Consider the following 274,843-nt stretch of genomic DNA (forward strand, 5'->3'; position numbering starts at 1 on the left):
GCTGACTTCCCTTCTGCCTCTTTGTTACTTTTACTGAGGGTAGAAGGGCCTTTTCCCACAGATGGCATTTGGCATTCTTTCCCCTTCTCTCTCCATCTTTGTGCAAATGTCTGTAAAACTTTCATGTTTTGCTAACGAGCTGGCACTGAACCAGTTTCTCAAAATAATTTTGCTGCTCTAATGCTCTTTCACATAATAATAATGTGTAATCTTGTATTAATTCTGTGTTTCTATGTGAATTGCACACCTCCCATTACTGCCTTTTCACATGGCCTAAACAGCAGCCTTGCCCTTGCTGAGGCAGCCACTTGAGCAGTGCTCTGCAATGCTCTATAGCTCATGGCATTGCCTGCCCAATGTAGAGAGCTAAAAATGACCCTGCATCCAAATACTAATTGCTGTGCCTTGTTTTCACTGTTCAGATCCTTACTAGAATCCCTTGCAGGCGTAAGAAAATCTCAGCAGTCTGTGATTTTTGCATTGCAAACTTTCAGCTGTACCCTAGGATTATAGTTCATATCTGCAAATGAGAGCGAGGAGGAGGGAAAATGATTCAGAAGAACAGGCTCTTATAAAAAACATTTTATGTTACAAATGTTAAAGGGAGAAGTTGCTCCAGTTGCTTGAATTGGTTCAAGCACGGGGGTGGGGGAGAGAGGGGAATCTCAAGCTCACTGCACTCTGTCCCTGTGTGCACAGCATCACACCCCTGCCCCCCTGTATCCTTTGGGACCCACGAGGGTGCTGTCACATCCCACCTATGTTATCCCCAGCCCAGCACCATTCCTGCAGAGGGATCTCCCTGCACCAGGCTCCCAGGACACCCCACTGCTCCACACCCACACAGCCAAGCCTCTCTGAGCACTTGCAATGGGTCAAGGTGCAAAAAAAGGACTGTTCCCCTCTGCAGATCCTGGCATTTCCCATTGCTGCAGAGCAGAAGAACACATAGCCAGGAGGTCATAGAAGAGGAGACAGGATGTTTACATATGCACCTCGTGCCAAGCAAGTCTGAACTGGTTGCTCTGGTTTAACACAATGACCTCTTCGCCCAGGTAATGCCTCCAGCCACCTGCTCCACACACACTCTCTTCATGGGCAGCCCATGGAATGAGGTTGTGCTCCTTTCACAGTCTGTCAGTGGGTTTTAGTAACCTAATACATTAACACATTTTCAGTAACCTAACACATTAATGTGGTTGTGCTCCTTTTCACAATTTGTCAGTGGGTTTTAGTAACCTAGCACATTAACCTCCTATATTATTTGTAATAGAGAAGAAAACAACGCTTCTGGCTAATCACCCATACCAGTTCAGACCACACACATGCTGTTTGCCAGTCTTTCCCTTTAGCTGTTGTTGCCTTTTGGTTACCTACCATTCAGGATGAGTGCCAAGTTCCAGAGGACCAGCTCCCAGTGAGCTCCTCTTAGTCTGCTGAGTGCTGGTCACACTGATCAGATTGTGGAGCAGAAATTAAACCCTTTGAATGAATTTTATTAATATAGATAATAAAATCCTGGAACATTATGGGTGTTATATTCATCAGTCATCCAAAATATCCAGCCTTAAAAAAACACGAGAAGTTTTGCCTCTTTCTGTGTCACCAAAAACCTACAAAGCAAGTATTTCTTGTTGGGCTATTTAAAGAATTCTGTGGGCTGCTTCGTAGGAGATCTCAAGCCAACTGTCCTGATATTTTTCATTTATTGGCTGAGACAAAAACAATATACAGAAGTCCATTATTAGATTAATTTACTACTACTTTTTTAAACACAAATATTGCGGTGTGTTATTCCTGCATCATAGGCTGTAGAGAGCTTGCCTCTATAACTATGTGAGTGATGAGAGTTAGTTACCTTTCCTGTGAAGAAGTTTCCCAAACTCAAATTACCATTATTACAGTGAGGTAAACTGCACAGTGAACCTGGAAGCTTTTCCCACCACCCTAGAGGAGGGAGGTGAAGGTTATATGACTACAATTATCCACACCACACAAAACCAGGAAATCAAGTGGGAGATCAAGCTCAGTATCTAGTCAAAACAAAGAAGCTTCTACTGCCTAAAACTGAAGGAAATGGCACCCTAGGTCTTGCTCTTTTCCACATGATATTCTCAGAGCCACAGGGAAAATGAGATGGAAGCAAAAGGGGAAGAAAAGGGAATGTGAAGGATAGTCCCAGTCAGACAGGATGCTGCTGCTTTGAGGAAAGGCAAAGCTTAGCTGCTAATGACTACAGATGGGACTTTTACCTCAAGGAAAACTTATTTTCCTACAAAATGAAATCAAGGTTCTCAGAATAAATAGGATGACAAAGCAAATGATTTCCTACTTTTCTTGTTGATATATTCATGTGAAACAAAGAGGGCACATTGTGAGGGAAAATAGCTCTTTCTTTGTTCCATGGAGAAATGCAGTAACCTTCCACAGATAAACAATCGAGCAAAAGTCTCTGAAGAGGGAGGGGAGAAGATGGAAGGGGGGAAGGGGAGTAGAGATTATTTACAGATAAAAGGCATTTTCTCATAAATGAGAAGGATTCAGCTCTAACTCAAGGACCTCAGTAACCAATTCAGAAGATGTTTCTTAACAGCAGCCATTCAAACACAGTTTTCTGTGTATCTCAGAGTCTGTATTTATTAAACACTGCTTGTTCCCACAGATGAGGCAATGATTCATCCCCAGCATCCTCTGGTTTTCAGATGATGCCTGTGAACTTGATGGGATTTTCACAGAATAATGCAAACCTGGTGTGAGGTTCAGTGTGGTAAAAGAATCATGAGCTCACAGAATGATCTGGGTTGGAAGGGACCTTAAGGCTTCCAGCCTCCCTACCATAGGCAGGGACACCTTCCACTATCCCAGGTTGTTCCAAGGCCCATCCAGCCTGGCCTTGGACACTTCCAGGGATGGGGCAGCCACAGCTGCTCTGGGCAGCCTGTGCCGGGGCCTCTCCACCCTCACAGGAATTAGTTTTCTTCTAACAGCTGATCTAAATACCCACTGCTGCACTTTAGCATTAGGTGGCAGGGAATTTTGGGGTCCCTTTCTATACAGAAATGAACCTACAGCTCCTATTGACTTCCAGCTTAGAAAGATAGCACTTCTGTAGAAATACCTTATAAGCTCCATATATTGTCAGTATAACCAATGAAAGTTTAATGAAGTGCTTGGTGGTGTTGATGCTAAAAGAGTAGCTATAAACCATTTGATTTCCAGTAATCCCCAGGACACATAGTGAAAAATGTACAGTTATCCAAAAGCTGCTTCCTCTGGGTTGAAAACCCTGAAGGAGATCTGTTTATCTGCACCACTTGGATTTAAAAATCAAGGATTTTATTCAGCTCTGAAAAGTTGAGCCATCCTCAAAAGGCCTTGGTCTTGTTTCTGTACTCATGTGGCAGGTGGGATGATCTCTTGCTCCCTGTGTCTGCCCAAAGGGGCTGTGTGATAGCATTTATTTCTCTCCACTTTCATTGCCTCTACCTGTGCTCACAATGTGAAGAAGTAAAGAACCTCCTGCTGATCTCCCCAGCCATCAGAACTGTGCTGCTGCAATGCCACCACCCATGCAGAGAGGGGCATTTCCCCTGCTCTCCCCAGGACAAAGAAATTCCAGGGACACATTTGTGCCTCTCCAGTCCTTTGTGCTGTCTGCCCCAGATCTTCACCTGTAAAAAACCCACAGCTCATCTTAAATTCAGTGTGGTTTTAGCAGGTACAAATATTCCATGAAATTTAAAGTCCTTGCAGGAGCATCCAGCACTATAATATAAATTTAATTACAGAGCTATTAGGAATAATTTGCATAACAATTAGCAATTAAAGGAGTCACCAAATCCAAGTCACTGCTCTTGAAGCAGTTTTTATGCAACTGAACCTTTTTAAATCAGCAGGGATTCTCTTGATTTGGCATTAGAAACATTGTGCTTTTAGAAATAACAAGGTGATTAAAAATAACCGTGAGCTTTTGTACAGTGCTCTGCTGTCAGAGATCTGCCCCACGCTGGTGGCAGCGCTGCTGGACAAAGGGACAGAGGACTCCAGCTCCAGGAGGTCTGAGCAGCACAGCTCAGAGCCAGGAGGCAGCAGTGCCGGCTCTTGATCTGTTCCAATGCCTCACAATTTCCTTTGTGCTGTGAATCTTTGCAGCTGACCTGCAGCTCACAGAAACCAGCAACTGTTGGGGAATGAAAGGAACGAGAAGGAGGTGTCTTTACAAACAAACTGTGGGCCTGATGGTACATAAGGCCAGATACAGAGAGGTGAAAGAAGCGATGGGGAACCATAAATTCCATAGGAATTCCACTAATTGACACAGACTGTTACTCACTAGAGGCTGTGCTACATCTCTGGATTTAGAGAAAAAGGATGGAGACACGAGGAAAAAGAAAAACAGGGGATATACATTAGAAGGGGGTATCAGGCATTTTGGGAAGCTTGTACCTCTCAAGTACCTCAGCCAGCGGGGAGAGAAGGAAATGTGGCCAGGAAATTAGGATAAAAAGGAGACTGTGTCCTCTAAAAATTTTGAGACATCCCAGGGGAAATGCCCCATGGCCTCTCCCTTTTTTCAAATAAAGTTACAGAACTCCTCTGTCTCCCTTTTGGACATAAACTTCTGGTGTTTGTAAATTTTCCTGACAGGAATCAGCTTTTGTGAGCCTTGTTACACGGTGCACTTTATTGTAACGGAATAGAGCTCTTACTGAATCAAAATCAATTGCTTCTCCAAAATACCTGGCATTAGGGCATTCAGGCATCTGTTAAGCAAGAGTTTTACATTGTCTTAAATAAGGATTCACAAAGCTGATTGTAAAGTAAAACAAACAAACAAACAAAAGCTTTAAGGTCTTTTTATCTGTTTATTTTTGCTTGTGATATATGAAAGCAGCCTGGAAAGTTAACTCTACTGTCACCATGATATTTTCTGAAAAATCCGCTTTGCACAGGATTTTCTCCTGGGAAGCTGAGAACCCTCAGAGAGGAATGAAAACAATAATTATTTTTTTTTGCTGCTCCTGTGTTTGCTGCTTTGGAATGTGGTTTGGACATTGTTTACCAACCGATGAATATTCGATTGGTTCCATGTGAATTGTTTTAATTTAATGAACAATTGTGGTCCAATGTGTCGAGGCTTTGAGGAGTCACGGGTTTTTATTATTCATTCTTGCTAAGCCTTTTGATGTATCCTTTCTCTTTCTTTAGTATAGTTTTAGTATAGCATGATATGATATGATATGACATGACATGACATGACATGACATGACATGACATGACATGACATGACATGACATGACATGACATATCAACCTTCTGAGAACATGGAGTCAAATTCTCATCTCTCACCTCGTCCTGGGTACCCTCACAAACACCACACTCTACTTCTGTATTAATCGTTTCACTTGCGTCTGTACACGAGAAATACCAGATTTTCGCTTCCACTTTTTTGCCGAGGGAGCCAGGGAGCCGCCCGGGCACAGCCGGCAGCCTCGCACACGCACCGCGGCTGCAGCACGCACCTTCCACCGGCCGGGCGGATGCTGACAGATGACCGGGGTTCTTATGATAACTAACGCTGTCCGTCTTCTGTTTCCTTCTCATCTCTTTTTCGCTCTCTGCTCCTTTTCCTGTCCCGCTTTAGTAAAAACACCCCTTTTTGTCACTAAACGGTTCTCAGATATAATATTGCTGGGTTTGCGCTTTATTTTCCTCCTAGAAATCTATCAAAAGAATCCTCCCCGAGTCCCCCTTTTGTAGTGGAACGGGACGAGTGGTACAAAGAATTACTTTCTTGCGGGGTTCAAAATTATGCTCGTGAGTCCCTTCATCGCAAAGAGCGTTGTAGTCAGAAGTATTTAGTCTCTTTGACCAAATTCAGCCCTCCAGATGTACAGAGTGGATTGCTCCAAGGGAGAGGGTGAGGAGGAAAGATGAGGACATAGCAGGGACAGAAGGGAAAGCCTCAGACAAAACCAGGGCAACGGAGAGATGAGCGGTGCAGGTCTGGTCTAGTGACCCAGCAGCACCGGGAGCGCACATGGCTCTGGTGAGCTGCTCCTGGGAAGCTGCACTGCAGCAGAGGGCACCAGAAAGCAACAGAACCCGCTCTGTGCTAGCAGCTCGTGAAATACCAATGTCTGCGTTACAGAGACTGGCGGCCGCCTCGGCTCTGTGCCCTTTGGTGGGAAGGAACGACGAAGAAAACTGTACGGCTCTCAGTTGCACACTTCAAATCAGCATAAACGCGGGCAGCGTTGATGGCCGTGCACTCTATGTCCCGGCTCAAACCCACGCTGTGGCGGCCACTTCGGTGTGGCTGCCGCATGTTACAGAGGCACCACGGCACAGAGACACCGCTGCCCTGCGGAATGCCATGTCCTGGGTCTGTGTGACCTCTGCGGAGGATGCTCCCGACCCTTCCGCAGCCACACTGTCCCTTCTCCTGCCAGGGCCACCCGTGCCATGTGTTCGCCCCCAGACCCGCACCTGACCCCCGGCAGGGAGCCCTCCGGGGCAGCCCCCAGTTCCACTCCACTCCCCTCCGCGCTGAGAGCGGCGGGCTCGCCCCGCCGGCCGGGGGAAGGCTGTCCCGGCCCTGCCCCGCTCCGCCCCGGCCCGGCGGGGCCCGTCCCCTCGGCTGCCCCGGTCCGGCGGGCGGGCGGCGCCTGCGGCGGGCGGAGGGCGGTTCCAGGAAGTGGCCATATTGGATCCATTCAGCCGCAGCCACTCGCGGCGGGCAGCGGCAGCAGCGCTCCCGCCGCCGGAGCCGCGCCAGCCCCGGCCATGGCCGCCACCGACGTGGAGCGCTTCTCGGTGAGCACCGCCCCGCTCTCGGCCGCGCCACTTGCGGTCTCTTTGTCGCTCGGGTGCGGGGGAATAACCCAGCGGGTGGTGGGTCCGGGGCACGGCGGGGGATGCGCGGCCGCTGCCCCGCCGGCGGCGTGGGGGAGCTGGAGCGGGGCGATGCCGGTGCCGGTGCTCACCCGCGGCGGCTGCGGGGAAAGTCCTTGCGGGAAGGTCCTGCCCGCGCCGTGGGCGAGGGAGCAGCGGGTGAAGGGTTCCGGGGCCTCGCAGCCGCCTCTGGTGCTGGCACCGGCCCCGGCACGCTCGGGGAGTCCTGCCGGGCTGGCCGGGATGCTCCTACACGGTACCCGGACCGTGCGTCTGCGGGCACGCATCACCCCGCGAAGACAGGCGGCAGGAAACGGGGTCAGACCTTCCCAAACAGCAATTGTTTACATACCGCTGGTATCCAAACACTCGGCAGTAGTAACTTAGCGGTGTGTATATAATACAGGGAGAGGCACGCTGGTTTAAACACGGGTAAAGCAAACCCTTGAGGCTGGCTGCTCTCTGAGCCAATGTATGAGGAATGCTGTACAGCAAATATGGAGCGTGACCCGTGCACTGCCGCCTCTCTGCAGCTCACATGTTGTATAACTGCTATCGGAAGTCAATCTGGCTAAAATCTGTCGGCCCAAAACTATGCTTTGTCTGCAGCTTGAATTTTCTGTTGTTGTTGGAAGGGCTGTTCTCGTTAAATAGCTTGGTGTTGTGTCTTGCACTGTCTCAGAGCTAAAAAGCATTTTTACCGCATCAAATAGCATAGCTCTCCAAAGTCAAAATAGTCTGGTGTGATATTACTAAATAAATGGGAACAGCAGTGGTGGCTACATGAATTATAGGCATGCCCTTTGAGCACAAACAAGTCCCTGCTACTGTTTTCTCTGTAAGCTACTTTTTGCCAAGGATCTCAAACCCTGCTTCATTTCCTTGAATCCTGGCCCAAAAGTTTCCAGCTCAGGAATGACTTTTCAAGACTGTAACTTACTTAAAGCCTGCATAAAGGAAGATTGAACTGGGGCTCTTATTTAAGAAAGCTAATGTTTCTAGGCTCTGGGAGGAGTAGATTAAGGTAATGACAGTGACAGAGAATGAAAACACCAAGATTCTCTCACTGCAATTCTTTCCGCATTTGTATCCTATAAAAATACTTTTAATGTTAATTTGGTGTGCCTGCTGTTGCCTTGCAGGTTTTCATAGGTGTTACAGGAATCTAAAATATTGCCTAGTTCTGGAGAAAAATTAATTTGCTTTTTTGTGTTCTTACATCAATACTCTGTCACTTTGATTTTAAAAGAAGAAAGGGGAAAAAATCCTCCTGAAGGTGTTTGGCTCTCATTTAGGCACCAAAGAGAAATGGCTGGAATCCAGCATGGCTCAAATGCCCAACTTCATTAGACAGAAACCTGCTTGCTTTGTGCAGTGAGCAGGGATGGGTTTATAGGGATTTTGAGGGTGGGAGAGCACCCTCTCGTTTCCATTTGATGTTGGGCAGACATCTGTCCCAGCTGCTGTTTCCTTTACCCCTAGCTTGCATCTCAGCTGTTGTTCCTCCAGCATAATGGAAACCTCATGGTTCAGGTGTTCTGAGTTGTTCTTTCTGCAGGGCTTACAGGTTTCTTGTTGGCATTTTATATTACTGTACCTCAGCTTCCTGAGCATGAAGTCCATGTGGGAGTACCTTGGCACTGCCAAGCAAAGGTGACGATAAATACACTTATTTTTACCAGCTGTTTATATTTGCAGTAGGAAGTAATGCTGAAAAAGCCTCTGAAGTGGAGTTTTGATACACAATGGGTCATGATTGGTGAAGCTATTTATAGGTGTCCAGCTGACAGTGATATCCTGGAATGTAGTGAACCTTAAGTTTGGGTAATGTGTTTTGAAAACTCCCCAGATGCACACTTCCCTTGTACAGTCCTCCAGATTGCCTCTCTCTCCAGCACAATAAAGTTCCCTTCAAGTGCTGCTGTTGGAAATGACCCACAAAAACAAATGAAAGGAAGTTCACCCATGGAAAGCTGCCTCTGAGGCAGCAGGATCAGACCAGTGGTGCTCAACACCACCTTTGTTTTTGTGGCTGTAGTGTTGTGAGCGAGATTTGCTTCAGCCCCTGGAGACTGAAGTTTTCTGCTCATCTGCTCTGGTAGCCCCAGCTGTGTTCAGGGCTTGGGCTGCAGGCATCACTTTGGAGCTGCTCACCACCAGGGTGGAAGGAGAACTGATAAAGTTTGGTTCGTTTATGAAATACTCTTGTTTTGTCATTAAAGCTCATAGTTTCTCCATTGCCTGGGCTGGCCAGTGCTGAGTTAGCACATGTGGTGGCTGCACTGGAGCAGACACTAGCAACATTAGCAAGAATGTTGAGTGGGAAACAACCCAACCACTACCTGCAAGTGGAAGCCAGAATGTGCTTGAAATGCAGGAGCTCTGAAGGAGCCTGGAATAGCTGGAAGGAGAAGAAGTGACCGAGAAGTGACTGGAGATGCATTGGAGAATAAATGAGATGAAATGTGAGACTGAGACTGTAAGACTTCTGCTTTCCCAAATCTGTTGCTTTCTCTCTTTTTAAATAAAGCACATTGACCTCTCAAAATGCTGCTGGTTAACTGCCTGCACTAACCCACAGCCTGACATGGTGGTGCAAAGGCAGAGGACTCCAAACTGAGCAGTTCTGGGAGAAGAAGCAGGTGTCCTCCATCTCAGGGTTGGGCTCAGATAAGAGCTGAACATGAAAAGCTAACTTTGGCTGGTTGTTCTGTGTGCACACCGTGACTGCCTGCACGGGCAGGGATGTGTGAGCATCGATGCCCAGGACAGAGAGCGCTGGACACATCACATGTACCTGGCAGTGTGTGAGCTGTGGCTGGGGACAGTGTCTGTATGCAATCCTGAGATTTCCCTCCGTGTAAGTGATTGACAGCTAGGCTGGTACTGGCAGCTTTACAATAAATTAATGTCCCTTAGAAGATCCTGGAGAGGAAACACCACTTTATAGAGAGGAAAGCTGAAGAGCAATTTCTTTGCTGGAAGTAGACGATGGGATTTGCTTTGTCTCGGGGAGTTGCTGAACTTGGGGAGGATCTGGCAAGTTTGTCAGCTGTGTGTGAGCACTGCCTGTTTACACACCACTGCCTTCTTGTCACCTGCTCCCAGGTCTGTGGGAGGAGAGGAACCTTTGGATGGTGCCTGTTCCTGCCACAACTGCCATTGTGATAAACTTCATGTGTTGCTGCTGCTTTCTGTAAGGTCAGATTCACTTAATGACTGCACAGCCTAAACCCACTCTTCCTGTAAGGGGCCAGTGTGTTGCCCCAGTCTATGAAAAATGGGCTTGGGGAGTGAGCTGAGAACAGTTCTGTGTTTCATGACTAGAAGTCTTATCACTGCAGGTCCTAAGCACAGGCTTACATTTTCTTCTAAACAAACTCTCAAGGAAAACCTTTCCATGGCTCAATTCCAGTGGAAAACAGGGTTGATTTGAATTCAGACATTCTCTCTGCTCTCTTTTTCACCCAGGCGGTTGGCACCATTTGGGAGATCCAGTATTAAATCTCTTTGTCTATTTCTGCTATTCAGTTATTTTACCTTTTGCCTGGAAAAACTCAAGTGGTCCCCCATGCAGTGTGGAGCACAAATGACAGATTTTTCTCCAAGCTGGTAGCAGGCACCAGAAAGCCAACCCAGCAGGAGCAGCCCTTCTCCTCCCAGTGCTGGCCAGCTCTTCTGCCTGTAGTGTATGCTTTTTTGGGAAGGAATGATGCAGAAAATGGCCTTCCACGGACAAATTGCTGGTTGCATCTCCAAGCCTGAGATCCTTCCCTGGAATTTCGCCTGTCCTCACGCAGGAAGCCAGCTCTGACTGCCTCAGCCACAGAATCAATTAACTCAACCACAGCCCATGGCAGTTAAACACTTATTCCAATGTATGCACTGGGTACAAATATTGCCCAGAATAAGATGGTTTTTGGGTTTTTTCCCTCTTCCCCGCTGGTGCTGTCACTGCTGGTGAATCCAGGGTGCCTCTTCCCCTGCAGCAGAGATGCAACATGTTGTTCTGCGTGGGAGCTGCCGAGCTCTCCGGAGCTCTCCTGCCGGCAGTGGGTGCGGGCCGTGGGTGGGAGGACGTGAGCTGGCGGAGCCGAGGCCGCGTGTGCCCTCAGCATCGGCAAAACAAACGAGAGCCTGGAGAATAACTCCCTTTCAGGAGGCCGGCACGGTGTCAGGCCTTGTCGTCTGTGCTGTGGTGGCAGCTGTCAGCCGGTCCCCAGCGTGGCTGGAAGGCCAGAAGCTCCCTAAATATTATCTTGTGTGGCAGAACAGCGGCGCTGTGTCCAGCTGCGGGGCGAGGCGCAGCCCTGTCTCTGAGTGCCCCCAGTGCTGTCGGCTCAAGGCACCGCTGTGCAAACCAGGGCCGGCACTGGGCTGTTTGTCTGTCTGCAGGAGCAGCAGTCACGCTCATCTCCTCTCCTTCCCGTGCTCCTTCGGCTCGGAGCTTGGGAGGGGGAGAAACTGGCATGATGCTGAATTGGCTTTTCCTGGGTTGTGCAATGAAGAGGAGGAATTTGGGAGGTGATGGGACTGAGGGAGACGTGCAGGGCGTGGGCAGGCTGCACGCTTCACCCCACCTGGGTAGGGTAAGGATACATTTATGGGATTAGTTTTGATTATTCAGAATGTTTTGAACACAGTTCAGGCTGTGGATGGGAGAAGCCGCCCTGTTTGTTTCGGATGCCCTGTTTGTGCAGCCTTTGGGAGTAACATTGTCCTGTCCCATACTTGTTTTGTTGAGGTGGGCCTTGTGTTTATGCAGAATCTGCTTGTTTCTCTTCTTCCCCACATCTGCATGGCTGCAGCGAGCTCTGGGTTTATACCTGAAGCTTTGTATTTGTGTATCATAAAAGTGTCAGACAGCTAAGAGAGCCCACCTCTTCTCCCAGAGCAGCCCAAGTGAGAAAAAAAATCCTGAAAGTGTTCTTTGTCCTCAGTCCCAGCCACGTGCTTTCCTTCCAGAGCCTCTTCTCTGGCATAAGCAGCCGTGCTCATCCAGTTCGTGACATTGGGATGCAGAAGGTAAACCCAGACAGGGAATCAGCATCCTCCAAATGGGGTGATGGGAGACTTTCAGAGAGGAGTGGTGTCAGTGAGAACCACAGGATTCTTGGACACAGCCCTAATCGCCGCTCTCGGCTTGTGGCTGACCAGGTCAGGGCTGTGGAGGCACCACTTTTAGATGTTCGGATTCCTTTGTGAAACCAAAAAGTGTCTGTCTCCCACAGGCATGAAATTCCAGGGATGTCAGACAGCTCCAGCAAGGTTCCCATCGAGCTCTGTCTCGGGGCTCTTGCCCTCTCTGGCTGCACTGCCTCAGACCCAGACTGTCACAGGGAGCTGTGGAGCCAGAGAGCCTGGCCTGGGTTTCCATCCAGGGCTTGGTGTTCTCCCACCCTCATCGCCATTGCATGAGATGCTGTGATGAGTCTGCATTTTGTGTGTAAGGAAACATGTGGGGAATGCATGGAGTCCCCCACAGGCAGCCTTCATCTGGCTCTGGCTGTAACACAGGCTCAGCCCCCAGCTCCTGCTCTGCTGAGTTCATGTCTGCCTGCACAGGGCTGCACAGGCATGCCTTCAGCTGTGGCTGCTGTGCAGCATGTTCCCAGAGCTTGTGGTGATGCTGGAAAATGGAACCTTCCCACGTCTGCCAGGACCTCCCTGCAGTCCTCAGGTCTGCTGCTAGGAGAGGAGACCATCCCTGCTGTGCATTCCTGGGTGCCCGGGCTCTGGGGGCACAAGGGCATTGCCAGGTCTCTGCTCCACGCCCTGCTCACAGCAGCCTTCCCCCCTGAGCCACACTGATCCTGGCTTTCAGCTCTGCCACAGGAAAATGCTGCCTGGGGAAGGTGGCAGCTGGCCTCCCAGCAACATTCCCCTTCCCTTTTTCTGCAGCAAGGTGCTTCCAGCTCATATTCCTAAATATAGATTTTTTTTTCTGTATTTTCATACAGAACAAATAGTCCTTTCAGCTTATCTTTTTTTCTGTGAGTATTTTTCAAACAGAGGTTTTCTTTTCCTTTTTTCTGTTGCCTTGATTCTTCAGATTAAAGGCATTCTGTGCTAATACAGTTGGAGGCTTTCTGGAGGCATGTGTTAATAGGATATATAGCAGTCAGCTTATTAGTGTGATGACTCTGGTGTAGCCCTCAGAGGAGCTGAGCTGCTGTGGTATATTCTGGGATATTCTCCTTCTAATGTCTTCCAGGCATTAATACAAGAAGATGTGGTCAGTAGCTGAAGATCTGTTGGTGGAGATGCTGTGGGATGGTTGCATAAGGCAAACTGGGAAAAAGCATACAGTGGTGACCAAAAGCTCTTGGGCCCCCATTATATCCCTGTTCCCTTCTCTAAAAATATACTGGATAATAGTATTTATTGTAATTGGGCAATAAATTCTGGAAACGTATGTGGGAATTAGCCATGTTTATTTTAAGTGGTGACTAAAGCAAATAAACTTGGTGACTGCTATCCAGCATGGCTTGTTTGGAGTGATGGGGATCCAGATCCTTTTTCCCCTCTTCCACACTTCTTTTAAACTGCTCCAAACCTTTTTCATTCCAGTCCTTAAGGGTAGGCACTCAGTTTATCTCCTGGCTTTGTCCCACAGCCGCTTGTGTTTGCCAGGTGTCTCCTCTTCCTCATGGAAGGATGATGAGAAACCAGAGAGATTCCTCAGCTTAGAGCAGTTGAGTAAACTGGGAATGCATCGCTGCCTTGGGTGAACTTGGAGAAAGTCTGCACTAGATAAGGTGCTGAGATTAGGCTCTTGACAGGGTTCATTGGGAAGTCCATTAAATGAAAAGCCTCAGCAGCTTCTGAATAAATAATTTTAAAAAGAAACTAACTAGGGCAGTGTTGGGTGGCATTGTTTGTATTTCAGGATCTTTTTTTTCAGGCTGTTTAGAAAAGTTTTGTTTGTGTTTTGGACTTTGCTTGGTTTTGAATAGCTTATGGGGGATGGAATTCTCAGGCTGCCGAGAAGCTGAACTTTCTCATCCTTTAAGGTCATTTTGGAGGAAATGTCTTTCATTTTTGGTTCCATAGCTTTCTTTATTTTTAACCAACTTTTCTTGTTCTCAAAGGCAGACTTCATATTTGCAAAACACTGTATGCATAATGCCTGGTAAATCCTGCTTTGCTCCATTGTAACTCTCATCCAGGACTTGTGATAGAGGCAAAATGCCCATTTAATCCTCTCTTGATTAAGAAAAACCTCACAATTAATTAATTAGGCTTTGGAAATGTTATAGGGAAATCACTAAATAACAGCTTAAGAAAAGAAGCATGTGGGAATTTTGCTTGTGGTGAAAAAAAGAGAGGAATTTAAGCCAGAAACAGTCAGTTTGTTTGCAGAAAATTAAAACTGATGTTGCATTCACAGGTTGTGAATGGATCAACTTAGATGTGTGTGGTATAAGAAGATGAGGAGCTTTACTCTCCCTTGAGACTTGGCTTTGAGCATCAGCAAAAACTGATGTTTTAAGCCTGTGCCATTTGATTCTGTAGATGCGTGTAGGATTTTTATTTTGTGTTCTGTGGTTTGTGGTGTTTTTCTGAAGGAGGGAAGGCTGCTGGGGCTGAAGTGGCGCTGAAGGCAGTGCCCTCAGCTCAGCTGTGTGCTCACAAGTGCTGAAGGAGCAGGAGGGGAGCAGTGGAGGTGCAGGTCTCTGCTTGGGGCTGGTGCTGGGAGTGCCCAGCATCCGGCTGGTTGCTGGGAGACAGCACAAGGTGTGCCCAGCAATCCAGAGTGGTTTGGCACCAGCCTTGGATACAGGAAAGCAATTAAGGAGTTTGCCTAAGGAGTTCCTCCCTTCTAAGGAGCTTGGCTTCTCGCAGAAATCCCTGTGCACCTCCTTAGGGAGGAGGCTGCAGTGTGTGCTCAGCGCTGGGTTTTGCTGCTGTGCCGCAGAGCCTTTGCTTCCCCGAGACTGCCCGGGGGCACGTGGGGCATTGTGAAACCTTGGCACTGGCCCAGGGATATTTTGAAATATTTGTTTTCCATAGGTGCTGAGCATTGCACTTCACAATGCACTTGTTGGTCACTCGATGGTCTTAAAGTTTGTGAATAGCTCTTAAAAATGGGTGCAAGCGTTAAAGGCAAGAACCTCAGCTCTTGACCCTTCTTGCTTCTGTAATATAAAGTGGCTCTGATTTTTACTTGGCATGTCTTGGTGGTGACTCCATATGTGGTTTCTTCAGTGATGTTTTTGCCTGCCTGCAGTGCAGCTGGGAGCCAGGAGGGATATGAATAAAGGCTTGAGTGTCTGGGAAAATTCTTGGCATTCTTAGAAGAGCGGTTTAACAGGGAGGGGGGCTGGGAATTGTGTTGGTTTAGTGTGAGGTTTTTTGGGGGGGGGACTCCAGTGTAGGCTGGAAGCTTATTGTGAGCATGCAGCAACTGGAGATGGCTGGCTGGCACAGCATCCCACGCACGGAGAGCTGGCTTGGATGTGGCTGTGCTGCTCTGTGCTGCCTGTTGGAAAACAGAAGGAAGGGAAGGCACTTGGCATTGCTGGAGGGAAGAGCAATGCTGGGCATCACCATGTTACCTTTTACAGCTCTATAGGGTTGCTACAGCAGGGAAAAACAACAGTTGCCCTCCCTGCACAGGCGTGGAAGGCTCATGGTCTCAGGTGCATCCTGACTGACCATGTACCACCACCAGGGCAGGCAGGAGCAGGAGGCAGCACCGAAGATGAAGCTCTTCATCTTCTATTGTTGGTATTGTGGTAAACGAGCAGAAGTCCCACATCTGTGGGCTTGTTTCTTCTTCCCTTCTTTCCCCAGCCTGTTATTAAGTGCTCCACAATGGGGATCTGAAATTTTAAGCCCACGCTTAAGATTAACTGAAAACCTTCAGAACTGGCTGTGTGCTTGCACTTTGCAAATCTCCTTGAGATTAGGTGCCGTTCAGACGTGACAATTTAAGCCTAAGAGGTGCTGAGAGCTCCACTGGCCAGCTTCAGTGAGCTGAGTGTGCTTCATTTTGTCTCCAGTGCCAAAGGCACCCACAAGGTCACGCCTACTCCGCCTCTGTTGAGCCCTCTGCTAAGACTGACTATGCTCAGAATCCTCTCACTGTCAAATCTGGTCTCATTACCTCTCTTGGACCATCTCCTTCTGCTCAATAGGCTGCAAAGTGCAATCTCATGCACTGGTGCTGTTATACATTTAATAGTCATTAGCCTGTGAGTACAAGACAGGTAATGTTTTCATGTGTGCTAGTGAGTGTTTTGAATGTTGCTCACACCACAGAGGTGTTTTCCTTACTTGGGGTGTGGTGTTGCTGTTAAGTGCCCCTCAGCTCTGAGCTAGGCAAAAGAGATATTTTCTTATGGAAACATGAATCCATACTCACTGCTGTCACTTTGCAAACGTCAAGTGGCATTTATTGAGCCAGCATTCAGAGGTGGAGAGATTCTCCAGAGAGAGGTAATTTGTCAAATTTTTCTGCATTGATCCAGAAGCTGGGCCAAGCCCAGGGAGTGCCTGCTTGGACAAAGAAGCTGAATTTGGCTTGTGACACTGTTTGCCCAGAGGTCTCTAGGCAAGTACTCAACTGCTCCATGACTCAGTGCACTTGTGAAATGATGATAACTACAAGTGCCCTTGTACGGAATCTTCCAGTGGGGGGCATTTGGGGGAGGTTGTGGGGCTGGGCTAGGGACCTGCATGTGCTGGAGCCTGAATCTGCCCTCTCTGTTTTGTGGTTGTGGAGCTGCTGCCCCAAGTGCCCAGCCTGGGAGGGGCCAGGCAGTGCCTGTGGCATGAGCCTGTACCTGGGACCAGCTTGCCCTGCTTGGGCTGGATAAACAGCCAGATATCACTCAGTCCTTTCTCTGCTCAGTTGCAAAATGAGACTCCCTGCGCCAGGATGGAATGATTTCCTGATTCCATGTCTTTCCCTGCAGGAGACAAGGGAATAGCATCCTACAGACACCGCTGGTGCATGTATTAATCTTTGTGTTGCACACACTGTTGTGAATTGTGGATGGGGCATCGAGAGGGTGAAGTCATTGTTTTGTGCCCAGCAGCAGTGCCCAGCTGTGCCAGGCCAGCCCCTGAGCTCTGCAGTGGCACCGTGGCTGTGCAGGGTTTGGGGAGCACCCCTGCTCTTCCTCCTGCTGCTCTCTGAGTCACTCTGCTCAGGAACCTGCAATTTGCTAGCTCTGGATTTTCCTTCTGTTTTGATTTGACTGTAGATTGGAGGGGAGAGGATCTGTGTGTGCCTGGCACTCCGTGTCCACGTGTTCCCTGCAGGGCAAAGCAGTGCTCCCCTGGGAACAGGCAGTGCCACAGACCTGCTGCAGGGCATCCGTGTGACACAGATGGTGCCTGGACCCAGCAAAGCACTGGAGGATTTGTCATGGCGTAAGGTCAAGGTGACATGCAGGATTGAGGAATTTAAAGTGTGCCTCAGTAGTGGGAATTGAAGTGCTGTGGAAAAGCACCATGCAGATGTTGTGTTGTTGCCTCTTTGTGTTTTCTAAGTGTGTGTGTGTAAAATGTAAGTGGGAAAGCTTTGGGAAGAGAAGGACCTAAAATACAGGTGCCTGGTGAGCTCTTGGAAGACACAAGCTTCTCCCTGTGTGGGGCTGGCATGGGAGAGCTCAGCCTGGCCACAGGTCCCGGGCTGGTGGTGCAGAGGTGCTGGAGGCAGTGTTTGGGAGCAGCAGACACCTTTGGGTTGAAGGTCACTGCTCAAGTGTAAGCCCTATTCATGTAGCAGAAAGGAGAGAAAACTCAGTTTCCTTCCTTCTTTCCCTGTAGGTCTTTGTTATTTGGCCTTGGAAAATGTCAGCTGTTCATCTTTTTCACTTATATTCTGTTGGGCTGTAGAAATGGGAAAGGGCAGCTCAGATACAGAGAAGGTCTGTGCTGTCCCTCAGGGTATATGTCCAGAAGTCATCACTGTTTATCAGCTAAACCATGTGATGTTTTGTTTTCCCTCTTGATTTTATTCACCAGTTGCTTGTACGCTGATGAAGCAGGGCCCAGAGTTTACAAGTCCCATCATGCCAAGGGAATTTAACAAAAATAAGTATCGCCATTTATGATTGTGGCATTCAATTACACTTTGGTTTACCCATATGCTTTCACCTGCATCATTCAGGAAAAAAAGCCCGAGGGTTGTCTCAAGCAGAAAATACAAGCATATGTCATTAAGGAGAATTTTGTGGTGGGACTAGTTGAAAGATGATACTTCTAGATACATTTTTTTTTTAAACCAACTGATATCAGAATGATCTTCTCTATACAAGGCCCACTCTGTTTATAGTGCTCCTGGTGAAAGCAAAGGAAGCAGGGGCAGCACATCTCGAAGCAGTCAGCTGCTCTGCTCTGCACCAGGAGTCCCAGCTATGAGCACTGCAGCTGAGGGGCAGCTGGACATGGAGCTGGTCCCACTGCTGACATTCCCCTGGGTTGTGCAGGCAATGGTAAAACCACTTTTCCTGGAACAAGCTGCTGAAAAATGTAATGACGCAGAGTGAAACTGATGCTAATTTGGAGGTGAAGCATGAAGAGAAACTGTGATCAGGTTTTTATTTTTTGAAGAATCATAGGCAGACAGTTTGAAGCTGTAGCCTGTGCACTTCTCACAGGTTTCTTTTATCACTGTCTATGAAGAGCCAAATTAGTACGCAGTGCTATGTTGACCCTCTTGTGGGGATCTAGATTTGGTCTTTCTGATTGTGTTTCTCTGCTGCCTTTTTTTTGTTTGACTTGCGGTAAAGGGCCAAATAACATATCATCTGCAGTACTTGCAGTAAAGGGCCAAATGGCACATCCTCTGCAGTGGCTGTGGTCTGTGGCCAGCTGCCCACAGCAGCTCTGCTCCATCTGCCTGCCAGCCCTGCGGTCCTGCCGCTGGTGGTGACCCTGCTGGGGATGGGCTGGGAAGCTGATGTGGGTTTGAAGAGCAGATTTTGGTTCCCTGGGCAGCTCTGAGCTAGTGTGGCCACAGGAATGGGCTGGTGTGCCATTGTGCATCCCAAATGCACCCTCAGCCTCCAGCAGGGTGTGTCCGGGAGCTGACGTGCCTGGTGCACTTCAAGCCCTGTGGTTGGAGGTTTCATTTCAGTTCTTGTGGTGCTCAGCTAAATATGTCCATCTGTGCTACCAAGGGCATGTCTGTCTTTCGGCTGGTAAGAAAATGGTTCTGTGATGTTGCTGTCAAATCAGAGCTAAAGATACATAAGATGCCTGTACATCCCTCTGGGATGGCTGTTGTTCCTGTGGCCATGCCCCAGATGCCATTTCTGTGCTTGTTGCCTGGACAGAACATTTGTGAAAACGTAAGGACTTAGTGTTTGAAAATACCTAAGTTCTGCTCTGAACTTATGATGAATCTTTCATTTCCCACAAAATTCCAGATTCAAAATATGATTTATCCCCTTAGCTCTCTGATTCAAGCCTGAAGATCAGCTCAAGGCACAGAAATCTTTGGAGAGCATGTTCAAAGACTGCAAGTAAAACCCTGGCAGTTGCCCACATCGTAGGATGTTATTAATGACCCAAGAAGGGGTGTTCAGGGCTGCAGTTGCTATTTGAGGTGAGAGTTCCCACGTGGCAGACTCTTAATTATCATGTTGTGCAATGATGAAATGGGCTTCAAGAGAGGTTGGCTGCCACGTGGTTATTTGCAGCCCCGGGATGGGGTCCTGCCTGGTAAGAAGCAGCAGAGTTGTCTCTGCAGGCTGTGAGATGGAGGGACCTGGTTCACACTGAGTGCTGAGGAGGGTAGCAGTGTGCAGGGACCAGTGCAACTGGAAAGGGCAGGGCTGTGTTCCTGCCTGGCTCTTGCCCTGGCTGATCCCAGCTGGCTCTGCCATATGACCAGCCCAGCTCCTGTCCTGCAAGGCAGTCTCATTGCTGGCAAAAGCATGGAGAAAGCGCTACTGAAATCCTTAGCTTTTGTTTAAAACAAACAAAAATACAAACAAACCCCCCCTACATTGCTGCATTAGTGCTGCCCTCATTTATTGCAGCATTTGTGTTCTGGATTGATTATTTATCCTGAGTGTGGCAGACTGGCTTCTGCTGGAAGGGGTTCTATTTGGAGTGTGACCTTGTCTTCACTAGCAGGTGAAGCTGTCCTTGGGCCACCCTGGCATGTGGGAGCTGGCCAAAAGGGCTGGTCATTTGGGGCTGCTGATTCAGGGTGTGGACAGGTTCCTTTCCAGCTCAGGTCCACACACCAAACTCCACAAGTGAGCAGTGGCTGTAGTCACAAGGCTGTCAGGTTTCCAGGCTCGATGGATTGGAGGGAAAGAATGAAACAGTAAAAATTTCCCCCCGCCTCTTTCTTTATTTTCCTAGTTTTCCTACTTCCCAGCAGCTGTTGCCATTGTTTATCCTAACACAGCAAAATCCCTTTGGAGCTGAATGACAGCTGAACACAGTGCAAGCACAGCAAATGGTTTTCTGCTTTGGTATCAGCAGTGCCTTGAACTTGAACCAGGTTATTTCTGCTGCTTACAGAAATGAAGGAAACTGCATTTCAAGGTCACTGGCAAAAATTATTCCAGTGAAGTTTGGCTCATTGATTTAACAGCTTTGAGAGATGGCGAGCAGCTCTGAGTAGGTGTATCCCTGTCCTGTAGTGAGCAGCTACTGAGTGCCAAAAAAAGAAGAGAAAAAGCCCTGTGTGGATGCATTTGGGTTTCCTGCAGCCAAGGCATGACTGAGTTCTCAATGCAGCCTTGCCTGGCTGGAGCCTATTTAAATGCAGCCTTGCTGAGCTGGAGCCTATTTTAAAATCCCGAGCAGTGGTGCTGCCTGTTGCCTGGAAACCTCCTCCCAGCCTCAGGCACTTACAGCCCAATCATAGCCATCGGCAGCCTTTATTTATTTCCCATCCAAAATGTCATTCCAGGCTTCTGGTTTGTGTTTTTGTTTGCTTGTTTTTGTTTATTACTTAAAATGAAAAGACACAAAGTGTAACCATCAAACCCAGTGCCTTTCTGTGGGAACAGCCTGCCCGGCTGTCACCGCATTGCAGTGCTGGGAGCTGGCACCTGGAGCTCTCTGAGGTGGTGGCTCAGGGGACACAGGGAAGATGAGAAGGGGGCTGAGAGATTGGGCTGGGAGCCTGAGGAAGTCCCCCGAGCTCAACTGGTGCCTGCAGTGGGTTTCTGTGCCTTGTGACAGCCTCTTCCTCCAGGGCAAAGCCAGACCTAATCAGCTCTGAGTCTCAGCCCAGCCCACACTTGTCCCAGGTTCCCCTTCCCAGTGAGGTTGTGCCACCCTGTGTGAGATCCACAGCTCAGCATTTGGCTGACTGAAGCAGCACAGATTCACCTTTAAAACACCCTGTGTATCCTGGGGTCTGAAGTGTAGCATCTCCCTGTGCTGACAGGTGAATGGAGCAGAGTTAAACTTGGAGATCTCCCTGTCTTAGGGGCTGGTTTCATTTTTAATTCACTAAACTTTGGCCATCTCAAAACCTTAATTGCTGACATCAGTTACACATTGAAACTTTAACTGATTGCTCTTTCTGCTAAGTTAGTGATTGTGATTGATCCTGAATGGACAGAATAGGATGGATCACCGGAGCCCAGCTAGGATTCAATTGTGTTTTTGTCCAGGGAGTCACTAGGGAGAGCACTGGGCTGAAATAATCTGCAAGTGGGTAAAAAATGCTAAATGGAATGGCCAGAAGGTTTGTGTGTGAGGCATGGAAGTTGTTTCAGCTGTTCACAAGTTGTTCTTGTGATTTAAGTGATTTCTTTTACAAGACTGAGAATATTTGTTCTACCAAAGGCAGAGCTAAAGGCAGCTTTGATTCAAGATGCTGTTGAACAAAGGTTTGTGTTTTGTTTAGCAACCTTACTGCAGGCACGGAGCAGTATGCAAGGCTTATCACATCATTTATTTTCCTCTTGACTTCATTCAAGTTTGACAGGCAGCTTAGGCTCTTCTCAGGGATGCTCTTGTCTCTCAGTCTTAGTGCTGGGACATTAAATTCCAATTGTCAGGAAAAAACAGAAGAACCAGAAGGGCAGACATTTTTTTCCATTCCCATCTTCTGTGTGTGCTGGTGGTTAAGAAAAACAATCAATCGCCAAAGAAATTGCGAGGGTGAATTAATCACAACTCATTCTATGAAGTCCTGTCTCCTTGCTTTTCCATGGGTGTGTAAGAGCCTGAGGGGCTCCAGGGATGCTGGTCTGGTCCCTGGGTTCAGACATCATTTCTTAGTTGTGCAGACAGGTGTGCATCTGTTGAAATTCCAAACTTTCCTGGGTTTAGCCACTAGAAAGAGAAATCACCCTTCTGTCAGCTCCTCTTTGCTGGGCTTTATAGCTGCTCTGCTCTGCCTTTCTGTCCAGCACAGGTCGCTGAGCTGCTGTCTCCTCGGATTTTGTTGTCTTAGTTCCTAAGCAAAGCCTCTACAGGTGATCAGCTTCTGTGGGGGAGGGAGGGAACAGAAGGGAGAGCAAAGTGCACACGGGGGAGGCAGGAACAGGAACAGCAGAGGAACAGTGCAAAGCTGTGTGCTCACAGATGGCAAAGCAGGAGGGTTCCTTGCCCTGCCTGTGCCACCGGCACCCCCAGCGCCTGAGCGAGCAAACCTCACTGCTTGTGGCCATAGCACTGGGGAAAGACAAGTACTCAGGGAAACATGCACAGCCTGTCAAGCTGAATTCACTGCTGGAACGTTTGAGAAAATAAAATGCAAAGAAACGTCAAAGAGAAATGAGTGTTAAAACACACCGTGGTAGGTTTTCCTCTGCTAATCTCTCCCAGCTGCATGTAGTTGAAGCTCACACTGGTGTTTTCTTTACTTTGGAGCCTGGTGCCTTGGTTCTCCCAGCTCCCCATGAAGATGAGTATTTTCACATCCTCTCCTGTTGTTGGTGGTTGTTGGGGGGTTTGTGCTGTGGTGTGCCAAACACAAGCCCTGAGGGGCACTGCTGGGCTTTGCAGTGCCCAGGAGGGTGGGTGATCTTGGTCTCATCAGCCTGATCTGCCATCTCAGTGCAGTTTGCTAATCTGGCTTCTTCTCCCTGGCAGAATGAAGAGAAGAGGAACCTTTCCCTGGGGGGCCATGTGGGCTTTGACAGCCTCCCGGATCAGCTGGTCAGCAAGTCTGTCACACAAGGCTTCAGCTTCAACATCCTCTGTGTGGGTGAGCATGGTCCTTGCAAGCAGCCACGGGGGGGAGGCTGGGACCAGCATTTATTGAGTGTCCTCCTGTGCCACAAGCCTTGGCAGTGACTTCAGCAAGTCAGAAATGCCAAACTCTTAAAAAACACATTGAGTCAAGCCAGGAGGATTTCTGTAATCAGTGGGTTATTGCTCATCATCTCTGCTGCAATAGCTCTGCAATAGGAAGGATCAAAGGAAGGCTGTATATAGCAAGTTAGGAGTTTCCATATGCTAACTGGGGTGCCTGCATGAGCAGCTTTTGCTGGGTATGATGTCTAGGTAGATACAGTCACATGCACCATGGGTTATGTGAGAGCTGCTGTTGGTAACTTGGTTATTTCTGAGTTTGAGCCTGCACCCCAAATCTGGGCACAAGAGGTTTGTGTCTGAGCTGTGCCTAGCCAGTGATTTCCAGGTGTCAGAGAGTGTGAAGCGTGGTCATCTCTGTGACTTTACTGACTTTAAAATAACCTCATTATATTCTTGGCTTTTAATTTTGATATTGATGTGATCTAGCAGGCAATGCTGGCTGGAGTACCAGAGACCAGTTCCTTTCAGTGATGGGATGAGCGAACGTAATTTCTTTTTTGGCTGATTCTTGTATGGTGTATGAGGTTGGAAATACTGTAACCTGCTAGACCAGCAGAAATACAGCAGCTCCTACAGCTTTCTACAGGCTGTGCAGTGAAGGATATTTCCTCAGATTTTGCTTCTCTTCACCCCCATGACCAGTAGGGCTGTGTGTAGTGAATAAGGAGTTTAAATGAGGCTCCTTATAGGCCAAACTGGAAAATATCAGTTTTGTTTCATTACCAAGAACAGCAGTTCAAAGCCTTTCTGCTCACAAACAGCTTGTCAGCCAAATATTCTGGGATAGAGGTTTTTGTGATGCATCCCAGGTGTCCTTCAATAGCTACTAAAATTGTCTTCTACACAGTTTCTCTAGTGCAGGATCCCAGGCAAAGTGAGGGGTCATGGAAAGGAAATTAGTGTGCTTTGCTGTGCTGCTGTGTTTTGTGTGATACCAGGAGACAAGCCCCAAGTGCTCTATGTCATTTGCATTAAACATGGGAGACCTTCAGGAAGGCAGACACCTGTCTGTGTGACACCCGTGTGACAACTGCACGTCTGTCCACGAGCCATTCCTGGTGACCTTCCACAGTGTCATTCAGTTCTCTGATTAACATGCTTTGAAGTGGCAAATTCACACTGCAGTGAGCTGCTGGTTTGTCCTCCCCAGGTGAGACTGGCATTGGCAAGTCCACGCTGATGAACACCCTGTTCAACACCACGTTTGAGACGGAGGAAGCCAGTCACTACGAGAGCGCCGTGCGCCTGCGCCCGCGCACCTACGACCTGCAGGAGAGCAACGTGCACCTGAAGCTGACCATCGTGGATGCAGTTGGATTTGGGGATCAGATCAATAAGGACGAAAGGCAGGTCTTGTGCCATCTGCTTGGTGTTTCTGCCTCGTGCTTAGACATCAGCTGCCTGCAGTTCCCCTTGCGGCGCTGCAGAAGTGTCTGTGTCTCTGGTAAAGGAGTCGCTGCCTGTAGTGGTTCTGGGGACAAAGAGTAGAGGGTGAACAGCCAGAAAGAGAGGTCACAGGAGGTCTTTCCAGCAGAGATTGCTGTCCTCCAGGAGTGTGAGCTGTTAACCAGCTGTCCTCAGAGCAGGGTCAGGAATGATTTGTTCTGAACTTGTCTCATTTAACTACGCAGACATCAAACCCCAGGTAAAGGCTTTCTGGGATCCCAAGGTGTCTCCTTGGTCATGTTGCATTGCTGAGCCCTGAAATCTGGGCAGAGTTTGATATGGGGCAGTAGTCTTCTTTCTGTGCTCCACTGTACTTAGACTGTTCAGTGCAGCCTCAAGAATCTCCAGCAACCTTTGGATTATAAGGTCTGTGTGTAAACCCCACATTTTTCCCATTGCAAAGCTGAATTGTTTGAGTCTTATAGCTTGTTTTTAGGTGATATGGAACATCCAGGAGAATTCCTTCAGCCTTTAGACAGTTCAAATTTGTGCTGCAGTGGCTGGTTTGCTAATGGGATGGTTTTAGTTACAGGCCAATCGTAGAGTACATTGATACGCAGTTTGAAAACTATTTGCAAGAAGAGCTGAAAATCCGCCGGTCTCTGTTCAACTACCACGACACGAGGATCCACGTCTGCCTCTACTTCATCACCCCCACCGGGCACTCGCTCAAGTCCTTGGACCTGGTGACAATGAAGAAGCTGGATAGCAAGGTAGGGGCTTGGAGACTGCAGTCCCTCTTTCTGGAATGCTTCTGTTGGTACTGATTGTCCTGTGGAAGGTTTGTTCCTTCTGTGCAAGTGCTGGACTCCTTCCTGTGTGGCAGCTGAGCCATTCTTAGGACTCTGGTAAAGCTTTGTCTGGCCTGGGGGTTGCTGAGGTCCTCTGCTTGTTTTCTCACTGACTTTCCTGAAGAATGTCAGGGAAAGCCTGTTTCCCTGTTGGTTGTGTAAATTCCAGAGTGTTCCTCTACTGTAAGAATCTTACCCAGATTAGCTGCTATTTATCAGAGCCATCAGCTGCAGCTCTGTTGGGTGTGCAGGTGAGGATGCCTTCCAGTTTCAGCAGTTATATTGTGGAGTCCCCTTTGCTGTCCTGACCTGTCAACAGGGACAGAGGGGCTGAGAGCCCCCAAAAGTGTAGTTGTCCTAAGGTGGTGGTCAGTGCTGAGGAGACAAGGGCTGAGGAGAAGTGTTGGCTGTGTGTGCTGGTGCACAGGGAGTGTGTGAGCCGTCACTGCTGGCAGTGCCAAGTTATCTGGATAGGAGATCACAGTATCTTCTTGAAGTGTAGATGTGGTAAAGAATTCTCAAGGTCAGGAATCCTGAAAGTGGGTAATGAGAGGGTCTGCTGGGGTTCTTTCTTTGTTGTGCATAAGCTGTTCTGCCTTAGGGGGCAGAGTGTTACCTAACCAACTTCTTGCTTGTATTCATGCAGCTGGGAGCAAGTTTCTGACATAGTTTTGGGTGTTCCAGCTGGTTTCCACAGAGCTGCAGGAGGTTTCAAAGGTCACTAGTGGCAGCAGAATCTCTTCTTTTCTTCTCAATTATTTCCTGTCTTTCAGAGTATTGTTTTAGCAGCAGGGTGGTTCCTTTTAGGTGACAGGTGCTGTTCAGCCTGCAGAGGCATGGGACCTTGCAGGACCTGGGGATCCCCTGGATTACACTGAGGGAGCACTCTCTTCTCTGGCTGTTGTTCACGTGCAGCTCTGTTGGACTTTCCTGATGGGTTGAGTTCCCCTGTGCAGTCCCTGCCCTTGCCCTTGCCACCCAGGGCTCATGGCCTGCTTTCCCTTGGCCCCAGGCCAGAGCAGGCACTGGCTTCCTTTTGCAGTGGGCTGTTTGTAGCTTTGGCTGTTACACTGACTTCATCAGGAATCTGAAACTTTCCCTTAATAAACTTTTGTCTCTTGGTACAGTGCCAGCATTACATATTCCCAGAAATATTTTTGGAGGAAAGCTTTTGCACTATTCCCCTTGGTGCTGGTAGTCCCACAAAGCATTTCTCTCCTTTCCTTCTCATTCCCTACTTTTCACATCTCCCTGTGGTTGCTTTTAATGTGGTCCTTTGGTAGTACCAAAATAAATCCTTTGTGCTTGTGCACAGATGAAAACTTTCTGCGCAGGCAAACTTTTTATATTTCCAAACTTCCACTTTAATAGCCCTCTCTGGAGTCATTTTACGCCTTTGTTCTCATCTCCCTTCTTGCCACAGCATGAGAACATCCTGGATTTCATGCTGTGGTGGCCTCACACAAGTGGGCACATGGAAATGAATAAGCAAGTGGAGCCCATTGATATTTTCTGGGCATCAGGGATTTATGTTGCATTTCTGCAGCGGTGTCATCCCAGGACACGGGATTGCTTCCCAGGCACTCCCTGAGGGGTTGTGCAGTGCTGTGTCCCTTTCCCACTACAGATGAACCATTTGTGCTGGGGGCTGCTGTGTGGGCAGGGTGAAGGGGGGTGTGAGCACAGCCCAGGCAGTTCTGCCCTCTCAGTGGGAGCAGTGGGTGGTCACTGGGCAGAGGTGATGTGCACTGGCTTGTGTGTGCTGCTGTGTGAGCATGAACACACCTGAGCCTGCCCTTTTGAGAGCTTTGTGTGGCCCTTGTTTTACAGGTGAGTGGAGCCTGTGGAGATTAAAGGTGCATCAGAGGCAATGCTGTGCTCTGCTGCTCAGCCTCTGGGACTGGTTTAACAGGGAGCTTGTAGGACTGTGGCTCAGTTCCACCTTTGCTTTAGCCCACAAGTGACATGATGTGGTCCTGGGCAGGCTTTTGGCTCTGTGACAATTTCAATAACCAGTCTTGCTTTTAGTGTAAAGTCTACAAAATCCCTTCTGGGTAAAGCTTTGTAAACAAAATCTTCCATTGTACTGTAAGACAATATCTCTTTGGCTGAGCTCATGGCCAGCTGTTATCTGGGGTATTTAGTTACAGCCAGAGAATAGGAGCATCTTCACAAGTGGTTGTAGATAGGTGGAATTTGGCTGGCTGGCTGCTAGTGGGAAGCACATAGGGCCTGACAGATGTAGACTTTCCACTGGGTTTAACTTGGGACAAGAAGGAGATAAATCATTGTGCATTTGTATCAGATGAGAAGGTGATTTATTGATTTAAAGCCCAGTCCTGTCTGGGGAAATGGTGGTGCAGTGTGTGCAGCCATAAGGGTCCTGGAGCACACTGCTTGTCCTGGATGGTTTTCAGTCACCATGTGCTGCTTGAGCTGTGACTGAGTGCCTGCCCTCCGAGAGATGACACATCCTAGGCAGGTGGGGATGCTTCAGGCAGCCTGTGCCTCAGCTCTTTGGCTTCCAAAGTAGGATTTGCCTGTTGGCTTCACTGCAGCTTGCGTTCGGGAACAGTTTGGAGATGGGGGAAAATTCAGCTGTGTTTCACAGGGCAGAAGTGCCTACAGTCTCATTGCATCAGCAAAATGATTTTCTACCAAATGACAAGTTCCTGTTAGTTTTATTTTTGGAGATGAGAAGCAGCTCTGGTCAGAAAGACTTGAGAAGGAGGTGCATTTTTGTCTGTGTGCATGGGAGCTCCCTGTCCTGTCTGACTTACTCTGGTCATAATTCCAGCTCCAGCAAAGCCCTCCAGCACTTGGCCTGACAGGCAAGGGGACACTTCACCTCTGTCACATTCAGTGGGTTCACATGCCAGTAGTCAAGTGCATGATTTTATTACTAGATCTTCAGATAGGGAGTATTGCTCTTCCACCGTAGATACAAGAATGTTGTTCTAGGATTTTGCCTTCAACCCAAGATCAACATTATTTGTGTAAAAAGACTGGACAGAGAACCCTCGTGTAGTTCTGGCATTCCTTCCTTTTATTTGGGTTTTAAAACCTGCTCAGCAGAAGAGGTAGCTAGGTATGTAATAGTTTGTCACTAATCTCTGTGCCACAGGCTTGGCCTTGGCATGGGGGTGTGTGTGTGTGGAAGGTGCTGTGGGGAGGTAGGGTCAGACATGCGGTTCAGTAGCATCTCATGTCTCACTGCTTTCTTTTTTCCAAACTCTCCATCCCTTCTCAGTGTTGTGAAGGAATGAAGCCATTCTGGACTTAGGACACACTCAAATGCCATATCCATGCCTCCCCAGTATTGATGTGGTTGTTGATTATTGGAAACACAACTTGAAAAACCCCTTTGTGTTGTGAACTCCGTGTCAGCAGGTGTTCGCTGAGTTGCCTTTTCAAAATACAAGAAATTTGGTTGAGGGCACTCCAACCAGCCTTGGTTTGTGATTTGAGTAGTGCTGAGACCACAGTGGTGACCACAGAGCAGTCTGTCTCCTCTGTTGCTAGAGAGCTGCTCCAGCCTCTGCACCCCTGCATTGCTGCAAGCAGGGCTGAACTGGAGCCCCTTGGAGAAAGGAGGGGAAATTGCTTGGGCTGACTGAAAAGGGATGTGAGCCCTGAGCTGACCCTTTTTCTGTGGGAGATGGGGAATCCAAGCCTCCTCAGGTCAGGGAGACACCCAGCTGTGGTCATGGCCCTTTTACCTTTGCCATGGGGACATGGACCTGCTGAGCACTGGAGTGGGCAGCCAGCCTTTTTCAGTGGGGGGATGTGCTCCTTGGTAAAAGAGCCCAGGTCAGTGGCTGAAAAAAAGAGGAATTTATTCTCTCAGATACATTTGCAATGAGTAAATTTAGACTATTTCCATTCAGAGTAAGTAAAAGCTTTTGTGTTTAGTGAGTGCTAAACCACTAAACAGAGACAGGGAGGGGGAGAGGTGGTGTGGGGGGAACCCAAGAAGTGTGGAAAAAACACTGACCTACAGAGAACTTGTGCTGGGAAAGCAAGGCCATTTATTTTAATAAAATGGTTGCTGTGAATTCCAGTTCTGTAGTACAAAAAGTGTTGGCTGTAGGGAAATGTTAGATGGCAAATCAGACTTTCTCCTTATTTGTCTAAATTCTTGTGCTTCACTGCTGTGAATTTGGCTGCTGTTCAGACAGATGAGTTCTGCTGTTTGTTTAAGCAGTGGTTTCAGTATCACACGTGGCTTTTCTGGGCACAGCAGCGTTGTCTAGCACAGGTTCCTGTGATAGATCCAGTCTCACAGTAGCTCTCTGAAGCATAATGAACCCCATCACTGCTGATGGATGGGGGATGTGGCCCTTGTTCACTTTTGATCTTGGTGGGTGCTGGGCACAGGGACACCTCCACACTGTACAGCTTTGAAGCCCAGGTGGATGCAGTTGTGTGGGGTGTAGTGACTGCTGGCTGATGTGAAACCAAAGCTGAGTAAGAACACATGAAAATAAATATGTCTGCTGTGTGGCACCCTGCCCCTTTCTCCAAATAACCCACATGACACAGCCAAGTTGTGATCCTCACGAAGAGGCTCGTGGGGTCCTTAGGGAGGGTCATGAGCTGCTGTCAGAGCATCTGAGGAGTCCCTGCTCTTTCCACTTGAGCATGGGAAGGCTTCACATCAGCTCAGTGTGTGTTTCACCCTCGTGCTTGTCTTGTAGAACATCCTGTCAGCTCAGCCAGCGTGGAGGGGTGACAGCTGGGATGTGACAGCTACACCGTGTCTGCCTCCCTCCTCCTGCGTAACAAAACACAGGGAGAGCAGGGCTTTGATTTGCTCCTTGTGTGGTTTATCTCAAGTCGTGTAGCCAAGTGAGTCCTGGAGAACTCTTCCCTCTAGTGTTCAGCAGAGCTGGGCTGCAGCTGCTGTGTCAGCAGAGCTCCGGGGTGATTTTGGGAGGTGTGGAAGAGCCAGTGGGCAGGACCCGGTCACCCCCGGGCTCAGCACGGCTGCTCACCTGGGTGTTTGTCCTTCCTCCCTGCCCTGTGCTCTAGGTGAACATCATCCCAATCATTGCCAAAGCAGACACCATCTCCAAGAGCGAGCTGCACAAGTTCAAGATCAAGATCATGAGTGAGCTGGTCAGCAATGGGGTGCAGATCTACCAGTTCCCCACGGACGACGAGGCCGTGGCCGAGATCAACTCTGTGATGAATGTGGGTAACGCTGCCACTCCCATCCCTGCTGAAGGTTCTGACAACTAAATTGCTGCACAAAAACACATCTGAGGGGCACGTTTCATTGGCAATGTCCAGACACTGAATCTGTTGGAAAGCCAAGCTGTGGGTCTCACAGATGGCAAAGGCTGTTGCATACAGAATTAATTAAAATGTGGCTCATGTTTAATCTGGGGGCTCTCTGGAGTAACTTAGCTCTAGAATTTATTTTATTGAATTTTTGAAAAATGCTTTCCTCAAAATTAATTCTGTCTGTTCTTAGGCTACTTTGAGTTTGAGGAAGAAGGAACTGTGAATAAAATGTGACAGTTAAGATTTACATTAGTCTTGTGACTTAAGGAGGCTGACCAGAGAAAACCCAATTTAAAGTAAAGAAGAAAAATCTTAATCTCTATTTTGCCTTGTTTGAAATTCAAAGATCAAATTCAGACCTGACTGAAGCACATGCAAAAACACTTTTAAGCTTCTTGTCTCCCAAATCAGAGTGTAGCTATGGCAGTAGAAACAACTGAAATGTTTCCATGTTAATTTCATAAATCAAAAGTAGCTTTTTCATCAAAATGACCATTTTCTTGCATAGCTGTTTCTGATTAAATGCTTTGTCTTTTCTTTTTACCCTTCTCCCCCACCATTTTTTTGTTTAATTCAATCACCAGTCGATTTCTGGGTGGACTAGATACATGTTTTCACTCTAATAGCTCTTTTTTGCTGAAATCATGAAATCACTCTTACTTAAATAATTGCAAGCTGCGTATATTGGGGAGAAAAACAGGAGTCGTGCTTGCTTGGATTTTTTTTTCCTCTTCCTTCATCCAATGAAAATACATTTGACCACTTCTCTATGAGTTCCACACTTCTGGATCCGTTTCTTTTTAAGCATGAAGGATTTTGTCAGCCTCACCCTACTGAAGCACCCACTCCTTCCTGGCAGTCCCAAGGGGGGTGTCCTGTTTCCTCCCTGTGCCTGCTGCCTCGCCAGGCTCAGGGAGAGCAGTGGGGACGTGTTGTGTCCTGCACATGTCCCTTGCAGTGCCCACACACTCTCTGCAGTGCCAAGGCTTGTGTGTGGGTATCCCTGCCTTTCAGCAAGGCAGGGAGTGCCCCACTCCTGGGGTGTGCAGAGGGATGGAGTGGAGCACTAATGACCATGCTGTTCCTACAGTACTCCCCAGCTGGTGCAGCCCAGACAGCATTGCTGATAAGCTCTGCTCTGGCCCCTCTCCACTCTCTGTAGTAATATTCCAGCTTGTAGTAGAGATTGCTCCGAGTGTCAGAAATTGTAGGTTCAAAGAAGGGACTCAGGGAAGCAGTCCCTGTGCCTGGGTGAGGGGAGCTAAGGGTCAGGCTGATCTCTGGGGGCTCTCCCATGCACTGAGTCCCTGCCCTTGGCTCTGTTTCAGGCTCATCTGCCCTTTGCTGTGGTCGGCAGCACGGAGGAGGTGAAGGTTGGGAACAAGCTGGTGCGAGCTCGGCAGTACCCGTGGGGAGTGGTGCAAGGTGAGGGGCCAAGCCCACCCCAAACCCCCCCAGCTCTGCCCTCCAGCAGCGCCCCTGCATGAAGGTGCCCTGTGACAAGCAGTGCAGGTGTGTCCCCTGCAGCCTTTGTGGGCTGGCCAGTCTTTCCTTTGAGTTGCCATTCCTACGGCAGGTAAGAAGGTCAGCAGGAATCCCTGCATCCAAGAGCTTGTGTTGTGCCCTGAGCAGGACAGCAGGCTCCTCAGGATGAGGGTATCTGGAGCCAGTCATGTGTGCCTTGTGTTCCCCACCACACCTGCAGTTTGCTGACCTGTCCCTTCCCTTTGCCAGTGGAGAATGAGAGTCACTGTGACTTTGTGAAGCTGCGGGAAATGCTGATCCGGGTGAACATGGAGGATCTGCGGGAGCAGACCCACACCCGCCACTACGAGCTCTACCGCAGGTGCAAGCTGGAGGAGATGGGCTTCAAGGACACAGATCCAGACAACCAGCCCTTCAGGTGAGTGCCCTTCACGTCAAGCATCAGTTTAGACTGAGGGTTTGGTACTGACAGCCCCAAAAAATGGAAGTTTGTAGGTAATATACAGTGCCAGGCTGGAAAATGCCAGCGCTGGGTTAGAGCTTTGCAGCTGAATTGGATGTTCCCTTCCCTGTCTGTTTTTCCCAACAGCACAGACAGACATGCATTTCCTCATCACTAACTCAGTAGTATCCAGAGAGTCTGGATTTCATTTGCTTTCTTCCCCAGCCTCCAAGAAACATATGAGACCAAAAGGAAAGAGTTCTTGGGTGAGCTCCAGAGGAAAGAGGAAGAAATGAGACAAATGTTTGTTAACAAAGTCAAGGAGACAGAGGCAGAGCTGAAGGAGAAGGAGAGAGAGGTGGGTGTGCCAAAAATTTGCAAGGAACCCAAACTGCAGCCAGCAGGGAATCTGGGTCTGGGCAATGCATGAATCCTGGAAAGCACATTCCAGCAAAGCTCACCAGCCAAAGCACAAACACATCATGGTTTAGGGGCCTCAGAAACTAGTCTTCCCTGTCCTGTGCCGCGTGGAACAGCTGCTGGCTGGGGAGTGACAGCCGGTGGCAGGACATTTAGGTGAGCATCCCTGTCCCAGAGACCTGCCTCTTGTGGCTCACTGGACAGCAGAGTAAAGGGGGCAGCTGGGCTGGGGTCCCCAGTCAGAGTGAGTCCCCAGTGTGGGGCCTCAGGAAGCAGCTGTGACTGGGGAGGAATTATGTGGGCCATCCTCAGAACTAGTGAGGAACAAAAGATCCTGCAACGTCCCCAGCCCCTGTGCAGAGCCAAAATCCCCTGTGCTCAGCTGCAGGGCTCATGCTGCCTCTGGTTTGCTGTGTGGTGTCAGGGAGAGATGAATTTATTGTGTCTTCCCTGCTTTTGGTGGCCCTGGGTGCAGTGGTGGGGATTTGTGTGGGGGGTGTGACAGGGCTCCTGGGGCAGCCAAAACCAGCTCAATGCCATGCTCAGAGGGTCTGTCTCCTACCAGCTGCATGAGAAGTTTGAGCACTTAAAAAGGATACACCAGGAAGAGAAAAGGAAGGTGGAGGAGAAGAGGAGGGAGCTGGAGGAAGAGATGAACGCCTTCAACAGGCGGAAAGTGGCAGTGGAAACCTTGCAGTCCCAATCCTTGCAGGCTACCTCACAGCAGCCGCTGAAGAAGGACAAAGACAAGAAAAAGTAAGTGTCTGAGCTGGAGTCTTCCTCCTCTGCCACTGGAAAGCTGGGAGTCTGCACACAGGCTTTATTGTTTGGTCAGTTGTTTAAACATCATACAGAGAAAAGTGGATTTTGGAATCCTAACTCCCATCCTTCTGACCCTTTGCTCAAAGCAGAGGAGAGATGAGCTCCTCCTGTGCCCAAGCACTGCCCAGAAAAGCCTGGGCAGCTGGAGGTGGGAGAGATTTGCAATTTGGGGCCGTTCTCTAAAGGCTGATGGGCCCATGGGGTTCCCTCTTGCCTCTGTGATGGCCAGCTCAGGTTGTGTGGGGCTCCAAGGCACAGTTCTAATTACAAGAAAATTCTTTTCCCCTAAAGGCAGGGTCCTTATCTTAGCTTGCTGCACATTAATTGACATTGCTGGAGCCAGCAGGAGCAGGGGTGTGTAAATATTGGTGTTTCAGCCACCTGATTGTGTAGTGATAGACCAGGAATGGGACAAACAGGTTTAAAAAGAAAAGATGTTGGGGGGGGGTTATCCTGCTTCCAATTCAAGCCAGTCTCTAAGGACCCTGGGCTAGGGGGCAAAATGGAGCACTGTCATGCAAACTGATAATTCTGCTATTGCAGCATTTTCTGTTACTTCCCCATGCATGAAGGAGCTCAAGAGTCAGAACTGCATTTTATCAAACCCAGAGCAGGCTGGCAAGGCTTTCTGAGTTTCTTAATGATGGCAAGAAAAAAAGACCACGAAAAGTAGCAACACCCAGGTTTGTGCTTGACAGCACAGCATTCAGCTCCTCAGTGCTGATGAGATCTTGTGGTCTGTCATTCCCCTGCTGTGAGCTGCAGCACCAGAGGAGCTCATTCTGTGTGCTGACATCCTAGCAATTTGTTTCTTCCTGTGGAAGATAACGGGGTAGATTACTTGAGTGTTTCGTTGGAATGTAAATGTGAACAGTGCTCTCTTCTGCAGACTGCTCAGCGTGCTCTGGGTGTGGCCCCCCTCACACACAGGGTCTAAAGGGTTTCTAAAATTCTTTGCTGAAAATAGGGTTTAGTGTGAATTAGGAGCTGAATCCTAGGGCTTTCTTGGACCCAGGACTGCTTTGGGAAGGTGAGCACAGTGCAAGTGATGCCAGGGGCAGGCAAGGACTGTGAACATGGGCTGCAGCTTCCCCTCTACTCCTTCTGGCTGCAACAGAAAAGGTTTTCCTGCACTTTTCTGGCTTTAGCCCACCTCCAGCTGTGAGTCTGGGCATTGCTGGGCCGTAGCAATAGGAACAAGCCAGGTCAGGAGCAGGGCTGGGAGGGAGCTCGGTGCTGTGCAGAGGTCCCGGAGCACCCACAGCCTGGGCTCTGCACACTGGGGACCCCACATGGTGCTGGGGCAGGGGGGCTCTGGAGCACAGCTAGAGGAGGTGCACCATCACCAGGATGGTTTTGGATTGGGTTCTTTGTTTTTGTTCCTTTTCAAACCTGAGAGCTAGCTCAAAATATGGGGCTTTGTGATTTCTGCTCAAGTGAAATATTGAGGAAGTCTTGTTGAACTCTTTATCATCTCCTGGTTCAAGGCAGCGTTCTTAGTAGCTTTAATAAGTAAAAAATAGTGATGAAAAAATTGCAGAAGTTGGGGGAAAGAGAAGTGTTTGTGGTGCTGAGCAGGTTGTGCCAGGCTGCTCACCTGAAGCCCCAGCAGCGTTTGTCCTCCTCCTTTTTTTGTTTTAACATACTTCACTACACCTCGCTTTTGTTTGATTTTCATAACTTTAATTCATGCTTTTTTATGTTTTGTTTCTTTCAGTTAATCACACACAGACTTTCAGGCCAAGAGTGGACTTGGTGCTTTCATGTGTTAAGTTGCTTGAGTTTCCCACCCTGAGTGACCCTTCTCATAACATTGTGTGAGTGGACCAAAGTGACAGAGACAATGAGCATCTCCGGTGGTTGCAGTGTTCCGACCTGCTGTTTTCTTTTCAGAATTATCAGGAGCTTTGCAGGAAGTAACCTTACATGTACATTTTGTTAAACAAAGCCAACTAATCCCTCAAGTAAGATGTTTTGTTCTAAACTCAGTGATGGAGCAGCCGTGTATGAAGAGACCATGACTGAACTCGTCTTACCACCAGCTAAATAATTGCTTTCTGCATTTTTTTTTTTTTAATTGGCTAAGGTGACTGCTGGAGGCTCATTGACCTCCCCTGTACCTGCACAGTGAGAGGAGTGGTCTGAAGAATGCTGAAATGTTTGTTTTTCTAACAAAATTCTGAAGTAGTTTGTAGAATGGCTGGAAAAACACAACATTTAGGCTTTCTGCAGGAATCTTAGAGTAACCCTCATTCCAGTAATTCTGTATTAATTCCTGAATTACTCTAAACACTATCTACATCATTTATAATAATATATATATATATAAGGAGAGAGAGAGTGGTTAATAAAATTAATGGGACAATGTTTTGAATTTTCTTTACTGCTAAAGTAGAACATTTATAGAGAGGTTTTTCGTAAGAGTTTGTTGTACAAAGTGGAACTACAGGATTTGTGTAACATTTCAGTTGTCACTTACCAATGTATTTACTGTTGTGGGAACTATTTAAGCCAACATCTTTTTACTCTTTAATCTTAAACCTAATATGTGCCTAATAAGGAGAATCCCCTGCTCTTGAGCTGTGCACTGTATTTATGCTGACAGGCTCTGTCCCTCTTAGAAGGTGCTTCTTTTGACAACTCCTCATGCCTAGAAATCACAGCCTTGTTTTCCTGGGCAGCTGAGCTTAGAGGAATAATTAGGATCAATATTAATTTTTTCCACTCAAACCATTTTGTGAATAGGCAGGACAGTAACTGAACACAGAGTTACTAGCTGTGTTGTCATGGAAAAATAGTTGGACCCAATTCCATCCATCCATCCATCAGATCCTAGGCTAGATAAAAGGAAATATATTAACCCTCACATAGTGTCTTTAGAGTTTATAAAAACACTGGCTGGCTAAGTGTTAGTTGTGAGTGTGTGTGTTTTTATTTAGTTATTAATGTTACAGGATTTTTCTGATATGTTTTTTGTTAAAGACTTGTCTTTAAGCTGTCAGCAAATTCCTGATGTGCCGTGCAGAAGGAGATGCAGGGCCTGGGTCTGAGCTGTCACAGGGCAGCATTTTGCTGGATTCTGAGGTTCTTTAACTGTTATATTCCATTAAAGCAGCTTTTTTTTCCCCTTTCTAAATACATGCTCAGGTATTAAACTTTTCCAACGGACTTTGGCCTTTTCTGTGGATATACTGACAGTGCTGATTCGTGCTTGTAGAAAAGAACCTCACAAAGATCTCACTGGTACCTTTTAGAGCAGGCTTTTGTGGAAAGAATAAAAATTCTGCACTTGTTGGGAGTCTGCTGAAAGCTGGACATGTAATTTTTAAGGCTGTGCCTCCAGGTTAGATGTATTTTAAAGAGTAACTATCAAATGTTAGGAGGATTAGTATGGTTTTCTCAAACATGTACAAGGAACCCAACCTTCTGTTATATGCAAGAAGACAATTCCACCTCACCTCTGACTACAGACCAATCATGTAGCAGATTATTTTTTTATTAATCTTTTGCTAATGGGAGAAACTGTGGTGCACTAATTGCCCAAGCAGGCCATGCTCTTTGGTTCATTGCTTTGCTTCCCAAGGCCAGTGCTGGGATGAAGCAGTAACTGGTGGTACTGGTGTGCACCCAGCTGCCTCACCAGTGAGCCCAGCCAGCAGTTCTCTCCTGATCTCATGCTGCAGCCAGCAACATCTATGCAAACGATTTCTCTCTGCCCTGGCTCATCAGAGATCAATTATTTTTTCCTAGAATAACAGGTAGTTAAAAAATATTATTATAACAAAGAGTAAAGATCTTCAAATCCATGGGCATTGTGGAGAAATTTACAGCATTTTCTGAAGAAGACATTCAGAATGTATGTAACAATATTTTCATGATGATTATTATTATATTACTTTATGTTGTGACAGACATCCCTTGTCCTTGTAGTTGCTTGTTCAGCATCATAATCTCCCCAAAGGGATTCAGTCATATTTTTTTTTCCCCTGAGTAATTTTTTTTTTTCTTTTGGCTGAGGCAAGATTTAAGTATTGTGGTAGGGTAGTTCCATGTTTTGTTTTTATTTAACTAATGAAAAATATGTTGTGATGCTGATCTCACCCAGTCTGAAGACTTAAAATCTTGTAGGCTAGAAAAAGTGAAAGAAATACCCTTCAGAAGTGATTGAAACCATCCAGTTACACGTCTTTCAGCTGTTTTATTTATCTGTAAAAGATTGATATTAATGGGAAAAATTATCCATTTTTTTAAATCATTTAAATGTTTACCGTCCTGTATGTTGTCTGCTTTCTAAATTAAACTGTATTTTGTGGGTCTCTGGGGGGTCATGCCTGGCTGAGGTGGCTGCCCCAGGGGTGTAGAGGGGGTGTTTGGAGCCATGGAGGCACCTCTGGGACCTGCTGCATCCCTTTGCTTTGGCATTCCCAGCGTGTTGGGGTTCATGGTTTGTTTTGGTTTTTTTCTTTCTTTTCTTTCCACTCACTTTGTACTTTTTTTCTTTTATTAAATCTCACATGTATTTTGAGTTTTTGTGTCATTTATTTACTGCTGCATTTTCTGTGCAATCTAGTTATTTTCTGTATTATCTGTCACAACAATAGTGTGTTATGATTGCAAGCTTACCAGTCACAGGCTGTCTTGTGACTATTTGGGACATTCAGGAATATAATTAGCTAATTAATTAACAGCTAGCTAATCACAGAGTATGTGGAAATGTACTTCCTATGTAATCTGGGGAGAAATTCTTAGGTATTAATCCAAAACTGTCAGTGTTTGGGCAGAAGGAGCTTTGAGGCTTGTTGGTACATCTCCTTTGTGAGACCAGGTGACTGAGCAGGGGATGTACCAGCAGCTCTGCTGATTTCATGGTGCCCAAAGAGGTGATGTAAAGGTGGGGTGAAAAGGGGGCAGAGGTGGAGAGGTTTCCTGGGGTGCATCCAAAGCTGTGTTCCTTGTCTGGAGAAGGACCTTATGCACTTAGGTCGAGGCCAGCAAAAGAGCACAGCTTTAGTTTGGTGCTCTGCTTTCAGAAAGCTGCTCAAGCTTTACCCAAAGGTTTGTTCTCAGTGTCTCTTCTGGGCCATTGCTACAAACCAAATTATATTCACTCAACTTTGGGCCCTTATGGGGTTTATTTGGTATTGGAATGAGATCAGTGCTGTACTTCAGACACTGCCAATGTGGAGTTTGGCTGATGCACAGTGTTTGCTGTAGCAGTGCTTCTGGTGGGAGGTTTTTCTGCAGCCCCAGCTTGAGGAACAAAACCAGGCTGGTGATCCTGGCTGCCTCTCCAAGCTTTTTTGGAATATGGAGCTGGAAACCTTTTAAGCAAAAGCTTTAGTAGGGAATTACCAGTTGATCTCAAGTAGCTTTTATGAAATGTTTACATCCTTTTCCATCCCAATACATTTTAAAGCCAAATCTGGGAGACCGGGGAGGAGCACGGGCATTCAGAATTCAGGGAACCAAAGGTGGTGGAACAGCTGGTGCTTTTAAGGTGGGCCACCTGGTGATTGAGATGATGTGCATTGGCAAGTGTCTTTCCAGAGGAGGAGTGTTAAGAGCATTCATTAATACTTGTGCAGAGCTCCTGGAGATGCTTTGAGGAGGAGGAGGAGGAGTGCATAGGTTTGTTAGAGAAGCAGTGAGGTAGGTGCTGCCCATGCTTTGCAGTTCCCGTGGCCAAGGCCCTGGGACATGGCACGAGGGCACTTTCCTTCAGGAGACAGCCCCACAAACCCAGCCTTGTCCTTGGCTGCTCCCTCTGGAGAACTCTGCAGCTGTGAGGGATGGAATGGGGCGAGGACCCTGCAAAGCCACTGCTCCATCTGTGTGGGTTGGTTGGCTGCTCTTGGGGGTCTCCATCAGCAGTCCCTTCTCCTGTTCCATCAGCAATCCCTTCTCCTGTTCCATCAGCAGTCTTTTCATTAAAATTTTAAATCAATCCTTTGATTTCCAGTTCCAAACAAGACGTTGGCAGCTGTGAGAGCTTCTCCAAGTTGCAATGGGTTAAACTCAAATGTCTGTACAATAGATTGGTGCTTTGACCTTTCATGCTGTCTTTACTTAATGTAAATAACTGAAACTTAAACACTGATTTTCTTTTGTTCTTTCTATAGCTTCTTTAGTCTTCCCAGTGCGTACTCCATAACAACAGGAAGATATGTTAATTAGAAGATTTATTAAGGCCAAAACATCTCATGCAGAAGAAATTAATTGGTGCTTACACCTTTAAGCTTGCAATATATTGCACAGAAGAGAATATGTAGCAAGGACTAAAATTCACCGTGTCTTTTGATGGGGAAAAGTTTGCCTAATCAGGTTTCTTGGTAAAGTTGAAATCCAAGACACTTGCCAAAAGGTAAACTGCTAATCCACGCTGCTGCACGGCTGGCACTAAATCCAGAATGCTTTTTTGGGGGCTCTTAGCCCAAGGGAGTTTTAACACTGACTGACTCCAGGGAGGTGAGGGACAAAGCTGGGCTAGTGTGAGGAGCTTTCAGCTTTGCTGCTCAAGCTGCTGCAGTAACAGGGTCCTGCAGGTCCTCTCCTCAGTCTGGTTTTGGGGTGTAACTGGGAGACCTGATGTCCCTAACCTGACATCCCTAATCTTTCAGCTGGATTCTCACCTTTGATAACAATAACTCTTCTGTGCAGCTTGCTTCTGTATACTTACAGGTTTTATAACCAAAATGCCCCAGCCTTCATCTCTTTAGTTTTTGGATGGCTGCACTTGGTGCCTCACACCATAACCCCTTGCCCAGAGCTCCCTGCCCACCTCCCCTCTGCTGCTTTGGGGCCAGGTAACCCTGCCTGGCCAGTCTGGGCTCTGCTCGTCCTGCTGGGATGTGATGGGTGCAGAGGGAACCATGTTAAAGCACAACTAAATGTTATTTATTAATGGAGGAGAAATGGTCTAAAGCTGGAGACTTGGTGTTCCTGGTGTAAGTTCTGTGTTTGTTACAGACTGACTTCCCCTTACACAAACACTTTTCTTAAAAAAAAGGAAAGGGGAAAAACAAAGTGTGATGTCTGTGCCCCAGTAGCTTCACACAGGAACAGGGAGAGGCTCCAGTTTATCTTTGTTTTAAACAACCTTGTAAATGAATCTCAGGAATGACCTGTACCAAAGCTGGGTTTAATAAAAACAAAACTGACTTGTTTAACAAACATCTGTTAAAACCATGGTTTGTACACCAGGTATAACCACAAGAATGTCCTCTGTCCCTCTGTGATCCCCGTTTCCCCTCATTAACCCCATTGCCCTCTGATTAAAGTGTGATGTCCCCTGTGCACCCCTGTGTCTTGGCAGCTGCTGTCCCCAGTCTCCCTCCCTTTTTCCCGACTGCTGCTTTCCCCACTGCCCCGAGGCTGGGAGGGGAGGAGTGGCCAAAAGCCAGTGTTTATCTTTGGCAGGAGCTTTGAAGAGGTCTCACCCTGTGCCCCTGCCTCATGCTGGTTGGTGTGACCACAGTGGGACAAAGGCTGAGAATGGGGAGTGTGGGTGCATGTGACAGGAGCCCTCCAAGGCTCCCACGGAGGACACTCTGTCTCTCTAACCCCCAAGAGACAGAGAGGCTGGTGTAGAGGTCCTGACTGCCCCAGGCACTGAGTGCCTGTCCCTAGGGTGTGTGACAAGTGACAGTCTCTAAACCCTCTGGATGCCCTTAGCCTAAGCCAGAGCTGGGAAATAGATTGCAGCTCTAACAGGGATGTGGCCTGAAGAGGGCTGAACTGGGTGCGTGGAGAAGCTGTGGAGGCTGCTGCCACTTGCAGGCACTAGGGATGAAACCCCGTGACAGACATGTTCACCCCATGCTCTTCATCCCTGCCTGTCCCTGCTGCCACAGTGGGCAGGGATGAGGCACCACTGGGGCCAGGTGGGGAGCGCCAGGGTCTGACACAGCTGTGTCTGGGGGCCATGAATTCAGAGCTGGAAATCTGCTTAGCAGGGCTCTGTCTGTCTTCATGTCTGTGATGCCTGCACAGAATGTGGGAAAGCTGAAGCTGTGTGTGACCATCAGGCTGAGCTATGGTACAGCCTTTGCTGCTGCTTTGAGGACAGTTCTAAACTTGCTTGTGTTCTTTTTTGAGGCAGCCACTCTAATTCCTTTGGCAAAGCTTTCATCTGGCTTGGAGCTTTTGTCAAGTTACATTCCCAGCAGGATAGGTGAATTGGGAATGGGAGCCTTTTTTTTTTTCCCAAATTGCTCGGAAGATTTGATTAAGTTCTGTTTGTCATGACCATAGTTAGGTCACCAGGGGGATTCCAGTTGCATGTCTTGCTGAGGAGGAATGGGAGGGGGCTCTGAGACCTGCCAGAAGTTAATGCATCTCTCTATCTCAGTGCCCTTTTCTGCCTTCCTAAAGAATTGAACTGTAAGTACTGCTCAAATTCAATTTAACACACCAAAGTCAATTAGCAGGAGAAAAAAGAACTGTATTGCTGCAATGCCACAAATGAGGTATAACTATTGCATTACTCTTTCTTTTGCAGTTTTCTTGTCTTGTGGTCAGTTCTCTGACCGCAGGAGTTTATTTATTTGTGCAGCTCTTCTCCTAGGTCATCACACCCTCCACAGTTAGTGCCCCTGAGTCAGAAGCACCCCAGTGAGGGCTGTCTTGAAATGGGGCAGCTCCCTCCTCACCTGCAGTGGTTCCTGGGTGCCTGCATGAGCTGTGACATGGTTCCTTTAGCTGGGGTTATGAATGGGGGCATTGTGGTGGGTGGGAGGACCTGAAATGCTTTGCTGTTTCTGTAGGTGGCTTAAAACAGCCACAGAAAACAGTTCTGTGGATGCTTACCATAGGGGATTTCAGGTGTAATTGCAGCTTTGTTTACAAGGTGGTGGTAGCTTCAGGCATCTGGAAATCTGGCCTCAACTAAGGCAACAACAAAAGGAGTCTGGGTTTGAGAGCCTCGCCTGGGCCAAGATCCCCCAAGGGAAGGGACCTTACCAGGTCAGAGCTCTTTGAAAATAGTCTATAAGCATTCTCTGTAGTTCTGGGAGTGAATATTCCCCAAAACAACCATCCTCACAGAGCTAGCCATAACCACATCAGACCTGTGCCAGCACTCACTGAACCTGGCACATTTTCACCAGTAACTGGTGTGTAGCAAATGGGATCTGCAGTGGTGAGTTGAGCTGCAGTTGGAATAAACTCATGTTGTACACACAGTCCAAACAGGTAGGCACACGGGTGAGCTGTCATCCTCTCTGAAACTCACTGGGCAAAATAATTGTTCCTGACACTGCTGTCTATGGGAAGTGTTCATCTTGTCACTTATTACTTGTCCAGGCAGGGAGGGGAAAGGTGTTAAAGCTTCTGACCCTCTACTGCTAGAAAAAAAAGAGAATTGGTGCTATTCTCACCATCCAAAAATCTCCCACTGTAACAAGAATGGTCCTGTGCAAGAGCAGCTCCTTCCTGTACCTGGCAGCTGATTCTTTGGGGTAGGAAGCTCCATTCTGAGCAATGGCAGAATAAAAAGGTAAGTTACATTTTTAGCCCGTGGAAGCCAAGACAGAAGTATTTGTTCCTTCATGGTAACTGCAGTGCTGGAATAGGTATGTGGGAGGGAGCTGTGCTGCCAGAGAAGCAGCAGTGTGTCCTGGCAGCACAGGCAGGCTCCAGGTGAACTGTTCCCATCCCAGTGGGGCATCTTGCACCCTGACTGGGAACACAGAGCCCTGAAGGGCCTTCCAGCACTGCCTTTATCTTTTGGAATTAACCCCTGTTAATGTATACTTTCGCATGTTGATCATAGAGATCTGCAGAGATTTTGAAAAGCAAGTTTGTTCATGGGTTTTAACACATCATCCAGCCGCAGGCAAGAAGTGTTTCCATAGGCTCACAGCTGTGGGGGGAAACACGAGGTTAGGATTGTTGTGGTGTAGAGTTACAGCATGTTAATGACTGTGTGTAGAACTCTGCTGCTGCTATTTCCAGGGGTACACACAGCTGGTGACAATGCTTGAGATAGGGCAAAGGGATGGGAGGGAAGCAGAGCCCATCACACAGCCCAGTTTTCTGCAGAGATTGGTGTGGGCATCACCTTTCAGCTGGGCTATTCCAGGGCCACAGAGACCAAGCTGATGTTTTATTTAGTGGAAACTATAAAAGACAACTTCCCTCCTCCCAACAGTCAACTCATGGCTTGTGAGAGGAAAGGAAGGCACTGCTCAGGAGGAGGGAAGAGCCCTACCATTAAATGAGAACCTTCCCTGTGGTAGCATAAATGTGGTACCATGTTCCAAGCATGCTGCTGCCTGACCCCCAAGTACGTGGGGACCTCACAAACCTCATGTGGTCTAAACCAGCCCCAAGTCCTGCTCCTGCAGCATCTCAGGCCTGGGCAGGGTCCCCCCTCAGCAGAGCATCCAGAGCCTGAGGTAGCTTTGACCTGGCTCATGGGAATTCTGTGGCTTTCACTGCTGGTCCAACTCTTGCCTGTTCACACAGGTGATTTGCACTTAGTCTCCATTACTGGGTGTTACTGGAACACTTGGGGGCTTGCTTTGTGGTTTTAAGAGCTGCATGGCTTTCTCTCTGCACACACACAGGGCTCACTCTGGCAAATTGAAAACTTGAGAAAGTGTCAACAGCTTCTCAGCACATCAGTCCTGCATGGTTGGTGCAGGAATTCCTCTCCTACAGGATAAGACAATGAAGAAGGGGAGAAGGCCAGAAACGTTCTTCTTGCACTGATGAGTTCTGCGGTTGCACAGCTTTGTCTCCTTGCTCCTGTCCCATCTCTCTCTCCAAGTTATTTATCCCATGTCATTACATGAGACACCTGCTCAGAATTTAGCCTGTGCCAGTCCACATGAACCTCCCCTCCTGTTCTCTGACAGGATAGCAGGTATGGTGCTGTTACCCATCCCATACCGTCTGAATTATACCCTCAAACTAGGGTAACAATCACCTACCTCCACTAGTTTTAAAAGGATTTGTGAAGCTGGTTTTTAAAAGTGCAATAGTGGTTTAATCTGACCTTTGTAAAACCACTTTGCTATGAAGATTAAGCAATTTGTAAGAAATAATGTGGTTGTAGTGGTGGAGGGGAATTATTAAAGGCATTTTATTTTGTCTAGTCTGGTAAGACAGAATAAACTTTTAAAGCCCTGACCAGCATATGCTGGTTGGTGAGAGCTCAAGGCAATGGTGATTGTAGACAAGAAGTGATTTCCCACATTTCATAGGAGCTGTGATAGGGTCTGTAATGGCTTAACGAGCAAAAAAGCATAGATCCCAGACCCCTGAATTACAAGGTAAGGCCTTAAGGAAAACTGGAGGTTTGATACAAGCTTCTCACTGCTGAATGAAAACTTTGGTTCCATCTGAGATCTCTTGCAGAGGCAGCAGTGGGGGCTGCCCATTCCTCGACAGCAGCTCCTGTTCAGCTCCCATGGGCTGAGCCAGATCAGCTCTAATGAGAGAACAATGGTATGAGCTGGATGAAAGGCTCAATCTGTCAAACTTCATCATGGCTATTTTAAAAATAAACTCTGAGGCATTTGGTTCTCCATGAAGTTTGTAGCTGCTTGCCAACTGGATCCCTGGGCTGCAGGACTGTGACCAAGTCCCTCCTCTCCCCAGCTTTCTGTCTTTACATAATCTTAAAAGTGAGGGGTAGCACATACTGCTTAGGAAGGACATAAAAATAGACTGATAATACCAAGTGTCTTTGTCCTTTGAGAAGCACAGTGACACTTTTGCCCTGTTATTTTAGCTGTTCTGTTTGCTGGGACCTGCTGGTTCTGCAGGTGCTGCTTCCAGGGCAGTAATTCTCCACAAGTCCTTTCTGGGTGGCTGTAAGGGAGGACAGGAGCAGCTCAGTTGAGGGCACGAGCCTCCTGTGTTCATCCTCCCACCACTCACCTGCCCATCCGCACTGTGCAGGTGTCTGAATACATCTCAGCATTCTTCAGTCTCAGTGGTTTGATCAGGAATTTGGGCTGTAGTAGGTGTGAAAGGTGCTGAAACAGGCTGGCTTACAGCAACCCTCAGCTTCCCTTGTTGGGAACTCTGCCATTCAGGAGGGGGCTGGCAGGGTAGCCTTGCCTTGGGATGGCCCTGCACAGCTTGGGATAGATGGGATAGAAAATATTAACAGCATTGGGTGGTTGCCAGCACATTAACTCTAGATCCACAAGCTCTTTGCAGTGGATGAATTCAATGCTGTTCACCTGTAAAGGAGCATGCAGATTAATTTTAAGTTCTGGATAGATTACTCTCTTGTCTGGCCACTGCTCCTGTCATTTTGTAATTGGGGGGAGGGCAGGGATAGGCTGCATGCCTCAGGAGATGCATAGCAACAATATGCTGTTGATCCTGATGGAAAAGACTTATCCAGGAGCTCCTGATAACTACTCCTATAACTAGGATTACCCCTTCTACTATACAGAACGTGGGCAAGTGCTTCCTCTTTGCAGGAAACAGCAGGAGGCCAGGTTATTTCAGACAAATTCAAGACCTTAAAATGGGTGGATGGCAAGCTGACAGCCTGGATCTTTACCATTCTAAGTGTGCTTTCTTAAAAGGCATGTATTTTATGAAACTGGGGAAAACCTTAAAAAAAAAAAGAAAAAAGGAAAAGTAATTAGAGCTTGTCTTGAATCATTAGAAGTCAAACTGATTATATTTTAAGAGATATGTGACTGGACTTAAAAGTTTTCTCAGTGTTCAGAGGGAGGCTGAGGAAACTGGGCAGATTTCTAGGCGCTCTCAGACTCTCCCATCATGAGAGAAATACTCCTGGCTCAGGATGCAGGCAGCTATCTGTGGCCAAGAATTTGGAACCCTCCCTTCCCTGCCAAAGGGATGTCCCTCTCCCCAGTCCCACCCCTGAACTGCACTTTTGTTCCCTTTTGTTAGCACCAGCAAGGTCTGCAGCAAAGGACACAACAAGGACACAAGTCTCAGGAGCTGTTGAAATGCAATACTGGCTGTAAATACACATGGCTTTATTCTTTATCGTGTCCTGCCTTCAGGATTTATGACCAAAGGCCATTTTGCTTCCTACCTGTGCTTTTTTTAGCAGATCAGTAATAACAGCAAACCAACCAGGAGTCTGCCTCTCCAGCTCCAAGGTGATGATCACCAAAACCAACGTGGAGCCCTTAAACTGCACAAGTTGGTGGCAGGCCATACAGTGCTGCAGCTGCTTGGTCAAGAGTGCAACGTGGAGGGAAGGATTCCTCTGAGGCAGTCTGGGTGGGAGATGGGGCCAGCTGGACATCACCATGGCATGGAACTGCAGAGAAGACAAAGTGTACATATATATATACACACATATATATATATGAAAAGAAAAGCAGAGGTTAGTGAAGTTTATATGTTTTCATGTCGTCACCCAGAAATACAGATGAATTTCATCTCATATCAGGAAACCTGAAGGCTTCCCCCACCTTTTTTTTGTGTTTTGTGTTCGTACTTGCCAATCATTGAACTGTTTTTTTGAGGTGATAATGAATGTACGAGGTCTATGTTTCCTAATACTTTCTGAGGTTTCTACATTATCCAGATTGCTGTCCAGGAGATTCAATGCAGGACAGCAGCTCCAAATCCAGTAAAACCAGTAATACTGAACTCTGAATTCACCAAGGAAACAAGCACCTACGAAAGGCAGTTTTCACAATCAGCAGCCTAAAATGGCTTAATATTTGCACATAATCTTAAAATAGGGATCCAGGATATGTTCATATCACATGAATTTTGCCTTACTAGTACATGATCGTTTCTTGAAGACAAAGTTTAATTGTTTCTATTAAATGTTTAGTAACTGCAATGTGAACTAAGTGCCAGACCAGGGTAGTCTCATTGCATAAATGAATAATTAGTGGGATGAAAGGAAAATGGTTTAAGAAAAAACCTATGTAGGAAATGTAGCAAAACTCTGACAGCTTTGTATGTACAGTATTAATAGAAGGGAAATAGTTAGAAATATTTTTGCAGCTTGTATTTAAAAATAATAAAGAAGGCATATAGTTGTGCATTATGAGATCTTTTTAATGTCCCTTCAGTTCTCCTTTAAAGACGAGAGTAAATTTTTTTGAGCAAAATAGAAGGTTTTAAATAGTAGAAAATTTTAAAAAAATTTTAAAAATATAATTACTGTAGTATTCTTTAAAAGGCTTGAAGATAGGTAGGAATAGGTAGTTTGCCAAGAATCTTGGGAAGGATGTGTGGGTGCGTGTGTGTGTGCATCTGTGTTTTTTAGTCTTATTTGATAAGGAGTTGTTTCTTTAAAGAAAAAAACATTGCAAAATGTAGTGCTTACAATGTTTTAGAAATCCATTGGTGTTTCTGTGTAAAGATCCCACTGAAGCTTATCCAGTATAATTCTTTCCATTCTCAAGATCTCGGCTGGAGAGTGTTTACATCTGCTCTGCACTGCTAGCGTCTGCACTGATGGTATTACCTGTAAAAAAATTTTTAAAAATTACAAAAAAATAAAGAAACCAACATCCTATACAGTGCTGTGTGTGCTTCTCTATTGGGAAGGAATCTGACAAGTTTACACAAGTTTATGTTCAGCAGAATGCTCATTCAGGAGATCTCATCCTAGGTACCTCCCATCCTAAATGAAGAGTGGTCCCTGCTGATCCCAGGGCAGCTGCTGCAGACCCAGCCCACAGCAAGAATGATGCCATGAGCCTCCCCAGTGTGGCATCAGTGATGCACCTTCCCTCCTACCGCTGGTTTTGCTGAGAGGAGGCTTCCTGCCAACCTGTTTTACAAGACCTGCTGTGGTTGTCTTGTTTCCTGCGGTCATTGAGACAGCTTATTCTTTGTAGCTGAGAGGAAAAGAACAATAACCTCCTCAGTGTAACACCACTAAGAAAGGCTGTGAAGAACATTTCTCTACCACAGTGGCTGTTTGAAGAGATGTGCATGTCTGACTCCAGCTCCTGGCTTTCCTCTTCTTTTGCAAAGCAGAAGGAAGAAAAGAAGAGGAATGCAATCTGAAATGCTTTTAGCTAATGCTTGTTAATGCCTGCAGAAGTCTATCCCTGCATTTTTTCCATGAGAGCTGTCCTGTGTAATTTCTCACTGGCTGCTGACTCTATTTTCTCATCTTGAGGTGCAGACATGAGTCAACTCCTCATGGGGTTCAGAAACCAGTTTTGGCTCTGAGCAAACTCATCTATTTAAAGCTTCATCTGAAGAGCCTCTGCTCTGTCACACCTGCTGTGCCCTCCCAGGAGGAATGGGAATTACAGCCCTCTGGTGGGCATCTTGACTGTTCCCCCAGACTAAGCTCTACTGTGAGCCATGGATTCTGAAAAGAGGAGAGAGGTTTGGAGACAGGACAGAAACACATCCATGACATAAACAAAAACAAGTCATCTATAAAGGTCACAATTCTTTGGAGCAACAGTGAAACAGGACTGAAAATGCTACTCTCACCTCTTTAGGACTACTTAGGGTAAACAAATTAACACTCTTTCATTATGTCCAAGTTGTTGAAAGATCTGGAAACATGAACAACTTTTAGTGTGTTTAAAATGAAACATACAGATCTCATCCTCATTGGTTTCTGCTGCAAGGACAAGGCAGGAAATTGCAATGCACTGCAGATATTTTAATTGGGCCTGAAAGGAGAAGAAGAAAACACTGAGTAAAGATAAGAGTCTTGGGGGAAATAATTGTCACTCTATGATACATACACAAGTTTCAAACTTTCATTTAAGTTACAGTTGCTTCTGAATCAGTTTAGCTACAGAAGCTGGAAATAGAACAAGGAAATTCAACATGAAGCAGAATAAATCCTCTTATAGTTGCCATTTTTATTCATGTCTCTCACAACTTTTAGCCTCTGCAATGTCACAGTATTTACACTGCAATGTTGCTCCTCACTTTCAGATATTGGTTCAGCTTGGACTTCAGGAAGAATTTCTTCATGGAAAGGGTTATTAAATATTGGAATAGGCTGTCCAGGGAGGTGGGAGAGTCAGCATCCCTGGGGGTGTTCCAGAAACGACTAGATGTGGCACTTAGTACTATGGTTTAGTTGATAGGGTGGTGATCAGTCAAATGTTGGACTTGATCTTAGAGGCCTTTTCCAACCTAAATGATTCTGTGATTCTGTATGCCAGTATCAACCTAAATAGAAAGGGGAGCTGCAAGGCTCAGCTCAATTCCTACCTTTGCTGTAGCTTCAGTGGCAGAAAAGCTCAGCCACACAGTTTAATTAAAAATAGTAGTCTAAAAACCAGAATATTAAAAGTGATAATGGGAATAATTTCTGTTTAGCAGAGGAAACCAGATGAGTTCTTTGTACTTACCACAGCAGTTGGACTAAGTTCACACAAACAATTCTAATAAGGTCAGTGGAACCTTATCAAACACTCAAGTTCATGCATGTGTATATATATATATATATTTGCTTAATGGCCTTCCCCAGCAACGACCCTGACTGCTCCCTAAATCTGCTGCCAAACATCATCCCTGCTTTGTGTATAAACTGATTACATGCTCCTTACATTCCCAGTCAGTAATCTAGCCAGGGAAAAGCTGACAGAGATCTTTACCTGTACTGATGCCAACAGCCTGTTGAAGATGCTGGTGGCCAAACATTTATGGGTAAAACTGGAACTGGGAGCTGATTTCTACAATCCAGAGGACTGCTTTTTTTGTAACCTGACAGAGAGATATCTGTGCCCTGAAGGGAAGGAAAAGTTAGAAGAAAAATACAGTTAGTGCTTTGATGATTTTGTTAACATATCTCCAAAGGAAGACTCAAATCCTTTTAAGTGCTCTAATTAGCATTTTAGATGGCTGGAGGCTTGAAATTCGGGAAGTTGTCAGCTGTGTCCACAGAGGGAGGGCAAGGGCACATTTTGGAGCAGTTTAAAGCACATGTTCCACTCAGCCAGCCTCAACAGAGAAACTGAAGTCAGGAGCAGGTTTTGATTTACTCTGCAAGAGTTTTAACAGCCCTTGGATTTGCTGAGCGTTTGGACCAGAGCCAGGTTTGTGACTCCCCAAAGGTACACGGCAAAATGTACTGAGTTTTTTCTTTCTTACATCTTATTTGAAGCTGCATTCAGGTGAAAGGGAGGACCGGCTGCCGTGAGAACAGCACCCAGGAGCTATGGAACACACCTGAGCATTGTTGTAGGAGAAGTAAAAAGGCCAACAGAACAGACAAGATTAAACACCAGCTTGTTTAATATAACTCATCCCATTATCTGTTTCACTATTTTGCCTAATGTGGTAGTAAAAGTACTAGGTAAAAGGTAGCATTTCTAGACTATTGCAAGGAAGAGACAAAGCTGTTAAGGCACTTTGTGCATTCTTCCATGGTTCTGAGGCACTTACAGAAACAGCCAAGCAAAACTGTTTTGCATTGTATGCAGAGGCCACGGAGTCTTGTATCTTCCTAGGGCAGCTTGGAATGGGGCTGGGTTTCTCTACCACATTATCCCAAACTATTTCACATTTCCCAAAACTACTTTTCCAATTGAGCCGGAGCAAAATGCAAAGCCCCTGGTTTATAAAAGGCATCAATAAAATATAAAATGGGATAAATACAGACCCTCCTGCCCCTCCATTCCTTAAGCCTAGCCCATGAGGGATGACTTTTGCTTTCAGGTGAACCAGATGGCATGATCAGCCCTGCCCCTTTGCAGAGTCCTTTAGGGAATTCCAAAGAGGGCAGGGGAGGATACCTTCACGGTGGGATTCTGGAAAACTGGCACTTTCCAAATCCTGGCCTCTCTGGCTAAGGCATTTTCCAGGAAAAAAAGGGCAACTTGTGAGCTCTCTATATGTCCAGGACATTTCATCGCAGCTGTTTGAGCCAGGAGGAAACTGGCACAAACAAACAAACAAACTGACAAAAACAAACAAAATTATAGAACAACATCCCAGCTCCTTGTGCTAAGGATGATTTCCTCTTTTGATGCCTTTCCAGTGCTGAGAACTGAGGAGCAGCCCCAGGACTTGTTTGTTTGCAGACAGGGCAATTCTGATATGCATTTTCCCTGGAAGTTCCTGATGATAGAAAACATGTCAGATGGCTGAACAACAACATAGTCCAGCTTCTTCACTGCTGGGCTGTGTAATGGCTAGAGAAACCTTGGCTCAAGCAGTCCAGGTTACTCCATTTATCCTGTTTCACACATTTGGCTCTCCGTTTGCCGAGCTATTACTCTGCAACCTGTTATCACCTGATTTCAGGTTTCTGGCAAATAGAGGCTTATGGTTTCCATACAAAGGGTCAAAGATGACTGTTCTTAGGAAGTTTATGAATTCCCAATTAAAAGTTTTCCTCAGAACAGTTTAGTCTTTGGAGATACCACTTTGGAAATCCCACTCTCCAGACTAAGGGGAGTATTTACAGGAAATAAACATCTCTGAATCATATCAGTACCAAGTGAATGAGAACATCCAGCCTTTATTATTATTTCAAGGCTTACATTTTGGTGTCTCTTTAACAACAGAAAAGAGATGTTACTAGATATAAAATTCCTGCTTTTCTTTCCAAGGAGTGGTGAATGTGGGCTTCCTCACAGGTTTTTTCTGGAAACTCACATCATTATCTCTACAGTTCCATTAAAAAACCCAAAGTGACATGAATCCTCTGGAAACTGCTCTATATTTCTAAAGCTGGGATCTGTAAGGTTTCCCTGAAAGCAGGAATCACATATGACTAATTTCGGCTGCCCCTGGATGTCAGAGCATCCAAAGCTGGACCGTTTCACAGAGAGAGGGCTGGCAATGATTTATCTGGCGGGTTTGATGCACAGAGAAGTTTACTCTTGTGTAGCTGGGGGGAAACAATAATTAAAATCTCGCCCTCTGGCTAGTTTCGACTGTCCTTGAGAACGACGCGGAGCAGCTCCCGCACCGCCAGCGCTCAGACAGCCCCTCCAGCCCTGCAGAGCGCCGGGGGGCGATGGGGATGCCGTCCCGTCCCGACCGTGTCATTACCCGCCTGGCCGGGGTACGGGGTACCGGGTACCGGAGCTCGGCGCGGCTCCGCTGCTGCTGTAGCGAGGGCGGCGGAGAGCGGGGGCGATCCTGCGGGGGAGCAGCCCCAGGCTGCTGGGCAGCTCCGCCAGGAGCTTCGGAGGCCGATCTGCGGGGCACGGCTCTGCTCGAACACCCAGCGCGTCCCTCGGGGTCCGCGTGGCACCGCTCAGGTGAGCGCTGCCTCAGCCCGGGTAGGACTGTCCTACCTGTCCAGAGATCATTGTGCCAGGCAAATCGCTCCCGGGATCCCGGTGAAATTCCGCCACGGTGATAAACACTGTAACTTTCAGCATAGCCCCCAAATGTGCTTGCTCCCTTCTCTGGCACGGATTATTGCCTTGGCAGATGCACTGTCCCTTCTCTTCGACTTGGCCCGCTCCAAAACACACATTTCCTGGATCCACACAATCCCAGCACCTGCCAGGACCTATTTTCCTTCCATCCTTCTCTCTGTTTTTCATGGAGCATATGCACTCTTGTCCCCTCCCAGGGCTGGACCTCTCTACCAGCATTCGTTTTCACCCCACGTTCTCTTCCACCCAGGATCTCTCCACGTCTCAAAGTCACTCCCAGCTTTCCCTCAGATCCTGGACCCCTTTGTTTTCCTCCTGTAGCATTTTCTGTGGGAAGCAGGTTCCAACATTTTTTGTTAAACCTTTTCTTGTTCTGCAGCTTTGCCTGCCTGCACATGACTCTCTGTTCTCTCACCAGCCCCTTGGGCTATACATTTTCTGGTGCTAAATGATAGTCCATGAACCTGTGCGTGCAGCACAGCTCTGAGTAACACGGCGGCAGTGTGTGAAGAGCAGAGCCTTTGCTGAGTAGCTGCTCTTGGAGGTTCCTGACTCACCTGATTGCACACACCTGGGGCTGAGGGAATGGCCCTGTCCTGTCATTACCAGTGTGTGCCCAGCCCTGTGATACACCGGTCAGTTTGGTGGGGGAGGTCTGCCAGGTACACATCAGCTCTGTCCACATTCCTGCTGCTGCTTACATCCCTCTGGCAAAACTGAGCACAACTGAGGTGCAGCCCTTGGTTTGTGTCTGTGTTTGGTGCTGGGGATTCCTGGCCTTGCCCGAGGATCCCAGGCCCCTGTGGTCCACAGCAAAGGCATGAGGGGAGGAGTGGGGCTGGAGCAATGCCAACAGGATTTGGGTGTGCAGGAATACCTGGGGGGAAGCGAGACAAGTGTGATTCAGGGCATCAGGTACTGGGGAAACTCTTCCTGGACCTCCCCTGTTGAATAAAATTGTCTTTGACTCTTAAGGACACAGACTATGAAAGGACAAAGTCAGATTGTTGGAATAATTTAATCTAATTTCTTTAAGTAACTGACACATGGACAGTATGATGTTGAAATGCTGGGAGTAGGAGAGGAGCCAGTGAGGCTGTGGAGGATCCCAGCAGTACACTGTGAAACTTTACACTAAATTACAAATAACTCGGGAATGTGCTTCATTAGTGCGAGACAAACTGATTTATGTGCCACTTGGACTGCATTGCTTGTTTATATTTAAGTTATTCTGCAGTCCCTCTATTCCATCAGCAATTCAAAACGTTACAGTCAGGAAAAGGTGATGGAGTTTCTTCCTTGTGTGAAGAACAGGTTGGGGCTTGCAGCCCTGTCAGAGACCCAGAGCCCCTTCAGACCCCCTGAAGCCCTTCCAGAGCAGTGGAGCCTTGTAAGAGCCTCTGGAGCCCTGTCTAAGCCGCTGGAGATCCCTTAGAGCCCCGTCAGCCCCTCACAGTCCATCGACCCGCGGCCAGCCCCGCTGTGAGCCCCGTCACCCCTCAGAGCCCGTCAGGCCCCGGCCGGCCCCGCTGTGAGCCCCGTCAGCTCCTCAGAGCCCTAACCCTAACCCCTCAGAGCCCCGGCCGGCCCCGCTGTGAGCCCCGTCACCCCTCAGAGCCCGTCAGGCCCCGGCCGGCCCCGCTGTGAGCCCCGTCAGCTCCTCAGAGCCCTAACCCTAACCCCTCAGAGCCCCGGCCGGCCCCGCTGTGAGCCCCGTCACCCCTCAGAGCCCGTCGGGCCCCGGCCGGCCCCGCTGTGAGCCCCGTCACCCCTCAGAGCCCGTCGGGCCCCGGCCGGCCCCGCTGTGAGCCCCGTCACCCCTCAGAACCCGTCGGACCCCGGCCGGCCCCGCGCTGTCCCCGCCGCCCCCGGGCCGTGTCCAGCTCGCCCCGCCCGGCCGCCGTTCCCATGCCGACGCGGCGCCCCGCCCCCCTCCGCCGCTTCGCCGCCGCCATTGGTTGGGCTCCCCTCGGCCCCGCCTCCCCCCGCCCGCCGTTGGTCGCGCGGCCGCCGCAGCGCGCGGGGGCTGGCCGCGGGGCGGGGCGGGCGCAGGCGCGGTGCTGTTATTGTTCCGCGGTGCCGTCGCCTGGCCCGGGCTGCCGCGGCCGCCATCGCTATCGCCATGCCGGTGAGATGCGGGGGGGACGCGGGGTGTGGCCCCCGGGGCCGTCCGGGCGCTGCGCACCGCTGCCTGCCGCGCCCGGGGTTCGCAGAGCCCGTCGGCTCCGCTCCCATGTGCGCGCGGGAGCCGCAGGGCGGGCGGTGCCTGTCAGGCCGAGCGGGGCCGGGGGTGATGAGGGGCGGCGTGTGGCACCTTGGCAGCGGGGAGTGGCGGTCTGGCCGACCCGGAGGGTCATGTCCCATATCTCACGGGCTCGTGGAGACAGCCGCATCCCTCTCCTAGTTTTGGCTGGCGTCTCCCTCCCCCGCCCGAGTGGGGCTGAGCCGCTCTCTGCGTTCAGCAGGGCGGCAAAAGCCGCTGCTGAGGCCTGAGAGGAATCGGGGCAGGTGGCAGCTGCAGGGAGAGGCGCTTGGGAAGGGTTTGTTTTGGCTTGACATCCAGGATAGCTGCTCTAGGAGCAGTTAAACGCTGAGCTGCAGCACTTCTAGCCCCCGGGAGTGTCTCTTAACTAGATTCATCAGCCGTGCTTCAAAATTTGTTTTGGTAACTACATGAAAGAAAATGAATGTGAGGTTTTATAATACAGCATTCAGGTATTCTAAAGGATTAAACTTAAGCATGTATACTGAGAGTTGTAATTAAAATGAATTCCCTTCAGCCAGCCCTCCCTGGTATCTGGTTGTGTGCTCTGTGGGGTTTGCAAGTGTATAGTCAGTGTTACTGAAAAAGAATGTCATGCCTGCACCGAATTCCAGCAAACTTCTTGGAGATTGCAAGGTGAAATTGATTCTTGAAAAAATTCTTAGATGATGTTGAATGTGGAATGCTCAAGGTTTAGTCATTCAGTTTCCACATTGGCCAACTGAAGAAGATCCCATTGCCTGAATAAGTGTGTTATTATCTCAGCCTTAATTATAAACCAGTCCTGGTTTTAAGTCCCCAGGTTCATGATCCTCTGGAGATGTAGCTGCCCAAGCTGATTCAACAGTGTTTTGCTTAAACATGCAGTAGTTTTATAGTGGGAAATGGCAGGGCTAGATTGGCGATTAGGAGGAAATTCTTCCCTGTGAGTGTGGTGAGGCTGTGGCATACATTGTCCAGAGCAGCTGTGCTTGTCTCGTCCCTGGAAGTGTTCAAGGCCAGGCAGGAGCAACCTGCTCCAGTGAAGGCCTTTCTGCCCCTGGCAGGGGGTGGAACTGGGTTTCTTGCACCCCAGACCTTTCTGTGATTCTATGTTAACACTAGTGTTACAGCCTGTGTATTTTTGTTTACATAATTACAGATTAACAAGCCTGAGAAGCCGGACAGGCCAGAGAGCTGTGACAATGTCAAGGTGGTTGTTCGCTGCCGGCCTCTCAATGACCGGGAGAAGGCTACAGGCTACAAAATGTCAGTGAACGTGGATGAGATGAGGGGAACTATAACTGTCCATAAAACAGACTCATCCAATGAGCCTCCTAAGACATTCACATTTGACACAGTGTTTGGACCAGAGAGTAAACAGCTGGATGTCTATAATTTAACAGCAAGACCTATTATAGATTCTGTCCTAGAGGGATACAATGGTAAGTCCCTTGTTGTAAGGGAAGGATCCCATCCTGTCTCCTGTTCTTTGCCTTGTTAAAATTCCTGCTGATCTTGTGTAAGGGAGTTTCACCTTCTGAGGGCTGTGGCCTCAGATCATTTCTGTTGTGGTCTCTAAATAGCCTGAAGGCACTTGCTATTCTGAGTGCTCTGTGGTTGTACCCACTGCTGTCATTAAGAGTGGTAGATGGGTGATGAAGAAGACTCCTCTGAGGTAATTTAGCTGCATGTTGTTATCCTTTATCTTCTCTGTGCAAAAGATATGCACTTATGTCATTATCAGAATTCTCAGTGGCTCCTCACTGTACGATTTCAGTACCCAGTGGAGCTGAAGTGTACCAGCATTCCATGCTTTAGTCACTCTGCACTTTTAAAACAAGCTGACTTTTTATTAGACGTCTTGCAGGCTGCATGAAGCAGCAGATAGATCCTGTTAGATGTGTTTGTCCAGAATTTCTGTTGCTCCAGCCTTGTACTCCAGTAGCTACTGGAGTGGGTGGAAAATTTTAACTCCATAAAAATAGAGGTTTTTGGTGCTATCAGGCTAAGAAGGGAAGAAGAAACAATACAGTTAGTTTAGAGAAGACTCAATTTCTTAAAGTTTGTTCTTTTATCTTATCCTTCAGGTACTATTTTTGCATATGGGCAGACTGGAACAGGCAAAACCTTCACTATGGAAGGGGTCCGAGCAGTTCCTGAGCTCAGAGGCATCATCCCCAATTCCTTTGCCCATATATTTGGTCACATTGCCAAGGCAGAGGGGGATACAAGGTAAATGTCTTCCCGTGACTGCTTCTGTTTCTGTTTTTGGTTTGATTTTTTTTTTTTTAATGTGAGTCCATTTGTAGCAGGAGCCTGACCTTGACAATGACAACAGAAATGGTACTTCTCCCAGGATGAAAGGCTTCCACTTAGGCAGTTCTTGAGGGGCAGCGGGACTGTGTTGGTATTTCAGTGTTTTCTTTTCACTCTGTGACTGTGTTTGTGGGACTTCAGCAAATGTTTTGCTGAGTGAACTACCCAGCTGTTCATCTGCAGGTTTTTAGTTCGTGTCTCTTACCTGGAAATTTACAATGAGGAAGTGCGGGACCTGCTGGGAAAGGACCAGACACAGAGGTTAGAGGTGAGCATCCTCTTCTGAATGTGGTGTTTTGTTTTGAATCAGAGCAATATTCTGTTTTAAAGTTCAGAGAAGCACTTGCAGGGAGGTGGGAGGTTGGGCTCCTCAGCAGTCCACTTTCCTGTGCAGTGCAATAGCTGGGTGTCACTGCTGGCTTCTTTAAATCTCTTCCACTTGGTCAGTGCACAAATTGGCTGTTCCACCTGAGGCAGTTTCATATCTGCAGTTCAACCCCAAATACCCCTGAGCAGTCCTGAGAATTGGAGACTGGGATTCAAAATCATGTCTTTACAGAGGAAAACTGTAGCATATTGTCATGCATGAGTCTTTATTCCTTATCTGCTCTAAGTGGAGGGTTTTATGTGCAAGCCAGAAAATGGAGGAGTAAACCACTATACTCTTACAGTATCACTAGAATTGCTGTGGGGGATCTCCTAGGGATGCTCAGTCTGAACTGTTTCTCTCTTAGGTGAAAGAGAGACCTGATGTGGGAGTTTATATCAAAGACCTTTCAGCTTATGTTGTAAACAATGCAGATGATATGGACAGAATCATGACTCTGGGCCACAAGAACCGTACGTAGCCTTGCTGTGGGCAGGTTTATAGCTCAGACAGAGTAAAGGTCTGGTTGCCAGACCACGGTAGGAGGTCCTAGTCCTGTTGCTGGGAAGAGTGCTTGGCTGAACAGAGCAAAAAGGGTATCTCTTCCCAAACCCCTTTTGTGCAGCCAGGTAAAGAAGGCTGTGCTTCCCACATCGACCAGTGCCAGTGCGAAGGGAGGATGCAGTGAGGCAGTCAGTGTTGTCAGAACTGTTTGTGTGTCTCTTGGTCTGTTTTCCACTTCAGTTCTGATTGGGATGAACATCAGCCTTGTACTGCAAGTGGGAGGTAATTTGTGTTCTGGAAGACTTCTTAGTTAAGCTCAGATTATTTAATGACTTAAAGTTCTGATTCTTGTTTCCCTTGGCATGGATTGCTGTGTTCTTACTTCCCAAAATACAACTGATTTCAGGGATCTGCTATGAACCCCGTAAGCTATTGATCTTTAAACAGATGAGGACATTTGCTGGTCTTGGGAGTCTGTGGTTGGCTTAGAGCTGTAGCAGGCTACAGGACCTTCTACTAGTCCAGGCTGGAAGTGTACTGCAACTTCAGTGCCCAAGAACAGACTTTGCTGCTGAGTCTGAGCATCCTTCTGCCATCTTCTGAAATACAGGGTTGGGTAAAGAGGTGGGAATGAGTCTCCTCTGAGAGCAGGAAGAGTTAGAAGAAGATGTGATTAACTCTGGAGACATCACTGCTTTTTACTCTGTTAAAAGGTTCTGTTGGTGCCACAAACATGAACGAGCACAGCTCTCGCTCGCACGCCATCTTCACTATCACCATTGAGTGCAGTGAGAAGGGCGTGGATGGCAACATGCACGTGCGCATGGGCAAGCTGCACCTCGTTGATCTTGCTGTGAGTAGGACCAGCCAGCTCTTTTGCAAGACATTTGCTTTGGGTTGTTGACCTTTTTCCAGAGGGTTGTGACCATGTTGTTCATCACTTGCAGGTTCCTTCCCTCAGTGTCACACTTTGAACCAATGTAATTGTGCTGGTAAAACATGGCTTTAGCCCAAGATTTACACTGAGGTACCTTTCCTTGGGGAAGATGCAGAAGAAGTGAGACTAAAGGCATTCAACTTATTTAAATGCATTTTAACTTATTTACATGATGTGTATATAGGATGCTCTATGAAACTCTTTAAAATAATTGCAGTGTTGCTGTTTGCTCTTTCTTTGCTGATGGGAAGGGCTGTAGATGGCAGTTGGCAGCTCCAGCTAGGGTGCCTTTTAACTGCTGACTGACTTCTCATAACATTTTTGTTCATGGGGAGGAGAATCTCCGTTTTCCCCGCTGCATTGCTTTAAGCAATCCAGAATTTGCTGGCACTTGTCTCTTTAACAATGTCTGAGATACTTAGCCAGGTTCTCTAATAATGGATGAAGTGGTTAGTGACATGGCAAGATTTCACGTGTAGCTGATTCTGTTTGGAGGGAGATGTATTAGAGGATCTGTTTTAGCTTCTGCTTCATGTTCCCTTTGCAGGGTTCTGAAAGACAGACAAAAACTGGAGCCACAGGGCAGAGACTGAAGGAAGCCACCAAGATCAACCTTTCTCTCTCCACACTGGGCAATGTTATCTCTGCATTGGTGGATGGCAAGAGCACCCACGTGCCCTACCGTAACTCCAAACTCACACGGCTGCTGCAGGACTCCCTGGGGGGCAACTCCAAAACCATGATGGTGAGCTAAGAGATGCCCTTTCCAGTTCCAGCTATTAGGCTGCATTTTTGCAGGGATAGCATAGTGACTTGAACAGTTTGGCATTTACTTCACTAATCCTAAGCTGTTTGCAGCCTAGAGAACCTCCGTGTACATCTCTTTCTATCTTTTCTCTTTGCCTCTCTATGCATGAGGTTCTAAGCACAGCACACATGTACATTCATGCATGAGATCAAACAGAACCTGTGCTTGGGTAGCCAAAGTGGCTTCAGTGTAGAAGCAGCAGGAAAGCTTGGGAAAGAGTAGCAGTGTGAGACTGTCAGAGCTGTGGTTGGGTTCCTGCAGTGTCTTGTACTGGGCTCTGACTCTGTCCTGCAGTAACTTGGTCTCCACGTGTTGCAGTGTGCAAACATCGGACCAGCAGACTACAACTACGATGAGACCATCAGCACTCTCAGGTATGCAAACAGAGCCAAGAACATAAAGAACAAGGCCAGGATTAATGAAGATCCCAAGGATGCTATGCTCCGCCAGTTCCAAAAAGAAATTGAAGAGCTTAAGAAAAAACTGGAAGAAGGTGAGACTCTCCTTCCCCCTTGTGTTCCTCTCTGCACTATGCTTGTTCTGTTTGAATGGGAACATGCTTTGCTACTTGAATATGTATCAGGTGAGGTTGGCCGCCCGTGCAGGTCGGTATTCTGGTTTTGTTTGCCCTTCTGGGTGCCAGGAGAGGTGTCTAAAGCTGCTCGTGGGGGTCCAGCTTTCCCACTAGGTGGCACTTGGCACTAGGGTGAGTGGTGGCCTCTGGGCTGGGATCAGTGTGCCCGGGTTTTCCTGGGTTTCCCTAGTGAGCACAGGGGCTCTGGACACAGCTGACATGGTATAGGGAATTAAACTAACTGTAACAACAGATCACACTTCTTCTCTGATTGGGTAGGAGGGATGCATTTATCAGCAGGAAAATTGAACCAAATTTTTGGAGTTGGAGCTGGGTTTCTAAACACTGTAGAGCAACAAGAAGCCTCTTTAAACCATGTAACTTCATAGCCTCATGTCTCTTATTAGTCCATCAATATGGAGTGACCCTGCTAGAGGGATACTTGCTAAACAGTGACAGTCACAATGTCTCTCTCCAGAGGTACTCATAAAACAGCTGTAGCAGTAACTCCAGCATGACTTGCTGTTTGTTGTCTGTCCCATTCAGGAGAAGCAGGAAGTGGTCAGTAATGCTTCTTTCTTTTTCTTTCCTCTGAGATGGAAGTAAGGTGGAAGAGAAAGTATGGCTGAATCCTGCTAGGAAAACTTCATAGCTTCAGCTGTGCAAAGATGCTCTATTTTCCATAAAAAGTAGTTTCTTGAGCTTTAATACATACACACTGACATCACAGCATTCAGTTGCTTATCTTGATTGTCCTTAAGTTTCCTGAGCCATGGCAAGCTGTCTGTTTGTGCAACAGTTAAGGACTTCTGCAAGTACTCATAAGCTGATGTCAGGCACTACTGTGTTTCATAAATGCTGTTGTCAGAATAACAAGCTGATATGAGGTGAAGGAAAGCTTTTGATAAAAGCACACTCTTTTCTTCTAGGGGAAGAGATCTCCGGTTCTGAAACCAGCGATTCTGAAGAGGAGGATGAAGATGGGGAGATTGGAGAGGAGAAGCGGAAGAAACGGCGGGGTAAGGCAGCAGAGATTCCTGTCAGTACCACCAGTCTCCTCTTTCCCACAAGCTGCTGTAGGAAGTGTAGCCAGAGCCAGGCAGGGACAAGAGGAGTTGTAGAGATGCCCTGTGCCGCTGCAATTATCATGCCTCTCCTAGAAACGAAGGCCTTTGGTGCCGTCTGTGCAGATGGAGAGCTCCAAAGCTGTGTAGTACCTGCTTCCACTTGGGTAGCTGTGCTTGTCCTGACATCATCCTTTGTGGTGGCTCCCTGGGTGCCGCAGGGTGGCTGCGTATGGCTTGTGGTGGTATGGAACTTCCCCTGCTTACAGAGGTGGGAGGAAGAAAACACCAAAGATCATTTGTAGGCAGGTGTGGTTTTTATAGCCATGGGTATGATTGGAGGGGAATTTTGGCTGTGGTTTAGGCAAAGGATTCATCTGTCTTACAGATCTTCAGTAACTGACTCTTCTGGTGTCCTATTTTATATTGATAGAGGGAAAACTTGACCTTTTGGTGTCTTTGTGCTGACTGAAAAGCTTAATGGGAGCTGCACATGCTTTTTTTGGAAGCAGTCTGAAAATCCCATGGTGGAGTTTCCTTTGTCCCACATCAGTGTTAAACTGCTGTGTTTAATCTAAACTCCAGGGAATGTTGCTGAACCTGGAACTGCAGGTCACTGTGTACCATGGGATGTTGTGGCTTCTTAGGAGCTTGCTCTTCTCCTAGAACCCTGCTGGTAATTCCTTGTGAGTAGCAGAGAAATCAAGCCCAGTGCTACATCCCAGCTTCTCTACTAAACTTATTTTGACAATGAAACTGCCTTCCTGTCCTGAAGCACCCACGTCTGTTGAAAAAAATTCCTGTTAAAGCATTCCTGCTTTTAGATGTACTCTTTTCATTTTGGGGTCTGTCCAAGTAGTCATAAATTACTTTTGCCATGCCTTTGGTGATAACTGTAACAAGTTCATTTTTCACCTTTTGGTTATTTCTAGAAGTGGAAAGCTTGACCACTGTCTCCAAATGTCCTGCCCAAATCTCCTCCCAAGAGGAGACCACCTTCAAAGTGCTGCTTGGAAGGAGTAGAGGGTGAATAACTGACTTATTCAACTCCCAGACAAGTTACTCTAGTTAAGTTCCTTAAAGGAGCTGCTTCACAGGAGTACACACTGGCTGTCCCTGTGTAAGCTGATTCTGCCTTCCAGAGTGAGAAGTGCACATTGCCATGTGTGTAAGACTGGAAAGGATTCATGGTCACTGAATCCTCTGCTATGGCAGATATCCACAGCCTTCTCCACTATGATCTGGTGTTCTCTGCTGTTGTTGCTTGAAAAGGAAGCTGCCTTGGCATGTTGTTTTAAGCTGTAGTCTGATTAAGATGGGTTTAACTGAAATGACTTTCTGAGCATGCAGTTTTGTGCTGGGAAATGGTGGCTTTGCAAGCTGAGTCCGGGAGGGATCCTAGCAAGTGCTTCCTAATGGGAACCTGTGCTTTTTTGAACTAGGTTGCTGGCTCTTCTGGGTTTCTTTCCTTCAGAACTAACTTCCCATCTGCATGTTTCTTCCTCTCTGGGTTTTTCTGTGGGACGCATTTCTGTTTTCCAGGCAGTAGCAGCAGCAGTAGTTCAGACTCCACATGCTCTGTCATAGAGAAACCTCTGGATAAGTCCTTCACTAGTGAGTGGGAGCTCTTAAGTCCTTTAAGCTTTGGCCTTTCCATAATCTGCACACTCCATTTTGCAATGTTGCACTCTTCCCTTCTTTGTCTGTTGGAAAGATAAACCTCAAGCTGTTACTCTGCTAAAGCATGCTTTTCCTTTGCTGCTTCCATGCTTGAAACAGTTACTCAATGTGCACATTGTTAGCCAGATATGAGAGAGAATAGGAAACAATGTAGTAGGCTGCTTGAGCCAGATTTAAAGGTAATTGAGAAATAATAGGTTAAAAAAATCCAGTTTGCAGCTTGTGTTAAATGTGCCTTTTAAAATAAAGGGGGAAAAAAAGAGCTAAATTTTTATGGGAATTGCTATAATATGAATTTATTAAAAGAACTGCTAGACATGTATTCTGTATTATGTTGGACTCTGCCTTCTCAAAATTAGTATTGGAGAACAGTCAAACAGCACAAGGCTTATGCTAGCAAAGAAAATGTGGCAATGCTTGGTTGATTTGCTTTATTTTTGCAGACACTTAAAAAAAAAATCCTTGATTCTTGGGGTTTAAGTGCCCCATAATACTAAGTTCATGATCTCTGTGGGACTTAGTTCAGAGGAACAGGAGATCCAGATTTTGGTCTAGTAGTAAGGAAGGTCTGGGCTGCTCCTGGGCAGAGAGGTCACTGTGCCTATAAAAACCTATAGTCAGTGAGGATTGAGGAGACAAATCACATCTTGAGACTTGGCTTGTGGGGACTTCACCTGGTGTTGTTTTTATCCTGGACAGAAGCATTCCACTCCATTCTCCCTGTGTGGAGAGACTCTGGAAAGTATTGCTGTGTAGTTCATTCACTTTTACACCAGTGATGTTAGTGAAAAGCCTCAGCTCAGGGTGGTAGCAGGGTTAGAGGGAACACAACCCAGGGGACACCCTTGGTGGATCCTATGACTGTAGCCTGGGAATTCCAATTGCTTCAATCCTGCTCCTTTAAAGCTTGCTTGGAACCTGTTTTATTTGGATGAGGACAGTTAATAGCAAACTGCTGATGTGTCAGCAGGGGGATAAGTCTATCTCCTGCAGGTTTGGAGACAGCTCTGTAGGGCAAGTTGTGCTGGGCTTTCGGCAATTGGGATAAGTGTAGCTTTTTGTGGTTTGGGATATTAACTGTCCTCTAGTGTGACCCTTCTGCATGTGGTGTCTTTCATTATCCCTTTCCTATCCTGCCTTTTTTGTTGCACTTGCTTGAATAACCAAAAGTGGCTCTATACCTCTATGGAAGCACCAGTTACTGCAAATTAACCTACTAATCCCCTGTGTAATTAAATGGAGAAATCTTGTGTTGAGACTCCCTGTGTGCAACTGTCTTGTATCTTGCAAATAATTGGCTCGGAAATCTTGGTTAAAACTTAGAACATATGTTCTGGATGCTAATATTTTACAGGTAATATAACAGAATTGGCTCTCTTGAGTGTGGGGAGAATTAAGTTTGTTAATTGAAGGAGAAATCCACCCCCTTTAATTGTTTCTTAGGTCATGATCCTTGCAGCTGGCTCCTAATGTTGTGTTTAGATCCAGCATTGCATTGAATGGGCAGAAGAATGCAAGAGTGAGCTGAAGATTATCCTGGATTTGCAAAGCACTCTGAAGCACAGACACATTCTCTGCTTTAGCATAACATGATGCATTAGTGTTTGCTCTAATAGAGGGGTTTTTAGTTATGATTCTCATATTTTCTACCCTAGAAACATGAATGTAAAATTTGTTGTTTGTTCTAGTGCTGATGATCTTTGTCCAAAATGATCAAAGCAATAACATTTTCTCTCCTCCTCTTTTTATGTGTTTGCTGCCTCTCTGCGATTTGCTTTCTACTTCCTCTTAATGCAAGATCAAGCAGGTTGGTGTAATTGATTTTCACCTCCTTACATTTGCAAAGCTTGTAAAAGGATCTTATAACTTGCTTCACTTACCTTTTTCTCTTAAACTGAGAATATATAGGTCTGTGTCCTAATAGTAAGGCTTTATCTGGCTTATCTCATATGATGAGCTCTGTATAGCGCTTCAGAAAGCTTCTTACTCAAGGACTAATTAGTGAGAGATTTTTGCACCACAAGCCCAGAAAGAAGTGCTCATTATCTGATTCTGAAGTGTAACAGATGGCAATGATGATGTTTGCTGTAGTGGTGAAGTCCTTGCCTTGCAACAAAATTAATTAAAGCTCTCATGCACATGAAGAACTATATATGCAGATGTGAAAATATGTTCATGCATGTTTACATATGCAGTACACTTTGCTGGAGTGTTTATGTGTATAATGTGTATATGATTATTAACAAAATACATGTATATAAATGAAGCTGAGTGTCTTGAAGACTGGAGGAGGAGAAGCCTTTTAGTGAACAGCTTCCTTGAGTGTGTTCTGACTGTGTGCATTATGTCACTGTGAAAACAGTCAGGTGGCAGTCAGTGGCTCCTGTTAGTTTCAAGTACAGCTGGACTCTACAGGGTATTGTTTTTTTATGTCTGCAAAAGCAAAACAAGAAAATTATGAATTCACTTGTGAATAAATGGATGTTTAGGTGTTGTGGATTTGAGGAAATGCATTCTTATTCCACATAATCCCCCAGGATCTCTATGTTCACCTGCCTTAGGCACTCCTGGGATTGCAGTGAAAGTTGGCTCAAGACTTGCAGAGTAGCTTTCTAGAGCAGCAGCCTCACACTTTGTTTCAAATTTGGGGTGTTCCGGACCAACTTTTGAGGTCAGTAGGTTCAGTGAGTTGCTCTGGCCACTCCCTTTGTAGCCCTACAAGACATGGACCTGGTGTGCTGCTGTGCTAGTTTGTTGTAAAGACACACCTGATTAAGCCAGAGCCAACCTTGGCACTTTCAAATCTGTGGGTAGTCACTGTTACATAGACCAAATATTATCAAGAAGTTTCTTTAGTTGCCTGGTTTTCATAGGGCTGTTCTGAATTTCTCTACTTCCATAGTAGTGTATTCTTAAAAATATCTACATGCTCACTATGGAATGGGTAAGCCTGTAAGGAGGGCAGTGAATGAGGGGAATGGTAGAGATGCTAATCTGAAATTTGAGTATGTAACTCTTGGTAGCTGAGCTCTTGTAGCTGTGGGTCAAGCTAGTCTTGTGTTTTCCTTCCTGTGGCCTGATCTGCATTGTTAGAACATCAGGGTTTCCAGATTGGGCCTCTCTTCAAGCAGTGTTCCTTCTCCAGGTGTTCTTTGTATATTTTATATTTTGGGGGCATTAGGTTCCAGTGATAGTTACACAGCATTGCTACTCAGTAGGAGCTGGTGGCAACTGGTCAATGTTAAAAAGGGATTTGAAGGACTGAATGTTGCCCATTTTGAAGCTGATACCTAATGGAATTTTTATTAATTGCAAGTATTGAATCTGAACTTGGGAAAAATGCTGTGATACAGAGGTTGTTGTACTTTTCAGTGAACTAACTTGTTTTCCCCATATCATTCAAAGGCAAAAAGAAAGTTTCCCCTGATAAGATGGTAGAGATGCAAGCAAAGATTGAAGAGGAGAGAAAAGCTCTTGAAACTAAGCTTGATATGGAAGAAGAAGAAAGAAATAAAGCCAGAGCTGAACTGGAGAAGAGAGAAAAAGACTTGCTCAAAGCTCAGTGAGTACCATGCTCTGAGGAGTTTGTGTGGTTGTGTGGGTTGTTCCTTCCTTAATCATACAAATATCTGGAGATGCATGGTAGGGTGCCTGTCAAACTTTGCAGAAAGTGAACATCACCCCTTGCTATTGTCAAGTTGAAAGAAGAGCTTATTCTGCTTTGAGAGCATAGAGTATATGGGAAAGACAAACTTTTATCCTTTTGCCACTTCTTTTCTTAACTTTACTCAGTTGTGCAAGATAGCCTAGAAACATAAATTAATCTCCCAAGAGCTATGAGGAGCAGCAGTACTGTAACAGGCCAGGTTTTCTGCAGCACAGTCACAAGCCTGTAATTTTGGGTGTAGGGGTGCTCTATTCTGAAGCCAGAAAGCTGCTAAGGTCACACTACCCTATGCAAATAGACTGCTCCAGCAGCAGCCAGAATTCCTGGTTTGCACTTCAGCAGCTGCCTTGATCTCTGTTCACTCCTCTCTAGTTCAGCAGCTGCCTCTGGGCATTGCTGTGCTGGCAGGGCCCTTTTGGGCAGAGGGTGCCTTGAGTAGCCTGGTACGTCACTGGGTGCTTGCAGCCCCTCACAGAGGTGACTTGCAATGGGAGGCACTTCTCTGCTGACTTGGTTTTGCTTGAGAGAATGTGGTGGGAGCTGGAGCTTGGGGAATGTGCTGCTTTCACTTGCACTGCCTCATCCCCAGTTAAACCCTCAGCAGCAGGACAAGTTTTTCCAGCCCTGTGAGTGCTGTCTGGGCCGTAAAACCAAGCTGGACCTGATGCCTGCTGAGCACATTAGGACAGGAAGTCTCACACCTACCTGTCTGTCTAGGCAAGAGCACCAGTCCCTGTTGGAGAAACTATCTGCACTAGAGAAAAAGGTGATTGTGGGAGGAGTGGACTTGCTGGCAAAAGCTGAGGAGCAAGAGAAGCTTTTAGAAGAATCAAACATGGAGCTGGAGGAACGAAGGAAGAGAGCAGAGCAGCTTCGCAAGGAGCTCGAGGAGAAGGAGGTGGGGTTATCTGCTGTGGCTGTTGGCAAACAGCAATGGCAGGGCACACCAGGATATGTTACTCACATGTGCCTCTGCTCTGGAAGCACTGCAGGAGCTGCCCTTCCACAGGTCACTTATTGGCTGTGTGGCCCCTGCAGGTCTGAGCCAGCCTGGCTCAGCCAGGACTCTGTGCTCTTGCCAGATGCTTTGTTTGTTCAAGTAGTTTTTCCTCTTGTTCATACTGTTGCAGAGAGTTTTTGTGATTGTTAATGTGTGTGTCTGTGCTAAATGTTGCCCACAGCAAGAACGCTTGGACATTGAGGAGAAGTACACCAACCTCCAGGAGGAAGCGCAGGGGAAAACCAAAAAACTGAAGAAAGTCTGGACCATGCTTATGGCTGCAAAGTCAGAGGTTAGTATCTAAAGTCCTCAGCCAGTGATCCTGGGAGGCACTAGAGTTGGGAGGGGTAAGCCATCAACTTTGTAATGCTGGAAAATGTGCTGTATCTTTAGAAATGTCTTTCTGTACTGTTTATTTTGCTCACATAATTCAAAAATACTAAGTCTGGAGTTAGAGCTTTAGAAGACCATGTTGGTAGAGCATTTTCTCAGGTCAGGCTGAGAAGGGTTATGTGTGGGACCCTAAGATATCAAGAACTTCAAGGAAAACCACTGGTTATTTCTGAAATAAAATGCAAGTTGCTTTTTGGCAGCCCCGTGTCCTGCTTTGCTGCAACCCAAAGGCTCCTCTGCTCTGAGTTCCCTGTCCTTTAGGACTGATGCCCTTGTAACCTCATCCTCAGTCACTGGATCAGTGTATCTTTGGCTGGTAGCTGGAGTTCATGTTTCATAAAAAATGCATTTGGTTTTTGGGATCAGAGATTTTCCTTGAAACCTTGCCAGTGATGCAACTTGTCTCATGCTCTTCATCTAGTCTTAGCTGAATCAGCTTGGATTGGCAGAAGGCCAGTTTTGGGTTTATGAAACTGAGAACTTAATGTTGTTTTCAGCCATCTCTGAGCTGAAATGTTTCAGATGATTTATTGTTCAGAGATATTCTGGTACTAATAACCAGAATTTGCTTTTGTTTTCCAAAAACCTCATACAGACAATATAGGCTGTTACCATGTCTCAAGATAGTCTGATGCCTCTCAGATGCCTGCTTTGTTTTCAGATGGCAGATCTACAGCAAGAGCATCAGAGAGAGATTGAAGGGTTGCTGGAAAACATTCGGCAGCTGAGCAGAGAGCTTCGGCTTCAGATTCTCATCATAGACAACTTCATTCCTCAGGACTACCAGGTGAAGGCAAAGCACCTGAGCCTGGGGCAGGAGTTGTGCTGTGCTAATTTCAGTTCTCTTGCAGCATATTTTCCTAAAGGCTTATAAAAAATAAGAAAACCACATTGACCACATAGCTAACTGGTATATTCACTGTGTGCCCATGCAGTGGGTCTGTTCAAAGTCTTTTATTTTTCCACTAGCTTGAAGTTGTGCTTGCTAATGTCTGATATTTATGCAAAGACTGGACTTTTAGATCTTTGGCATTCTTTGTGACTCCAGTATACAGAAAATTCACAACGAGCTTAAATATAATGCACACTATTTAATGGGAAAAGGGAATTTTTTAATATAGTTTTCATTTTTTTCCAAATTACAGTGTTTGCTTTCTGCTGTCTTGATGGTGTTGGCATAATGAAAATCCCATGCTTTAAGGGGCTCTCCAGTACATGCAATTTGGGAGTGCTATTTTTCTCTTATGTAGACTTCAGAGTATAAATGGGGGGGAGTTTTGCACAGGATGGAGCTGTCCTAATAGGAAAAACTTGTAAGGAATCAAGACTGTTCTTAAACAGCTGGTCCAGGCCTTAGGATGTATGTTCTGGAAAGTGCACCTGGAGGGTAGATTGTGCAAGTCTAACACTTACTGTCCTGACTTTTTTGTAGGAAATGATTGAGAACTACGTTCACTGGAATGAAGACATAGGAGAGTGGCAGCTGGTAAGAATGGTTGCCTGGCTTGTGTACAAGCTAATGTTAGTAGGAGCTTCTGAGGGGTTTCATTGAGCCCAGGAAGAAACTGGTGAAGCTGTAGTCAGTTTCACTGGGCACAGTTTTACTAACAAACCTTTTTTTCTGCTTACAGAAATGCGTTGCATATACAGGAAACAATATGAGGAAACAGACGCCTGTCCTGGATAAAAAAGAGAAAGATGTGAGTGACTGTTGAATTGATGTATTGAACTGTACAGGCCCAAGTCCTGCCTGAGATTGCTGCTCTGTATTTAGAGCCAAACTGTCCAATCTCAATTTTCTTTTCTTTTGAAGATATGAGTCTTTGAGTATCATGAAAGCACCATTGATGAGTGTATAAAATTATTCTCATGACTTTGTCTTATGAGATTTTCTGATGTTTTTCTAGCCCTTTGAAGTGGACCTTTCCCATGTTTACTTAGCCTACACTGAAGAAAGCTTGAGGCAGTCTCTGATGAAGCTGGAGAGGCCGAGGACTTCAAAAGGAAGATCCAGGCCCAAGACAGGGAGAAGGTGAAGAACTCTGGGGTATTTATATGCAGTGAGGGATTTGCCCAAGGGAAGGCTGAAGTTTGTATATGCAAACTTACCACAAGTCTTCAAACATTTGCTTAATGAGGAGGCAAAGGACAAAATTTTTGCATGGTATAGTTCAGTGTTGCCAGGTGTGACAGAACCAAGTCTCTTTACTGCACTGTCTTGTCCAGAAAGACTTGTCTAGGGATTTTCTGCTGTTCTTTTGCTGCATTCTCCTCTTCCAGCTCCTTGCTTTATTTTGCTGCATTTGGTGGTGCAGTTTAACCCAATATGGCAAACTGCCAGTGCAAACTCTGGTACCAATGGACAGGAGAGGGCTGTTGGGGGAGATTTCAGCATATGCTTTCTTGTGCTTTTTGTTTGGTTGGTTTTGCTTATGGAGAAGTCATGTCATGTAGTCTTGACTTTAAATGTGGCTGGTCCCTGTCTTTCCTAGACAGCATAATGATGTGTGTGTGGTGTTGTTTTTCCTTTTCCTTTCTGCTCTCCAAACAGAAAACGTTCGGCCAAGCCAGGAGCTGTCATTGATTCCCTGCTGCAGTAGTGTCACCTGGTCAGAATTCCTGTAAAAATCAGTGAGTGTATAAGGTTTGGCCAGAATATGGAACTCAAGAGATGGCACAGTTTGACATGGCTATAATTTTTTTTATTTAAAAAAATGTATTTTTCCTTAGTTGCCTGTATATTGTATGTTATATTAACATAATATTAAACTGGTATGTATGATTGATGGTTGTGAAATTCCATGTATTAAATGTGTTGTGCGGGGAAACTTGTTGGTAATCCTTGTTGAAATGTATAGAAAATATGGTTCTAGATGTGTGTTTAAGTGCTAGATGTGTTAGTTCAAAACAGTTAATGAAATCCTGAAATTAAGGCTGGTAAATCTGACTTATGCCCTGCTTTGCACATAACTGGCAGCTTTCACTGTTGTCCTCTGTTGCACTGATCTCTGTTTGAATGTAGTTGCTGTAAACCTTTAAGAGCATCAAATCTTTTTATTTAATATTCCTCACTGTGGCTGTTAACACACTGTGTTACGTGTTGAATACACAGTCCTTTTCCCTTTTTGCTGTCTTGCTGTACAGAGAAAGTAGCTGGGTAGGAAAAAACATGAACCCCAAAAGTCTTGAGATTTCTGAAAAGGGACCATGGGTGTCTAATAGTTCTTTTATTTTTATCAGTTTGTTTGTGATCTGGCACTGTGGAGAATGAGACCTTGGATATTAAGGCAGAAGAGAGCTTTTTTCCTTCTTTTAAGGCTGTGTTACTTTGGCAGCTTTTTATGCTTCAGGGCTGGTATTTTTGTGTGAGTAGTTTTGTAATCTGAATAGCTGAGATGATTTAAGGAGGATGCTGTAACACCAGGACTTGATGTCAGCCATAGGGCTGTGGCTCTATTTCCTCATCCCTGGCTACAAGGCACTGGGCCACTGCCCTGCAGTGAGGATGAATTTGACTCTCCTTTAGTAAAACAGAAGGAATTGTCCAATTTTCCCAGAAGAATATCCCCTGACCTCACTGGTGCTGTGTTCCTGTGTATACTGTGTGCATCTCTGGCTATGCTCTGAGAGGAAAAAATTTTGGTCCCTGATAATTACCATTTATTTGTGATGGCTGCTCTTTTTATTTGATATTTATGCTGCTAATAGACACATATCACTTTAATATGATGCTTTTGTGTCACAGAGAAAATGCCTCTCCTTCAGACTGTGTGTGTTTTATAACTCCTCACATCAGCTGTGGGTGTCTCAGCAGCTCCTGTGCAGGGTGGAGGGATGAGCTGTGACCTCATCTTGGTGTTTCCTGGAGGATTAAAGTTTCCTGGAGGATTAAAAGCTGTGATTGCTCACAGGGGAAGTGGAGTCCTTCAGTGTGATAGAAAACAAGGCAGCTCCTCAGGTGTCTTGAGTCCTTGCTAGTAGCCACATCTGCTTTTACCAGAATGTTCCTGTGAAACACTTAAAGACATTAAATTCCCTTTCTTTCTGTCATGATGGTCATCTGGAGGTACCTTGGGGTCTGTGACAGGATCTGTAATAGTTAAAACTGGTCTTGTAAGGACATATTTTGCTCTGAATTATATATTCAGTGCTATTCTAAACAAGTTGTAAGCTTTTTCTGGGTGTTTTTAATGTTTTTTTATTCAGGATCATGACCTGGAAGAACATGCTGCCCTCTCTATTTGGGGGGAGTGTCACCTGAATTCATACAACATACAGATACAAATACTAGCATTCATTTTTTCTAGGCTAGCATTTCAGGGTAAATACTCAGAAACTCTCTTGATTGAAGCTAGTTGGTTTTGCTTGTGAAGAGCTGACCTTATCTTAAATGTGCTTGAATAGAATTGGATTATCTCTTATTACATACATACTTCTCATGAAAATATCCAGACTGAAGATGGCTTAAATGCTGCTTAAAGTCTTCCAGTTCTGAGTCCAAGCAGATAGATGCATAGCTGTGGCCTGTACTAGTTCTCAGAACCAGGGATAACTTCTGTTTCCTTTTTGTGGTGTATCTTGTGCTAACATTTATTGAATGGTCTGGTTTTGCAGGAGTTAAACCAGAGCTGTGCTTTCAGAAAGACCATTGAAAACCCTTTTACCTGACAGGTATCAGTCACTCCAAGATACTGCTGTGAACCATGGTACTCCATTTAAAATATTGAAATATTTAAAATACTTCAGATGTAAAGGCATGTGATTTACAATTAACATTACAGTCCTGCTGCTGAAAATCTTAGTATTCTGCATGTTTAAGTGAGCCTTGGAGCAGGGGTAAACAATAAGTAATTATCTGCACACCTTTAATTGGCAGATTGGAGAAACTGGTTATCTCCTGTTGCAGAGGCTTGGAGGACAAATTATTTGCTCTGTAAGAGGATTTTCAATAAAGTGGAACAGGTCATGTGCCCTGTCAGTTGGGCTCACCTGTTAAGTGGTGTCTTTTGTTGAAGTTCTGGGAAGTTTCTTATAAAACCAGGGAGTTTGGCTTGTGGATTTACCACATGGGCCCTCTCTGTAGCTCTGCCCATCTGTGAATGTCTCATGGGCCCATAATGTACTTTATTAAGGAAATGATTTGATTAATATGGACTTCCAAGAGGTTAATACAGCCTTTCTTGTTGTGGGTCAGTATGTGCTCTTTGGTATTTATCAAAACTCATCCTACATGACATACACCATGCTCATCTTTGCATTTGCTAACAGATTTCTCCTCATTCCAGAACATTGACTTTAACAATGAGATTTTTGCTTAATGTTGTGTAAATGAATTGTTTAATATTTAACTTGTTCCTAATCCTTTAAGAGGAGGGGAAATGGTCCTTAGTGCCTTTTACTGACTGCACTGTCTGCACATGTCCAGCTTTCACCTTTCTCCACAGTTCTGCTTAGCCAGGCCTGCATAGAGGGAAAAATTGCTAGTCTGTGTATAATATGTCTTTCTGTTTATTGGTTTTTTAAACTCTGTTTATTTCTGACTATTTCTTGTTTTATTAAAGTTAATTCATTATACTGTATATATCAATATTGTGTCCCTGGAGCATGTTCATACCATGAAATAAAATTCTTGATTCCTAATTCCACCTTGTGTGCATGTTTTCTAAATAACATTATACATAGCATATCTTGTTAACTCAGTTGTGTCAGGACTGGGTGAGGAAGGGTGAGGTGCCTCTGTAGCTCTCAGCTGCACAGCATGCTGGAGAAGTGTTTGGGGTGTGTTGGAGCCTTGTTGCCAGGCCCCAGGGCAATGGGCAGCAAGACCTTGTGGAAGAGGTGCACAGGGCAGGTGGTGGGAATTCACCTGCGGTATTTGGGAGTGTTCAGCTCTGTGTGCTGCATGAGCTGTGCTGCTTGGCAGTGCCTGTGCCCCCCAGCCTGCTCAGCCCCAGGTGCCAGATTCTCCATGGTCTGCAGCCTCTGCAGCTCCCCAGAGTGCTGTGACTGAGCTGGTGCATGCCAAACCCTGCACAGTCCCAGCCTCTCACTCCTGGGCCACAAAGGGCTGTGCCATATGTAGAGAGATCCTGTAGGCTCTAAGTAAAGTGAGGAGAGAATGTCAGACCTGGCTGCTCCCTTTGCAGCTCCAGCCTGTACTTTGGAGTTCCCAGCTGTGAGGAGCATGCCCCATTTGTGGCCTGGCTTCTCACTTCTTGGGCTTATCTTTGTTTAGTCCTGTGTTCCTTATGTTAGCATGAACTTAATGCCATAGGACAAATTGTCTGGCAACTCCTAGCCACACTACCTTTGTTCCATAATCTTGGAACTCTCTTAACTGTTGTCTTGTGTCATGTTCTATACAATGCCAGCATATTTAATCCAAAAATACATTTATTTAAAGAATTATTATACATAATCTTATAAAAATAGAGTCATAGTTTAAAAAGCCAAAGTGTTTTTTCACTTCTGATTCTTAAACTCTTCTTGGAGGATGTGGTCTAATTCCTTGAGGAAATTCTTCAGTGAGGTGGTGCTGCCTGCTGCCACAGGACATGGCTTCTGGAATGGAAAAGGGCTGTTAGAAAGCTAGCTGGGGTGGAATTGGGTTCTGCAGCTTTGGCTGGGCTGCTAAGGGTGGTGGGAGAGTAAAACAAAAATGGTGACTAAGGGAGAAGCTTGAGGGCTGTGGGCAGTGCAAGAACTGTGCCTCACCTTGTGCCTGTCCAGGCTGAGCAAGTTGTCGTAAATGCCCCCGAGGATCTTGTGGCAGCTCTTGACCTCCTGAGCAATTGTGGCAGCTTTGCAAAAGATCTCTGTATTGTTACCTCTCTGGGAAAAGACACATAGTTTTTTAAAAAACTCGTTTGTATAGTCATTGCTCTTATTAGCAGCAGATTAAAACACTACAAATAATCAATTTCCATCCTAAAGGATAGGTGAAAATTGTGGTTTGAAGTGCCAAAGCCTCCCTGAAGCTTCCCAGCTCCATGTGTGCACAGCTGGCGCTGGTGCCATCCCTTTCCTGGTGAGGAGGAATCGACCCCTGGCAGAAGCTGTGCAGTGAGCATCCTGTGGTGGAGCATCGTGCTCCTGCTGCAGGTGTGCGTGTGGGACCCTGTGAAGCTGCTCCCTGCAAGTTAAGCTGGTTTGAGCAGGCAGAGAGGCTGCAGGAATAACAAAAGCACCTGAGAAGAGTTTGCTTCATTAGGGGCTTTGAGATGTCCCATAGCAGAGACACAGAAGATGAGCTGTGCTGGTGGCAATAAAAAAACAATTTGACTTTCTTCCCCAGGGATGTTCCCAGCGCTGCTGCTGTATCTCAGCTTTCACAGTATTTTCCAACAAGTGACCAGTCTGTCCCTGTGAGCGTGGGGCTGTGCAGCATCTCGGGCATCTTCTCTCACTAGCAGGGCTGCTCCCTGTGGCAGAAGGGGTGTGGGGGTCCCCCGAGGGGTGCTGAGCCCCAGCCCCCCAGTGAAGGCTGCTGTGCCCCTGGGGTGCTGCCAGGCATGGCATGAGGTGAGGGCATGGGCTTTCTGTGAAAACAGGAACTCCGGCGCTGGGGAGCGTGGCTTAGGCAGCACTTTTCAGCGCAGAAAGAGGCCTTATTATCTGCTATTAAATCTTGTGCTAGCTGCAGAGCCTTCCCCAGATAAGGGGCTAAAGAGGGATACCCAGCTCTCAGGATGCTGTGCAATAGGTGTGTGTGGGTGTCTGAGCTGGTGACAGCTCTCCAAGGCAAAGGGAGGTGTTCTGAAAAGCTGAAACCTCTGCTGCCCAAGCACGGGTGCCCATCCCTGCCCTTCCTCTGGGCTCTCCCTGACCCTGACCCCAGCCACCAGTGCTGCTTTGGCTGGAGGTGGAGATGGGTATGGGAAGGTGAGGGCACCTGTGCAGGGCACTGGGAGTGGTGAGAACCAGCTGGGCAGCCCAACAGTTGTGCTGGGGGCTCACAGAGGGCTCCTGCTCCTCCACACACCACACCAGGACAGGCAGGATCCCAGGCTTCCCCCCTGCCTCCCACCTCCCTGTGCTTTCCTCTGGCCCCCAGCACCCTCCCCACACCCATCAGGGCTGTATGGTTGGGGTTTTTTCTTACCTTATGATCTGCAAAAATATTTATCACATTCATCTTGTCACAGGAAGCCTTTATGAAGAGACAAAGGAGAGGAGCAATCAGGCTCCAGGCAGCACAGATCCATCCTGACGTGCACGCACAGACACAAATCCATCCACCCCCAGGCCTCAGGAGCACTGTGAACCCCGTGCTCAGCATCACTCCCTCCAAGCCTGGTGAAACAATCTGTGGGTAAAGCTCCAGCCAGCCCTACCTTCTGCTGGACCAGCTCCAGCAGCTTCATGGTCTCCTTCAGCGTTCTGCTCCGTCGTGCATGTGGCGGTGGAGTAACCACGCCACCCAGGCAGGCTGACAGCACCAGGAGGGTGAGCAGGACCTGCACCAGGATACTCATGGCCTGCATGGGCTGGACCCCTTCAGCTCTTAGTCTCTGGATTGTTTGGTGACCTGCAACTGTGTGCACCTTTCTGGAGGAAGCACCTCAATTTATTACTGTAAAATTGCTGAACCAGAAGGAAAAACTTATTTTTCCCTTATAGGCACTTTCCAAAGTTGCTCCCGATTAGGAGAGCAACAGCTCTTTTTTGTGCAAGTCAAAATTTTCTTCTGATCTTGCATTATGAAATTTCCACTGTAAGATGAGAGTGGCAGGAGTCAGGTCACATACAGCATAGAAGCCTGGTTTGGGGATTCTCCATTTCTCCATATCTCAAGGCTTTCTCTACACAGTGAATTGGAAGTGGTTAAACTGGGTAGCCTACTGCTCTGACACACTCCAAGAGCAACACTTTTCTTTTTATTTTCCATTGAGTATCCTTCAAGTTCTTCTATGGTGTTTCATTTGAATATCTCCAGATCATGTAAAGCGTCCTTCATCTGCACACTGATTTCCGTCCCTGGGTTTCTCAACCTGGGGAGGAACAGAAAGAATGGCAGAGCTGTGTGGGGACAAACCTGGGCAGAGCAGGGCATCAAACTGAGGGGTTTGTGGAGATCTGGGGGCCCTCCTGACCAAAGAGGATCCCCAAAGCATCGTGGCATCCTGCAGGGCTGTGTGCAGGAGGTGCTGTGGGAATCAGGCTCCTGCTGTGTCAGTGCTGGGAAACTGGGACTTTGTGGCCCTGCTTCAGAGTTTCAGGGAGCTGGAGGCTGCCCTGTCCATCCTGCCCTGCCTGGGGAGCAGCAGCCTGAGCTTTCAGACCATGGGCTCTGCCAGCCCCACCAGCCGGCGCTGCCACAGGAAATGGCACTGAGAAACGCTGAGCTGGGAAACTTTGGAGTTTTGTAATAACTAATAGGGATTTTTCTAACTCAAACAGCAACTTGCCACCAGATAACAGCTTGTGAGCACTTGATGAATCTGGGAGCAGCCAGACTGAGAGTAATTTTGTTTGTCTGGGTTCCGAGATGCCCCGGATGAAGTTAGGTTGGGTCACTGACACAGAAAGGTCTTTGTGAGGGATTTACCAGTGCAGAGCTGTGCTGTGCTATGGAGAGCAGACAAGGGAGCATGCTCTGGCTGTGTGACTGCATCCATGGCCCCCACCATGCACAGAGCTGTCCCACTGCTCTGGGATGAGGGGTGGTGGTGGTGGTAGGATCCCTGCCTGAAAGTGATGCTGGAGAGGTGATGGAGGCAGGAGCCCCATCCTGCAGACTGAGGGATTCCCCAGTGATCACGGTGGAAAGCTCTAAATCAGTGAAGAGAAAATGCTCAAATCACAGAAAAAGTTAACCTTTGCTCTACTCAGGCTGAATCACGGTGGAAAACTGCCTTGCTGGGGATGAGAAAGTCACCAGCTGTGTTGGGTTTGCACGGCAAGGGTTTGGTAGTGGGGAGCTCCAGGGCTGGGTTCTGTGAGAAGCTGGGAAGATTTCCCAATGCCTGATGGAGCCAACTCCAGTTGCTCCAAGAGGGACTTGCTGCTGGACACGGCCCTGCCCACTGGCAACAATGGCAGTGCCCAGGAAAATCCCTGCACAGCTGCAGCTGGAAGAGAAAGGAGTTAAAATCTGGAGCCAAATTAAGCCTGGGAGGAGGGGATGGGTGGGGCTAAGGTGTTTTAAGATTTAGTTTCTGTTTCTCCTTATCCTATTCTGATTTGATTGACAATAAATTGAATGATTAAATAGCTAAACTAATTTTCCCCCAAGCTGAATCCATTTTGCCTATGACAGTAATTGCTGATTGTGTTTTCCTTGTCCTTACTCTGACTCACAAGCCCTTTGTTATGTTCTCTCCCCACTGCCCAGCTGAGGGTGAGAGGGGTGCTGTGGTGGGACCCTGACATCCCTCCAGGGATGTCAATAATCCAACAGAACAGCAAATGAAAAGATCCCCATGTCCTTTCCCAAGGGTGGGATGGAGCTGATGGCAGTGATGGCCCCATTGCTCTCTGATGGGACAGCTACAGCCCCTGTGGGGTCCCCCCTGTTTCTGGAGCCCTGCTGTGCCTTCATCCCAGCCACCATCCAGGGATGAACCTGCCCTGTGCTTGAGTCAGGAATGTGTCCTCAGTTTTTCTCCTCTCGGAGCTCCTTGGGCTCTGTGGAGCCTTTCCCATCCCACAAGGATCCTGCCCAGGCTCTCCAGCACCAATCTACCTGTGGCTGCTGAGCCTGGGCCAGAAGTCACAGCCACCAGCTCAGATCTCCTTCTTTGTCCCAACCAGAAAGATTCCAGGACAGCCACTGAGAGAGATCCTTGAGGGTTTACCCAGCTGTCACATCCTGCCCGTGGGGACCGGCAGCTGCTGGCAGCAGGGATCATGGAAGCACAGAGTCCCAGAATCCCAGAATCCCAGAATCCCAGAATCCCAGAATCCCAGAATCCCAGAGCAGGTTGGAAGGCACCCACAGGGGTCATTGAGTCCAGCTCCTGGCCCTGTACAGCACCATCCCAAAGGGTCACACCAGGTGCCTGAGGGTATTGTCCATGTTCTGCTCTCATGCATTTCTGCTGCTGCCACGCCTGGTGCTGAGAGTTTATCCAGGGGGTTTATCCAGGGCAGATCCCAAGGCTGCAGCTGAGCCCCTGTTGCAGGCACTTGGAGTATGATTAACAATTCCCAGCAGTTATGTTGTGGATTTGTTTCCTACATGTGTGCTGCTGGCACCGAGCATGTTCTGGTCTGTAAGCCAGCCCCAGCCCTTCCCTCTCCCATCAGACAAGCCTCCCCCTGCCTGCAGCTCCACTTGGGCTCCTGCTGGCTCCCCCTTCAGCCCCACAGCCTGCACCCCAAAACCCCCCTCCACCACGGCCCCGTGCACAAGGCCCTCTTCCCAAAGGCAGGCTCTCATCCTTCTTGCTCCAGCTCTTCCTTTCACCAATTTCCTGAGCCACAAGCCAGGTGGGTTCTTTGGTGCCTTTTCCTTTCTCAAGACCTCGTTCCCAGTGGCAGAGTGGGTACATTTACTGTACATTGCCCCAAAAATGCCGGCATTCCTGGCCAAGGAGGCAGCTCCCCCCAGCTCCTCACTAACTGCTGAAGGTAAGGGGGAAATGACAGCAAAAGCTATGGACAACAAGAGCTCTTTACTCAGTTGTTTATTGCTTAAGCCCAGGGACACTTCAATAAAATCAGTGCAGAGTTGATATTAACAAAATAATAAAATGAAGACATTCAAATACATGGGAATTTGAATATATTAACTCTCATAATACCAATATTTAAATAGAAGAACAATAAATTACAAATCAGCACAAGTTCATTCGTTGTTGTGCAAAGGCAATCAGACAGTAAGAGTTCCCTAAAATGAGGTAGCAGTATTTTAAATATGATTGTATTCCACAGAACTACCATTTAATTTCAGAATAAACCTTGAATACTGGCTTTTCCTTTTTATTTTAGGTCCCCAGCAAAGAAAATCTTTCAACAGCCAGGACTTCTTGTAGGTTACACACTATAAAAATAAGTTATTTAAATAACATATAAAAATAAATTAACAAAGTTCAGAAGTATGATGCCAGTGAGCACCCATTAGATTAAAAGTTATCCTACAGACTCTCCTGTCTTCAGTATTAATAACTTAAAAGCCACCTACAATAGAAGAGACACACTGAAATTGGAGTAACAGGTCCAGCTCCAGACCCGTTTCCCCTCCCAGCTTTTGCTGCTGCACTTCCCCAGCTCTGCTCCCAGAAATCGGCCTCCCCCTCAGCTGCACCCAGTCACGCATCAGTGAAAAATTCACCATTTCAGACGAGATTTTGATCTCTTTAGGAAGAGAAGATGATTGTGAAGAAACGTCCCGCCACTAAGCGGAACAGGAAGCAGATAATCTGGTATTGGTTTTGGTAGGTGCTGCAGGAGCAGACGGATGAGTTAAGAGCTCGGGCTCCCCGGCAGCTGCCCCAGGACGCTGAGCCCGGCCGGCCCGGAGAGCGCTGCGCATCCCGGAGAGTGGGGATCACACCCGGGGAGCGGGGATCACACCCGGGGAGCGGGAATCACACCCGGGGAGCGGGGATCACATCCCGGGGAGCGGGGATCACATCCCGGGGAGCGGGAATCACACCCGGGGAGCGGGGATCACATCCCGGGAGCGGGGATCACACCCGGGGAGCGGGGATCACATCCCGGGGAGCGGGAATCACACCCGGGGAGCGGGGATCACATCCCGGGGAGCGGGGATCACACCCAGGGAGCGGGGATCACATCCCGGGGAGCGGGGATCACATCCCGGGGAGCGGGGATCACATCCCGGGGAGCGGGGATCACACCCGGGGAGCGAGGATCACACCCGGGGAGCGGGAATCATCCCGGGGAGCGGGGATCACATCCCGGGGAGCGGGAATCATCCCGGGGAGCGGGGATCACACCCGGGGAGCGAGGATCACACCCGGGGAGCGGGAATCATCCCGGGGAGCGGGGATCACACCCCGGGGAGCGGGGCTCGCATCCCGGGGAGCGGGGATCACACCCGGGGAGCGGGGCTCGCATCCCGGGGAGCGGGGATCATACTCGGGGAGCGGGGATCATACTCGGGGAGCGGGGCTCGCATCCCGGCCGGAGGAGCCGCGGGGAGCATCTCGGGGCAGCCTTGTGCAAACGAGAGCTCCCCTGCTAAGGCTGAGTAAATCGAGCGCGCGGCACTGCGCGGAGAATTCGGGAGATGCCAGGAGCCTGGAATTCCAGCCGGGTGCCCTCTGGGGCTCAGCCTCTGCCCGGGAGAGCTGGCTGGGCTCGGGAGGGCTGGAGCAGGGCTGGGGAAGTGCACAAAACCAGGAGCAAATTGAAACAAAACAAAAGAAAAGAAAACCTCTCGGCAGAGCCCCTTTTAGAGCTGCGGGCAGGGAGGTCCCGGGCTCGGGGCTGGCGGCGGTGCCATCACTGCGCAGCCGAGCCCTTGCGCCTGAACATCCCCTGCGTGAAGTTCCCCAGCGCTGGCAAGAAGTGGCGCAGGTAGATCTCAGTGTCATCGCTCAGGACGCAGTTCTGGGGAAGGAAAAGTGCAAATACATCAGAGCTGGCAGCAGGATTTAGCAGCTGGCTCGGTGGGTAGCAAGGCTCCCAGCCCAGACAGATGCTTTGCCTCCTTTGCCTCATAAATAACTCAGCAAATAACTCAGAGTTGATGCTGGTCCGGGAGGTCAGAAATCGTCCTTTGCTCAGGACAAGCATGTGGCCCCTGTGGCCAGCAGGGTGACTGACACGGCCACTGCTCTGGGGTGGCTGGGGCTGCTGGGCGCTGCCATCCTCTTCCCACAGAGGCAGATTAACCCAGGCACTGGCAGGTGTGCCATGCCCAGCTCTGGTCCCACTCAAGAGAGCAAATTCTGATCAGCCCTGTGGCACCCCCAGAGCGGGGGCACAGGCACCATGGGGCAGAGCTGTGGAGCACAGCACAAGGAGGAGAGGAGGAGCAGCCCCTGCTTACCTTCTTGCCGTGCAGGCGCTTCAGGTTGAGGATGAGAGGCTCGTAGGTCTCCTTGCACCTGGTGACTTTGGTGAGTGCCACATCTGCCTGGCACAGCAGCTCCTGCTCTGGCAGCTGGGAACACGGAGGGGAATCATTAGAGCCATGTAGCTGAATTAAGCTGAAGTAATTTATTCAGGTGTCCAGGGCTGGCAGGAGGTTCCACAGGGAGTTCCTAAGGTGCTTTCATGTCAGAGCAGTGGCCCCAGGGCTGGGGGCAGAGCTGTGGACTGGAGGCACAGCCAGCGTGGAGCTGCTCACTCATCCCAGGGACTGGCACTGAGCAGCCCCTCGGGGACTGATGGAGCTACCTCAGCTACAGGAGCTGTGCCCCACGGGGTGGAAGGCCCTGGCCATGTCTGCATTAATGATAAAAGCATTTTCTGCCTGTCTCTGCACAGGGATTTACCTTTTGATCCGTGAAGGGAACCTGTGCCACTCGGGTGTCATTGCAGGGCACCTGGAGAGGCAACACAAGGGAGAGTCACGGTTATGAGACTGCCATTGTAAGCCGTCACTGTGAGACCATCCCCAGGAGTCACCTGCTGTGCCCTCTCCCAGGAAGGGCCCAGGTGTCCCCCCTCTCCAGCAGGCCATGGCATGGATGCACACTTGCTGCTGCCAGCACTGAGATCCATCTCTCAGCAAATTGTTTCCAAACAGGCTCCTGGACACAGGACCTGGGGTTTGCAGAGCACTTGTTTGGGAAGGCACAGGAGAATCCCTGTGTGCCCAGTGGGAATAGAAAAGGGACCCCCTAGCAGATCACACTGCCCAGACCACCATGTCCCTGAACCACCTCTGTCATCCTGACACAGAAGGTTTTCTTGTTCCTCAGCACTTTTTTTCTGCAGAGTAGCTAATGTCAGGTGGAAAGCTTCATCTGACCCAACCCCAGGAGCTGCTTGTACCACCAAGTCAGGTGCTGATCACACAAAGTTTAGGCTGAAATGGGCCAGGGTCCCCAACGGTAGGTGGGACAGAGTGGATTGGGCCAGTAGGGAGGGCTCCTGCCACCCAGGTGGGCACCTGACCCTGTGGCAGCAGTCCAGTAGCTGGCCTTGGACACTGAAGAACATCATCCTCAACATCATCATCAGCATCATCATCAATAACGAGGTCAGAAAGCAAAGCAAAGCTGAGAGGTGTAGCAGCATTTACCTGCACTCCTGAGCTGAGCTGCTGGATCAGGAGGATGATCTCTTTCCGTGTTTGCTGGTGAGATGGAGCCACGGCTCTGCTAGAGACGAGCTGGAGCAGGGAGAGCAGGGTGAAAGCTGCCTTCAGCGAGGGGAGCATTCTGCCACCGCTGTCTGAGCACGTCCTGTGCTGGCTGGGCTGGATGGCCGGGGTCTCTCTGCCTCTCTGCTTGAGCCAGCACCATTTTTATAGTGTGAAGAAGGACCTGTGTCTCCATTGCAACTGCCAAATTAGGTGTCTTCCTGTGCAGTAGAGGATGCAGTGGGAAGCGAGACACGCCTAAGAAAGGCTTTACGTAATGGTGGCAAAGACTTCTCCATACGTTGAATAACGTTATCTATTATTCTATATATACATGCAGATTTTAATCACCTAACTGATAGGCAAGGAGATACTGGGATGAGAAGATGAGAATTTCTTTTCAGTGTTCAAGGATCTGTTTACTATCCAGCATGTTTGTAATGTGCTGTGTGTGGAAAACCATGGACACGTGCAGGACTGTACCAAGCACATTGCAAGGCTTGAGTGAAGTCAAGGCAGGATCTCATGTGCAGACAAATAGCCATTGGTGCTTTCCTGGTCTCCACAATGGAAAGGACAGGAGGATCAGCTCTAGAGTGTGCAGGGCTGGATGCCTGCCAGGCTCCTGCCTCGGGTGTTGGTGTCTCATGGGGGATGATGTGGGTGCCTGGAGCTCTCCTCTTGCAAAGCTCCTTGTGCCAGAGTCCCTGGGCCATGCTGGAACCTCATGCACTGCCCTGTGCTACAGCTCAGCCACCACCAGCAGAAAGGGGAATCGTGGGCGTTAGCAGCCTCCAGGGAAGGGCCTGTCCCAGGGATGCTGTTGGAGAGGAACAGCTGAACCTTGTGCCAGAAAATATTCATGTCCTTTGGCCAAAATAGCAGTAGCCCCAGCAAGCTCAAGTCATCAAAGATTTGAAGGAAAAGAAAACCTCAAAACTTTTATCAAGATGTTAAACATCTTTTGCAAAACCAAAAAAAGTGCTCTTGTTTGTAAAGGAAGAAGTATCTGAGGGTGTTTTCTGGCATGTGGGTATTTGGTTTCAAGTAGGACTTACTCAGCTCTGTAGCACAAATCCCATTGTGGGAGGATGGCTCTGGTAGCACCTAGCTTGGTGTCCCACCCCATCCCATGGTGTCCCATGACATCCCATGCTGCACCACATTGTCCCTCTCATGTCATCCAAGGGGGCATCAGAAAACCAGCAATAGTTCAGGGATTAAACCACCATATTCCTGAGCAAGAGAACAGACAAAACCCCTGAGTTGTTTCCCACCATGGCTGGTCTTGCCAGCAGAAATTTTGTGGGGAAAAGAGTTGACATGACAAAATGGCTCATTTCTTCTCCAAATTCTTAAATTACTTTTGCTGCTTCCTCCTGCATGCACAGGTGAAGCAGCACCTTGTGGCTCTGCTGTCACCAGCTCTCCATGGCCCCGCAGTGCTGCTGCCCCAGCTGGGGCATGTCCTGTCCAGGGAAGCTCAGCTTCAGTTGGTACCTGCTTAGAGGCTTATAAACAATGCAAATTGTTAAATGAATTTACAAAATCTCGAAACATTTAAGTTCAAAACTTTTTTTCCCCCCCAAATTTTCAGTGAAGCTGAGGTGTCACAGAGCCTGAGGAAGGCTGAAATTCATATTTCAAACAAACCCCTCCCCACTGCCCTGCACTCCTTCTCTGTGGGATGGCCATTGGATGTAAGGGTGCAGTGGCAGGACTGGACTGCAGCACTCCCCATTTGTTCTTGTATTTGCCTGATAAACTTTGTTTTCCTGGAAAAAAAAGATGGTGACTGTTCCCAGTCATTGAATTTCCTGTGAATTTGAGAGGCTGGGTCAGAGCCAGGTGGGAGCCTGGAGTGCTCCCATCACTCCAGGTGGAGGGGCTGGTGTACAGCCAGGGCTGCACAGTGCACAGTGTGTTATGTCCACCTGTCCCAAGCCGCTGTCCCTGGCTCCCTTGAGCCGAGCTGCTGGAGCAGGATGCACCATGACCCCAGGAAAGATCCTGTGCTCCCAGCACTGAGCCCTGCTGCAGTGTCCCAGCTGGGTCACAGGGCTATGGGGGGATGAGGAGAGTGCTCCCATGGTTTTGGATTACCCCACTCTGCAAACCATGCATTAGAGAGGATTTTCCACCTCCCCCAAAGGCAGATAAAATCATTCCCCAAACTATTGATAACGCAACATGAACCTGCTGATGGGAAATCTGACCTGTACCAATTTGGGTTGTGGGGTTAGAAAATGATACCTAGAAAGGGGTGTCCAGTTCTGAGAAACAGCATTGAGTGGGCTCATGTGAGAGAGGATCAGAGATACTTGGAGCATGGGAGCTGCAGGGATCTGAAACAGCTCCTTCCAAGAATCTTGGTCCTTCCCAAGGGGACTGGGGTGCTGGGACACCACAACCAGCCCAGTGCTGCTGATCAGAGTGGACACAGAACCCCAGGTATGTGAGCCTAGCCTGAACTGGGACTACTTGTCATAGAAGAGAGGGTTTTGCTTTTGCTGTTTTATGCCATGTGTGTCCAGCTGCAGCTACAGGCAGAATACAGAGGGGTCCCAGAGGTCTGTGCCCACCCTGCCTTGCCACCCCATGCTCTTCATGCTTGATTTAAGGCACCCCAAGTAGGTCCCAAGCAATTCAGAGAAATGATCCCAGTGGTTATTTTAGTTACATCATGCTCCTCTTGCCCCCATGTGGAGGAGAACCCAGGGGGTGATGGTGAACATCGGACCAGCACTGGTTGAGCCTTTCCACAGCTGCATCTCTGATGATGACACCAGAAAACAGAGAAGTTATCTGAAGAAACCCTCAGTGCAACCAAACCCCCAAATTTTGCTTTGTTCTGTACCCAAAGCCGTAGCTTTTTTCTTAGCTTTATTTTTTTTTCCAGCAGCAAAGCCCAGGATGGATGCCACAATCACCACACACAAAGAGCAGAGGGGTTGGCTGGAGTCCTGGCCCCAACCAGCATGGGATGGCTTTGGTGGACATGGATGGAATTGCTGGAAATCAGTGGAAAGAAATGGATATGACCAACGGCTGACAGATTTACAGGGGCCACAGCTCCCTGTGGCAGTGTTCCCCTCTCTACCCTGGCTCTGCAGGAAATGGGGGAATGCCAGTCCCTAATTTTTGCTGGGCTGAATTTGTGCCTCCCCAGTCAAACAAGCAGTAATTTCACCTCGGTACTGGGCCATCCCAGAGGCTGTTGGCCAGCAGGAGGGGTGGAAATGATCCCACCCAGCTGCTTTGGCCATCCCTGGCTCAGCATGGCAAGAGGACCCCAGCACAGCTGGCAAGGAAGGCACCTGCTTCCCCCGGGTGCCTTTCCTTTCCCTGCAGTCTCCTCACACCCAGCTCCCTCTCCCTGGAAGTTTGAGCAAGGGGAGGCAGCTGAGTCACTTTCCCACCTTTGCTTTAGCAGCCAAATTCATCCCTGTGGCAGGGAGAGGATTTGTGGAGGGACAGGATGGGATCATGGCATTAAGAAACAATGTCAGAACTCAGGAGGTCCAGGGAATGCTTTATGTGAGGTGATAAAAGTAACTTCAGTTTGTCCTTGATGGCCTAATTTTGGATGACCCTACTAACCATTTTCTATTTCCAGCACTGTTTCAGCATTGCCTTCTATGAAATGCTCATGGAGAAGCCATCACACATCTTCCAGGCCATTCTCTCATGTGTGCTGTTCCTTACTTGGCAGAGCAATTAAATAAAACATTTTATAAGCTGAAAAAACCCAAATGTGGGTCACAGCATAATGTATAGCATCAGCACATGTAGTATCTCTTGAATCAGTGGTTGGGTTTATTGGCTTTACAAGCAGTGAGTTCTCCCTTGTGCAGGGCTGGCAGTGCTGGAACCTTCCTGCTTCCTTCAGCCACTGCAGCTGGAGGGAAGGGTGCACTACAGCTCCAGAAATTTACTTTTCCTGCATAGATCAAATTACACAAGTAGGATGGAGCCAGATGAAGGAGAATTTGCAAATTGCATGGTATTCCCCAACAGTGCCATCTTGCAGTAGGCACAGAGTAAATGCTGGTTCCTGGTAGATTGCCCAGGGGGGCAGCAAACCCTGTCATACTGAAATAGATGAGATGATACTTGGTGTGACATTTAAATGCAAAGTTGCAGGGAGACAGCAAATGATTAAGCTTTTGAAAGCATCATCTATATTTACTGCTTTGGTTTGTGGTGTTTGTTTGTAGATAAGCTCATCTGCTTGTGTTTTTTAATGTAATTTCTAGGGCACGTAAAAGCTCTTTGCCTAAACTGTGGCATGTAGGAGAAAGCTGCACCCAGGAGTAGTGAGTTAAGTCAACTTTTTACTTCAGGCAGGTCATAAAGCAATTTTTGTTAAAAAAATAATTAAAAATTCATCTTCTCTGAAGTTTGCAAACCCAAAGTACTTCAGGGCAGGTGTTATGCAGCAGCCTGTAAACAGGCAGCAGAGTTCTACTGCAGAAGTAATACTGAAGGAAGCATCAAAAAATCAAAGTATTGGTTTTCTATTGCAAATGTAAATTCCACTTAGAAACAAAATGTTTAGACAGGAGTGTCTTGGAGACCTCTAGGTTTTCTTCCTAGTGAAAGTCGTTCTTGCTGACTAAGTGCACATAAAGCAAAAATAATCATGGCCTTGAAGAAATGGATGCTGTGGCACAGAGGAGGAAGGAGTCTCTCACCTGAGCAGTGCATGCCAACACCCTCCATCTCCTGCAGATCCCTGACTTCAAAAGCATTTGCCAGGCCAGAGGCTGCAGCCAGACTACATTACCTGGAAGGGGTTTGCACCCAACCAGCCCTCCCAGGCCACCAGGCACTGTAGGTGTTTGGTGCTCTCAGACAAGTGGCTCTGCCATTACCACCCCAGGCAAGTGCCTGAACCTCAGCTCAATTCCCTGCTGTGATTTCACTGACTTGGTATTTTTGTTGGTTTTCAGCTGTAATTTTTGGCTCTTAACCACAGTGCATCTGAGTGTGCATGGATTGCTGTCTGGAGGCTGGGTGCTGTGGTCTCCCTGCTGGAAATCCACCCCCACTCCCACCAAAATGGGAACTGGACAGAAACTTCCCTCACCACTTTGCCACCTGCCCAGTGAGTTACAGCAATAAATCTGTGCCTTGTTTGCCATAAAATGTCTCTGCTTGGTCCTGCACTTTGTGTATTATCACATAGGGGCAACAATCCCCCTGCTGGGATGTCCTGCTCCTGTGCCACCCACCCCTGCAGCCCTCCCACAGCGGGTGGTGGCTGTCCCCGTGTGACAGGGACACGAGGGCAGGCACAGCAGGGATCCCCTGCCTGTCTGTGAGGTGCCAGCACTGCCACCATCAGAGCAGCTGGGGATGTTTCTGCCCTCACTCTCCCAAGGTGTCCATCAACAGCAGAACATCATGGAAGCGCTTGAAGTTTCTCCTACACTTGATTCACATAAACACATTTTTTATTTTCCAGTCCACATGATAACCATGGGGCTGGCAGAGTCTCTTTTCCACACTGTTGGCTGTCAAGGATTACTCAAATTATTCAGTCAATTTCTTGAAATAATTTTAATTTATTTGATATAGGAGAGATTGGTTTCCCACTACATTTCCTGTGTTTTCCCTATCTTCTGGAAAAATGTTTAATGTCAAGTGAGGATAAACTTGGGAAAGGCCAATTAGGCAAAAATGCACCCAAAGTACTTCACAGAGGAACTGTGAGCCATGGCCTTAAACTGGAAAAAATAGCAGGACAGAATTTACAAAGTCTGGGGAGTCACTTCTGGTGACGGTGCAGAGCTGGGGTGTACATGTCATGCTAAAATAAACAGGTTGTACAGGGAAATTTGAAAAGACAAAGCACTTTTTTTTTCTGTTGACTATATCTTTCAGAAAATTTCCCTTCAGGAAGTCAGTGAAGCTTCTTATTTAAAAACTGCAAACATAATGCAGGTTAGTAGCATTTTCCTATCCCTGCTCTCCCCCCTCCCTCCCCAGTTGTGTGTTCATTGCTTTTTTGGGGAATTGGTGAAATCGTAATTGCTAGGAAGCCCCATTCGTTTTCTTATCTTTGAGTGGTTTCCCGATGACTGGGGTCACCCTGACACCGGTTTCAGAAAATTTAGATAGAAAAAATCCTTAGCTGAAGATCTTGGTTTCTGACATTACTCCTTGAGGCACCTACTGCCATTCACCCCGGCCAAGGCTGAGCCCTAAGAGCCTTTGCCATGGAGAAGAACCAGAGCTGGGGGATCCTGGGCTCTGTCCTTTCCTGTGCAGGTATCCACACTCCTCAGGTGCTGTTAGAGGTGTGTGATGTAAAGTGAGGGGCTCAGCTGCACCATCCTCAGGGGCAAAAGCCCTGGTTCATCATGCTCAGCCAGCCCCAGGCCCTGCCTACACAAGCCAAGTCTGCTTGCACCCCTCCCATCAACTTCTCCTTATCCCTGCAAAATAAAGGGATTCCTGCACTCTGGAAGAGAAGGAAGACAACATGCAATGTTCTTAGACTCATTTAAGCATTTGCCAAAGAGAATGTCCTGATGTTACAGAAATTAAATTTCTTTAATGGCTGTTTCCTCTGAAACTGTGCTTTGGTCAGACACTGTTTGCTGAGGAGGGTCAGCCCATCGCTGCTGATTGAAAGGATTTAAAGAACTGCAAGTCCAGCTTCTGCTTGTGGATTCCTACCAAGAATTCAAGGTAGCCCCTGACTCATTTACAAATAAACAGGGATCCAGAAATTCCTTCCCTCAGGGCTTGCATGGCTTTGGAAGCAGCAAGGCACAGGTTGTGCAGCCTCAGGACTCTGATGATCAGGCCCTTTGCATTTTGCAGAAGGCCACCCCCATGGCTTTCCACTGTCACTCCCATTGAGAGCAGGTTCCCTGGGGCTGCCAAGCTGCAGGGCTGTTGTCACCCCAAGGAAAAGAGCTTCAGGAAGAGCTCAGAGCAGGGTAGGTGAAGCTCAGCATCCACACTAAATGTCTGAGACACTTATCCTCCATTTTCCAGTTTGCAGACACTGCCATGAAGCATCAGAACATAACTCACTGAACAGAATTCACCATTCACCTGGTTAGAGATGGCCTTTGCTTTGTTCTGAAGCAAGAGAAAATTCTGCCTTTGAACAGCCAGAGTTAGGTCACCTTGTAGAGAACATAGTAAGAGTTCTCTTTGAAGCTTGTCAATTTTGGGTAGATTAGGAGACAGCACTGAACACACCTTCAACCAAAGTGACACCCATCACTGCTGACCTTGCCAGAGATGGAGAGCAAGCTGTATTCCCCTGGCAGAGCCACAGCTATTCCAGAGAATCTGCAACTTGTGCAACTTGTCCCACACAACACGCAAAAAGAACATCACAACTTTATTTTATTTTCACTTTTAAACTATGAAATACATCAAAATTTAACTGTGTGGCATTCATTTAAATTCTTTCAAATACATCACAACTTTATTTTCACTTTTAAAGCATAAAATACATCAAAATTTAACTGCGTGGCATTCATTTAAATTCTTTCAAATTATGGTGATTCCTAAGCCCAGGCAAAGAAATATGTAGAAAGGCAAGAAGTTGAAAAGTCTCACAGTTTTAGACTCTGGCTAAAATTGTTACAAAGCTTCAGCAGAATATGAGAGGAAGGAACTACATTTTCAGACACCTACACTGAGCTCTATCAAGCCAGGCAGTGTATCAGGTTAGGCTTCCTATAGTATGTAATTACTTGGCATTCTAATGAACAGAGCCTAGGGAGCTGACATTGCATTTCATGATCTCAGAGCACTGGTCAATGTTCTTCTTTATCCTGTAGAATGTTTCCACATACTCAGAACGGCCCAGAAGTTCAACAAAATCTTCATCGTGAGTAATCACCAGCAGCTGAAAGTTGCGTTGGTGTAAGCGGCTCTTTATTATCCTACAAAGAGAAATTATCCAGTGTGCATTTACCTACAGCCCGTGCCAGCATCAGAGAACCTGCCAATACATAGCACTAAAATATTTCAATATTGATAATGAATGATATGAACCATCGAGTAATCTAATGCTGATTACCCACTCTTTTTAACCACATAAAACCCCCCCCAGAAATTATATAAGAAATACCTTTTTCTCTTCCAGATAGAAATGGAATCTAAAACTACTCACAACAAAAACATGCCAGCTTAAAATATAATGTCAAATGGGTATTGAAAAATAGCCATTGTTAAGCACCACAAGGAGAGCTCACTTACTCTATCAGGGCATGTGCCAGGGACTCGATGTTTTCTCGGTCAAGGTTGGTTGTAGGCTCGTCCAGGGCCAGAATGCCACAGTTGATACAGAATGTTTCTGCTAGAGCAAGGCGAATGATGAGAGAAGCAAGCACCTGAGGGAAAGGAAAAACCACAAAAATCTCAAGCTTCAAACTGTTTAAAGAGGATCTACACAAAACAACTTGTTTGTAATGCCATTACAAACTGTGACTGAAGTTTATGGAACAATGTGCTGGCAATTCACAAAATGACAGTAACTAATTACTGAAAAACTACATTGAAACTTCTAGCTTGAATTCAAAGATAGACTCTACAAAGAAGCACTCAAAATTCAGAAGACACTGGAAGTAAGGATTCTGATCTGAGGTAAAGCTGCTATGACACTGCCATTTGCATCACCCCTACACTCTGCTTGAGCCCACCCCACTGCAGCAGGTGGAAATTTGTCTGCATATTACTAAGTTACTGAACTCCTGACTTCTTACAATAATGGAAGACAGCAGGATTTACCACCTTCTATGTTAGCTTTGCATCAAATGATGCGTAATCATATTTACAAGATCTCCTGAACTATTAAAAACTACAGAACACTCAATGGAAACTGCGCTGCCAAAAATATTTTCCAATTATCATGACTGCTGGCATCACATTTCATCATCAAAGAAGAATTCTCAGAACTTCAGCTAAGAAACTTGAACAAGTTTCACTCTCATTTACATAGGACTCTAACGCAACATGCTGAAGTATTCCAGGAGAGGATACATTTAATAGAACAGACAGGTGGAAACAGCCCTCAGCATGTGTGGGTGTGGTTAACTGCGCTGAACTCTGACCACAGGTATTGTCACAGCTGGTGTGTCATCAGGTAGCTTGGCCAGTGTGTGTTACTGAAGAGGAGAGCTGCAAGCTGACAGCACAGGATGAAATGCAATGCCTGGCAGTATGGTTAGGTGTGATATTGGTGACATGAACTGAAAGGCTGTAGTCAGCAGCAGGTGAAAGCAGCATAATTTGGAGGAAGAGAGGTCTTATCAACTTAGAAATAGATGCAGTTGCAAAAAGAAGACCAAGGGCTCAGAAAGAAAAAATAAAAGAGGGAGCAGGTTGATAGACCTGAAGCTGAGGTAACCTCAGTGGTAACCAGGAAGAGACAAAATGGGAGGACTTGAACCTGAGGACAGAGGAAGTCAAACCCTTCACTCCTGCAGGGCATCAGCCTAGTGCCCATCTGAAACAATGGATTTTGGCAGCCCAAAGCAGGGTTCAGATGTTGAGTCACATATTGTGTAACACCCAGAAAGAGTGAAGTTGTACACCATAATAAACTGGAGTTGGAGCTGCCTGTTCTTTGTCACTTGACTCCTCTGCATTCATGTGAGTCAGTTTTCAGCATCCCTGTTGCTGTGTACTGAAAACAAAGAGCCATTACCTTCTGCCCAGCACTGCACCTTCCTCGCATATCCAGTGCTGTATCTCCCTTCACCATCACTACCCTGTAATTGTAATTTCTTCTTTTGTCAGTGGCTGAGGCATTCTCATCTGCATCAGAGCGAATTTCTATATATTCAATATCTGAAAATGGGAAGGAGACAGCTCATACATTATCAAAAATCTTGAAAAATATCATAGGATTAGTGGGAGATAAGAGGTATAATATGTAGTAACAATAAAAATTCCATTCAGAACTCCCACGGATAGATCCATCTTGGAAAACAACTTTTCCAAAATGGAAGGAATGAACCATGCACTGTCCTGTGACAAAGAAACCTAACCTTTGGAAAACACAGAAAAGTGAAAATTAACTCTATTTATCCTGCATGTTCCTACATAATGTGCAATAAAAATATTAGAGTGGTGAAGAACAGATACAGCCTTTAGAACGGAACCAGCTATTTCTCATCTTGCCAACAAACACTCTTCCTTATGCAGTGCCCAATATCAAATGGATACATATGGGTAAAACTTAAAAAATTACAACATACCTTGTCCTCTGTAAATGTTTCGCCACAGGTCCCGAATAATTTTGTTAATTTCTTCCATTTTCATGCTATGAAATGTCATTATTGCTCTAAAAACCAGCAAAAAATGTAAACTGTTAGGGATGCAACCATGGACTGCTAGGGGCTTTAAGGCAGGTGGCAGCTCCCTTTCCATTCTCTTAATATTTTTACTAAAAATACAGAAAATACTAGTTTATTTTGGACAGAGAAGGACCTAAAGAGTATCAACATACCATAGTGTAAATAATTCTATGCTCACAAGCAGCTCAGTTCTAAGAGGTAGGAAAGTAATGACAACAAATATATTTGCAGTCACTCAATGGAGAAGGACTTTACCTGACTTTTTATGAGATTTATGATTTATGTGATTCATTTTCAGCCTGACACCAATAAGATGAATTTGATGTTAAGCTTTCCAGAACAGGAGTGTTATACTGGTACAGTCTGCCAACAGGGCAAACAACAGCAGGAAAGGAGAACCTGAAGTCTCCTCAGAGCAGAGAATTCCTACTGAGAATATATTTTGTAATTACCCAAACAGGCATCATGACAAGAAATACTTTTCTCTTCAGCAGCAAGAGTAACACAGGATATCATGAATAACTTTTAATTTAAATTCTCTGGCTAACATAGTAGCTTGACTTTAGTTTATTAACAGATGAAATCTTACAAAACACTCAGAAAAGGACAGAACACTGCATTTCTGACATGTCTTTTTACAGAAAAGCTACTCTGTAATGAAAGAAATGCTCACTTGCTTTATGGCAATATCTTCTTTCAAAAAATGTGTTGGAAATAAAATACCCTTCTGAAATGGACTTTTACATATGCTTTTTCTACCTTTGCTCTTCCACCTGTTCTGGGGAATACCAATGTATCGACTCTGATAGGCTTTGTTAAGTAAAAATGAAGCATTTTCCACTGTTTGCTTAGGCCCAAGAATGCATTCCTCATCAATATTTATCCTAAATCTCCAAACAGAGTCAATAAAGATCATCTGATAGCATGGAACACCCAAAATGTTGGTTTTCCCAGCTACAGATACAGCTTTGGCCATTAGAGTTAGCATTTTGCCTCGCTGATTTTTCAGACGATTACCGCTAAGTGATGCTTATCTATTTTTCTTGAAATTACAAGACTGTTTTCCTGTTTAGCCTTAAATAGAAACAATAGATGATTTGATACCGTACAAAAAAAAATCTAAAAAGGATATTCTTGGAGTGCATTTCCATTACAACTGAAAGGGAAGACTTATACATGCTCTGAATAGCTTAGATCTTCACAAAGATTTTAGATTAGCTCACATTCTAATATTGCGTTTACTTTATTTAATGTTATTATCAAACCAGCTTAGAACAGGGTTCCTCTAGAATGTCCTTTCAACTTGGAAAGTGCTCATTTATTTTGTTTCTCTTCTTGACCATTATGCTGTATCTTCAACCACATACTTACTCTTGTGCTCCTTTTTCCAGCACTAGCAAACCCTTTTAAAGAGAAGGCCAAAATTCCGTACTTTATTCAAGACATGGGTGTATTGAGAATTCCTACAGTGGCCAAAATGTTTATCTTTCTTTCTCTTTTTTCATTCCTAATATTTATCTCTCTGACACTGAGCATCAGTTTTCCACTTCTTGACATGTATTCACTGATTCCAAAATTCCCTCCCACTGTCCATCAAGTTATTCACTGCTATTCCATCATTATAACCAAACAAACAGAGTTTTTAGGGAGCCACATGTTTTATTTTGTATATGGTTACCAATTTTGACATGCTCTTTTTGCCCAGTCAGTCCAAGACTGAGCAAACAAGCTTCCAGAGGAAACAGAAACAAGAACAAACTTGCTACACTTTCCATCAAATGCCAGATATGTTCCTTATGACCTTACTTTCTTTAATATAAGCACAAAACCACCTACACTGGAAAAGGGCAAAAAAAAACCCCTCTACATTGTAATATTCTTTAAAACACAATTATTTACCTGAGAAAATTCTGTGGGAAACAAGAAACTTACCTGGCATATCTTACTCATGTTAAGATATGACCAGAAGATGCTAAAATCTATTGCTATGGAAATGAAAGTAGAAGGGCTCAGGTTAAAAATGAAGGACTTAAACATCAATGTCACCTTGTCTTATCTGTCTCCTACTGCAGTACTGCAAATATAAGTCCTGACATGTACAATCCAAACTCCAAATAGGTATTTCAGAGAATTGGGAATACAAATATCAGACTTATCTATGACTGTAATAAATTCCAATTATTACCATCAATGCATTTAACATGTGTACATTATAGACATTAACTTACAAATTTCCTACATCGTACCAACCCTGTGCAGTTTCCAGTATAGTTTCATTAATTTACTTAGGATGTTATACCTTATGTTTTTTTAATATTTAAATGTCAGAATATATGAAGAGAAATTATGTATCTCAAGGAATCATATCAATTTCCTCTAAGTTACCCTGGAAGCCTGAAATCAAAAGCTGCTTTGATGTGGAAACCCAGGGCACTGGGAATATTTCTCTGTTTGCTCTGGGGTGCCCTGACCCTCAGAGGAGCACTGACTCTGACCCTCATTCATGGAGAAAGTTTCCTTGACTTCAAGATAGACTGGAATCCACAAAAGTGTGAAATAGATTATAGAGAGCAGTGTAGGTGTGTCACTGGGTGAGCAATTTAGGTTTTGGGATTTTTAGTATGTTGTGGATTAAAGCAAGATGGAGGGCACAGGTTGTTTTCTTCTTCATGCTGCTTCTTCCTTCTTCTTCATGGGTTTGGGTGGCATTTTGTAACTGGGCAGAAAAGTCCCCACTGGGGGATCTGTGGGTTAAAAGGGGAAATAATCTAGGTGTCAGTTCTTAATTGGATAGTTTAGTCTTAAAAGACCTTGTAACAAGAGATTGTTGGCCATTTTGTGCCTTCTAATGAAAAGCTGCTGAACTCACAGTAGTGAGACTGTTTAACTGATAAGAAATAATAAGCACTTGAGTCCAAACATGAATTACTGTCTCAAGCACCTTCAATCCAGACCCAGAGAAACCCACAACTGGTACCCCCACACTTCTGCATCAAGGTTATCAACACCAATGAAGATGAAAACATTTAAGAATCACCCTCATTTGACAATACTCACTTATCAAGAGCCTGGTAATAAAGGTCCAGATCTTTGTTCGCCAGCTCTGTTGTTCTCATGTCAATCATCATGTGTCTGTATTTTTCCTCTGCATCTTTGAACTGTGGCTCTTGGAGCTCCTTCCTGAAGCGAATAATCTCCTCCTCAAAGCCCCGCTGGCGGCCAAGAGCAACATGATGGCTCCTTTTCAGGGATTCGATTTTCTCCTCCAGATGTTTCTGCTCGCTGTCAAACCAGAATTGATACACATGTATTTTGTATTTAGCGTTTCAATTTTTTAATCAGGGTTCTAATTTTGAGTTTATGTTGGAAAACAGCTCGTTGCATCATATCTGTAAAGTCTGTAACAGTTAAAATTATAGTAGTAATGCCACTGAAATGAAGACATCGAAATAAAAATAGTTTTAAGTTTGTTAAGAATATATTCTAATCACTACTCTGAGTGGGAGAAGCAAGCTGTCAAGTTCAAATGCTAAAGTGCTATATGTATAAACAAAAAATTAATTTTATAGACAGATACTGAGCAAAACAAGATGAATTACTGGGTAAGCTCTAGCATGCTAAGTAAATATTTCCCATGCAAGAACCAGCAAAGTGGTAATTACTTTTCAAAAGTGTTTATTATCTAAGCAATTATTACTAAACTATTGAAATAAACATAAAATTTGCTGCTGGGAACTAAGTTAGCAGACTGGAAATACAAACTAAATATTTTCATCCAGAAGCATGAATTATTTAAATGTGAATTTCTCAGTAAGCATCATTAAAAGGATTGGATTGGAACAGGTACGAGCAGATATATCTATTTCTAGCCAGAAGCACTGTACAATTTCAGAGTCATTCACACTGTTGTCATAGGGATATGAACCAAACACAGGTGTGAAGGAGAAAGTGGCCTGCATGAATGGGGTGAGAAGAGGATCAGACACCCTAAAACACAATGACTACAACAGCCAGATGTTCAATGAATTCTTGTGCAAAGCACTCCATTCTGTTCTGAAGGTGCTTACTTTTTCATCTGGGGGACTTTCATTTCTCCCATCTCCTTCATAAGTTGTTTTATACTGTCTTCAACTTCTTTCAGCTCCTCCTTCCGCTTCCTCAAGGTGAGATTATCCTCCAGCCACCTTTCCTGTATCTAGCTCCAAAGAAACAAGAAATTGTAAAATGTTTCAGCATGTTGGTTATCAATTACAATGTACTGGGTCTGCACAACTCTGAAACATGCTGCAAGCATAAAATAATTGAAAACAACAAAAATTATCACAGGGAGAACTTTCCTTGTCCTAAAAATAGAATAAAATGGACATCAGCAGTACTATTTCATCTTTCAAACTGGAATAACACTTAGCACTGTTTACTGTCACAAGTGAACACAAGACTGTTTCTTTTTGAGAATAGTAAGCCACGTTTCAACCATGGATTTCTGGACAAGTAGTTTTCACCAAGGATAGATTGAACCAAGACATCTGTTGGAGTTCTATAACAGTGGACAGTAACTGAGAGGGTAGAATGGGGAAAGACATATTTCCTATAAGGAATGTAAAAAAATGTAAAATATTTGAAACATATACACAAGAATTCAAAGTACATCATAAATCTGGAATAGCAAGCAACTGCAGCTTGTACTTTACTAATAAAGGCATGTATCCTCCACATAAAGATACTCCTGAAAATGCTGACTACTCTCCCACCAGACTTAACTCTTAGAAATACCATCAGATGATAGTTAGAGATAAATGGTTTTTGAATTTCCACATACAAATCTCAAGACTATTTTCAGCCTAATGCACATACAGCAGCTATCCTGACTAACAAATGATCAAATAAACCAAAAGGAAGCTAATTTCACACATAGGCAAACAAACCAGAAGTAGGAATTATTACAACTATGCCAAGTATACTTTAAACAATATATCCACCTTTTGAGTGTCAATATCTTGTCGGGTCTTTTCCATCTCTTCACTTATCTTTTCCTTCCGTTTCTCACAGGCAGCCAAACGAGAATTTACTTCTTCAAGTTCAGACTCCTTTTGCTAAAGAAAGATTAAGAAAATGGCATATGATTTAAAAACCAAAGTACTTTTGATGCTAACTTTTTACTGACTAAAAAAAGAGATTTTAGATTACCTTTTTATAGTCTTCTTTTCCTTGTTGAATATAGTTTTCAACTTCTTTCACGTACTTGTTTATATCTTTAACTTTCTCATTTATGCTATTCATCTGCAGAGAAAAGAAATCAAATGAAATACGGTCTTCTGTCCAAGAACAGATATGCTCGGTATGAATGATACTGGATAATACTACCACCACAATTCCTTATTGTAAACTCCCTTCAGTTCTCTAATAAAGTCTTCAGCTTCTACAATCCCAGAACTTTTTGTGAGCATGAAAATGTTTCCCAAAACTAATGAGGGCCACTTAACCTGGGAAGAACCAGTGTGTCTCTTGGCAAGGATGGGTGATGGTCATCCTTGCTGTTCCTCTTGGGTCTACTTAGGAAGGGCTTTGAATGCCATCAGCCAATAAATATCGCCAAATGTCTCAAGAAGTCTTTTTTCAAGACTGCCAAGGTGAATTACAATTGAGTTCATGTCCTGACTGACATGTTCCTTTTTTTCCCTAAAAGCTTTACCAATCTAAAGCACCTCCTGGTGTCATTGATGTTTCCTAAAAGCAAACTCAGTATCGCAGCTTCCATCTGCTGAAAAACAATATCTAATCCTATTTCACAGCAATGGCAAGAGCAAACAAACCTTCTCTTGTGTTTCTTTATTACTTGCACTCCTTTTATTCACTAGTTCCTCCTTCTCCTGCTGCAATTTGTCTAACTTTGCCTCCAAAGGAAGTACCTGTTCTTCTGCTTCCTGAAAAGTAGTTGGAAAAAGTAGTTTTTATTTTTGCATTCTGGTGAAGATCAATAATTTTTCAAGCAGTAAAAAAGGTAATGTGGTTACCTATTTTTTTGCGTGTATTAAAAAAAGGAAATATGAAAACATGTATTTTAAAAATTCTGGAAATTCCCAAAGACACACAATAGCAACACTGTACAAACATCTAAAAATCCATCCCATTGTCTAGGACTAGAGACAATATCAAGTATAATGAGATTATTATTTTTTATCCAAGGCCAGCAAAGCTATGGCTTAGACAACAGAGTATTTCTCACCTTGATCTCTCTGCATAAGGACTGAACCTCAGTGGTTAACTCCACAGTCTGCTCCTCCAGCTGCCGCCGCCGCTGCATGCTGCTGACAATCTGCAACTTCTCTGCCTTGAGGTCATTCAGTGCACTCTTCAGCTGCTGAATCCGGCTTTCCTGGTCCTGCTTGCGTTTTTGATTTAGTTCAATTTTACTGGTAACTGCAGATGAAAACAGAGTCAATCTGTTATCAAAACCATTATTGTAATCCTTATGAAAACTCATCCCTAAATGAAGCTGGTATGACTCCAAAAACCAGTAACAACAAACTAGGAGAACAGTTATTTAAGAACATAAAATAGGTAAACTAAAATTTTAATGGCAAGAACTTTGGAACATTACTTTTAGTACAAAAATGAAATAACAGGTTTGTAGGACCTACCTGCATCCCACTGGTGCTTTTGCTCTTGTTTTTCTTTGCTTACTTGAAGCACAGTTCGACTTAAATTGACACATAGCAGCTTAGCCTCCTGCTGGGCAATTTTTCGTTCAACATCCCTGATATCAGTCTGAAAGTATGAGGAAAAGTACCATTACTACTGAATTAGTCTTTAATAATGTATTTTTTCACTTTTGGCATGTCAGAACAACCTCAGGGCTTGTGGCACTCAAGAGCTTCCCATTTCCTTCCCTTGTAGAGCAATGTCACATCATTAGCAGTAGGGTTATGTCAGCTGCTAGGAACTGGAATTCCTAATTGTGGATGGAATCAGCCAATAAGGATGCACAGGCCTTTAACATCCCCAGACCACTTCAGGACAGTTCCATGTGCAATTTGTCCCTGCAACACTGGAATTCTTGGAGTCTCAGGAGCTGCTGACATCTCCACCTTGTGAAATGCTCTCAGTCCTTTGCCTGGCCCCAGGTTTCCTAATTGCTCCTCTGAAGGTTCTCAGTCAAGCAAAGATTTTGTGCTGATAAGAGAGGCATGAAGACTGCTCAAAATGGCCTCCTAAGCAGAATAATAAAAAGTGCAGGATTTCTTTCCCTTTACCATATATTCAGATGGCACAGAACCAGGAAAACCATGTGAGATGCTGGGAATACAGAGACCTATAATGACTATGAGGACTGAAAACTCTTAGGTGTACTTGTGGTTGTGCTCAGTTCTGGATTACACCTCTTTTTTCAGTTCATATAGCACAGAATTGAATCACAACTCAAGGGACTCTGTGGTGCTCAAAAAAAAAAAAAAACTTTTGTAAATCAAAGTTTCATTAGTAGAAGATCATCTAGGTTATACTGTGTTTGGAAGTATTTTAAAATAAGGACCTCAAAGTTCTGACATACTACTGAATAACTACATATTTAAATGCAAAGGAATATAATTTTATGTATTTAAAAAAAAAGTTACCAAAGCATACCTGGTACCTTTCCATCAGAGTTATATCCTGTAAACATGCTTTGGCACCTTCCTCCTCAGACAAAGCTGTCTGGAGAAGTGATTCCTGTTCTTCTATCTCAGCCTTCAGGCCTGTTAAATCTCTGTTTGCATTCTGGATCTTATTCCTCAGGTCTGGAATTTCCTTATCTTGTAGTTCAACTATAGTTCGCCTTAAATAAAATATAAATCCCTAAAATTTCCTTGGTCAGAAACAGCAGCATAAATTGAAGACACTCAAGATCACAAAATCCATTATATGATTTAGCAGTGGAAGACTAAATTTAGCTAAAATAGTAACCCCTTAACCTTGCCCACATTTAACTAAGCTTATGTTACATACACAGCTAAGGCAATACATCCCTCATTTTAGGTGAGATTACACAAACAAGCAAACAAAATCTCTTTTGGTTCATTACAGCAAGTGCTCAGAAGGTACAAAGCACTGAACAAGAGTGCCCTCTTGTGGAGGAAAGCTCTACCCTCATCTATTCTCAAATTCTCTCAAAATATTTCTCCCAACAATGACATTCTGAAATTAATTAACCAGCCCTAGAATAAAGTCTCCTTGATGTCTGCATAGTTTTTTATAATCAAAACCCACACATCTGAAAGAGAACAGCCTGTAACAAAATGGTTCCCTAAGCACTTTACCGCAGTGGTTTAAGACTCATCATCTCATCGCGTTTTTTCTCTTTTCTTTTAAGCTCAGACTCTGTGGACTTCAGTTTGTCTGGGGCCAGGCGCAGCTTAGACTGCAGATCACTAATGACATCCTGCAGTTCAGCCTCTGTCTGAAAAACTCTCTGGCAAACTGGACAACAAGACTGGTTCTCCTCTGTCAGTTGTGTAATGAACTGTGAATAAACTGCAGTGGCTCCAGCAAGCACAGCTGGGTGAAAAACAAACAGAACACTTATGTTGAATAAACAGTAAATAATCAGATAAATTACTGTTTCAGAGAAAAAAGTAAAGCTATACACAAATTTACCTCTCTGTTTGGAACTTTTTTCAATTTCATCTTGAAGTTTGTTCAGGTCACTGTCAAAATCTTGACTTGCACAAACATCAAAAAGTTTTGCTTCATGACTGGACAACTGGGCTTCTTTTTTTTTTAGCTCATTACTGGCATAAGTTTTATCATATTCTACTGATGCCAGTCGCTTGCTGAAACATTAATGCAGAAACACTTTTATTACCTAAACACAAAGATTTAGACTGCTTAAACAAAACCAAAAAACATGGAAAGGTAATCTGAAATTGGATTTACAGAACTATTCACCAGTTCTTATTTACTGATTTTTCATGCAATCTATAGCATGAACTTTTTATTCATCCAAGTACAGCATAGGTGTTTAATTTCAAATCCCTTTTGTTTTCTAGATGATTACTGATGAGAAACATCCTACTCTTTCTAATCAAATGAAACCAAGAACAAGTAATCACACATGAATTTGTGACAACTAAGAATGTTCCACATCACTATTTTGCCATTGGCTTTTAGTGATGTCTTTGACACACTACAAATATCGTGATTTTATTAACTAGCAAAACTGTATCTGCTCTGTATCACAGGAACTCCACAGGAAGTTTTCTCTGATTTGCAGATACCTAAATAAACACTAATGAATGAAAGTAAAAAGTATTTTGAACATATTAAACTTTCCAAAATTTAAATTCATAATTACATAGAAACTTGTGAAGAAATAATCTATTAAATTAATACCTACTTCAGATTAGCAAGAGTATCCCTTGTCTGATTAATCTTTTGATTTTTACCATGAAGCCAGTCTTCAAGTTGTTTTTTATTGGGAAAGTATCCCAGCAGTGATGTCAGTGCCTCAGAATGTCTTGACTTTACTTTTCTGATCTGATCTTCTTTCTCTGCCTGGGGAAATGAAGCATTTCAAATGAAATTTTTCTACCTTCACGTTTATAACTGTCAAAGCATTTATAAAGCTGATAGAGTCTGTGAAGTAAGACAGAAACTCTACATTTCCTTGTCGATAAATACAAAAATACACCGAAAAACACACACATGTCCGAGGGACTGCATCAATTTAATGTCCCTCTCTTATGAGACATTGATAAAAACATTACTTTGTCTTTCTGCAGCATCTCCATTTGGGTAATGGTGGTGGTGTGTACATTCAACTGCTCCATCTCTTGATCCAACTTCCTAAGAGCTCTGTCCACGTTCATTTTCTCATTCTGAAGAACCTGTATATCCTGTTCGAGTGTTTCGATATTGGTGCTCCTCTCAGCCTTCTCCAGTTCATCCTCCTACACAAAAAACCAAAAAAAAAGCCCAGAAGACACAATAATTACAAAAAAAACCAAAGTTCTATCCTATGGAAAAAGAAGAAACCTATTAACCAGCCTGGCAGCAGCATAACTAAAGGCAGCCTAGCGCCAAATCTGCCACAACATGGCTTACACCACGTTTTTTAACGTGGAATCAGAATGACCCTAAGGCTTCCTTTACTGCCTAGGGTAAGGGTGATGCCAAGGGGTAAGGTTGGGGAACTGCCAAGGGTTAAGGTTTTGAAAACCACAAAGCCCAGAGATCCAGGCACACTGCAGATGAAAAAGGCATCCCTAGGAGAACACAAAACTGCCAGAACATGGCTTCCTCCACGGCTTTTTCCTTGGAACAAGCATAAGACCTAGGGGGCCTTTACTGCCTAGGGTTACGGTTAGGGTTACACCCAGAGTAAGGGTTATGAAAACCACAAAGCCCAGAGATCCAGGCACACTGCAAATGAAAAAGGCATCGCAAGGACAAAACAAAAGTGCCAAAAAATGGCCTCCTCGAGGGCTTTTTCCTTGGAACCAAAATCAGACTTACATGGCCTTTACTGCCTAGGGTTAGGGTTACGCCTAGGGTTAGGGTTACACCTAGGGTTAGGGTTCCGCAAACTAAAAGGCCCAGAGCTCCGGGCACACTGCAGCTGCAAAGGGCATCCCAGGGGCATCGCAAAACTGCCACAACCTGGCCTCCTCGAGGGCTTTCTCCTTGGCACCTGCCCTAACCCTAGCCTGATTTCCTGCCCTGCCTAGGGTTAGGGTAAGGGTTAGGGTTACGCCTAGGGTTATAGGGTTCCGCAAACTAAAAGGCCCAGAGCTCTGGGCACACTGCAGCTGCAAAGGGCATCCCAGGGGCATCGCAAAACTGCCACAACCTGGCCTCCTCGAGGGCTTTCTCCTTGGCACCTGCCCTAACCCTAGCCTGATTTCCTGCCCTGCCTAGGGTTAGGGTTAGGGTTATGCCTAGGGTTAGGGTTCCGCAAACTAAAAGGCCCAGAGCTCCGGGCACACTGCAGCTGCAAAGGGCATCCCAGGGGCATCGCAAAACTGCCACAACCTGGCCTCCTCGAGGGCTTTCTCCTTGGCACCTGCCCTAACCCTAGCCTGATTTCCTGCCCTGCCTAGGGTTAGGGTTACGCCTAGGGTTAGGGTTCCGCAAACTAAAAGGCCCAGAGCTCCGGGCACACTACAGCTGCAAAGGGCATCCCAGGGGCATCGCAAAACTGCCACAACCTGGCCTCCTCCAGGGCTTTCTCCTTGGCACCTGCCCTAACCCTAGCCTGATTTCCTGCCCTGCCTAGGGTTACGGTTAGGGTTACGCCTAGGGTTATAGGGTTCCGCAAACTAAAAGGCCCAGAGCTCCGGGCACACTGCAGCTGCAAAGGGCATCCCAGGGGCATCGCAAAACTGCCACAACCTGGCCTCCTCGAGGGCTTTCTCCTTGGCACCTGCCCTAACCCTAGCCTGATTTCCTGCCCTGCCTAGGGTTAGGGTTAGGGTTACGCCCTGGGTTATAGGGTTCCGCAAACTAAAAGGCCCAGAGCTCCGGGCACACTGCAGCTGCAAAGGGCATCCCAGGGGCATCGCAAAACTGCCACAACCTGGCCTCCTCGAGGGCTTTCTCCTTGGCACCTGCCCTAACCCTAGCCTGATTTCCTGCCCTGCCTAGGGTTAGGGTTAGGGTTAGGGTTAGGGTTACGCCTAGGGTTAGGGTTCCGCAAACTAAAAGGCCCAGAGCTCCGGGCACACTGCAGCTGCAAAGGGCATCCCAGGGGCATCGCAAAACTGCCACAACCTGGCCTCCTCGAGGGCTTTCTCCTTGGCACCTGCCCTAACCCTAGCCTGATTTCCTGCCCTGCCTAGGGTTAGGGTTAGGGTTACGCCTAGGGTTAGGGTTCCGCAAACTAAAAGGCCCAGAGCTCCGGGCACACTGCAGCTGCAAAGGGCATCCCAGGGGCATCGCAAAACTGCCACAACCTGGCCTCCTCGAGGGCTTTCTCCTTGGCACCTGCCCTAACCCTAGCCTGATTTCCTGCCCTGCCTAGGGTTAGGGTTAGGGTTACGCCTAGGGTTATAGGGTTCCGCAAACTAAAAGGCCCAGAGCTCCGGGCACACTGCAGCTGCAAAGGGCATCCCAGGGGCATCGCAAAACTGCCACAACCTGGCCTCCTCGAGGGCTTTCTCCTTGGCACCTGCCCTAACCCTAGCCTGATTTCCTGCCCTGCCTAGGGTTACGGTTAGGGTTACGCCTAGGGTTATAGGGTTCCGCAAACTAAAAGGCCCAGAGCTCCTGGCACACTGCAGATGCAAAGGGCATCCCAGGGGCATCGCAAAACTGCCACAACCTGGCCTCCTCGAGGGCTTTCTCCTTGGCACCTGCCCTAACCCTAGCCTGATTTCCTGCCCTGCCTAGGGTTAGGGTTACGCCTAGGGTTAGGGTTCCGCAAACTAAAAGGCCCAGAGCTCCGGGCACACTGCAGCTGCAAAGGGCATCCCAGGGGCATCGCAAAACTGCCACAACCTGGCCTCCTCGAGGGCTTTCTCCTTGGCACCTGCCCTAACCCTAGCCTGATTTCCTGCCCTGCCTAGGGTTAGGGTTACGCCTAGGGTTAGGGTTCCGCAAACTAAAAGGCCCAGAGCTCCGGGCACACTGCAGCTGCAAAGGGCATCCCAGGGGCATCGCAAAACTGCCACAACCTGGCCTCCTCGAGGGCTTTCTCCTTGGCACCTGCCCTAACCCTAGCCTGATTTCCTGCCCTGCCTAGGGTTAGGGTTACGCCTAGGGTTAGGGTTCCGCAAACTAAAAGGCCCAGAGCTCCGGGCACACTGCAGCTGCAAAGGGCATCCCAGGGGCATCGCAAAACTGCCACAACCTGGCCTCCTCGAGGGCTTTCTCCTTGGCACCTGCCCTAACCCTAGCCTGATTTCCTGCCCTGCCTAGGGTTAGGGTTAGGGTTACGCCTAGGGTTAGGGTTCCGCAAACTAAAAGGCCCAGAGCTCCGGGCACACTGCAGCTGCAAAGGGCATCCCAGGGGCATCGCAAAACTGCCACAACCTGGCCTCCTCGAGGGCTTTCTCCTTGGCACCTGCCCTAACCCTAGCCTGATTTCCTGCCCTGCCTAGGGTTAGGGTTACGCCTAGGGTTATAGGGTTCCGCAAACTAAAAGGCCCAGAGCTCTGGGCACACTGCAGCTGCAAAGGGCATCCCAGGGGCATCGCAAAACTGCCACAACCTGGCCTCCTCGAGGGCTTTCTCCTTGGCACCTGCCCTAACCCTAGCCTGATTTCCTGCCCTGCCTAGGGTTAGGGTTAGGGTTACGCCTAGGGTTATAGGGTTCCGCAAACTAAAAGGCCCAGAGCTCCGGGCACACTGCAGCTGCAAAGGGCATCCCAGGGGCATCGCAAAACTGCCACAACCTGGCCTCCTCGAGGCCTTTCTCCTTGGCACCTGCCCTAACCCTAGCCTGATTTCCTGCCCTGCCTAGGGTTAGGGTTACGCCTAGGGTTAGGGTTCCACAAACTAAAAGGCCCAGAGCTCCGGGCACACTGCAGCTGCAAAGGGCATCCCAGGGGCATCGCAAAACTGCCACAACCTGGCCTCCTCGAGGGCTTTCTCCTTGGCACCTGCCCTAGCCCTAGCCTGATTTCCTGCCCTGCCTAGGGTTAGGGTTAGGGTTACGCCTAGGGTTATAGGGTTCCGCAAACTAAAAGGCCCAGAGCTCCGGGCACACTGCAGCTGCAAAGGGCATCCCAGGGGCATCGCAAAACTGCCACAACCTGGCCTCCTCGAGGGCTTTCTCCTTGGCACCTGCCCTAACCCTAGCCTGATTTCCTGCCCTGCCTAGGGTTAGGGTTAGGGTTACGCCTAGGGTTAGGGTTCCGCAAACTAAAAGGCCCAGAGCTCCTGGCACACTGCAGATGCAAAGGGCATCCCAGGGGCATCGCAAAACTGCCACAACCTGGCCTCCTCGAGGGCTTTCTCCTTGGCACCTGCCCTAACCCTAGCCTGATTTCCTGCCCTGCCTAGGGTTAGGGTTACGCCTAGGGTTAGGGTTCCGCAAACTAAAAGGCCCAGAGCTCCGGGCACACTGCAGCTGCAAAGGGCATCCCAGGGGCATCGCAAAACTGCCACAACCTGGCCTCCTCGAGGGCTTTCTCCTTGGCACCTGCCCTAACCCTAGCCTGATTTCCTGCCCTGCCTAGGGTTAGGGTTACGCCTAGGGTTAGGGTTCCGCAAACTAAAAGGCCCAGAGCTCTGGGCACACTGCAGCTGCAAAGGGCATCCCAGGGGCATCGCAAAACTGCCACAACCTGGCCTCCTCGAGGGCTTTCTCCTTGGCACCTGCCCTAACCCTAGCCTGATTTCCTGCCCTGCCTAGGGTTAGGGTTAGGGTTACGCCTAGGGTTATAGGGTTCCGCAAACTAAAAGGCCCAGAGCTCCGGGCACACTGCAGCTGCAAAGGGCATCCCAGGGGCATCGCAAAACTGCCACAACCTGGCCTCCTCGAGGCCTTTCTCCTTGGCACCTGCCCTAACCCTAGCCTGATTTCCTGCCCTGCCTAGGGTTAGGGTTAGGGTTACGCCTAGGGTTAGGGTTCCGCAAACTAAAAGGCCCAGAGCTCTGGGCACACTGCAGCTGCAAAGGGCATCCCAGGGGCATCGCAAAACTGCCACAACCTGGCCTCCTCGAGGGCTTTCTCCTTGGCACCTGCCCTAACCCTAGCCTGATTTCCTGCCCTGCCTAGGGTTAGGGTTAGGGTTACGCCTAGGGTTAGGGTTCCGCAAACTAAAAGGCCCAGAGCTCTGGGCACACTGCAGCTGCAAAGGGCATCCCAGGGGCATCGCAAAACTGCCACAACCTGGCCTCCTCGAGGGCTTTCTCCTTGGCACCTGCCCTAACCCTAGCCTGATTTCCTGCCCTGCCTAGGGTTAGGGTTAGGGTTACGCCTAGGGTTATAGGGTTCCGCAAACTAAAAGGCCCAGAGCTCCGGGCACACTGCAGCTGCAAAGGGCATCCCAGGGGCATCGCAAAACTGCCACAACCTGGCCTCCTCGAGGCCTTTCTCCTTGGCACCTGCCCTAACCCTAGCCTGATTTCCTGCCCTGCCTAGGGTTACGGTTAGGGTTACGCCTAGGGTTATAGGGTTCCGCAAACTAAAAGGCCCAGAGCTCCAGGCACACTGCAGCTGCAAAGGGCATCCCAGGGGCATCACAAAACTGCCACAACCTGGCCTCCTCGAGGGCTTTCTCCTTGGCACCTGCCCTAACCCTAGCCTGATTTCCTGCCCTGCCTAGGGTTAGGGTTAGGGTTACGCCTAGGGTTATAGGGTTCCGCAAACTAAAAGGCCCAGAGCTCCGGGCACACTGCAGCTGCAAAGGGCATCCCAGGGGCATCGCAAAACTGCCACAACCTGGCCTCCTCGAGGGCTTTCTCCTTGGCACCTGCCCTAACCCTAGCCTGATTTCCTGCCCTGCCTAGGGTTAGGGTTACGCCTAGGGTTAGGGTTCCGCAAACTAAAAGGCCCAGAGCTCCGGGCACACTGCAGCTGCAAAGGGCATCCCAGGGGCATCGCAAAACTGCCACAACCTGGCCTCCTCGAGGGCTTTCTCCTTGGCACCTGCCCTAACCCTAGCCTGATTTCCTGCCCTGCCTAGGGTTAGGGTTACGCCTAGGGTTAGGGTTCCGCAAACTAAAAGGCCCAGAGCTCCGGGCACACTGCAGCTGCAAAGGGCATCCCAGGGGCATCGCAAAACTGCCACAACCTGGCCTCCTCGAGGGCTTTCTCCTTGGCACCTGCCCTAACCCTAGCCTGATTTCCTGCCCTGCCTAGGGTTAGGGTTACGCCTAGGGTTAGGGTTCCGCAAACTAAAAGGCCCAGAGCTCTGGGCACACTGCAGCTGCAAAGGGCATCCCAGGGGCATCGCAAAACTGCCACAACCTGGCCTCCTCGAGGGCTTTCTCCTTGGCACCTGCCCTAACCCTAGCCTGATTTCCTGCCCTGCCTAGGGTTAGGGTTAGGGTTACGCCTAGGGTTATAGGGTTCCGCAAACTAAAAGGCCCAGAGCTCCGGGCACACTGCAGCTGCAAAGGGCATCCCAGGGGCATCGCAAAACTGCCACAACCTGGCCTCCTCGAGGGCTTTCTCCTTGGCACCTGCCCTAACCCTAGCCTGATTTCCTGCCCTGCCTAGGGTTAGGGTTAGGGTTAGGGTTACGCCTAGGGTTAGGGTTCCGCAAACTAAAAGGCCCAGAGCTCCGGGCACACTGCAGCTGCAAAGGGCATCCCAGGGGCATCGCAAAACTGCCACAACCTGGCCTCCTCGAGGGCTTTCTCCTTGGCACCTGCCCTAACCCTAGCCTGATTTCCTGCCCTGCCTAGGGTTAGGGTTACGCCTAGGGTTAGGGTTCCGCAAACTAAAAGGCCCAGAGCTCCGGGCACACTGCAGCTGCAAAGGGCATCCCAGGGGCATCGCAAAACTGCCACAACCTGGCCTCCTCGAGGGCTTTCTCCTTGGCACCTGCCCTAACCCTAGCCTGATTTCCTGCCCTGCCTAGGGTTACGGTTAGGGTTACGCCTAGGGTTAGGGTTCCGCAAACTAAAAGGCCCAGAGCTCCGGGCACACTGCAGCTGCAAAGGGCATCCCAGGGGCATCGCAAAACTGCCACAACCTGGCCTCCTCGAGGGCTTTCTCCTTGGCACCTGCCCTAGCCCTAGCCTGATTTCCTGCCCTGCCTAGGGTTAGGGTTACGCCTAGGGTTAGGGTTCCGCAAACTAAAAGGCCCAGAGCTCCGGGCACACTGCAGCTGCAAAGGGCATCCCAGGGGCATCGCAAAACTGCCACAACCTGGCCTCCTCGAGGGCTTTCTCCTTGACACCTGCCCTAACCCTAGCCTGATTTCCTGCCCTGCCTAGGGTTAGGGTTAGGGTTATGCCTAGGGTTAGGGTTCCGCAAACTAAAAGGCCCAGAGCTCCGGGCACACTGCAGCTGCAAAGGGCATCCCAGGGGCATCGCAAAACTGCCACAACCTGGACTCCTCGAGGGCTTTCTCCTTGACACCTGCCCTAACCCTAGCCTGATTTCCTGCCCTGCCTAGGGTTAGGGTTAGGGTTACGCCTAGGGTTATAGGGTTCCGCAAACTAAAAGGCCCAGAGCTCCGGGCACACTGCAGCTGCAAAGGGCATCCCAGGGGCATCGCAAAACTGCCACAACCTGGCCTCCTCGAGGGCTTTCTCCTTGGCACCTGCCCTAACCCTAGCCTGATTTCCTGCCCTGCCTAGGGTTAGGGTTACGCCTAGGGTTAGGGTTCCGCAAACTAAAAGGCCCAGAGCTCCGGGCACACTGCAGCTGCAAAGGGCATCCCAGGGGCATCGCAAAACTGCCACAACCTGGCCTCCTCGAGGGCTTTCTCCTTGGCACCTGCCCTAACCCTAGCCTGATTTCCTGCCCTGCCTAGGGTTAGGGTTAGGGTTACGCCTAGGGTTAGGGTTCCGCAAACTAAAAGGCCCAGAGCTCCGGGCACACTGCAGCTGCAAAGGGCATCCCAGGGGCATCGCAAAACTGCCACAACCTGGCCTCCTCGAGGGCTTTCTCCTTGGCACCTGCCCTAACCCTAGCCTGATTTCCTGCCCTGCCTAGGGTTAGGGTTACGCCTAGGGTTAGGGTTCCGCAAACTAAAAGGCCCAGAGCTCTGGGCACACTGCAGCTGCAAAGGGCATCCCAGGGGCATCGCAAAACTGCCACAACCTGGCCTCCTCGAGGGCTTTCTCCTTGGCACCTGCCCTAACCCTAGCCTGATTTCCTGCCCTGCCTAGGGTTAGGGTTACGCCTAGGGTTAGGGTTCCGCAAACTAAAAGGCCCAGAGCTCCGGGCACACTGCAGCTGCAAAGGGCATCCCAGGGGCATCGCAAAACTGCCACAACCTGGCCTCCTCGAGGGCTTTCTCCTTGGCACCTGCCCTAACCCTAGCCTGATTTCCTGCCCTGCCTAGGGTTAGGGTTACGCCTAGGGTTATAGGGTTCCGCAAACTAAAAGGCCCAGAGCTCCGGGCACACTGCAGCTGCAAAGGGCATCCCAGGGGCATCGCAAAACTGCCACAACCTGGCCTCCTCGAGGGCTTTCTCCTTGGCACCTGCCCTAACCCTAGCCTGATTTCCTGCCCTGCCTAGGGTTAGGGTTAGGGTTACGCCTAGGGTTATAGGGTTCCGCAAACTAAAAGGCCCAGAGCTCCGGGCACACTGCAGCTGCAAAGGGCATCCCAGGGGCATCGCAAAACTGCCACAACCTGGCCTCCTCGAGGCCTTTCTCCTTGGCACCTGCCCTAAACCTAGCCTGATTTCCTGCCCTGCCTAGGGTTAGGGTTAGGGTTACGCCTAGGGTTATAGGGTTCCGCAAACTAAAAGGCCCAGAGCTCCGGGCACACTGCAGCTGCAAAGGGCATCCCAGGGGCATCGCAAAACTGCCACAACCTGGCCTCCTCGAGGGCTTTCTCCTTGGCACCTGCCCTAACCCTAGCCTGATTTCCTGCCCTGCCTAGGGTTAGGGTTAGGGTTACGCCTAGGGTTATAGGGTTCCGCAAACTAAAAGGCCCAGAGCTCCGGGCACACTGCAGCTGCAAAGGGCATCCCAGGGGCATCGCAAAACTGCCACAACCTGGCCTCCTCGAGGGCTTTCTCCTTGGCACCTGCCCTAACCCTAGCCTGATTTCCTGCCCTGCCTAGGGTTAGGGTTAGGGTTACGCCTAGGGTTATAGGGTTCCGCAAACTAAAAGGCCCAGAGCTCCGGGCACACTGCAGCTGCAAAGGGCATCCCAGGGGCATCGCAAAACTGCCACAACCTGGCCTCCTCGAGGGCTTTCTCCTTGGCACCTGCCCTAACCCTAGCCTGATTTCCTGCCCTGCCTAGGGTTAGGGTTAGGGTTACGCCTAGGGTTATAGGGTTCCGCAAACTAAAAGGCCCAGAGCTCTGGGCACACTGCAGCTGCAAAGGGCATCCCAGGGGCATCGCAAAACTGCCACAACCTGGCCTCCTCGAGGGCTTTCTCCTTGGCACCTGCCCTAACCCTAGCCTGATTTCCTGCCCTGCCTAGGGTTAGGGTTAGGGTTAGGGTTACGCCTAGGGTTAGGGTTCCGCAAACTAAAAGGCCCAGAGCTCCGGGCACACTGCAGCTGCAAAGGGCATCCCAGGGGCATCGCAAAACTGCCACAACCTGGCCTCCTCGAGGGCTTTCTCCTTGGCACCTGCCCTAACCCTAGCCTGATTTCCTGCCCTGCCTAGGGTTAGGGTTACGCCTAGGGTTAGGGTTCCGCAAACTAAAAGGCCCAGAGCTCCGGGCACACTGCAGCTGCAAAGGGCATCCCAGGGGCATCGCAAAACTGCCACAACCTGGCCTCCTCGAGGGCTTTCTCCTTGGCACCTGCCCTAACCCTAGCCTGATTTCCTGCCCTGCCTAGGGTTACGGTTAGGGTTACGCCTAGGGTTATAGGGTTCCGCAAACTAAAAGGCCCAGAGCTCCGGGCACACTGCAGCTGCAAAGGGCATCCCAGGGGCATCGCAAAACTGCCACAACCTGGCCTCCTCGAGGGCTTTCTCCTTGGCACCTGCCCTAACCCTAGCCTGATTTCCTGCCCTGCCTAGGGTTAGGGTTACGCCTAGGGTTAGGGTTCCGCAAACTAAAAGGCCCAGAGCTCCGGGCACACTGCAGCTGCAAAGGGCATCCCAGGGGCATCGCAAAACTGCCACAACCTGGCCTCCTCCAGGGCTTTCTCCTTGGCACCTGCCCTAACCCTAGCCTGATTTCCTGCCCTGCCTAGGGTTAGGGTTAGGGTTACGCCTAGGGTTAGGATTCCGCAAACTAAAAGGCCCAGAGCTCTGGGCACACTGCAGCTGCAAAGGGCATCCCAGGGGCATCGCAAAACTGCCACAACCTGGCCTCCTCGAGGGCTTTCTCCTTGGCACCTGCCCTAACCCTAGCCTGATTTCCTGCCCTGCCTAGGGTTAGGGTTACGCCTAGGGTTAGGGTTCCGCAAACTAAAAGGCCCAGAGCTCCGGGCACACTGCAGCTGCAAAGGGCATCCCAGGGGCATCGCAAAACTGCCACAACCTGGCCTCCTCGAGGGCTTTCTCCTTGGCACCTGCCCTAACCCTAGCCTGATTTCCTGCCCTGCCTAGGGTTAGGGTTAGGGTTACGCCTAGGGTTAGGGTTCCGCAAACTAAAAGGCCCAGAGCTCCGGGCACACTGCAGCTGCAAAGGGCATCCCAGGGGCATCGCAAAACTGCCACAACCTGGCCTCCTCCAGGGCTTTCTCCTTGGCACCTGCCCTAACCCTAGCCTGATTTCCTGCCCTGCCTAGGGTTAGGGTTACGCCTAGGGTTAGGGTTCCGCAAACTAAAAGGCCCAGAGCTCCGGGCACACTGCAGCTGCAAAGGGCATCCCAGGGGCATCGCAAAACTGCCACAACCTGGCCTCCTCGAGGGCTTTCTCCTTGGCACCTGCCCTAACCCTAGCCTGATTTCCTGCCCTGCCTAGGGTTACGGTTAGGGTTACGCCTAGGGTTAGGGTTCCGCAAACTAAAAGGCCCAGAGCTCCGGGCACACTGCAGCTGCAAAGGGCATCCCAGGGGCATCGCAAAACTGCCACAACCTGGCCTCCTCGAGGGCTTTCTCCTTGGCACCTGCCCTAGCCCTAGCCTGATTTCCTGCCCTGCCTAGGGTTAGGGTTACGCCTAGGGTTAGGGTTCCGCAAACTAAAAGGCCCAGAGCTCCGGGCACACTGCAGCTGCAAAGGGCATCCCAGGGGCATCGCAAAACTGCCACAACCTGGCCTCCTCGAGGGCTTTCTCCTTGACACCTGCCCTAACCCTAGCCTGATTTCCTGCCCTGCCTAGGGTTAGGGTTAGGGTTATGCCTAGGGTTAGGGTTCCGCAATCTAAAAGGCCCAGAGCTCCGGGCACACTGCAGCTGCAAAGGGCATCCCAGGGGCATCGCAAAACTGCCACAACCTGGCCTCCTCGAGGGCTTTCTCCTTGGCACCTGCCCTAACCCTAGCCTGATTTCCTGCCCTGCCTAGGGTTAGGGTTAGGGTTACGCCTAGGGTTAGGGTTCCGCAAACTAAAAGGCCCAGAGCTCCGGGCACACTGCAGCTGCAAAGGGCATCCCAGGGGCATCGCAAAACTGCCACAACCTGGCCTCCTCGAGGGCTTTCTCCTTGGCACCTGCCCTAACCCTAGCCTGATTTCCTGCCCTGCCTAGGGTTAGGGTTAGGGTTACGCCTAGGGTTAGGGTTCCGCAAACTAAAAGGCCCAGAGCTCCGGGCACACTGCAGCTGCAAAGGGCATCCCAGGGGCATCGCAAAACTGCCACAACCTGGCCTCCTCGAGGGCTTTCTCCTTGGCACCTGCCCTAACCCTAGCCTGATTTCCTGCCCTGCCTAGGTTAGGGTAAGTGTTAGGGTTACGCCTAGGGTTATAGGGTTCCGCAAACTAAAAGGCCCAGAGCTCTGGGCACACTGCAGCTGCAAAGGGCATCCCAGGGGCATCGCAAAACTGCCACAACCTGGCCTCCTCGAGGGCTTTCTCCTTGGCACCTGCCCTAACCCTAGCCTGATTTCCTGCCCTGCCTAGGGTTAGGGTTAGGGTTACGCCTAGGGTTAGGGTTCCGCAAACTAAAAGGCCCAGAGCTCCGGGCACACTGCAGCTGCAAAGGGCATCCCAGGGGCATCGCAAAACTGCCACAACCTGGCCTCCTCGAGGGCTTTCTCCTTGGCACCTGCCCTAACCCTAGCCTGATTTCCTGCCCTGCCTAGGGTTAGGGTTAGGGTTAGGGTTACGCCTAGGGTTATAGGGTTCCGCAAACTAAAAGGCCCAGAGCTCTGGGCACACTGCAGCTGCAAAGTGCATCCCAGGGGCATCGCAAAACTGCCACAACCTGGCCTCCTCGAGGGCTTTCTCCTTGGCACCTGCCCTAACCCTAGCCTGATTTCTTGCCCTGCCTAGGGTTAGGGTTAGGGTTACGCCTAGGGTTAGGGTTCCGCAAACTAAAAGGCCCAGAGCTCCGGGCACACTGCAGCTGCAAAGGGCATCCCAGGGGCATCGCAAAACTGCCACAACCTGGCCTCCTCGAGGGCTTTCTCCTTGGCACCTGCCCTAACCCTAGCCTGATTTCCTGCCCTGCCTAGGGTTAGGGTTAGGGTTACGCCTAGGGTTAGGGTTCCGCAAACTAAAAGGCCCAGAGCTCCGGGCACACTGCAGCTGCAAAGGGCATCCCAGGGGCATCGCAAAACTGCCACAACCTGGCCTCCTCGAGGGCTTTCTCCTTGGCACCTGCCCTAACCCTAGCCTGATTTCCTGCCCTGCCTAGGGTTAGGGTTACGCCTAGGGTTAGGGTTCCGCAAACTAAAAGGCCCAGAGCTCCGGGCACACTGCAGCTGCAAAGGGCATCCCAGGGGCATCGCAAAACTGCCACAACCTGGCCTCCTCGAGGGCTTTCTCCTTGGCACCTGCCCTAACCCTAGCCTGATTTCCTGCCCTGCCTAGGGTTAGGGTTAGGGTTAGGGTTACGCCTAGGGTTAGGGTTCCGCAAACTAAAAGGCCCAGAGCTCCGGGCACACTGCAGCTGCAAAGGGCATCCCAGGGGCATCGCAAAACTGCCACAACCTGGCCTCCTCGAGGGCTTTCTCCTTGGCACCTGCCCTAACCCTAGCCTGATTTCCTGCCCTGCCTAGGGTTAGGGTTAGGGTTACGCCTAGGGTTATAGGGTTCCGCAAACTAAAAGGCCCAGAGCTCCGGGCACACTGCAGCTGCAAAGGGCATCCCAGGGGCATCGCAAAACTGCCACAACCTGGCCTCCTCGAGGGCTTTCTCCTTGGCACCTGCCCTAACCCTAGCCTGATTTCCTGCCCTGCCTAGGGTTAGGGTTAGGGTTAGGGTTACGCCTAGGGTTATAGGGTTCCGCAAACTAAAAGGCCCAGAGCTCCGGGCACACTGCAGCTGCAAAGGGCATCCCAGGGGCATCGCAAAACTGCCACAACCTGGCCTCCTCGAGGGCTTTCTCCTTGGCACCTGCCCTAGCCCTAGCCTGATTTCCTGCCCTGCCTAGGGTTAGGGTTACGCCTAGGGTTAGGGTTCCGCAAACTAAAAGGCCCAGAGCTCCGGGCACACTGCAGCTGCAAAGGGCATCCCAGGGGCATCGCAAAACTGCCACAACCTGGCCTCCTCGAGGGCTTTCTCCTTGGCACCTGCCCTAACCCTAGCCTGATTTCCTGCCCTGCCTAGGGTTAGGGTTAGGGTTACGCCTAGGGTTAGGGTTCCGCAAACTAAAAGGCCCAGAGCTCCGGGCACACTGCAGCTGCAAAGGGCATCCCAGGGGCATCGCAAAACTGCCACAACCTGGCCTCCTCGAGGGCTTTCTCCTTGGCACCTGCCCTAACCCTAGCCTGATTTCCTGCCCTGCCTAGGGTTAGGGTTAGGGTTACGCCTAGGGTTATAGGGTTCCGCAAACTAAAAGGCCCAGTGCTCCGGGCACACTGCAGCTGCAAAGGGCATCCCAGGGGCATCGCAAAACTGCCACAACCTGGCCTCCTCGAGGGCTTTCTCCTTGGCACCTGCCCTAACCCTAGCCTGATTTCCTGCCCTGCCTAGGGTTAGGGTTAGGGTTAGGGTTACGCCTAGGGTTAGGGTTCCGCAAACTAAAAGGCCCAGAGCTCCGGGCACACTGCAGCTGCAAAGGGCATCCCAGGGGCATCGCAAAACTGCCACAACCTGGCCTCCTCGAGGGCTTTCTCCTTGGCACCTGCCCTAACCCTAGCCTGATTTCCTGCCCTGCCTAGGGTTAGGGTTAGGGTTACGCCTAGGGTTATAGGGTTCCGCAAACTAAAAGGCCCAGAGCTCCGGGCACACTGCAGCTGCAAAGGGCATCCCAGGGGCATCGCAAAACTGCCACAACCTGGCCTCCTCGAGGGCTTTCTCCTTGGCACCTGCCCTAACCCTAGCCTGATTTCCTGCCCTGCCTAGGGTTAGGGTTACGCCTAGGGTTAGGGTTCCGCAAACTAAAAGGCCCAGAGCTCCGGGCACACTGCAGCTGCAAAGGGCATCCCAGGGGCATCGCAAAACTGCCACAACCTGGCCTCCTCGAGGGCTTTCTCCTTGGCACCTGCCCTAACCCTAGCCTGATTTCCTGCCCTGCCTAGGGTTAGGGTTAGGGTTACGCCTAGGGTTATAGGGTTCCGCAAACTAAAAGGCCCAGAGCTCCGGGCACACTGCAGCTGCAAAGGGCATCCCAGGGGCATCGCAAAACTGCCACAACCTGGCCTCCTCGAGGGCTTTCTCCTTGGCACCTGCCCTAACCCTAGCCTGATTTCCTGCCCTGCCTAGGGTTAGGGTTAGGGTTAGGGTTACGCCTAGGGTTATAGGGTTCCGCAAACTAAAACGCCCAGAGCTCCGGGCACACTGCAGCTGCAAAGGGCATCCCAGGGGCATCGCAAAACTGCCACAACCTGGCCTCCTCGAGGGCTTTCTCCTTGGCACCTGCCCTAGCCCTAGCCTGATTTCCTGCCCTGCCTAGGGTTAGGGTTAGGGTTAGGGTTACGCCTAGGGTTATAGGGTTCCGCAAACTAAAAGGCCCAGAGCTCCGGGCACACTGCAGCTGCAAAGGGCATCCCAGGGGCATCGCAAAACTGCCACAACCTGGCCTCCTCGAGGGCTTTCTCCTTGGCACCTGCCCTAGCCCTAGCCTGATTTCCTGCCCTGCCTAGGGTTAGGGTTACGCCTAGGGTTAGGGTTCCGCAAACTAAAAGGCCCAGAGCTCCGGGCACACTGCAGCTGCAAAGGGCATCCCAGGGGCATCGCAAAACTGCCACAACCTGGCCTCCTCGAGGGCTTTCTCCTTGGCACCTGCCCTAACCCTAGCCTGATTTCCTGCCCTGCCTAGGGTTAGGGTTAGGGTTACGCCTAGGGTTAGGGTTCCGCAAACTAAAAGGCCCAGAGCTCCGGGCACACTGCAGCTGCAAAGGGCATCCCAGGGGCATCGCAAAACTGCCACAACCTGGCCTCCTCGAGGGCTTTCTCCTTGGCACCTGCCCTAACCCTAGCCTGATTTCCTGCCCTGCCTAGGGTTAGGGTTAGGGTTACGCCTAGGGTTATAGGGTTCCGCAAACTAAAAGGCCCAGTGCTCCGGGCACACTGCAGCTGCAAAGGGCATCCCAGGGGCATCGCAAAACTGCCACAACCTGGCCTCCTCGAGGGCTTTCTCCTTGGCACCTGCCCTAACCCTAGCCTGATTTCCTGCCCTGCCTAGGGTTAGGGTTAGGGTTACGCCTAGGGTTAGGGTTCCGCAAACTAAAAGGCCCAGAGCTCCGGGCACACTGCAGCTGCAAAGGGCATCCCAGGGGCATCGCAAAACTGCCACAACCTGGCCTCCTCGAGGGCTTTCTCCTTGGCACCTGCCCTAACCCTAGCCTGATTTCCTGCCCTGCCTAGGGTTAGGGTTAGGGTTAGGGTTACGCCTAGGGTTATAGGGTTCCGCAAACTAAAAGGCCCAGAGCTCTGGGCACACTGCAGCTGCAAAGGGCATCCCAGGGGCATCGCAAAACTGCCACAACCTGGCCTCCTCGAGGGCTTTCTCCTTGGCACCTGCCCTAACCCTAGCCTGATTTCCTGCCCTGCCTAGGGTTAGGGTTAGGGTTACGCCTAGGGTTAGGGTTCCGCAAACTAAAAGGCCCAGAGCTCCGGGCACACTGCAGCTGCAAAGGGCATCCCAGGGGCATCGCAAAACTGCCACAACCTGGCCTCCTCGAGGGCTTTCTCCTTGGCACCTGCCCTAACCCTAGCCTGATTTCCTGCCCTGCCTAGGTTAGGGTAAGTGTTAGGGTTACGCCTAGGGTTATAGGGTTCCGCAAACTAAAAGGCCCAGAGCTCTGGGCACACTGCAGCTGCAAAGGGCATCCCAGGGGCATCGCAAAACTGCCACAACCTGGCCTCCTCGAGGGCTTTCTCCTTGGCACCTGCCCTAACCCTAGCCTGATTTCCTGCCCTGCCTAGGGTTAGGGTTAGGGTTACGCCTAGGGTTAGGGTTCCGCAAACTAAAAGGCCCAGAGCTCCGGGCACACTGCAGCTGCAAAGGGCATCCCAGGGGCATCGCAAAACTGCCACAACCTGGCCTCCTCGAGGGCTTTCTCCTTGGCACCTGCCCTAACCCTAGCCTGATTTCCTGCCCTGCCTAGGGTTAGGGTTAGGGTTAGGGTTACGCCTAGGGTTATAGGGTTCCGCAAACTAAAAGGCCCAGAGCTCTGGGCACACTGCAGCTGCAAAGTGCATCCCAGGGGCATCGCAAAACTGCCACAACCTGGCCTCCTCGAGGGCTTTCTCCTTGGCACCTGCCCTAACCCTAGCCTGATTTCTTGCCCTGCCTAGGGTTAGGGTTAGGGTTACGCCTAGGGTTAGGGTTCCGCAAACTAAAAGGCCCAGAGCTCCGGGCACACTGCAGCTGCAAAGGGCATCCCAGGGGCATCGCAAAACTGCCACAACCTGGCCTCCTCGAGGGCTTTCTCCTTGGCACCTGCCCTAACCCTAGCCTGATTTCCTGCCCTGCCTAGGGTTAGGGTTAGGGTTACGCCTAGGGTTAGGGTTCCGCAAACTAAAAGGCCCAGAGCTCCGGGCACACTGCAGCTGCAAAGGGCATCCCAGGGGCATCGCAAAACTGCCACAACCTGGCCTCCTCGAGGGCTTTCTCCTTGGCACCTGCCCTAACCCTAGCCTGATTTCCTGCCCTGCCTAGGGTTAGGGTTACGCCTAGGGTTAGGGTTCCGCAAACTAAAAGGCCCAGAGCTCCGGGCACACTGCAGCTGCAAAGGGCATCCCAGGGGCATCGCAAAACTGCCACAACCTGGCCTCCTCGAGGGCTTTCTCCTTGGCACCTGCCCTAACCCTAGCCTGATTTCCTGCCCTGCCTAGGGTTAGGGTTAGGGTTAGGGTTACGCCTAGGGTTAGGGTTCCGCAAACTAAAAGGCCCAGAGCTCCGGGCACACTGCAGCTGCAAAGGGCATCCCAGGGGCATCGCAAAACTGCCACAACCTGGCCTCCTCGAGGGCTTTCTCCTTGGCACCTGCCCTAACCCTAGCCTGATTTCCTGCCCTGCCTAGGGTTAGGGTTAGGGTTACGCCTAGGGTTATAGGGTTCCGCAAACTAAAAGGCCCAGAGCTCCGGGCACACTGCAGCTGCAAAGGGCATCCCAGGGGCATCGCAAAACTGCCACAACCTGGCCTCCTCGAGGGCTTTCTCCTTGGCACCTGCCCTAACCCTAGCCTGATTTCCTGCCCTGCCTAGGGTTAGGGTTAGGGTTAGGGTTACGCCTAGGGTTATAGGGTTCCGCAAACTAAAAGGCCCAGAGCTCCGGGCACACTGCAGCTGCAAAGGGCATCCCAGGGGCATCGCAAAACTGCCACAACCTGGCCTCCTCGAGGGCTTTCTCCTTGGCACCTGCCCTAGCCCTAGCCTGATTTCCTGCCCTGCCTAGGGTTAGGGTTACGCCTAGGGTTAGGGTTCCGCAAACTAAAAGGCCCAGAGCTCCGGGCACACTGCAGCTGCAAAGGGCATCCCAGGGGCATCGCAAAACTGCCACAACCTGGCCTCCTCGAGGGCTTTCTCCTTGGCACCTGCCCTAACCCTAGCCTGATTTCCTGCCCTGCCTAGGGTTAGGGTTAGGGTTACGCCTAGGGTTAGGGTTCCGCAAACTAAAAGGCCCAGAGCTCCGGGCACACTGCAGCTGCAAAGGGCATCCCAGGGGCATCGCAAAACTGCCACAACCTGGCCTCCTCGAGGGCTTTCTCCTTGGCACCTGCCCTAACCCTAGCCTGATTTCCTGCCCTGCCTAGGGTTAGGGTTAGGGTTACGCCTAGGGTTATAGGGTTCCGCAAACTAAAAGGCCCAGTGCTCCGGGCACACTGCAGCTGCAAAGGGCATCCCAGGGGCATCGCAAAACTGCCACAACCTGGCCTCCTCGAGGGCTTTCTCCTTGGCACCTGCCCTAACCCTAGCCTGATTTCCTGCCCTGCCTAGGGTTAGGGTTAGGGTTAGGGTTACGCCTAGGGTTAGGGTTCCGCAAACTAAAAGGCCCAGAGCTCCGGGCACACTGCAGCTGCAAAGGGCATCCCAGGGGCATCGCAAAACTGCCACAACCTGGCCTCCTCGAGGGCTTTCTCCTTGGCACCTGCCCTAACCCTAGCCTGATTTCCTGCCCTGCCTAGGGTTAGGGTTAGGGTTACGCCTAGGGTTATAGGGTTCCGCAAACTAAAAGGCCCAGAGCTCCGGGCACACTGCAGCTGCAAAGGGCATCCCAGGGGCATCGCAAAACTGCCACAACCTGGCCTCCTCGAGGGCTTTCTCCTTGGCACCTGCCCTAACCCTAGCCTGATTTCCTGCCCTGCCTAGGGTTAGGGTTACGCCTAGGGTTAGGGTTCCGCAAACTAAAAGGCCCAGAGCTCCGGGCACACTGCAGCTGCAAAGGGCATCCCAGGGGCATCGCAAAACTGCCACAACCTGGCCTCCTCGAGGGCTTTCTCCTTGGCACCTGCCCTAACCCTAGCCTGATTTCCTGCCCTGCCTAGGGTTAGGGTTAGGGTTACGCCTAGGGTTATAGGGTTCCGCAAACTAAAAGGCCCAGAGCTCCGGGCACACTGCAGCTGCAAAGGGCATCCCAGGGGCATCGCAAAACTGCCACAACCTGGCCTCCTCGAGGGCTTTCTCCTTGGCACCTGCCCTAACCCTAGCCTGATTTCCTGCCCTGCCTAGGGTTAGGGTTAGGGTTAGGGTTACGCCTAGGGTTATAGGGTTCCGCAAACTAAAACGCCCAGAGCTCCGGGCACACTGCAGCTGCAAAGGGCATCCCAGGGGCATCGCAAAACTGCCACAACCTGGCCTCCTCGAGGGCTTTCTCCTTGGCACCTGCCCTAGCCCTAGCCTGATTTCCTGCCCTGCCTAGGGTTAGGGTTAGGGTTAGGGTTACGCCTAGGGTTATAGGGTTCCGCAAACTAAAAGGCCCAGAGCTCCGGGCACACTGCAGCTGCAAAGGGCATCCCAGGGGCATCGCAAAACTGCCACAACCTGGCCTCCTCGAGGGCTTTCTCCTTGGCACCTGCCCTAGCCCTAGCCTGATTTCCTGCCCTGCCTAGGGTTAGGGTTACGCCTAGGGTTAGGGTTCCGCAAACTAAAAGGCCCAGAGCTCCGGGCACACTGCAGCTGCAAAGGGCATCCCAGGGGCATCGCAAAACTGCCACAACCTGGCCTCCTCGAGGGCTTTCTCCTTGGCACCTGCCCTAACCCTAGCCTGATTTCCTGCCCTGCCTAGGGTTAGGGTTAGGGTTACGCCTAGGGTTAGGGTTCCGCAAACTAAAAGGCCCAGAGCTCCGGGCACACTGCAGCTGCAAAGGGCATCCCAGGGGCATCGCAAAACTGCCACAACCTGGCCTCCTCGAGGGCTTTCTCCTTGGCACCTGCCCTAACCCTAGCCTGATTTCCTGCCCTGCCTAGGGTTAGGGTTAGGGTTACGCCTAGGGTTATAGGGTTCCGCAAACTAAAAGGCCCAGTGCTCCGGGCACACTGCAGCTGCAAAGGGCATCCCAGGGGCATCGCAAAACTGCCACAACCTGGCCTCCTCGAGGGCTTTCTCCTTGGCACCTGCCCTAACCCTAGCCTGATTTCCTGCCCTGCCTAGGGTTAGGGTTAGGGTTACGCCTAGGGTTAGGGTTCCGCAAACTAAAAGGCCCAGAGCTCCGGGCACACTGCAGCTGCAAAGGGCATCCCAGGGGCATCGCAAAACTGCCACAACCTGGCCTCCTCGAGGGCTTTCTCCTTGGCACCTGCCCTAACCCTAGCCTGATTTCCTGCCCTGCCTAGGGTTAGGGTTAGGGTTAGGGTTACGCCTAGGGTTATAGGGTTCCGCAAACTAAAAGGCCCAGAGCTCTGGGCACACTGCAGCTGCAAAGGGCATCCCAGGGGCATCGCAAAACTGCCACAACCTGGCCTCCTCGAGGGCTTTCTCCTTGGCACCTGCCCTAACCCTAGCCTGATTTCCTGCCCTGCCTAGGGTTAGGGTTAGGGTTACGCCTAGGGTTAGGGTTCCGCAAACTAAAAGGCCCAGAGCTCCGGGCACACTGCAGCTGCAAAGGGCATCCCAGGGGCATCGCAAAACTGCCACAACCTGGCCTCCTCGAGGGCTTTCTCCTTGGCACCTGCCCTAACCCTAGCCTGATTTCCTGCCCTGCCTAGGGTTAGGGTTAGGGTTACGCCTAGGGTTATAGGGTTCCGCAAACTAAAAAGCCCAGAGCTCCGGGCACACTGCAGCTGCAAAGGGCATCCCAGGGGCATCGCAAAACTGCCACAACCTGGCCTCCTCGAGGGCTTTCTCCTTGGCACCTGCCCTAACCCTAGCCTGATTTCCTGCCCTGCCTAGGGTTAGGGTTACGCCTAGGGTTAGGGTTCCGCAAACTAAAAGGCCCAGAGCTCCGGGCACACTGCAGCTGCAAAGGGCATCCCAGGGGCATCGCAAAACTGCCACAACCTGGCCTCCTCCAGGGCTTTCTCCTTGGCACCTGCCCTAACCCTAGCCTGATTTCCTGCCCTGCCTAGGGTTAGGGTTACGCCTAGGGTTAGGGTTCCGCAAACTAAAAGGCCCAGAGCTCCGGGCACACTGCAGCTGCAAAGGGCATCCCAGGGGCATCGCAAAACTGCCACAACCTGGCCTCCTCGAGGGCTTTCTCCTTGGCACCTGCCCTAACCCTAGCCTGATTTCCTGCCCTGCCTAGGGTTACGGTTAGGGTTACGCCTAGGGTTAGGGTTCCGCAAACTAAAAGGCCCAGAGCTCCGGGCACACTGCAGCTGCAAAGGGCATCCCAGGGGCATCGCAAAACTGCCACAACCTGGCCTCCTCGAGGGCTTTCTCCTTGGCACCTGCCCTAGCCCTAGCCTGATTTCCTGCCCTGCCTTGGGTTAGGGTTACGCCTAGGGTTAGGGTTCCGCAAACTAAAAGGCCCAGAGCTCCGGGCACACTGCAGCTGCAAAGGGCATCCCAGGGGCATCGCAAAACTGCCACAACCTGGCCTCCTCGAGGGCTTTCTCCTTGACACCTGCCCTAACCCTAGCCTGATTTCCTGCCCTGCCTAGGGTTAGGGTTAGGGTTATGCCTAGGGTTAGGGTTCCGCAATCTAAAAGGCCCAGAGCTCCGGGCACACTGCAGCTGCAAAGGGCATCCCAGGGGCATCGCAAAACTGCCACAACCTGGCCTCCTCGAGGGCTTTCTCCTTGGCACCTGCCCTAACCCTAGCCTGATTTCCTGCCCTGCCTAGGGTTAGGGTTAGGGTTACGCCTAGGGTTAGGGTTCCGCAAACTAAAAGGCCCAGAGCTCCGGGCACACTGCAGCTGCAAAGGGCATCCCAGGGGCATCGCAAAACTGCCACAACCTGGCCTCCTCGAGGGCTTTCTCCTTGGCACCTGCCCTAACCCTAGCCTGATTTCCTGCCCTGCCTAGGGTTAGGGTTAGGGTTACGCCTAGGGTTAGGGTTCCGCAAACTAAAAGGCCCAGTGCTCCGGGCACACTGCAGCTGCAAAGGGCATCCCAGGGGCATCGCAAAACTGCCACAACCTGGCCTCCTCGAGGGCTTTCTCCTTGGCACCTGCCCTAACCCTAGCCTGATTTCCTGCCCTGCCTAGGGTTAGGGTTAGGGTTACGCCTAGGGTTAGGGTTCCGCAAACTAAAAGGCCCAGAGCTCCGGGCACACTGCAGCTGCAAAGGGCATCCCAGGGGCATCGCAAAACTGCCACAACCTGGCCTCCTCGAGGGCTTTCTCCTTGGCACCTGCCCTAACCCTAGCCTGATTTCCTGCCCTGCCTAGGTTAGGGTAAGTGTTAGGGTTACGCCTAGGGTTATAGGGTTCCGCAAACTAAAAGGCCCAGAGCTCTGGGCACACTGCAGCTGCAAAGGGCATCCCAGGGGCATCGCAAAACTGCCACAACCTGGCCTCCTCGAGGGCTTTCTCCTTGGCACCTGCCCTAACCCTAGCCTGATTTCCTGCCCTGCCTAGGGTTAGGGTTAGGGTTACGCCTAGGGTTAGGGTTCCGCAAACTAAAAGGCCCAGAGCTCCGGGCACACTGCAGCTGCAAAGGGCATCCCAGGGGCATCGCAAAACTGCCACAACCTGGCCTCCTCGAGGGCTTTCTCCTTGGCTCCTGCCCTAACCCTAGCCTGATTTCCTGCCCTGCCTAGGGTTAGGGTTAGGGTTACGCCTAGGGTTATAGGGTTCCGCAAACTAAAAGGCCCAGAGCTCTGGGCACACTGCAGCTGCAAAGTGCATCCCAGGGGCATCGCAAAACTGCCACAACCTGGCCTCCTCGAGGGCTTTCTCCTTGGCACCTGCCCTAACCCTAGCCTGATTTCTTGCCCTGCCTAGGGTTAGGGTTAGGGTTACGCCTAGGGTTAGGGTTCCGCAAACTAAAAGGCCCAGAGCTCCGGGCACACTGCAGCAGCAAAGGGCATCCCAGGGGCATCGCAAAACTGCCACAACCTGGCCTCCTCGAGGGCTTTCTCCTTGGCACCTGCCCTAACCCTAGCCTGATTTCCTGCCCTGCCTAGGGTTAGGGTTACGCCTAGGGTTAGGGTTCCGCAAACTAAAAGGCCCAGAGCTCCAGGCACACTGCAGCTGCAAAGGGCATCCCAGGGGCATCGCAAAACTGCCACAACCTGGCCTCCTCGAGGGCTTTCTCCTTGGCACCTGCCCTAACCCTAGCCTGATTTCCTGCCCTGCCTAGGGTTAGGGTTACGCCTAGGGTTAGGGTTCCGCAAACTAAAAGGCCCAGAGCTCCGGGCACACTGCAGCTGCAAAGGGCATCCCAGGGGCATCGCAAAACTGCCACAACCTGGCCTCCTCGAGGGCTTTCTCCTTGGCACCTGCCCTAACCCTAGCCTGATTTCCTGCCCTGCCTAGGGTTAGGGTTAGGGTTAGGGTTACGCCTAGGGTTAGGGTTCCGCAAACTAAAAGGCCCAGAGCTCCGGGCACACTGCAGCTGCAAAGGGCATCCCAGGGGCATCGCAAAACTGCCACAACCTGGCCTCCTCGAGGGCTTTCTCCTTGGCACCTGCCCTAACCCTAGCCTGATTTCCTGCCCTGCCTAGGGTTAGGGTTAGGGTTACGCCTAGGGTTATAGGGTTCCGCAAACTAAAAGGCCCAGAGCTCCGGGCACACTGCAGCTGCAAAGGGCATCCCAGGGGCATCGCAAAACTGCCACAACCTGGCCTCCTCGAGGGCTTTCTCCTTGGCACCTGCCCTAACCCTAGCCTGATTTCCTGCCCTGCCTAGGGTTAGGGTTAGGGTTAGGGTTACGCCTAGGGTTATAGGGTTCCGCAAACTAAAAGGCCCAGAGCTCCGGGCACACTGCAGCTGCAAAGGGCATCCCAGGGGCATCGCAAAACTGCCACAACCTGGCCTCCTCGAGGGCTTTCTCCTTGGCACCTGCCCTAGCCCTAGCCTGATTTCCTGCCCTGCCTAGGGTTAGGGTTACGCCTAGGGTTAGGGTTCCGCAAACTAAAAGGCCCAGAGCTCCGGGCACACTGCAGCTGCAAAGGGCATCCCAGGGGCATCGCAAAACTGCCACAACCTGGCCTCCTCGAGGGCTTTCTCCTTGGCACCTGCCCTAACCCTAGCCTGATTTCCTGCCCTGCCTAGGGTTAGGGTTAGGGTTACGCCTAGGGTTAGGGTTCCGCAAACTAAAAGGCCCAGAGCTCCGGGCACACTGCAGCTGCAAAGGGCATCCCAGGGGCATCGCAAAACTGCCACAACCTGGCCTCCTCGAGGGCTTTCTCCTTGGCACCTGCCCTAACCCTAGCCTGATTTCCTGCCCTGCCTAGGGTTAGGGTTAGGGTTACGCCTAGGGTTAGGGTTCCGCAAACTAAAAGGCCCAGAGCTCCGGGCACACTGCAGCTGCAAAGGGCATCCCAGGGGCATCGCAAAACTGCCACAACCTGGCCTCCTCGAGGGCTTTCTCCTTGGCACCTGCCCTAACCCTAGCCTGATTTCCTGCCCTGCCTAGGGTTAGGGTTAGGGTTACGCCTAGGGTTATAGGGTTCCGCAAACTAAAAGGCCCAGTGCTCCGGGCACACTGCAGCTGCAAAGGGCATCCCAGGGGCATCGCAAAACTGCCACAACCTGGCCTCCTCGAGGGCTTTCTCCTTGGCACCTGCCCTAACCCTAGCCTGATTTCCTGCCCTGCCTAGGGTTAGGGTTACGCCTAGGGTTAGGGTTCCGCAAACTAAAAGGCCCAGAGCTCCGGGCACACTGCAGCTGCAAAGGGCATCCCAGGGGCATCGCAAAACTGCCACAACCTGGCCTCCTCGAGGGCTTTCTCCTTGGCACCTGCCCTAACCCTAGCCTGATTTCCTGCCCTGCCTAGGGTTAGGGTTAGGGTTACGCCTAGGGTTATAGGGTTCCGCAAACTAAAAGGCCCAGAGCTCCGGGCACACTGCAGCTGCAAAGGGCATCCCAGGGGCATCGCAAAACTGCCACAACCTGGCCTCCTCGAGGGCTTTCTCCTTGGCACCTGCCCTAGCCCTAGCCTGATTTCCTGCCCTGCCTAGGGTTAGGGTTACGCCTAGGGTTAGGGTTCCGCAAACTAAAAGGCCCAGAGCTCCGGGCACACTGCAGCTGCAAAGGGCATCCCAGGGGCATCGCAAAACTGCCACAACCTGGCCTCCTCGAGGGCTTTCTCCTTGGCACCTGCCCTAACCCTAGCCTGATTTCCTGCCCTGCCTAGGGTTACGGTTAGGGTTACGCCTAGGGTTAGGGTTCCGCAAACTAAAAGGCCCAGAGCTCCGGGCACACTGCAGCTGCAAAGGGCATCCCAGGGGCATCGCAAAACTGCCACAACCTGGCCTCCTCGAGGGCTTTCTCCTTGGCACCTGCCCTAACCCTAGCCTGATTTCCTGCCCTGCCTAGGGTTAGGGTTAGGGTTACGCCTAGGGTTATAGGGTTCCGCAAACTAAAAGGCCCAGTGCTCCGGGCACACTGCAGCTGCAAAGGGCATCCCAGGGGCATCGCAAAACTGCCACAACCTGGCCTCCTCGAGGGCTTTCTCCTTGGCACCTGCCCTAACCCTAGCCTGATTTCCTGCCCTGCCTAGGGTTAGGGTTAGGGTTAGGGTTACGCCTAGGGTTAGGGTTCCGCAAACTAAAAGGCCCAGAGCTCCGGGCACACTGCAGCTGCAAAGGGCATCCCAGGGGCATCGCAAAACTGCCACAACCTGGCCTCCTCGAGGGCTTTCTCCTTGGCACCTGCCCTAACCCTAGCCTGATTTCCTGCCCTGCCTAGGGTTAGGGTTAGGGTTACGCCTAGGGTTATAGGGTTCCGCAAACTAAAAGGCCCAGAGCTCCGGGCACACTGCAGCTGCAAAGGGCATCCCAGGGGCATCGCAAAACTGCCACAACCTGGCCTCCTCGAGGGCTTTCTCCTTGGCACCTGCCCTAACCCTAGCCTGATTTCCTGCCCTGCCTAGGGTTAGGGTTACGCCTAGGGTTAGGGTTCCGCAAACTAAAAGGCCCAGAGCTCCGGGCACACTGCAGCTGCAAAGGGCATCCCAGGGGCATCGCAAAACTGCCACAACCTGGCCTCCTCGAGGGCTTTCTCCTTGGCACCTGCCCTAACCCTAGCCTGATTTCCTGCCCTGCCTAGGGTTAGGGTTACGCCTAGGGTTATAGGGTTCCGCAAACTAAAAGGCCCAGAGCTCCGGGCACACTGCAGCTGCAAAGGGCATCCCAGGGGCATCGCAAAACTGCCACAACCTGGCCTCCTCGAGGGCTTTCTCCTTGGCACCTGCCCTAACCCTAGCCTGATTTCCTGCCCTGCCTAGGGTTAGGGTTAGGGTTAGGGTTACGCCTAGGGTTATAGGGTTCCGCAAACTAAAAGGCCCAGAGCTCCGGGCACACTGCAGCTGCAAAGGGCATCCCAGGGGCATCGCAAAACTGCCACAACCTGGCCTCCTCGAGGGCTTTCTCCTTGGCACCTGCCCTAGCCCTAGCCTGATTTCCTGCCCTGCCTAGGGTTAGGGTTACGCCTAGGGTTAGGGTTCCGCAAACTAAAAGGCCCAGAGCTCCGGGCACACTGCAGCTGCAAAGGGCATCCCAGGGGCATCGCAAAACTGCCACAACCTGGCCTCCTCGAGGGCTTTCTCCTTGGCACCTGCCCTAACCCTAGCCTGATTTCCTGCCCTGCCTAGGGTTAGGGTTAGGGTTATGCCTAGGGTTAGGGTTCCGCAAACTAAAAGGCCCAGAGCTCCGGGCACACTGCAGCTGCAAAGGGCATCCCAGGGGCATCGCAAAACTGCCACAACCTGGCCTCCTCGAGGGCTTTCTCCTTGGCACCTGCCCTAACCCTAGCCTGATTTCCTGCCCTGCCTAGGGTTAGGGTTAGGGTTACGCCTAGGGTTATAGGGTTCCCCAAACTAAAAGGCCCAGTGCTCCGGGCACACTGCAGCTGCAAAGGGCATCCCAGGGGCATCGCAAAACTGCCACAACCTGGCCTCCTCGAGGGCTTTCTCCTTGGCACCTGCCCTAACCCTAGCCTGATTTCCTGCCCTGCCTAGGGTTAGGGTTAGGGTTACGCCTAGGGTTAGGGTTCCGCAAACTAAAAGGCCCAGAGCTCCGGGCACACTGCAGCTGCAAAGGGCATCCCAGGGGCATCGCAAAACTGCCACAACCTGGCCTCCTCGAGGGCTTTCTCCTTGGCACCTGCCCTAACCCTAGCCTGATTTCCTGCCCTGCCTAGGGTTAGGGTTAGGGTTAGGGTTACGCCTAGGGTTATAGGGTTCCGCAAACTAAAAGGCCCAGAGCTCTGGGCACACTGCAGCTGCAAAGGGCATCCCAGGGGCATCGCAAAACTGCCACAACCTGGCCTCCTCGAGGGCTTTCTCCTTGGCACCTGCCCTAACCCTAGCCTGATTTCCTGCCCTGCCTAGGGTTAGGGTTAGGGTTACGCCTAGGGTTAGGGTTCCGCAAACTAAAAGGCCCAGAGCTCCGGGCACACTGCAGCTGCAAAGGGCATCCCAGGGGCATCGCAAAACTGCCACAACCTGGCCTCCTCGAGGGCTTTCTCCTTGGCACCTGCCCTAACCCTAGCCTGATTTCCTGCCCTGCCTAGGGTTAGGGTTAGGGTTACGCCTAGGGTTAGGGTTCCGCAAACTAAAAGGCCCAGAGCTCCGGGCACACTGCAGCTGCAAAGGGCATCCCAGGGGCATCGCAAAACTGCCACAACCTGGCCTCCTCGAGGGCTTTCTCCTTGGCACCTGCCCTAACCCTAGCCTGATTTCCTGCCCTGCCTAGGGTTAGGGTTACGCCTAGGGTTAGGGTTCCGCAAACTAAAAGGCCCAGAGCTCCGGGCACACTGCAGCTGCAAAGGGCATCCCAGGGGCATCGCAAAACTGCCACAACCTGGCCTCCTCGAGGGCTTTCTCCTTGGCACCTGCCCTAACCCTAGCCTGATTTCCTGCCCTGCCTAGGGTTAGGGTTAGGGTTACGCCTAGGGTTATAGGGTTCCGCAAACTAAAAGGCCCAGAGCTCCGGGCACACTGCAGCTGCAAAGGGCATCCCAGGGGCATCGCAAAACTGCCACAACCTGGCCTCCTCGAGGGCTTTCTCCTTGGCACCTGCCCTAACCCTAGCCTGATTTCCTGCCCTGCCTAGGGTTAGGGTTACGCCTAGGGTTAGGGTTCCGCAAACTAAAAGGCCCAGAGCTCCGGGCACACTGCAGCTGCAAAGGGCATCCCAGGGGCATCGCAAAACTGCCACAACCTGGCCTCCTCCAGGGCTTTCTCCTTGGCACCTGCCCTAACCCTAGCCTGATTTCCTGCCCTGCCTAGGGTTAGGGTTAGGGTTAGGGTTACGCCTAGGGTTAGGGTTCCGCAAACTAAAAGGCCCAGAGCTCCGGGCACACTGCAGCTGCAAAGGGCATCCCAGGGGCATCGCAAAACTGCCACAACCTGGCCTCCTCGAGGGCTTTCTCCTTGGCACCTGCCCTAACCCTAGCCTGATTTCCTGCCCTGCCTAGGGTTAGGGTTACGCCTAGGGTTAGGGTTCCGCAAACTAAAAGGCCCAGAGCTCCGGGCACACTGCAGCTGCAAAGGGCATCCCAGGGGCATCGCAAAACTGCCACAACCTGGCCTCCTCGAGGGCTTTCTCCTTGGCACCTGCCCTAACCCTAGCCTGATTTCCTGCCCTGCCTAGGGTTAGGGTTAGGGTTACGCCTAGGGTTAGGGTTCCGCAAACTAAAAGGCCCAGAGCTCCGGGCACACTGCAGCTGCAAAGGGCATCCCAGGGGCATCGCAAAACTGCCACAACCTGGCCTCCTCGAGGGCTTTCTCCTTGGCACCTGCCCTAACCCTAGCCTGATTTCCTGCCCTGCCTAGGGTTAGGGTTGGGGTTACGCCTAGGGTTATAGGGTTCCGCAAACTAAAAGGCCCAGAGCTCCGGGCACACTGCAGCTGCAAAGGGCATCCCAGGGGCATCGCAAAACTGCCACAACCTGGCCTCCTCGAGGGCTTTCTCCTTGGCACCTGCCCTAACCCTAGCCTGATTTCCTGCCCTGCCTAGGGTTAGGGTTACGCCTAGGGTTTGGGTTCCGCAAACTAAAAGGCCCAGAGCTCCGGGCACACTGCAGCTGCAAAGGGCATCCCAGGGGCATCGCAAAACTGCCACAACCTGGCCTCCTCGAGGGCTTTCTCCTTGGCACCTGCCCTAACCCTAGCCTGATTTCCTGCCCTGCCTAGGGTTAGGGTTACGCCTAGGGTTAGGGTTCCGCAAACTAAAAGGCCCAGAGCTCCGGGCACACTGCAGCTGCAAAGGGCATCCCAGGGGCATCGCAAAACTGCCACAACCTGGCCTCCTCGAGGGCTTTCTCCTTGGCACCTGCCCTAACCCTAGCCTGATTTCCTGCCCTGCCTAGGGTTAGGGTTAGGGTTACGCCTAGGGTTAGGGTTCCGCAAACTAAAAGGCCCAGAGCTCCGGGCACACTGCAGCTGCAAAGGGCATCCCAGGGGCATCGCAAAACTGCCACAACCTGGCCTCCTCGAGGCCTTTCTCCTTGGCACCTGCCCTAACCCTAGCCTGATTTCCTGCCCTGCCTAGGGTTAGGGTTACGCCTAGGGTTAGGGTTCCGCAAACTAAAAGGCCCAGAGCTCCGGGCACACTGCAGCTGCAAAGGGCATCCCAGGGGCATCGCAAAACTGCCACAACCTGGCCTCCTTGAGGGCTTTCTCCTTGGCACCTGCCCTAACCCTAGCCTGATTTCCTGCCCTGCCTAGGGTTAGGGTTACGCCTAGGGTTAGGGTTCCGCAAACTAAAAGGCCCAGAGCTCCGGGCACACTGCAGCTGCAAAGGGCATCCCAGGGGCATCGCAAAACTGCCACAACCTGGCCTCCTCGAGGGCTTTCTCCTTGGCACCTGCCCTAACCCTAGCCTGATTTCCTGCCCTGCCTAGGGTTAGGGTTAGGGTTACGCCTAGGGTTAGGGTTCCGCAAACTAAAAGGCCCAGAGCTCTGGGCACACTGCAGCTGCAAAGGGAATCCCAGGGGCATCGCAAAACTGCCACAACCTGGCCTCCTTGAGGGCTTTCTCCTTGGCACCTGCCCTAACCCTAGCCTGATTTCCTGCCCTGCCTAGGGTTAGGGTTAGGGTTAGGGTTACGCCTAGGGTTAGGGTTCCGCAAACTAAAAGGCCCAGAGCTCCGGGCACACTGCAGCTGCAAAGGGCATCCCAGGGGCATCGCAAAACTGCCACAACCTGGCCTCCTCGAGGGCTTTCTCCTTGGCACCTGCCCTAACCCTAGCCTGATTTCCTGCCCTGCCTAGGGTTAGGGTTACGCCTAGGGTTAGGGTTCCGCAAACTAAAAGGCCCAGAGCTCCGGGCACACTGCAGCTGCAAAGGGCATCCCAGGGGCATCGCAAAACTGCCACAACCTGGCCTCCTCGAGGGCTTTCTCCTTGGCACCTGCCCTAACCCTAGCCTGATTTCCTGCCCTGCCTAGGGTTAGGGTTAGGGTTACGCCTAGGGTTATAGGGTTCCGCAAACTAAAAGGCCCAGAGCTCTGGGCACACTGCAGCTGCAAAGGGCATCCCAGGGGCATCGCAAAACTGCCACAACCTGGCCTCCTCGAGGGCTTTCTCCTTGGCACCTGCCCTAACCCTAGCCTGATTTCCTGCCCTGCCTAGGGTTAGGGTTACGCCTAGGGTTAGGGTTCCGCAAACTAAAAGGCCCAGAGCTCCGGGCACACTGCAGCTGCAAAGGGCATCCCAGGGGCATCGCAAAACTGCCACAACCTGGCCTCCTCGAGGGCTTTCTCCTTGGCACCTGCCCTAACCCTAGCCTGATTTCCTGCCCTGCCTAGGGTTAGGGTTACGCCTAGGGTTAGGGTTCCGCAAACTAAAAGGCCCAGAGCTCCGGGCACACTGCAGCTGCAAAGGGCATCCCAGGGGCATCGCAAAACTGCCACAACCTGGCCTCCTCGAGGGCTTTCTCCTTGGCACCTGCCCTAACCCTAGCCTGATTTCCTGCCCTGCCTAGGGTTAGGGTTAGGGTTAGGGTTACGCCTAGGGTTAGGGTTCCGCAAACTAAAAGGCCCAGAGCTCCGGGCACACTGCAGCTGCAAAGGGCATCCCAGGGGCATTGCAAAACTGCCACAACCTGGCCTCCTCGAGGGCTTTCTCCTTGGCACCTGCCCTAACCCTAGCCTGATTTCCTGCCCTGCCTAGGGTTAGGGTTAGGGTTACGCCTAGGGTTATAGGGTTCCGCAAACTAAAAGGCCCAGAGCTCCGGGCACACTGCAGCTGCAAAGGGCATCCCAGGGGCATCGCAAAACTGCCACAACCTGGCCTCCTCGAGGGCTTTCTCCTTGGCACCTGCCCTAACCCTAGCCTGATTTCCTGCCCTGCCTAGGGTTAGGGTTACGCCTAGGGTTAGGGTTCCGCAAACTAAAAGGCCCAGAGCTCTGGGCACACTGCAGCTGCAAAGGGCATCCCAGGGGCATCGCAAAACTGCCACAACCTGGCCTCCTCGAGGGCTTTCTCCTTGGCACCTGCCCTAACCCTAGCCTGATTTCCTGCCCTGCCTAGGGTTAGGGTTAGGGTTACGCCTAGGGTTATAGGGTTCCGCAAACTAAAAGGCCCAGAGCTCTGGGCACACTGCAGCTGCAAAGGGCATCCCAGGGGCATCGCAAAACTGCCACAACCTGGCCTCCTCGAGGGCTTTCTCCTTGGCACCTGCCCTAACCCTAGCCTGATTTCCTGCCCTGCCTAGGGTTAGGGTTAGGGTTACGCCTAGGGTTAGGGTTCCGCAAACTAAAAGGCCCAGAGCTCCGGGCACACTGCAGCTGCAAAGGGCATCCCAGGGGCATCGCAAAACTGCCACAACCTGGCCTCCTCGAGGGCTTTCTCCTTGGCACCTGCCCTAACCCTAGCCTGATTTCCTGCCCTGCCTAGGGTTAGGGTTAGGGTTAGGGTTACGCCTAGGGTTAGGGTTCCGCAAACTAAAAGGCCCAGAGCTCCGGGCACACTGCAGCTGCAAAGGGCATCCCAGGGGCATCGCAAAACTGCCACAACCTGGCCTCCTCGAGGGCTTTCTCCTTGGCACCTGCCCTAACCCTAGCCTGATTTCCTGCCCTGCCTAGGGTTAGGGTTAGGGTTACGCCTAGGGTTAAGGGTTCCGCAAACTAAAAGGCCCAGAGCTCTGGGCACACTGCAGCTGCAAAGGGCATCCCAGGGGCATCGCAAAACTGCCACAACCTGGCCTCCTCGAGGGCTTTCTCCTTGGCACCTGCCCTAACCCTAGCCTGATTTCCTGCCCTGCCTAGGGTTAGGGTTAGGGTTACGCCTAGGGTTAGGGTTCCGCAAACTAAAAGGCCCAGAGCTCCGGGCACACTGCAGCTGCAAAGGGCATCCCAGGGGCATCGCAAAACTGCCACAACCTGGCCTCCTCGAGGGCTTTCTCCTTGGCACCTGCCCTAACCCTAGCCTGATTTCCTGCCCTGCCTAGGGTTAGGGGTTACGCCTAGGGTTAGGGTTCCGCAAACTAAAAGGCCCAGAGCTCCGGGCACACTGCAGCTGCAAAGGGCATCCCAGGGGCATCGCAAAACTGCCACAACCTGGCCTCCTCGAGGGCTTTCTCCTTGGCACCTGCCCTAACCCTAGCCTGATTTCCTGCCCTGCCTAGGGTTAGGGTTAGGGTTAGGGTTACGCCTAGGGTTAGGGTTCCGCAAACTAAAAGGCCCAGAGCTCCGGGCACACTGCAGCTGCAAAGGGCATCCCAGGGGCATTGCAAAACTGCCACAACCTGGCCTCCTCGAGGGCTTTCTCCTTGGCACCTGCCCTAACCCTAGCCTGATTTCCTGCCCTGCCTAGGGTTAGGGTTAGGGTTACGCCTAGGGTTATAGGGTTCCGCAAACTAAAAGGCCCAGAGCTCTGGGCACACTGCAGCTGCAAAGGGCATCCCAGGGGCATCGCAAAACTGCCACAACCTGGCCTCCTCGAGGGCTTTCTCCTTGGCACCTGCCCTAACCCTAGCCTGATTTCCTGCCCTGCCTAGGGTTAGGGTTAGGGTTACGCCTAGGGTTAGGGTTCCGCAAACTAAAAGGCCCAGAGCTCCGGGCACACTGCAGCTGCAAAGGGCATCCCAGGGGCATCGCAAAACTGCCACAACCTGGCCTCCTCGAGGGCTTTCTCCTTGGCACCTGCCCTAACCCTAGCCTGATTTCCTGCCCTGCCTAGGGTTAGGGTTAGGGTTACGCCTAGGGTTAGGGTTCCGCAAACTAAAAGGCCCAGAGCTCTGGGCACACTGCAGCTGCAAAGGGCATCCCAGGGGCATCGCAAAACTGCCACAACCTGGCCTCCTCGAGGGCTTTCTCCTTGGCACCTGCCCTAACCCTAGCCTGATTTCCTGCCCTGCCTAGGGTTAGGGTTAGGGTTAGGGTTACGCCTAGGGTTAGGGTTCCGCAAACTAAAAGGCCCAGAGCTCCGGGCACACTGCAGCTGCAAAGGGCATCCCAGGGGCATCGCAAAACTGCCACAACCTGGCCTCCTCGAGGGCTTTCTCCTTGGCACCTGCCCTAACCCTAGCCTGATTTCCTGCCCTGCCTAGGGTTAGGGTTACGCCTAGGGTTAGGGTTCCGCAAACTAAAAGGCCCAGAGCTCCGGGCACACTGCAGCTGCAAAGGGCATCCCAGGGGCATCGCAAAAACTGCCACAACCTGGCCTCCTCGAGGGCTTTCTCCTTGGCACCTGCCCTAACCCTAGCCTGATTTCCTGCCCTGCCTAGGGTTAGGGTTAGGGTTACACCTAGGGTTATAGGGTTCCGCAAACTAAAAGGCCCAGAGCTCTGGGCACACTGCAGCTGCAAAGGGCATCCCAGGGGCATCGCAAAACTGCCACAACCTGGCCTCCTCCAGGGCTTTCTCCTTGGCACCTGCCCTAACCCTAGCCTGATTTCCTGCCCTGCCTAGGGTTAGGGTTACGCCTAGGGTTAGGGTTCCGCAAACTAAAAGGCCCAGAGCTCCGGGCACACTGCAGCTGCAAAGGGCATCCCAGGGGCATCGCAAAACTGCCACAACCTGGCCTCCTCGAGGGCTTTCTCCTTGGCACCTGCCCTAACCCTAGCCTGATTTCCTGCCCTGCCTAGGGTTAGGGTTAGGGTTACGCCTAGGGTTAGGGTTCCGCAAACTAAAAGGCCCAGAGCTCCGGGCACACTGCAGCTGCAAAGGGCATCCCAGGGGCATCGCAAAACTGCCACAACCTGGCCTCCTCGAGGGCTTTCTCCTTGTCACCTGCCCTAACCCTAGCCTGATTTCCTGCCCTGCCTAGGGTTAGGGTTAGGGTTACGCCTAGGGTTATAGGGTTCCGCAAACTAAAAGGCCCAGAGCTCCGGGCACACTGCAGCTGCAAAGGGCATCCCAGGGGCATCGCAAAACTGCCACAACCTGGCCTCCTCGAGGGCTTTCTCCTTGGCACCTGCCCTAACCCTAGCCTGATTTCCTGCCCTGCCTAGGGTTAGGGTTAGGGTTAGGGTTACGCCTAGGGTTAGGGTTCCGCAAACTAAAAGGCCCAGAGCTCCGGGCACACTGCAGCTGCAAAGGGCATCCCAGGGGCATCGCAAAACTGCCACAACCTGGCCTCCTCGAGGGCTTTCTCCTTGGCACCTGCCCTAACCCTAGCCTGATTTCCTGCCCTGCCTAGGGTTAGGGTTAGGGTTACGCCTAGGGTTAAAGGGTTCCGCAAACTAAAAGGCCCAGAGCTCTGGGCACACTGCAGCTGCAAAGGGCATCCCAGGGGCATCGCAAAACTGCCACAACCTGGCCTCCTCGAGGGCTTTCTCCTTGGCACCTGCCCTAACCCTAGCCTGATTTCCTGCCCTGCCTAGGGTTAGGGTTAGGGTTAGGGTTACGCCTAGGGTTAGGGTTCCGCAAACTAAAAGGCCCAGAGCTCCGGGCACACTGCAGCTGCAAAGGGCATCCCAGGGGCATCGCAAAACTGCCACAACCTGGCCTCCTCCAGGGCTTTCTCCTTGGCACCTGCCCTAACCCTAGCCTGATTTCCTGCCCTGCCTAGGGTTAGGGTTACGCCTATTAGGGTTCCGCAAACTAAAAGGCCCAGAGCTCCGGGCACACTGCAGCTGCAAAGGGCATCCCAGGGGCATCGCAAAACTGCCACAACCTGGCCTCCTCGAGGGCTTTCTCCTTGGCACCTGCCCTAACCCTAGCCTGATTTCCTGCCCTGCCTAGGGTTAGGGTTAGGGTTAGGGTTACGCCTAGGGTTATAGGGTTCCGCAAACTAAAAGGCCCAGAGCTCCGGGCACACTGCAGCTGCAAAGGGCATCCCAGGGGCATCGCAAAACTGCCACAACCTGGCCTCCTCGAGGGCTTTCTCCTTGGCACCTGCCCTAACCCTAGCCTGATTTCCTGCCCTGCCTAGGGTTAGGGTTAGGGTTAGGGTTACGCCTAGGGTTAGGGTTCCGCAAACTAAAAGGCCCAGAGCTCCGGGCACACTGCAGCTGCAAAGGGCATCCCAGGGGCATCGCAAAACTGCCACAACCTGGCCTCCTCGAGGGCTTTCTCCTTGGCACCTGCCCTAACCCTAGCCTGATTTCCTGCCCTGCCTAGGGTTAGGGTTAGGGTTACGCCTAGGGTTATAGGGTTCCGCAAACTAAAAGGCCCAGAGCTCGGGCACACTGCAGCTGCAAAGGGCATCCCAGGGGCATCGCAAAACTGCCACAACCTGGCCTCCTCGAGGGCTTTCTCCTTGGCACCTGCCCTAACCCTAGCCTGATTTCCTGCCCTGCCTAGGGTTAGGGTTAGGGTTAGGGTTACGCCTAGGGTTAGGGTTCCGCAAACTAAAAGGCCCAGAGCTCCGGGCACACTGCAGCTGCAAAGGGCATCCCAGGGGCATCGCAAAACTGCCACAACCTGGCCTCCTCGAGGGCTTTCTCCTTGGCACCTGCCCTAACCCTAGCCTGATTTCCTGCCCTGCCTAGGGTTAGGGTTAGGGTTACGCCTAGGGTTAGGGTTCCGCAAACTAAAAGGCCCAGAGCTCCGGGCACACTGCAGCTGCAAAGGGCATCCCAGGGGCATCGCAAAACTGCCACAACCTGGCCTCCTCGAGGGCTTTCTCCTTGGCACCTGCCCTAACCCTAGCCTGATTTCCTGCCCTGCCTAGGGTTAGGGTTAGGGTTACGCCTAGGGTTATAGGGTTCCGCAAACTAAAAGGCCCAGAGCTCCGGGCACACTGCAGCTGCAAAGGGCATCCCAGGGGCATCGCAAAACTGCCACAACCTGGCCTCCTCGAGGGCTTTCTCCTTGGCACCTGCCCTAACCCTAGCCTGATTTCCTGCCCTGCCTAGGGTTAGGGTTACGCCTAGGGTTAGGGTTCCGCAAACTAAAAGGCCCAGAGCTCCGGGCACACTGCAGCTGCAAAGGGCATCCCAGGGGCATCGCAAAACTGCCACAACCTGGCCTCCTCGAGGGCTTTCTCCTTGGCACCTGCCCTAACCCTAGCCTGATTTCCTGCCCTGCCTAGGGTTAGGGTTAGGGTTAGGGTTACGCCTAGGGTTAGGGTTCCGCAAACTAAAAGGCCCAGAGCTCCGGGCACACTGCAGCTGCAAAGGGCATCCCAGGGGCATCGCAAAACTGCCACAACCTGGCCTCCTCGAGGGCTTTCTCCTTGGCACCTGCCCTAACCCTAGCCTGATTTCCTGCCCTGCCTAGGGTTAGGGTTAGGGTTACGCCTAGGGTTAAAGGGTTCCGCAAACTAAAAGGCCCAGAGCTCTGGGCACACTGCAGCTGCAAAGGGCATCCCAGGGGCATCGCAAAACTGCCACAACCTGGCCTCCTCGAGGGCTTTCTCCTTGGCACCTGCCCTAACCCTAGCCTGATTTCCTGCCCTGCCTAGGGTTAGGGTTAGGGTTAGGGTTACGCCTAGGGTTAGGGTTCCGCAAACTAAAAGGCCCAGAGCTCCGGGCACACTGCAGCTGCAAAGGGCATCCCAGGGGCATCGCAAAACTGCCACAACCTGGCCTCCTCGAGGGCTTTCTCCTTGGCACCTGCCCTAACCCTAGCCTGATTTCCTGCCCTGCCTAGGGTTAGGGTTAGGTACGCCTAGGGTTAGGGTTCCGCAAACTAAAAGGCCCAGAGCTCCGGGCACACTGCAGCTGCAAAGGGCATCCCAGGGGCATCGCAAAACTGCCACAACCTGGCCTCCTCGAGGGCTTTCTCCTTGGCACCTGCCCTAACCCTAGCCTGATTTCCTGCCCTGCCTAGGGTTAGGGTTAGGGTTAGGGTTACGCCTAGGGTTATAGGGTTCCGCAAACTAAAAGGCCCAGAGCTCCGGGCACACTGCAGCTGCAAAGGGCATCCCAGGGGCATCGCAAAACTGCCACAACCTGGCCTCCTCGAGGGCTTTCTCCTTGGCACCTGCCCTAACCCTAGCCTGATTTCCTGCCCTGCCTAGGGTTAGGGTTAGGGTTACGCCTAGGGTTAGGGTTCCGCAAACTAAAAGGCCCAGAGCTCCGGGCACACTGCAGCTGCAAAGGGCATCCCAGGGGCATCGCAAAACTGCCACAACCTGGCCTCCTCGAGGGCTTTCTCCTTGGCACCTGCCCTAACCCTAGCCTGATTTCCTGCCCTGCCTAGGGTTAGGGTTAGGGTTACGCCTAGGGTTATAGGGTTCCGCAAACTAAAAGGCCCAGAGCTCTGGGCACACTGCAGCTGCAAAGGGCATCCCAGGGGCATCGCAAAACTGCCACAACCTGGCCTCCTCGAGGGCTTTCTCCTTGGCACCTGCCCTAACCCTAGCCTGATTTCCTGCCCTGCCTAGGGTTAGGGTTAGGGTTAGGGTTACGCCTAGGGTTAGGGTTCCGCAAACTAAAAGGCCCAGAGCTCCGGGCACACTGCAGCTGCAAAGGGCATCCCAGGGGCATCGCAAAACTGCCACAACCTGGCCTCCTCGAGGGCTTTCTCCTTGGCACCTGCCCTAACCCTAGCCTGATTTCCTGCCCTGCCTAGGGTTAGGGTTAGGGTTAGGGTTACGCCTAGGGTTAGGGTTCCGCAAACTAAAAGGCCCAGAGCTCCGGGCACACTGCAGCTGCAAAGGGCATCCCAGGGGCATCGCAAAACTGCCACAACCTGGCCTCCTCGAGGGCTTTCTCCTTGGCACCTGCCCTAACCCTAGCCTGATTTCCTGCCCTGCCTAGGGTTAGGGTTACACCTAGGGTTAGGGTTCCGCAAACTAAAAGGCCCAGAGCTCCGGGCACACTGCAGCTGCAAAGGGCATCCCAGGGGCATCGCAAAACTGCCACAACCTGGCCTCCTCGAGGCCTTTCTCCTTGGCACCTGCCCTAACCCTAGCCTGATTTCCTGCCCTGCCTAGGGTTAGGGTTAGGGTTAGGGTTACGCCTAGGGTTAGGGTTCCGCAAACTAAAAGGCCCAGAGCTCCGGGCACACTGCAGCTGCAAAGGGCATCCCAGGGGCATCGCAAAACTGCCACAACCTGGCCTCCTCGAGGGCTTTCTCCTTGGCACCTGCCCTAACCCTAGCCTGATTTCCTGCCCTGCCTAGGGTTAGGGTTAGGGTTACGCCTAGGGTTATAGGGTTCCGCAAACTAAAAGGCCCAGAGCTCCGGGCACACTGCAGCTGCAAAGGGCATCCCAGGGGCATCGCAAAACTGCCACAACCTGGCCTCCTCGAGGCCTTTCTCCTTGTCACCTGCCCTAACCCTAGCCTGATTTCCTGCCCTGCCTAGGGTTAGGGTTAGGGTTAGGGTTACGCCTAGGGTTAGGGTTCCGCAAACTAAAAGGCCCAGAGCTCCGGGCACACTGCAGCTGCAAAGGGCATCCCAGGGGCATCGCAAAACTGCCACAACCTGGCCTCCTCGAGGGCTTTCTCCTTGGCACCTGCCCTAACCCTAGCCTGATTTCCTGCCCTGCCTAGGGTTAGGGTTAGGGTTAGGGTTACGCCTAGGGTTATAGGGTTCCGCAAACTAAAAGGCCCAGAGCTCTGGGCACACTGCAGCTGCAAAGGGCATCCCAGGGGCATCGCAAAACTGCCACAACCCGGCCTCCTCCAGGGCTTTCTCCTTGGCACCTGCCCTAACCCTAGCCTGATTTCCTGCCCTGCCTAGGGTTAGGGTTACGCCTAGGGTTAGGGTTCCGCAAACTAAAAGGCCCAGAGCTCCGGGCACACTGCAGCTGCAAAGGGCATCCCAGGGGCATCGCAAAACTGCCACAACCTGGCCTCCTCGAGGGCTTTCTCCTTGTCACCTGCCCTAACCCTAGCCTGATTTCCTGCCCTGCCTAGGGTTAGGGTTAGGGTTACGCCTAGGGTTATAGGGTTCCGCAAACTAAAAGGCCCAGAGCTCCGGGCACACTGCAGCTGCAAAGGGCATCCCAGGGGCATCGCAAAACTGCCACAACCTGGCCTCCTCGAGGGCTTTCTCCTTGGCACCTGCCCTAACCCTAGCCTGATTTCCTGCCCTGCCTAGGGTTAGGGTTACGCCTAGGGTTAGGGTTCCGCAAACTAAAAGGCCCAGAGCTCTGGGCACACTGCAGCTGCAAAGGGCATCCCAGGGGCATCGCAAAACTGCCACAACCTGGCCTCCTCGAGGGCTTTCTCCTTGGCACCTGCCCTAACCCTAGCCTGATTTCCTGCCCTGCCTAGGGTTAGGGTTAGGGTTAGGGTTACGCCTAGGGTTAGGGTTCCGCAAACTAAAAGGCCCAGAGCTCCGGGCACACTGCAGCTGCAAAGGGCATCCCAGGGGCATCGCAAAACTGCCACAACCTGGCCTCCTCGAGGGCTTTCTCCTTGGCACCTGCCCTAACCCTAGCCTGATTTCCTGCCCTGCCTAGGGTTAGGGTTAGGGTTACGCCTAGGGTTAAAGGGTTCCGCAAACTAAAAGGCCCAGAGCTCCGGGCACACTGCAGCTGCAAAGGGCATCCCAGGGGCATCGCAAAACTGCCACAACCTGGCCTCCTCGAGGCCTTTCTCCTTGGCACCTGCCCTAACCCTAGCCTGATTTCCTGCCCTGCCTAGGGTTAGGGTTAGGGTTAGGGTTACGCCTAGGGTTAGGGTTCCGCAAACTAAAAGGCCCAGAGCTCCGGGCACACTGCAGCTGCAAAGGGCATCCCAGGGGCATCGCAAAACTGCCACAACCTGGCCTCCTCCAGGGCTTTCTCCTTGGCACCTGCCCTAACCCTAGCCTGATTTCCTGCCCTGCCTAGGGTTAGGGTTACGCCTAGGGTTAGGGTTCCGCAAACTAAAAGGCCCAGAGCTCCGGGCACACTGCAGCTGCAAAGGGCATCCCAGGGGCATCGCAAAACTGCCACAACCTGGCCTCCTCGAGGGCTTTCTCCTTGGCACCTGCCCTAACCCTAGCCTGATTTCCTGCCCTGCCTAGGGTTAGGGTTAGGGTTAGGGTTACGCCTAGGGTTATAGGGTTCCGCAAACTAAAAGGCCCAGAGCTCCGGGCACACTGCAGCTGCAAAGGGCATCCCAGGGGCATCGCAAAACTGCCACAACCTGGCCTCCTCGAGGGCTTTCTCCTTGGCACCTGCCCTAACCCTAGCCTGATTTCCTGCCCTGCCTAGGGTTAGGGTTAGGGTTAGGGTTACGCCTAGGGTTAGGGTTCCGCAAACTAAAAGGCCCAGAGCTCCGGGCACACTGCAGCTGCAAAGGGCATCCCAGGGGCATCGCAAAACTGCCACAACCTGGCCTCCTCGAGGGCTTTCTCCTTGGCACCTGCCCTAACCCTAGCCTGATTTCCTGCCCTGCCTAGGGTTAGGGTTAGGGTTACGCCTAGGGTTATAGGGTTCCGCAAACTAAAAGGCCCAGAGCTCTGGGCACACTGCAGCTGCAAAGGGCATCCCAGGGGCATCGCAAAACTGCCACAACCTGGCCTCCTCGAGGGCTTTCTCCTTGGCACCTGCCCTAACCCTAGCCTGATTTCCTGCCCTGCCTAGGGTTAGGGTTAGGGTTAGGGTTACGCCTAGGGTTAGGGTTCCGCAAACTAAAAGGCCCAGAGCTCCGGGCACACTGCAGCTGCAAAGGGCATCCCAGGGGCATCGCAAAACTGCCACAACCTGGCCTCCTCGAGGGCTTTCTCCTTGGCACCTGCCCTAACCCTAGCCTGATTTCCTGCCCTGCCTAGGGTTAGGGTTAGGGTTACGCCTAGGGTTAGGGTTCCGCAAACTAAAAGGCCCAGAGCTCCGGGCACACTGCAGCTGCAAAGGGCATCCCAGGGGCATCGCAAAACTGCCACAACCTGGCCTCCTCGAGGGCTTTCTCCTTGGCACCTGCCCTAACCCTAGCCTGATTTCCTGCCCTGCCTAGGGTTAGGGTTACACCTAGGGTTAGGGTTCCGCAAACTAAAAGACCCAGAGCTCCGGGCACACTGCAGCTGCAAAGGGCATCCCAGGGGCATCGCAAAACTGCCACAACCTGGCCTCCTCGAGGCCTTTCTCCTTGGCACCTGCCCTAACCCTAGCCTGATTTCCTGCCCTGCCTAGGGTTAGGGTTAGGGTTACGCCTAGGGTTAGGGTTCCGCAAACTAAAAGGCCCAGAGCTCCGGGCACACTGCAGCTGCAAAGGGCATCCCAGGGGCATCGCAAAACTGCCACAACCTGGCCTCCTCGAGGGCTTTCTCCTTGGCACCTGCCCTAACCCTAGCCTGATTTCCTGCCCTGCCTAGGGTTAGGGTTAGGGTTACGCCTAGGGTTATAGGGTTCCGCAAACTAAAAGGCCCAGAGCTCTGGGCACACTGCAGCTGCAAAGGGCATCCCAGGGGCATCGCAAAACTGCCACAACCTGGCCTCCTCGAGGGCTTTCTCCTGGGCACCTGCCCTAACCCTAGCCTGATTTCCTGCCCTGCCTAGGGTTAGGGTTAGGGTTACGCCTAGGGTTATAGGGTTCCGCAAACTAAAAGGCCCAGAGCTCCGGGCACACTGCAGCTGCAAAGGGCATCCCAGGGGCATCGCAAAACTGCCACAACCTGGCCTCCTCGAGGCCTTTCTCCTTGGCACCTGCCCTAACCCTAGCCTGATTTCCTGCCCTGCCTAGGGTTAGGGTTAGGGTTACGCCTAGGGTTAGGGTTCCGCAAACTAAAAGGCCCAGAGCTCCGGACACACTGCAGCTGCAAAGGGCATCCCAGGGGCATCGCAAAACTGCCACAACCTGGCCTCCTCCAGGGCTTTCTCCTTGGCACCTGCCCTAACCCTAGCCTGATTTCCTGCCCTGCCTAGGGTTAGGGTTAGGGTTAGGGTTACGCCTAGGGTTATAGGGTTCCGCAAACTAAAAGGCCCAGAGCTCTGGGCACACTGCAGCTGCAAAGGGCATCCCAGGGGCATCGCAAAACTGCCACAACCTGGCCTCCTCGAGGGCCTTCTCCTTGGCACCTGCCCTAACCCTAGCCTGATTTCCTGCCCTGCCTAGGGTTAGGGTTAGGGTTACGCCTAGGGTTAGGGTTCCGCAAACTAAAAGGCCCAGAGCTCTGGGCACACTGCAGCTGCAAAGGGCATCCCAGGGGCATCGCAAAACTGCCACAACCTGGCCTCCTTGAGGGCTTTCTCCTTGGCACCTGCCCTAACCCTAGCCTGATTTCCTGCCCTGCCTAGGGTTAGGGTTAGGGTTAGGGTTACGCCTAGGGTTAGGGTTCCGCAAACTAAAAGGCCCAGAGCTCCGGGCACACTGCAGCTGCAAAGGGCATCCCAGGGGCATCGCAAAACTGCCACAACCTGGCCTCCTCGAGGGCTTTCTCCTTGGCACCTGCCCTAACCCTAGCCTGATTTCCTGCCCTGCCTAGGGTTAGGGTTACGCCTAGGGTTAGGGTTCCGCAAACTAAAAGGCCCAGAGCTCCGGGCACACTGCAGCTGCAAAGGGCATCCCAGGGGCATCGCAAAACTGCCACAACCTGGCCTCCTCGAGGGCTTTCTCCTTGGCACCTGCCCTAACCCTAGCCTGATTTCCTGCCCTGCCTAGGGTTAGGGTTAGGGTTACGCCTAGGGTTATAGGGTTCCGCAAACTAAAAGGCCCAGAGCTCTGGGCACACTGCAGCTGCAAAGGGCATCCCAGGGGCATCGCAAAACTGCCACAACCTGGCCTCCTCCAGGGCTTTCTCCTTGGCACCTGCCCTAACCCTAGCCTGATTTCCTGCCCTGCCTAGGGTTAGGGTTAGGGTTAGGGTTAGGGTTAGGGTTAGGGTTAGGGTTAGGGTTAGGGTTACGCCTAGGGTTAGGGTTCCGCAAACTAAAAGGCCCAGAGCTCCGGGCACACTGCAGCTGCAAAGGGCATCCCAGGGGCATTGCAAAACTGCCACAACCTGGCCTCCTCGAGGGCTTTCTCCTTGGCACCTGCCCTAACCCTAGCCTGATTTCCTGCCCTGCCTAGGGTTAGGGTTAGGGTTACGCCTAGGGTTATAGGGTTCCGCAAACTAAAAGGCCCAGAGCTCCGGGCACACTGCAGCTGCAAAGGGCATCCCAGGGGCATCGCAAAACTGCCACAACCTGGCCTCCTCGAGGGCTTTCTCCTTGGCACCTGCCCTAACCCTAGCCTGATTTCCTGCCCTGCCTAGGGTTAGGGTTACGCCTAGGGTTAGGGTTCCGCAAACTAAAAGGCCCAGAGCTCCGGGCACACTGCAGCTGCAAAGGGCATCCCAGGGGCATCGCAAAACTGCCACAACCTGGCCTCCTCGAGGGCTTTCTCCTTGGCACCTGCCCTAACCCTAGCCTGATTTCCTGCCCTGCCTAGGGTTAGGGTTACGCCTAGGGTTAGGGTTCCGCAAACTAAAAGGCCCAGAGCTCCGGGCACACTGCAGCTGCAAAGGGCATCCCAGGGGCATCGCAAAACTGCCACAACCTGGCCTCCTCGAGGGCTTTCTCCTTGGCACCTGCCCTAACCCTAGCCTGATTTCCTGCCCTGCCTAGGGTTAGGGTTAGGGTTAGGGTTACGCCTAGGGTTAGGGTTCCGCAAACTAAAAGGCCCAGAGCTCCGGGCACACTGCAGCTGCAAAGGGCATCCCAGGGGCATCGCAAAACTGCCACAACCTGGCCTCCTCGAGGGCTTTCTCCTTGGCACCTGCCCTAACCCTAGCCTGATTTCCTGCCCTGCCTAGGGTTAGGGTTAGGGTTACGCCTAGGGTTAAAGGGTTCCGCAAACTAAAAGGCCCAGAGCTCTGGGCACACTGCAGCTGCAAAGGGCATCCCAGGGGCATCGCAAAACTGCCACAACCTGGCCTCCTCGAGGGCTTTCTCCTTGGCACCTGCCCTAACCCTAGCCTGATTTCCTGCCCTGCCTAGGGTTAGGGTTAGGGTTAGGGTTACGCCTAGGGTTAGGGTTCCGCAAACTAAAAGGCCCAGAGCTCCGGGCACACTGCAGCTGCAAAGGGCATCCCAGGGGCATCGCAAAACTGCCACAACCTGGCCTCCTCGAGGGCTTTCTCCTTGGCACCTGCCCTAACCCTAGCCTGATTTCCTGCCCTGCCTAGGGTTAGGGTTACGCCTAGGGTTAGGGTTCCGCAAACTAAAAGGCCCAGAGCTCCGGGCACACTGCAGCTGCAAAGGGCATCCCAGGGGCATCGCAAAACTGCCACAACCTGGCCTCCTCGAGGGCTTTCTCCTTGGCACCTGCCCTAACCCTAGCCTGATTTCCTGCCCTGCCTAGGGTTAGGGTTAGGGTTAGGGTTACGCCTAGGGTTATAGGGTTCCGCAAACTAAAAGGCCCAGAGCTCCGGGCACACTGCAGCTGCAAAGGGCATCCCAGGGGCATCGCAAAACTGCCACAACCTGGCCTCCTCGAGGGCTTTCTCCTTGGCACCTGCCCTAACCCTAGCCTGATTTCCTGCCCTGCCTAGGGTTAGGGTTAGGGTTACGCCTAGGGTTAGGGTTCCGCAAACTAAAAGGCCCAGAGCTCCGGGCACACTGCAGCTGCAAAGGGCATCCCAGGGGCATCGCAAAACTGCCACAACCTGGCCTCCTCGAGGGCTTTCTCCTTGGCACCTGCCCTAACCCTAGCCTGATTTCCTGCCCTGCCTAGGGTTAGGGTTAGGGTTACGCCTAGGGTTATAGGGTTCCGCAAACTAAAAGGCCCAGAGCTCTGGGCACACTGCAGCTGCAAAGGGCATCCCAGGGGCATCGCAAAACTGCCACAACCTGGCCTCCTCGAGGGCTTTCTCCTTGGCACCTGCCCTAACCCTAGCCTGATTTCCTGCCCTGCCTAGGGTTAGGGTTAGGGTTAGGGTTACGCCTAGGGTTAGGGTTCCGCAAACTAAAAGGCCCAGAGCTCCGGGCACACTGCAGCTGCAAAGGGCATCCCAGGGGCATCGCAAAACTGCCACAACCTGGCCTCCTCGAGGGCTTTCTCCTTGGCACCTGCCCTAACCCTAGCCTGATTTCCTGCCCTGCCTAGGGTTAGGGTTAGGGTTAGGGTTACGCCTAGGGTTAGGGTTCCGCAAACTAAAAGGCCCAGAGCTCCGGGCACACTGCAGCTGCAAAGGGCATCCCAGGGGCATCGCAAAACTGCCACAACCTGGCCTCCTCCAGGGCTTTCTCCTTGGCACCTGCCCTAACCCTAGCCTGATTTCCTGCCCTGCCTAGGGTTAGGGTTACACCTAGGGTTAGGGTTCCGCAAACTAAAAGGCCCAGAGCTCCGGGCACACTGCAGCTGCAAAGGGCATCCCAGGGGCATCGCAAAACTGCCACAACCTGGCCTCCTCGAGGCCTTTCTCCTTGGCACCTGCCCTAACCCTAGCCTGATTTCCTGCCCTGCCTAGGGTTAGGGTTAGGGTTAGGGTTACGCCTAGGGTTAGGGTTCCGCAAACTAAAAGGCCCAGAGCTCCGGGCACACTGCAGCTGCAAAGGGCATCCCAGGGGCATCGCAAAACTGCCACAACCTGGCCTCCTCGAGGGCTTTCTCCTTGGCACCTGCCCTAACCCTAGCCTGATTTCCTGCCCTGCCTAGGGTTAGGGTTAGGGTTACGCCTAGGGTTATAGGGTTCCGCAAACTAAAAGGCCCAGAGCTCTGGGCACACTGCAGCTGCAAAGGGCATCCCAGGGGCATCACAAAACTGCCACAACCTGGCCTCCTCGAGGGCTTTCTCCTTGGCACCTGCCCTAACCCTAGCCTGATTTCCTGCCCTGCCTAGGGTTAGGGTTAGGGTTACGCCTAGGGTTATAGGGTTCCGCAAACTAAAAGGCCCAGAGCTCCGGGCACACTGCAGCTGCAAAGGGCATCCCAGGGGCATCGCAAAACTGCCACAACCTGGCCTCCTCGAGGCCTTTCTCCTTGTCACCTGCCCTAACCCTAGCCTGATTTCCTGCCCTGCCTAGGGTTAGGGTTAGGGTTAGGGTTACGCCTAGGGTTAGGGTTCCGCAAACTAAAAGGCCCAGAGCTCCGGGCACACTGCAGCTGCAAAGGGCATCCCAGGGGCATCGCAAAACTGCCACAACCTGGCCTCCTCGAGGGCTTTCTCCTTGGCACCTGCCCTAACCCTAGCCTGATTTCCTGCCCTGCCTAGGGTTAGGGTTAGGGTTAGGGTTACGCCTAGGGTTATAGGGTTCCGCAAACTAAAAGGCCCAGAGCTCTGGGCACACTGCAGCTGCAAAGGGCATCCCAGGGGCATCGCAAAACTGCCACAACCTGGCCTCCTCCAGGGCTTTCTCCTTGGCACCTGCCCTAACCCTAGCCTGATTTCCTGCCCTGCCTAGGGTTAGGGTTACGCCTAGGGTTAGGGTTCCGCAAACTAAAAGGCCCAGAGCTCCGGGCACACTGCAGCTGCAAAGGGCATCCCAGGGGCATCGCAAAACTGCCACAACCTGGCCTCCTCGAGGGCTTTCTCCTTGTCACCTGCCCTAACCCTAGCCTGATTTCCTGCCCTGCCTAGGGTTAGGGTTAGGGTTACGCCTAGGGTTATAGGGTTCCGCAAACTAAAAGGCCCAGAGCTCCGGGCACACTGCAGCTGCAAAGGGCATCCCAGGGGCATCGCAAAACTGCCACAACCTGGCCTCCTCGAGGGCTTTCTCCTTGGCACCTGCCCTAACCCTAGCCTGATTTCCTGCCCTGCCTAGGGTTAGGGTTACGCCTAGGGTTAGGGTTCCGCAAACTAAAAGGCCCAGAGCTCTGGGCACACTGCAGCTGCAAAGGGCATCCCAGGGGCATCGCAAAACTGCCACAACCTGGCCTCCTCGAGGGCTTTCTCCTTGGCACCTGCCCTAACCCTAGCCTGATTTCCTGCCCTGCCTAGGGTTAGGGTTAGGGTTAGGGTTACGCCTAGGGTTAGGGTTCCGCAAACTAAAAGGCCCAGAGCTCCGGGCACACTGCAGCTGCAAAGGGCATCCCAGGGGCATCGCAAAACTGCCACAACCTGGCCTCCTCGAGGGCTTTCTCCTTGGCACCTGCCCTAACCCTAGCCTGATTTCCTGCCCTGCCTAGGGTTAGGGTTAGGGTTACGCCTAGGGTTAAAGGGTTCCGCAAACTAAAAGGCCCAGAGCTCCGGGCACACTGCAGCTGCAAAGGGCATCCCAGGGGCATCGCAAAACTGCCACAACCTGGCCTCCTCGAGGCCTTTCTCCTTGGCACCTGCCCTAACCCTAGCCTGATTTCCTGCCCTGCCTAGGGTTAGGGTTAGGGTTAGGGTTACGCCTAGGGTTAGGGTTCCGCAAACTAAAAGGCCCAGAGCTCCGGGCACACTGCAGCTGCAAAGGGCATCCCAGGGGCATCGCAAAACTGCCACAACCTGGCCTCCTCCAGGGCTTTCTCCTTGGCACCTGCCCTAACCCTAGCCTGATTTCCTGCCCTGCCTAGGGTTAGGGTTACGCCTAGGGTTAGGGTTCCGCAAACTAAAAGGCCCAGAGCTCCGGGCACACTGCAGCTGCAAAGGGCATCCCAGGGGCATCGCAAAACTGCCACAACCTGGCCTCCTCGAGGGCTTTCTCCTTGGCACCTGCCCTAACCCTAGCCTGATTTCCTGCCCTGCCTAGGGTTAGGGTTAGGGTTAGGGTTACGCCTAGGGTTATAGGGTTCCGCAAACTAAAAGGCCCAGAGCTCCGGGCACACTGCAGCTGCAAAGGGCATCCCAGGGGCATCGCAAAACTGCCACAACCTGGCCTCCTCGAGGGCTTTCTCCTTGGCACCTGCCCTAACCCTAGCCTGATTTCCTGCCCTGCCTAGGGTTAGGGTTAGGGTTAGGGTTACGCCTAGGGTTAGGGTTCCGCAAACTAAAAGGCCCAGAGCTCCGGGCACACTGCAGCTGCAAAGGGCATCCCAGGGGCATCGCAAAACTGCCACAACCTGGCCTCCTCGAGGGCTTTCTCCTTGGCACCTGCCCTAACCCTAGCCTGATTTCCTGCCCTGCCTAGGGTTAGGGTTAGGGTTACGCCTAGGGTTATAGGGTTCCGCAAACTAAAAGGCCCAGAGCTCTGGGCACACTGCAGCTGCAAAGGGCATCCCAGGGGCATCGCAAAACTGCCACAACCTGGCCTCCTCGAGGGCTTTCTCCTTGGCACCTGCCCTAACCCTAGCCTGATTTCCTGCCCTGCCTAGGGTTAGGGTTAGGGTTAGGGTTACGCCTAGGGTTAGGGTTCCGCAAACTAAAAGGCCCAGAGCTCCGGGCACACTGCAGCTGCAAAGGGCATCCCAGGGGCATCGCAAAACTGCCACAACCTGGCCTCCTCGAGGGCTTTCTCCTTGGCACCTGCCCTAACCCTAGCCTGATTTCCTGCCCTGCCTAGGGTTAGGGTTAGGGTTACGCCTAGGGTTAGGGTTCCGCAAACTAAAAGGCCCAGAGCTCCGGGCACACTGCAGCTGCAAAGGGCATCCCAGGGGCATCGCAAAACTGCCACAACCTGGCCTCCTCGAGGGCTTTCTCCTTGGCACCTGCCCTAACCCTAGCCTGATTTCCTGCCCTGCCTAGGGTTAGGGTTACACCTAGGGTTAGGGTTCCGCAAACTAAAAGACCCAGAGCTCCGGGCACACTGCAGCTGCAAAGGGCATCCCAGGGGCATCGCAAAACTGCCACAACCAGGCCTCCTCGAGGCCTTTCTCCTTGGCACCTGCCCTAACCCTAGCCTGATTTCCTGCCCTGCCTAGGGTTAGGGTTAGGGTTACGCCTAGGGTTAGGGTTCCGCAAACTAAAAGGCCCAGAGCTCCGGGCACACTGCAGCTGCAAAGGGCATCCCAGGGGCATCGCAAAACTGCCACAACCTGGCCTCCTCGAGGGCTTTCTCCTTGGCACCTGCCCTAACCCTAGCCTGATTTCCTGCCCTGCCTAGGGTTAGGGTTAGGGTTACGCCTAGGGTTATAGGGTTCCGCAAACTAAAAGGCCCAGAGCTCTGGGCACACTGCAGCTGCAAAGGGCATCCCAGGGGCATCGCAAAACTGCCACAACCTGGCCTCCTCGAGGGCTTTCTCCTGGGCACCTGCCCTAACCCTAGCCTGATTTCCTGCCCTGCCTAGGGTTAGGGTTAGGGTTACGCCTAGGGTTATAGGGTTCCGCAAACTAAAAGGCCCAGAGCTCCGGGCACACTGCAGCTGCAAAGGGCATCCCAGGGGCATCGCAAAACTGCCACAACCTGGCCTCCTCGAGGCCTTTCTCCTTGGCACCTGCCCTAACCCTAGCCTGATTTCCTGCCCTGCCTAGGGTTAGGGTTAGGGTTACGCCTAGGGTTAGGGTTCCGCAAACTAAAAGGCCCAGAGCTCCGGACACACTGCAGCTGCAAAGGGCATCCCAGGGGCATCGCAAAACTGCCACAACCTGGCCTCCTCCAGGGCTTTCTCCTTGGCACCTGCCCTAACCCTAGCCTGATTTCCTGCCCTGCCTAGGGTTAGGGTTAGGGTTAGGGTTACGCCTAGGGTTATAGGGTTCCGCAAACTAAAAGGCCCAGAGCTCTGGGCACACTGCAGCTGCAAAGGGCATCCCAGGGGCATCGCAAAACTGCCACAACCTGGCCTCCTCGAGGGCCTTCTCCTTGGCACCTGCCCTAACCCTAGCCTGATTTCCTGCCCTGCCTAGGGTTAGGGTTAGGGTTACGCCTAGGGTTAGGGTTCCGCAAACTAAAAGGCCCAGAGCTCTGGGCACACTGCAGCTGCAAAGGGCATCCCAGGGGCATCGCAAAACTGCCACAACCTGGCCTCCTTGAGGGCTTTCTCCTTGGCACCTGCCCTAACCCTAGCCTGATTTCCTGCCCTGCCTAGGGTTAGGGTTAGGGTTAGGGTTACGCCTAGGGTTAGGGTTCCGCAAACTAAAAGGCCCAGAGCTCCGGGCACACTGCAGCTGCAAAGGGCATCCCAGGGGCATCGCAAAACTGCCACAACCTGGCCTCCTCGAGGGCTTTCTCCTTGGCACCTGCCCTAACCCTAGCCTGATTTCCTGCCCTGCCTAGGGTTAGGGTTACGCCTAGGGTTAGGGTTCCGCAAACTAAAAGGCCCAGAGCTCCGGGCACACTGCAGCTGCAAAGGGCATCCCAGGGGCATCGCAAAACTGCCACAACCTGGCCTCCTCGAGGGCTTTCTCCTTGGCACCTGCCCTAACCCTAGCCTGATTTCCTGCCCTGCCTAGGGTTAGGGTTAGGGTTACGCCTAGGGTTATAGGGTTCCGCAAACTAAAAGGCCCAGAGCTCTGGGCACACTGCAGCTGCAAAGGGCATCCCAGGGGCATCGCAAAACTGCCACAACCTGGCCTCCTCCAGGGCTTTCTCCTTGGCACCTGCCCTAACCCTAGCCTGATTTCCTGCCCTGCCTAGGGTTAGGGTTAGGGTTAGGGTTAGGGTTAGGGTTAGGGTTAGGGTTAGGGTTACGCCTAGGGTTAGGGTTCCGCAAACTAAAAGGCCCAGAGCTCCGGGCACACTGCAGCTGCAAAGGGCATCCCAGGGGCATTGCAAAACTGCCACAACCTGGCCTCCTCGAGGGCTTTCTCCTTGGCACCTGCCCTAACCCTAGCCTGATTTCCTGCCCTGCCTAGGGTTAGGGTTAGGGTTACGCCTAGGGTTATAGGGTTCCGCAAACTAAAAGGCCCAGAGCTCCGGGCACACTGCAGCTGCAAAGGGCATCCCAGGGGCATCGCAAAACTGCCACAACCTGGCCTCCTCGAGGGCTTTCTCCTTGGCACCTGCCCTAACCCTAGCCTGATTTCCTGCCCTGCCTAGGGTTAGGGTTACGCCTAGGGTTAGGGTTCCGCAAACTAAAAGGCCCAGAGCTCCGGGCACACTGCAGCTGCAAAGGGCATCCCAGGGGCATCGCAAAACTGCCACAACCTGGCCTCCTCGAGGGCTTTCTCCTTGGCACCTGCCCTAACCCTAGCCTGATTTCCTGCCCTGCCTAGGGTTAGGGTTACGCCTAGGGTTAGGGTTCCGCAAACTAAAAGGCCCAGAGCTCCGGGCACACTGCAGCTGCAAAGGGCATCCCAGGGGCATCGCAAAACTGCCACAACCTGGCCTCCTCGAGGGCTTTCTCCTTGGCACCTGCCCTAACCCTAGCCTGATTTCCTGCCCTGCCTAGGGTTAGGGTTAGGGTTAGGGTTACGCCTAGGGTTAGGGTTCCGCAAACTAAAAGGCCCAGAGCTCCGGGCACACTGCAGCTGCAAAGGGCATCCCAGGGGCATTGCAAAACTGCCGCAACCTGGCCTCCTCGAGGGCTTTCTCCTTGGCACCTGCCCTAACCCTAGCCTGATTTCCTGCCCTGCCTAGGGTTAGGGTTAGGGTTAGGGTTACGCCTAGGGTTAGGGTTCCGCAAACTAAAAGGCCCAGAGCTCCGGGCACACTGCAGCTGCAAAGGGCATCCCAGGGGCATCGCAAAACTGCCACAACCTGGCCTCCTCGAGGGCTTTCTCCTTGGCACCTGCCCTAACCCTAGCCTGATTTCCTGCCCTGCCTAGGGTTAGGGTTAGGGTTACGCCTAGGGTTAGGGTTCCGCAAACTAAAAGGCCCAGAGCTCCGGGCACACTGCAGCTGCAAAGGGCATCCCAGGGGCATCGCAAAACTGCCACAACCTGGCCTCCTCGAGGGCCTTCTCCTTGGCACCTGCCCTAACCCTAGCCTGATTTCCTGCCCTGCCTAGGGTTAGGGTTAGGGTTACGCCTAGGGTTATAGGGTTCCGCAAACTAAAAGGCCCAGAGCTCCGGGCACACTGCAGCTGCAAAGGGCATCCCAGGGGCATCGCAAAACTGCCACAACCTGGCCTCCTCGAGGGCTTTCTCCTTGGCACCTGCCCTAACCCTAGCCTGATTTCCTGCCCTGCCTAGGGTTAGGGTTACGCCTAGGGTTAGGGTTCCGCAAACTAAAAGGCCCAGAGCTCTGGGCACACTGCAGCTGCAAAGGGCATCCCAGGGGCATCGCAAAACTGCCACAACCTGGCCTCCTCGAGGGCTTTCTCCTTGGCACCTGCCCTAACCCTAGCCTGATTTCCTGCCCTGCCTAGGGTTAGGGTTACGCCTAGGGTTAGGGTTCCGCAAACTAAAAGGCCCAGAGCTCCGGGCACACTGCAGCTGCAAAGGGCATCCCAGGGGCATCGCAAAACTGCCACAACCTGGCCTCCTCGAGGGCTTTCTCCTTGGCACCTGCCCTAACCCTAGCCTGATTTCCTGCCCTGCCTAGGGTTAGGGTTAGGGTTACGCCTAGGGTTAGGGTTCCGCAAACTAAAAGGCCCAGAGCTCCGGGCACACTGCAGCTGCAAAGGGCATCCCAGGGGCATCGCAAAACTGCCACAACCTGGCCTCCTCAAGGGCTTTCTCCTTGGCACCTGCCCTAACCCTAGCCTGATTTCCTGCCCTGCCTAGGGTTAGGGTTAGGGTTACGCCTAGGGTTATAGGGTTCCGCAAACTAAAAGGCCCAGAGCTCCGGGCACACTGCAGCTGCAAAGGGCATCCCAGGGGCATTGCAAAACTGCCACAACCTGGCCTCCTCGAGGGCTTTCTCCTTGGCACCTGCCCTAACCCTAGCCTGATTTCCTGCCCTGCCTAGGGTTAGGGTTAGGGTTACGCCTAGGGTTAGGGTTCCGCAAACTAAAAGGCCCAGAGCTCCGGGCACACTGCAGCTGCAAAGGGCATCCCAGGGGCATCGCAAAACTGCCACAACCTGGCCTCCTCGAGGGCTTTCTCCTTGGCACCTGCCCTAACCCTAGCCTGATTTCCTGCCCTGCCTAGGGTTAGGGTTACGCCTAGGGTTAGGGTTCCGCAAACTAAAAGGCCCAGAGCTCTGGGCACACTGCAGCTGCAAAGGGCATCCCAGGGGCATCGCAAAACTGCCACAACCTGGCCTCCTCGAGGGCTTTCTCCTTGGCACCTGCCCTAACCCTAGCCTGATTTCCTGCCCTGCCTAGGGTTAGGGTTAGGGTTAGGGTTACGCCTAGGGTTATAGGGTTCCGCAAACTAAAAGGCCCAGAGCTCCGGGCACACTGCAGCTGCAAAGGGCATCCCAGGGGCATCGCAAAACTGCCACAACCTGGCCTCCTCGAGGGCTTTCTCCTTGGCACCTGCCCTAACCCTAGCCTGATTTCCTGCCCTGCCTAGGGTTAGGGTTAGGGTTAGGGTTACGCCTAGGGTTAGGGTTCCGCAAACTAAAAGGCCCAGAGCTCCGGGCACACTGCAGCTGCAAAGGGCATCCCAGGGGCATCGCAAAACTGCCACAACCTGGCCTCCTCGAGGGCTTTCTCCTTGGCACCTGCCCTAACCCTAGCCTGATTTCCTGCCCTGCCTAGGGTTAGGGTTAGGGTTACGCCTAGGGTTATAGGGTTCCGCAAACTAAAAGGCCCAGAGCTCTGGGCACACTGCAGCTGCAAAGGGCATCCCAGGGGCATCGCAAAACTGCCACAACCTGGCCTCCTCGAGGGCTTTCTCCTTGGCACCTGCCCTAACCCTAGCCTGATTTCCTGCCCTGCCTAGGGTTAGGGTTAGGGTTAGGGTTACGCCTAGGGTTAGGGTTCCGCAAACTAAAAGGCCCAGAGCTCCGGGCACACTGCAGCTGCAAAGGGCATCCCAGGGGCATCGCAAAACTGCCACAACCTGGCCTCCTCGAGGGCTTTCTCCTTGGCACCTGCCCTAACCCTAGCCTGATTTCCTGCCCTGCCTAGGGTTAGGGTTAGGGTTACGCCTAGGGTTAGGGTTCCGCAAACTAAAAGGCCCAGAGCTCCGGGCACACTGCAGCTGCAAAGGGCATCCCAGGGGCATCGCAAAACTGCCACAACCTGGCCTCCTCGAGGGCTTTCTCCTTGGCACCTGCCCTAACCCTAGCCTGATTTCCTGCCCTGCCTAGGGTTAGGGTTACACCTAGGGTTAGGGTTCCGCAAACTAAAAGACCCAGAGCTCCGGGCACACTGCAGCTGCAAAGGGCATCCCAGGGGCATCGCAAAACTGCCACAACCTGGCCTCCTCGAGGCCTTTCTCCTTGGCACCTGCCCTAACCCTAGCCTGATTTCCTGCCCTGCCTAGGGTTAGGGTTAGGGTTACGCCTAGGGTTAGGGTTCCGCAAACTAAAAGGCCCAGAGCTCCGGGCACACTGCAGCTGCAAAGGGCATCCCAGGGGCATCGCAAAACTGCCACAACCTGGCCTCCTCGAGGGCTTTCTCCTTGGCACCTGCCCTAACCCTAGCCTGATTTCCTGCCCTGCCTAGGGTTAGGGTTAGGGTTACGCCTAGGGTTATAGGGTTCCGCAAACTAAAAGGCCCAGAGCTCTGGGCACACTGCAGCTGCAAAGGGCATCCCAGGGGCATCGCAAAACTGCCACAACCTGGCCTCCTCGAGGGCTTTCTCCTGGGCACCTGCCCTAACCCTAGCCTGATTTCCTGCCCTGCCTAGGGTTAGGGTTAGGGTTACGCCTAGGGTTATAGGGTTCCGCAAACTAAAAGGCCCAGAGCTCCGGGCACACTGCAGCTGCAAAGGGCATCCCAGGGGCATCGCAAAACTGCCACAACCTGGCCTCCTCGAGGCCTTTCTCCTTGGCACCTGCCCTAACCCTAGCCTGATTTCCTGCCCTGCCTAGGGTTAGGGTTAGGGTTACGCCTAGGGTTAGGGTTCCGCAAACTAAAAGGCCCAGAGCTCCGGACACACTGCAGCTGCAAAGGGCATCCCAGGGGCATCGCAAAACTGCCACAACCTGGCCTCCTCCAGGGCTTTCTCCTTGGCACCTGCCCTAACCCTAGCCTGATTTCCTGCCCTGCCTAGGGTTAGGGTTACGCCTAGGGTTATAGGGTTCCGCAAACTAAAAGGCCCAGAGCTCTGGGCACACTGCAGCTGCAAAGGGCATCCCAGGGGCATCGCAAAACTGCCACAACCTGGCCTCCTCGAGGGCCTTCTCCTTGGCACCTGCCCTAACCCTAGCCTGATTTCCTGCCCTGCCTAGGGTTAGGGTTAGGGTTACGCCTAGGGTTAGGGTTCCGCAAACTAAAAGGCCCAGAGCTCTGGGCACACTGCAGCTGCAAAGGGCATCCCAGGGGCATCGCAAAACTGCCACAACCTGGCCTCCTTGAGGGCTTTCTCCTTGGCACCTGCCCTAACCCTAGCCTGATTTCCTGCCCTGCCTAGGGTTAGGGTTAGGGTTAGGGTTACGCCTAGGGTTAGGGTTCCGCAAACTAAAAGGCCCAGAGCTCCGGGCACACTGCAGCTGCAAAGGGCATCCCAGGGGCATCGCAAAACTGCCACAACCTGGCCTCCTCGAGGGCTTTCTCCTTGGCACCTGCCCTAACCCTAGCCTGATTTCCTGCCCTGCCTAGGGTTAGGGTTACGCCTAGGGTTAGGGTTCCGCAAACTAAAAGGCCCAGAGCTCCGGGCACACTGCAGCTGCAAAGGGCATCCCAGGGGCATCGCAAAACTGCCACAACCTGGCCTCCTCGAGGGCTTTCTCCTTGGCACCTGCCCTAACCCTAGCCTGATTTCCTGCCCTGCCTAGGGTTAGGGTTAGGGTTACGCCTAGGGTTATAGGGTTCCGCAAACTAAAAGGCCCAGAGCTCTGGGCACACTGCAGCTGCAAAGGGCATCCCAGGGGCATCGCAAAACTGCCACAACCTGGCCTCCTCCAGGGCTTTCTCCTTGGCACCTGCCCTAACCCTAGCCTGATTTCCTGCCCTGCCTAGGGTTAGGGTTACGCCTAGGGTTAGGGTTCCGCAAACTAAAAGGCCCAGAGCTCCGGGCACACTGCAGCTGCAAAGGGCATCCCAGGGGCATCGCAAAACTGCCACAACCTGGCCTCCTCGAGGGCTTTCTCCTTGGCACCTGCCCTAACCCTAGCCTGATTTCCTGCCCTGCCTAGGGTTAGGGTTAGGGTTAGGGTTACGCCTAGGGTTAGGGTTCCGCAAACTAAAAGGCCCAGAGCTCCGGGCACACTGCAGCTGCAAAGGGCATCCCAGGGGCATCGCAAAACTGCCGCAACCTGGCCTCCTCGAGGGCTTTCTCCTTGGCACCTGCCCTAACCCTAGCCTGATTTCCTGCCCTGCCTAGGGTTAGGGTTAGGGTTACGCCTAGGGTTAGGGTTCCGCAAACTAAAAGGCCCAGAGCTCCGGGCACACTGCAGCTGCAAAGGGCATCCCAGGGGCATCGCAAAACTGCCACAACCTGGCCTCCTCGAGGGCCTTCTCCTTGGCACCTGCCCTAACCCTAGCCTGATTTCCTGCCCTGCCTAGGGTTAGGGTTAGGGTTACGCCTAGGGTTATAGGGTTCCGCAAACTAAAAGGCCCAGAGCTCCGGGCACACTGCAGCTGCAAAGGGCATCCCAGGGGCATCGCAAAACTGCCACAACCTGGCCTCCTCGAGGGCTTTCTCCTTGGCACCTGCCCTAACCCTAGCCTGATTTCCTGCCCTGCCTAGGGTTAGGGTTACGCCTAGGGTTAGGGTTCCGCAAACTAAAAGGCCCAGAGCTCTGGGCACACTGCAGCTGCAAAGGGCATCCCAGGGGCATCGCAAAACTGCCACAACCTGGCCTCCTCGAGGGCTTTCTCCTTGGCACCTGCCCTAACCCTAGCCTGATTTCCTGCCCTGCCTAGGGTTAGGGTTAGGGTTACGCCTAGGGTTAGGGTTCCGCAAACTAAAAGGCCCAGAGCTCCGGGCACACTGCAGCTGCAAAGGGCATCCCAGGGGCATCGCAAAACTGCCACAACCTGGCCTCCTCAAGGGCTTTCTCCTTGGCACCTGCCCTAACCCTAGCCTGATTTCCTGCCCTGCCTAGGGTTAGGGTTAGGGTTACGCCTAGGGTTATAGGGTTCCGCAAACTAAAAGGCCCAGAGCTCCGGGCACACTGCAGCTGCAAAGGGCATCCCAGGGGCATTGCAAAACTGCCACAACCTGGCCTCCTCGAGGGCTTTCTCCTTGGCACCTGCCCTAACCCTAGCCTGATTTCCTGCCCTGCCTAGGGTTAGGGTTAGGGTTACGCCTAGGGTTAGGGTTCCGCAAACTAAAAGGCCCAGAGCTCCGGGCACACTGCAGCTGCAAAGGGCATCCCAGGGGCATCGCAAAACTGCCACAACCTGGCCTCCTCGAGGGCTTTCTCCTTGGCACCTGCCCTAACCCTAGCCTGATTTCCTGCCCTGCCTAGGGTTAGGGTTACGCCTAGGGTTAGGGTTCCGCAAACTAAAAGGCCCAGAGCTCTGGGCACACTGCAGCTGCAAAGGGCATCCCAGGGGCATCGCAAAACTGCCACAACCTGGCCTCCTCGAGGGCTTTCTCCTTGGCACCTGCCCTAACCCTAGCCTGATTTCCTGCCCTGCCTAGGGTTAGGGTTAGGGTTAGGGTTACGCCTAGGGTTAGGGTTCCGCAAACTAAAAGGCCCAGAGCTCCGGGCACACTGCAGCTGCAAAGGGCATCCCAGGGGCATCGCAAAACTGCCACAACCTGGCCTCCTCCAGGGCTTTCTCCTTGGCACCTGCCCTAACCCTAGCCTGATTTCCTGCCCTGCCTAGGGTTAGGGTTAGGGTTAGGGTTACGCCTAGGGTTAGGGTTCCGCAAACTAAAAGGCCCAGAGCTCCGGGCACACTGCAGCTGCAAAGGGCATCCCAGGGGCATCGCAAAACTGCCACAACCTGGCCTCCTCGAGGGCTTTCTCCTTGGCACCTGCCCTAACCCTAGCCTGATTTCCTGCCCTGCCTAGGGTTAGGGTTAGGGTTACGCCTAGGGTTATAGGGTCCCGCAAAATAAAAGGCCCAGAGCTCTGGGCACACTGCAGCTGCAAAGGGCATCCCAGGGGCATCGCAAAACTGCCACAACCTGGCCTCCTCGAGGGCTTTCTCCTTGGCACCTGCCCTAACCCTAGCCTGATTTCCTGCCCTGCCTAGGGTTAGGGTTACGCCTAGGGTTAGGGTTCCGCAAACTAAAAGGCCCAGAGCTCCGGGCACACTGCAGCTGCAAAGGGCATCCCAGGGGCATCGCAAAACTGCCACAACCTGGCCTCCTCGAGGGCTTTCTCCTTGGCACCTGCCCTAACCCTAGCCTGATTTCCTGCCCGGCCTAGGGTTAGGGTTAGGGTTACGCCTAGGGTTAGGGTTCCGCAAACTAAAAGGCCCAGAGCTCCGGGCACACTGCAGCTGCAAAGGGCATCCCAGGGGCATCGCAAAACTGCCACAACCTGGCCTCCTCAAGGGCTTTCTCCTTGGCACCTGCCCTAACCCTAGCCTGATTTCCTGCCCTGCCTAGGGTTAGGGTTAGGGTTACGCCTAGGGTTATAGGGTTCCGCAAACTAAAAGGCCCAGAGCTCCGGGCACACTGCAGCTGCAAAGGGCATCCCAGGGGCATTGCAAAACTGCCACAACCTGGCCTCCTCGAGGGCTTTCTCCTTGGCACCTGCCCTAACCCTAGCCTGATTTCCTGCCCTGCCTAGGGTTAGGGTTAGGGTTACGCCTAGGGTTAGGGTTCCGCAAACTAAAAGGCCCAGAGCTCCGGGCACACTGCAGCTGCAAAGGGCATCCCAGGGGCATCGCAAAACTGCCACAACCTGGCCTCCTCGAGGGCTTTCTCCTTGGCACCTGCCCTAACCCTAGCCTGATTTCCTGCCCTGCCTAGGGTTAGGGTTAGGGTTACGCCTAGGGTTAGGGTTCCGCAAACTAAAAGGCCCAGAGCTCCGGGCACACTGCAGCTGCAAAGGGCATCCCAGGGGCATCGCAAAACTGCCACAACCTGGCCTCCTCAAGGGCTTTCTCCTTGGCACCTGCCCTAACCCTAGCCTGATTTCCTGCCCTGCCTAGGGTTAGGGTTAGGGTTACGCCTAGGGTTATAGGGTTCCGCAAACTAAAAGGCCCAGAGCTCCGGGCACACTGCAGCTGCAAAGGGCATCCCAGGGGCATCGCAAAACTGCCACAACCTGGCCTCCTCGAGGGCTTTCTCCTTGGCACCTGCCCTAACCCTAGCCTGATTTCCTGCCCTGCCTAGGGTTAGGGTTAGGGTTACGCCTAGGGTTAGGGTTCCGCAAACTAAAAGGCCCAGAGCTCTGGGCACACTGCAGCTGCAAAGGGCATCCCAGGGGCATCGCAAAACTGCCACAACCTGGCCTCCTCGAGGGCTTTCTCCTTGGCACCTGCCCTAACCCTAGCCTGATTTCCTGCCCTGCCTAGGGTTAGGGTTACGCCTAGGGTTAGGGTTCCGCAAACTAAAAGGCCCAGTGCTCTGGGCACACTGCAGCTGCAAAGGGCATCCCAGGGGCATCGCAAAACTGCCACAACCTGGACTCCTCGAGGGCTTTCTCCTTGGCACCTGCCCTAACCCTAGCCTGATTTCCTGCCCTGCCTAGGGTTAGGGTTAGGGTTAGGGTTACGCCTAGGGTTAGGGTTCCGCAAACTAAAAGGCCCAGAGCCCCGGGCACACTGCAGCTGCAAAGGGCATCCCAGGGGCATCGCAAAACTGCCACAACCTGGCCTCCTCGAGGGCTTTCTCCTTGGCACCTGCCCTAACCCTAGCCTGATTTCCTGCCCTGCCTAGGGTTAGGGTTAGGGTTAGGGTTACGCCTAGGGTTAGGGTTCCGCAAACTAAAAGGCCCAGAGCTCCGGGCACACTGCAGCTGCAAAGGGCATCCCAGGGGCATCGCAAAACTGCCACAACCTGGCCTCCTTGAGGGCTTTCTCCTTGGCACCTGCCCTAACCCTAGCCTGATTTCCTGCCCTGCCTAGGGTTACGGTTAGGGTTACGCCTAGGGTTATAGGGTTCCGCAAACTAAAAGGCCCAGAGCTCCGGGCACACTGCAGCTGCAAAGGGCATCCCAGGGGCATCGCAAAACTGCCACAACCTGGCCTCCTCGAGGGCTTTCTCCTTGGCACCTGCCCTAACCCTAGCCTGATTTCCTGCCCTGCCTAGGGTTAGGGTTAGGGTTACGCCTAGGGTTAGGGTTCCGCAAACTAAAAGGCCCAGAGCTCTGGGCACACTGCAGCTGCAAAGGGCATCCCAGGGGCATCGCAAAACTGCCACAACCTGGCCTCCTCGAGGGCTTTCTCCTTGGCACCTGCCCTAACCCTAGCCTGATTTCCTGCCCTGCCTAGGGTTAGGGTTAGGGTTAGGGTTACGCCTAGGGTTAGGGTTCCGCAAACTAAAAGGCCCAGAGCTCCGGGCACACTGCAGCTGCAAAGGGCATCCCAGGGGCATCGCAAAACTGCCACAACCTGGCCTCCTCGAGGGCTTTCTCCTTGGCACCTGCCCTAACCCTAGCCTGATTTCCTGCCCTGCCTAGGGTTAGGGTTAGGGTTACGCCTAGGGTTATAGGGTTCCGCAAACTAAAAGGCCCAGAGCTCTGGGCACACTGCAGCTGCAAAGGGCATCCCAGGGGCATCGCAAAACTGCCACAACCTGGCCTCCTCGAGGGCTTTCTCCTTGGCACCTGCCCTAACCCTAGCCTGATTTCCTGCCCTGCCTAGGGTTAGGGTTACGCCTAGGGTTAGGGTTCCGCAAACTAAAAGGCCCAGAGCTCCGGGCACACTGCAGCTGCAAAGGGCATCCCAGGGGCATCGCAAAACTGCCACAACCTGGCCTCCTCCAGGGCTTTCTCCTTGGCACCTGCCCTAACCCTAGCCTGATTTCCTGCCCTGCCTAGGGTTAGGGTTAGGGTTACGCCTAGGGTTATAGGGTTCCGCAAACTAAAAGGCCCAGAGCTCCGGGCACACTGCAGCTGCAAAGGGCATCCCAGGGGCATTGCAAAACTGCCACAACCTGGCCTCCTCGAGGGCTTTCTCCTTGGCACCTGCCCTAACCCTAGCCTGATTTCCTGCCCTGCCTAGGGTTAGGGTTACGCCTAGGGTTAGGGTTCCGCAAACTAAAAGGCCCAGAGCTCCGGGCACACTGCAGCTGCAAAGGGCATCCCAGGGGCATCGCAAAACTGCCACAACCTGGCCTCCTCGAGGGCTTTCTCCTTGGCACCTGCCCTAACCCTAGCCTGATTTCCTGCCCTGCCTAGGGTTAGGGTTAGGGTTACGCCTAGGGTTAGGGTTCCGCAAACTAAAAGGCCCAGAGCTCCGGGCACACTGCAGCTGCAAAGGGCATCCCAGGGGCATCGCAAAACTGCCACAACCTGGCCTCCTCGAGGGCTTTCTCCTTGGCACCTGCCCTAACCCTAGCCTGATTTCCTGCCCTGCCTAGGGTTAGGGTTAGGGTTAGGGTTACGCCTAGGGTTAGGGTTCCGCAAACTAAAAGGCCCAGAGCTCCGGGCACACTGCAGCTGCAAAGGGCATCCCAGGGGCATCGCAAAACTGCCACAACCTGGCCTCCTCGAGGGCTTTCTCCTTGGCACCTGCCCTAACCCTAGCCTGATTTCCTGCCCTGCCTAGGGTTAGGGTTAGGGTTACGCCTAGGGTTAGGGTTCCGCAAACTAAAAGGCCCAGAGCTCCGGGCACACTGCAGCTGCAAAGGGCATCCCAGGGGCATCGCAAAACTGCCACAACCTGGCCTCCTCGAGGGCTTTCTCCTTGGCACCTGCCCTAACCCTAGCCTGATTTCCTGCCCTGCCTAGGGTTAGGGTTACGCCTAGGGTTAGGGTTCCGCAAACTAAAAGGCCCAGAGCTCCGGGCACACTGCAGCTGCAAAGGGCATCCCAGGGGCATCGCAAAACTGCCACAACCTGGCCTCCTCGAGGGCTTCCTCCTTGGCACCTGCCCTAACCCTAGCCTGATTTCCTGCCCTGCCTAGGGTTAGGGTTACGCCTAGGGTTAGGGTTCCGCAAACTAAAAGGCCCAGAGCTCCGGGCACACTGCAGCTGCAAAGGGCATCCCAGGGGCATCGCAAAACTGCCACAACCTGGCCTCCTCGAGGGCTTTCTCCTTGGCACCTGCCCTAACCCTAGCCTGATTTCCTGCCCTGCCTAGGGTTAGGGTTAGGGTTACGCCTAGGGTTATAGGGTTCCGCAAACTAAAAGGCCCAGAGCTCTGGGCACACTGCAGCTGCAAAGGGCATCCCAGGGGCATCGCAAAACTGCCACAACCTGGCCTCCTCGAGGGCTTTCTCCTTGGCACCTGCCCTAACCCTAGCCTGATTTCCTGCCCTGCCTAGGGTTAGGGTTAGGGTTACGCCTAGGGTTATAGGGTTCCGCAAACTAAAAGGCCCAGAGCTCCGGGCACACTGCAGCTGCAAAGGGCATCCCAGGGGCATCGCAAAACTGCCACAACCTGGCCTCCTCGAGGCCTTTCTCCTTGGCACCTGCCCTAACCCTAGCCTGATTTCCGGCCCTGCCTAGGTTAGGGTAAGGGTTAGGGTTACGCCTAGGGTTATAGGGTTCCGCAAACTAAAAGGCCCAGAGCTCCGGGCACACTGCAGCTGCAAAGGGCATCCCAGGGGCATCGCAAAACTGCCACAACCTGGCCTCCTCGAGGGCTTTCTCCTTGGCACCTGCCCTAACCCTAGCCTGATTTCCTGCCCTGCCTAGGGTTACGGTTAGGGTTACGCCTAGGGTTATAGGGTTCCGCAAACTAAAAGGCCCAGAGCTCCGGGCACACTGCAGCTGCAAAGGGCATCCCAGGGGCATCGCAAAACTGCCACAACCTGGCCTCCTCGAGGGCTTTCTCCTTGGCACCTGCCCTAACCCTAGCCTGATTTCCTGCCCTGCCTAGGGTTAGGGTTAGGGTTAGGGTTACGCCTAGGGTTAGGGTTCCGCAAACTAAAAGGCCCAGAGCTCCGGGCACACTGCAGCTGCAAAGGGCATCCCAGGGGCATCGCAAAACTGCCACAACCTGGCCTCCTCCAGGGCTTTCTCCTTGGCACCTGCCCTAACCCTAGCCTGATTTCCTGCCCTGCCTAGGGTTAGGGTTAGGGTTACGCCTAGGGTTAGGGTTCCGCAAACTAAAAGGCCCAGAGCTCCGGGCACACAGCAGCTGCAAAGGGCATCCCAGGGGCATCGCAAAACTGCCACAACCTGGCCTCCTCCAGGGCTTTCTCCTTGGCACCTGCCCTAACCCTAGCCTGATTTCCTGCCCTGCCTAGGGTTAGGGTTAGGGTTACGCCTAGGGTTAGGGTTCCGCAAACTAAAAGGCCCAGAGCTCCGGGCACACTGCAGCTGCAAAGGGCATCCCAGGGGCATCGCAAAACTGCCACAACCTGGCCTCCTCCAGGGCTTTCTCCTTGGCACCTGCCCTAACCCTAGCCTGATTTCCTGCCCTGCCTAGGGTTAGGGTTACGCCTAGGGTTAGGGTTCCGCAAACTAAAAGGCCCAGAGCTCTGGGCACACTGCAGCTGCAAAGGGCATCCCAGGGGCATCGCAAAACTGCCACAACCTGGCCTCCTCGAGGGCTTTCTCCTTGGCACCTGCCCTAACCCTAGCCTGATTTCCTGCCCTGCCTAGGGTTAGGGTTAGGGTTAGGGTTACGCCTAGGGTTAGGGTTCCGCAAACTAAAAGGCCCAGAGCTCCGGGCACACTGCAGCTGCAAAGGGCATCCCAGGGGCATCGCAAAACTGCCACAACCTGGCCTCCTCGAGGGCTTTCTCCTTGGCACCTGCCCTAACCCTAGCCTGATTTCCTGCCCTGCCTAGGGTTAGGGTTAGGGTTAGGGTTACGCCTAGGGTTAGGGTTCCGCAAACTAAAAGGCCCAGAGCTCCGGGCACACTGCAGCTGCAAAGGGCATCCCAGGGGCATCGCAAAACTGCCACAACCTGGCCTCCTCGAGGGCTTTCTCCTTGGCACCTGCCCTAACCCTAGCCTGATTTCCTGCCCTGCCTAGGGTTAGGGTTAGGGTTACGCCTAGGGTTATAGGGTTCCGCAAACTAAAAGGCCCAGAGCTCCGGGCACACTGCAGCTGCAAAGGGCATCCCAGGGGCATCGCAAAACTGCCACAACCTGGCCTCCTCGAGGGCTTTCTCCTTGGCACCTGCCCTAACCCTAGCCTGATTTCCTGCCCTGCCTAGGGTTAGGGTTAGGGTTACGCCTAGGGTTATACGGTTCCGCAAACTAAAAGGCCCAGAGCTCCGGGCACACTGCAGCTGCAAAGGGCATCCCAGGGGCATCGCAAAACTGCCACAACCTGGCCTCCTCGAGGGCTTTCTCCTTGGCACCTGCCCTAACCCTAGCCTGATTTCCTGCCCTGCCTAGGGTTAGGGTTACGCCTAGGGTTAGGGTTCCGCAAACTAAAAGGCCCAGAGCTCCGGGCACACTGCAGCTGCAAAGGGCATCCCAGGGGCATCGCAAAACTGCCACAACCTGGCCTCCTCGAGGGCTTTCTCCTTGGCACCTGCCCTAACCCTAGCCTGATTTCCTGCCCTGCCTAGGGTTAGGGTTAGGGTTACGCCTAGGGTTAGGGTTCCGCAAACTAAAAGGCCCAGAGCTCTGGGCACACTGCAGCTGCAAAGGGCATCCCAGGGGCATCGCAAAACTGCCACAACCTGGCCTCCTCGAGGGCTTTCTCCTTGGCACCTGCCCTAACCCTAGCCTGATTTCCTGCCCTGCCTAGGGTTAGGGTTAGGGTTAGGGTTACGCCTAGGGTTAGGGTTCCGCAAACTAAAAGGCCCAGAGCTCCGGGCACACTGCAGCTGCAAAGGGCATCCCAGGGGCATCGCAAAACTGCCACAACCTGGCCTCCTCGAGGGCTTTCTCCTTGGCACCTGCCCTAACCCTAGCCTGATTTCCTGCCCTGCCTAGAGTTAGGGTTACGCCTAGGGTTAGGGTTCCGCAAACTAAAAGGCCCAGAGCTCCGGGCACACTGCAGCTGCAAAGGGCATCCCAGGGGCATCGCAAAACTGCCACAACCGGGCCTCCTCCAGGGCTTTCTCCTTGGCACCTGCCCTAACCCTAGCCTGATTTCCTGCCCTGCCTAGGGTTAGGGTTAGGGTTAGGGTTACGCCTAGGGTTAGGGTTCCGCAAACTAAAAGGCCCAGAGCTCCGGGCACACTGCAGCTGCAAAGGGCATCCCAGGGGCATCGCAAAACTGCCACAACCTGGCCTCCTCGAGGGCTTTCTCCTTGGCACCTGCCCTAACCCTAGCCTGATTTCCTGCCCTGCCTAGGGTTAGGGTTAGGGTTACGCCTAGGGTTATAGGGTTCCGCAAACTAAAAGGCCCAGAGCTCTGGGCACACTGCAGCTGCAAAGGGCATCCCAGGGGCATCGCAAAACTGCCACAACCTGGCCTCCTCGAGGGCTTTCTCCTTGGCACCTGCCCTAACCCTAGCCTGATTTCCTGCCCTGCCTAGGGTTAGGGTTAGGGTTACGCCTAGGGTTAGGGTTCCGCAAACTAAAAGGCCCAGAGCTCCGGGCACACTGCAGCTGCAAAGGGCATCCCAGGGGCATCGCAAAACTGCCACAACCTGGCCTCCTCGAGGGCTTTCTCCTTGGCACCTGCCCTAACCCTAGCCTGATTTCCTGCCCTGCCTAGGGTTAGGGTTAGGGTTAGGGTTACGCCTAGGGTTAGGGTTCCGCAAACTAAAAGGCCCAGAGCTCCGGGCACACTGCAGCTGCAAAGGGCATCCCAGGGGCATCGCAAAACTGCCACAACCTGGCCTCCTCGAGGGCTTTCTCCTTGGCACCTGCCCTAACCCTAGCCTGATTTCCTGCCCTGCCTAGGGTTAGGGTTAGGGTTACGCCTAGGGTTATAGGGTTCCGCAAACTAAAAGGCCCAGAGCTCCGGGCACACTGCAGCTGCAAAGGGCATCCCAGGGGCATCGCAAAACTGCCACAACCTGGCCTCCTCGAGGGCTTTCTCCTTGGCACCTGCCCTAACCCTAGCCTGATTTTGTGCCCTGCCTAGGGTTAGGGTTACGCCTAGGGTTAGGGTTCCGCAAACTAAAAGGCCCAGAGCTCTGGGCACACTGCAGCTGCAAAGGGCATCCCAGGGGCATCGCAAACCTGCCACAACCTGGCCTCCTCGAGGGCTTTCTCCTTGGCACCTGCCCTAACCCTAGCCTGATTTCCTGCCCTGCCTAGGGTTAGGGTTAGGGTTAGGGTTACGCCTAGGGTTAGGGTTCCGCAAACTAAAAGGCCCAGAGCTCCGGGCACACTGCAGCTGCAAAGGGCATCCCAGGGGCATCGCAAAACTGCCACAACCTGGCCTCCTCGAGGGCTTTCTCCTTGGCACCTGCCCTAACCCTAGCCTGATTTCCTGCCCTGCCTAGGGTTAGGGTTAGGGTTACGCCTAGGGTTAGGGTTCCGCAAACTAAAAGGCCCAGAGCTCCGGGCACACTGCAGCTGCAAAGGGCATCCCAGGGGCATCGCAAAACTGCCACAACCTGGCCTCCTCGAGGGCTTTCTCCTTGGCACCTGCCCTAACCCTAGCCTGATTTCCTGCCCTGCCTAGGGTTAGGGTTACGCCTAGGGTTAGGGTTCCGCAAACTAAAAGGCCCAGAGCTCCGGGCACACAGCAGCTGCAAAGGGCATCCCAGGGGCATCGCAAAACTGCCACAACCTGGCCTCCTCGAGGGCTTTCTCCTTGGCACCTGCCCTAACCCTAGCCTGATTTCCTGCCCTGCCTAGGGTTAGGGTTAGGGTTAGGGTTACGCCTAGGGTTAGGGTTCCGCAAACTAAAAGGCCCAGAGCTCCGGGCACACTGCAGCTGCAAAGGGCATCCCAGGGGCATCACAAAACTGCCACAACCTGGCCTCCTCGAGGGCTTTCTCCTTGGCACCTGCCCTAACCCTAGCCTGATTTCCTGCCCTGCCTAGGGTTAGGGTTAGGGTTACGCCTAGGGTTATAGGGTTCCGCAAACTAAAAGGCCCAGAGCTCCGGGCACACTGCAGCTGCAAAGGGCATCCCAGGGGCATCGCAAAACTGCCACAACCTGGCCTCCTCGAGGGCTTTCTCCTTGGCACCTGCCCTAACCCTAGCCTGATTTTGTGCCCTGCCTAGGGTTAGGGTTACGCCTAGGGTTAGGGTTCCGCAAACTAAAAGGCCCAGAGCTCTGGGCACACTGCAGCTGCAAAGGGCATCCCAGGGGCATCGCAAACCTGCCACAACCTGGCCTCCTCGAGGGCTTTCTCCTTGGCACCTGCCCTAACCCTAGCCTGATTTCCTGCCCTGCCTAGGGTTAGGGTTAGGGTTAGGGTTACGCCTAGGGTTAGGGTTCCGCAAACTAAAAGGCCCAGAGCTCCGGGCACACTGCAGCTGCAAAGGGCATCCCAGGGGCATCGCAAAACTGCCACAACCTGGCCTCCTCGAGGGCTTTCTCCTTGGCACCTGCCCTAACCCTAGCCTGATTTCCTGCCCTGCCTAGGGTTAGGGTTAGGGTTACGCCTAGGGTTAGGGTTCCGCAAACTAAAAGGCCCAGAGCTCCGGGCACACTGCAGCTGCAAAGGGCATCCCAGGGGCATCGCAAAACTGCCACAACCTGGCCTCCTCGAGGGCTTTCTCCTTGGCACCTGCCCTAACCCTAGCCTGATTTCCTGCCCTGCCTAGGGTTAGGGTTAGGGTTACGCCTAGGGTTAGGGTTCCGCAAACTAAAAGGCCCAGAGCTCTGGGCACACTGCAGCTGCAAAGGGCATCCCAGGGGCATCGCAAAACTGCCACAACCTGGCCTCCTCGAGGGCTTTCTCCTTGGCACCTGCCCTAACCCTAGCCTGATTTCCTGCCCTGCCTAGGGTTAGGGTTAGGGTTAGGGTTACGCCTAGGGTTAGGGTTCCGCAAACTAAAAGGCCCAGAGCTCCGGGCACACTGCAGCTGCAAAGGGCATCCCAGGGGCATCGCAAAACTGCCACAACCTGGCCTCCTCCAGGGCTTTCTCCTTGGCACCTGCCCTAACCCTAGCCTGATTTCCTGCCCTGCCTAGAGTTAGGGTTACGCCTAGGGTTAGGGTTCCGCAAACTAAAAGGCCCAGAGCTCCGGGCACACTGCAGCTGCAAAGGGCATCCCAGGGGCATCGCAAAACTGCCACAACCGGGCCTCCTCCAGGGCTTTCTCCTTGGCACCTGCCCTAACCCTAGCCTGATTTCCTGCCCTGCCTAGGGTTAGGGTTAGGGTTAGGGTTACGCCTAGGGTTAGGGTTCCGCAAACTAAAAGGCCCAGAGCTCCGGGCACACTGCAGCTGCAAAGGGCATCCCAGGGGCATCGCAAAACTGCCACAACCTGGCCTCCTCCAGGGCTTTCTCCTTGGCACCTGCCCTAACCCTAGCCTGATTTCCTGCCCTGCCTAGGGTTAGGGTTAGGGTTACGCCTAGGGTTATAGGGTTCCGCAAACTAAAAGGCCCAGAGCTCCGGGCACACTGCAGCTGCAAAGGGCATCCCAGGGGCATCGCAAAACTGCCACAACCTGGCCTCCTCGAGGGCTTTCTCCTTGGCACCTGCCCTAACCCTAGCCTGATTTCCTGCCCTGCCTAGGGTTAGGGTTAGGGTTAGGGTTACGCCTAGGGTTAGGGTTCCGCAAACTAAAAGGCCCAGAGCTCCGGGCACACTGCAGCTGCAAAGGGCATCCCAGGGGCATCGCAAAACTGCCACAACCTGGCCTCCTCGAGGGCTTTCTCCTTGGCACCTGCCCTAACCCTAGCCTGATTTCCTGCCCTGCCTAGGGTTAGGGTTAGGGTTACGCCTAGGGTTATAGGGTTCCGCAAACTAAAAGGCCCAGAGCTCCGGGCACACTGCAGCTGCAAAGGGCATCCCAGGGGCATCGCAAAACTGCCACAACCTGGCCTCCTCGAGGGCTTTCTCCTTGGCACCTGCCCTAACCCTAGCCTGATTTTGTGCCCTGCCTAGGGTTAGGGTTACGCCTAGGGTTAGGGTTCCGCAAACTAAAAGGCCCAGAGCTCTGGGCACACTGCAGCTGCAAAGGGCATCCCAGGGGCATCGCAAACCTGCCACAACCTGGCCTCCTCGAGGGCTTTCTCCTTGGCACCTGCCCTAACCCTAGCCTGATTTCCTGCCCTGCCTAGGGTTAGGGTTAGGGTTAGGGTTACGCCTAGGGTTAGGGTTCCGCAAACTAAAAGGCCCAGAGCTCCGGGCACACTGCAGCTGCAAAGGGCATCCCAGGGGCATCGCAAAACTGCCACAACCTGGCCTCCTCCAGGGCTTTCTCCTTGGCACCTGCCCTAACCCTAGCCTGATTTCCTGCCCTGCCTAGGGTTAGGGTTAGGGTTACGCCTAGGGTTAGGGTTCCGCAAACTAAAAGGCCCAGAGCTCCGGGCACACTGCAGCTGCAAAGGGCATCCCAGGGGCATCGCAAAACTGCCACAACCTGGCCTCCTCGAGGGCTTTCTCCTTGGCACCTGCCCTAACCCTAGCCTGATTTCCTGCCCTGCCTAGGGTTAGGGTTACGCCTAGGGTTAGGGTTCCGCAAACTAAAAGGCCCAGAGCTCCGGGCACACTGCAGCTGCAAAGGGCATCCCAGGGGCATCGCAAAACTGCCACAACCTGGCCTCCTCCAGGGCTTTCTCCTTGGCACCTGCCCTAACCCTAGCCTGATTTCCTGCCCTGCCTAGGGTTAGGGTTAGGGTTACGCCTAGGGTTAGGGTTCCGCAAACTAAAAGGCCCAGAGCTCCGGGCACACAGCAGCTGCAAAGGGCATCCCAGGGGCATCGCAAAACTGCCACAACCTGGCCTCCTCGAGGGCTTTCTCCTTGGCACCTGCCCTAACCCTAGCCTGATTTCCTGCCCTGCCTAGGGTTAGGGTTAGGGTTAGGGTTACGCCTAGGGTTAGGGTTCCGCAAACTAAAAGGCCCAGAGCTCCGGGCACACTGCAGCTGCAAAGGGCATCCCAGGGGCATCACAAAACTGCCACAACCTGGCCTCCTCGAGGGCTTTCTCCTTGGCACCTGCCCTAACCCTAGCCTGATTTCCTGCCCTGCCTAGGGTTAGGGTTAGGGTTACGCCTAGGGTTATAGGGTTCCGCAAACTAAAAGGCCCAGAGCTCCGGGCACACTGCAGCTGCAAAGGGCATCCCAGGGGCATCGCAAAACTGCCACAACCTGGCCTCCTCGAGGGCTTTCTCCTTGGCACCTGCCCTAACCCTAGCCTGATTTTGTGCCCTGCCTAGGGTTAGGGTTACGCCTAGGGTTAGGGTTCCGCAAACTAAAAGGCCCAGAGCTCTGGGCACACTGCAGCTGCAAAGGGCATCCCAGGGGCATCGCAAACCTGCCACAACCTGGCCTCCTCGAGGGCTTTCTCCTTGGCACCTGCCCTAACCCTAGCCTGATTTCCTGCCCTGCCTAGGGTTAGGGTTAGGGTTAGGGTTACGCCTAGGGTTAGGGTTCCGCAAACTAAAAGGCCCAGAGCTCCGGGCACACTGCAGCTGCAAAGGGCATCCCAGGGGCATCGCAAAACTGCCACAACCTGGCCTCCTCGAGGGCTTTCTCCTTGGCACCTGCCCTAACCCTAGCCTGATTTCCTGCCCTGCCTAGGGTTAGGGTTAGGGTTACGCCTAGGGTTAGGGTTCCGCAAACTAAAAGGCCCAGAGCTCCGGGCACACTGCAGCTGCAAAGGGCATCCCAGGGGCATCGCAAAACTGCCACAACCTGGCCTCCTCCAGGGCTTTCTCCTTGGCACCTGCCCTAACCCTAGCCTGATTTCCTGCCCTGCCTAGGGTTAGGGTTACGCCTAGGGTTAGGGTTCCGCAAACTAAAAGGCCCAGAGCTCCGGGCACACTGCAGCTGCAAAGGGCATCCCAGGGGCATCGCAAAACTGCCACAACCTGGCCTCCTCGAGGGCTTTCTCCTTGGCACCTGCCCTAACCCTAGCCTGATTTCCTGCCCTGCCTAGGGTTAGGGTTAGGGTTAGGGTTACGCCTAGGGTTAGGGTTCCGCAAACTAAAAGGCCCAGAGCTCCGGGCACACTGCAGCTGCAAAGGGCATCCCAGGGGCATCGCAAAACTGCCACAACCTGGCCTCCTCCAGGGCTTTCTCCTTGGCACCTGCCCTAACCCTAGCCTGATTTCCTGCCCTGCCTAGGGTTAGGGTTAGGGTTAGGGTTACGCCTAGGGTTAGGGTTCCGCAAACTAAAAGGCCCAGAGCTCCGGGCACACTGCAGCTGCAAAGGGCATCCCAGGGGCATCGCAAAACTGCCACAACCTGGCCTCCTCGAGGGCTTTCTCCTTGGCACCTGCCCTAACCCTAGCCTGATTTCCTGCCCTGCCTAGGGTTAGGGTTAGGGTTACGCCTAGGGTTATAGGGTTCCGCAAACTAAAAGGCCCAGAGCTCCGGGCACACTGCAGCTGCAAAGGGCATCCCAGGGGCATCGCAAAACTGCCACAACCTGGCCTCCTCGAGGGCTTTCTCCTTGGCACCTGCCCTAACCCTAGCCTGATTTCCTGCCCTGCCTAGGGTTAGGGTTAGGGTTACGCCTAGGGTTATACGGTTCCGCAAACTAAAAGGCCCAGAGCTCCGGGCACACTGCAGCTGCAAAGGGCATCCCAGGGGCATCGCAAAACTGCCACAACCTGGCCTCCTCGAGGGCTTTCTCCTTGGCACCTGCCCTAACCCTAGCCTGATTTCCTGCCCTGCCTAGGGTTAGGGTTACGCCTAGGGTTAGGGTTCCGCAAACTAAAAGGCCCAGAGCTCCGGGCACACTGCAGCTGCAAAGGGCATCCCAGGGGCATCGCAAAACTGCCACAACCTGGCCTCCTCGAGGGCTTTCTCCTTGGCACCTGCCCTAACCCTAGCCTGATTTCCTGCCCTGCCTAGGGTTAGGGTTAGGGTTACGCCTAGGGTTAGGGTTCCGCAAACTAAAAGGCCCAGAGCTCTGGGCACACTGCAGCTGCAAAGGGCATCCCAGGGGCATCGCAAAACTGCCACAACCTGGCCTCCTCGAGGGCTTTCTCCTTGGCACCTGCCCTAACCCTAGCCTGATTTCCTGCCCTGCCTAGGGTTAGGGTTAGGGTTACGCCTAGGGTTAGGGTTCCGCAAACTAAAAGGCCCAGAGCTCCGGGCACACTGCAGCTGCAAAGGGCATCCCAGGGGCATCGCAAAACTGCCACAACCTGGCCTCCTCGAGGGCTTTCTCCTTGGCACCTGCCCTAACCCTAGCCTGATTTCCTGCCCTGCCTAGGGTTAGGGTTACGCCTAGGGTTATAGGGTTCTGCAAACTAAAAGGCCCAGAGCTCCGGGCACACTGCAGCTGCAAAGGGCATCCCAGGGGCATCGCAAAACTGCCACAACCTGGCCTCCTCGAGGGCTTTCTCCTTGGCACCTGCCCTAACCCTAGCCTGATTTCCTGCCCTGCCTAGGGTTAGGGTTAGGGTTACGCCTAGGGTTAGGGTTCCGCAAACTAAAAGGCCCAGAGCTCCGGGCACACTGCAGCTGCAAAGGGCATCCCAGGGGCATCGCAAAACTGCCACAACCTGGCCTCCTCGAGGGCTTTCTCCTTGGCACCTGCCCTAACCCTAGCCTGATTTCCTGCCCTGCCTAGGGTTAGGGTTAGGGTTAGGGTTACGCCTAGGGTTAGGGTTCCGCAAACTAAAAGGCCCAGAGCTCCGGGCACACTGCAGCTGCAAAGGGCATCCCAGGGGCATCGCAAAACTGCCACAACCTGGCCTCCTCCAGGGCTTTCTCCTTGGCACCTGCCCTAACCCTAGCCTGATTTCCTGCCCTGCCTAGGGTTAGGGTTACGCCTAGGGTTAGGGTTCCGCAAACTAAAAGGCCCAGAGCTCCGGGCACACTGCAGCTGCAAAGGGCATCCCAGGGGCATCGCAAAACTGCCACAACCTGGCCTCCTCGAGGGCTTTCTCCTTGGCACCTGCCCTAACCCTAGCCTGATTTCCTGCCCTGCCTAGGGTTAGGGTTAGGGTTAGGGTTACGCCTAGGGTTAGGGTTCCGCAAACTAAAAGGCCCAGAGCTCCGGGCACACTGCAGCTGCAAAGGGCATCCCAGGGGCATCGCAAAACTGCCACAACCTGGCCTCCTCCAGGGCTTTCTCCTTGGCACCTGCCCTAACCCTAGCCTGATTTCCTGCCCTGCCTAGGGTTAGGGTTAGGGTTAGGGTTACGCCTAGGGTTAGGGTTCCGCAAACTAAAAGGCCCAGAGCTCCGGGCACACTGCAGCTGCAAAGGGCATCCCAGGGGCATCGCAAAACTGCCACAACCTGGCCTCCTCGAGGGCTTTCTCCTTGGCACCTGCCCTAACCCTAGCCTGATTTCCTGCCCTGCCTAGGGTTAGGGTTAGGGTTACGCCTAGGGTTATAGGGTTCCGCAAACTAAAAGGCCCAGAGCTCTGGGCACACTGCAGCTGCAAAGGGCATCCCAGGGGCATCGCAAAACTGCCACAACCTGGCCTCCTCGAGGGCTTTCTCCTTGGCACCTGCCCTAACCCTAGCCTGATTTCCTGCCCTGCCTGGGGTTAGGGTTAGGGTTACGCCTAGGGTTAGGGTTCCGCAAACTAAAAGGCCCAGAGCTCCGGGCACACTGCAGCTGCAAAGGGCATCCCAGGGGCATCGCAAAACTGCCACAACCTGGCCTCCTCCAGGGCTTTCTCCTTGGCACCTGCCCTAACCCTAGCCTGATTTCCTGCCCTGCCTAGGGTTAGGGTTACGCCTAGGGTTATAGGGTTCCGGAAACTAAAAGGCCCAGAGCTCCGGGCACACTGCAGCTGCAAAGGGCATCCCAGGGGCATCGCAAAACTGCCACAACCTGGCCTCCTCGAGGGCTTTCTCCTTGGCACCTGCCCTAACCCTAGCCTGATTTCCTGCCCTGCCTAGGGTTAGGGTTACGCCTAGGGTTAGGGTTCCGCAAACTAAAAGGCCCAGAGCTCTGGGCACACTGCAGCTGCAAAGGGCATCCCAGGGGCATCGCAAAACTGCCACAACCTGGCCTCCTCCAGGGCTTTCTCCTTGGCACCTGCCCTAACCCTAGCCTGATTTCCTGCCCTGCCTAGGGTTAGGGTTAGGGTTACGCCTAGGGTTAGGGTTCCGCAAACTAAAAGGCCCAGAGCTCCGGGCACACTGCAGCTGCAAAGGGCATCCCAGGGGCATCGCAAAACTGCCACAACCTGGCCTCCTCGAGGGCTTTCTCCTTGGCACCTGCCCTAACCCTAGCCTGATTTCCTGCCCTGCCTAGGGTTAGGGTTACGCCTAGGGTTAGGGTTCCGCAAACTAAAAGGCCCAGAGCTCCGGGCACACTGCAGCTGCAAAGGGCATCCCAGGGGCATCGCAAAACTGCCACAACCTGGCCTCCTCGAGGGCTTTCTCCTTGGCACCTGCCCTAACCCTAGCCTGATTTCCTGCCCTGCCTAGGGTTACGGTTAGGGTTACGCCTAGGGTTAGGGTTCCGCAAACTAAAAGGCCCAGAGCTCTGGGCACACTGCAGCTGCAAAGGGCATCCCAGGGGCATCGCAAAACTGCCACAACCTGGCCTCCTCGAGGGCTTTCTCCTTGGCACCTGCCCTAACCCTAGCCTGATTTCCTGCCCTGCCTAGGGTTAGGGTTAGGGTTACGCCTAGGGTTAGGGTTCCGCAAACTAAAAGGCCCAGAGCTCCGGGCACACTGCAGCTGCAAAGGGCATCCCAGGGGCATCGCAAAACTGCCACAACCTGGCCTCCTCGAGGGCTTTCTCCTTGGCACCTGCCCTAACCCTAGCCTGATTTCCTGCCCTGCCTAGGGTTAGGGTTAGGGTTACGCCTAGGGTTATAGGGTTCCGGAAACTAAAAGGCCCAGAGCTCTGGGCACACTGCAGCTGCAAAGGGCATCCCAGGGGCATCGCAAAACTGCCACAACCTGGCCTCCTCGAGGGCTTTCTCCTTGGCACCTGCCCTAACCCTAGCCTGATTTCCTGCCCTGCCTAGGGTTAGGGTTAGGGTTACGACTAGGGTTATAGGGTTCCGCAAACTAAAAGGCCCAGAGCTCCGGGCACACTGCAGCTGCAAAGGGCATCCCAGGGGCATCGCAAAACTGCCACAACCTGGCCTCCTCGAGGGCTTTCTCCTTGGCACCTGCCCTAACCCTAGCCTGATTTCCTGCCCTGCCTAGGGTTAGGGTTAGGGTTAGGGTTACGCCTAGGGTTAGGGTTCCGCAAACTAAAAGGCCCAGAGCTCCGGGCACACTGCAGCTGCAAAGGGCATCCCAGGGGCATCGCAAAACTGCCACAACCTGGCCTCCTCGAGGGCTTTCTCCTTGGCACCTGCCCTAACCCTAGCCTGATTTCCTGCCCTGCCTAGGGTTAGGGTTACGCCTAGGGTTAGGGTTCCGCAAACTAAAAGGCCCAGAGCTCCGGGCACACTGCAGCTGCAAAGGGCATCCCAGGGGCATCGCAAAACTGCCACAACCTGGCCTCCTCGAGGGCTTTCTCCTTGGCACCTGCCCTAACCCTAGCCTGATTTCCTGCCCTGCCTAGGGTTAGGGTTAGGGTTAGGGTTACGCCTAGGGTTAGGGTTCCGCAAACTAAAAGGCCCAGAGCTCCGGGCACACTGCAGCTGCAAAGGGCATCCCAGGGGCATCGCAAAACTGCCACAACCTGGCCTCCTCCAGGGCTTTCTCCTTGGCACCTGCCCTAACCCTAGCCTGATTTCCTGCCCTGCCTAGGGTTAGGGTTAGGGTTAGGGTTACGCCTAGGGTTAGGGTTCCGCAAACTAAAAGGCCCAGAGCTCCGGGCACACTGCAGCTGCAAAGGGCATCCCAGGGGCATCGCAAAACTGCCACAACCTGGCCTCCTCGAGGGCTTTCTCCTTGGCACCTGCCCTAACCCTAGCCTGATTTCCTGCCCTGCCTAGGGTTAGGGTTAGGGTTACGCCTAGGGTTATAGGGTTCCGCAAACTAAAAGGCCCAGAGCTCTGGGCACACTGCAGCTGCAAAGGGCATCCCAGGGGCATCGCAAAACTGCCACAACCTGGCCTCCTCGAGGGCTTTCTCCTTGGCACCTGCCCTAACCCTAGCCTGATTTCCTGCCCTGCCTAGGGTTAGGGTTAGGGTTACGCCTAGGGTTAGGGTTCCGCAAACTAAAAGGCCCAGAGCTCCGGGCACACTGCAGCTGCAAAGGGCATCCCAGGGGTATCGTAAAACTGCCACAACCTGGCCTCCTCCAGGGCTTTCTCCTTGGCACCTGCCCTAACCCTAGCCTGATTTCCTGCCCTGCCTAGGGTTAGGGTTAGGGTTAGGGTTACGCCTAGGGTTATAGGGTTCCGCAAACTAAAAGGCCCAGAGCTCCGGGCACACTGCAGCTGCAAAGGGCATCCCAGGGGCATCGCAAAACTGCCACAACCTGGCCTCCTCGAGGGCTTTCTCCTTGGCACCTGCCCTAACCCTAGCCTGATTTCCTGCCCTGCCTAGGGTTAGGGTTAGGGTTACGCCTAGGGTTAGGGTTCCGCAAACTAAAAGGCCCAGAGCTCCGGGCACACTGCAGCTGCAAAGGGCATCCCAGGGGCATCGCAAAACTGCCACAACCTGGCCTCCTCCAGGGCTTTCTCCTTGGCACCTGCCCTAACCCTAGCCTGATTTCCTGCCCTGCCTAGGGTTAGGGTTAGGGTTAGGGTTACGCCTAGGGTTAGGGTTCCGCAAACTAAAAGGCCCAGAGCTCCGGGCACACTGCAGCTGCAAAGGGCATCCCAGGGGCATCGCAAAACTGCCACAACCTGGCCTCCTCGAGGGCTTTCTCCTTGGCACCTGCCCTAACCCTAGCCTGATTTCCTGCCCTGCCTAGGGTTAGGGTTACGCCTAGGGTTATAGTTCCGCAAACTAAAAGGCCCAGAGCTCCGGGCACACTGCAGCTGCAAAGGGCATCCCAGGGGCATCGCAAAACTGCCACAACCTGGCCTCCTCGAGGGCTTTCTCCTTGGCACCTGCCCTAACCCTAGCCTGATTTCCTGCCCTGCCTAGGGTTAGGGTTACGCCTAGGGTTAGGGTTCCGCAAACTAAAAGGCCCAGAGCTCCGGGCACACTGCAGCTGCAAAGGGCATCCCAGGGGCATCGCAAAACTGCCACAACCTGGCCTCCTCGAGGGCTTTCTCCTTGGCACCTGCCCTAACCCTAGCCTGATTTCCTGCCCTGCCTAGGGTTAGGGTTAGGGTTACGACTAGGGTTATAGGGTTCCGCAAACTAAAAGGCCCAGAGCTCTGGGCACACTGCAGCTGCAAAGGGCATCCCAGGGGCATCGCAAAACTGCCACAACCTGGCCTCCTCGAGGGCTTTCTCCTTGGCACCTGCCCTAACCCTAGCCTGATTTCCTGCCCTGCCTAGGGTTAGGGTTAGGGTTACGACTAGGGTTATAGGGTTCCGCAAACTAAAAGGCCCAGAGCTCCGGGCACACTGCAGCTGCAAAGGGCATCCCAGGGGCATCGCAAAACTGCCACAACCTGGCCTCCTCGAGGGCTTTCTCCTTGGCACCTGCCCTAACCCTAGCCTGATTTCCTGCCCTGCCTAGGGTTAGGGTTACGCCTAGGGTTAGGGTTCCGCAAACTAAAAGGCCCAGAGCTCCGGGCACACTGCAGCTGCAAAGGGCATCCCAGGGGCATCGCAAAACTGCCACAACCTGGCCTCCTCGAGGGCTTTCTCCTTGGCACCTGCCCTAACCCTAGCCTGATTTCCTGCCCTGCCTAGGGTTAGGGTTAGGGTTAGGGTTACGCCTAGGGTTAGGGTTCCGCAAACTAAAAGGCCCAGAGCTCCGGGCACACTGCAGCTGCAAAGGGCATCCCAGGGGCATCGCAAAACTGCCACAACCTGGCCTCCTCGAGGGCTTTCTCCTTGGCACCTGCCCTAACCCTAGCCTGATTTCCTGCCCTGCCTAGGGTTAGGGTTAGGGTTAGGGTTACGCCTAGGGTTAGGGTTCCGCAAACTAAAAGGCCCAGAGCTCCGGGCACACTGCAGCTGCAAAGGGCATCCCAGGGGCATCGCAAAACTGCCACAACCTGGCCTCCTCGAGGGCTTTCTCCTTGGCACCTGCCCTAACCCTAGCCTGATTTCCTGCCCTGCCTAGGGTTAGGGTTAGGGTTACGCCTAGGGTTATACGGTTCCGCAAACTAAAAGGCCCAGAGCTCCGGGCACACTGCAGCTGCAAAGGGCATCCCAGGGGCATCGCAAAACTGCCACAACCTGGCCTCCTCGAGGGCTTTCTCCTTGGCACCTGCCCTAACCCTAGCCTGATTTCCTGCCCTGCCTAGGGTTAGGGTTAGGGTTACGCCTAGGGTTATACGGTTCCGCAAACTAAAAGGCCCAGAGCTCCGGGCACACTGCAGCTGCAAAGGGCATCCCAGGGGCATCGCAAAACTGCCACAACCTGGCCTCCTCGAGGGCTTTCTCCTTGGCACCTGCCCTAACCCTAGCCTGATTTCCTGCCCTGCCTAGGGTTAGGGTTACGCCTAGGGTTAGGGTTCCGCAAACTAAAAGGCCCAGAGCTCCGGGCACACTGCAGCTGCAAAGGGCATCCCAGGGGCATCGCAAAACTGCCACAACCTGGCCTCCTCGAGGGCTTTCTCCTTGGCACCTGCCCTAACCCTAGCCTGATTTCCTGCCCTGCCTAGGGTTAGGGTTAGGGTTACGCCTAGGGTTAGGGTTCCGCAAACTAAAAGGCCCAGAGCTCTGGGCACACTGCAGCTGCAAAGGGCATCCCAGGGGCATCGCAAAACTGCCACAACCTGGCCTCCTCGAGGGCTTTCTCCTTGGCACCTGCCCTAACCCTAGCCTGATTTCCTGCCCTGCCTAGGGTTAGGGTTAGGGTTAGGGTTACGCCTAGGGTTAGGGTTCCGCAAACTAAAAGGCCCAGAGCTCCGGGCACACTGCAGCTGCAAAGGGCATCCCAGGGGCATCGCAAAACTGCCACAACCTGGCCTCCTCCAGGGCTTTCTCCTTGGCACCTGCCCTAACCCTAGCCTGATTTCCTGCCCTGCCTAGAGTTAGGGTTACGCCTAGGGTTAGGGTTCCGCAAACTAAAAGGCCCAGAGCTCCGGGCACACTGCAGCTGCAAAGGGCATCCCAGGGGCATCGCAAAACTGCCACAACCGGGCCTCCTCCAGGGCTTTCTCCTTGGCACCTGCCCTAACCCTAGCCTGATTTCCTGCCCTGCCTAGGGTTAGGGTTAGGGTTAGGGTTACGCCTAGGGTTAGGGTTCCGCAAACTAAAAGGCCCAGAGCTCCGGGCACACTGCAGCTGCAAAGGGCATCCCAGGGGCATCGCAAAACTGCCACAACCTGGCCTCCTCGAGGGCTTTCTCCTTGGCACCTGCCCTAACCCTAGCCTGATTTCCTGCCCTGCCTAGGGTTAGGGTTAGGGTTACGCCTAGGGTTATAGGGTTCCGCAAACTAAAAGGCCCAGAGCTCTGGGCACACTGCAGCTGCAAAGGGCATCCCAGGGGCATCGCAAAACTGCCACAACCTGGCCTCCTCGAGGGCTTTCTCCTTGGCACCTGCCCTAACCCTAGCCTGATTTCCTGCCCTGCCTAGGGTTAGGGTTAGGGTTACGCCTAGGGTTAGGGTTCCGCAAACTAAAAGGCCCAGAGCTCCGGGCACACTGCAGCTGCAAAGGGCATCCCAGGGGCATCGCAAAACTGCCACAACCTGGCCTCCTCCAGGGCTTTCTCCTTGGCACCTGCCCTAACCCTAGCCTGATTTCCTGCCCTGCCTAGGGTTAGGGTTAGGGTTACGCCTAGGGTTAGGGTTCCGCAAACTAAAAGGCCCAGAGCTCCGGGCACACTGCAGCTGCAAAGGGCATCCCAGGGGCATCGCAAAACTGCCACAACCTGGCCTCCTCGAGGGCTTTCTCCTTGGCACCTGCCCTAACCCTAGCCTGATTTCCTGCCCTGCCTAGGGTTAGGGTTAGGGTTAGGGTTACGCCTAGGGTTAGGGTTCCGCAAACTAAAAGGCCCAGAGCTCCGGGCACACTGCAGCTGCAAAGGGCATCCCAGGGGCATCGCAAAACTGCCACAACCTGGCCTCCTCGAGGGCTTTCTCCTTGGCACCTGCCCTAACCCTAGCCTGATTTCCTGCCCTGCCTAGGGTTAGGGTTAGGGTTACGCCTAGGGTTATAGGGTTCCGCAAACTAAAAGGCCCAGAGCTCCGGGCACACTGCAGCTGCAAAGGGCATCCCAGGGGCATCGCAAAACTGCCACAACCTGGCCTCCTCGAGGGCTTTCTCCTTGGCACCTGCCCTAACCCTAGCCTGATTTTGTGCCCTGCCTAGGGTTAGGGTTACGCCTAGGGTTAGGGTTCCGCAAACTAAAAGGCCCAGAGCTCTGGGCACACTGCAGCTGCAAAGGGCATCCCAGGGGCATCGCAAACCTGCCACAACCTGGCCTCCTCGAGGGCTTTCTCCTTGGCACCTGCCCTAACCCTAGCCTGATTTCCTGCCCTGCCTAGGGTTAGGGTTAGGGTTAGGGTTACGCCTAGGGTTAGGGTTCCGCAAACTAAAAGGCCCAGAGCTCCGGGCACACTGCAGCTGCAAAGGGCATCCCAGGGGCATCGCAAAACTGCCACAACCTGGCCTCCTCCAGGGCTTTCTCCTTGGCACCTGCCCTAACCCTAGCCTGATTTCCTGCCCTGCCTAGGGTTAGGGTTAGGGTTACGCCTAGGGTTAGGGTTCCGCAAACTAAAAGGCCCAGAGCTCCGGGCACACTGCAGCTGCAAAGGGCATCCCAGGGGCATCGCAAAACTGCCACAACCTGGCCTCCTCGAGGGCTTTCTCCTTGGCACCTGCCCTAACCCTAGCCTGATTTCCTGCCCTGCCTAGGGTTAGGGTTACGCCTAGGGTTAGGGTTCCGCAAACTAAAAGGCCCAGAGCTCCGGGCACACTGCAGCTGCAAAGGGCATCCCAGGGGCATCGCAAAACTGCCACAACCTGGCCTCCTCCAGGGCTTTCTCCTTGGCACCTGCCCTAACCCTAGCCTGATTTCCTGCCCTGCCTAGGGTTAGGGTTAGGGTTACGCCTAGGGTTAGGGTTCCGCAAACTAAAAGGCCCAGAGCTCCGGGCACACAGCAGCTGCAAAGGGCATCCCAGGGGCATCGCAAAACTGCCACAACCTGGCCTCCTCGAGGGCTTTCTCCTTGGCACCTGCCCTAACCCTAGCCTGATTTCCTGCCCTGCCTAGGGTTAGGGTTAGGGTTAGGGTTACGCCTAGGGTTAGGGTTCCGCAAACTAAAAGGCCCAGAGCTCCGGGCACACTGCAGCTGCAAAGGGCATCCCAGGGGCATCACAAAACTGCCACAACCTGGCCTCCTCGAGGGCTTTCTCCTTGGCACCTGCCCTAACCCTAGCCTGATTTCCTGCCCTGCCTAGGGTTAGGGTTAGGGTTACGCCTAGGGTTATAGGGTTCCGCAAACTAAAAGGCCCAGAGCTCCGGGCACACTGCAGCTGCAAAGGGCATCCCAGGGGCATCGCAAAACTGCCACAACCTGGCCTCCTCGAGGGCTTTCTCCTTGGCACCTGCCCTAACCCTAGCCTGATTTTGTGCCCTGCCTAGGGTTAGGGTTACGCCTAGGGTTAGGGTTCCGCAAACTAAAAGGCCCAGAGCTCTGGGCACACTGCAGCTGCAAAGGGCATCCCAGGGGCATCGCAAACCTGCCACAACCTGGCCTCCTCGAGGGCTTTCTCCTTGGCACCTGCCCTAACCCTAGCCTGATTTCCTGCCCTGCCTAGGGTTAGGGTTAGGGTTAGGGTTACGCCTAGGGTTAGGGTTCCGCAAACTAAAAGGCCCAGAGCTCCGGGCACACTGCAGCTGCAAAGGGCATCCCAGGGGCATCGCAAAACTGCCACAACCTGGCCTCCTCGAGGGCTTTCTCCTTGGCACCTGCCCTAACCCTAGCCTGATTTCCTGCCCTGCCTAGGGTTAGGGTTAGGGTTACGCCTAGGGTTAGGGTTCCGCAAACTAAAAGGCCCAGAGCTCCGGGCACACTGCAGCTGCAAAGGGCATCCCAGGGGCATCGCAAAACTGCCACAACCTGGCCTCCTCGAGGGCTTTCTCCTTGGCACCTGCCCTAACCCTAGCCTGATTTCCTGCCCTGCCTAGGGTTAGGGTTACGCCTAGGGTTAGGGTTCCGCAAACTAAAAGGCCCAGAGCTCCGGGCACACTGCAGCTGCAAAGGGCATCCCAGGGGCATCGCAAAACTGCCACAACCTGGCCTCCTCGAGGGCTTTCTCCTTGGCACCTGCCCTAACCCTAGCCTGATTTCCTGCCCTGCCTAGGGTTAGGGTTAGGGTTACGCCTAGGGTTATAGGGTTCCGGAAACTAAAAGGCCCAGAGCTCCGGGCACACTGCAGCTGCAAAGGGCATCCCAGGGGCATCGCAAAACTGCCACAACCTGGCCTCCTCCAGGGCTTTCTTCTTGGCACCTGCCCTAACCCTAGCCTGATTTCCTGCCCTGCCTAGGGTTACGGTTAGGGTTACGCCTAGGGTTATAGGGTTCCGCAAACTAAAAGGCCCAGAGCTCCGGGCACACTGCAGCTGCAAAGGGCATCCCAGGGGCATCGCAAAACTGCCACAACCTGGCCTCCTCGAGGGCTTTCTCCTTGGCACCTGCCCTAACCCTAGCCTGATTTCCTGCCCTGCCTAGGGTTAGGGTTAGGGTTAGGGTTACGCCTAGGGTTAGGGTTCCGCAAACTAAAAGGCCCAGAGCTCCGGGCACACTGCAGCTGCAAAGGGCATCCCAGGGGCATCGCAAAACTGCCACAACCTGGCCTCCTCGAGGGCTTTCTCCTTGGCACCTGCCCTAACCCTAGCCTGATTTCCTGCCCTGCCTAGGGTTAGGGTTAGGGTTAGGGTTACGCCTAGGGTTAGGGTTCCGCAAACTAAAAGGCCCAGAGCTCCGGGCACACTGCAGCTGCAAAGGGCATCCCAGGGGCATCGCAAAACTGCCACAACCTGGCCTCCTCCAGGGCTTTCTCCTTGGCACCTGCCCTAACCCTAGCCTGATTTCCTGCCCTGCCTAGGGTTAGGGTTAGGGTTAGGGTTACGCCTAGGGTTAGGGTTCCGCAAACTAAAAGGCCCAGAGCTCCGGGCACACTGCAGCTGCAAAGGGCATCCCAGGGGCATCGCAAAACTGCCACAACCTGGCCTCCTCGAGGGCTTTCTCCTTGGCACCTGCCCTAACCCTAGCCTGATTTCCTGCCCTGCCTAGGGTTAGGGTTAGGGTTACGCCTAGGGTTATAGGGTTCCGCAAACTAAAAGGCCCAGAGCTCCGGGCACACTGCAGCTGCAAAGGGCATCCCAGGGGCATCGCAAAACTGCCACAACCTGGCCTCCTCGAGGGCTTTCTCCTTGGCACCTGCCCTAACCCTAGCCTGATTTCCTGCCCTGCCTAGGGTTAGGGTTAGGGTTACGCCTAGGGTTATACGGTTCCGCAAACTAAAAGGCCCAGAGCTCCGGGCACACTGCAGCTGCAAAGGGCATCCCAGGGGCATCGCAAAACTGCCACAACCTGGCCTCCTCGAGGGCTTTCTCCTTGGCACCTGCCCTAACCCTAGCCTGATTTCCTGCCCTGCCTAGGGTTAGGGTTACGCCTAGGGTTAGGGTTCCGCAAACTAAAAGGCCCAGAGCTCCGGGCACACTGCAGCTGCAAAGGGCATCCCAGGGGCATCGCAAAACTGCCACAACCTGGCCTCCTCGAGGGCTTTCTCCTTGGCACCTGCCCTAACCCTAGCCTGATTTCCTGCCCTGCCTAGGGTTAGGGTTAGGGTTACGCCTAGGGTTAGGGTTCCGCAAACTAAAAGGCCCAGAGCTCTGGGCACACTGCAGCTGCAAAGGGCATCCCAGGGGCATCGCAAAACTGCCACAACCTGGCCTCCTCGAGGGCTTTCTCCTTGGCACCTGCCCTAACCCTAGCCTGATTTCCTGCCCTGCCTAGGGTTAGGGTTACGCCTAGGGTTATAGGGTTCTGCAAACTAAAAGGCCCAGAGCTCCGGGCACACTGCAGCTGCAAAGGGCATCCCAGGGGCATCGCAAAACTGCCACAACCTGGCCTCCTCGAGGGCTTTCTCCTTGGCACCTGCCCTAACCCTAGCCTGATTTCCTGCCCTGCCTAGGGTTAGGGTTAGGGTTACGCCTAGGGTTAGGGTTCCGCAAACTAAAAGGCCCAGAGCTCCGGGCACACTGCAGCTGCAAAGGGCATCCCAGGGGCATCGCAAAACTGCCACAACCTGGCCTCCTCGAGGGCTTTCTCCTTGGCACCTGCCCTAACCCTAGCCTGATTTCCTGCCCTGCCTAGGGTTAGGGTTACGCCTAGGGTTAGGGTTCCGCAAACTAAAAGGCCCAGAGCTCCGGGCACACTGCAGCTGCAAAGGGCATCCCAGGGGCATCGCAAAACTGCCACAACCTGGCCTCCTCGAGGGCTTTCTCCTTGGCACCTGCCCTAACCCTAGCCTGATTTCCTGCCCTGCCTAGGGTTAGGGTTACGCCTAGGGTTAGGGTTCCGCAAACTAAAAGGCCCAGAGCTCCGGGCACACTGCAGCTGCAAAGGGCATCCCAGGGGCATCGCAAAACTGCCACAACCTGGCCTCCTCGAGGGCTTTCTCCTTGGCACCTGCCCTAACCCTAGCCTGATTTCCTGCCCTGCCTAGGGTTAGGGTTAGGGTTACGCCTAGCGTTAGGGTTCCGCAAACTAAAAGGCCCAGAGCTCCGGGCACACTGCAGCTGCAAAGGGCATCCCAGGGGCATCGCAAAACTGCCACAACCTGGCCTCCTCCAGGGCTTTCTCCTTGGCACCTGCCCTAACCCTAGCCTGATTTCCTGCCCTGCCTAGGGTTAGGGTTACGCCTAGGGTTAGGGTTCCGCAAACTAAAAGGCCCAGAGCTCCGGGCACACTGCAGCTGCAAAGGGCATCCCAGGGGCATCGCAAAACTGCCACAACCTGGCCTCCTCCAGGGCTTTCTCCTTGGCACCTGCCCTAACCCTAGCCTGATTTCCTGCCCTGCCTAGGGTTAGGGTTAGGGTTACGCCTAGGGTTATAGGGTTCTGCAAACTAAAAGGCCCAGAGCTCTGGGCACACTGCAGCTGCAAAGGGCATCCCAGGGGCATCGCAAAACTGCCACAACCTGGCCTCCTCGAGGGCTTTCTCCTTGGCACCTGCCCTAACCCTAGCCTGATTTCCTGCCCTGCCTAGGGTTAGGGTTAGGGTTAGGGTTACGCCTAGGGTTAGGGTTCCGCAAACTAAAAGGCCCAGAGCTCCGGGCACACTGCAGCTGCAAAGGGCATCCCAGGGGCATCGCAAAACTGCCACAACCTGGCCTCCTCCAGGGCTTTCTCCTTGGCACCTGCCCTAACCCTAGCCTGATTTCCTGCCCTGCCTAGGGTTAGGGTTACGCCTAGGGTTAGGGTTCCGCAAACTAAAAGGCCCAGAGCTCCGGGCACACTGCAGCTGCAAAGGGCATCCCAGGGGCATCGCAAAACTGCCACAACCTGGCCTCCTCCAGGGCTTTCTCCTTGGCACCTGCCCTAACCCTAGCCTGATTTCCTGCCCTGCCTAGGGTTAGGGTTAGGGTTAGGGTTACGCCTAGGGTTAGGGTTCCGCAAACTAAAAGGCCCAGAGCTCCGGGCACACTGCAGCTGCAAAGGGCATCCCAGGGGCATCGCAAAACTGCCACAACCTGGCCTCCTCCAGGGCTTTCTCCTTGGCACCTGCCCTAACCCTAGCCTGATTTCCTGCCCTGCCTAGGGTTAGGGTTAGGGTTAGGGTTACGCCTAGGGTTAGGGTTCCGCAAACTAAAAGGCCCAGAGCTCCGGGCACACTGCAGCTGCAAAGGGCATCCCAGGGGCATCGCAAAACTGCCACAACCTGGCCTCCTCGAGGGCTTTCTCCTTGGCACCTGCCCTAACCCTAGCCTGATTTCCTGCCCTGCCTAGGGTTAGGGTTAGGGTTACGCCTAGGGTTATAGGGTTCCGCAAACTAAAAGGCCCAGAGCTCTGGGCACACTGCAGCTGCAAAGGGCATCCCAGGGGCATCGCAAAACTGCCACAACCTGGCCTCCTCGAGGGCTTTCTCCTTGGCACCTGCCCTAACCCTAGCCTGATTTCCTGCCCTGCCTGGGGTTAGGGTTAGGGTTACGCCTAGGGTTAGGGTTCCGCAAACTAAAAGGCCCAGAGCTCCGGGCACACTGCAGCTGCAAAGGGCATCCCAGGGGCATCGCAAAACTGCCACAACCTGGCCTCCTCCAGGGCTTTCTCCTTGGCACCTGCCCTAACCCTAGCCTGATTTCCTGCCCTGCCTAGGGTTAGGGTTAGGGTTACGCCTAGGGTTATAGGGTTCCGCAAACTAAAAGGCCCAGAGCTCCGGGCACACTGCAGCTGCAAAGGGCATCCCAGGGGCATCGCAAAACTGCCACAACCTGGCCTCCTCGAGGGCTTTCTCCTTGGCACCTGCCCTAACCCTAGCCTGATTTCCTGCCCTGCCTAGGGTTAGGGTTACGCCTAGGGTTAGGGTTCCGCAAACTAAAAGGCCCAGAGCTCCAGGCACACTGCAGCTGCAAAGGGCATCCCAGGGGCATCGCAAAACTGCCACAACCTGGCCTCCTCGAGGGCTTTCTCCTTGGCACCTGCCCTAACCCTAGCCTGATTTCCTGCCCTGCCTAGGGTTAGGGTTAGGGTTAGGGTTACGCCTAGGGTTAGGGTTCCGCAAACTAAAAGGCCCAGAGCTCCGGGCACACTGCAGCTGCAAAGGGCATCCCAGGGGCATCGCAAAACTGCCACAACCTGGCCTCCTCCAGGGCTTTCTCCTTGGCACCTGCCCTAACCCTAGCCTGATTTCCTGCCCTGCCTAGGGTTAGGGTTAGGGTTACGCCTAGGGTTAGGGTTCCGCAAACTAAAAGGCCCAGAGCTCCGGGCACACTGCAGCTGCAAAGGGCATCCCAGGGGCATCGCAAAACTGCCACAACCTGGCCTCCTCGAGGGCTTTCTCCTTGGCACCTGCCCTACCCCTAGCCTGATTTCCTGCCCTGCCTAGGGTTAGGGTTACGCCTAGGGTTAGGGTTCCGCAAACTAAAAGGCCCAGAGCTCCGGGCACACTGCAGCTGCAAAGGGCATCCCAGGGGCATCGCAAAACTGCCACAACCTGGCCTCCTCGAGGGCTTTCTCCTTGGCACCTGCCCTAACCCTAGCCTGATTTCCTGCCCTGCCTAGGGTTACGGTTAGGGTTACGCCTAGGGTTAGGGTTCCGCAAACTAAAAGGCCCAGAGCTCTGGGCACACTGCAGCTGCAAAGGGCATCCCAGGGGCATCGCAAAACTGCCACAACCTGGCCTCCTCGAGGGCTTTCTCCTTGGCACCTGCCCTAACCCTAGCCTGATTTCCTGCCCTGCCTAGGGTTAGGGTTAGGGTTACGACTAGGGTTATAGGGTTCCGCAAACTAAAAGGCCCAGAGCTCCGGGCACACTGCAGCTGCAAAGGGCATCCCAGGGGCATCGCAAAACTGCCACAACCTGGCCTCCTCGAGGGCTTTCTCCTTGGCACCTGCCCTAACCCTAGCCTGATTTCCTGCCCTGCCTAGGGTTAGGGTTAGGGTTAGGGTTACGCCTAGGGTTAGGGTTCCGCAAACTAAAAGGCCCAGAGCTCCGGGCACACTGCAGCTGCAAAGGGCATCCCAGGGGCATCGCAAAACTGCCACAACCTGGCCTCCTCGAGGGCTTTCTCCTTGGCACCTGCCCTAACCCTAGCCTGATTTCCTGCCCTGCCTAGGGTTAGGGTTAGGGTTAGGGTTACGCCTAGGGTTAGGGTTCCGCAAACTAAAAGGCCCAGAGCTCCGGGCACACTGCAGCTGCAAAGGGCATCCCAGGGGCATCGCAAAACTGCCACAACCTGGCCTCCTCCAGGGCTTTCTCCTTGGCACCTGCCCTAACCCTAGCCTGATTTCCTGCCCTGCCTAGGGTTAGGGTTAGGGTTAGGGTTACGCCTAGGGTTAGGGTTCCGCAAACTAAAAGGCCCAGAGCTCCGGGCACACTGCAGCTGCAAAGGGCATCCCAGGGGCATCGCAAAACTGCCACAACCTGGCCTCCTCGAGGGCTTTCTCCTTGGCACCTGCCCTAACCCTAGCCTGATTTCCTGCCCTGCCTAGGGTTAGGGTTAGGGTTACGCCTAGGGTTATAGGGTTCCGCAAACTAAAAGGCCCAGAGCTCTGGGCACACTGCAGCTGCAAAGGGCATCCCAGGGGCATCGCAAAACTGCCACAACCTGGCCTCCTCGAGGGCTTTCTCCTTGGCACCTGCCCTAACCCTAGCCTGATTTCCTGCCCTGCCTAGGGTTAGGGTTAGGGTTACGCCTAGGGTTAGGGTTCCGCAAACTAAAAGGCCCAGAGCTCCGGGCACACTGCAGCTGCAAAGGGCATCCCAGGGGTATCGTAAAACTGCCACAACCTGGCCTCCTCCAGGGCTTTCTCCTTGGCACCTGCCCTAACCCTAGCCTGATTTCCTGCCCTGCCTAGGGTTAGGGTTAGGGTTAGGGTTACGCCTAGGGTTATAGGGTTCCGCAAACTAAAAGGCCCAGAGCTCCGGGCACACTGCAGCTGCAAAGGGCATCCCAGGGGCATCGCAAAACTGCCACAACCTGGCCTCCTCGAGGGCTTTCTCCTTGGCACCTGCCCTAACCCTAGCCTGATTTCCTGCCCTGCCTAGGGTTAGGGTTAGGGTTACGCCTAGGGTTAGGGTTTCGCAAACTAAAAGGCCCAGAGCTCCGGGCACACTGCAGCTGCAAAGGGCATCCCAGGGGCATCGCAAAACTGCCACAACCTGGCCTCCTCCAGGGCTTTCTCCTTGGCACCTGCCCTAACCCTAGCCTGATTTCCTGCCCTGCCTAGGGTTAGGGTTAGGGTTAGGGTTACGCCTAGGGTTAGGGTTCCGCAAACTAAAAGGCCCAGAGCTCCGGGCACACTGCAGCTGCAAAGGGCATCCCAGGGGCATCGCAAAACTGCCACAACCTGGCCTCCTCGAGGGCTTTCTCCTTGGCACCTGCCCTAACCCTAGCCTGATTTCCTGCCCTGCCTAGGGTTAGGGTTACGCCTAGGGTTATAGTTCCGCAAACTAAAAGGCCCAGAGCTCCGGGCACACTGCAGCTGCAAAGGGCATCCCAGGGGCATCGCAAAACTGCCACAACCTGGCCTCCTCGAGGGCTTTCTCCTTGGCACCTGCCCTAACCCTAGCCTGATTTCCTGCCCTGCCTAGGGTTAGGGTTACGCCTAGGGTTAGGGTTCCGCAAACTAAAAGGCCCAGAGCTCCGGGCACACTGCAGCTGCAAAGGGCATCCCAGGGGCATCGCAAAACTGCCACAACCTGGCCTCCTCGAGGGCTTTCTCTTTGGCACCTGCCCTAACCCTAGCCTGATTTCCTGCCCTGCCTAGGGTTAGGGTTAGGGTTACGACTAGGGTTATAGGGTTCCGCAAACTAAAAGGCCCAGAGCTCTGGGCACACTGCAGCTGCAAAGGGCATCCCAGGGGCATCGCAAAACTGCCACAACCTGGCCTCCTCGAGGGCTTTCTCCTTGGCACCTGCCCTAACCCTAGCCTGATTTCCTGCCCTGCCTAGGGTTAGGGTTACGACTAGGGTTATAGGGTTCCGCAAACTAAAAGGCCCAGAGCTCCGGGCACACTGCAGCTGCAAAGGGCATCCCAGGGGCATCGCAAAACTGCCACAACCTGGCCTCCTCGAGGGCTTTCTCCTTGGCACCTGCCCTAACCCTAGCCTGATTTCCTGCCCTGCCTAGGGTTAGGGTTAGGGTTAGGGTTACGCCTAGGGTTAGGGTTCCGCAAACTAAAAGGCCCAGAGCTCCGGGCACACTGCAGCTGCAAAGGGCATCCCAGGGGCATCGCAAAACTGCCACAACCTGGCCTCCTCGAGGGCTTTCTCCTTGGCACCTGCCCTAACCCTAGCCTGATTTCCTGCCCTGCCTAGGGTTAGGGTTACGCCTAGGGTTAGGGTTCCGCAAACTAAAAGGCCCAGAGCTCCGGGCACACTGCAGCTGCAAAGGGCATCCCAGGGGCATCGCAAAACTGCCACAACCTGGCCTCCTCCAGGGCTTTCTCCTTGGCACCTGCCCTAACCCTAGCCTGATTTCCTGCCCTGCCTAGGGTTAGGGTTAGGGTTAGGGTTACGCCTAGGGTTAGGGTTCCGCAAACTAAAAGGCCCAGAGCTCCGGGCACACTGCAGCTGCAAAGGGCATCCCAGGGGCATCGCAAAACTGCCACAACCTGGCCTCCTCGAGGGCTTTCTCCTTGGCACCTGCCCTAACCCTAGCCTGATTTCCTGCCCTGCCTAGGGTTAGGGTTAGGGTTACGCCTAGGGTTATAGGGTTCCGCAAACTAAAAGGCCCAGAGCTCCGGGCACACTGCAGCTGCAAAGGGCATCCCAGGGGCATCGCAAAACTGCCACAACCTGGCCTCCTCGAGGGCTTTCTCCTTGGCACCTGCCCTAACCCTAGCCTGATTTCCTGCCCTGCCTAGGGTTAGGGTTAGGGTTACGCCTAGGGTTATAGGGTTCCGCAAACTTAAAGGCCCAGAGCTCCGGGCACACTGCAGCTGCAAAGGGCATCCCAGGGGCATCGCAAAACTGCCACAACCTGGCCTCCTCGAGGGCTTTCTCCTTGGCACCTGCCCTAACCCTAGCCTGATTTCCTGCCCTGCCTAGGGTTAGGGTTAGGGTTACGCCTAGGGTTAGGGTTCCGCAAACTAAAAGGCCCAGAGCTCCGGGCACACTGCAGCTGCAAAGGGCATCCCAGGGGCATCGCAAAACTGCCACAACCTGGCCTCCTCGAGGGCTTTCTCCTTGGCACCTGCCCTAACCCTAGCCTGATTTCCTGCCCTGCCTAGGGTTAGGGTTAGGGTTACGCCTAGGGTTAGGGTTCCGCAAACTAAAAGGCCCAGAGCTCCGGGCACACTGCAGCTGCAAAGGGCATCCCAGGGGCATCGCAAAACTGCCACAACCTGGCCTCCTCGAGGGCTTTCTCCTTGGCACCTGCCCTAACCCTAGCCTGATTTCCTGCCCTGCCTAGGGTTAGGGTTAGGGTTAGGGTTACGCCTAGGGTTATAGGGTTCCGCAAACTAAAAGGCCCAGAGCTCCGGGCACACTGCAGCTGCAAAGGGCATCCCAGGGGCATCGCAAAACTGCCACAACCTGGCCTCCTCCAGGGCTTTCTCCTTGGCACCTGCCCTAACCCTAGCCTGATTTCCTGCCCTGCCTAGGGTTAGGGTTAGGGTTAGGGTTACGCCTAGGGTTAGGGTTCCGCAAACTAAAAGGCCCAGAGCTCCGGGCACACTGCAGCTGCAAAGGGCATCCCAGGGGCATCGCAAAACTGCCACAACCTGGCCTCCTCGAGGGCTTTCTCCTTGGCACCTGCCCTAACCCTAGCCTGATTTCCTGCCCTGCCTAGGGTTAGGGTTACGCCTAGGGTTATAGTTCCGCAAACTAAAAGGCCCAGAGCTCCGGGCACACTGCAGCTGCAAAGGGCATCCCAGGGGCATCGCAAAACTGCCACAACCTGGCCTCCTCGAGGGCTTTCTCCTTGGCACCTGCCCTAACCCTAGCCTGATTTCCTGCCCTGCCTAGGGTTAGGGTTACGCCTAGGGTTAGGGTTCCGCAAACTAAAAGGCCCAGAGCTCCGGGCACACTGCAGCTGCAAAGGGCATCCCAGGGGCATCGCAAAACTGCCACAACCTGGCCTCCTCGAGGGCTTTCTCTTTGGCACCTGCCCTAACCCTAGCCTGATTTCCTGCCCTGCCTAGGGTTAGGGTTAGGGTTACGCCTAGGGTTATAGGGTTCCGCAAACTAAAAGGCCCAGAGCTCTGGGCACACTGCAGCTGCAAAGGGCATCCCAGGGGCATCGCAAAACTGCCACAACCTGGCCTCCTCGAGGGCTTTCTCCTTGGCACCTGCCCTAACCCTAGCCTGATTTCCTGCCCTGCCTAGGGTTAGGGTTAGGGTTACGACTAGGGTTATAGGGTTCCGCAAACTAAAAGGCCCAGAGCTCCGGGCACACTGCAGCTGCAAAGGGCATCCCAGGGGCATCGCAAAACTGCCACAACCTGGCCTCCTCGAGGGCTTTCTCCTTGGCACCTGCCCTAACCCTAGCCTGATTTCCTGCCCTGCCTAGGGTTAGGGTTAGGGTTACGACTAGGGTTATAGGGTTCCGCAAACTAAAAGGCCCAGAGCTCCGGGCACACTGCAGCTGCAAAGGGCATCCCAGGGGCATCGCAAAACTGCCACAACCTGGCCTCCTCGAGGGCTTTCTCCTTGGCACCTGCCCTAACCCTAGCCTGATTTCCTGCCCTGCCTAGGGTTAGGGTTAGGGTTAGGGTTACGCCTAGGGTTAGGGTTCCGCAAACTAAAAGGCCCAGAGCTCCGGGCACACTGCAGCTGCAAAGGGCATCCCAGGGGCATCGCAAAACTGCCACAACCTGGCCTCCTCGAGGGCTTTCTCCTTGGCACCTGCCCTAACCCTAGCCTGATTTCCTGCCCTGCCTAGGGTTAGGGTTACGCCTAGGGTTAGGGTTCCGCAAACTAAAAGGCCCAGAGCTCCGGGCACACTGCAGCTGCAAAGGGCATCCCAGGGGCATCGCAAAACTGCCACAACCTGGCCTCCTCGAGGGCTTTCTCCTTGGCACCTGCCCTAACCCTAGCCTGATTTCCTGCCCTGCCTAGGGTTAGGGTTAGGGTTAGGGTTACGCCTAGGGTTAGGGTTCCGCAAACTAAAAGGCCCAGAGCTCCGGGCACACTGCAGCTGCAAAGGGCATCCCAGGGGCATCGCAAAACTGCCACAACCTGGCCTCCTCGAGGGCTTTCTCCTTGGCACCTGCCCTAACCCTAGCCTGATTTCCTGCCCTGCCTAGGGTTAGGGTTAGGGTTAGGGTTACGCCTAGGGTTAGGGTTCCGCAAACTAAAAGGCCCAGAGCTCCGGGCACACTGCAGCTGCAAAGGGCATCCCAGGGGCATCGCAAAACTGCCACAACCTGGCCTCCTCGAGGGCTTTCTCCTTGGCACCTGCCCTAACCCTAGCCTGATTTCCTGCCCTGCCTAGGGTTAGGGTTAGGGTTACGCCTAGGGTTATAGGGTTCCGCAAACTAAAAGGCCCAGAGCTCTGGGCACACTGCAGCTGCAAAGGGCATCCCAGGGGCATCGCAAAACTGCCACAACCTGGCCTCCTCGAGGGCTTTCTCCTTGGCACCTGCCCTAACCCTAGCCTGATTTCCTGCCCTGCCTAGGGTTAGGGTTAGGGTTACGCCTAGGGTTAGGGTTCCGCAAACTAAAAGGCCCAGAGCTCCGGGCACACTGCAGCTGCAAAGGGCATCCCAGGGGTATCGCAAAACTGCCACAACCTGGCCTCCTCCAGGGCTTTCTCCTTGGCACCTGCCCTAACCCTAGCCTGATTTCCTGCCCTGCCTAGGGTTAGGGTTAGGGTTACGACTAGGGTTAGGGTTCCGCAAACTAAAAGGCCCAGAGCTCCGGGCACACTGCAGCTGCAAAGGGCATCCCAGGGGCATCGCAAAACTGCCACAACCTGGCCTCCTCGAGGGCTTTCTCCTTGGCACCTGCCCTAACCCTAGCCTGATTTCCTGCCCTGCCTAGGGTTAGGGTTACGCCTAGGGTTAGGGTTCCGCAAACTAAAAGGCCCAGAGCTCCGGGCACACTGCAGCTGCAAAGGGCATCCCAGGGGCATCGCAAAACTGCCACAACCTGGCCTCCTCGAGGGCTTTCTCCTTGGCACCTGCCCTAACCCTAGCCTGATTTCCTGCCCTGCCTAGGGTTAGGGTTAGGGTTACGCCTAGGGTTAGGGTTCCGCAAACTAAAAGGCCCAGAGCTCTGGGCACACTGCAGCTGCAAAGGGCATCCCAGGGGCATCGCAAAACTGCCACAACCTGGCCTCCTCCAGGGCTTTCTCCTTGGCACCTGCCCTAACCCTAGCCTGATTTCCTGCCCTGCCTAGGGTTAGGGTTAGGGTTACGCCTAGGGTTAGGGTTCCGCAAACTAAAAGGCCCAGAGCTCCGGGCACACTGCAGCTGCAAAGGGCATCCCAGGGGCATCGCAGAACTGCCACAACCTGGCCTCCTCGAGGGCTTTCTCCTTGGCACCTGCCCTAACCCTAGCCTGATTTCCTGCCCTGCCTAGGGTTAGGGTTACGCCTAGGGTTAGGGTTCCGCAAACTAAAAGGCCCAGAGCTCCGGGCACACTGCAGCTGCAAAGGGCATCCCAGGGGCATCGCAAAACTGCCACAACCTGGCCTCCTCGAGGGCTTTCTCCTTGGCACCTGCCCTAACCCTAGCCTGATTTCCTGCCCTGCCTAGGGTTAGGGTTAGGGTTAGGGTTACGCCTAGGGTTAGGGTTCCGCAAACTAAAAGGCCCAGAGCTCCGGGCACACTGCAGCTGCAAAGGGCATCCCAGGGGCATCGCAAAACTGCCACAACCTGGCCTCCTCCAGGGCTTTCTCCTTGGCACCTGCCCTAACCCTAGCCTGATTTCCTGCCCTGCCTAGGGTTAGGGTTAGGGTTACGCCTAGGGTTATAGGGTTCCGCAAACTAAAAGGCCCAGAGCTCCGGGCACACTGCAGCTGCAAAGGGCATCCCAGGGGCATCGCAAAACTGCCACAACCTGGCCTCCTCGAGGGCTTTCTCCTTGGCACCTGCCCTAACCCTAGCCTGATTTCCTGCCCTGCCTAGGGTTAGGGTTAGGGTTACGCCTAGGGTTAGGGTTCCGCAAACTAAAAGGCCCAGAGCTCCGGGCACACTGCAGCTGCAAAGGGCATCCCAGGGGCATCGCAAAACTGCCACAACCTGGCCTCCTCCAGGGCTTTCTCCTTGGCACCTGCCCTAACCCTAGCCTGATTTCCTGCCCTGCCTAGGGTTAGGGTTAGGGTTAGGGTTACGCCTAGGGTTAGGGTTCCGCAAACTAAAAGGCCCAGAGCTCCGGGCACACTGCAGCTGCAAAGGGCATCCCAGGGGCATCGCAAAACTGCCACAACCTGGCCTCCTCGAGGGCTTTCTCCTTGGCACCTGCCCTAACCCTAGCCTGATTTCCTGCCCTGCCTAGGGTTAGGGTTACGCCTAGGGTTATAGTTCCGCAAACTAAAAGGCCCAGAGCTCCGGGCACACTGCAGCTGCAAAGGGCATCCCAGGGGCATCGCAAAACTGCCACAACCTGGCCTCCTCGAGGGCTTTCTCCTTGGCACCTGCCCTAACCCTAGCCTGATTTCCTGCCCTGCCTAGGGTTAGGGTTACGCCTAGGGTTAGGGTTCCGCAAACTAAAAGGCCCAGAGCTCCGGGCACACTGCAGCTGCAAAGGGCATCCCAGGGGCATCGCAAAACTGCCACAACCTGGCCTCCTCGAGGGCTTTCTCTTTGGCACCTGCCCTAACCCTAGCCTGATTTCCTGCCCTGCCTAGGGTTAGGGTTACGACTAGGGTTATAGGGTTCCGCAAACTAAAAGGCCCAGAGCTCCGGGCACACTGCAGCTGCAAAGGGCATCCCAGGGGCATCGCAAAACTGCCACAACCTGGCCTCCTCGAGGGCTTTCTCCTTGGCACCTGCCCTAACCCTAGCCTGATTTCCTGCCCTGCCTAGGGTTAGGGTTAGGGTTAGGGTTACGCCTAGGGTTAGGGTTCCGCAAACTAAAAGGCCCAGAGCTCCGGGCACACTGCAGCTGCAAAGGGCATCCCAGGGGCATCGCAAAACTGCCACAACCTGGCCTCCTCGAGGGCTTTCTCCTTGGCACCTGCCCTAACCCTAGCCTGATTTCCTGCCCTGCCTAGGGTTAGGGTTACGCCTAGGGTTAGGGTTCCGCAAACTAAAAGGCCCAGAGCTCCGGGCACACTGCAGCTGCAAAGGGCATCCCAGGGGCATCGCAAAACTGCCACAACCTGGCCTCCTCCAGGGCTTTCTCCTTGGCACCTGCCCTAACCCTAGCCTGATTTCCTGCCCTGCCTAGGGTTAGGGTTAGGGTTAGGGTTACGCCTAGGGTTAGGGTTCCGCAAACTAAAAGGCCCAGAGCTCCGGGCACACTGCAGCTGCAAAGGGCATCCCAGGGGCATCGCAAAACTGCCACAACCTGGCCTCCTCGAGGGCTTTCTCCTTGGCACCTGCCCTAACCCTAGCCTGATTTCCTGCCCTGCCTAGGGTTAGGGTTAGGGTTACGCCTAGGGTTATAGGGTTCCGCAAACTAAAAGGCCCAGAGCTCCGGGCACACTGCAGCTGCAAAGGGCATCCCAGGGGCATCGCAAAACTGCCACAACCTGGCCTCCTCGAGGGCTTTCTCCTTGGCACCTGCCCTAACCCTAGCCTGATTTCCTGCCCTGCCTAGGGTTAGGGTTAGGGTTACGCCTAGGGTTATAGGGTTTCGCAAACTTAAAGGCCCAGAGCTCCGGGCACACTGCAGCTGCAAAGGGCATCCCAGGGGCATCGCAAAACTGCCACAACCTGGCCTCCTCGAGGGCTTTCTCCTTGGCACCTGCCCTAACCCTAGCCTGATTTCCTGCCCTGCCTAGGGTTAGGGTTAGGGTTACGCCTAGGGTTAGGGTTCCGCAAACTAAAAGGCCCAGAGCTCCGGGCACACTGCAGCTGCAAAGGGCATCCCAGGGGCATCGCAAAACTGCCACAACCTGGCCTCCTCGAGGGCTTTCTCCTTGGCACCTGCCCTAACCCTAGCCTGATTTCCTGCCCTGCCTAGGGTTAGGGTTAGGGTTACGCCTAGGGTTAGGGTTCCGCAAACTAAAAGGCCCAGAGCTCCGGGCACACTGCAGCTGCAAAGGGCATCCCAGGGGCATCGCAAAACTGCCACAACCTGGCCTCCTCGAGGGCTTTCTCCTTGGCACCTGCCCTAACCCTAGCCTGATTTCCTGCCCTGCCTAGGGTTAGGGTTAGGGTTAGGGTTACGCCTAGGGTTATAGGGTTCCGCAAACTAAAAGGCCCAGAGCTCCGGGCACACTGCAGCTGCAAAGGGCATCCCAGGGGCATCGCAAAACTGCCACAACCTGGCCTCCTCCAGGGCTTTCTCCTTGGCACCTGCCCTAACCCTAGCCTGATTTCCTGCCCTGCCTAGGGTTAGGGTTAGGGTTAGGGTTACGCCTAGGGTTAGGGTTCCGCAAACTAAAAGGCCCAGAGCTCCGGGCACACTGCAGCTGCAAAGGGCATCCCAGGGGCATCGCAAAACTGCCACAACCTGGCCTCCTCGAGGGCTTTCTCCTTGGCACCTGCCCTAACCCTAGCCTGATTTCCTGCCCTGCCTAGGGTTAGGGTTACGCCTAGGGTTATAGTTCCGCAAACTAAAAGGCCCAGAGCTCCGGGCACACTGCAGCTGCAAAGGGCATCCCAGGGGCATCGCAAAACTGCCACAACCTGGCCTCCTCGAGGGCTTTCTCCTTGGCACCTGCCCTAACCCTAGCCTGATTTCCTGCCCTGCCTAGGGTTAGGGTTACGCCTAGGGTTAGGGTTCCGCAAACTAAAAGGCCCAGAGCTCCGGGCACACTGCAGCTGCAAAGGGCATCCCAGGGGCATCGCAAAACTGCCACAACCTGGCCTCCTCGAGGGCTTTCTCTTTGGCACCTGCCCTAACCCTAGCCTGATTTCCTGCCCTGCCTAGGGTTAGGGTTAGGGTTACGCCTAGGGTTATAGGGTTCCGCAAACTAAAAGGCCCAGAGCTCTGGGCACACTGCAGCTGCAAAGGGCATCCCAGGGGCATCGCAAAACTGCCACAACCTGGCCTCCTCGAGGGCTTTCTCCTTGGCACCTGCCCTAACCCTAGCCTGATTTCCTGCCCTGCCTAGGGTTAGGGTTAGGGTTACGACTAGGGTTATAGGGTTCCGCAAACTAAAAGGCCCAGAGCTCCGGGCACACTGCAGCTGCAAAGGGCATCCCAGGGGCATCGCAAAACTGCCACAACCTGGCCTCCTCGAGGGCTTTCTCCTTGGCACCTGCCCTAACCCTAGCCTGATTTCCTGCCCTGCCTAGGGTTAGGGTTAGGGTTACGACTAGGGTTATAGGGTTCCGCAAACTAAAAGGCCCAGAGCTCCGGGCACACTGCAGCTGCAAAGGGCATCCCAGGGGCATCGCAAAACTGCCACAACCTGGCCTCCTCGAGGGCTTTCTCCTTGGCACCTGCCCTAACCCTAGCCTGATTTCCTGCCCTGCCTAGGGTTAGGGTTAGGGTTAGGGTTACGCCTAGGGTTAGGGTTCCGCAAACTAAAAGGCCCAGAGCTCCGGGCACACTGCAGCTGCAAAGGGCATCCCAGGGGCATCGCAAAACTGCCACAACCTGGCCTCCTCGAGGGCTTTCTCCTTGGCACCTGCCCTAACCCTAGCCTGATTTCCTGCCCTGCCTAGGGTTAGGGTTACGCCTAGGGTTAGGGTTCCGCAAACTAAAAGGCCCAGAGCTCCGGGCACACTGCAGCTGCAAAGGGCATCCCAGGGGCATCGCAAAACTGCCACAACCTGGCCTCCTCGAGGGCTTTCTCCTTGGCACCTGCCCTAACCCTAGCCTGATTTCCTGCCCTGCCTAGGGTTAGGGTTAGGGTTAGGGTTACGCCTAGGGTTAGGGTTCCGCAAACTAAAAGGCCCAGAGCTCCGGGCACACTGCAGCTGCAAAGGGCATCCCAGGGGCATCGCAAAACTGCCACAACCTGGCCTCCTCGAGGGCTTTCTCCTTGGCACCTGCCCTAACCCTAGCCTGATTTCCTGCCCTGCCTAGGGTTAGGGTTAGGGTTAGGGTTACGCCTAGGGTTAGGGTTCCGCAAACTAAAAGGCCCAGAGCTCCGGGCACACTGCAGCTGCAAAGGGCATCCCAGGGGCATCGCAAAACTGCCACAACCTGGCCTCCTCGAGGGCTTTCTCCTTGGCACCTGCCCTAACCCTAGCCTGATTTCCTGCCCTGCCTAGGGTTAGGGTTAGGGTTACGCCTAGGGTTATAGGGTTCCGCAAACTAAAAGGCCCAGAGCTCTGGGCACACTGCAGCTGCAAAGGGCATCCCAGGGGCATCGCAAAACTGCCACAACCTGGCCTCCTCGAGGGCTTTCTCCTTGGCACCTGCCCTAACCCTAGCCTGATTTCCTGCCCTGCCTAGGGTTAGGGTTAGGGTTACGCCTAGGGTTAGGGTTCCGCAAACTAAAAGGCCCAGAGCTCCGGGCACACTGCAGCTGCAAAGGGCATCCCAGGGGTATCGCAAAACTGCCACAACCTGGCCTCCTCCAGGGCTTTCTCCTTGGCACCTGCCCTAACCCTAGCCTGATTTCCTGCCCTGCCTAGGGTTAGGGTTAGGGTTACGACTAGGGTTAGGGTTCCGCAAACTAAAAGGCCCAGAGCTCCGGGCACACTGCAGCTGCAAAGGGCATCCCAGGGGCATCGCAAAACTGCCACAACCTGGCCTCCTCGAGGGCTTTCTCCTTGGCACCTGCCCTAACCCTAGCCTGATTTCCTGCCCTGCCTAGGGTTAGGGTTACGCCTAGGGTTAGGGTTCCGCAAACTAAAAGGCCCAGAGCTCCGGGCACACTGCAGCTGCAAAGGGCATCCCAGGGGCATCGCAAAACTGCCACAACCTGGCCTCCTCGAGGGCTTTCTCCTTGGCACCTGCCCTAACCCTAGCCTGATTTCCTGCCCTGCCTAGGGTTAGGGTTAGGGTTACGCCTAGGGTTAGGGTTCCGCAAACTAAAAGGCCCAGAGCTCTGGGCACACTGCAGCTGCAAAGGGCATCCCAGGGGCATCGCAAAACTGCCACAACCTGGCCTCCTCCAGGGCTTTCTCCTTGGCACCTGCCCTAACCCTAGCCTGATTTCCTGCCCTGCCTAGGGTTAGGGTTAGGGTTACGCCTAGGGTTAGGGTTCCGCAAACTAAAAGGCCCAGAGCTCCGGGCACACTGCAGCTGCAAAGGGCATCCCAGGGGCATCGCAGAACTGCCACAACCTGGCCTCCTCGAGGGCTTTCTCCTTGGCACCTGCCCTAACCCTAGCCTGATTTCCTGCCCTGCCTAGGGTTAGGGTTACGCCTAGGGTTAGGGTTCCGCAAACTAAAAGGCCCAGAGCTCCGGGCACACTGCAGCTGCAAAGGGCATCCCAGGGGCATCGCAAAACTGCCACAACCTGGCCTCCTCGAGGGCTTTCTCCTTGGCACCTGCCCTAACCCTAGCCTGATTTCCTGCCCTGCCTAGGGTTAGGGTTAGGGTTAGGGTTACGCCTAGGGTTAGGGTTCCGCAAACTAAAAGGCCCAGAGCTCCGGGCACACTGCAGCTGCAAAGGGCATCCCAGGGGCATCGCAAAACTGCCACAACCTGGCCTCCTCCAGGGCTTTCTCCTTGGCACCTGCCCTAACCCTAGCCTGATTTCCTGCCCTGCCTAGGGTTAGGGTTAGGGTTACGCCTAGGGTTATAGGGTTCCGCAAACTAAAAGGCCCAGAGCTCCGGGCACACTGCAGCTGCAAAGGGCATCCCAGGGGCATCGCAAAACTGCCACAACCTGGCCTCCTCGAGGGCTTTCTCCTTGGCACCTGCCCTAACCCTAGCCTGATTTCCTGCCCTGCCTAGGGTTAGGGTTAGGGTTACGCCTAGGGTTAGGGTTCCGCAAACTAAAAGGCCCAGAGCTCCGGGCACACTGCAGCTGCAAAGGGCATCCCAGGGGCATCGCAAAACTGCCACAACCTGGCCTCCTCCAGGGCTTTCTCCTTGGCACCTGCCCTAACCCTAGCCTGATTTCCTGCCCTGCCTAGGGTTAGGGTTAGGGTTAGGGTTACGCCTAGGGTTATAGGGTTCCGCAAACTAAAAGGCCCAGAGCTCCGGGCACACTGCAGCTGCAAAGGGCATCCCAGGGGCATCGCAAAACTGCCACAACCTGGCCTCCTCCAGGGCTTTCTCCTTGGCACCTGCCCTAACCCTAGCCTGATTTCCTGCCCTGCCTAGGGTTAGGGTTAGGGTTACGACTAGGGTTAGGGTTCCGCAAACTAAAAGGCCCAGAGCTCCGGGCACACTGCAGCTGCAAAGGGCATCCCAGGGGCATCGCAAAACTGCCACAACCTGGCCTCCTCGAGGGCTTTCTCCTTGGCACCTGCCCTAACCCTAGCCTGATTTCCTGCCCTGCCTAGGGTTAGGGTTAGGGTTACGCCTAGGGTTAGGGTTCCGCAAACTAAAAGGCCCAGAGCTCCGGGCACACTGCAGCTGCAAAGGGCATCCCAGGGGCATCGCAAAACTGCCACAACCTGGCCTCCTCGAGGGCTTTCTCCTTGGCACCTGCCCTAACCCTAGCCTGATTTCCTGCCCTGCCTAGGGTTAGGGTTAGGGTTACGCCTAGGGTTAGGGTTCCGCAAACTAAAAGGGCCAGAGCTCCGGGCACACTGCAGCTGCAAAGGGCATCCCAGGGGCATCGCAAAACTGCCACAACCTGGCCTCCTCGAGGGCTTTCTCCTTGGCACCTGCCCTAACCCTAGCCTGATTTCCTGCCCTGCCTAGGGTTAGGGTTAGGGTTACGCCTAGGGTTAGGGTTCCGCAAACTAAAAGGCCCAGAGCTCTGGGCACACTGCAGCTGCAAAGGGCATCCCAGGGGCATCGCAAAACTGCCACAACCTGGCCTCCTCGAGGGCTTTCTCCTTGGCACCTGCCCTAACCCTAGCCTGATTTCCTGCCCTGCCTAGGGTTAGGGTTAGGGTTACGCCTAGGGTTAGGGTTCCGCAAACTAAAAGGCCCAGAGCTCCGGGCACACTGCAGCTGCAAAGGGCATCCCAGGGGCATCGCAAAACTGCCACAACCTGGCCTCCTCGAGGGCTTTCTCCTTGGCACCTGCCCTAACCCTAGCCTGATTTCCTGCCCTGCCTAGGGTTAGGGTTACGCCTAGGGTTAGGGTTCCGCAAACTAAAAGGCCCAGAGCTCCGGGCACACTGCAGCTGCAAAGGGCATCCCAGGGGCATCGCAAAACTGCCACAACCTGGCCTCCTCGAGGGCTTTCTCCTTGGCACCTGCCCTAACCCTAGCCTGATTTCCTGCCCTGCCTAGGGTTAGGGTTAGGGTTACGCCTAGGGTTATAGGGTTCCGCAAACTAAAAGGCCCAGAGCTCCGGGCACACTGCAGCTGCAAAGGGCATCCCAGGGGCATCGCAAAACTGCCACAACCTGGCCTCCTCGAGGGCTTTCTCCTTGGCACCTGCCCTAACCCTAGCCTGATTTCCTGCCCTGCCTAGGGTTAGGGTTAGGGTTACGACTAGGGTTATAGGGTTCCGCAAACTAAAAGGCCCAGAGCTCCGGGCACACTGCAGCTGCAAAGGGCATCCCAGGGGCATCGCAAAACTGCCACAACCTGGCCTCCTCGAGGGCTTTCTCCTTGGCACCTGCCCTAACCCTAGCCTGATTTCCTGCCCTGCCTAGGGTTAGGGTTAGGGTTACGACTAGGGTTATAGGGTTCCGCAAACTAAAAGGCCCAGAGCTCCGGGCACACTGCAGCTGCAAAGGGCATCCCAGGGGCATCGCAAAACTGCCACAACCTGGCCTCCTCGAGGGCTTTCTCCTTGGCACCTGCCCTAACCCTAGCCTGATTTCCTGCCCTGCCTAGGGTTAGGGTTAGGGTTAGGGTTACGCCTAGGGTTAGGGTTCCGCAAACTAAAAGGCCCAGAGCTCCAGGCACACTGCAGCTGCAAAGGGCATCCCAGGGGCATCGCAAAACTGCCACAACCTGGCCTCCTCGAGGGCTTTCTCCTTGGCACCTGCCCTAACCCTAGCCTGATTTCCTGCCCTGCCTAGGGTTAGGGTTAGGGTTAGGGTTAGGGTTCCGCAAACTAAAAGGCCCAGAGCTCCGGGCACACTGCAGCTGCAAAGGGCATCCCAGGGGCATCGCAAAACTGCCACAACCTGGCCTCCTCGAGGGCTTTCTCCTTGGCACCTGCCCTAACCCTAGCCTGATTTCCTGCCCTGCCTAGGGTTAGGGTTAGGGTTACGCCTAGGGTTATACGGTTCCGCAAACTAAAAGGCCCAGAGCTCCGGGCACACTGCAGCTGCAAAGGGCATCCCAGGGGCATCGCAAAACTGCCACAACCTGGCCTCCTCGAGGGCTTTCTCCTTGGCACCTGCCCTAACCCTAGCCTGATTTCCTGCCCTGCCTAGGGTTAGGGTTACGCCTAGGGTTAGGGTTCCGCAAACTAAAAGGCCCAGAGCTCTGGGCACACTGCAGCTGCAAAGGGCATCCCAGGGGCATCGCAAAACTGCCACAACCTGGCCTCCTCCAGGGCTTTCTCCTTGGCACCTGCCCTAACCCTAGCCTGATTTCCTGCCCTGCCTAGGGTTAGGGTTAGGGTTACGCCTAGGGTTATAGGGTTCCGCAAACTAAAAGGCCCAGAGCTCTGGGCACACTGCAGCTGCAAAGGGCATCCCAGGGGCATCGCAAAACTGCCACAACCTGGCCTCCTCGAGGGCTTTCTCCTTGGCACCTGCCCTAACCCTAGCCTGATTTCCTGCCCTGCCTAGGGTTAGGGTTAGGGTTACGCCTAGGGTTATAGGGTTCCGCAAACTAAAAGGCCCAGAGCTCCGGGCACACTGCAGCTGCAAAGGGCATCCCAGGGGCATCGCAAAACTGCCACAACCTGGCCTCCTCCAGGGCTTTCTCCTTGGCACCTGCCCTAACCCTAGCCTGATTTCCTGCCCTGCCTAGGGTTAGGGTTAGGGTTACGCCTAGGGTTATAGGGTTCCGCAAACTAAAAGGCCCAGAGCTCCGGGCACACTGCAGCTGCAAAGGGCATCCCAGGGGCATCGCAAAACTGCCACAACCTGGCCTCCTCGAGGGCTTTCTCCTTGGCACCTGCCCTAACCCTAGCCTGATTTCCTGCCCTGCCTAGGGTTAGGGTTAGGGTTACGACTAGGGTTATAGGGTTCCGCAAACTAAAAGGCCCAGAGCTCCGGGCACACTGCAGCTGCAAAGGGCATCCCAGGGGCATCGCAAAACTGCCACAACCTGGCCTCCTCGAGGGCTTTCTCCTTGGCACCTGCCCTAACCCTAGCCTGATTTCCTGCCCTGCCTAGGGTTAGGGTTAGGGTTACGCCTAGGGTTATAGGGTTCCGCAAACTAAAAGGCCCAGAGCTCCGGGCACACTGCAGCTGCAAAGGGCATCCCAGGGGCATCGCAAAACTGCCACAACCTGGCCTCCTCGAGGGCTTTCTCCTTGGCACCTGCCCTAACCCTAGCCTGATTTCCTGCCCTGCCTAGGGTTAGGGTTACGCCTAGGGTTAGGGTTCCGCAAACTAAAAGGCCCAGAGCTCCGGGCACACTGCAGCTGCAAAGGGCATCCCAGGGGCATCGCAAAACTGCCACAACCTGGCCTCCTCGAGGGCTTTCTCCTTGGCACCTGCCCTAACCCTAGCCTGATTTCCTGCCCTGCCTAGGGTTAGGGTTAGGGTTAGGGTTACGCCTAGGGTTAGGGTTCCGCAAACTAAAAGGCCCAGAGCTCCGGGCACACTGCAGCTGCAAAGGGCATCCCAGGGGCATCGCAAAACTGCCACAACCTGGCCTCCTCGAGGGCTTTCTCCTTGGCACCTGCCCTAACCCTAGCCTGATTTCCTGCCCTGCCTAGGGTTAGGGTTAGGGTTACGCCTAGGGTTATAGGGTTCCGCAAACTAAAAGGCCCAGAGCTCCGGGCACACTGCAGCTGCAAAGGGCATCCCAGGGGCATCGCAAAACTGCCACAACCTGGCCTCCTCGAGGGCTTTCTACCTGGCACCTGCCCTAACCCTAGCCTGATTTCCTGCCCTGCCTAGGGTTAGGGTTACGCCTAGGGTTAGGGTTCCGCAAACTAAAAGGCCCAGAGCTCCGGGCACACTGCAGCTGCAAAGGGCATCCCAGGGGCATCGCAAAACTGCCACAACCTGGCCTCCTCGAGGGCTTTCTCCTTGGCACCTGCCCTAACCCTAGCCTGATTTCCTGCCCTGCCTAGGGTTAGGGTTACGCCTAGGGTTAGGGTTCCGCAAACTAAAAGGCCCAGAGCTCCGGGCACACTGCAGCTGCAAAGGGCATCCCAGGGGCATCGCAAAACTGCCACAACCTGGCCTCCTCGAGGGCTTTCTCCTTGGCACCTGCCCTAACCCTAGCCTGATTTCCTGCCCTGCCTAGGGTTAGGGTTAGGGTTACGCCTAGGGTTAGGGTTCCGCAAACTAAAAGGCCCAGAGCTCCGGGCACACTGCAGCTGCAAAGGGCATCCCAGGGGCATCGCAAAACTGCCACAACCTGGCCTCCTCGAGGGCTTTCTCCTTGGCACCTGCCCTAACCCTAGCCTGATTTCCTGCCCTGCCTAGGGTTAGGGTTACACCTAGGGTTAGGGTTTTGAAAACCACAAAGCCCAGAGATGCAGGCACACTGCAGCTGAAAAAGGCATCCCTAGGGGAACACAAAACTGCCACAACGTGGCTTCCTCCACGGCTCTTTCACTGGAAGCAGCCTAAGACTAAGGCTGCCTTTCCTGCCTAGGGTTAAGGTTAGGGTTATACCTAGGGTTAGGGTTTTGAAAACCACAAATCCCAGAGATCCAGGCACACGGCAGATGAAAAAGGCATCCCAGGGAAACACAAAACTGCCACAACATGGCTTCTTCCATGGCTTCTTCGTAGGAACCAGCATTAGACCCAGACGGCCTTTACTGCCTAGATTTAGGGTTATGCCTAGGGTTAGGGTTACACCTAGGGTTAGGGTTTTGAAAACCACAAAGCCCAGAGATCCAGGCACACTGCAGATGAAAAAGGCATCCCTAGGGGAACACAAAACTGCCACAACATGGCTTCCACCACGGCTTTTTCTTGGATTCAGCCTTGGCCCAAAGATGCGTTTTCTGCCTAAACCTAGGCTTATGCCTAGGTTTAAAGTTTTGAAAACCATGTTGTGGAAGTTTTATGTTCTCCTTGGATGCCTTTTGCAGCTTCTCCAGGAAGTAGCTTTTCTGGCAATGACACAAGATGTGTAAAAATTAAATACAGAATGACAAAGGCTATGACTGATGTGGGGCAAGAAAAGCTACTAAAAATTATTGCATGCGGTCCTGGAATGCTGCACAGCCTCCAGTTGCTCATGCGTTTACCAGAATCTCACTCATACTTAGTTTGATTTTCTGTATTTTAGTATCTACTCTATATTAAATTTGGAATTACCCTAGTGAGGAGTCTAGAAAAAACACTGTCAGGCCCAATTCATATACTGCTAGCAAACATAAAATATTTGGCCACAAAGGCATAAGTAGCTGTTCAGCTGGAACATAAAATGCTTGTAACTTTACTTCACCAGATAAAAGACTTACAACCAACTCACACAGTTATCTCCAAAGTACATAGAATGCAACTTTCAATCCCAGTAATTTGAGAGTAACTAATCTCCTACTTGGCAGCTGTGCTATTGCCTAGTTTACAACTCACAAAACAGAAGCAGCACATTCTATGTGTGGACTGTACAAAAAACAAGGCAGTGAACAGACCCTGCCCCAAAGGGTGCACTACCTGGACAAAGCATACAGGGTATTAAAAGGGCAGAAACACATCTGAAAGAGTAAACATCAAGGGGGGTTATGGGTTTTGGTGTATTTTTTTAACAATAAAGCCACAATAAAACCTTCAAGCTTCTATAATTTCTTCAATTATACACTAACTTACCATCTCGCCAATCTCCTCATCCAACTCGCTAATCCTGTCTGAAAACCCCTCCAACTGCTGCAATTCACATTTGACATTCTTCAGCTCTGCTTGTTTCTTATTTTGTATGTCTGATTTCAGGTCAATGGTTCTTTCTAATCCAGTTTTCTTGTCTCTTATTTCATCTATCTGTTTTTGTTTCATTGTTTCTTTCTGTGCAAATTCTCTCTGAAAGAAGATCAGCAATAATATACTCATTATTTTTCCACAGGAAAATATTTTAAAATACTTCTTCATACTAGTGTGCCAATATTCACCACAGCAAAACATTGAAATACTGAGAAAACTACAACTTGTCCAAAATTATCTGCTGAAATGTTTCTGATAGCAAGATGCAGATGCACCATACCAGTAGCATTCTGTAATACAGCAACATCTTGAACACGACTTCAACAAAAAGTTGTTTATTTTTAAACCAGCTGCCCACTGTAATTCGTTCTCAGGTTTTTGAACTTATCAGTGATCCACCTGCATGAGGACTGCTAGAAGAACAGAAGAACCTCTCTGATGATCTGCCTGCTCAATAGCCTTCGTGACCACTATTAATTCCAAAACTTCCATGGAAAGATGCAGATTATACATTACCAAGAATTCTAAAAAAAAAACCAACTTCAGCTCCTCCCCTACCCCCCAACACTTTTTCCCAGCACCATAAAGACCCATGTGGACCAATAAAACATCAATGGCCCATACAAATGACACTACTTAAACAACAAAATTCTTACCATCATACGATTTGCAGCTTCTGTGTCTCTGTCCTGCCTGTCCTTCACCAGCCTGCCAAAACTGGCAATGTGCCTGTCATTGAAAGGGGCTCTCTCAAAGCCATCCAACTCCAGCTGTGCTGCCAGAGACTGAATTAAGGAATCCCTGGTCACAATGTGCTCCTGGTGACGATCTGCCTGCAGTTGGAGACGACCTCCACAAAAAGAAAAAGTGACACAAATGTTCCAAAACTGAGGCAGAAGACACACTTAGGATTCAAAGCCAGTTGAAAGCCTTTGAAATCTTGAAGTATTTTTCAACAACACAAAAAGCTATGGAACACAAAGCTATAGGTAGAGATTGCTATTTCAGGCAACTAAATTCTTATGAATTAAATAAATCAGTAATTCAAAAGCAAGCCTCTAAAATCACTAAAAATATTATTCTGATAAAGCCCAAAATGATTTATTCTGATAAAGCCCAAAATGAAGCCCAAACACATTTTATGTAAGCATGTATTCTGTGACTCAACTACTACAGCTTTGCTGAAATTCCCAGAACCCATCAAAAAAGGATACATAATTGAAAGAACATTAACTTCAAGCCCTCTGACTTGTCCCCAGACTCCACATGAGACATGGAGAATGCCAGGCATTCAGCTTTCATGCTTTTTCTCTGTTATATGACAAAATATATTACATGTTGTAATTATAGCTCAGAAAAAAACGCCTGTTAGAAACTCCAGGAGAAAAACACCTAAACTTGTCCACCAGCAGGACACTCCCACCCCACTGTGCAGGTGAACCTCAACTAACACACATTTTAGGAGTTTTGTCCAGTTCAGATCACTTCAATTATCAGTAGTTCCATTTCAGATTTAATTACATTATAAAACATACAAGACTATAAATGAAGTCTGAATTACCTCGTTCAATAAGCAGCTCTGATTTCTCACTGTTAAATCTCTGGCACTCTTTAGTGGCTCTATCTAAATCACGCTTACAGTCCGACAATCTCTTCTCCTTCTCCTTCACCATTCTCTGGTGGTTCTGGTATCTATCCCTTAGTTCTTCATCTGTTCCTTGAAAAACCTGTACACCACATACAAATTCTCAAGTCAATTACTGATGTTTTAAACATGTATAGTTTTTACCACAATAGAATTAAAGGAATAAAAGTTTAACACTTCACATGCAGATTTTCTATAATAAGACATACAAGGGGAAAATTTGCAGCAAGCAAAACAGGAAAACTGTTTTTCTTAGACTGATAAAGTAAAATAATCTAATTTTTTTGTCATAAAGGCAACCGTTTTCATCTTCTGTTGCAAATCTTGATTATCTTTTTCCATCTGCCGCTTCCTGCTCTCCAGGGCCTTCACATCATTGTCCAACCTCATTACTTTTGTGAGATTCTGTTCAACTACTGCCAGAGAGCTCTGCAAAAGAATGTAGTAAGTAAAATATCTCATCAGCTCATGAACCCCATAATCAATTATTTTAAGTGCAAAACCTCCAGTTTCATTAAATATGTTTTTAAAATAGGGAATTCTAAGTTTTAGTTTCTTTTTATAGCTTAAAATGGTTTTAGATACCAGCTAAATTTGAGAGAGATTTTAAACTGACAAAAAACCAATGCTGCTATAAGAATTCTGTTCTTAACCCTTCAATGACCGTTTACAGATTAGAGCAGCATCTGCCAGGTGAGTTGAGGTATGCTTGAGTCTGCTGCAGGGCAAAGGATTAGATTTAAAAGTGCAAGATTTTAACCAAAAAATTCATCCACCTTTCACTTCTTTTATTGCTTCGTATTAAAGTATTAACATAATCCTCATGGAAATTACCTTTAGCGGCTCAAGCTGGTTCTCAATTGATACTACATTCTCCTTAGAAGCAGCCAGTTGAGCTTCTCTGTTGCTGAGATGATCCTGGATTTCCTGTGCTTTCTCTTTATTCTGTTTCAGATATTTCAGTTCTGTCTGATACTCTTTTACTTTGAAGCCTTGTTTCAGTCGTAGCTGACGTATAGCTTCGAGTGCTTTGATATACCTTTAAAGAAAGCAAAATTTCAGCTGCTTTGGCAGTACAGCAATACTGATGTATGAAACAGTGTCTTAGACATTTTTATTAACATTTATGTCATGAGAAGACATTTTTTACTTAGTTTTTATGTAATTACAATAAAGGGAAAAACCTTGTTGCTGAAAAGATCTCATCAAATTTTTGTTTCAGGGCCTTCCCTTCACTTAATGGCCAGTTGGATTCTTCTTGGTGACAGAAAATGACATTGGTAAGCACAGATTTGGAAACACCAAGGGCGCTGATCATCTCCCTATCTATTTCAGCACACTTGGAACTCAGACTGACCTTCTCACCATGCCTGTGGAGACAAAGAAAATCGCAAAAGTTGTTACTGGCAAGTTCTTCAAAAAGCTGCATTTTAACAGTATAACCTCATTTTAACATACCCATTCAAAAATTTAACAAGTAACAATTTTTAAGCACAAAATTACCATGCTCAACAAAGGCATTTAACACTGCCAGTTTCTGAAGTCAGACTGTGTCACATATTAGAACTCTAAGGAACCACCACAGGGGGAAGGACAGCTCTTGAATTTAAGGAATACACTTAAGCAGTGGAGATGGGAGTTAAACATGGGCCAAAAACTATGTGAAACTGAAAATGGTACTAAAGAAAGTAAAGCCTACATACTCCACACAACGATACTTTCAAGCTGTACCCTACAATCACAGAATCATGGAATGATTTGGGTTGGAAATGTCCATGCCACCTATCTCATTCCCTCTGCCATGAGAGGGATGCTACTCACAGAACCAGGTTGCTCCAAGCCCCATCACTCTGGCCTTGACCACTCTCAGATATGGGGCAGCCACAGCTTCCCTGGGGAACCTCTGCCAGTGCCTCACCACCCTTATCACCAATAAAGTTTCCTGTTGTCATCATATTTCAAAAGTCTCATACCTTCTCGGTGATTTCTCATGGGCAGCTCTTCACAGCACTGACTCCTTCTTCTTCACAGCCAACAACTCCAATTCTCTTCACAGCACAACCAACAAACCCCAACTCTCTTCACAGCACAACCAACAAACCCCAACTCTCTTCACAGCACAACCAACAAACCCCAACTCTCTTCACAGCACTCTTCTTATTGGATACAGCTGTGGCTTATTAAGGGCAGGCCTGTTCCTAATCTTTGGTGATTAGTACAGCTGCAACTCCTCAGGTGTGAGATTACCTTCTCCACTTGTTTTTTTTACATTCTATCCCTCCACAGTTTCCAAATAAATGCAAGTCAACAGTATTTCTTAGCGCCACAGCTATCAGATGTGGGATTTTTCAATCACCTAACAGATAAAGGAATGAAACTACACATCTTTATAATCTAAAAAAACTAGTAGCTATGTCAAGGAGTACATTATGTAATTCTCTCTTATCTGATGCATAAAAATATACCAAATCCAAACCTATCTTCATGCCAAAGTAAGAAGAAACACTTGACAACTTACTTCATTCTAGTAATGACAGATTCCAGTGTTTTAAATTCAGAAGTCTTGCCTTTCTGGGTGCAGACCATGGAGCGCTGCACAGCCACGACCTCCCCGTTGACATCTCGGAACTGCAACCGAATCTGAGCTCGAACATCAGTTTCATTGGCAACCTTTGGTAAAAGCAAAAAAAGCAGAATTCCTCTCAAGGGCCAAAGGAATGTGTGCCTCTCCAGCTGTGGAGTATGCTCTAATCACCCCCAGTTCTCTGCTTTTCTTCATTTCAGCTCACGGCTGGCTACGACTTGAGCATCCCTGTTTTTTTCACAACCTGAGTGCAGTGGAATATTTTACTGAGGAGTAAACACATTTAGTCACTATGACTTACCTTTGGATCATGAACAAATGTTTTTCCTTTGGTGCCAGGAGGAAAATCACCAGTGGTTATATATTTAAGGCATTCAATGATAGTCTAAGAAAACAGAAGTAAGTATATAGTTATAAAGACAAATTCAGAGTAACCAAGATGGACTACAAGCAAATCCACAGTAACAGCCCAAACACAAATGAGTTAGGTACATAAACACAGAGAAACAACATTTTAATTTTTGAGTACCATGAAAATACAATACTTTGCAAAAGCAGTTTTAATCAGGATCTGGATCACTTTCCTATGAAAAAATACCAACCAGTGCTCTGCAAATTCCAGGCATGAAAGTAGATTTCTAATAACACTAAACAACACAATACTTACAGCAAACAGCATGACTTTTGCAAAATTATTAAATATCTTTCTGTAGAAATTATTACTCACATGTTATGGCCCATTTATAACTCAAATCCAAACATAAAGTGAGGCTTACCGTTTTTCCTGCACCATTTGGTCCCACCAAAATAGTTAATGGACTAAAGAAAGTGATAATTTGTTTATCTTTATCTTCTATCCCAAAACTCCTCACTCCGAGGATACTCATTTTTTCAATCCTCGCCATTTCTACTGAACAACTTCTGTTCCAAAGTCAGAGGTGAAAACACTGTAAATCCTGTAAAACGGAGCTTTGTGAAAAATCCAGTAGGCAGAAATCACAATAGACTGCTGAAAGCTGACTAAACACCGATACAAGCAAGTAAAGCCTCCACACAGTACTTTCAAACTGTACCCTACAATCATGGAATCATGGAATGATTGGATCAGATATTTAAAAACACAGCTAAGGTTCTTCAGTTACTACTCCAGGTACAAAACATATGAAGGCAAGACCTTATTTTTTTCAAACTGAGAAATTAATCAACTCCAAGCTAAGTCCCACACTATGTATCATAAAATCAAACCTTTATTCCTCTTCACAAACACTATGCACATGCCTTCAGAATGCCCCAAATAGAGGAGAAGCCCCAATATTTTTTCTCCTTCGACAAGCCACTGTTGTACTGCAACACCCAACACCGTGCAAGCTGTGCCAATGCCTGTTTCTCACAGGCATATCCATCACCATATCCATCACCCTGTCCCAGTTCGTGCTGTGAAGAGGAAGGCTCGAGCCTTCCCAGGCCATGGGGCGGGCAGAGACATCGGGCTGCGCTCGTGTGGGAGCTGCCCCGGGCACTGGAGGGCTCTGGGGGAGGCACCTCCGCCTGCGAGCCCCATCCCCCGCCTGTGTGGTGTGTGTGTGTGGCTGCGTACTCCGGGGGTGTTCACGATGGCCCGGGCTCGGCCCTCCCGCGGCTCCTCCGGGGGTGCCCGGCGGGGCTCGGCCCGGGACAGGGCATTTCCTGCCGAGGCAGAGGTGGCAGCGGGGCTTTCCCGCCCGGAGCTCCGCGCCGCGCCGGGGGCGGACATTTTCCAGGGAGCCATCCCTCCCCGCAGCCGAGCGAGCCGAGCGAGCCGAGCCCGCCGCGGTACCGCGCCCCCGGCCCGGCCGTCCCCTTTCCCCGTTTCCCCCGTCCCCGCGGTTACCTCTGCCCGCCGCCGCCGCCGCCGGCCCGCGCCCCGTCAGGCCCCGCGCCCGCCCCGGCCCGGCCCGGCCCCGCCATGGCGGCCCGCCCACCGCTCGCACCGCCCCCCGGCCGCCGGGGCTCGCACCGCGCCGTGAGGGTGCTTGCCGGGCTGCGGTGTCCTTTGAGGGCTCAGAATGGAGCGATAGCGATGGAGTTTTGAGGCGGTATCGTGGTTTGAACCCAGCTGGAAATGAATCACAGGATAAGCTCAGTTGGAGGGACCCACAAGGGTCATCGAGTCCGGCTGCTGGCCCTGTTTCTAAGAATCACACCATCTGCCTTGAGCCTTGCCCAAACGCCTCTTCAGCTCTGTCAGGCTCGATGTTGTGACCACTTCCCTGGGGAGCCTGTTCAATGCCCACCCACCCTCTGGGTGAAGAGCCTTTTCCTGATACCCACTGTAAACTTCCGCTGACACAGTTTCAGGCCATCCCTCAAGTCCTATCACCGCTCACCACAGAGAAGAGATCGGTATCTGCCGCTGTACCCAGCTGCAAGACGTACCCTCAGTCTCATCCAGGCTGAACAGACCAAGTACCCTCAGCTGCCCCTTGTATGGCTTCTTCTCCAGACCCTTCCCCATCCTCACTGTCCTCCCTTGGACACTCTCTAATAGCTTTAATATCTGTCTTATATTGTGATGATGGGTCACTGCGAAGCCACTGGATCTTCCCCCCCAGCTGCAGTGGAATGGGGAGAAGAATCAACTCTAAAACTTGTAGGTTGAGATAAGAGCAGTTTAATAACAGAAAACAAAGTAGTTATCTAATAGTAATGAAAATATATAATGGTATCTAATAGTAATGAAAATAAATAGAGGAAAAAACCCAAATAACTGATGCCAAATAAAATTGCTCACTGCCTGCTGACCAATGCCAGCCCCTTTCCAGGTAAGTCCCCCAGTTTATCTACTGGGCATAATGTTCTGTCACGGTGAGGGAAGTCTTGGGACTCTTAATATAAGAATCAGCAAGCTCCAACTTTATTGATAAGCACCAGACTTTTATACACAACAAGTAATAAACTCATGGATATTCTGTAGACTATACAATCTATTGTTATACTACAATATCAGCTCTTCCTCATTCTTGAGAACTTACATTTCTACTTCTCACGCCTCATCCTCATTACTGTTATCGTACTACTGCTACACTCAAGGACACAGTTTCTTGCAGGTGCAGAAACTTAGATTAGCTGGGTTTGGTACTTTCCTAGTCCTTCCTTGGTCAGCTAACAAAAGTATGTCAGAGTGACTTCTACCCTGTAACCATTCCTCCACAATGTTCCATAGTGTGGAATATCCCTTTGGCCAGTTTGTGTCACCTGTCCTGGCTGTGCTCCTTCCCTGTTTCTTTTCTGTAGCTCTTCACTGGCAAACCACAAGACACCAAAAAGAAATCCTTGATTTATAATACAACAACTTAGAAAAAAACAGAACATAAACATACTGCCAATATTATTCTTATTCTGAATCCAAAACACAACACTGTACCAAATACTGAGAAGAAATTAGCTCCACCTCAGCTGAAACCAAGACAGGCAGTTTTAGGGACTGCAGAAAAGTTTGGGATGATCAGGGGAAGGAAAGGGGATCACTCCCCTTGGCTGGTTCATTTCTCTCAAGGGCCAACAGAGCTCCTTGCCCCCTTGTACCAGTCTTCTTCCACACTTCTTCCTCTTTGCTCTCTATCCCCTATTCTTCATCCATCTAGAAAAAAGTCCAAGCCAGAGGACTGCCCCTTCCTGCTTCTCTGGAGCTTTGTTATCCTACTCCTGAGGACCTGGAGTTCCTCCAGAACTACACACTGGGTCAGGCTGCACGTGCCATGCACACCCTTACCTTGACCCCTGGCCAGCTGGGAGCCATCTCAGGTTCGTTGCATGAGCTGACAGCATTGGGAATCTAATTAATCAACTTTTAGCCCAAATTGATTAATAACTTGCCAGCATATTTTAGTATTATATTATATTATATTATATTATATTATATTATATTATATTATATTATATTATATTATATTATATTATATTATATTATATTATATTATATTATATTATATTATATTATATTATATTATATTATAGTATTTTTTATTGTATTTTCACTGTGAAGGGAAACAACACAAGTATTTCTTGTGTCAGATCAAGTTCATGGTTAGGTAACAGAGGCAGACTTTGGAAAACAGCCCTTTGTGCTCAATCTCAGCATCATCTGTAATTAAAATGGGTAACAGAGATGATAAGTGAAGTAAGTCTGGACCTTATCAGAAACTGGTAGCCAGCAGGTGATTTTGTGGCCAACAATTCAGGCTTTCACTGCAGTTTATTCTCTGGTGATAATTGTACCTTTTATGACTGCAAAAATGTTTCCCAAAACATAAGCTATGGTCATTTCAGATTTTGAGACAAGAAGAAATTACTGTCCATATTGGCCAAACAGCCTACAAAAATATTGCCAAAGTTCACCATCTTTGAGAATATACCATACCCATCACCATACCCATCTTTGAGAAGCCAGTACAACTCCTCTGGAGAGGAGACACCAGATTATACTCCATTTGTGTGTCGCCTCCTGCCCTGCAGCTGCCTTGCTATGACTCAGTTGTTCAGCAGCACAATACTTTCTCTATAGCAATATTTTTCCACATCACCTTTAGATGATGCATGCATCATACCATGATTCTGTAGCCAGTATCACCTCCAGAATATTCTGCAAAAGTTCATGATAAGGTGACAATTTTTGGCACTGTTTCTGGTAGAGTTTTCTGTTTCCACACACACTATTTTCCCACCAATATGAAATCTGTTCTCTAAATAGTGTGTGTGTATATGCTGTTGTGGGATGGTTTAGTGAGAATTATTTCTTGGCTTGTGATTGTTCTCCTCTGACCACCACAGTTATCAGCTTTTCAGAGTCTATAAATCTATGAATATGAGTGTGAACATGAAAGGCGGAGGACTAGAAGAAACAACCTCTTTCCTGCAACTTTTATTATCATGTCATCCCTTCTAGAAATCTGACAATCTGTTTGGAACTTAGACAGAAGAACAAAAGCAATTGCACACTTTTATCTTTCTAGTCTAAACTACTATAAGAGCATCCAGATGCTGATTTTTGCAGAGGAATGGAAGTATATATTGTATTATTTCTACATACTCTTCTAAGAGCCCAACATTTTCATCTGGGGACCTCTTGTGTTTCTTTGGCTGAGGTGTAACAACAGAATGTTTCATAAGTTCAGTGTTAAAAGCTTTATCAGTTAGGATCAAAAGATCCTTTCAAGATGTCTTTTTTAACTCATAGTTATGCTTTTCTTCCAGAATTTTAGGGCAAGAATTTAAAAAGAGTATTTAAAAATGTAGTTAAGCAATATTTTCAACAAAACTTAAATAGATCTGCTCATGAAATTATGTGTTGAGAAACTGATAATTCGATGTGCGCAAGGTCTTTTCTCTTTCTGGGCCTCTCAAGCAGGTACCTATGGAAAACCAGATGACTCTTCTCACATCGTTGAATGATTTGTCCAGTTTTGCTGGAAAATTGTAACCTTTTAATGAGTGAGTGTTACCCTCTCGTAAGCCCTTTCCAGTCATCTGAGAGTAGGTTTCAGCCATTTTTAAGCACTTTGGGTTTTTTTAGTTTTTCCACTTACGTTAAGGGACAAGGTCCCGATGCCAGGACAGCTAATTGCAGCCATTAATACCTGCCATGCTTTCACTGATGGGCTGCCAGTTACATCCTTGCCTTTTCCAGCCATGTGTTCTACACTGAATTTCCCCAAACGCTGAGGGTGAGGGAGGAAGGGTAAAGAATCCAAACTGATTAAGTAGCATTAGGGTCTGGGTATGTCTAAGAAGTCACTGGTATTTTTTACTCAACTTTGAACTGCAGTTCATCTTAGAAAATCCCACTGAACAAAGGATGGCATATTACTGAGTGAGATGTAAAAATTACATAGCTTTTCAGATCTCCATCTCTCTGATTATGTGATACAGAAATAAGAACCACATAAAGATCAATGTTACAGAAGGAATGCTCCTATTTCCTGTGATGAATTTTTGATATCATGTAAGTAAATGACATCTCTTATCCACAAAGGTGTTTTCCCCTTACTTGATGTCAGAAGGAAGGAAACCCCCCAACCAGTCCCCAGTGAGGCATCCCACAGTGCTTATGATAACTCACCCCATGGTCTTGTGCCTTTTCCTATATGAGAAAACTTTCCCTTTCATCTAATATTCAAGGTGTATATATAGGCAGCGTATGGTGCACAAATCGAACACAGCTTTCCTAGAACCCAAAATGCTGTTGCTCTATATTTTCTTGGTGAGTTGTTGCTTACCTGGCTCAATCGGAGGTGCAGTAGAAGAATTTCAAGCAAAGCTCAAGGCTCTAGTGGATCTAGCAAAAAAAGAGGTGGGTTGTTATCTCTTTTTCTTCATTTCCTACAGTTCTTTTGATGGAAGTATAAAATGAAGTCTGGGTTAGTTTCAGCTCTAGTTTGAATGTCCTGTATTTTGTTTGTTAAAGTTGAGATGCTCAAGGCGCTGCGTGTCAAACTTTCCTCAGAAGCTGGTAATTGTTTCCCCAAAGGAAGTTCAGAAATAGAAAACCTGATGAAGATGATATGTAGTTCGAGATGTTTAACAATGTGGCAGTCACTTAGAGGAGAAATACCTTCTAACAGTATATTCTTTTTAAAAATTTTAGATCTTTCTTCCAGTACCCATGGGGAAATTTGAGGTAAGACTTTCAAACTTCTTTATTCTGCTGATGTTAATTATTTGAAAAATCATGATGCTTTGTAGCAGATCTTGAAGGAAAGAGAGTTAGACTACAAAAAAAGACCAAATCCTACTAAAAGGAAATACATATGCTAATTTTTCATGAGCAACTCTGTCAAATTCAGTGAAGCTATGGAAATAAAGAACCAATTCTGTGACCATAGTCTCTGAGACTTGGTTGTACTCCTGCTGAAGGCAATCTCAGGAGTTCTTGCAGAAAGTTTACTTCTGAGGCTGTTCTCAACATTACTGAGCTGTAGACCCTGAACATCACCTGCTGTCATTTAGAACCAAAGGTGGGTAAGTAGGGTTTGTGCTTGAAGAACTAAAATGTTCTTACCTCTGGGCAAACAAACAAGTTGAGTGTTATAAATCACCATAAAATTTGTGTCTGAAGAAAGCAATTTTTTGGCACAAGAAGTTATTGCCTACAATAATAAACCTGTTGTTCAGTGGTTTCAGTTTGTGGTCTGCAGATTTCTCAGGTTCTGTGAACTGAAAAAAGGTCCATAAAAGATAATTAAGAACAGCCAGCCTGTTTTCCTCTAAAACAGTTGTTTTAGAGGAAAAAATGTTTAGAGCTTGCAGCTTTAAAGGGTAAGATATAGACAGAGGGGTGCAGTGCTTCTGTCCTGTGTGGGAGGTACAACTGGGAGAGGGAGTTGGCAGACCTAACATTCTCAGGCTACTCAGTGTGGTTTTGATAAAGCTGCAACCCCAGTGGATTTTAGTCTGCCTTTACAAATCTTTTCTCTGTTTTCTTTAATAACAATTTTTAAAATGTGTTTATTTACTCTCCTGCTGTAGATTTTTTTATCAAACCCCAGAAAACATAGGAAAGTACCTCCTTCTGTATTTATACAGAATTTCTGTTTCTGCTATGCATGCAAATAGTTATTGAATTTACTGAAAGATAAAAGTTTCCTCATTTCCCAGAATATAATTTTGCTGTTATTTGATTTTTTTTTAGTGCAGTCTTGTACCCTGTCAACTTAAAAGAACCATAGAAAGACTGAAAATTTCCTTTGAGAATGATCTAGCAAGAAACCCTATCTCTCTGATGGAGACAAACATGAATCACATAACATCTGCTTTACAGAAAACACACAGAGTAAGTTTCTCATTAATTATTTATAGTCATAGAATCATGCAATGGTTTGGGTTGGAAGGGACCTTAAAGTCCATCTACTTCCAACTCCCCTGGCTGGATTAGGGAAACCCTAGGTAAAAATATGAAACTATGTGAATGTACCACTCACTTATTTTCAAAACATGAAATTAATCATCTCAGCATCCTGGCTGACTAAAGTCAACAGCAAAATTTTGATGGCATCTCTGCAAAACCGCTACAACATCCTTAGTTTCACAGTGTTGAGCACTATGGCTGCTGCTCAGCAGTGGTTTTACAGGAACTACCTGAATTCATAGAGTCTGGATGGAAGTTAGAGTTCCTAAAAGGTGTATCACTTGTAGACAAATCCTGGGACTTGTCATTAGGCAGGACACTAGTAAGAAAAGGTCCTAAGCCACATCTCAGTAAGCAAAGTCAGCCAGGAAGAAGTATTCCCAATACTCAAATGTCTTCTCTCTGTTCATTCATGCAGATCTGTCTTTCCTTCTGATTAAACATTCCCTTGAACAACCAACAACACCTTCTCAGGAATGTGTTCTTCTTATTTCCTCCATTATTTTGGCTGTTACCTTTTGCTATTTTTTGCTTTTATCATTACTGTAGCAACCCAAGAACATCATACCCTGTCCAGTGAAAAACGTGACCCTACAGAGAGCCCCAAGTCACTTCAAGAGATACTTCGAGAAGGTGAACGAGGGCTGCTGGGAGTCCTGATGACAGGTGTTGGCACCCCAAATACTTGGAGACAACTCTTACCCAACACTAGAGCTGGTTCTGATGGAAGACAGAGCACCACAAAGAGACATCACAATGTCAACATGAATGTTTCATATATGAATTATCAGATATTTATGTCTTATTTGTAATTATTAGCATATTTATTTAATTTATAGAGTGCTTCTATATTTTTACCTAATGTTCAAAGTGATCATGAATAAAAGAACTTAAAATATTATATATAAAATAATAAAATAAAATATAATAATAATAATATTTTATTGTGGAGGTTGTGCACTACAATAACTAGAGTATAAGTCAAGGCTGTAGGAGTGAAATAAAAAAATATACAGATTAAGCGTCAGATCCATTGATGTGCATTTCTGCAGGCACTTACAAAATTGTCAAATATTTACCATCTGAAGGCAGGAATAAAAAGGAGAGAAGGTGTCTTTTAAATATATTCATAATTAAATTTGAGAACAATGTGTTTTCCTCTAATTTTACAACTTAATTTTCTTGCATTTTACGTGCATGATACACATTCTTTATTTAACTAAAATATTTAGTGTGTGAGCAGATCATATTTATTTTATTATTTCTCCAAATATATTTTCAACCATGGTATCTTCAAATTTTGTAGTAGAGTCAGGAATTAGTGTTGTTGGCTCAGTGACAAGCCAAAACCAAACCCTGAGAGGGTCTGTGGGTTATTGCCATAGAAATATAGTGATAATTATCAAACAGACACAGTGGTGGTAGCAAAGCTTGTCTAATTTAGGCTGGATTGGTTTGTTTGGTTTTTCTTCTCAGTCCTGCCTAAAGCTGTATTTTTTATGAAGTGAAGAATGTGATTACAAATCACTTTTCCTAAGTAAAAATATGGCATTTTTCTAGAACCTGAAGTGTCAGAGGAAAACAACACTTTTGCTAGTGTATGGAAGTATTCCCTGAATTCCAAATGAATTGAGTTGATTCATGCAGCTGGCTTTTGGGTCATAAAGCAGCTTGAAGATCTGCCCAGCTAGTCATTGTGTAACTTCTAAGTGAAAAATACTTGGCATAGATGTATTTTTGGGAAGCTGTAGCCCATCTCTACTGAAATAAACAATAGTGTTAAGTAATCAAGCATAATTATGTCCAAGGAACCATCTGGTTTGTGATGATTGTAGCAGAGATTCATGATTTTACAAGAAACAAAAGGGTGCACATCAGAGATTCCCATCTTGGTGACTGAGAAAAGCTATGATAAATCCAGACATTGGTATTAGCAGTGTGACAGTGGCTAATCCAGTCACTATTGAAACTAATAAATCTTCTCCAGAGCAAAGAATGGTAATGAGGAAGCCTGGAGAATGCTGTCCCACAAAACCAAACCCACACCATTAGTCACTGCTGGAGGTTTAACAAGAGCAGACCAGAGCAAACCAATGAACTTTGAATGAGCAAACATGAGAAGGCATCTCTCTAAACAGGGACCTTCTGACACAGCCCTCAAGCAATCAAAAATGCATCCACAGAAACACAGGAAGCAGGGAGACCTGCATCACACAGAGGAGAGATGTTTAAGTACTTCAACATCAGCTCTCACAAGTAACTGTAAATGATGTACAGCTGCTAAAATTGAGGCAAGACTGGGAAACATCACTTTTTTCTAGTGTTTGTTTCACTCCAGCTTTCTGCATAAAACTGAAAAGTAGGAGCAAAGGCAGGATTTTACCACAAAGTTTGCAGCCCTATAATCTAAGTCAAAACAAACCCCTTTCAACCAACCATTGCTGAGTGATTGTAATATTAACAAAAATCATGCTAAGAACTCATCTTTCCTTCCAAAACATGTTAAAACCTGCTACAAGTGTGAGCTATAATGTGCTGTACCTGCCTTGGGACAGTGCTGCTCACCCACACCAAGCTAAACCTCACAAGACAAGCACAGAGAAATGCTACTAAGTGCTTAAATGACCAAACTGGACTTTAATTAGCTAATTAAGCAGAATATATCTCTACAATTATGCAACCTTGCATAAGCTCAGCTCATACTTTAAAGTGTATTCATTCACTGTTCCATCTCTTTACCTTGTGGTGGGTCCATCCACGCAGCGAAATCTCTTTTCTTTCCATTTTGTTCTTCTGGAAGTGTTTTCCTGCATTAGCACAGGTTAACAGAGTTTGGAGCACAAGTAATTCCTGTTTTATGCCCTGTGCTCTTCAGGAATAGCAGTGCCAGGATTCTAAAACAATTTAGAATCCTTGGGAGCATTCTAAAGTAGCCTGAGTGGCAGAAAAGGATTTTTAGTGTGCTGCCAACATGGTGTATTATGCTGTCAACCTATTGAAAAGTCATTTCAAAGGATAAAAGAAAGGTGGTCTTTCAAACCAGAGTCATCCAGGCACATGAAAAAGGTTTTTAGGAGCCCTGACAGGGAAAGGCTGCGCACACAAGAGCAGAGAAAGTTGCAAGATTGGCTATAGAAACTTTAAAATTCACATGCAATACACACAATGCTGTTTACCCAGGGAGTGAAAAGCTTTTAAGACTTTCATTTTCAGGATGTGTAAACAAAACATCAACCCAAACTAGGCAGTTTGCTCTCAGGAAGGTTTTGCTGAGTGCAGAGGGCACCTGGCACCAAGGCAGGCTCCTGCTGCAGGGTGTGACCCTGGGGGAACTGAAACCCAGGGCATCGCTGATGCCGTAAAAAAACAAAGAAACAAAACATTTTAGGACAAATATACGGAGTGGTTTAGGGTGAAAAACTCATAATCACAGGTTTCTGAGCTCCTACAACTTTCATTTTCTGGTGAGGGAAGCCAAAGGATTTTAGAAAACAAGAGATGCTAAAGCTGCTGGAAGGAAATCCTGAGATCTGAAGCAATAAGGATCCCACCACTGTTCTTCTGCCTTGGCACTTCAGGGAGATACATGACAATGGATTCAGGGTGTTTTAAAATATTTCACTATTCTAGCTACCATTCCACTGGCATTTTCCATGGTGCTTAAAAGCTTTCTAATACAGTCTGGGCCAGTCAGCAGTTGTACCTTTGCTCCAGCCCAGGGCAGAGAGAGAGAGCAGGAGATGACATCCACATTTTGTCTCAATTTTAAACAACAGTTCCCTTCATTGTCTTTTCTCTTCTGCCTTTATTTTTCACTTCAGGAAACATCCCATTTTTTGCAACAGCTCAGTCAAACTGGTCGTAAATAAGATCTGACAGGTGTCCACCCATGGCAGCGTCCAGTGCTATAAGGGAGATGTGCAAAAACTGGCCAGATATTGCACATACTGTTTCCAGAAAGCGGTCACTCCCACAGACTATCACAGAAGTGTAAATAAAATTTATCACAACAGCCTGTTTCCCAGGAAAATTTTCATCTCATGTAATTTAGGTCAAAACCAGTCTTCCCCAAATTTCACAACCTCCCTAGTTTGTAAGTGGCCTTTTTAGAATCATCAGGGCAATTTTGGGACAGAGATGCTCCAGGAGCAGCAGTACTTGGGGATGCAAGAACTAAGTCCAGGCATTTATCTTTGCTGTCTGTTGTAAGAAGCTGGAATTTTGCTCACTGCTAGAGCATCCAGATATGCACATGTACCTTGCTGTATCAGCCACCCTCACAAGGGACACATACTGCTGGAAAGCAGCAAAAAGCTAAAAAATCATTCATTTAATATGGTGAATATGACTCCCTTGTAGTGACCTGCTTTTTGCACTCACCTGGTTCTCTCCATTACTGTCTGTTACAAATGAGAGTATCACTAAAGATTAAAACACTTTCTACAACCCCAGGAGATTGGATGAGTTTGAGGATCAGAAAATTTGTCAGGAAAAGAGAAAACTCTATGTCAAATGGTTGGCCTTAAGCTAAGTTCCCAGCACAAAATATTGAAACATAACCATGTGAGAAAGCATTCCAGAGCATCTCTGTAGGAGTTGTTCCCTGGTTTCCAGAAATTTCCATTTTCTTGAGCCTGGCAGGCTAGGGAGGTACAAGATTACTGCACCACAGCAGTGCTGCATTTTGTACTCACATCAGTAAAGAAACTTTATCTAAATATTGTACCTTCACATGCATCTACATGGAAGAGCAAAACCAGCTCCTACAAAGAGTTGCAGCTCAGTTCTAACAAGGCATTTTCTGAGTCCATCAACCTCATGCAGGCATATATCTGCAGGAATCATCAGCATTTCTTGACTCAAGGAAGCCCTTGCCTGGGATGATCCCAGCTGGCATCAGCAGCACCTTGCACAGCCTTTAGGATAACTTTATTTTCACACTCAGCATCATCTGATTATTTTCTTGAATAATATTCCTAAACCACATCTAATCTTATCGCACCCTGACTCACACCAAAATGCCTTTTTCATTAGTATTAAAAGTCATGAATTAACTGAGTAGATTATTCACTTCACTTCTGTCCTCCTGATAATTCAAAATTGAAATAGAGACACTTTGGACAAATTCAGCAGTGTGGATTTTCCGTTGCTGTCTGTTACTCTAGTCTCCAAAGTTTCTTCTGAAATATTTTCTTTGCTTATTCTTATTCCTATTCCTTCCAATTCTGTTCATGTTTGTGTTGCCTTCACTCTGCTCATACTCCCAGATCTAACCAATTTGAGAACTGTAAGTACCAGAGATTACAGTATTGAGGTCAGGACCTGTTGCTTACATTGCCCTATTTTTTCTTACATCTTTCTTCAACTTCTTAACCCTGCATTCATGTTAAAAACAAAAACTCCAAACCATCAGTACAATAATAAACCTCTCAAGAGATGGGACTATGATTTGGGTAGGGGCACTGAGCCAGCTTAGAGAGAAAAAAAGGCACTTGAGCACTTCTACTAACTCAAGTAAAATAGGGAAAAAAGTGAAAGAAAAGGAAAAATCCCTGCATTGAGAAGTACAGTGATTTTGGAGTATGTCCCAAGCAGAGAGAATGGTAAAACAGCAAGCAGTGAAGGACCAGTCTTGTTCCTTTGGAGCTGGGAAAAGCTGAAAGTAAAAGTAGCTCGTGCTAGTGTTGTATTTAACAAAAATACTGTGAATTCTTCAAAACTGGGAGTTTATCAAAGGGAAAAGAACAGTCATACAGGCCATAAAACGTTCTGGGACAGTGCTGGGATTCAGCGAAGTGTTTGCAAATACCAAATGCAGGAGAGGGAAGAAAAGAAAAAGCCTGATACAAGATGTGTTGGCAGTTGTGCTGGCCAGGAATGGAATTGGAGACAGATGTGCTCTCTGTGCTTAGCAGCCCTGGTGTGGGGAGGTCTGAGGGGGGGACACAGCAGAGTCCTGTAGCCCCAGGGGCAATCCTTTGCAGTGGAGACAGGAAACATCATGCTACAATGGATGGGCCAACTGTTGGCCAAGGAAAAGGTGAAAAATGTGGGGTTTTCCAATAAACCTTGAGCTGAAACTGAGCTGCCCTCAGAGATATCTAATGGTGGGGTGGAACATCAGCCTGGCTGGCAGTGCAGCCCAGGTACCAGGCGAAGGGGAAAGGAGGCTTTGCCTGCAAGCCAGTATGAGTTTGAAGGAGCCCAAAGGAAGCAAGCTGTGAAACACCAAAAACACGGGGAGCCAAGAGTGGGTCTCACTCTCTTCAGTTTTATGGCTTACAAATTCAGCCCAAGGGCAGCTGGTAGTGCCAGAGGTTCTTTGCCTCTGCATCTCCCAGAGATGCACTTATGTAGCATCCACAGAGTCAGATTTGTTTGAATTGGAAGGAACTCTAAAGACCATCTAGTTCCAAACCCCTTGCCATGAACAGAGGCACCTTCCACTAGACCAGCTTGCTCAGACCCCCACTTCCAGGGATGAGGTTTTTCCAGACAATCTGTGCCAGTGCTTTACCTCCTCACTGTAAAAAGTTCTTTCCTTATTACTTGCCACATTCCTACAAGGGCACAATCCTCAGAGCTGTGTGATGAGAAAGTTCTACACATAAGAGTGGAGTGTGGAAAAACCCCTCATCTTGTTAGAGAGGACAAACGGATACAGCAAAGCAGGCAGCAGCCAGCTGCAGGTTAGCTTCAGCTAAGCCACATAACCACTACTGACTTTTGACTTCCCCAATTCAAAGTATTTAGATATTGAGATGCTTACTCTGAAATGCTGTGGCATCAGACCCCACGAGGGGAGCCAGCAGATCTGCAGCCACCACGGCTGCTGCCTTCAATGCTGTAAAATAACATCATACACTTTTAAAAAGAAGTAAAAAAGGAGCTTTCCCAGCTTTCTCTCCAGGAAAGAGGGAAACACAAGTCATTGGTTGATTTGGCCAAGTAACAGACCACAATGCCTTCAATTAATGAAGACCTCAGGCTGGAGGTTGGCTTCCTGCCCACCTTCCTTCCATACTGCTTCCTCACAGACCTGGTGGGTTTCCTCTTCCTCAGCTCCTGGCCAGAGAATGGGGCAGTCAGGGCACCACTGTCCTGATACAAAGTCAGCTCTGGGGCACCAACTGTGCCCATGAGGTCTGGCCTGATGTGCTCAAGACACCCTGCATCCCTCCTTCCCACCCAAAAAGGGCCACTTTGCTGTGCCCATTCCCAGGGCCACCCTGGTGCTCCAGGGCAGTGGCTTCTCCTGCTGTAAATCAATTAGCTCTTACAGAATACCTGCATTTTGTCAAAAATTTGCCACCAATACTGGACAAGTGCTGTAATTTTTCCTTTGTAGACAATGGGCCACATATTTTCCATAGGGTTGTATTGGGGATTTTTTCTTAGACCAGTCTTTTTCCTATTGTCAAGCACATAATTGCACTCTGTGAGCAAAGACATTTTGATTTATAGAGAAGTGCTGTGGAGATGATATTTGCTTGGCCATGCTTTGGGTCATCCTATGCTTTACTAATTTTCATGTTAAAAAGCCACTCATATCTTTGCTATCTACTTTCCATGGAAAAGCTGACTGGGTAAGGAGGCTGTCCCAAAGTTAAACACCAAATTTACTGGAACCTTGCTCTTCCAGAAAGTTTCAATGAATGTGGGGTTTTTTTAGTTGTTGGGGTTTATTTGTTTGTTTTGCTTTGGTTTTTTTACCAGTTTTAAATTCAACCTAAACAGTTACTTCCTTGTAGAGACCATAAAATGATAGAGGACTGGTCCACAACCACTTACAGGTTCTCTGATCCCATCAGCAGGATGAAGACCCATCTCTACCTTCTCTTGCTGGCTGCAGGCATCTCTGCTGCTCCCCAGATGAGCAGCATGGCTGAATTACTGACTCTACTACAGCAAATGTATGAGGTGATGACAAAGGACATTCAGGTAAATTCAATTTCCATTTTTCTAATTTAAAATTTAATATACTGAATTCTCTTGTTTTTGGAATTTATAACTATTTTTTTGAAAGTAAAACAATTTATGTTTTTTATCTATTATATTTTTATCAGTGTTAATGAAGAAGCTATTTAAAAGGCTGAATTAATGTATTATTTTTCAGAATCTGAGGATTGAAACTCCCAACAATATAGATGTAAGTAAAAGTTTTTTTTTAAATAAAAGTAACTTCTTTGATTAATTTCTTCACTAGAAATTAAGATAGTTCTTAAATTGTCTCCTAAAATACTCTATTTGTATTTAAGAGCAAACAATTATTTTAAGTGTAGCTGCTATAAGATATAAAATTAATTATAAATTATAAAGTGTGATTAGATATAAAACACTATTAAAACCAATCAAATTATAAGTCAAAAAGATGCTGTCATATAAAAGGAACTATACTTGCTCTATGTTTTTATAAATCTCCTGCAGAACACACACAAGGAATGATTTTCTGAATCAGTTTTTTGAATGAGATACAGCTAAAGAGGAAAGAACAAATTCAATCACATTTCCTGCTTGTATGTCTGAAAAATCATTCTGTTTAGTCTGCTTCTTTATTCTACTCATAGAAATGGCTTTTTATACTCTTACCATGAGTTTGGGAGTTAAATACTTGTATTAGCTCATCTTCCCTGAAGGATGATGTTAATGGCCCCTGAACAGTACCCGGCGACTGGGTGTCCATGAACAGGGTCTGTCTTAAAGACCAAACTCCCCTTTATGCATTTCCCATCTTCTTTTGCATCTCCAATAAATTTCTCCTATTCCCTCTCAGATTTTCTCTTTCAGATAACTTTAAATTGCTCCCTCATCATGCAGACATTAATGAGACTTTTCTCTTTGCTGTGCATCTGCTAGAATCCTGATTTCCACAGACCACAGTCCAGCACAGAGCTCCTCTGCTAATAGTGTGGCCAGATGGCAATTTGTGGAAATGTATGTGACTCATTGATTTATTGAAGGAGCAGAATAATTCCCATTTTTGCCCTAAACTGGTTAGAGGGGGGTTGCGGTTTTTATCTCATTCCATCCCAAACCATCCCATTTCTTGCAAATTAGATGTGAAGTTCCCAGCTCTGTCCCTGCTTTCTGGATCCTGTCTGGAGGAGCTCTCTTCCTAGGCTGGGGCTTTGGCTCTGAAGTTCTGACCCAGAATCAGCAGAGCCCAATAGTGGCAGCTCACTTGTCCCTGTTCCTGATGAGCTCCCTGGTGGTGCCAGCACAGCCCCTGTGCAGTGCCCAGCTCTCCCTGGAGGGGAAGAGCTGCTTTCCTCTCACCTGTTCTTTGGCTCCAGAGGTGACAGAGGCTTCCTTGGTGTCTGCGTTTGCTGTTTGTCACTGGCAGAAGGATGTGGCTTCCCAGGCAAGCCTGTGGGAAAAAATTATCATATTCAGCATGCAGGAATGGCTAGCAGGAGATACCTGTTGGTCAAGAACATCATGGGTGCAATGCTGGCCTTCAGCAGTTGCCTGCATTTCCTCCTATCTTCACTGATTAGGTTTTTCTTCACTTTTCACCTCTTTCTTCTCTCATAACATCTGAATCTGTTCCTGCTGCTGATGGCCGTGTCCTCTCCTCTCTTCCCTAATCCAGGACTGTGAGTTTAGCTGATCTCTTTCAAAACAACCCCACACTGGAGAGTGCAACCATCATCCATCACTCTTTGCTTGGCCTCCATCCCACATCCCTTCTCCCCCTTCTGGTGGCCTTGTCCAGACCACAAGGTCTCGGAGACCAAAGCCAGTGACTGCTTTGTGGCAGAGGACCAGCATGGCCTGGCCACCCCTGGGATGGGACAAGGGCCAGGAAATGAGAGGGTGACCCGTGTCCCCATCTCTCCTGACACACAGGTGTCAGATGTCACAGGGTTAATGTTTGGAGTAACCTCAAGTTCATTTGTTTTCTTTCTCTTGTGTTGAAGAGACAGGAGTAGATGTGAGAAATCCAAGAGGCAGGGCTGAGTCTTTAGACAATGACATCTTTCATCTGGACATTACAAGACACACCAGCAGATACTGTCCTTTGCCAGGTTTCTGTCTGCAGAGTAAATAAATGTTTAGAGCAGAGAAGAACACTCCCCTAAGCTGTTTGCAAACTCAAGCCCAAAAGTCAATAAGAATGAATTTGCCACACAGGCAGCTGGGCAAAACTCACAATGCTTTTTAATAAACTCATTGTAGCTCGTGGTTATGAATACTTGTATCTCAATGTTTCTATTTCTTCCATCTTAGGATGTGAATTGTATCAGCACAATCTTCGAAGGAACAGAACAGCTGAAAAATAATCCAGCTATGAAAAAATTCAATGCTTTTTTCCAGAATTTTGAAAGACTGAAGCAATGGCTCATGCCAAACCTGGCAAAACAGGTAGGAATTTATTTGCTGTCTGCCAGGGATCATGCAGCAGAGATGTAACAAAAAAAGACCTGTAATTCACAAATGTGTCTTTACATCTGCAAAAGAGATAATTTCTTACTGGCTTGTTTTTAGTACATGGATGGAGGAAGAAATCCTGGCATTAATTCATGTTCGTATCCTTCCCTTGTTCTAATATTCAGCTTGATCCATCTCTAAAATACGGATTCATATGTGTGATAAAATATTGTGTCATTTAAAAATGATTGTGGGATTAAAAAGCTCTAAATAACGATTAAATATTAAGTGATTTCATTTTCTTGATTCATTTTTCAGGGAAAATGTGATACAGAAAGAAGGAATGCAACAATATTTATAAAAAAGCTGATGACCTTCATCCGAAAACTGTTAAAAACCACAAGACTGGAGAGTTAGAAGTTTCTAAAATTGCTGTAAATTTATAAGAGCAGTAAAATCTTTCTTTGTTAAAGAAGTGTTACTCCTTTGCATTAAAATTTGGCAGGGCACACCTTCAGTTTCAGTGGTACTGCCCTGGTTCCTGTTTGGCATCTCAAAGTATGCGGTGGCAAAATGGCAATTTGTATTTTGAGGCAAACATTTAAATGCTTGATAAACCAAATCATGCAGGGGGTTACAGAAGAACCTGACTAGGAATAAAACCTCTGTTTCTCATGAAGAGTTAATTTCTGAGTGCCAGGGAGACTGAGCAGGGGTGGGTGTGAGCAGGAGCAGCTGGCTCACAGCACGCTCCTCATGCCAGCACCCCTGGCCCCGCTGTCCCTGCTGTGCCATCAGCCCTGGGTGACAGAGGGAACAGGATGTGGACATTGTGCCCTCTGCCTTTCCTGGAAACCAGACTGGGCCAGTGCAGGGGAACAGCAATGTGGGACAGTCAGAATACCCTTCTAACTCTGAAGGTTTCAGGTCATGTTTCTACCAAAATGTTTTACTGCTCTTATATAACCTCCTTATTCCATAAGCACTGAGAAACACATCCTGGGATTCTACTCTGCCTGAAGCTTTGGTAGACCAGTGTAAATTTGACAACTAAAGATTTGCAAGGATCTGGACATATAGCACTTAGAGATTAAAAAGCTTTTTTATAATATTGATGTTTTGATCACTACAAATTTATTTCTATTGTGTCAACTAATTTATGTTATATTTTACAGACAAAAGGTTTTTGGAGAAAATATTTATTCTGTATTTTTACAACTTTTAATAAAGTGAATAATTGTTTGTCTCTGCCTTTCTCCTTCCCTTTCCCCCCAGATTTCTTCCAAGTTATTCCCACACTTCAGGAAATCTAGTTATCAGTCAGGGGAGTCAGATCCTTGAGGTGAGCAGGCAAATGTATCGCTGAAAGCTGTTTCCAATAATACATGAATTAAAAACCAGAGAGTCCATTAAGGTACCCACCTCTGTAACAGAGCTGAGCTCACACATTCTCTCGTGTGGTGTTTGCTTTTTTCCCTATTAATATCCCAGCATAAATTAATTTCTTAAAAAATAGGTATATAGGAGAAAGAAATGAAAACAAAATTGAGAAGAGATTTTTGGTCAGATAGAGAGGTGGATTCCACCAGTGTCTTTCTGATCACGGGAGAAGCTTCTTTCAAAATCTACTAATTCTGACATTGTGAAAAAAGGAGCTGATCAGATGAACAAGGCACTTGTCACCATGTTGCCAAGGGTTTGATTTAATGTGTTCCAAACTCCTGTGTCAAACACGTCCTGATACCACATGTCAGCATCCCTGCTCCTTTTTCAGGGGCATCCTTGGGAACACAGGGTGAAAGACAGGTGACAATCTTGTGATGACAGAACAAACATGCAGAAACAAAGCATTTTCCTGCCACATGCTTGTTTTCCCAGTGTTTTCTAGAGTTATCCAGCTTTTATGAATGAAAAATACAGTTTTTGCACAGCATTGCTCTGTAAGATGGGCAAAGCAGAAAAACTTGCTGGTGAAGGAAAGGTTAATCAGCAGAATTATTATATATAATATAATATAATATAATATAATATAATATAATATAATATAATATAATATAATATAATATAATATCATCATATCATATAATAATGTATAAAAATATTATAATATAATACTATAATATAATAATATATGTTATATATTGAATAGATAATATACTATAATATCATATATAAATACTATATTATATAATATCATGTGTCATATTATATTATATTATATTATATTATATTATATTATATTATATTATATTATATTATATTATATTATATTATATTATATTATATTATATTATATTATATTATATTATATTATATTATATTATATTATATTATATTATATTATATTATATTATATTATATGACATTATATTATATGACATTATATTATATGACATTATATTATATGACATATTATATTATATTTTATTATATTATATTACATATTATATTATATTATATGACATTATATTATATTATATTATATGACATTATATTATATTATATGACATTATATTATATTATATGACATTATATTATATTATATTATATGACATTATATTATATTATATGACATTATATTATATTATATGACATTATATTATATGTTATTTATAATTTGTTCGTGCAGACGTTGAATTGTCTGCGGCTCAGTGGAAGTAGAGCAGCCTCTCACAGGCGCAGGAGGTGGTGGCTGACGGCAGGTGGCAACAGGAGACCAAAAATGCTCGCTGCATCTGCCGGGAGAGCTTTTGGGCAGGAAAAACCTTGAGCAGGGCTTTCCTTCTCCCGGTGCTCAGAGCTCCTTCGTTCCTTTCCAGTCCCTCATTTGGCAGTGCCGCGTTCCAGAGCTGAGCCCAGCGCATCTCCACAGCAATCCTTGCGCCCCAGTGCCAAACAGAGCAGGGCAATCCCTGGGTGGGATGCCCGGTGACGAGGGCGTTGGTGTCGAGATGACTCTGAGCTGTTGGAAAGTTTCTTTTTCTTAGCTTCGAGACCAAAGAAGAAGATGGGATTCTTCGGCTCTGGTTCTCAAGGTTGTTTGTTTGCTCTTATGTAATACACTGTCTTTTTGACCTGCTGAGGTCTGTCTGGCAGGTCGGGTTGAGGCACACTGACTGGTTTTGGGGCAGTGTTATCTTTTTATAGTAAAAACTACATGTACTTTATTTGCAATAATTTTCTAATACCTATCACTTATGTTAGACAGTCTGTCTCTAAACTAATCTCAAAGTGCCACCATCACAGCAGAAGATGGAGGACGAGGAGAAGGAGAAAGACAGAACACAACTAGATTCTTCTATCTTGCTTCTTGGACCCCCATTCTAAAAACTCTAAAATTCTACGTTTTTACTTTGTGACAAATTAACTGTCATTCTGCTTAAACTTTTGTGGCTTGTACATCTTCATATAAAGTTGCTAGTTTTTTCTATGGGCTAAAATCAAAGGCACAGGTGGTTTTTTCTTTGTTCTAAGGTCTTTGAGCCCCCTGCCAGGGTCTCGAGCCTTCTAGGGTAGCCAGAGGAATGGGTTCCAACAGGGGCTCATCCCTGAGAACCCTCTGCCTCGGGTGTCCTGGAGCGGGAGGGAGGTGACAGCCCAAAGTCCTGCCTAAAGAGCAAGGCGACATCAGCGGGGCGGTGCAGCCGCGCACGAGTGAAACCCAGGCTGGGGAGTGCTGACGGGGAGCTCCCTGGACAGGCTTCCCTGGATTCACAGCCTGCACTTGAAAGGGGCCAAAAGGTGGAGAAAAAAGAATGAATTGGTTTGGCTCCAGCTACAGCGGGCCACGGAAAACACCCAGGAATGCTGAGGAGAAAGGAGCACACAAAGCCTGAACAGGGTGTGATGAAACTGCCCATGAGAAAAAAATGTACCACGCTGCTGGCAGAGCTCAGGGTCAGCCAAAAAAAAAAGGAATTTCAGAACTTCAAGGATTCTAGGAGCTCTGTCTGGGTCGCTGTACCCTCAGATCACTGCAGACACCTGCCCTCTGACCCACCTGGATCCTGTTTCAGGGGAGAACTGCTCCAGCTGCACTTTAATATTAACTATGACTTGGTATAGAAAGTTCAAAAGAATCATCTTTTCTATCATGCCCAGGGAAAAAAAGAAATCAGATAGCTAGTACAAATATGTGCTGAATTATGTATAATTATTTATTGTATTTTAAGTGTATACTAATAGTGTGCTATACTATATAAGAATATAGTATATACTAATATATGTGTTATACTATATATAGTATAGTATAGTATAGTATAGTATAGTATAGTATAGTATAGTATAGTATAGTATAGTATAGTATAGTATAGTATATCATATCTAAGTGTTATACTGGATATAAAATATATAGTATATGCTAATATTCCAGGGCATTCTAGACTATCTTTTTAAAATATATAATATAGAATTAATAACGTCTATTATATAATTTAGATATAATGTTTTGTGCAATTTTCCTATTTTACATATAAATCGTCTTGTCTAGCACGGCCAGGGAAAACAGGATACCCTTGACGTCTAACTTCAAATAACCTCTCCTACTTCCCTTTCACACTTTATTTGACCCGGCGAGCAGGATTACTCATCCCAAACCAATTCTGGTTTCCTTCTCCGGGCTTGGCCAGGGGTCAGGGCATCGGGCGGGTGCCGGAGTGGCCCCGGGGGCTGAGGGCAGGAGCAGCCCGGTGCCCCGAGGGACTTTCCCGGCACGGCCGGGGATTCCCGGCAGGGAGGTGGAATTCCCGAGCATCCCGAGTGTGATAAACGCCGATCACTTGTTTTTAAAATTGTAATAGTAATCAAATGGTTATAAAAATAGTAATATAATTAGAGTAATAAAAATTTGGACAATTAGGATTTAGGACAATACGAGACAATAAGAACAAAGAGTTACGGACGGTCCGGGTACCTTTTTCTGGGCAAAATAAGCCCGAAAAAGGACACACGTTAACAGAGGATTAACCCTTAAAAGCCCGTTGCATATTCATACACCTCATACATGATGCATAAATTCCATTCAAACACAGGATTCTGTCTGGTCAGGGTCAACTTCTTCCTCTTAATCCTAACGGCAGTTTCAGGGCTGACGGAGGCGGGAAGAAGTTAGTTGTCTTCTGATAATGGAGCAATAAATTCTTTTTCTCTGAAAGATTTAAGTGTCCTGGGGCCGCTGTCCGGCGCGAGTACGTCATTCCTTTCTTTAAAAAAAATATCCCACATACACAGTTTCTATTTTTTTCTACGAAAGTTACATTTTAATTACAAAATACATTTAACATACTATTAAAACGTTAATACAGAGCTACTTAAGAAGATTAATACAGCATAACTTTCTAACACAACACATATTTTAATGTAATATTTCCGAAAAGCCGACATCAAACCCGCCTTTCTCACCCCGAGCCCCCGGCCCCGGCCCCGAGCCCAGCCGGCCCCGCAGCGCCCCCCCGCGGCCGCGCCCCGCAGCGCCGATTCCCGGAAGGCGCTCCCGCCGCCGCCGCTGCCGCAGGAAACCGAAACTGGGCGGGAGCGGGGAGGGAGCGGGATGGGAGGGGACGGGGATGAGCCGGCGGAGGGGAGCGCAGGGGAACATCGGAAACACATAACTAACTAACTGACTGACTGACTGACTGACTAACTAACTAACTAAATAAATAAATAAATAAATAAATAAATAAATAAATAAATAAATAAATAAATAAATAAATAAATAAATAAATAATCTGACTAACAAACTAACAAACTGACTGACTAACAAACAAATACATAAATACATAAATACATAAATAATCTGACTAACTAACTAGCTAACTAACTAACTGGATGAATGAATAAATAATCTGACTGACTAACTGCCTGCCTGACTGACTAAGTAACTAACTAAGTAACTAAGTAACTAAGTAACTAAGTAACTAAGTAACTAACTAACTAACTAACTAACTAACTAACTAACTAACTAACTAACTAACTACATACAAACATACATACATACATACATAAAGAAATAAACGAACCGACTAACTGGCTGACTAACTAACTAACTAACTAACTAATCTGACTAACTAACTGACTGACTGACTGCCTAACTAACTAACTAACTAACTAACTAACTAACTAACTAACTAACTAACTAAATAAATAAATAAATAAATAAATAAATAAATAAATAAACTTACTAACTGGCTGACTAAATAAATAAATGAACTATCTGACTAAGTGACTAAGTAACTGGCTGACTAACTATATAAAGAAATAAACAGAAACACGCAAACAGTGGCGACACGAAAATTAAGGGGGGAAAAAGAAGGGGAAGGGGGAAGGATTAAAGAAAAAGGCACGGCAAAAAAGGGAGAAAAAAGGAGAGGGGATGAAAGAAACAGGCAATGAAAAAGGGAAAAGAAGAAGGAAGGACATAAAAAAGGGGGTCACAAAAAAGGGGGAACATAAAGAGGGACAGGACAAAAAAGGGATACAAAAAAAAGCGGGAGCTCACTCAAAAAAAGAGGTGGACACAAAAAAAGAAGGGGGGACAAAAAAAACAGCAAAGGGAAGGGACAACAAAAACCCCTCTGGTCTGAGACTTCAGCCACAGCTGGTGAGTTGGTGGCTGGGAATCTCCACTGGGACTGCAGAGGATATTAAAAATAATAATAAAAAAATTAAATCTGTGTTTATTTCAGAAAAAATCACTCCCACCACATGGGAAGGTGATGAGTTTGAACGAGGAGTCGTGTGGGACAGCTGGTCCCCTCCCCAGGGTCCCCCTCACTGGGTGCTGCTCAAGGGTCCCTCCATTCCTTGGATGGGAGAAAGTTGCAAGAGGTCCTTCCCTCCTTGCAGATCTGCCCCTGTCCCTCAGCAGTGGCTCAGCTGAGTCCCAGTTCCCTCCTCCAGCATCCAGCTGGGTGGAGGCGTCACTTGGCTTTTCCTTTTTCTTGAGGGGGACACAACCACTGCTTACAGCACCCCCTTTGAGAGCATCAAAAAACTGAGAGCCAGAAGTGACAGCTGTGACTGCTCTGACCCCTGCAGGACAGGAGCACCACACCTGCCTCAGGCAGATGTTTTTCAAGCACCAAATCTGAGTCTTGCTTATGTAATTTGTGGTATTATGTGTTAAGGCTGCCGTTCTCCCTCGCGGTCTGTGTCTGAGCAGAGATGTTTGCAGTTGGCATCAAGGTTAAAAGCCAATCAATAATTAAAATATAGGTAATACAACTCAGATGTTGTAGCTCATTATTTTCACTCTTTGGTATGGTCCTACAAGATCTTTGATGCCACCATGGTTGCCCTCAGCACTGGGACCAGCAGCCCAGCTCAGAGCAGGTTCCATCCTGCTGTTCACCCAGCTGGGACAAGCCCCCTTCCCACTGCATCCTGCCTCCACTTCCTTTTGGCACCCTCTTTGCACAGGGACAGGACAGACTAATTCAAACAAAGCAGCCATTATGGATGTTCTTTCCAAGATGAAGCAGAGGTGAAACACTCACAGGTCACTGCACTGCAGCCTCCACTTCCAGCTGACTTCCCCTGGAGGGCTGGGGTCCATGCCCAGGGTCTCCCTGCTGGCCTGTTCCAGCTGCTGGAGGGCAGCAGGAGGGGCTGGGTGCAGGCAGGGGCTGGGCAGGACGTGGGGTTGGCCCCCAGCAGCCCCTGCCTGCCCCTGAGAAGGGCTGGAGGCTCAGCAGCACACTGCCACAAGCACTGGCCTGTCCTTCCTTCTGACAGCTGGGAACTCTGGCACCTTTTCCAATCAGTCCAGGATGGAGCAAACTTCCCCAGCCAGGGCCAGATGAGAGGCACAGCCAGCCTTGCTGCCACGTGCTGCTTGTCCCTTTGGCTCGACTCCTGCTCTGCAGGTGGCTACTTGTGCAGGAGGTCCATTCACACTCTCAGATGGACACTAAGAGCAAGTAAAAGAACTTGAAGACACAACTCACTTTTTTTTTTCTACTGATCTCAGCCCCAGCTTCACTGGCAGGACTCCAGCAGTCTCAAGTGCATGGATTCCCATTTGACCTGGGGGTGAGTGGCCAGGAGGACCCCAGGGCAGCCCGGGGCAGCACAGCCCTGTGACTGTCCCACAGCTGCTCCGCTGTGCCCTGGGTGAAGATCCACGTGGGAGGGTCCAGGTCTCTTTGGCCTTTTGAAGGAGCTCAGGCTGCTGCAGGTCTGCACCCTTGTCAGCAAAACTGCCAGAGCTGCCGGGTGCCCGCAGCTCACAGAACTTCCCTCAGCAAATTGTTCATGACATGTCTGTGTCCTCCTTCAAGGAGCATGGAAAATCCAAGACCACAAGTGAAGTTTTTGCAATTTCCTTTACTCCCACCAAAACAAGCACACAATCTTGTTTGGTCTAATTAAAAAAATTTGCTGTGTTATCACTGGGAAAAACTGGAATAATTTTGAGTCTTGAGATAGGTCTTTCCAATTCCAGGAAACTGTAAACGGCCCATCCCAGGATATATTTATTGTAGCCTGCAGATCAGAGCACTTGCTGGGATTACATCATGCCAGCTGGGCAGAGTTTCAACATTTCTGACATTCATTCTCCTGCATGTGCTTCAACCAGAGTTCCTTTCTGTAAAATAGGCATTTATGAGAAATGGAAACAGCTTGCAGCAAGCCCTGCACCCTCACGGCTTCTGACCCAGAAGCAGCTCGTTTTGGTTGGCTGCCCCTTGGCAGTTTTTAGGGCTGATACTCCATCCCTGCTCCTGAAAAAAATCACTCTGCATGAACCCCTCGCTACCTGGACAGCCCTTGGGAGGAAGAGGCATTTCCTGCCCACAGATGACCTCGGTCACAAACTGTGACAGCAATCGGGTGCTCCTTAGCAGGGAACCACGGCAGTGTTTGGGTTATAGGAACAGCTCTGCACCCATTTTTTAAGTCCCAGAAAGGAAAGCTTGTTTTTGAGTTGATGGGGGAAGGTGACAGAGGCAGGTGGGGGGGTGGGGGGAAATTGGAGAGGGCTTGGATTAAAGCAGGTTTCTCTTAAAGCAGGTAGAAAAGAGGAACAAACAAACCTTCAGAGACTGGGGTCTGCAAGGGCTGGGGAGGCCTGGTGGGCATGGGAAGGTCCTGATGCAGAAATGGAAGGAAACAGCCAGGGCCACGAGGAAAGAGATAAGAGGCTCCCTGTCACTGTGCTCCAGCTCTTCCCCTCCACAAACCCCTGCCCCATCCTGTGGTTGTTCACTCCCCCCCACAAACACTGCCTGGGCATGCAGACTGGGGCTCTGCTGCCTCCCTGGGCTCACTCCCAAGTCACCAGAGGCAGCTTTCTGTGACACCCCAACCCCAGCTCTCCCTGTCTCCATCTCCCCATTGTCAGAGCACACATTCCCCACTGTGGACCTTCTCCCCGGGCTGGGTTCACAGGGGAAGGGAAATCTTCAAAGCAAAGACTGTCAGGAGCACTTGGCACACTGCTCGAGCTCTTTCCCCCAAGACACCTTAGAACCCAAGGCTCACCTGGAGGCAAATGCAGCTCTTCAGTCTGTACTCACCTTGGCAAGCATGCCTGCCCTGAAGTGTGCAGGTTTTCTGCCCTTTACCTTCCAGCTCCTCAAAGTGTTTCTGGATGTTCAGAGCCTCAGGTTCACCCCATGGCACACGGGGTTCTACATTAACCATTATTTCTTCCATTAGCACAGGATCAGAGCCACCCTGAGCTGCTTAAACAAGAAGAGCAATGATGCCAGAGAAGAAAGAACCATGTTTGAACCTCCATAATCTCCCTCCTTGGAGGCCATGCCAGGAGCTCCATGGCTGATGTCATCCAGGTCACTTTTTTTTGTGTCACTTAAATTCCAGTTTGGGGTTGAATTTGGTTTTAAATAAAGATACTATTAGATATTACTTCTGCATTCAGCAATCCTAGACTTGGGATGCCCCTGGATCAAGTAAATGTGATAAAATATGTCAGTGGTCTGCTTCTCTGTGTGTCAGCTTACTGATAAAACAAGGGAACTGGTAATTCATGGAGAGAATATGAAAAAAAGGTGTCCAAGGTAAGACACCTGGGAAATAAGGCTGGAGCAGGGCTATGATTCTGCCGAGAATAAAGATGTTGACATTATGGAATTTCTTGGGTGATTAACTGGGTGGAGCAGAAGGGCTTTATGGCCAACCATTTAATGACTGCCTGTGATTATTCCTTCATTATGCTTTTATACATGACAAATTTAAATGTATATTCTTGTTACCTCAGGTAAGCTGCTGAAAGGGTGGTTAGTGTAGTGGGATAAATGAGAGGAAGGAGTCAGTTTAGCAAGAAGTCTTTGTAAGAGTGCTGTGAGGGAGCCTGACACTCAATAACATTGTGGAGACACAAGTTATTTCCTTGTTTCAGCAGAAAGATAGCAAAGAAGCAATCAAGCATAAGGCATCCCAGGCTGGGCAGCCCTGCTCCATGGAAACGTGCCATGCAGATGTGGGACAGGACACAGATAGAAAGGTCAATTAGGTTTCATTATGTAGGATCTGCCTGGGTTTAAACCCAGGAAAGAAGAGGAGATTGAGGGGTGGGGCTGTTGACTTTCCTTCATGCATTTCTCTTCTAGGTCAATTTAGCTGGTGTCTGAAGTCAATTCCTGACAACATACAGACTAAAAAGCCAGTAAGGGTCTCTAGAGTACTGAAGTCATGGATCAAAAAAAAAGGTTACTGTTCAAAATTCAGTTATTTACGGTGTTTGATACATTGGTGCGTGCAGATCTTGGCCCATCAAACCAGGAAGCTCAGAATTCATTTTTTCTAAAGCTGGGTGAGCAATGAAAGCAAACTATGAGAGGTTGTAACTCAAAAGCATAATCTTTTTTTGTCAATATTTATGTTGTATAAGAGGTGGTGTGACTATTTTTGTAGATGACATATACACTGAAATATCAAATATCTTCTGTCTTTTTCAGGTTACATTTATGTTCATTTCTATTTGTCTAGTAATATCTAGTATCTCTCCTTCTTTGATTATTTTTTAACAGACCTAATATGTTGTATCTTTATCTACAGTGAAATCTCGGTGGTGCATGGTGCCTGTCTCAGCACAAAGACCCAACTGGAGGATCCTACCACAAGTTAAATGTGTCAAGCAGACAAAAAAACTGCAAAAAACATTAGTTAAGAGAAAGCATGGGTCTCCTACAGGGTGTTTCTCTGCAGTTAAAACCAGTTTGGGGCTTTTCTTTTACCTTTATATTAAAAGAAGAAAACTTGCCAGAGCAGGCAGTCAGTGTGGTGGTGTCACACTCCCATCTCAGCTGCCCATGCATCGTTGTACCTCTCTCCCAATATAAATTCCTGTTGCATATGACTACAAACCTTCCTTCAAATTATGGAAGTAATTGAAAATGCTCTAATATTCTGCTGAATGGAATGCACTTTGAAGTCACTGAGTGAAAATCTAATTTCCCTGTCATACAGTTACAGTGGACTAAAGAGAAATCCTGATGGTGTCAGTAGCCTTCTGTCATGCTGCCATTTCTCTTCCTCAGGCTTCCTCCAAGAGGGATAGGAGGGACAATACCACTGGTCACCCTTTATCATAGAATCACAGAATCCCAGGGTGCTTTGGATTGGAATGGACCTTAAAGGTGCCAACACCTTGCAATAAGGACACCTGCCACCAGCTCAGGTTGCTTCAAGCCCCATCCAAGCTATCCTTGAACACTTCCAGGAACAGAACTTCCTCTCTGGGCAACCTGTTGCAGGGCATCATCACCCTCACAGGGAAGAATTTCTTTTCAGTATCTAATCGGAACCTATCCTTCTGTTAAGCATGAAGCCATTCCCCTCGTCCTGCCACTGGTGTGCAGAGGCCAGGTGGGTACCTGGCACACGCTGGTACCTGGTTTAGGCGCACCGTGATGGGCACAGGAATTGCTCTGGCGGCTCCACCGTCTCCTCCTGAAAACGGGGCTGGATCCCTCTGTGGGAAGGGAACAGCATATCCCTGCGGGACGGGGGCAGGATCCCTTGGGAGGTCGGGGACAGGGTCCCTCCGTGGGACAGGGACTGGATGTCTCTGTGTGACAGAGAGATCCCTCCATGGCATAGAAAGTGGATCGATCCTTCGGTGGGACAGGGGCTCGGCGCTGGATCCGGCCGGGAAGCGCGGGCGGGCGGCGGGGCGGGGCCGGCGCTCGCAGCGGGGGAGCCGCGCCCCCCGAGCCGCTGGTGCTACAACAGCGTGATTTCCCCGAAGTGATGCCGCGGCGGCCGCCAATGACGGGCGCGTCCACCCCTCGCCGCGGCGCGGATTGGCCGGGCGGCGGCCGGGCCCGGGCGCGGGGAATCCCGGAGCCGCCGCGTTATACCCGCGGGCGCGGCCCGCGGCTGCCAGAGCCGGGCGGCGGGCGGACGGTGCGCGTCGGCCGGGAGAGCCAGAGCTCAGCGCTGCAGGGCACAGTGAGGTGGGTCCTGCTGCAACCTATCCCAACCTATTCTATCCACCGCATCCCATCCCTTCCCATCCCTTCCCATCCTACCCTATCTTATCCCATCCCACCGTTAGCCCCCCGCTTGCGCAGCACGGAGGCTCCGGGAGAAGGCGCCCCGCAGGGTCCCTGGGAGCGGTGCCAGGGGCACGGCGCCGCTGAACTCCGCTGGTCGAGAGGCGGCAGCGCCGGCCTCAGTGAGCGGAGCAGTTCTGGAGGCGGAGCGGGGGCACTGCCCCGCAGCCGTCGGGGTGGGCACCGCGCATCCTCCTGCGGGCAGCACAAGCCCCGGGGGACAGGCTGGGGCGGGCTGTCCGTGCGCAGCCGTGGGGCCGGGCGCGGCTCCTCTCGGTCGGCGAGCCCCGGCGGAGCGGGCGGCCCGAGCCCCGCTGCTCCGGCAGCCGCGGGCAGACCCGGGGCGGGCACTCTCCGGGACCTCCGCCGAGCGGGTTGCTGGTGAAAGTTAGAAACGCGTTCTTGGGGCAGTCTTGGGCCGTGTATCTTGGAAAAACACCGCAAACAGGAAATTATTTGTCCAAAGGAAGCGCCGGGAGGGCCGGTGCTCGCGGCGGCAGCGCCGCTGCTCGGGACGGGTCGCGGTGGGACTGGGGATCCCCACCTGCAGCAGGATCGCTGCCCCTACCTTGCGCAACTTAATTAGTAATCAACTTCTTAGAAGAGGCTTTTGCAGTCGGTGCCTCTGCGTGGCTGTAGGGCGGGGGGACACCCGCACCCAGTGGCGGTGCTGGCGGGTCCCAGAACGGGCTCGGAACCGGGCTCGGAACCGGGCTCGGAACCGGGCTCCCCGCGGCCTGAGCGGTCCCAGCAGAGCTCCCCACGCAGCACGGGCCGAACAGCCCCTGCTGCCATCGGCCTCTCTGCCGAATTCCAGACCTGAGCCCTGCTTTGGAGCTGAGCCAGGCGGAGCAGGAAGCACTTCCCTCCAGGAGAGGGTGAGAGGCACTGAACGAGTTTAGACTCTGGAAAAGCAGTGCTCGGTAGCACAGTGGTGATGCTGAGCACCGGCGGTATGGGAGGGGCGACACTGCAGAGTGGTCAAAACAGTGCTGAGAGTTTGTCTGACCTGTTTGTCACTCCTTTCGCAGCCAACATGCCGGTGTCAAGAATGCGCATGAGGCCGTGGTTGGAAATGCAGATTGATTCCAATCAAATACCTGGACTGATATGGATTAACAAGGTGAGGCTGCTTTGTAGTAATATCATCATTATTAGTACTACTTGTCTAGCATTAATATTCCTTGTTCTTAAATGACACTAAACACAAGTCAAGATCATAAAGGAAAAGACATGGAGAAAACCTGCCAGCATTATGTTTAAAAAGCAACAGTTTTTGTTTGCAGAAAAGATAGCTCTCCTTGGTACACAGTGGAGTAGTTCCATTTTTCCCCTCAGAAAATTCCCAGGAGGGGAATGATAAATTGCAATGAAAACATTCTGAGTATGTTGGAGAACGAAGGAATCTTCAAAATCTCTTTTAACTCCTGCTGCTCATTGAGCCAAGTCACCTCCTGTTCCAGATAAGCAGCTGCTCTTATACTCCAGTTGCTTCCATTTTTAAGATTCTGCCTGAAAGAAATGTTGCATTTTTTGGTCTGTAAGGCATATACCTGTTACCAGGGTGTAGCACAGGTCAAGATCACCGAGCTTATTGAACCAAGTCTCTGAAGTTTCCATATCCAGCCCAAGAGGATATTTAAGCTACATTTTTTGTAGGATTGCTGCAGGATCTTCTGGGCAACTTAAAAAAGGGGATTCTCTGACAAAGTGTATCTAGAAAAAATGCTTTAATTTATGACATAATAATAAGTTAGATGTGATGTATTGAAATTATTCTGGGATAAAGTTGATAATATTGCTCACTTCTACTGTATTGTAGTACCTTTGGGTTTTTTTACCAATTTCAGAAATCATAAAAAGCCTTAAATGCCATGAACAAAATAGATGGAACAATGGCTATTTAATTAAAATATAGATTAAATAGCCATTGTAGTTATACGCCAATAGTTATAACCTCCCCTGCTCTAAAATACAGAGCAGGGGCTGTTAGAACATTTCTGAACTGCAGCTGAGAATTCTGATTAAATCCATCATTCCACACTGGCATATGACATTTCTTTTTAATTCAAATCTCTACTGGTTAAATTTCAGGAAAAGAGGATCTTCCAAATCCCATGGAAGCATGCAGCTAAGCATGGCTGGGACATGGAGAAGGATGCCTGCCTTTTCCGGAGCTGGGCCATTCACACAGGTGGGTGCTGCCTTTGCACTCCCATCACTCACAGCACTGGCTCAAACAAGGTTTTTTTTTTTGCCTTGACTTACACTGGTAGTTAGATTAACTACTAGTATATATGCCAGAAAATAGAATGTTGGTATCTTTTGGTGGGAAAAACCAGCACTGGGAAGTCTAAAATGCACAACCCATGTCTTATTTATAGGAAGGTATAAAGAAGGTGAGAAAGATCCTGATCCAAAAACCTGGAAGGCAAATTTCCGCTGTGCCATGAATTCCTTGCCTGACATTGAAGAAGTGAAGGATAAAAGTGTCAACAAGGGCTCCAGTGCTGTCAGGGTTTACAGGATGCTGCCACCCTTGACAAAGCATCAGAAGAAAGGTAAACCCTTGGCAATCCAGCTGGGGTTACACTGCTTAAAAAGCACCTAAAGTTCCTGCTCTGTGTAAGCAGGGGGTGACTGAGCTGTTGGTAGCACTGGTGCTACTGGGCTTGCTCACTGGGCATTGCTGGGAACAGCTTGTACAAACAGTTCATTTTATCCCAAATTCCTTAAAGATGCCTTAAGGCAGCATCAGGGGGTCATGGGGACTGGCTGGTTGTGGCAGCAGTTGAGCTTGCTGAGCAGGTTTCAAGGCTGCAAGAGCTCACACTTGCCTAAAACGTGCAGCCCTTTCTCACATTTGTCTTATTTTATTTCACAGAAAGGAAGTCAAAGTCTTCAAGAGAAGCAAGAAACAAGAGCAAGAGAAAGGTATGTATGTGTCTGTAGAGGCAGCAAAAGAAGCTAGAGGTTTTGGTGGTTTTCTTTCTTAACTTTTTTTCATATGGGAACTTGCACGTTCTTAGACAAGTTTTTCATGCTTCACCCTTGTTTTCAGTGTTGTGAAGAGACAAGGCTGAAAGAGTCAGCAGAAAGCTTAACCAACACTCCTCTGCCAGATGACCACAGTGGCTACACCATTCACGACTATGCAGGGCAGGAAGTGGAGGTGGAGAGCACAGCCATCACCTTAGGTGAGACGCTGGGTTTAGGTCTGAGCAGAGTGGAAAATGCCATTTGTGCTAAACCCACGGTCAAAGATGAGTCTTGGGGCTGGGGCTGGGGCAGCTGCAGTGCCAGACTGGCAGGGAGGAAACAGGGCGGGCTGTCTGTCTGTCTGTCCTGTGAGTGCCAACTGCTGGTGCATCCCACAGACCTGTCCTCCTGCGAGGTGAGCGGCTCCCTGAGCGACTGGAGGCCAGCAATGGAGGTCACCATGGCTGACAGCACCAACGACCTCTACCAGCTCCAGGTGTCTCCCCTGGCTTCCTCCTCAGAGGGTGGGTATTTCTGTTTTCCTAGCCCAGTCTTTCACTGCTCTGCAGTGGATGAAGGAGTGCCTGGGCCAAGAGGAGAAACAAGAGCTATCTTGTAGAAAAAACAACCCCCACCTGATAGATTTGGGAGTTTGGAGTTACCAAACCAACCAGGGTGCAGAAGGGAAGAGCTGGCACATGCCACCTACCCACGGGTGAAAGGCTCTGAAACGCCTCCTGCTCCAGCAGAGGTGGTGGAGATAGCCATGCTTGCCACTGAAATAAATAATTAATGTGGATAGATCAGAGTGGTTCTTCACTCAGGGTGCAAATCATCTTCCTCCTATCATTCACAGCAAGTAGGCTCTGCTCTGTTGAGCCCTGGGGAGGCATCAGAGCTGGCTGGAGCCCTACACCTCCACATGCAGTTGTTGAAGAGCATCAGAGATGAAGGGCTGTGAGGACTCTGGGGTGGGCATGAATAAAAAGAGGTCATCTTGTGTGACAAGAGAATATGAAGCAGGTTTTGTGGTGAAGAAGCAGAAGTATGAGGGCTAGACCTTGACATCTATGTTTTCTTCCCTTTTTTTTATGTGCTTACAAAACAGTCACAGACGAAGATGAAGAGGACATAAATTCGGATATTTTGAAGGTAAAAGCAGTTTTTCTGGTCAGAATAAAATTGTCCAAAGTTGGTGTTTGTACCAAGAGAAAGGGAAGCAGGTATCTGATCCAGTCTCATGTGAGCTGAACATACGCTTTCTTAATGAGGAAGCCTGAAAAATTAAAAACAGAAAGAAAGCTACTTTGCAGACATGAACTGGAGAGGACACACCAATGGAAATATTTACCCTTTATGTGGAAGTCAGAGGAAATTACTGAGTACTGCTAGGACTAGAGGTTCATAGAATCACAGATCATTAAGGTTGGAAAAGATCTCTAAGACATCAAGTCCAACCATCAGCCCTGCACCACCACCATGTTCATTAAACCATGTCCTCAAGTGCCACATCATTTTTTTGAACACTTCCAGGGATGATGAGTCCACCACTTCCCTGGACAGCCTGTTCCAATGATTGACAATCCTTTCCATTAAATTTTTTTCTCTAATACCCAATATAAACTTCCCTTGGCGCAACCTGAGGCCATTTCCTCAATCTCAAATTGTTGTATTAGAGTCTGCAGAGATCCTCTAGACTTCAGTTTTGCCCTTCCCTCCACCTTTGACATGTTCAGCCCCTAATCTGCATTTCCAGACATGTCATGCTCATCCCACTGATAAGATAGGAAGAGATAAAGAAGTGCTCCAGCCCTTGCTGTTTTGCATGAACTTTTTTTTTTTTTAAACTGACAAAACAAGTTTTCTATAACTTAGCATGAGAAAATAGATCTTGTTGCTTACCTGTCTTATCATTAGGGGAAAGTAACCATTGCAGCCACCGCAGGAAGGAGCAGTTTTTACATCTCCTTGTTCTTTTGCAGCTGCTTGGACCACCACCCCAAGACTGGCACAGCACCAGCATTGGGGGGAAAGGCTTTCTGACCAACGAGTCAGGCACCCAGAGCCTGTGCAGCACCTACAGCTACAGGGAGCAGGATGGGGACATTGACACCACATCAGGTACAGCTCATGGGCTGGCCCTGTGTCAGGGCCACGGGGGGATGCAGATAAGGCACTGACTGGGAGGCAGCAAAGGAAATGGTGGAATTCACCATGCTCGTGCTCTGAGATTCCCAAGCAGCCTGTTGGAAGGCTGCAAGGAATTTAGTGATGAAAAGGAAAAGTCAAAAACACCTGCAGTAAGAAAAGCCTCCAGATTTCAGGGGTATACATGTGTAAGTTAGGTCAGCTTTCAGGAACTCCTTGAAATGCAACTGAAGAATTTCCTCTAGCAATAGCTTAAATGAAACAGTTTAATAGAAAGTGTTTGATGTGTTTTAGGAGAATAAAATAGTCTAAAGTATTTACTCTCATCTGAGAAATCTTTCCATTTTTGATATTTATTTTTAATATATCTATACACTATTTTGCTCTTGCTGCATTAATTCAGTGCCCATTCTTGGTTCATTTTATTCAGGAGAGATGGATTTCAGGTTCTACGACCAGAAAAACAGCCTAGACTTCTCCTGGCTGGAAACAGTGAGGCCAACCATGCAAGTCATTCCCTGTGGATTGTAAACCCTTGGCTTCCTCCAACCACAAACTGCTCTTGGATCGAAACGTCAACAAGCGTGGGAGAATGGAAGACATTTTTTGTTACTGACTGAAGGAAGAACGTGGCTTTTCTATTCCGTTTCAAATGTAGGCCTGGAAAGGTTAGCATGAAAACCACCATGACCAATGTTCAAAAGGAGCCCATCTTACTAGCAGGACTCTGGTGCTGAAGGTGCTCAGCTGCAGCTCCCACCTCACTGCTCTGGAGGTGAAGCTTCTGCAGAAAGGTGTCCCTGTGCCATGGAGCCTGACCTGGTGGGGTACCACAGGCCTGGGGAGCAGGTTACCATCCTCGCCAGGTGTGCTGTGATGAGCACTTTACCCACAGAGTGCTTAGAGGAGACACTGCAGATAAGTCTCTGACTGTTAGTTTTGATTGCTGCTTACCTGTGCAACACTGGTGACATTGAGCTTAACTGTCATTACACTTCGGGAGAAAAATTACGCTAATGGGCCATCTCTTCTTTGATTTACTCCATCATATAGTTCATCTTTCAGACCCTTCAACTCTGTAAATAGACCACTAAAATGTGAAGATTCAGTTTAGGCTTTGCTTCCACCTAGTCCATTCCCCAGGTGCACTCCTAGGATCCTCTCTGCCATAGGCATGCCCTATCCCTTTCCTCAGAAGGGTTCAAGAGCTGCTGCATGAAACAATTTTGCACTGATAGGGGCAGAGCTCTTTATTTTTACCATGCCTTGTGTAGATTCCTTCTGCCACTCTGTGGGGATTCCTCCAGTACTGCACACAAGCTGTAACATCCCACAGATCCTCTGGATCAGCATATGCAGGCAAGTGCTGGATGGAAGAGTTCTAATGTGTGTGTGTGTAATAGATAGGAATCAAATCACTAAGCTGGAAAAGATTATTTTTCTTGTACATTTTATTTTTGTATATAAAAGTGTTGTATAAAATGTTGTTTAATAAAATGTTTTATATATGACATGTTTACTTTTTCTCATGGAAGAGCTCTGAGGATGCATTCCAGCTTCCTTGAAAACACCCAAACAGATGTGCTGTTGAGACAGTTGGAGGGGTTTTTTCATGACTCATGAAAGCACAAAGAATTTAGTTTGCATTACCCCCCCAGCCTCTTCCAAGTGCAGCTGGTGGGTGGAATCCCACATGGCAGGGAAGGGGAGCCCTGGTGCAGGTAGTTAGTTTGTATTTGTCATCATTTGCAAGTCAGACCCGACTCAGAGCAAGGCTATGCTGAAAAATCCTGTGCAGCAAGTCCCTGCTGTGGATGTTCCTCTCAGCAGCACCACTGGCTTCTGGCACTAGAGCAGCAGTGAAGCCCAAGTTAAAGACCTCAGGTTTGCTTAAAAAGAGAGTACAGGCACGAGGGGAAAGCAAGCTGGTTTTCCCCTGAATATTTGATTCATTTGCTGTATTTCATGCTGTAAGGGTCTAACATCATTGCATCATGTGTGCTTGGATACAGGAGAGGCTGAGGCAGTGTGTGAGAGCCACTGACTCTGCCTGGAAAACCCCTCTGCTGTGCTGGCCTTTGGGGAATAACTTCATTTTCTGGGCCAGAGCCAAGGAGAATACTGGGCTGCAGGAGAGGAAGACCCAGCCCAAGGGGCTGGAACAAAGAGGACATTTCCTACTGCCTTTGGCACAGGCTTTGCTGCACTGACCTGCGGGGCAGGGACAGATGAGAGCTCACTGAGGGAAGAGGGAAAATTGAGTGCCAGGTCATGGGGCTCCAATCCAGCACAGTAAAGTGGAGGGGCAGCTGGGGAGGTCCCTTTTCATGTTAACCATGTTAACCATTAACCTGGTAGCCCAAGAAGCACCTTGGGCAGAGAGCAGACTCTGATGACCTCAGGCAGGCCCTGCAGAGGCTGGGGGGGTGGGGACTGTGCTGTCCCCCAGAGCTGCCACAATCCCTGGCAGGATACCTGGCCTGAAGGTCCCTGTGTTGGGAATCCCCTCCAGCTGGGAATCCCTGAGCTGCCTTAAATCACACACACCTAAAATCCTACAGATCTAGAGCAGGAACATTTTGTGCACAAGCAAAGAAATCACCCATCAGATTCTCAGCCTTCCAGTGTTTAAAGTGAGCTTATAAAAGAGACAGCAACTTTTAACTTGGGCAGGCAGTGACAGGACAAGGGACATGGTGACAAACTGACACAGGGTAGGGTTGGACTGAATAGACATTGGGAAGAAATTCTTCTGAGATTCCCAAGGGTGCTGGAGCCCTGGCACAGGCTGTCCAGAGAAGCTGTGACTGCCCCATCCCTGGAAGTGTTCAAGGCTAGATTGAGAGGGGCTTGGAGCATCCTGGGATAATGAAAGGTGTCCATGCCCATGGCAGGTTGGAGAAAAATGAGCTTCAAGGTCCCTTCCAGTCCAAAGCATTTGATGATTCTAGGATTCCATGACCAGATTTGTGTCCTGGCCAGCTGCAGCAGCAGCTCCTACCAGGGAAAGAACGTGGGGCTGCAGGCCCAGAGCTACCTCCAGCCCTGGGACAAGACACCAGCTCAGCATCACCAGCACAAGGAGGAAATCAGTTTCAAGAGCCCTTGCAAGTTTACCACACGTGGGAGGAGGGGGCAGGAGAGAGATGGGAAACTTTCTATGATGCAAGCATTGCTAAAAATAAGGTAGAGATTAATTCACCCATTCATGCATTAAAAGGGACATGCTTTTCACAAATATGCTTACATGCAGAAAAACCACCCCAGCATTGAAATGTTCACAGATGAAAGGTTAGACCAAGTTTTGGGAGTATAAGAAAGCAGCAGCAACTGCCTCACACCCCAGGACCAGAGACATGCTCCAAGACTACTTTACCAGGATGTTGGAAATGCTTTCCCTTGTTGCCTGCCAAGGTACCTGCATGTCTGACTGCATTTGGGTATTTTACCAGTGAAAAGTGGTGAAGTCCCAGGACAGCATCTGGTAGTTGTTCAGCTATTGAAGCATCTGGATGGATAAATTCCACCCCAGGTATACACTGTCAGTTTTGTTGTTTTGAACTCTTTGGGAGGGGAAGAAAACCAGAGTGGTGCTCTCCAGCTCAGCAGGGGGTGACTTGGGGCTGCTGTGCTGAGCTGGCTCCTGACTGGCTCCTCCATCACCTCCAGGCCAGGTGGGACTTGCAGAAGCAACAGACTAAAGAGACTTTCAGGCCACCTGTACACAGAGGAGCATCATCAGCTCTTCAGCATTAACTCCTGGCACAGGCTGTGTGATAGAAACAGCTTTAAACCTTGACTCTGGATTTTTCTGAACTTTCCTATCCTAATCAAGCTCTTCACAAACCCAGTAAACTCTTCATAAGCCCAACTCTTATTTTGTTGGAATAAGAGCTGTTTTCACCTGTCCTATGCACACAGCTAAATTCATCTGGGAAGTGTTCACATCACAGGAGAGCAGGGCCCTGGGGAGAGCTGCTCAGTCCTTTCAACCCCAGCCAGAGCAATAAAGGAAAGTTCCTATGGGCAGGGCTCAAAGGGCAAGAAGGTTCTTGTGCCATGAACCTTGCATGACAGAGAGAAAGAGCTAAAGGCAGTGCAGCTGTTGCAAAAATAAAGATAACTTCTCTGAGGTGGAAAACAAAAAGGAGTCGTTGTGTAATCACTGGGCATTTAGGAAATGAATGGAGCTACTGCTGCAGGCTTCCATCACCTACCCCATCCTTACACCACCACTGGCTGCAGCTCACTTGTGAGCCTTGGAACCATTTAAAAACAAACTAAAAAAAAGCCTTTATTTAGCTTTGCAGCCTTAGGCCATCAGCAGGACAAAACTTCCTGAAACAGTCTCAGGCATAATCCCACATGCTGTATGCAGGAAAGCTCTGCAGCAGCTCAAGCACAGATCCTGCCCTGCAGCATCCTGCGCTCAGCTGGAAGCGGCTGCTGGCTCACCCAGCAGAGGTTTCCAGGGCTGCAGAGGCAGGACCTCACACATCTCGCAACTGAAGCTTTTCCCAGGGAAAACTGGGACCTGTACACAAGGAGCTGTTGCTTTTCCCCCAGTTTTTGTCCAAATGGATTCTCAGTGAGTGGTTCAACAGTGCCTGGGGAAGCCTCTGGCTCTTGGCTGCCCAGAGCAGTGGCACCTCACGTAAACTTTGCCTTCCAGGCAGCAGAAAGTTATCCTGCAGTTATCCTTTCACCTTTATTTGCTGTGATGACTGAATACTGATAATCACACACATTTCCAGGCAGTCACATGATTTACAATATCACACCTGCAATAGATAGCAGTGCCACAGCTATGAATTTATAACTGCAAAAAACAGTGGGATATTTATTTGTGGTGCAAAGGCAAACTATTGCTCAGAAAGCAACCAAATGTCTTGGACTACAAACACTTCTCTGCTGCTGAGGATCATTCCTCCTCTTCAGTTCCACAAGGGCCCAATTTTCCCCTATGTTTGTAAAAACACAACACAAGGAAGACAGGAACTTTCTCAGGGCAAAAGCCTCTCTCATAGAAGGGAAGAAGTGTTATCTGTAGAAAAGCTAGCATTAGAGCTTAGATGGGGAAACATCTTTCCTAGAAAGGGAGATAGGGAGGAAAATCACACTTTCATGGACCAATTGTATCTAAGTTGTGTTTTCCCTTTCACCAATGCTTCAGTCCACTGCCTGTACCCTCTCCCACCACAGTGCTGCACTTCAGCTGTTTTTTCTCCCACATTTTTCTATCCTCTTCACTATTTCTCTCATTGTTAACTCATCCCTGCTCCTCTCCAGCCCTTCTATGTGCAAAGACCCCCAAGGCAGTAATGAAAGCAACAAGAAAAGCTCATTGGTGCAGCAGCACGGTGCACCAAGGTAGCTCCAGGTACTTGCACTATGTCCTTCCCCACTAACCTTTGGTCTCGTTTGTCCTGATAAGGTCAGGATGTGAATCCAGCCAGCGTGGTTCCCTGCCATGCACTCTGTCCTAGCACAGCTCCCCCAGAGAAACGAGCTGGAAAACAGGAAAATTTCCCATGGCTCCTTCCGAAGTTCCAACAAGAGCATGGCATGCACTGCCATTAGCTGAACTCTCTCAAAGGCACATCAACCCAAGCCAGCAGAAGTCACAAATTGCCCAAAACCTAGAAAATCTGTTCATCCTGCTGGATTTGGTCACCAACTAGATATGAGGAGAGATGTCACACCCAGGATGAAGGACACAGGGCTGCCAGGCATGAACATTCCCAGCCCACTGGCCATGGTGGAAGGGCAGTGCCAGGTCACAGGCAGCATGCCAGGAAGGTGGGGTGGCCAGGAGGATCTGCAACCACAGGGCTCAGAGATGAGGAGGGCCAGGGACCGGGCAAGGAGCAGATCAGATGACCCATCCAACCAAAACCTCTGTGCCAGAAGTTACCAGGGTCTGTCTGCATCAACACTGAGGCAGCTCCCATCTGTTCTGCTGTATGAGACTGGAAATCCAACACAAACACATGGATGAAACAGGCACTGGGAAACAGCAGAAGATATCTGCAGAGAAAACAGGGCAGCAAACCCAGCCTCTCTCCTTGCTTTGACAGCTGACACAAACAGTGCAGCTCTCCTCAGCCTTTTTAGCTTCAGAATGATCCGCTCCCTTCGTTGTGCTCATGATTCATACAGAAACCCCACCACGAAGCCTTTGAAGAGGCTGGCAGTCAGCCCCCAGCCAGCCTGAGGTGTCAGGTGGGCTGAGGGGTGAGAAGCTGTCACAGCCCTGACCAGCAGCTCAGAGCTCTCCAGGGTCTCCCAGCCCCACCAACCAGCAGGGAGCAAAGGCTGAGTGAGCTGTGGCCCACCAGGCTGCCAGGGCACTCAGCCCCTGGGCCAGAAAGAGCAAAACATGTTAGCTGAGCTGTGGAGAGGGTGGGTGCTCAGCTGACACAGATGAGCTCAGCACCTATTCTGCAGCAATGGAGTCACACTTCAGCCAAGGACTCCTGCCTGGTGTGCTTGTTCCCCATCACACAACACACTGTGGACATGTGGTCACAGCATCAAAGCTGGGGCAAGCCAAGATGTGTCCAGCATCTTCTGGGGACCTTCCAGGGGAATTCAGCTTCAACAGCACTACACAACAGCCTGAGCACAAACAGCTGCCTGCCAGCCACAGGCAGAGGGAAGGACTTTGTTCTGTTTGTATGGATCAATGGTTGAAACACAAAAACAAGGGAGTGGTAAAAGGCAGGTTCTCAAAGGGAGGAGGAAGGAGAAGGGTCTGAGGAACTCTGGGCAACCAGAAAATAGCTGTAGGTTTTGCTCCTTTTAAAGCATGGGTGGTTTGGCATTGATAACACAGAGAATGAAGGACAACAAACAGCATAAGAATACTGGCCCTGGTTCAAATTGAATTGAGCACAAGCATTACACATATCAGCTATTAAATAACAAGAGCCAGGTGAAGCACAGCATATCGCTACATATGCCCAGTTTCAATATCTCCATTGCAAGAATATGTTTCACTGAGTTTGTTCTTTCGTCAGCTTAATATTACAAAGACTTCACCAACAGTGTTCAGGCAGCAGAAACTAACTGGGAAGACAAGTCCAGACAGGCAGAGCTTTGTTTTCACAATTTTTATTGTTGAAGAAAGCAAGGAGCAGAGTGGGGACTGTGCTGGCCTGTTCCAGCCTTGTGGGACAGGCTAGTTCCTAGGATATTTTCAACAATTCTGGAGGGATATGGCATAGATTACTAGTGGCAATATTTAAAATCAGCAAGTGAACCATGATAGACATCTATATTTCACAGAGAAATAATAATTCTCTGTTTTATCCAGCAGCTGCCATTCCTATCCAGGGCAATCCTTCACCATCAGCTTTGGAGGAGCATTACTGGGATTTCTCCTGCCCAGCCTGTTTCACCCCATGCTCCTGTAACCCCCCAAACAGGCTTCCCACAGAGAAACATGAGGAGCTTTGCTGGAAGCACAGGCTGAGCCCCTCAGTCCCATCCCTAATGAAGAGCTCAGCTCACTTCCCTGCAGCATTTTACTCACCCTAAACAGGTAACAAATATTTTACCTCATCAGCATCCGGAGAGAAGCAGCTCACCAAAGTGTTTGATTACAATGCACACACCTTTAGGTAACAGGAGCATTCATGGGTTATTTAAGAGTGGGAACAGCCCTTGATCTGCTCACAGGTATGAGGAAGCCTTGAAAACATTTTTCTGGGTTCCACAGCAGGGTGACATCTCCTTCCACCAAGGAAGTGAGTGCCAAGGAGTACAGCCAGGCTGAATGGGTGTCCTGCCAAGGCAGCATCTCCAGGATCAGGAATGACTCTGCTCTGACAGCTCCTGCAGGGACTAAAATGTTCTGGAGAAAAAGAGGCTCAGGGCAGAACCTCATTGCTCTGGACAGCCCCTGACAGGAGGGTGGAGCCAGGAGGGGATCAGGCTCTTCTCCCAGGCAGTAAGGGATAGGACAATGGGAAATGGCCTCAAGTTGTCCCAGGGGAGGTTTAGATTGGATATTAGGAACAATTTTTACATGAAAAACGCTCCGAGGGCAGCAGGGGAGTCACCATCCCTGGAGGGATTTAAAAGATGTGTGGATGTGGCACCTGGGGACACAGTTCAGTGCTGGGCCTTGGCAGTGCTGGAGGAATGGTTGGACTCCATGATCTCACAGGGTTTTCCAGCCTAAATGATTCTGGGGTTCTGTAGCTAGAGACCCCCACAGTGGGATGGAGGCAGGGGTCAGGGGAGCTGCCCGTGGCTGACATTTGACCATTCCCAGTGCCAAGGCTGGAGCACTAATGCTGTGCTACATAAACAGATTGCATGGAACCCTAGAGATCCAAGTAGAGACAAAATTTCTGTATTTCAGGGGAAACAGCTAACTGCCCTGGGAAGGTCCTTCTTGTGAAGAGGAGCAACTTGCTCCCTAAGCCATGTTTGAAGGCTGAGGACTCATGCTGGAGCAGATGTCTCCCTGTTTTAGAAATGAGGAGGAATCTGCAGAAGCGCTGGGAGCCAGAGGGGTGGCAGGAGCTGCACTCCCACCTCCCACTGCCTCAGCTGGAAGGAGCCACCCCATCAACACCACGACCTATTCACATGGCCTTTGGAAAGACAAGGAGGAAGATGCTGGTGCTCCAGTTTGTTTCCTTTTGCTTTTAGAGCAGGAGCTGGTGAGGCGTGAGTGCTTCGCTGCCCTTAGCACAGCGCTCTCCTCCCAGCAGAGAGGATGTGTGGGAAACCCACAGCTGCCCTCCCACACACAGGATGGGCACAGCACCCCCTCAGCACAGACCCATTCCTACCACTAGGAAAGGGCCTGAAAGGGCTCATCTTCAACCCCTTCACAGAGCAACCCAGGGCAGCTGAGCCACCTTCGTGGCAGAGTTTCACAATGAACTTGCTGCGGTTCAGCAAACCTCAGGCACCTTGCATTTGGGGAATAGGAACCTCAGCCACTGAGATCTGCAGGATGTGAGCCCAGCTCTGCAGGAAAATGAACTTGCTACACTGCCAAAACTCAATGAAAAACTCAAGAACTTGGTGCTCAGGACCAAGCATCCCCTGCTGCAGGCACCCCAAGCTCAGGAGCGCCTGCTGGGGTACCCCGCTGTGTGCCATGAAGAGCCCAGCACAGCTTTCTGCTCTGGAAAATAAACTCAGAAAATTGAGAAAAACTATGAGAAAGGCTCGTGCTACACTTGATAACAACTTGCAGCCTCTTGCACCTCTGCTGAGCAAACCACCATTTCCTGAACTGAGGTGTCAGGCATGAAATATTTCACATGCTGGAGCAACCGTCACCGTCTGCTGAGCGACAAACAGAACTTCAGCCTTTCCTGGTATTAATGCATAAATCAGGGTGTGTCCTGTGTGGCTGTTTGTGATTCTGTAATGAAAACTCGCTGTCTTGTTGGGGAGGCAGCAGCAAAAATGTTTGTGTAGCCAGTGTAGGTTTAGCCTAAATGACTTTCTAGCCAAGAGTTTCTGTAGCGTGCAGAGTGCTCACATGATGCTGCTGCAGCACTGCCAGAAGTATCTGTGGGCACCAGGTAAGGCCATGTCTGAAGAACCAAGAACATGCTTCCTTTTCCCCATTTATCCATGGATTTATCCATTCCTTCCACCTCACATCTCACCAATGGGAAATGACTCAGCTGTAACTCATGGGCTTATAGCAGGCTGATCTCTGCAGAAGCATTTATTTTTGTTATTATCCCTCCAGGCACTCTTTGACTACCCCACCAATTCCATACCCAGAAGTGCCAGCAGCCAGTGTGGTCTGGGGCCACCAAGTCAGCTCCTACTTGGCTCTGCAGCTCACACAGCCTTTTCTCTTTAGGTCTCCACATGGACATACACCAAGAGAAGCACACCCAAAAGATGGGAGGAAGGAATTCTCCCCTCTACCTAGAACACAGCAGACCACACCAGAACACTGTGCCCAGTTTTGTGTTCTTCCAATACAAGAAAAACACTGACAAAATGGAGAAAAAAAGCCCCAAAAGCCTGAAGCCACCAGCACAACCAGGGCACTGAGCCCTGGCTGAGAGAGGAGTTGTTCTGCTGGAGGAGGAGAGCTTTGGGGGCTCATACCACTCTCCTGTGAGAGAGAGGCTTATTGAGAGACCAGACCCAGATCTGCCCAGGGTGCATGGTAAGGGCACAAAAGAGAATGGGGACAAGGGGCAAAAGCCAAAATAACAAGTTTAGCAGGATATTAGGGGATGTTTCTTCCTGCAAGGTCAGCCAAAGAGTGGGATGGCTCATGAGAGGTTTCCCAGATTCCTAGCAGCTGACCACAGGTAGGATGCTGGAGTACAGCCCTGCTGAGATCCCTTCCCATACAAATTATCTTACAAGACCAATTCTGCCATGTTCTTCATACAGAAACCAGATCACTGCAAGCGGTGCAGTCCACCAGAAGCTCTCTGCTTTTCCCCTCCTGCTTAGTGCACTGATTTACCACCTGTTAATCATCTTTCTTGAATCAGCAGCCAGCTTCAGACCACACTTGCAGAGGAGCTGTTCTCCTGTTTGATTTTGGTGATGTCTCAGTTCAGGTTTATGGTTAGCCTCCTGTTCTTCCCCTCCTGTCAGACATAGGAACACTGCTGTCAGTGCCTGTTCCCTCACTTGCTGCACATTTCTTTACTGCACAAGTTCAACAGCATAAAGCCCCCAGGTGAACCCACCCATATCAGCTCCAAAAGCAGAGGTGAATCCAACAGAATGTACATGGCATTTCTACACCAGCTGTGCCATTCTGTACACTAGTGCTGGCTTAATACTTGCTTTATCACACTCCAAAAACCACCAAGGATTCTAAACTTATTATCCAAAGAAAGATGAAACATCAATAACAAATATTCCTCCCCCAAACCAAGAAATACTGGACCAAAAGCTCTGACTGAACCAGGAGGGAATTACCTTCACAGGCTGAGACTACTGCAGGAGGATGTAGAGGTGCCTCTGCTGCCCTGCTTCTGGCTCCAGAGGGACAATGAGGTGAGCAGAGCCATCGCTTCTGCAGAGCCCTGAGAAGCCCAGCCTGCTCTGGGCTCTGATCTCTCACAGCTGGGATCACAAGTGCTTTCAATTTCTCAGGAATTTTATTTTCTCAAACGATCTAGATGCAAGAACTAAAGCCCAAGAGGCCCCTTGCCCTCTATAAAATGTGAAAAAGTTCTGTGAAGGCAATTTTAATGCTCATTATTACTAGAATAAGCCACAGTAGGCAATTCCTCATTTTTCCTACTGCAAAACATAGGAGTGGAGGGTAATTGGCACAGATGAGTTAGGAAGCTGGTGCCTTGGAAGTTCCTCTTTTTTTGCATGATATTCCTATTCACACATGGCAGACATTGCCTTCTCATGGTCCATTGAAACAGAGTAACGGGAAAAATAAGCACAGAAAAAAAAGAACATGTGCAGTGAAAGACAGGGAAAGCTGGAAATATGGAAGAAACAAAAAGTTGAAAAGGAAAGCTGAGAATCAGTAGAATTTGGCTTCCACCATGAACGAACAAAAACAAAAAAAAAAAAAAACCCTAACCAAAACAAAAGGTTTCATTTTGAAAATGCAACACTTACTGTGCCAGAGACACATTTGTGCAGGCAGCTCCACCAGAATGTTTTCCTGGTTTTCCTCTACTTTTCAGAGCACTCAGTACTGCTCCTAAATTATTTTGATTCATGTCAACCCATGACAGCCCACAGCACCCACTGCATGGAAACCACTGTTTTACTGATCTTCAGAGGGTAAAACAGAATTAAATCCAAGAATGGCTGCAGCAGCTTTAAGCTACTTGCACTTCAAACAAGATACAAACTTCCTTAGATGGAATTACCTGACCAACAGTTATTAAAGCTACAGGGCCTAGGTTTACCTGCCCTCAGTTCTTCCCCAGTGTCCCAGTAAATTAGTTTAGGGTCTTCTCTCCAGCCCCAGGATATTGGCAAACCAGTGCATCTCCACTGTCTGGACTGCACTTCTGGTATCTCTCCACCACTTCTGTGCCTGGGTAGCAAGCAATGAAAATTTCAAATGATATCAGAGTACCTTTGCAGAGAGGAGCTGATGTGCTGCCAGCTCCCAGCCTGGCTCTGCTGCCCTTGGGAGGCTCCTGCCTCCTGCTTCCAGATAAATGGATCTATTGGCTCCTTTCCCTTCCCCCTGTGCTAAATAACATCACGGCAAAGCCCTGGCTGATGGCAGGATGCAGCCACTGAGAAGTGCCCCTGGGTCAACTGCACCATGGAAAACCCCAGCGCTGAGCTCAGCTGAAGAGCTGCAGCTGCTGGTTACAACACTCAAATGCAAATGGAGATAAAAAAAACTTTCACAAAGTAAACAGCACCACACTGAAGCATGCAAAAAATGCATTACAGCAGCTTTACTTCCTATTTCCTTTTCCTTACAGCTCTGAAAATTATAGCTGCAGAAGTCAGTGGGGCTTTTATGGACAGTTGCTCGTGATCAGGCTGCTGTGGGACTGGCTGAGTATTCAGGAACCATGTACCACACACCCACCAATTCCATAGGATCATCATTTTGGGTGGAAAAGCCCTTTAAGAACTGTGGCCAGAGCTCTACAGATAGCATGGTGCAAATGTCTTACTCTAGCTTGTATTGCTTGTAGTCATAAAAGAGGAAATGATTATGTAGAAATGATAATAAACACCCTTTTGAAGACAAGATGCAATAGGAACCTCAAAGATTTAAAATAGCTCAGGTATGTCTTTCTCCAAGGTTCAGGAATCCTTGACAACAAACTAGGCAGAGGGCTTGGAGACCATGAAAGAGGCAGTATTAGGAAACAGGAACTGAAGCAATATCTGATGGGAAAAGAGAAGTGACTGGGATATTTCTCAGCTGGTTTCACATCCAGGCATCTCCTTTCATGCACAGTCACTCCTGCTTTATAATGGGTGGGAAAGTGGGAGGTTGGAGCCAAACCCCAGATTGCCCAGGGCATGGGGCTGATGGAAACACCATTAACTGATTTATGAGGCACTTCTTATTTAAGAGAGAATTTTTCCTCTTATGCAAAAATAGCAGGCTGCCAGCAGGGGTACTCCCTGCTTGATATGATTGTAGCATCTGCATTACCTCCCTCAAAACACATGGTTGTGCAGGTTTATTTTAGAATAGCCAAATACACAGCAGGGTTTATGTTTCTGCTTTCTCATATTTACATATAAATAAACCACTTAAATATACTCCAGCACCACAACAGCCAGCAAACCCAGCTACACCCACAGAGCCTGGGCTTGGTTTAATTTCTAACATTCTGCCAAGCAGGTACTCCCCACTTCTTCCTACAGTAACTTGTGGTGATGTACTTTGTTTATACAGACATGTTTGGAGACATTGTTTTATTGCAAGTGTTTCTCAGTACCAATTTTTAACTCACATTTTCACCTAGCAGCTGCTTCATAGGATCACAGAATGGTTTGGGCTGGAACAGACCTCCAAAGCCCACCATGGGCAAGGACAGCTTCCACTGGAGCAGGCTGATCCAGAGCCCCATCCAACCTGGCCTAGAACACTTCAGAGTCTCCTATTCATTGCCATTCACTGAGCACTGGGGTCCTGTGCTCAGCAGCTGGGGGCTTCCCCCCAGAGCAGCTTTTCACCTTCCATCAAAGAGAAATCTGGTGTCTCCCCAGCCACAAGCTGATGCAAGATTTGCAGGGCAGAGGAGGAAAGCAACCCAGCTGGAAATGCAGGGACATTTGGGTAAATCAGAGCAGAGCCCATGGGATGGCCCCCACTGGGGGGTGCTGAGCGTGACCTGAACACGAGGGTTCTGTGTCGTGCCCCCATCTGAACACACACAACAAGGATGATGCAATTCACCACAGGTTCATTTTTCACAGTCTTTTATCAGAGTAATTTAGAAACATCAGCAGACTAGCAAGAGGCAGTGTGATGACTGAACTTACCCTCACCTTGAAGCAGCCTGGGAAATATTAACCACAAACATGAAATGAACATACCACAGCCACAGGGTTTATGGTTGATTTTTTTTTCTCTCTCTCTTCTTAGGGTTGTTTTTTTTAGCTCATAAGCCATGATACGTTTTATATATACCTTTTATATATACCTTTTATAATGGTATTTGTAACACTGCAGAAAAGAAGAACTGAAAATTCCAGAGGTGCATTTTATGCACTACAAAATAGGGTTTCTTCCAGTTTACAATCTTAAATTTGACTTTTGCTGTATCCTAGTATAACAGCTTGAAAAGAGCATATGTGAACTATATCCTTGAAAGGAGTGTATATTATAATGGCATATCTGAACCAATGTTTTACATGTGCAAAGGAGAAATTACTCCTGCCAACATCTTTGAGGACACTTAAATACTAAAATAGGTGTTCTCCTTTTCCAAAGCACATTTTATTTAAATTCCTTTTAAACATATTTAATTTGCAGTGCAGCAGTCAAACAATCTCTAGATAATATCTGACTAGGGTATAGTACTCTATTTTTAGGATAATAAATCTATATGGAGTCCCACAGATAGTTAAGTGAAGACCCAAAGCCTGGCATAAGAACTGATCCCTGATTCAAACCTCCTTAAAAAAGTCTAACAGCCCCAGAAGACCAGATAATTAAGATACAACGTACACATTCATGCACTTGTGCCGATGGGAATATGAAATTTATTTTCCTAATTCATAAAAAATCCAATTTCTAATGCATCAGCAGCCGCTTCCTTGCAACAAGTACCACAGCCAAAAGCCTACACCTTCCCCTTGCAGCCTACAAACTCTGCCACACATACAGGTGATTCTGACTTTCCTTCTCAGCTGCATGGACAAGCACATCCTCCCAGTGTCACCGGGTCCTCAGTGGCACAGAACAGCAGCTCACCTTCAAACAGCTCAGTGTGCCAGGACAGACAGCCTTCACTGACCTGGCCCCTTGCCTTTTCCTTGCAGCCTTTCATTTCCAGAGCACACACTGAGGCATTGCACTTTGCCTCTCAGCTGAGTGTATTGTCATATTGCTGGAGTCCCACGCGTCCATCTCCTTCTGGCACAAACTGCTGCTGCTGGAACATGCTGATGTTCTGTGCTTTCCTGCTCAGCTATTCACACCATCACATTCTGTGTCCTGCCTGCAGTCTGAATCTGAACCCTGGCTATATCTCACACACACAGGTGTGCCAGGAGAAAAAGGCTACTTGGACATTGCCCATTGCCATTTATGTTCAAAACTATCCATTCACTCTGAAAATGACAGCTTTCTTCCCTTTACATCCTTCAAACTTCACACACACACATTGGAGCTATGCACTTTCTTTCTTTCTCAGCTGCACTCACCCTCTCCCACCTTGACTTCTCTACCCCTTTTCTCTTGGCCGTGCTGTGCATTTTCCTCTAAGACACCCCCCATATTGCCCACCTCCCTTTACACTGCCTTGCCTTTCCTACCCAGCCTTGCACTTCCTCATCATTCCTGACCATCCTTCTCCTTTACTTTCCTGACCCATCCACATCCTTCCTTTGCCCTTCCTTCCAATCCAGTTCCTTGCAATCCAGTGACTTGCCCACCCATCCCCCCCCTGGAATTCAACACCCCTCTTTTTGCGGAATTTCTTCAACTTGCCTTTCCCTGCCTGCTCCTCCTGGGACTCTCAGGGCCTTCACATACCTCCAGTGTTTGAAGAGCCTGTGAGAGGAAGCCCAGAGGAGCTCACGTGCAAGCACACCCATCTGTCCTGGCAGCTTTGTTCTGGCACCTATCCTTGCATGTCTTGAATTTTGGACACAAAATTCACATTTTGCCCTTGGGCTCCACAATGACATTTCTTTTGCATACATAGGAGAGCAGGTAGCCCAAGTGTTTTAAATGCAGATCAGAGATGACCCATGCGAGATCAAGGCCAGACAGATCAGTCTGTCCTGGCTGCTTTTGTGTCCCAGCAGTCCTTGAATGTACCTGTCACTTGCCTTGCCTTGGCGCCCCAGCAGTCTCCGTGCCTTGCCCTGCTGATCCTCCATTGCTTTGCATTCTCTTGCCTGCCCATTCCCCACCCCTGCCCTGCCTACAGCGTTCCTCCAGGGCCTTACCTCCAGGCCTACACCTTGTTTGCATCTCCTTGCCTTTCCTGTCCCTTCCTCTACTCTGCCCTGCTGTGCAGTCTGTAGCCTTCCCTAAGCCTTCCTCCCCTCCACTGTTTTCTATGGACTTTCTCACCCAACCCCCAGCTGACTTCCCTTCCCATTTGTCCAGGTCAACCCTTTCATTTCCTTCTCCTTCTAAGACTCCATTGCCTTGGCTACCTTTTTTGTTTCCTTGCAAAGCCACTGATTGTCTTGCCTTGCCTCTGACCCCCTGCCTTGCCTTCTGTTCCTCTGCTCACCCCTCCCTCACCTGGAACTCAGGATCCCATTTCTCTGGGCACGTCCCAGCCCTGTCCTGCCCTGCCTGCTCCCCTGAGGACTCCCAAGGCTAATCACACAACCCCAGTGTTTCAGAAGCATGTGAGAAGAAGCCATGGGGAGGTCCCATGCAGCCAGACCCACCTTTCTGGGTATTTCTGGTGTGGGATCAGTGCTTGCACGTGTTAAATTTTGGACAAGCAATCCAGATTTATCCCTTGGGCTCTGGGACCAGAATGACAGTTCTTTTGCATACACAGGAAAGAGGGTGGCCCAAGTGCTTTGGGCACAGATCACAGACAGCCCATGTGGGATCAAGGCCAGACAGAGCATTCTGTGCCTGGCTGTCCTCGTACACCAGCAGTCCTTGAAGGCACATCTCACTTGCCTTGCCTTGCCAATCCCAACAATTTCCCTGCCTTGCCCTGCAAACCCTCCCCAGCCCCACATTCCCTTGCATGCCCATGCCCCACCCTTTACCTGCCTACTGCTCTCCTCCCAGGCCTTGCCTTGCCCTTCTTGTTTTCTGCCTGCCTTACCCTTCACTGGGCTTACATTCCTATGACCAGCCTTGCCTCTAACTTCTGGGCCTGCTCTTTCCCACCCCTCCATCTGCTTTCCCCTCACTGCTCTGACCTTGCCTGCCTGCCCTTGCTGTGCAGTGCCTTGTCTGCATGGAAGGCAAGGCAAGGAGCAGGAGGCAAGGCAGGCAAAGCCAGGCTAGGCTAGGGAAAACCAGGCAAGGCACTGAAGGCAAGGCAAAGCCAAGTGACTTTGAGTGCCTTTCCTTGGGAAGCAAAGGACACAGTGCCAGTGTTGGTAGGGCAGATGTCCAGGTACCATGGGAAGGTACAGTCCAGCAAGAGATTTCTGTCCTGGCCCCCTCTGTGTAGGAGCCATTGTTGGACGTGTTCAATACTGGAGACATGGTATGCAACTTCTGCTTGCTATGTGCAGGCCAACAGCAGCAGCAACTTTCTGTCCTGGCATATTTGGTGTGAAAGCACTGCCTCAATGTGTATAATTATGGAGATGGTATCCATCTTTGGAAGGTGGTCTCCTGAAAAATTCAATTTGGCATGTAGCTCCCACTTCTCAGAGGTGACCTCCTTGAAATTCTGCCAGCACACTTCTTTTGGACAAGGTAAGCAGCTACTCTGAGGCTTGGTGTGCAGCAGATCTCGTGCCCTGAGCAGGTAAACAAGTGTTCTGGCAGTTTTGTATGGGATCAGCCACTGGAAGTTTTGTATTTTGGAGGAGAGGACGTGATTTCTCTTGAGATGAGCTTCTAGTTCCTCTCTTTGGCAAAGCAAACTTGGATGCACACTTTGGGTCAGCCTAGTGAATTTAAAGGCTTTTCCCAATATGCAGTTCTCTGGGTTAGAGCTGTTGAACTGCAAGTGGGAATGCAGGCACCCAGCTGTTGAGCTTTCTGTCCTGTTAGCTTTAGTGTGTGAGCTGTGGTCCGTTCCATTTGGATCCTGACTCTGTGAGGCTGGAGGCTTAGGATGGTACCTAGAGCTGAGAAGGAAAGTGCTGATAGCAGGGTGCATGCCATCAGCTTGATGGGTGCAGCTGAAATTGCAGGCAGCAAGAGCTTTTTCAGCTGGCACTTCTGTGAGCTCTGTTTTGGCCAGATGTTTTCAAGTTTGTTAGAAGTTTCACTCTTGGAGCGTGAAAAGCTTTGCTGGGTAAAGGAGTTGGTGTTGCCGTTTGAATGTGGTGCAAAGAAGAGTATGCACTTGGGAGGGGAAGATCAGCCAAACGTTTTTGTCCTGACACGGTTGATTTGAGAGCAGGGATGTTCCTGACTTGGTGTGTCCTGGGGGTGTGCTTTTGAGCTGGGCTGGGTTTGTTTCCTCCTTCTGAGAGCCGACACCACCATCGTGTGGTTGCTTTGCTGAGCGCTGACAGTGCCCAGGACAAAGCCCAGCATTTTCTGGCCTGACCCCATTCCTGTGGGAGCAGTTCTTGGAAGAGCTGTGCTGTGAGTCCTGGCTCTTGGGCACTGACAGAACGGGATCCTGCACGTAGTGGGGACGGAAGAGGAATCCTGTCATTCTTGGCTGAGCAGTTTATCAGCTGCAAAAGAAAAGGCAATTGCAGCAATTCCTTTTAGAACCTGTTCTGTGCCATCAGCTGTTCAACATGTAACTCACACCCACTGAACTGCATCCACCTCCCCAGAAATATGCACCTTCTCTCCAGTTCTATGTACCATGCTATCCTCTCACTCTCACAGATCCCAAACCCCTTCAAAACATCCAGCCTCTGCTCACAAAAAAATGTCCTTCAACAAAAAGCCTGTCCTGGCCTTCATAGTCCTTTTGCAGTCTGTAAACTAGACAAAACACACTAGTGACTCACACTTCCCTTCTCAACTCTTCATATAGCATCAGCACAGTCAATCAAAGTGGCAGAGTCCATGGCTAAAGCAAAGCGTTTCCAGCTGCAGTTCAAACTGATCTGCCAGGGGACAAGGCATTTGCTAGCCTTCCCTTTTCCCTGAGAAACCTGATATTCACAGTGCAATCACTTTCAACAGCCTCAGTGAGTCCAAGCAGCTCACAGAAAAGTAGATCTCATGACCAAAGACATTCCTAACATTGCCATTTCTCCTGACAGCATTTAAATTGTGCAGAGCATACTGGGACAAAGCACCTTCCTTCTCACATATATGTCCTGTGAGAGGGACAGTCTGTATGTGAGAAGGACAGTCTGTATGTGAGAAGGAAGGTGTGTAGCCCCAGTATGCTCTGTGCAATTTAAACGCTGCTAGGAGAAATGGCTGCTTTAGGAACATCTTCTGTTATGAGATTTTTTTCCCCCTATCCTGAACTCAACATTTTTACTCTTCCTGGGTCAACCAGAAGGCATTTAGCCTTGGCATCATTCCTATCTGCCTGGGCCACTTGCAGCAGTTCTTATGACCAGCACTGGTTCCCAGGTGGGTGGAGCAGGGTGGATCCAACATAAGAGCCCATCCAAAACCCTCTGTAGAGCAAACTTAGCCCCTCCAGAACTACAAGGGCATGGATTTGGGTGCTTCCCCAGAGGAAGGCAGTTCCTGGGCAGCATTCTGCTGAGTTCTGCTGGGTACCTGCTTTGTAGACTGAAGGCAAGGTCGGAGTTATCTGGATCATTTCTTCCTGTCACTGGAGTCTGGGACACAAAAAGATGTTCCAGAGGGCAATTGGAATGGTTATCACAGGGTTAAACTAGTAAGACTAAATTAAAGCTTAATTATATAAATAACTCTAGGAAATATTGGCCATAACACAACTGCAAACCCAAAGTGCCAGTCAGGTTTGTTAAATCATCATCATTAAATCAAATACATCAGCATTAGAAACTTATCATGCTTTAAGAACAGAATTCATTTAGCAATATGGTTTAAATTTTTATGAATTTATTTTATAATACCTGGATATCATAGCAGGTTTTTTTGTATGCAGTCCAGAAGCCAAAATTATGATTGCTTTTAGGCTGCAACTAATCAGCTATGAAGCAGTCTGCCCGCTTCCCTGAGTAAGCACAAGGAAAAGCCAAAACTTTCCTGCCAATCTGGGGGATTTTTAGCAAACACCTGAGTTTTTGATAAAACTGTTTACTTGTAGCCATTATTTTCATTTCAGGAAAACTTCCTTGGTGATAACTTTCAGTGGGTTAAACACTTCTTCATCCTTCTGTGAGCAGTAAAACACTTCAGCTTTGCCATTTTCTGGCACGTGGATACACATCTGTACCTCGCTTTGGGCTGAGGTGTTTCTTTACCCAAACCACACCAAAACAGTGCCCCCATCCCCCTCCCCATCCTGTTCACCCCTCAGCTCTGCACGTCTCTGCTACCTCACCCTGACCTACAGGAAGCAATATTTTATATTCTGATGACTCATGGTTCACACAGCACATCATAACTCCCTATTTATGGCACAGCGACCCTTGACATGGCTCCCCACCCTGGCAGGTTTACAGTGATCATGGACACTCCTAAACACAGTGACCCTGATCCTGGTGCTTGGCTTTGTTCCTCCAGACTCCAGGGTTTATTCCCAGGGTGTCTCTTTCTTGCTCAATGCAGCCTCTGCGGTCAGGCTTCCCCAGCACAGCTGTGACAGTGACAGCGTGGGGCTCTGCTGGCCTGCCCTGCTGCTGGCACACACAAACACCTCCAGCCCCTGCAGGCACTGGGTTATTTCTGCTGCTGGCACACACAAACACCTCCAGCCCCTGCAGGCACTGGGTTATTCCTCCTTCCAAGTGACACTGGAACTTTACAGGATTTGATGACGTACTTCACCATGCAGCAGCAGCAGTAACAACCAGATCAGGGCAGCAGGAATGAGCCAGCAGCAGTGACCCAGTGACCCAGCTTTATCACCCTGCCTGCCTTCTGCCAGCTCTCTGCGCTTTTATCATCATCAGAGTGGCATAAACACAGAATGGCTTGGGCTGGAAGGGATCCCAAAGCTCATCTTGTTCCAACCCTGCCTCCATGGGCAGGGACACCTTCCTCCAGACCAGGTTGCTCCAAGCCCCATCCAGCCAGGCCATGAGAACTTCCAAACTTTTCTGAGCAGCCTGTGCCAGTGCCTCACTACCCTTTCAAGGAAGAATTTCCTCCCAAAATCCAATACAGCCCTGCCCTCTGCCAGTTTGAAGCCCTTTTCCCCCTTGTCCTGTCACTCCAAGCCCTTGTCAGAAGACCCTCTCCAAATTTACATTTGCTGATCAGTTTCAAACCAGCACTAAAGACATCACAGAATAGTGCTCCTATTTCTTTAATCTTTGTTTTTTTCTTTCCTTAGCAGGGTGTGTCCTCCAAGAACAGACCACAAACAAAGGAAAGCCTCTGCTAACACAGACCCGGGTCCTCAGGGCTGTCTCTGCACTGCCATGCAATCTGTCCTTAGAAACACCAGTGCCAGGAGGAAACCTGACACTTCTGCAAATAGGTCCAAATCAAATATGTCAACATTACAAGCCCTAACAAACACAAAAAACTGACTTGAAAGCTACAATCCTTCCTGCCTGAAGCCATAATACAGTCGTGCTCTTAGGCTCACCTTCCCTGGGCTCAAAATAGCCCCAGAGTGCCCAGCCCAGCTGACACCAGCACCCAGCCTGCACCAGCAGCACCAGTCTGGCTCCAGTGGTGGGGCCAATGCAGCACACTGGGAAGGCAGAACTGATCCCAGACGTGCCCAGGGTCACACACACAGCTGCAAGGTCTGCCAAGCCACCCAGCCCTGAGTCTGAGTGACTCTACACGGTGGTCCTGCAAGCCTGGCTCTGTGTCTCCAGTGAACACACCCAGAGCTGGATCAGAGCTGGATGCTCCAGTCCAGCCCAAATGCCCTCTCATGGAAAGCAAGGCACTGGGAGAAGGGGACAGGGTACCTCTGCCTTGACAGGGAGACCCAGGACTTCTACAGCCCACAGTGTAGAGTGAGCAACAGTTACAGACTCAACTCCCATTTAAAAAGCTTATCTATACTCCATCTGTATTACTTGCCTAAAAAACAGTCACCTGGGATTTTTTTTTTTCTTTTTCCCATGATGTTTCCAAGGCAAAAGAACAGACATTGTCAAACAGGTTTGATGACTATAAAGGAGAAATATCCTCTCACTGAACACTCACATAGTCTTTTTAGTCCCTTTCTCCAAGTAAGTTCTTAGCTGTAAACAAAGGAAAACAGACAAAATAAATTACAGAGGAAGATGTACTTCAACAAATAGATATAATTCTTTCTTCCTAAAGCTGTCTCAATTCTGTTTATGCTGGGAAACAGCACCCTCCATTCTCTTCAAACAACAAACCAACTCTGAGCTAATCATGCAATTCCTGCCATCAAGGTCACGAGCCTGGTTTTGTTGGAGCAGGCACTGAATGCTGTATCCAGGGCAGAACTCAAAACCTCATTTAAAATGGGCTAAGAATCAACAATTTAAGTCATTTGCTGAACAGGAGGAAAAGCACTTAGGGAATGTTTTTCTCTCTCAAAAAAAGGAGGAAAGTTGGAAACCTTGTGGGTCATCTTGAGTGCTTCCTGCAGAGGAAGTCACAGGGAGAGCTGTGCTGCAGCAGCAAAGCTCCTCCTCACCAGGGTGAAACCAGGACTCCTCTCCATCTCCTTTAGGCTACACCCAACCAGGAAAGGGGGTAGCTCAAAGTGAGAAGGGATGTCTCACCACTCAAACCCATCTGCAAAAATCAAAGTCATTTCCCAGCTGTGACACTCACCTGGGGTGTCAGTGCCTGAAAGCAGCAGCTGTGGCCCCACACTGTGAGCAGGGCTGCTCTGTGTGCAGGAGGGAGGGACGTGTGTCAGGGATGTGTGTCAGGGACGTGGGCAGGGGCTGACAGCCCTTCCTGGGAAGACATTCTTCCTCATTTCCAACCCAAACCCCCCCAAGTCTGAGGTTCTTTCCTCTTGTTCCATCACATTATCTGCGAGCAGAGACCGATCCCCACGTGGCTCCTGATCCTGCCAGGGAGTGGTGGAGAGTGAGAAGGTTCCCCCTGAGCCTCCTTTTGTCCAGGCTGGGTGCTCCCAGCTCCCTCAGCTGCTCCTCATCAGACTTGTGCTCCAGATCCTTCTCCAGCTCTGTTGCCCCTCTCTGGACACACTTCAGCCCCTCAATATCTTTCCTGTCACAAGGGGCCCAAAACTGAACCCAGGGTTTGGGGTGTGGCCTCACCAGTACCAGCCCGGGGGGACAGTCACTGCCTTGATTTCTGCCCAGCACGAGATGCTTGTATTTGCACTGAGTATTTGGTATAAATTAAAGCTCTGTTGCAGCCAGCTCCTCTAGAGCTCCTTCATGTGCCAAGGGACCTCCCATATTGATGCTTGTTATCACCAGGCTGTCCCAAACTACAATTTTATGGTCCAGAGAAAGATGATGCAACAGCTGCATGGGAAGCATCAGCTATTTTATGCAATGCTGTTTGTTGTTTCAGAAAAGCAACTTTCAGAAGGGAATGGTTGCTGCCATGCTTACTGACCTCCTCAAGAAGGCTTTTGGCTGTGCCTTTTCTTTCCTCTAAGGGAGGGAAAAATATCAGGATGAGAAAATTGGTGTATGGTAGTGGAGAGAAATTGAGCCGGGCTGTCCCTGATCAGGCTCCTCCTCTGCACCCCTTCTGGCTTCTCCCGGAGGCTGAACTCCAAGGGTTGAGCAGATAAGACAATCAGTTTCTGGATCTTATCCTTTGTCCATTGCACTATCTCCATTATCTCAGCACAAACAAACAGCTGGTTTCTCCACTGCTCAGTTAAACTCCCTCGGAGGGAGCAGCAGCCACTGCACTGCCTGAGATGCAAACAGGGCTGGGGGGAACTGGTCCATCCTCCACTGGCACTGCTGGCAGAGGCGGCAACACTCCCAGTTAAGGAGCATTGCCCCATGCAGACAACTCGTTTGGAATGATAATGCCAGCCTGCTGTTTTTTCCAGTTACCCTTCTCTAACAGGGGCAGAGAACCAGTTGAGTTTTATCATCTCCAGTCACTCCCATCATCACTGACCTCATGCCGTGACAGTATTACATCACCCCTCAACAAAGAAAGCATGGCAGCTGGACTGGAGCTCCTGAGGACAAACATTCCTGCAGCTTTTCACGGGCCTGTGAAAAGCCTTGCCAGACAAGCACAGATAGTGATAGTCGAATAAACTAAAGGCACATTGACACCATGTTAAAATCAATGTCACGCTTCCAGAAAGGCCGGTTCAGTTCTCCCCATCAGCAGGTGTCACTGCCTCTAATGACAAGCAGGTAA

The 274,843-nt window shown here is 50.7% G+C and overlaps 6 protein-coding genes across 8 annotated transcripts; 3 read left to right on the forward strand and 3 right to left on the reverse strand.

Annotated features, from left to right (window-relative positions):
• Positions 1-6,719: 6,719 nt before the first annotated feature.
• On the forward strand, positions 6,720-38,526 carry SEPTIN8 (septin 8; the record flags this gene model as incomplete). Of its 2 annotated transcripts, XM_084215871.1 has the most annotated exons (9): positions 6,720-6,816; positions 22,921-23,035; positions 24,296-24,500; positions 25,118-25,304; positions 30,414-30,575; positions 31,997-32,093; positions 32,403-32,571; positions 32,821-32,953; positions 33,581-33,775. In XM_084215871.1, exons 1-9 carry the CDS (start codon positions 6,787-6,789, stop codon positions 33,773-33,775), a joined length of 1,293 nt encoding a protein of 430 aa, XP_084071997.1. In that variant the 5' UTR covers positions 6,720-6,786. The 2 variants fall into 2 exon arrangements, with proteins under 2 accessions (XP_084071997.1, XP_084071996.1); XM_084215870.1 differs by lacking the exons at positions 6,720-6,816; positions 22,921-23,035; positions 24,296-24,500 and adding an exon at positions 35,555-38,526 and having other exon boundaries at positions 25,177-25,304; positions 33,581-33,771.
• Positions 38,527-45,845: 7,319 nt separating this feature from the next.
• On the reverse strand, positions 45,846-51,632 carry CCNI2 (cyclin I family member 2; the record flags this gene model as incomplete). The annotated part of the gene is given in 10 exon segments (XM_084215581.1): positions 45,846-46,028; positions 46,865-47,095; positions 48,122-48,127; positions 48,131-48,262; positions 49,361-49,363; positions 49,365-49,436; positions 50,376-50,427; positions 50,429-50,478; positions 50,480-50,506; positions 51,516-51,632. Coding segments are annotated over 10 exon segments (873 nt in total).
• A 3,521-nt stretch (positions 51,633-55,153) lies between these two features.
• Positions 55,154-74,309, forward strand: KIF3A (kinesin family member 3A). Of its 2 annotated transcripts, XM_084215634.1 has the most exons (18): positions 55,154-55,242; positions 56,519-56,801; positions 57,447-57,591; positions 57,859-57,943; positions 58,410-58,515; positions 59,260-59,399; positions 60,031-60,228; positions 60,610-60,784; positions 61,795-61,884; positions 63,472-63,543; positions 67,015-67,171; positions 67,994-68,174; positions 68,458-68,568; positions 69,331-69,456; positions 70,102-70,155; positions 70,301-70,369; positions 70,577-70,701; positions 71,221-74,309. In XM_084215634.1, the coding sequence occupies exons 1-18, from the start codon at positions 55,237-55,239 to the stop codon at positions 71,267-71,269; spliced, it is 2,172 nt and encodes a 723-aa protein (XP_084071760.1). In that variant the 5' UTR covers positions 55,154-55,236; the 3' UTR covers positions 71,270-74,309. The 2 variants fall into 2 exon arrangements, with proteins under 2 accessions (XP_084071760.1, XP_084071759.1); XM_084215633.1 differs by lacking the exon at positions 63,472-63,543.
• An 822-nt stretch (positions 74,310-75,131) lies between these two features.
• IL4 (interleukin 4) lies at positions 75,132-77,143 on the reverse strand (the record flags this gene model as incomplete). The annotated part of the gene is made up of 4 exons (XM_084215582.1): positions 75,132-75,230; positions 75,384-75,500; positions 76,771-76,818; positions 77,003-77,143. The coding sequence occupies 4 exons, from the start codon at positions 77,141-77,143 to the stop codon at positions 75,132-75,134; spliced, it is 405 nt and encodes a 134-aa protein (XP_084071708.1).
• Positions 77,144-91,307: 14,164 nt separating this feature from the next.
• RAD50 (RAD50 double strand break repair protein) lies at positions 91,308-216,707 on the reverse strand. The gene is made up of 26 exons (XM_084215880.1): positions 216,638-216,707; positions 215,544-215,723; positions 215,069-215,152; positions 214,702-214,853; positions 213,368-213,553; positions 213,018-213,222; positions 212,484-212,612; positions 212,100-212,265; positions 211,195-211,388; positions 210,431-210,637; positions 103,961-104,143; positions 103,591-103,748; positions 102,852-103,027; positions 102,515-102,752; positions 101,844-102,033; positions 100,862-100,988; positions 100,447-100,640; positions 100,034-100,144; positions 99,408-99,500; positions 99,200-99,313; positions 98,288-98,415; positions 97,278-97,502; positions 94,122-94,207; positions 93,569-93,711; positions 92,119-92,252; positions 91,308-91,802 (listed from the first exon to the last, which is right to left on the reverse strand). The coding sequence occupies exons 2-26, from the start codon at positions 215,670-215,672 to the stop codon at positions 91,619-91,621; spliced, it is 3,936 nt and encodes a 1,311-aa protein (XP_084072006.1). The 5' UTR covers positions 215,673-215,723; positions 216,638-216,707; the 3' UTR covers positions 91,308-91,618.
• A 28,603-nt stretch (positions 216,708-245,310) lies between these two features.
• IRF1 (interferon regulatory factor 1) lies at positions 245,311-252,152 on the forward strand. Its single transcript, XM_084215692.1, has 10 exons — positions 245,311-245,439; positions 246,570-246,661; positions 247,633-247,732; positions 247,923-248,099; positions 248,423-248,472; positions 248,600-248,735; positions 248,916-249,041; positions 249,626-249,669; positions 250,500-250,638; positions 251,096-252,152. The coding sequence occupies exons 2-10, from the start codon at positions 246,575-246,577 to the stop codon at positions 251,194-251,196; spliced, it is 960 nt and encodes a 319-aa protein (XP_084071818.1). The 5' UTR covers positions 245,311-245,439; positions 246,570-246,574; the 3' UTR covers positions 251,197-252,152.
• Positions 252,153-274,843: the final 22,691 nt, after the last annotated feature.

This window comes from Fringilla coelebs, assembly GCF_963513975.1.
Source record: "Fringilla coelebs genome assembly, chromosome: 15".
Lineage (NCBI taxonomy): Eukaryota > Metazoa > Chordata > Aves > Passeriformes > Fringillidae > Fringilla > Fringilla coelebs.

Bases quoted from the DNA above. Each gene is read 5' to 3' on its own strand.
- KIF3A (XM_084215634.1), top strand. The intron at 57,944-58,409 runs GTGAGCATCCTC...TTTCTCTCTTAG, and splicing joins ACCAGACACAGAGGTTAGAG to GTGAAAGAGAGACCTGATGT. The intron at 70,156-70,300 runs GTAAGAATGGTT...TTCTGCTTACAG, and splicing joins ACATAGGAGAGTGGCAGCTG to AAATGCGTTGCATATACAGG.
- RAD50 (XM_084215880.1), bottom strand. From the start codon at position 215,672: ATGGCGAGGATTGAAAAAATGAGTATCCTCGGAGTGAGGAGTTTTGGG. The intron at 213,223-213,367 runs GTTTTTCCCTTT...CTTTCTTTAAAG, and splicing joins GAGATCTTTTCAGCAACAAG to GTATATCAAAGCACTCGAAG. The intron at 97,503-98,287 runs GTAAGCACCTTC...CTGGTTTGACAG, and splicing joins AAAGTCCCCCAGATGAAAAA to CGAGCAGAAACATCTGGAGG.
- IRF1 (XM_084215692.1), top strand. From the start codon at position 246,575: ATGCCGGTGTCAAGAATGCGCATGAGGCCGTGGTTGGAAATGCAGATT. The intron at 248,100-248,422 runs GTAAACCCTTGG...TTTATTTCACAG, and splicing joins GACAAAGCATCAGAAGAAAG to AAAGGAAGTCAAAGTCTTCA. The intron at 249,670-250,499 runs GTAAAAGCAGTT...GTTCTTTTGCAG, and splicing joins TAAATTCGGATATTTTGAAG to CTGCTTGGACCACCACCCCA.